The sequence below is a fragment of the Canis aureus genome, chromosome 31 (assembly GCF_053574225.1).
Source record: "Canis aureus isolate CA01 chromosome 31, VMU_Caureus_v.1.0, whole genome shotgun sequence".
Classification (NCBI taxonomy): Eukaryota; Metazoa; Chordata; class Mammalia; order Carnivora; family Canidae; genus Canis; species Canis aureus.
In genome coordinates this window covers 45,168,005-45,411,797 of record NC_135641.1, presented here as the reverse complement: position 1 = coordinate 45,411,797, position 243,793 = coordinate 45,168,005, and the positions used below count along the sequence as shown (strand labels likewise).

Sequence of the window (243,793 nt, the reverse complement as noted above, 5' to 3'; positions counted from 1 at the left end):
CATGCGTCATTAATCAAAGCTTAAAAATATTAAAAAAAAAAAGGTACTACTATACTCATCACTTCTGAAACCGCGTCCTTGCCAAGGTGCTGGGTCTGCAGTAAATAAGCCTCCTCTTAGACTCTTACTGAAATGCAAACCTTGCTTTCTTTGTGCCGTTTCCCTGTGTACTCAACCCAGTGTTTTGGAAACCTTCAGCTATCTAAATTCCCATCAGGTGACATTGTTTAATCTAACATTCTCTCTTTCATATACGAAAACAGCTCTAAGGACAAACCGTGGGGATGCTTTGAACTCGCTTTCTGGTGGTTGGGAGGGAGTTTCCAATCTCACTCCCTTTCCTCTGCGCACCCCCTGCCCCCAGGAAAAGCCTCAGGCTGCCCTTCCCCAGCCCAGCCCCCATCGGAACCCAAGCTGGGGCTGCAGGGGAAAGAACCTTTGACCTTGGCCAAAAGAAGTCACCAGCCAGCCTGCTAGGCCACCTGGAGTCCACAAGGGTAAAAGTTACTTGGGATGAACTTTTCAATCCTTCGGTGCGAATGAAAATTTGATACTGAGAGGTTTTTGATACTGAGAGGGAAGAGGCCGCGCTTTAACGTGGAGAATCCACCTATTTCAAATACTATGTTGAAGGCATGACGACAGAAGCCCTCGCCTAAAAAGGCTGCGAAAGATATTTTATTTTGAAAACAGCAATAACAGAAACAAAACGGAGCAACAAAAAGGTCTCTTTGAGGTCAAATCTTAAAAGGGTCCTAGGCTGATGCAAAGGCCTAAGACCCCCGAGGCCCGCTTGCTGAGGGCCTGACACTGGCCCGTAGGCCTTGTGAAGCGCTGCTCCCCTTGCCTCGCCGCCCCGGGACGGGTCCTCTGGGGCGAGCCCCGGTGCGCTCCTCCAGCAGGGCCGCGGGGGCATAGGGCCCTACACACTCGGGGACATGGTTTTAGTTCGGTGACCGGAGAACCGCACAGACCCCCCGGACGATGAACCCCAGCACGTCGGCTCCCAGGACACCTGGGCACGAACCCTGCAGGCCCCGCCGGGTGCTTAGGGGGCAAGGCCAGGCCCTAGCGTGCGCCCCACACCCCGCGGCCCGGCCCTCGTGACCAGCGCTGCTCCGCCGCCCTGCAGGTGCGCCCGGGGCCCGCACCTCCGGCCCGGAGCCCCGCAGCCAGGGCGCCGCGGGCCTGCCCACCTAACTAGCCTGGTCTCCAGGCGGGCCACGCACCCCCACACCCCCCGCCCCGCAGCTGGCCGTGCAGCCGGAGGCCCGCACCCCGCGCATCCCCCCGCCTGCACCCCATTGGCCCCGCAGCCACCTGCGCACCTCACGGTCCGCACCTATCGGTCCCGCACCCACTGGCCCCACAGCCGGCCGCGCACCCCTTGGCCCCGCAGCTGGCCGCATCCCCACCCCCGCCCCGCACCCATTGGCCCCGCAGCGGGTCACAGACCCCCGCCCCCTCGGCCCCGCACCCCGACCCGCACCCCACTGGCCCCGCAGCCGGCCGAGCACCCCCCACCTCGCCCCCTTGCCCCACACCCATTGGCCCCGCACCCCCTTGCACCCCCCCCCCGCACCCATTGGCCCTGCAGCCGGCCCGCACCCTCCCCCCCCATTGGCCCCGCACCCCCGGCCCTCACCCATCGGCTCTGTAACCGGCCTGCATCCCCTCCCCCTCCGCCCTGCACCCCACCACGCGCCCATCGGCCCCGCAGCCGGCCCGCACCCCCTCCCGCCCCGCACCCATCGGCCCCGCAGCGGGCCGCGGCGGCGGGGGCGGGGCGGGCCAGGCCGGGGAGCCTCGCGGCGCCTGCGGGTCTTTATTCGTGCAGAACTCGGCGGCGCGCCCCCAGCCCCAGCCCCAGCCCCAGCCCCAGCCCCCAGCCCCCAGCGTCGGCGGAGGGGCGGGCGGGCGCGAGCGAGCGCGGCGCGGCGGGCCGCCCCCTCCCCGTCGCCCTCCCCTCCCCCGTCCGCGGCGCCCCTCCCCCTCCCCTCCCGGCCCCGCCGGCCCCTCCCCCGCGCGCCCGCCCGGCGCAGGCCGCTCGGGTTTGTTTTGCTGCGCGGCCGCCGCCGCCGGGGCCTCGCGAGCTCATTTGTGCCTGGCTGGTCCCCGCCCGCTCCGCGGGGCCGAGCGCCGGGCCGTGGGCTGCTCCGAGCCGTTGGGCTCTCTCCCTCGGTGACGGCGCCCACCCTCGCCGGCTCCCCGCGCCCCCGCCCGCGCCCCCGCCCGCGCCCCGCGCCCCGCCCCTCCCCCGCGGCGGGAGCCCCCGCCCCGCCCCCCCGGCCCCGCGCCCGCGCCCCCGCCCGCGCCCCCGCCCGCCCGCGCCCGCCGGGGCTCGCAGCGCCGCGCACCCCGAGGGGTTATTTCGGGGGCGGCTGGCGGCGGCGGCGGCCAGGAGGGGACTTTCCGTGCGCCTCGGTTCCCGGGAGGGGGAGCGGCGTCGGAGGCCCGCGTCCCAGGTAAGCGCGGGGGCAGGCGGGCGGGCGGGCGGGGGGGGCGCGGGGCGGGGCGGGGAGGGGGCGGGGAGGGGCGCGCGCGGCCCGGGAGCCCCCTCCCCCGCCGGCCGGAGCGACCCCGGGGCCCGCGCCCCGCCCCGCCCCGCGCCCGCCCCCGCCCCCGCCGGCCTGGGGGTCCCCGGCCGCCCGCGCCCCTCCCCCGCGCACGGACCCCTCCTGCGCGTGTGCGCGTGTGTGCGCGTGTGTGCGCGTGTGAGTGTGTGTGTGCGGGGCGCGGGCGCGGGGCGGCGGGGGAGGCCTTCGGAGAGCCTGTGCGGCCGAGCCGGTGCGGGAGCCATCATGAGGCCGACTCCCGGGGAGCCTATTTTTAGCCGAGGAGGGAGCTCTCGGGTGCACGTCCCTCGGTTCGCAGGGGAGCTGTGCCGGCGGCCGCGGGCGCGGGGGGAGGGGGAGGGGCGGGGGAGGGGCGGGGGAGGGGCGGGAGGGCGCGCCCGGGGCGCGGGGGGAGGGCGCGGGGCGGGGGCGGGGCGGGGCGGGGGCGGGGGCGGGCGCGGGGCCGCGTGCGTGCAGCGGGCGCCGGGGCTGGCGCGAGGAGGCGAGGCCGGGCCGGGCCGGGCCGGGCCGGGAAGTTGGGCTGGGAGCGCGGCCCCGGCGAAGTTGCGGCGGCCCCGGTGAGTGTCGGGCGGCGGGTCCTCGGGACGCGCTGGGGAACTTCCTCCTCGCGGCCCGCGCGTTTCCTTCCCTCCTGGTGTTCGGGCCCCGGCGGACTTTGTGACGGACGCGGGATCGCGGTCCCCGGGCGGCTCGGGAGCCCGTGCGTGTGTTGACAGGTCCGGCTCCGGCACGAGGCCTGCCCCCCCAGCGGCCGCGGAGGCTCGCCCTTGGGTCGTGCGGCGGGAAGCGGCGTCTCCGCAGGGCTCGGGGCGCGCGTGGGGGGCTTCGTGCGGCCTCGAGGGGTGGCCGGGCTCCCGGTACCCTGCTCCGAGGTCTCTTGCGCCAGGCTCCCGGGTAACGCGCCCTCAAGAGACCCTCTGGTGATTGTGAGTGGACCAAGGTTGGGACCTACTTAAGAACGAGATGATTTTTTTCCGTCTCCCCCCTCCCCCCACCCCGATGTCTGGAGTTTACTTAACACTTAAAACCTTGCACTGCGCAGGCACCCAGGTGAGCGGTGGTTTAGGACCTAATGTCATTCGCAGCCCACTTGGGGGAAGTTCGCCGCGGGCGCTCACGCCGGAGCCCTGTGCTGTTCTCCACGGGCCTGTTAATAAAACGTGGTGGCTGAAAACGACGGGGTTATTTTTAGTCTGAATTGCCTGCCCCCTCCCCCCCATGTAATTAAGTAATCATTTTTCTCCTCCTTTTTTTTTTTTTTTTTTTTTTTTTTCTCCTAAAGACTCCTTTATCAGATTGGATAATACAAGGCCCTGGTGGTGTTTTCCTCTTCCTACTAAAGCAAATTATAAAAAACATCCTGGTTAACACACTGAAGGTACAGCAAGTGACTTTTTGGCTCCCCCAGTGTGGTTCATTTTCATTTTCTGCTAAATAAGACCTGTGCTACCCTGGCGTGTTTTAGTGAATCCTTATTTCCTGGGACTCTGTGTTCTCACCATTTTAATAAGTTTATAGTCTAGGGAAATAGGGCAGCTTTGTCTCCGTGAAACCTGTGTGTGTTGGGTCGTATCATGGGAGTTGATGGCAGGCAGGCTTCGAGACGATCACTGAGGGTTCCAGAAATAGTTACCGTTTACCTGTGGAAGAAGGGGTGGCTGAAACAAAATATGCCTCAGGGTGGTTAGGCATGTCATGTGTGTTTATACTTTTGCTCTGAATTTGTGCTTTCCTGCCTGTTTGGAATATGATTTTTTTTTCCCTTCCAGTTTTGCTGTAATGCATTGTGTGATGTATGTAACCACAACTGTTACATCTACAAACAACGGCTATTTTTTTTTTTGCAATTTGAGTAGTTAGATCCAGACCTATAGGGCAAAACACTACACTGTATGGAGTACGAAGACCGTTTGTACTTGGAAAAAGTTTTTCTTACTGTTCTGGAACTTAATTAATGGACTTGTTAATGGCTTGAAAATTGTTGCAAAGCTTCCAGTTTATAAGATGCTTTTCTTGTAGCCTGGTGTACCAAAGTTGGTTACTAACACAGGAGACACACGTGGTAAATGATGTGGCCCCTCGTGGAGCTTGAGTTCTTGCACTGGTTGCCTCAAAGAAGTGATCAACATTTTAATGACTTTTTACGTGTGTCCAGGAATTTTTTTGTTTTTGTTTTTGTTACTTGTACTCTCAACATCCAGTGAAGGGTTGTCATGATTCCCCTTCCAGGGGAATAAGAAGGAACCACTTCCTGGGAGCCTTTCAAGCTAATAAGCAGAAAGGGCAAAAGCTTGATATAAATATAGGGGTTACTGATAAAGAGAGATGTGGCTGATGGACCTTTGGAACAACAACCTGTTGAAGACGTATCTGCTCGTACGTGGCAGTGAGATAGTACAGCCTTGTCAGATGAGTAGCTGACACAGGCATTCTACTTGTACAAGTTATTCCAACAGAATTACTACAAAGAATTTTTGACTTGACACATTTGGATGAAGTTAGTAGAAGTAATTTGTTGGGTTTATTCAGTTCCTGTGTTTCTTATATAAAAGTTGAGAGGAACGTGATAAACAGTAAGTCAGGGGGCAGATGCCAGAAATACTGGCACCATCCGGGACTGTATTTCTCTAGTACATGTGAATTTGACTCCTTTCATAAATAACTTACAGTGCAAGTCACTGAAATGCAAAAAATAAAGCCCGAAATAAGTAACCATGAGACACGGATACATCCCCACAGTAGAGAAGGGTTAGGACCCGGGGCTGTGTAGTAGAGAATGAGTGAGTGTAACTGGTCCATTTTGGAGGCCACCACGGTGACCTCTCCTGTTTAAACACCAACAGAAACTTTAAAAAAAAAAAAAAAAAAAAGGCTGTGAGAGAACTAATGCTGGAGAGGTTTACTGGCTACACCAGCTATGGGATTAGACTCCGGAAGAGTACAGTCAGGCACGGTGTCGGCAAGAGCTAGAGGAAGGGGCCTTGCTTACTTATGCTCTGGAAAGGTGTGAGGCGCTTGCTGTGTCATCTATACCTCAGGCTAATCCTGCGGAGTAGGGAGTGCTGGATTCTGCAGATTATGAAACAGAGGTGCAGAGTTGATCCACTTGTCCAAGCCACAGAACGGTCAAGTGAGGTGTGAGGGTTCAAACCTGGGGCTGTCTTGAACCCTGTTCTCTGCTCTTTCTAGATGACTGTAGCTATGCCAGATTTTTCCTGCTGTTGTCAGTTTTGTCTGTCACTCAACGTCCTTGCAAAAAATTAGTGTTCATAATCAAGTTTATGATTCTGTAGTCGGGCTTTTCTACTAACTGGGTCAAGTAATTGCATGGATAAATGGAATTCGTAGGGCCCAAACAATGTTGTGTTTAACTCTCTGGAACCATTTAATAAGGTGCAGTCTTTTTGCAAACTACTCTATTTCCTATCTTAAGACAGCAGTGAGGTAGCCTCTCCAAGTACTGCCTGCAGAAAGAACAAAATTGGTTCTATGCCTACAACTAACCAGGAAAAGCAAATTAGGAGTATGCCTAACTACCTTCCCAAGTACGTATTCTGAAAACTTGCATGAGAACCTCGTCCCGTCTTTCCGCAGAGCGAGCGCGGTGGTGCGTCAGGGGGTCCTGGGGCAGGCCCAGGCCCCATCCCTTACTGGCTCTGCAATGTTTGGGGAGTAACTCCCGTTTCATCTCCGTTTCCCCTTCTGTGTCATGGGGACAGTGAGCTTCGCACGGTGAAGAAGATTGAGAGAATTGCCCCAGGTTTTAGAGGATGGTACTTGGCATAGGAGCCTCCCGGGCGGCCTGTGGGCTGAGGATGAGGAGGACGGTCGGGAGCTCAAGTTTGCTTCTTTGTGTTACATTTTATGTGTTTGTTATTTATTTCAGTGGGAACACGTCACAGGAAACACTTGGCGGTTTTATTTCCCCGGGCTAAATATCTGAAATAAACTTAGCTTAATGTGTTTACCCCTGAAGTGGTGATTGAAGGCTTACCCTGGAGAAACCGATTGGGTTTAACACTAAGTAGGACCCGTATCGAGTTCCATCGTGTAGGTACAGTGCTGGGGCCTTTGCATGACTCTTAGGGCTGTTCTTTTGTCACTTGGGCTTGGACTTCTTAAATCTTGTGCTATTTGAGACCTTTTCTGGCTCTTTTTAAATGAAGGGATTTTGTTTTTCAGGGCTGTACCCATCCGTATCTAGGATCTCCTGTTTAGGTTGGAGCGATGACTTTAAGTAGGTTATTGTTTTCTCCAGGCCTGACCCTTCATCTGTGTTCTTGTTCTAGATTTTCAGTTGCTGTCAAGTCCGTTCTCTTTGGAAGTTCTGTTGCTCTGAAGTCTCTGTAACCCTTGTCTTGCTTTCACTTCCCATTTTTTACCATTTTTAATTCAGCAGTAGTGTTAACTACTAATATGGTTTCTGTGTTGGGCCTACACAGCTGGTTTGACGATGACTTTGAGAGTCCGAGCGGCTGATAACCTGGATATTAGGGGCCAAGAAACCAAGGCTCAGGTAGTAGGGGGTGTGCAGGGGGACTTAGGCCCCATGTGTCTGATGTTTAGGTCCATGTTCTCGTCTAGCAGCTTGCTGGCCTCCCTGTGTGTGAGAGATGAGAGACCGATGAGAGGTTTGAGGCCTGAGCTACTGGGCTTGGTCTCTGGTAGGCTGCTCCGAGCTGCCTTTCTCCCCCATCCCGCCTTCTGTAACTTGTTGGCCACGTCGTGTATTTAAAACCCCGGTTTCATCACGTCGGGTCCCTGCTGGACAACCCAGAACGGCCTCCCTGGGCCAGCCTCGGCCCTTGGGGCGGCCCCCAGGCCCCAGCGCCGGGTCTGTGCCCCCCGCCCTGGCTCCTGCCTCCTCCCGTGCTCCTGGTTCGAGCCCGGCTTCGCCGAAGCCCTTCCTGGCCGTCTGCAGCCCGGTGGCCCTCGGCGGAGGTGGCGTTCCATCGAGCGAGTATCCCAGGCCCATGACCACCCGTCGTTGAGTGGGTTCGTGTCCCATCCGTAGCCCCGACCGCACGGTAGGGTTCTTGGAGGAAAGGACCTTTTCCTTAGGGTATTAGCAGAGTTTCGCTTCTCCTGGCCCTCGCCGCCCTGGGGTCACGCGGATCGTCTCCACAAGGCCCGGGTTGCGGGAAGCCCGGAGGAGCCGGAGGAGCTGGAGGAGCGGGGCTGCCTTGCTGACGTGGCTGAGCGAGCGTCTTTCTGATTCAGGCCGTGGAGGTTCAGGTGTGCTCCAGGAGCACTTCCCTGTTTGAATTTTAATACTGCCAGGGTTGACAAGGGAGGAGAAAAAAACCTTGTCAAAATCTAGGATGCAGTGAAGATCCGTAGTTTTGTCCTCTTATTCTTGGACTTGTAGCCATGATATTGGGGAAGAACCTTGTCTCGGTGGGAATCCTGTCACCCAAAGTTGGCCTTATTTGGTTCTGTTTGTTATAACAAAATTTAAGATTTTATTTTAATCTCTCTGGCTGTAGTGGGCCTAAGTATAAGACGGTGTTTTTAGCTCTTTTTGATGGCATTCTGACCACATTGGAGTCTCATTCGAGTCATTATTATGAAGGTATTAACATGCAGGATAAACTGTATCTGTTATATAGTGTAAGTGGGTTTAATCTACCAGAAGAAAGTCATCATAACCATCTCTCTTCAGCAGGTTTTTATAGTAAGGCTGTGCCATATTAGTTCTACACAACCTGGGTAATTTATTCTAAAGCCACTAATTTGGCATTGCATCCTTTTGGAAATTTTAATATTTAGAATTTTAAATTATGAGCTTTTCAGCATGATTTTATTTGCATCAGACAAAATGAGTTGGTTGTTACCTTGCTTTCTGAGAGCTTAGATTCTTAACGTAGAATTAATACAATCAAACTATAAAGGTCATGTTGAAAGATCAACAATCAAATTTCAGTAAACATAGAAGAGTATCCAGATTAAGGAAAAGATTTATGTGAAATGAATAATTTGAAGAGTGAATGAGGAGGAATAGGTATTGGGGGTTTAAAACTGGGGAGTTTGCTGCCTTTTTTCCTCTTAAGCGATGGTAACTTTTTCAGGAGGTGGAACAGAGGAGAGCATGGAGAGTGCGGGTCAGATGGTCATTCCGGTATCTTACTAGAATAATTCTTCTTTATATGAAATTGGAGTCTCAAGCCTTTTTTTTTTTTTCCCTAGAGATGTCTAAAATTTTTAATTACCTTAAAACAAAAGCAGTGAAGAATTTTTTCTTTTTAGGAACTAGATATCAATGTACTTCTTGATATCTTTTTCATTTTGTCTGAGGTTAAAGGTGGTGGTATCAGTGCTTTTCTTTGATTTTTTTTTCATTGTATCCTTTTCAGCGCAGGGTATGATAGGACATTGTAATGAGATAGTTAAGTGGATGTTTGCTTTTTTGTTGTTACTGTGCACCTACTTGAATGGTAGGTAGCATCTTAACATGGATTCAGTATTAAGCAAATGAATTTTTATCATTTTTTGCAAAGCCACAGTGACATGAGTAAATCATTTAGTTTCTAGAACCGCATATTAAGAAGGGTCATGGGATCCCTGGGTGGCGCAGCGGTTTGGCGCCTGCCTTTGGCCCAGGGCGCGATCCTGGAGACCCGGGATCGAGTCCCACGTTGGGCTCCCGGTGCATGGAGCCTGCTTCTCCCTCTGCCTATGTCTCTGTCTCTCTCTCTTTCTCTCTCTGTGACTATCATAAATAAATAAAAATTAAAAAAAAAAGAAGGGTCATATAAAGTGTTATGTAAAGGTAGCTTATTTGTTCAAACAGTACATATATAGTCAATTCCCATATGAAAATTCTGAGGATCTGTCATTATATTATTTTTTATAAAGATTTTATTTATTTGATAGAGCACAAGGAGAGGGAGTGGGAGACGGAGAAACAGGCTCCCCGTTGAGCGGGAAGCCAGATAAGGGGCTGGATCCCAGGGCCCTGGGGTCATGACCTGAGCCAAAGGCAGATGCTTAACCCACTCAGCCACCAAGGTGCCCCTCTGTCATTTAATTTTATGTAAATTTTTTTTTTTTTTTTTTTTTTTTGAGGGAGATCTACCTGGAAAATTTGCTTAGAGTACTTAAAGGCTAAAAATTTATAGCCTTACGTAGAGTAATAGTCCGAAAGCATTTGGCATTAGCATAAGCAAACACCTCCAGAGGAGTTAGAGTAATAGTATATTTTGCTAGTTACCTTCAGCTGCTAATAGAATAAGTTTATGGGTTAGCGAGAGGTGTTTTATGCTTTCCCCTTAATTTGAACAGGCTAATTGGGTAGAGTGTATACTAATTTTGTTCCATTTCTATTTTTCGGCTATCAGATGTCATTAACTCACAGTATAAGGCAATTGGGTCATCTACTTTGGGTTTCTGAAATAAGGTAATGGAAATAGATAATGAATGAATTTCCTTAATGTTTTTTCTTTTTCTGTATAATTGTTCTTTTATGGGATAGAATTTATCATACATGAGTGAATTTTTAGATGCTGTTTGTCGCTGTAGTAGTGTTCCCCGGTACCTTTTTTATATGAAAATGTAATATACTATGTACTTAAATTTTCTCCCACTAAAGGGGTGAGTTTTCTTTTAAATCACCTTTCTCTGTCTTCCTTAGTAAAAAATGTGCATTTGTGAGATCACGGACTGGGGTTAGGAGGGCAGTCTGTTACTGTGTCAGGGAAATAGTCTTCCTCTTCTGTGTAAAATCTGACATGCCCTCATGGGGGGCGGGGTTACTTCTTTGACCTTGGGCATTCTTACGGCCTGCTAGCAGGGGTCACCGGTTTCAACATCTGGTGAGAGATGTTTTGTGTGAATTATTCCTTTACAGATTGGTTTAGAGCTCATGTGTAGGACTTTGTTAGTGTCTGTCTGTAGGATCTTCTCAAAGATGTTTGAGTAAAAGGAGGCAGAGGATGCTGTAGCCTGCTGCCCTTTGAGCTTACAAAAGGGGAGAAGAGTGGAAGGGGTGGCGGGAGAATGTGACTTTTACGTGTCTGTGTTTCATGTGCTTAGGATGACTCCAGAAAGATGCACAGCAGACTGGTACCAAACAGTAATTTTAGGGGGTGGGATTGGGATGGGGTGATCATGAGGTCAGATGTGGGAGAAACTTATTTTCATGTATGGCCATTTGGACCGTTTGAATCTTTCTATGTTAGTATTACCTTCTTTTTTTTTTTTTTTTTTTAAGAAGTATTGATTGTGAAAAATCAAGGCATCCAGTTAAGAATTTACTTAATCTACTTCAATTTGGACAGTCAAAAGAAGAGAGTAAACTTTTAATTTTTCCTGTGCTTTTCAGACAGTTCTTAAAGAGCTGGGATTGTATTTCTGTAAACATTTATTTTTATTTCTCAGATTTGTTGGACAATTAGAGCCACTGGGTGATTAAAAGCTGTGCTGTTTTATGATTTTGTCATGAGGCCAGTTGAAGTATTAGTGATAGTGATGTGATTTTCAAGTCCCGTCCGAGGTCGATAATTAGAAATTAATTCATTGCAAATATTAGAAGGAAATAGGGATTGTACAGAAGTATACAGGTATTGTCCGATTTCAAGGGTTTGGAAAAAGGGTGAGAATTCAGTTTACTGTAAACGGTCTTGTCTTCTAGTTGTGCTCATCATTTTCAGCTTAAGCTGGAACATCTCAAAGAAAGGTGGTACCTGTTTTTGTACATTTAGTTCTGCTTCAGGGTGACCTGCCTCCCTGGGCGCATCGCCCTCTGTCCAGGTGGGCTGTGTGTCTGATGTGCGGCTCTGACCCTTGCCGCGGCATGTTCCTGTGCCGAGCAGCTCCGTCTCTGGAGTCTGGCATTCCTACTTCTACTCATGGGTTGTATGGCTTTGGAAAATTATGTAACCATTCCAGTTGGTTTTTTACTCTGAACAATGGAAATAAAGAGTAGTTAATAGTTGCCTTATGGAGCAGTAGCGAGGATTAAAATGTGAATGCATGTAAAGCTGTTCTCCTAGGGCCTGGCACATAGGAAGTACTCCGTAAATGCTCACTACTGTCTGGTAGCCTTGTTAGCTGCAGCAGCAACAGCTGTAGACAGAGGCAGAAAAGTGTCACTCCTTCTGGAAACCTGTCTTGGCTTCCTGTGGCAACCGCAGAGCCCTGGATGGCCTGAATTCCCAATCCAGAGGGCTCCTGCTGCATTTGGTGCCTGAGCTTTGGTTGCTCTAGTTCTCTAAAATGAGAATATGGGGGCACCTGGCTGGCTCAGTTGGAGGAAGGTGTGACTCCATCTCAGGGCCGTGAGCTTGAGGCCCGTGTTGGGTGTAGAGATTGCTTAACTAAAAATAATACTTAAAATAAGAGTGTGTACTGTGTACCTCTGTTCTGCCTCTAATGCATGTGTCATTTTACAGTAAAGTAGTATTTTATATCGATTTTGGTCATATCTTGGTATTCCAAGAAAAAAAATGTTACCTTTCTTAAAAAAATCAAGTCTTTTTGCTTTCTGGGACTCTCCAGTCCTCCTCCTGGAAATCAAACCTGCTCTCTGGCTCTCCAGTGGATGCTCTTTGTGTGGAACAGTCATTTCAAATACACATATCACACGTGATTCCATACCAACTTTGACTTGGACTTTCATATGTATGACGTAACAGGATATGTGTGTGTGCAAAAATACTGAAGTAAATTGCTTTTAAGAGCTGGTACATGATCATTTTGCGTAATCTTTCATTTAAAAACATGCTTTTATAAACCTCTGATTTGATTTTTATTATTTCAGAAGTGATAGATTTCACTTACTGAGTTTAGAAAATACTGGTTTAAAGTAGTGTCAAATTATAATTCTGTAAGCTTTTTGGATCCAGAATCAGTCATCAAAATTAGAAACAAATTTTCATTTTGAGTGATAGAACATAGCACATTTATCGGTGCTAATTTCTTTGGGTAGTATTCTGAGGCTCTATTAGGATTCTGAAGTTCCAATTCTCTGGTTTTGTAAAGCATGCATTCAAAGTAAGATACAAAGGATAAAGAAATTTGATTGCTAATAAAGGGATATAAGGTTTTTTTTCTTTTTCTTTTTCTTTTTCTTTTTTTTGAGGTCTAATCTGCAAACAGTTGTGGATTAAGAACTCTGAATGCTTCTCATTAGGAACAGTAATTGGGGCGCCTGGGTGGCTCAGTCAGTTAAGTGTCTGACTTCAATTCAGGTCGTGAGGCAGGGCCCTGGGATCCAGGCCTGTGTTGGGCTCCTGGCCCGGAGGGGAGTCTGCTTCTCCCCTCCCCCTCTTCCTGCGTGGTGCTCGTGGTGCTCGCTCGCTTGCTCTTTTTCTCTCTCTCGTGGGTGTGTTCTCGCTCTCAGTTCATAAGATAAAGAACAGTAGTTATTAACAGAAGGGTAACTGTCCTGCTCAGTTTCTTAGATTTCATTAAAGGAGAAGTTTGGGTAGTTTCACACCCTTTAAAGCTGACGCACCACAGCGTGTTGGCTGAACGAGGTTATACCGTCTGATTGAAGACGGAGCTGCTTTCTGTGATGGTCTGACGTGGACATCCTGGCCTGGGACCGCCAGTCCTCTGTGTCTAGCACAGATGTCTCCCTGAGTGAGTTCTATGTTGGCTCCTGTCTCACTAGGCAGGGCCCTCTTCGAGGACAGTCATGTTGCACCCATCTTTGTCCTTAGCATCTGGTATAATGCTTGGCGTAGTCTTTCGGTGATATTTTTAATATTTGTAGTTATAAATAAAAGTTAAAATTCATCAACAGTGGGTTTTTTTTTATTTTGTTATTTTTTATTTATTTATTTTTAGATATTTTATTTATTCATCAGAGACAGAGAGAGAGAGAGGCAGAGACACAGGCAGAGGGAGGAGCAGGCTCCATGCAAGGAGCCCCACGTGGGACTCGATCCCAGGTCTCCAGGATCACATCCTGGGCTGAAGGCAGTGCTAAACCGCTGAGCCCCCGGGGCTGCCCATGTTTGTTTGTTTATTTATTTATTTAGAGACAGAGTGTGCGTGTGCTGGGTGAGGGAAGGGCTGAGGGGGGGGGGATCTCAAGCAGCTTCCACGCCCAGTGCGGAACCTGACCTGGGGCTTGATCTCACAAGCCTGAGTGACCTGGGCCCACATCTCAAGTCCTATGCCTAACAGACTGAGCCTCGTGGGGACCCCTCAGCAATAGGTGTAAAAAGTTACAAAGGATGGTGCATTTAAAAGATTAATAATGTCCTCAAAACAGACAAGGTATTATGAAATGAAAAGAACAGAGAATTTATCTTACAAGGTTTTGTGTTAACGTTTGTCTGCAGGAAAGTACTTTTTGTTTAAGCAGAAACTTAATCTTTTGTATCCTTAGACCCCATGCTTCTTGAATGGGGTTGTGTTTCCTAATTCAGTGCTCCTCTACCTGGTCTGTTCCCCTTTTTGGGTCATACGCTTTCACGAATACCTGGTTGCCTTGGTTCATCTAGTCTCGCTGGCCCTTCCTGCATTTTCTTCTCGATGACTCCTGTGTGTTCGGGTAGCAGATAACATTGGTTGGTTCATTTGATCTGACAAATCAGTGTAGAGATGACTTCCTACAAGTGAGAACTGGTAGTAACAGGAAAAGTGACTTCTTTTTCCAGTTGTGTGTAACAGCATACTAATGAGCTTTGATTCGTACGATAAAGTCACGCGGTACACTTTACACCAGTGTGTGTATTGTATTGAACCCACGGTGGACACACTCACGTGCTCTTGGGCGTGGCACAGCACAATGTGTTCAGTAAATGTCTGCTTTCTTCCCTATTCCGTACCTGATGGGTTTTGCACGACACTCAGGGTAAAATCTGAAAGTCCTTCCTGGGCCAGTGAGGAGGGACCCCCCTCCCCCCCACCCCAGCCATCCCAGCTCCCCGCCCGCCGAACAAGCCCGTTCCTGTCTCCGCGCCTTCATGGCTTTGCCCCGATATTGTCCCGTGGCTCCTGCTTCTCCATCGTTGAGCTTTGGGCTCTAGTGCTCCTACCTGGGAGGTCCCACGACGTAGCCGCGTGCCCCGGCCACGTCCTGCTCACAGCACTCCCCCATCTCGCCCCACCGGCCGCGATCCGTGCGTGGCCGCTCGCCGCTGGCCCTCGCGCCCGAGAGCGAGGATGGCCCTGCCTTGGTGCTCTGCGCAGAAAACAGGAGCTCGTCGGGCTTCAGGAAATGTTGGAGCCAGTGATCTCAGAAATGCTGTTGGAACGAGCCGGTGGCTTTAACCTGCTTTATGCTGACAGTAGAGCCCAGAGTAACCCGGGAGAGGCCAGCCTCCGGGGGTGGGGGGTGGGGGGGTGGGAAGAGGCTTTACCAGGTCAGGGTTTACCATTTGGAAGCCCAGGGACATATGTGAGTGCTGTATGCTTTTCTTGGAGGAACCACTTACAGATGGTATTTGAATCAATCTGGAAAAAACAAGTAAATGGATAATTGATGAACCAATTTAAAAATGTGCTTCTGTTATAATAAGCATTAGATTTTTAAGAAGTTAACACTTTATTTTTAAGTTAAAACACAGATTTCATTCAGGTTATATGCTGACAGCTAGATACCCCTATTTGTGTTTTATACATATGGTTAGGGAGATTTTGTGTTTAGTTACATTTACCTGTGATATTCTGTTGTGATTAATCTTGGCCAACTTCACCCAGTTGGTATATGAGTCAGAACTCTTCGTTGTACAATAGACACTCAGTTCAAGTTAGCTTAAGCCAAAAAGGGGGATTCATTGGCACATGGAGTCCCAAAATAGATGGAATAGCTCAGCTATGGGAAGAGCTCTGAGGCTGTGCAAGGCTTGAGGCGCAGCAGCAACCAGAGCCATTTGAGTGCTCCCGGAACTCTCCGCTGACGGGATCTGTGTGTGTGTGTGTGTGTGTGTGTGTGTGTATGTGTTGCTACGTTAGCTTCATTCTCTCCTGGACTTTGACTTTTTTCACATGGTGGAAAATGTAACTTGTCAGCGCCAGTTTTTATCATTGTTTTCCCGTGCTGTAGAGGAGGGACTGCTACTTTATCTCATTTGGAAAATTCTTGAAGTACTGATCAGTTTGGTTTGGGAGGGTGCCCACCATGGCCAGAGGCCATCATAGAAACTGGGTGTTTCCAGGTCCCCAGTGGGGATGGGAGTAGAGCTGTTGGAACAGACAGTCAAGGAACCCCGGGGAGCTGCTGGGCAGCCGCCGCACCAACACGTGCATCCACTTACGCTTGGGAAGGTTGTGCCATTAATCCATGATAGACTGTCGCTTACGTTTCTCTTTTAACTGGAACTGACACATACTTTGTAAACTTTTTCGAGGGAGAAGCAGGCTCCATGCAACAAGCCTGATGTGGGACTCGATCCCGGGTCTCCAGGATCACACCCTGGGCTGCAGGCGGCGCTAAACCGCTGCGCCACCAGGGCTGCCCTCAAATGCGTACCATTTTTTAAAATGAAAAGTTGAAGTTCCTCGTGTGATAGTAATTGTAATCTTGTGTACACTGTCTACAGCTGATGCGGGTGTTCAGATGAATTTGTCTTCTCAGTGAGTTACATAGTAAAAAAAATTATTGATGCTATTTATTTTGGCTTTGTTTTTAACATTACTCTGCTACTTTAATAGCTAATGGAAACCTAAATTTGAGGGCAGCTGCTAGAAAATTATCAACAGGTTAATTATACGTATTTAGGGGATATTTTTAAGCCTTGAGGACGATAACTACCTTGAGGAAGTAACTGCCTAGCATATAGCAAATTAATGTGGTATATTCTGGACAGTTATTTTGAAGAATACTTCATCAGTTCACTAAAATAAAATGGCCTTGTAGCAGAAGGCTTTTGTCACCCAAGAGGTATTAGTTTTTGTGGGCTTCAGTTGCTTCATCTTTGAAATATTGAACTGGGTTGCTGAGGTCTTTTCTGGATCTAATGCTCTTTGACCCTGTGATTGTACATATGATTTAAAAATTCAGTCAGTGGTTAGCCAAAGTAAATGGGAAATATACAGTGCTGATTTCAGGTTAATTATTACCTGAACTGTTTTTTCCTAAAGAAAACATTTATATTTCTCTGACACCTTCTCACTTTTGAACAGATTATTCTCAGAAAATATTTTTTAGATATATGAAGTGTCTTCTGTTTTATCCATTAATCTCTGAGTTCAGATACATAGTTACCTCCCATTTCACCATAGAGAAAACTAAAAGAAATGGCATCAAACATATTTATGACAATTTTTTTCTTTAATGCCCTTATTTTTAATTGTATGCTTGCCGACTGTCATGGCCAGTAATTTTTTTAGCACTTTAGGTTTGATCTTTCTCTGTGTGCATCACATTTTAGAAATTGCACTAAAAATATGTCTCATTGTACTTAACAATGAGAAAGTCCTGTTTGCATGAGTCGTTTTTTGAACTAAAATACAGGTCATGTTGCACACATTAGCTACTAATTTAAAATTCTGTGCTTGTTAAAAGAATTTACAATGAAAAACAGATTTGTGGGTGGTCTTAACGGGAGAGCATAAAGATGCCCAACAGGTTGGTCTTTTCTGGAAAAGTTTATGTGCAGCACATGCTTTGTGAATTGTAGAGCGATGAGAACCAACAGGAAAGGGTAAGCAGGGGTCCTCGTGAGGTGACTTCTTTGCTGCCTTAAGGGTTTGGACGTTCTTCTGTTGCAGGAAACTCCGAAGGGCTTTAAGTGGGGCAGCAGGATTATGTTTTGGTAGCTCGTGAAGGATGAGCTGGAGGGGAAGGGCTTCTCTGAGCGCGGGGCGAGAGTGGCGCTGGTAGCGTGGCGGGTGCGGAGGCCAGTCGGAGCCCTGGGAGGGTCGCAGCCAGGTGTGCCCGGCTGCACGTCTGCAGGAAGGCCTCGGGCAGTTGGGGGGAGGTAAGGGGGCACTGAAGAGGTAGGCCCGCGCATTTCCTTCTCTCTGGCTGGCCTCTCTGCTTGTGGAGAGCGGGGTGCAGAATGGGGTGGGGTCTGTGGGATGGATAGCTGATGGACAGGGCCCGAGGTAACACGGGGAGGGCACGTCGCCACCTGGGAGCAGAATTCCCATCATCGTGATACCTTAACCAAGAGAGAATTAATTAAAGTCGGTGCTTATTTGAGAATAGTCATAAAAATAGGTTGGTGTAGACTGACTAGTTCATGATGTTTCTAGTGGGTGTAATTTTTGTGGAGTTCTAGGTTAATCACTGTATTTTCAAAACTTTTCTAAAGGTTTTACAGTTATACAAAAGGTCATTAGAATCTCGGTTTGATGACTTTCGGAAGTGGATCTGAATTAAGTAGTTTAATTAAAATGACATAAATACTGCTTTTTAAAGACCTATTTTGGGCTCCTGGCTGGCTCAGCTGGTAGAGCATCCGCCCTTGGTCATAGGGTGGTGAGTTCCAGCCCTGCCTTAGGTGTGGAGCCTCCTTAAAACTTAACTATTGTGAAATAATTTTGTGCTAAATAGAGAAGGTGCAAAGAGGGCAAAACTCCTATGTATCCTTTACCCAGCTTGCCCGGAGTTGAAATCTCACCTAACTGTGGCACCTCTGGCAAACCTAAGAAGTTAACATTGACGTTAAACTAAACTACAGACTTCATTTGGCTAATCCCAATTTTTCCCAGTTTTTTTTTTTTTTTTTTTTTCTTTGTTGGCGTCCAGGGCCCGGTCGAGGATCCCACACTGCATTTAGTTACTGGGTCCTTACTCGCCTCTGATCTGTGACGGTTCCTCAGTCCTTCTTGTTTTTCACGACCTTGAGGAACGCTGGTGTGTAGATTTTTAACGATGGACTGAAGTTACAGATACTTGTCACAACGATGCCGCAGAGCTGATGTGCGTGCCTGTCGCGGGGCATCGGGGACAATCCAATGTTTACGGGCAGGAGCGCTGTCAGCTGCTGCGGGTGGTGCTCGCCTTCGTCACTCGGTCAAGGTCAAGTTGAGTGGATTCCTTTGTTGCAAAATTAATCGTATTCCCATTTTCCATACTCTGTTCATCAGAAATGAGTAATTTCGACCCTCATGCAAGGTGCGGGGACAGTAGGTTCCACCTCCCAGACAGAAATGCATCGAAGACTCTGGATGTAGGTTGAGGTTACCGCAGTAATGACAAAATATTTTGGGGAAATACTCTAAGGCTGTGTCGGTAGCCTTTTTTTCTTTACGGTTTTATCCCAGCGATTCAAGCATTCGTTGGTGGGATCTTGTTTGCAGCGATGATTACTGGTGGTGTAATGGGAATTTTCTAGTTCCTTCACGCCTTCTGCATTTATTAATGGAACTTCTTTTCGTAACACAGATTGGTTCCTTTTCCCTGGCTTATTTTTTCAATTAATGTCATTGTGGATCTATGGATTTTATTTTGTTCTTTGGGTTATGATTTAATATTCTCACTGTTTTGTTGCTCACACTGTTCCAGCTTTGGCCGCTGAGAGCTCATTCAGGCTCCTGTGCCCTTTCAGCATGACCTGTCCTGTGTATTTTTAACTATGTTCTTTCTGACATATAAGATGCTTCAGACTCCTCTTGTATTTTCCGTTTCTTAGCGCTGGATAAGCCACTTCTCCAAGAAGCCTGGTTTCCTTTTATTACAATCACAACAAAACTTTTTTCTAATAGGGGAAGTAAGTCTTTATATGGATTTTACAAAGTGTCCTTATTGGCTTGTGAGTCTTCAACAAATATTTCTTTTTTTTTTTTTTAATTTTTTTTATTTATTTATGATAGTCACAGAGAGAGAAAGAGAGAGGCAGAGACATAGGCAGAGGGAGAAGCAGGCTCCATGCACCGGGAGCCTGACGTGGGATTCGATCCCGGGTCTCCAGGATCGCGCCCTGGGCCAAAGGCAGGCGCCAAACTGCTGCGCCACCCAGGGATCCCTTCAACAAATATTTCTTAAGGCTTCTGACCCCATTTGCTCACTTAGAAAACTTTTATTTATTTTTTTATTTTTTGAAAGTGTGGGACAATTTTTTTTAAAGATTTTATTTATTTATTCGAGAAGCAGAGAGAGAGAGAGAGAGGCAGAGACCCAGGCAGAGGGAGAAGCAGGCTCCATGCAGGCAGCCCGACGTGGTACTTGATCCCGAGTCTCCAGGATCACGCCCTGGGCTGAAGGTGGCGCTAGACTGCTGAGCCACCTGGGCTGCCCCCACTTAGCAAACTTTTAAAGGTGTGTGTGTACCAGCATTCTTAGACACGTAAGACGTGATGATCATTGATCTAGGAGTCTCTAGGTAAAAGAAAGACACATTTCCTCTCCCTCCCAGTATACTTTATTGCACGCTTATGATAAGCCAAGTCCTGTGCTACAAGTCAAGGAAATAATAAGTCAAGAAGCACAGGTTGCTTTTAGGAGCATGTGGGAGGAGTTCTTACCCACTCTCTGTCTAGGTCGAGTATGGAGCAAGTTTTGGAAAATGACTGTGGGATTGAGTGGGGAGGTAGAGGAAAGGTAGGACGAAGGGAAGCCGTTCCACGCAGAGGGGTAGCCGTGGAAAGACTACTCAGTTAATAATTTATCAATTAGATTTAGAGGTAAGCCCCTGGCTGTGTGGGGTGGTGGTGGAGGGAACGGGAGGAAGTGGTGGCGGATCCATATCATGAGAGTCTTGAAGGTAAAACGAAGGCTTGGAAAGTTGAGGGGCTTCCAAGGGAATTTGAGTTGAAGGTCGTGTAATCAAACCGTGACAGCACCTTGGAGGGTCTGTTGATTTCTAAGAGGCTGTTGTTAGGATGGAGGTGGAAAGAGAAAGTCCTAGCTAACCACTGTGAAGGGGTTCTCGGACTGTGCTAGGGACCACCGCAGACCCCAAAACACGGATTTTAATACTGCTCAGTTCTACTCCCAGAATTTCTGATTCACTTAGATCTGGGTTGGAGTCTGAGATTGTACTTTCCTGGTAGATTCCCAGGTGCTACCGTTGATGCTGATCCTGCCGGTTTGGGGACCACACTTGGTCTTCACTGGGCTGTGATAAAGAGAATGAAGAGCAGGGAATAGGTGGAGGGATTGGCGGAGGTGCCACTGGGTATTCACACTTCCTGACCTTTTGGTTCACTGCTCACATGTAGCCTTGATTTCCTTTAGTGCTGCTGGCTTTTTTGACTAGTGAGGAAAGGGCGGGGATTAGTTTTTGAAAACATTTATGTGGATATATGTGCAGTGTGTTCTGTCATTATCAACTGAAAAGTTGTGTGGTCACCCCGTGGCTAGAAGTCCGTTACTTCTCTGTTGAGGTTCAATTACAGTAGCAGCTGGTTTTACAGGGCACTGCCTAGTACGTGCAGCGCGCAGTCTCCAGAAGGTTTTAATGTGGTAGAGTTATTTTGGATAGTTTCTTATTCCGCGTACATGGCATGTCTCTTTAGCTTTGACTCTTGAGTGATGTTTTATGGAGAAATGTGACTGAAAGGTGAATTTGATTTTTTTTTTTAAACTATTAATCTGAACATGTCAAAATAGTTTTTTTTTTTAAAGTGTGAATAGTAAGATTTGGAGATACAGCTTTTTATTTTCGTGGCACGATAGTTATAATAATTTTTTTCTTTAGGCCGATCATTGTAGGACATAGAACTCTAGATTTAAAGTCTGTAAAAAACTCGTATCCATGAGATTCAGTCCTTAATGAGATTTGAACATACTGAAGTGATAAATCCCCAATTTTTTTCCCTCCATTGACTAATGATCAGTGTTCTCCAAGAAAATTATAAAATGTAGGGCGCTTGGGTGGCTCAGTCAGTTAAGTGTCCGACTCTTGATTTCAGCTCAGCTCCTGATCTCAGGGTCCTGAGGTGGAGCCCCGTGTCGGGCTCTGTGCTGAGTGTGGAGCCTTCTTGAGGTTCTCTCTCTCTCCCTCTGTCTCACTCCCCCTCCCCCCCCACGAACTTGTGTGCGCACTCTCTCAAAAAAATTAAAAATAAAAGAAAATGAAAACACCCATCACCGTGTTAACAACTGAAGTGGAGTTCTCATTTTTTAAAGGGACATATTTTTTTATAATTTGTATACATGTAAGCATACATTCACGTTTTAAAGATTCAAGAATACTAAAATGGTAAGGGAAAATAAATTTTGTGGAAGGTTAGAAGACAGTGATAAAAAGCAAATTGCTTAGTTTAAGATGATGGTTATGGGAATAGTTGGGTATAGGTTTTTAGAGGTATAGGCCTTTTTCAGGCTTGGACAAAGTACTGGATATTTACTATTCAATTGCAATAACTTAATTTCAGACTTGATAGTTTTTAAGGATTAAAATATCACAACAAAATAACTTTAATCCAGATTAAATTACTTTTTTGTGGGACAGTCTATGATCATTATACATTTTGCACATTTATACGAGTATCCCTGTGTGTGTAGCAAGTGATACGTAGGAGGTGAAGCCACTAATGGCTTCAAAAATGATTTGACTTTTTAATAATGTGAATGTATTACCTAGGCAAAAGTATTTTTTCTTCTCTTATTCCCCTAGACTCTGAACCATTCAGTTCCTTTCCTGGAATCAGCCATTATTATCAGTTTCCTCTGTATCTTCATTATTATCAGTTTTCTCTGTATTTTTCCAGAGAAATAACTATATGCTATATAAAAAAAAAAAAGCCAGTGAAGCATATACTTTACAGTCTCTCCTTGATATTGTTGTAAACACAAATGGTAGGATCCTAGTCATTGCTCTAACTTCCTTTCTTCACTAATTTGGATTTCATCCAAATCCATATTTTGGATTTCAAATCAACACATCAAGAGTCTTCCCTCCCCGCCCCCTCTTATAGTGGTGGGTAAGGGGTTTTATTGTATGGATGTACCATAATTCAGCAGGTTTCCCTAGTCGATGGGTATTTAGGTTGCTTTAGTCTGTTGCTCTTACAGTGTTGCAGCGAATAGCCTGGGTACAGGTGTCGTCGTGCGTGCAAGGAGGTCTGATGATAAATTACTGGAATTGGAAGTGCTGGATCAAAGGATGTATACATTTGTAAGTAGATAACTGCTGCCAGACGGACTTCTCAGAGGCTTCCTGCTCCCAATACTTTCCCCACACTCTTGCCAACATAGTGTAGTGTTGCCAGAAGTTTTGCTCTTCCTTAATTTGATAGTGAAGATGGTAGTTAGTGTCTAATTTTTTTTTAAGATTTTAATTTATTCATGAGAAAGAGAGGCAGAGACACAGGCGGAGGGAGAAGCAGGCTCCCTTCAGGGAGCCCGATGGGGGACTCGATCTCAGGACCCCGGGGTCACGCCCTGAGCTGGAGGCAGATGCTCACCCACTGAGCCACTCGGGTGCCCCCTATATTATTTTATTTTGTTTTGTTTTGTTTTATTTATTTTTTTATTTTTTATTTTTATTTTTTTAAGATTTTATTTATTTATTCATGAGGCACAGAGAGAGAGAGAGAGGCGGAGACACAGGCAGAGGGAGAAGCAGGCTCCATGCAGGGAGCCCGACGTGGGACTTGATCCCGAGCTCCAGGCCCTGGGCTGAAGGCGGCGCTAAACCGCTGAGCCACCGGGACTGCCCCCAGCTTTTTTTTTTAAAGTATATTGCGTGCCCAGCGTGGGGCTAGAATTTACAACCCCAAGATTAAGAGTCCCGTGCTCTACGGACTGAGCCAGCCAGGCGCCTCTTGCTTTTTATTTTAAGTGAGGTTGAGTGTCTTTTATATAGTTGAGTCATTTCCTTTAGTGGACTATTGTTTTTTGGACTCTTCTACCATTTTCTATTGTGGCATAAATTATGTAAGATAAAGTACATACATTTTAAATGTATAACTTTGTAAACTTTAGTTGAGGTATAATTTACTCCCGGTAAAAATAACAGATTTCAAGTGTACGGTTTTGGTAAGGTTTGACAGCTTTACATGACCATGTAATTGATCCCAGTTAATATTTAGAGCATTTCCGTCACCCAGAAAGAAGTGATTTCAGGCCCGCCTTTCATTCAGTTTTTCCCTCTTCCTACGTCAGGTAATCACATTCCTTATTTGTCTTACCGTAAATTAGTTATGCCCATGAATTTTTATTGTAGTCTACATAGAACTACCAGCAAGATCAGGCTCCAGAACATTTCCTGCCATCGGGCAGGCGCCTTTGTACTCTGTCCCAGGCTCTCCCCCCGAGGGTGACCGCGCTCCTGGCCTGCACCCACTGTGGAACAGAGATTAGTAAAGCTGTGAGTCATCATCTCTGTTGTGTCGGGCAATACTTGTTTTCTTTTCCATTGCTGTATATATGGATATAGCACCATTATCTTTGTGTGAAAGGACACACATTTGGCTTTTTCACCTTTGGGCTATTTTGAATTAAAACTGCAGTTAATATTCCTGTGTGCGTGTGTGTTTTGGAAGATGCATCTTTTGGAAGATACACGTTGAGTGCCTTTTTATGAGTTTATTGTTGATATGTGTTCTTTAACGGGGTGATGACCCATCTCGGAGGTTTTTTTTGTTTGTTTTTTGTTTTCCTTTTTAAATGTGCTATGTCTATTTGAGTTTGCAAATTTATTTTTTACTGGTTTGCAATATGTCTTTGTCTTTTGATTTCTGGCAAAAATAACCACGAACAGACTTTAAAGAAAAAGTTTTGATCAGAATTTTTTTTGTTTCCAAAGTGCTTTCAAATTCTGTGGTATACTTTGAAAGGCCTTGTTCATTCTGAGGTTATCTTATCTTCATGAACCTAATGTGCTGTCAAATATAAGACATTATGTTACTTTGTGTACTCCCATAAAATAGGAAATATTGTTTAGCTGACACCATTTTTTTTTTTTTTTTTTACCATTTAGAATCTTTATACTTACAGTTTTAGTTTTTTTCTATTGTATACTATTTTTCTAGATAAATGAGAGACAGGAAATATAGATTAAATAAATTGGTTAACGTATTCCCCTTAATTTTTCATATTTATTGGACTAGGACTCCCAAGTCTCTTTGACTTGTTAGTGTGTTTCTGTATTGTCTCATGTGCCTCAAGAATGTTGGCAGGGGAGGGAGGGGGGGCATTTGGATTTTTTTTTTTTGTCTGTTTTTATTTAAATTCCATTTGGTTAATATATAGTGTGATATTAGTTTCAGTGTAGTGATTCAGTAATTTCCATACATAAACCAATGCTCATCACAAGTGCACTTTTTTTTTTTTTTTACAAGTACACTTCTTAATACCCATCACCTATCTCACCCATCTCCCCACCCACCTCTCCTCTGGTAACCCTCAGTTTGTTCTCTATAGGTAAGAATCTGTTTCTTGGTTTGCCTCTCTCTTTTTTCTTTTTTTCCTTTGCTCATTTGCTTTGTTTACTAAATTCCACATATGAATGAAATCATATGGTATCTGTTTTTCTTTGACCAATTTATTTTGCTTTGCCTAGTACTCTGGCTCTTTCCATGTCGTTGCAAATGGCAGGATTTCATTTTTTTAATGGCCAAGTAATATTCCATTATGTGTGTATCTTTTTTATGCATTCATCAATCAATGGACACTTGGGCTATTTCCATAATTTGGTTATTGTAAATAATGCTACTCTAAACATTAGAGTGCATGTATCCTTTTGAATTACTATTTCTGTATTCTTTGGGTAAATACCCAGTAATGCAATTGCTGGATTGTAGGGTGGTTCTATTTTTAATTTTTTTAGGAACCTCCAGACTGTTTTCCTTAGTGGCTGCACCAGTTTGCATTTGATTGGTGTGTGTGCGCATTTTTTAAAAGAATCCAGAGAAGATCTAAAAGCTGTGCTATTAAGCTGACTTTGCAATTGGGTTGACCTAGTTTGTTTTTTTCTAGCTTAGGGCTTAAAAGAGTGACCCAACTATGTATTCAAGGTTTTTTTCTACAAAGTTGCTGGGTTTGGTATATAAGGTTTAAAAGTGGCACTATTATTTCAGGGTTTTTCTTCTCAGTGGCTGACTGCCATTCTACAAATGTTGATGCTGATTGCAGTACTTATAAGCAAGGACAGATATGACATGATGCTAGCTGGCCCACGCTAATTGTAAGATAAATCGTGATTTTACACTGTGTTTTTCAGGTAAAGAGTGCAGTATAAAATCAAAGAAATGCATTTTTTCTAGGTCTGTTTGAATTATAGCCCTAATTTAATAAATAAGTGAAAATATTTGTGCAGTTAGAACTGTAGTTTGTGTGTGTGTGTCTGTATATACATGTATATATAGAAGTTCAGAGGGGAAAATAAACTGTGTGGCTGAACTGTTTACTGCCTCTGGATACTCACAGCCTTGGTTAGTCTGGTAGTCGTCGTACAGTAATCTATGTAGGATTATACGTGCTTACTACTAAATTCAAAGTCTTTGACTTGCATTTTATTAATTGAAAATAGAATTAACGGGTTCCATAGCTACATAAAAATGTGAAGTAGATGCAGGAAATAATGTTTGCCTACTGCTTGTAGAAATCTCTAGTAAGAGTTTTGGGGAAAAGAAAACTTAAAGGCCACATAGACTAACTAAAATAACCACATGAAAAGTGAGAAAGGCAAGAACTGGTGGGGTTATTGAGATAATAGGAAGACAGAACAGAAAAACAGCAAAAACAACTCAGAATATAACAAATGGAAAATTAAGGTGTTGAATAGGCTTTTATCACATTAAAAAAATCCGTAGGCATATTTGTGTATATAAGATGATTTTTTAACTGGCTTTGATTGTTTAGTACTTAGTTATACATTTATAATTTTATTAAGGATTCTAGAATGTTGTTAGGATTCTAGAATTTAGACTTGTTTGATTTAGGACTCTTGAGTTTTAAATAAAACCCAGCAATTGAGAGGTTGATGGAAAAGAAGAATTTATATGAAAGTATCTCATGAAATTTGGTACAGGGATATAGCCTGGAATTGGAAACACCATGGGAACTAGGGACACAGTGGAGTCTGTGCTGGACATTATTTCATTCTCCTTTCTCTGCATGCGGACCACATACTTCTTACATGGCCCACAAATCCACAAAACAAGGCTTCAAGCAGCTCTTTAATTTATATGTTATTTGTCTAAGCTCCTAGAGAAAAGCATTCTTTTGTTCTTCCCATTCTCTTATTTTTCTTTCTCTTAGATTAAGTAATGTACTCAGCATCACATGCAAATATGGCTGTGTAGCCAGCTCTTAGAAGCTACTAAATATAAGTCAGAGGAGATCTAAACTATGAGGTTAGATACGTGAACCCGGGGGTAGTATCAATGACCTTGACCTATTGATACAGCTTTTTGGAAATTTAAACAGATAAACATGCTAAATTTTACTGAAGCAAAATATTGAGTCTTTATGAAGATGTATAACTAGTGTATCTGTAACTCAGCGGCATGGCCAGTCGAGTTTGGGGCCAGCACAGCTTGTCATAAAAGCATGAAGGGCCACCATCAGGGTTAGCCAGCCCTCTACACCAAGGCCGGACGGGCTGTTACCTGCTTAGAGAGGGCTCTCTTGGTGTCATAGGAGCTCGTACTTTTTCTTAATGTGTACCACTGTTTATAATTCTACATTTACGTATAATTCTACAATTACATATAATTCTACATTTACATTTCCTCCCTTTCCCACTAGAATGTTAAGGACTGAGGTACCTTTGTGCTTGGAAGGGGTGTTATAAATGCTTATTTTAAGAAAAGAGAGAATAGATATAAGAATTCATGCTGCTAAAATGTGATGAGAGTTTTATGTCTTTGTGTTTTCAAGTAGTTATTTTGATCAGACTTGTCATTTATATGTGTGTAAATTATATATATTGGCTTTATATAGTTTTTCTTAATAAATCATGCACTTCTCATAACAGCATTGAACGTGCTCTATTTTAAAATAGAGGGTCCTTATTTTCATAAATTGGTGCTCTAAATTGTACTGTGAGTGGTAAATTACTTACCATTTTAGAGGGAATCTTTTTAGCATTAGAGAATTGATATAATTTCAAGAAGCTTGTTCATTCAGTTTTGGAAGTGAGCTGTTTACTTGCCTCAGTAGGAGAAATCAGGCCTAGCATTTTAAACCCGGATAGAGACTGCTTTTTCTTTTTTTTCCCTTTGAGAAAATCCGACTGAGTGTCACATGAATGGTAAAAAAAAAATCCTTGTCACTATAGGAATTAGAAAAGAATTTTTCCTGTTCTCTTTACATTTAAGTCAGAAGATCTGAAGTTCTTTTTTTTTTTTTATTTTGTTATTCCAGCATTTGTTTTTTTTTTTTTTATATTTTAACTTCAACTTGCCAACATATAGTGTAACACCCAGTGCTCATCCTATCAAGTGCCCCCCTCAGTGCCTGTCACCCAGTCACCCCATCCCCCAAACCCTCCCCTTCCACAACCCTTTGTTTCCCAGAGTTCAGAGTCTCCCATGCTTTGTCTTCCCTCTAATTTTTCCCACTCAGTTCCCCTCCTTTCCCCGGTAGTCTCTTTCACTATTTCTTATATTTCCTGTATAAGTGAGACCATATGATGATTGTCCTCCGATTGACTTACTTCACTCAGCATCATACCCTTCAGTTCCAGCCACGTCGAAGCAAATGGTGGGCATTCATCCTTTCTGATGGCGGAAAAATCTCAAGTTCTAATAGGATATTTCTACATTGAGGCTTTTTTGAATGTTAATAATTTTAGAGAACATATTGTATTTTTATAGCTTTTCTAGTTTTGGAGGTGGGGAGACAGGTCCTTTTAGTGGTCTCAGTAGTTTAAGTGTGGCCCATAGGATTGGTGTTCCTGCTCTTGATTTATACTGAGCTGTATGTAGAAGAACGATACTGATTTAGTATTATTGCAAGAAGTTAGGTTAATCTGGGGGGTTGAAGTAATCTTTTTTTTTTTTTTTTTTAATAAAGATTTTACTTATTTATTCACGAGAGACACACAGAGAGAGGTTGAGACACAGGCAGAGGGAGAAGCAGGCCCCACGCAGGGAGCCCGATGCGGGACTCGATCCCGGGACCCCCAGGATCACGCCCTGAGCTGAAGGCAGGTGCTCAACCACTGAGCCCCCGGGCTGCCCGGGTTGAAATAATCTGAAGGTTGCCAGTGGTTGTCAGTTGTCTTGAGGCTAGCTAGTGGTATTCATCCAAAGTGGTTAAAGTGCGACAGATTTCCTAATCATATCCACACACAGGTTAGTCAGCTTCTTAGCTCCTCTTAGTTGTTGCTTCTGAACCGTCTCCTGGAAGCAACACCATGGCAACACACAGAGTCTCAGGCATTAATGTATAATATGTAATTTAGGAAGTATCACTGCCAGAGTAGCGGCTTTGTTGTAAATTCCCATATTTGAACTGGGATTTGCAAAAGGTTTTTCTTTAAAAATAATGCATAAGAAGTGGTTAGTTGTCCAGGAGTAAATGTCATTTCTTCCCTAGTCATATAGAGTGTTTTACTGAACAGTGCCGTGGGTGGGAACTTAAGGTATGTGAGAAAAGGTGGAGAGTTGAGGTTATGGGCAAACCTGTTAATAAGGCTTTTTGGGGGAAGATGTAACCAGAATAAAATAGTAAAGATATTATTTATGACTTTAAAAATAAACTATGTGGAAGTGCACTTTACATATAATAAAATATACTCAGTTGAAATGGCTAATTCACTGGGTTTTGAGATATATAGATATATATGTGTTCTACATATATATATATATATTTGTGCAACCTCCACAGTTCAAACCGAGGCACATGTTCGTTGCAGAAAACATTTCCTTGTCCCCAGCTGCGGTCATTACACTGTTCACTCCCATCCCAGGCACCCACTGATGTGCTTCCTAACACTACAGATTAGTTGTGCTGCTTTAAACATTTTCTATCAATGGGATTGCATTCCATTTTATGGTAGGCAGAATGAAAGCTTTTCTAAGATGTCCACACTTGAATCCCCAGAACCTGTGAATATTTTACTTTACATGGCAAAAGGGATTTTGCAGATGTGATTAAGTTAAGGGCCTTGAGGTGGGGAGATTATCCAGGTGGGTCTAACCTAACCCGTCCAGTCCTTAAAAACCATAGTCTGGGAGGTGACAACTACAGAGCAGTCCAAGAGATCCAGTTTAGCAAAAAAAGCAGGCTTAGAAGATGGAGGAAGGAAGATGCCTCTGTTAGCTGGAAGGGTCAAGGCACTGTCCTTCGAAAGCCTCTGAAGAGCAATGTGGTTCTGCTCTCGCACATTTTCGTCCATTGAAACCTGTGTCAGAATTTGGGATAATAAATTTGTGTTTTTAAGCTGCTACGGTTGTGGTAATTTGTTGCAGCAACAATAAAGTAATATTCTTGGCTTTTTTTTTTTTTAAATTTCATCATGCTGTTGCCTATATTAGTAATTAGTTCGTTTTTTTATTAGTACAGTCTCATCATAGGATTTATCATACTTTTTAAAAATTTTTTTATTTATTTATGATAGTCACACACACACAGAGAGAGAGAGAGAGGCACAGACACAGGCAGAGGGAGAAGCAGGCTCCATGCCGGGAGCCCGACGTGGGATTCGATCCCGGGTCTCCAGGATCACGCCCTGGGCCAAAGGCAGGCGCCAAACCGCTGCACCACCCAGGGATCCCTTATCATACTTTTTTTATTTACTCGCCTGTTGATGGACATTTGGATTGTTTCCAGGTTTGAGGTATTAGAAGTGAAACTACTTGTGATTATTTGTATTCAGGTCTCTGTATGGACATGGTATTTTCACTTCTTTTTTACCTGGAGTGTGATTGCTAGATCAAGTGCTAAATGTATGTTCAGTTTTATAAGAAACTGCCCAACTGTTTTCCAAGTACCAGTTTACATTTCCACCAATAGTTTTCCCACCTTGGAGTTCTAGCCTTTTTAATCTTAGCCATTCTAATTGATGTGTTACTTCATCTCATTGATGACATTCATGTATCTTCTGTGAATGGTTTAAATATGTTGCTCATTATTTATTTGGGTTGATATGTCTTCATATTACTGTGGTAGCTTTCCTGATATATTCTGGATACAAATCCTTTGTCAGAACTACATAGAATATTTTTTTCAAGTGTATGGCTTACTTTTTCTTCCTGCTTTTTTTGTAGAGTAGAAGTTTTAAATTTGATCAAGTCTAGATTATATATTTTCTTCTTTCATGATTTGTGCTTTTTGTGTTCTAAGGAAGTTTATCCTATGTGTCTTTAAGAAGTTCTGGGATTTTAGCTTTTACTTTTAGGTCCGTGATCAAACATTAAATCACTTTGATTCAACTTTTGTGTATGGGATGAGATAAATTCATTTCTTTTTCCACGTGAATACCCAGTTGTTTTGGTATTACTTGCTGAAAAAAATGACTGTCCTTTCACCATGAATGATCTTAACACCTTTGTCAAAAATCTGTTTTGTTTTTGTTTATGGTGAGGATATATGTAGATTTTTTAATGATCTTCCATGGAAGTGATCATATTGTCTGAATAAAGAAATTTATTCTTGTTTTTATCTGTATGCCTTCATTTCTTGTTTTATTTCAACTGAGTGGTGCCTTCAGTACAGTGTTGCATGGGTGTTGGTGATATAGGACATTGGTGCCTTGTTCTCAATTTTAGGGGCAAAGCAGTCTTTCACCATCAATTATGATGTTAGCTGCAGGTTTTTCATAGATAATAACTCTTTATCACGTTGAGGATGTTTTCTTCTGTTCCGACTTAGCTGAGTATTTTTATTGTGCATGCGTATTCATTTTTTTCAGGTTTTTGTTGCATCTATTGATATGATCATGTATGTGTTTTCTCCTTTGTCTTGTTAATATTATGGATTATATTGCTCTAACATTTGAAGCCATCTTTGCATTCCAGAGTCATGGTGTACTATCCTTTTTATATATTGTTAATTTGGTTTCCTAATAACAATCCTTTATTAAGGATTTGTTCATCTGTGTTCATGATGGATTGACTTACAGTTTTTGTTTGCTACTGCTTTGTCTGGTTTTGGTATTGGAGTAATGCTAATTTCAGGAAATTAGAAACATTTGCCTTCTGTATTTTTTCAGAATTTATATAGATTTGATATCCTTAAAATGTTTGATACAATTTGCCAGAAAAGTCGTCTGGGCCTGGAGTTTTCTTTGTGGATGGGTTTTAATACATCAAATTTCTTCTTATAGATACAGAGCAGTGTAGATTTTCTCTCTGTTCTTGAGTCATTTTGGTAATTTGTGTCTTTTCAAGAGTTTTTCTTTTAATTGCAGAAATTTATTAGCTTAATATCCATATTTTAATGAGTATGGAATCTAGTTAAATTACCTTTTTCGTTGCTCATAGTTGGCAGTATGTCTTTCTCCTGATCAGTTTAGGGAAAGGTATAGACATTTCATTGATTAATTCAAAGACTTGTTTCACCGTTTTTTTCTCTGTACTGTGTCTGTACGGTGTCTATTTTCTTTTGCTCTGATATCTGCTTTATTTCCTTCCATTTACTGAGTTTCTCTTTTTTTAACTTCTTAAGCTTAGATCTGTGATATCACATGCCAGTTCCTTTTTTAATATTTAGTGCTATAAATTTTCCTTTAAGTGCTGCTTTAGCTGCATCCCACAATTTTCAATACACTGCTTTCATTTTCATTTACTTAATGATGATTTCTAATTTTCTTTGTGATTTTTTTTTTCTTTGACTCACTAGTTATTTTAGACATGTGTTTCCTGATTTCTAAATATTTGAGAACTTTGTACATGAGTTTTTCTTTGTGGTAAGTGAAAATATTCAATGTGATTTAAATCTTTTAGGTTTGTATTTGTTTTGTAGCTCTGCTCTGCATTTGGTCTATTTTGGTAATGTTCTGTTTGCACTTACTATATTCTGTTTCTGTTGTGTGGTGTTTTTTATAACTGACATTTGAAGTCCTATTGGTTAGGCATTCAGATCTTCTATATTCTTATGATTTTTATGTTTATTTTTATTAGTTATGGAGTAAAAAGTGTTAATATACAAATCCAAATGCAGTTTATTTCTCCTTTAAGTTCTCTCAGCCTTCATATCTTGTATTTCCAAGTTATGTTTTTGCTAGGTGTGCACATTTAAGATTTTTATGTCTTTCTGATGGATTAACCACTTTCTCATTCGAAACATTCCCTAGTCCTTTTCATGAAAGTACTTTGTTTGATATTACTGTAACCACTACAGCTTCCTTATACGTAATTTTTGCATGGTATGTATTTTCCATCCTTTTTCCTTTAATCTGTATATTTTTATAATGGGTTTCTTTTAAACAGCATGTAAGTGGGTCTTATTTTTAAAAACTAGGTTGATAATTTGAATTGGATTTAGATTTTAGGTCATTTACATTTAATGTAATTACTAATGTGATCAAATTTAAGTATATTACCTTGTTATTGTTGATTTACTAATTTTTAACATTTCATTTTATTTCCATTATTGACTTATAAGTCAAACCTCATTGTTTCTTTATTTTTAGTGGTTACCCTACAGTATGCAGTTTTGCTTGCATACTTTCATAGTGTGTTTTCAACTAAAATTATGCCACTTTATGTATAAGGTTATGGTAGTCTGTTTTTCTCCCTTTCTTATATGCTCTACATTTTATTTCCAAAGATGTTACAAACTCCAGGATATATATTTTTTGCCTTAAACATTTTATTTTATTTTATTATTATTATTGTTTTTAAAGATTTTATTTATTTATTCATAGAGATGCAGAGAGAGAGAGGCAGAGACACAGGCAGAGGGAGAAAGCAGGCTCCATGCAGAGAGCTTGACATGGGACTCCATCCAGGGTCTCCAGGATCATGCCCTGGGCTGCAGGCGGCGGTAAACCGCTGCGCCACTGGGGCTGCCCATGCCTTGAACATTTTAGAGGAAACTTAAAGATGAAAAGTTCTTTATATTTGGATGCGTATTTACCAGTTCCAGCATTCTTCATTCTTTTGGGTAGATCAAAATGTTTACCTGTCTGTGTTGTTTCCCTTCTGCTTAAGAACTTTTTCCAGGATTTGTGCTAGTCAGGTCTGTGGGCAAGGAATTTTGTCAGCTTTAATTTGCTGGTTTTTCGTTTAAATTTTTGAAAAATATTTTCATTGAATATAGAAATAATGTGTTGTCATCTTTTTACTTGAGTAGTTTGAAATAATCTTTCCATTATGTTTTTCTTTTCATAGTTTCTGATGAGAAGTCTACAGTGTTTTGTTCCTTTTTTTCTTTGTTTTTTTTCCTGACTGCTTTTATGATTTTTCTTTTCAGCACTGATTTTCAACAATTAGATAGTAGTGCGTTTAGCTTTCTGTGTATGATTATGTGGCTTTCTTTTTATTTTGCTTGAGTTTATTTGAGTTTCGTAGATATCTGGATTTATATTTTAACAGAATTTCAAAAAACTTTTAAGATTTTTTTTTTTTTTTTCTCTTTCATCTTCTGCAACTCCCAAGTACAGGTATGTTTGACTGTTTGTTATTTATTCACACAGATCATTATGGCTTTTTTCTCCCTTTGAATTAGACATTTAGTTTCCTTTAAAAGTCAATTTAAGTCTTACAGAATTGTGGCTTTTGATAGATGCTGGGGTTTCTCCTCAAATTTAAAATATTTTGTATTGTCCTTGTGAGTTTACTCTGGCACTCTGGGGTGCTTCAGTGGCCTAATTGGGAACTGGGAGCCTATATCTGTAGTCAGAAATTAAATGAAGGTCTTCAGATCTGCTACTCATGTGTGTTAAGGACCTGTAATATACAGGTTTTATATTATTGAAGATCCTGTTCATCATATGCCAATGTCTTTTCCGTAAGGACTTATGATAGAAGTGTTTACATGTTTGTTACATAGAAATATGTAATGTTTATTACATAGAAATGTGTAAACCATATTTATGGTTTTAGGAACAGGAATTGAGGTGCAGTTGTCTTATTGTGGCTGTGACTTTTTAAGTCATTTAGCATATTTAGGTTCTTCTGCTAGAAAACTGGTGTTTGTGGTAAAATGTAATATAAAATTTATCATTTTAACTAGTTTTAAGTGTACAACTCAGTGGCATTCAGTATATTCACAGTGTTGTGAATCATCACTGTCACCCATTTCCAGAACTTTTTCATCATCCTAAACAGATACTCTGTACACATTGAAGAATAATTCCTCAATCCCCTTTGTCCCAGGTAAACTTTTATTATCTTTTCCATATCTAAGAATTGTCTATTCTAGGTACTTTTACTTAGATGGAATCCTAATATTTCTCTTTTTGTGTCTGGCTTATTTTACTTAGTATAATGTTTATATTGTACTAAGTATAAAGTATATAAGTATAAAATTTGCCCTTAGCTTAATTGATATATAATTGACATAAAGATTCAGTGTTTAATATTTTGAGGAACAGCCATGCTGTATGTTTGTCACAGTGCTGTATGTTTCTCTTTATTTCTTTTCATCAATAAAGATACACCATTTTACATTCTCATTGTGCAAGGGTTCCACTTTATACACATCCTCACCAACACTTGTTATTTTCTGTTTTTTTTTTTTTTAACTTAAAATTATTTTTGTTACGGTAAAATACAATGTAAAATTCATCACGTGTACTTTTTAAGTGTACCTTTTAGTCATGTTAATAAGTAAATTTACATGGTTGTACAGCCAGTCCTCAGAACTCTTTTCATCTGTAGAATTAAAACTATATCCATTAAATAATAATTCCCTATTTCCCCCTCCTAGTTCCTGGTAACCACTCCTCTAGTTTCTGTTTCTATGAATTTGAGTACTCTGGATACCTCATAAGTGGCATTATATGGTATATTTCTTTTTTGTGACTGGCTTCTTTCATTTAGTATAATGTTCTTAAAGGTTCACCTTTGTTGTAGTATGTATCAGAATTTCCTTCATTTTTAAGGCTGAATAGTATGTATGTGTAGAGTATATTTTGTTGAGCCATTCATCGTTTGATGGACACTTAGGGTTGCTTCTACCTTTTGGCTACTATGAATAATGCTGCCATGAACATGAGTGGACAGATGTCTTCAAGTCCCTGCTTTTAGTTCTTTCACACCCCAAAATGGTATTGCTGATCATACAGTAATTTTATTCGAAATTTTTTGTGGAACCACCATACTGTTTTCCATAGAGACTGCACCATTTTACATAGTCAGTGCACAGGGGTTCCATTTTCTCCACCTCTTTGCCAAGACATTATCATTATTATTATATGATAATAGCTATCCTAATGGATGTGAGATGATAAAGTGGTTTTGTGATTCCTAATGATTAATGATATTTAACATCTTTCCATATGGTTTTTGGTCATTTGCTTATCTTAGGAGAAAAGTCTGTTCAAGTCCTTTTCCATCTAAAAATTGGATTGTTTATGGTTTTTGTTGTTGAATTGTAAGAGTTCTTTATTTTGGATATTAGTCTCTTACCAGATAGGAGTTGCAAATATTTTTTTCCATTCCCTATGTTGCCTTTTCGTGCTGTTGATTGTGTAATTTGATACACAGGTTTTTTTGTTTTGTTTTGTTTTTGTTTTTATTTGATAATAGCCACTCTAACAGTTGTGAGGTGGTACATCACCGTGCTTTTGATTTAATGATCTAATGATGATGAACATCTTTTCAAGTACTTCTTGGCCACTAGCATATCTTTTTTGGGAAAGCTTGAGGTTTGAACAAGTGTTTTTGTACCTGTTTCCATTTATACTGTATTAGATTTTGATCTTGACATTAATCAAATATGAGGTACTGGGCCTCAGTACTGGGTCATTTTACTTTTTGTGGGTCCATAGAAGACAATAAAGATACATGTCTTGATTACAAACCAAGTCTTCTAGCACTGTGGTTCTGCAGGTAACATCAGCTGAATCAAGGAATGTGACAGGGAATTGTAAAGAGCAAGAGCTGAGGAGACCTTTAGGAAAGATGTGTGGAAAACAAAAAGAACAGTGCGGACTAAACAAAAAGAACTATTGGGAACAATAATAGTTCTTTTAGGACTAATCAAGAGCAAAGTAAATGGGATGGAATATCAGACTCAGAAGAAGCTTTATAAATGATGGCTACAGAGATTTATCTAGAAAATAGAGAAATAGTAGAACCAGGGTCAGCATTGCCTGAGTATGTGAGGGAAATTAAAAATTAAATATGGATACGTTTTCAAAGTTTTTTGCAAAAGCTTAGAGTTAGATAGAATGAGACTCAAAGTAGTCAATCATTTGGCTCTAGAGAAACCAGAGAGAAGGGATAGTAGTCTAGAGTGAGAAGTAAGTCTATCATCCAGAGCGAATATAGCAAGTTTTAGAAGTCTCATGGACTGAAAAATACAGTGGGAGCATCTTTGGAAGAAATTTTGCAATTTTGAATTGAGTAATCTAAATAAACTTTTAACTTTCTTTAATTGTATTGTTATTCCTGAAATTTCCTCATGCTACCTACTTGAATAACTTGAACTATTTGAATCAACTTGGAACAAATTATATTTAGCAGTATTTAGGACAAAAAAGTACTGTATCTAATGGGAAAATTCCTATTCTCTTAGGTGGTGAAAAATTATTCTGAGATTTCACCATACCCGAGACAGGGAATATACCGCAGGTGTTCTGGAGTATGTATAGCTGGGTTTCATACCCAGCCTATTTACTACTTTATGTAAATCATCACCAACCAAGAGAACATAATGCAACTTTTTAAATATTGTTTTTGAGACAAACTGATAAAATTAAGTTACATTGAGACATAAATACTTAAAAAATATTTCATAAGTGGAGTGGTATAAACTGAAAATATATGGTCTTAAGAGTCAAAGGCTCTCTGGCTCTCTTCTTTGGTTTTATTTTTATTTTTATTATTTATTTATGTAATAAACATTTTGTTTATCAGAGAGCGTGTGAGTGAGCAGCAGGCAATGGGAGAGGGAGAAGTCGGCTGCTGGTTGAGCAGGAAGCTGGATATGGCGCTGGATCCCAGGACTTGGGATCATGACTTCAGCCAAAGGCAGATGCTTAACTACCTGAGCCACCCAGGCACCCCTATTTATTTTTTTTTAAGTAGGCTCCACGCCCAGCATTGGAGCTCAACATCGGACTTGAACTCATGACTCTAAGATCAAGACCCACGCTGAGATCAAGAGTCAGATGCTTAACAGACTGAGCCACCCAGGTGCCCGACTGCTTTGATTTTAAATACCACAGTAATGCTGGGCAAGTGACCCAATTTTCTCTTCTCACTAGAGCTGCATTATCTGTAAAATAAAGCAGTGTCACATCTGATTCTGTGATGCCGTTTTGTTTTATTATTATTATTGGTTTTTTAAGCTACCTTAGAAACAAATACATTATTTGTAACCTTATTTCTAGGAGAGAGTGAGTTTTAAGTTCTGTACAACCGACTCACTTATGTGAGTCATCACTGGTGAACTTGCATTATTTGGCGAGATCAAATTGAGATTCTACAAATTCCTTCAATATTGTGTCTTAATTTTTAAATGAAGGTAATGTAAACCTTTGGCTGTTTCTCCTTATTAGTTAATACCTTTCTCTACTCCAGTGTCAGCCTGCTGTAGCCAGGATTGTGTCGAAGGATCCTTAGGCAGTCCCGTTGCGTTCCTCGTGGCGCCTGAACGGACCCTTCTACGTGGCCTGTCGTTTTCCACACAGAGCTAGTCCTTGGGAGGGTCCGGGTATTGGACAGAGCTGGGAATACTACCAGGAAATGGGAAATTTTTTCCTAAGACATTGTTAAACTATACAGGAGGGAGAAATAGTGTCAGAAAGCTATTAGTGTCAGAAAACAGGTGCCAGATAAATGCTCTTTCTTTTGCCAGGATCCCAGAATGAAGAAGGTATGAGTACTTCGAAGGGTCAAATTATTTTTTTCCTAATGAAAAAGGAAGAAAGACTCAGGGACCGGTCAGTTTTCAATTTAGTGACCTAGTGACTTTGAGCTCTGGATTTTGGTTTGCAGAGAGGGCACCCTGCTCTGAACATTTTTTAACAGCTGCATTTTCCAGTCATCTGTGAGGTTTTTTTCTTCTTCTGACTCCTTTTGCCTAGTTTTAAGGAACTGAGGACTATACCCTGCTTAAAATGTCAACCCCTTTGACACTACACTTATTTTTTTCCTCTTTTGAATTCTTGAATCCTGTTCTCTCAACTCCCCTTAAAAAGAAAACTCAGTTAAAAGAAAAAAAAAAAATCTCCCTTGCTGCAGCCCCCCCCCTCCATTTGTACTTAAACAACTGTAGCAAGCTTTTTCCTAAAAACTGTAATTTATGAAGGGCTTGTTTTCTAAGTTGGTGTGCGAGTACATTAGTAGAGTACATTTGGCTTCTGGTTACCTGCATTCTGACTGTCCTGAATGTGGCCTTTGTGACGCTAACTTCTAGTCTGATGTATATGCCCTTGTAATAGTAGAGTAGGTGAGAGGAAAAAAAATTAGACTTTCTGGTTTAACTGTAATTATGGGATGTAAATTGTGCAGTGCTACGTCTCTCATGTTCTCAAAGTAGGTGATCAGAGATGATAGAGGTACATATATACCTACTTAAGATTTGCCTGCATGGGATTTCCTCAGTAATTTAGAATAATTTTAGAGCAGAAGTTGGCATAGTATTTCTGTCAAGAGCCAGATAATAAATATTTTAGGTGACTACTCAAGTCTGCTTGTTTGCTCTGCCATAGACAAATGAATGGACAATATCATTTTACTTACGCTAGACACTGAAATTTGAAGTTCGTATGATTTTTACATTCTTCTCCCTCCCCAACAATTAAAAATATAAAAACTATTCTTAGCTTGTGGGTTGTACAAAATGCAGGTTGGATTTGGCCTATTGGGACATCATTTTTAGTAGAATGATGATAAGTTTGTTTCAGTTGTTGTCCTCTACTATTTAAGGAATTAATTGTAGAATTTGTATCGTATGAAACTAGCTTTCAGATCTAAGAAGCCTGTTATCAGCAAATTATCTACCCATCTTAAGCCTTAGTTTTCTTATATATAAAATAGGAATAATGTTAGTATTATAAAGTTACAGCTCTTTACTACAAACAACAATGCACTCTGGCTATTGTAAGTAGAATAGGGAATTATTAAAGAATATTAGGTAGCTCCCAGAGTCATTGGGGAGTGCTAGCGATACAGACTTGAGTCCGAGCTTCTGGGAACATTTCTAAAGCCATACAGCAGAACTAGAGTTGAGAAAGTCATTGATGCTGAGCAGTAAATGCTAGATACTCACTTTGATTACAGATGCTATTACTATTGGCTCTGGGGCTTTTTCAGTGATAAGAGCCCTTATTTTGTAACCAATCAGAAATGGTTGGTTTGCTGCTGCCACCATCAAAAACCAAATGTGTCTGCTGCTTTGGTCCTGAACAAAAAAGGAAGCTCTACTCGTTGCTTACTTCCAAGTCAGAGTTTCTTGAAAGTTTGGAATTTAGAAATAGAATAATATACTAGGTCTCTTTGGGAATTTCAAATTCTAATTTTTACATTAGAAATGGTATTAGTGGGATCCCTGGGTGGCTCAGCGGTTTAGCTCCTGCCTTCCGCCCAGGGCGTGATTCTGGAGACCCGGGATCAAGTCCCACATCAGGCTCTCTGCATGGAGCCTGCTTTTCCCTCTGCCTCTCTCTCTCTCTCTCTCTCTCTCTCACTCTCTCTCATGAATAAATAAATAAAATTAAAAAAAAAGAAATGGTATTAGTAAATTAGAAACTAACTCATTAGGTGGTAGATTCTAAAACGTAGAAATATCCACAAATTAAAAGTCTGTTTAAACTTTTACTAGTGATGAATCTGACGGATGTCCATGATGGTGGGCACTTAACTGTCCCCCATTAGCACATACACTTCCATTTGTACTTAAGCAACTGTAGCAAGCTTATTCCTAAAAACTATAATTTATGAAGGGCTTGTTTTCTAAGTTGGTGTGCGAGTTGTTTATTTAGAGCCTAAAACCTCTTCTTCCCCTCAAAACAAGAAGATTATAAATAATGGACTTATTTCCAGTGTAGCCAATATAAGGTTGTTTACAAAAGCCAGTGTCTATTTCATGGGGACATAAGTTCCTTCATGATGGAAAGATCCTGAGGGTTATCTGCTTGCTGCTACCAGGTGGCTGTTTGTCCACTGTGAAATAAAGTACTCCTTGGTGTGGAGGTGAGAGGGACCCCGAGTTACTGCTTATAATAGATTGTACTTTTCAAAAATACTTGCTTCCCTTCTTTAATGGGCTTGTCTCTGCAGAGTTCCCACCTGTGAGGGGAGAAGGCTTAGCCATGGGACCCGCTTTGGTTAATGGAAGATGAGAAGTGATATACGTTATGTCTAAGCGGAGCTTTAGGGGCCACTTTGTGAGTTGGTTTTTGTTTATTTTCCTCTGCAAGAAAAACAGGTGCCAGATAAATGCTCTTTCTTTTGCCAGGATCCCAGAATGAAGAAGGTATCTGTAGCCAACCCAAAGCCAAAGTAGAACAGTAGTTCTCAAAGTGCTATTGAACCCAAGACCTGTTAAGGGTTAAAACTTTTAATAATAATACTTAGGTGCCTTTTCTTCTGTGTTGACCATGAATTATGGTTAAGTGACAGTGGGGGGAAACTGCAGGTGCCTTAGATAAATCAGCACAGTTGCTTCAAACTGTATTCTTTACCACCACATTTTTATAGTAAACAAAAGAGTTTTACTGTCTTTGATGAAGTGGCAAAAGTTACCAAAAAAAAAAAAAAAAAAAAAAAATTCTGGATCCTGAGTTAGTATTTTTTCTTTTTTTTTTTTTACAAGTCTTTGTGATGAAACAGGAAATGTACAAGAAGCACTTCTGTGTGCTGAAGTATGATGGTTGTCACGAGAAAAGTACTTGTGCAATTATTTGAGTTATGGACTGAACTAACCTCTGATGGAGTATCATTTTCACTTGAAAAAGTGATTCACTAATATTATTCTAACATGAGCATTTGACAGATGTTTTTTCACGTGAACAAGTAAGCCTTTTACATTGAGGGAAAGAACCAGCAGTATTTGTTGCCAGTGATAAAATCTGAAATTTCAAGTGAAAATTAGAATTTTAGAAAATTATCAGGTAATGTAAGCTTGACAGCTCCCAGGTATTTAGGCTTTTTCTGATGAGCTTGGTAATGATAGTAGTGAATGTAATTTTAAAAAGTTTTTGGGACTGTAAACTGAAATGCCAGCATTTGGGAGATCTGCCCAACTCAGTGGACCAATGTTTATGATTGATGAATGATGTTACAGAATTAACGCTTGAGTAAAAAATCCATTCATAAAGCCAAACCACTGGATTTTAATGTAACAAATATGAAAAGTTCATTGATAGGGTTTAATATTCAACACTTTAGTGAATTTTCAAGACCCTGTCACTTGTTGAGTTTTGGTATAGAATCAAATAATTTTCCTAACTATTTGAAAAAGCCATGAAATGTTCTTTCCTTTCTCAACTGCATTTCTGTGTGAGAGTGAAGTTGGATTTTCTTCATAATAATTCAGTCAGAATGACACATTATAGCTGATTAAATGCAGAACCAACCCAGGTAGGATGATCCAGTATCTTCTGTTAAGGCAGAACTTAGATTTGTAAAACTTGTACTTAGAATTTTATTACTTTGTTCTTTTGGAAAATGAAGTTAATTTTAAAATAAAAAAAGGTACATTAAGATGTAATTGGTTTATTATTTTAAAAATGAATTAATAAACATACACATTTTAACAATTCTTCATTTCAATTTCTACTCTAGTATATGTACCTATTATTCATATAAACCAAAGTTTTTTTGAGATCCTCAATTTTTAAGAGTTTAAAGGGATTCTAAGCCAAGAGGTTTAAGAACTACTGTTGTAAAAGGATTAAGATCTTTAGGGATTGTTTGTTACATCTTAACCTAGAGAAGGGGATAGCACATTGACAGTAAGCTGAGTCCGTCCCTTTGGGAAATACAGGTTGGTACAATTTGTTGACTCTGTTTTGTTATGATTTTTTTTTGTGTGTGAGGTCATTTGATTAGGCATCAAGGTTGCTGGGGAAAGATTGTGACTGACTCCCAAAAAATAGATTATCCTGTTTTGCATGATCCTACATGATAAGGGAAGTCTCTTACAACTGGGACTTTTGGTGAGCCTTCACTTGGGACAAATATTTTCACACTTGGTCAGGCCATCCATGCATATTTCTCTTCCTTAAATTATTCTGCATACCTGTTTCAGGTAAAGACCTGACCTGGGAAGCTAGCCAAGTCCGTACTCTCCATTTAGGAATTGGTATGAATCTCACTGTATTTCCCTTTCTCGATAATGTAGACTATCCCTTACCCAGTGGGAGGATTTCTTTTTTTTAACTTAAGACCTCCTTCAGATGCGGCAGGGTTATGTCTGAAAGAGTCCATTTCTGGGTGATGGCCAGCATGTAATGCAGAGTCCTGTGTCATGCAGGCCCATCGTTTTTTTCTCTCTCAATCAGCTAATCATAGAGAATCTCCTATGTAGGGGATAGGCCTTGTTTGAGGAAGAAATAGCAGTGCATGAGGAGTAGGCACCCTGAGGCTGTGAGCCATCTGCTCGTGCTTCCCAAGCATCCCAGGTCTTGTTCTGTACATACTACAGCCACTGGGTGATGGAGTATCTCTGTCACGTCAGCTTTGACTTTGTGGATCAGATGATGATAATTATCGGTGGCAGCTCAGGTTCCATAGTTCCTTGTGGTTAGCTGATCATTCTCTACCAGTATAAAAAGTACAAGGATTATTTTCAAAAGACAATCTTGGTTTGATGCAGAAGGTATAGTTTTGCCCTAGAAACTCTTAGAGGTTTCTGCTCCAATTTTCCTAAAGAGATTTGCTGATGGCTCCTCTTGGCGCTGATCGGTTGAACTTTGAGCACCATTGCAATCAGAGTTCATTTTGGTCACATGGCTTAGCAACTTGTACCCGTATCCTAGATTGGCTGGAGAGCTTCTCTTTTCCTCTGGGCCATACTTCAAACTGCTGGATTTCCGGTCACTCGGTAAATAGATGTGCATGTATATTGGTATATGTTGTTTCCAAAGAGGCCCACAGAGTTTTCTGCTTCTTTCTTTGTTGAAGAAAATACAGGGTTTTCATTTTGGAGGGCAAGTCACACTGGACTTGCCGCACTCCATTGGTTCCTAGAACTAAGTAGTGATGGCAGGACCCTGTTTTTTCTTGGGACCTGGACCTTTTTATTGGTCTTTTGGCATATGTGTCTTATTAAGGCATCTAGAGGACTGCTGTTTCCTCCTCACAAGGTCTTACTGACTTGATGTTATCAGTGTAGTGGACCAGTGTGATGTGCAGTGATGTGGTGAAGTAAGCTCGTAGAGAGCTAGAGACCTGACGAGCTTGAGGCAGTAGAGTGAATATGTACTGCTGTCCCACCCAAATGAAAGCAAATTGCTTCTGAGGTTCTGTCTGTAGAAATAGAGAAACCATTTGTCAGAACTATCGCTGCATTTCAGGTACAGTGCTAGAGATCACATTTGGATTACCAGCTGTGCTTGTAGTCATTAAGTTTAGAATACAATTATTGTGTGTTTGGCATTAGCCAAACAGTTGTATTACCTGCATATCTGCCAGAGGTTGGAACTCTTGCATCCTTTGATTCTTTGATCATTCCCCCAGGAGTGCAGTACTTTGGAGGGAGTGCTCCAGGGGTTCATATATGAACCCCACGTTTCTGTCATGGCATCACTGTGGGTTTTTGTCAGTTGGTAGCCGGCTGGGACTGTCCTTTTCAGTTATACAGTCAGCACCTGGAAGAAATGACCTAAGATGAGGGGATTGATCCACTCTCCGTAAGTGGGCTTAGGCCAAAACTTGATAATCTTTGATAAACTGTAATCCCTTATTCTGACGCATGCATCATCACAGTGATGCTAAGAGGTCCTTAAGGGGTTAGTTCTAAGAGTTAGATCTTATAGTCTCAAAAAGGTCAGGGTATTTCCCTTTCCCAAGTGCATGGTTAGTTACCCTGATAAGTGACTGTTTTCTTTTGTGGAAAGCCAAGAGGAAAAGAAGAGTATTTGTGTTTGGAGGGTACTTTGCCTTACCTTCATTCTAGAGGTTCTGGGTCTAATAACTTGGAGAGGCTGTGGTTTTCTGTTTCGTGGCTCATGTCCTGTCCCCTCTGTCAGCCCCAGTGTGCCAAACCTAGACTTGTTTATTTGTGCCGGTTGGGGATCAGCAGACTTGTTTAGTGGGTGCCCACATGTGAAATGTTTTAGGGTTTGTGTGCTATAGTCTCTGAAAAAACTGCCCAGCCCAGCCATTGTAGTGCTAAAGCAGCTGTAGATAATACATACATAAATGGGCATGTCTGTGTTTCCATAAAACTCTATTTTAAAATACACACTGGGTTATATTTAGACTGCAGGTTGTAATTTGTCTACTGCTAGTACAGATCTTACAGGATTATGATGGGATGTCCTAATGTTACGATTTTAGGGACTTTCCACAATTCTTGCAGACAAACCAGTTTGATAACCACTAGGTTCCTGTTTCTCTAATCTTCTTTGGTACCACTTGTTATATATAATTAAGCAGTGAACAACTATTGGACTATGCATTTTGGTCATGATAGCTCTGGAGCAAGGGTTGGCAAGCGATAGCCTATAGGCTAGAGATGGCCTGCACTTGTTTTTGTTGATCCACAAGCTAAAAATGTTTCAGATTTTTGATTGGAAAAAAATAGGGTAATAATATCCTGTAAGTGAAAATTATATGAAATTCAAATTTTCCTATCTTGGAGCACAGCCGCACCAGCTTGTTTACATATAATTTATGGCTGCGCTCACTTCACAGGGACAGAGTAGGGTAGTTGACACAGACCTGTGGCCTTAAAATAATGTCCTATCTGGCCCTTTATAGAAAAAACATTTGCTGATCCCTGCTCTAAGGTTGGAGAAAAATTCTTTTGTTTCACACTCAGTAACTGCCTTGTTCTCTGTCAGGGCCTTGACTCGACAATTTACACTGTGAATATGTCGCTTTCTGGGTTTGAACTCTCCAGTTAGAAGCAAGTCCTCCTCCCCTGTCCTTGTGTATCCACCTCATGTGTTTCATAGCTTTCCACTGCTGGAAGGTCTCCACTTGGTCCCCGATGCCTTGTTTTAAAGGCACTTTATTACATATGACTGCAGTTGGTAATGTAATTTTGCCATAGTCTGAATAAGCTGTCAGAGGCCCCTCTTATGTAATTGTTTCCTTCTTGTAACCAAACTCAACTAGATAACATTCTCAGATTCCCATTACCTTAAAGATTTGCTCATCACCTCAGTAATTTCAGAATTTAATGATATACATAATATTAGTCAATATTTTTATTCAACTCTTACTGTGTGCATGCACTGAGGTAAGCACTTGTCACACTTAAGTGCTTAGTATAGTGTTTGCAAAACATTAGCTGACATTTATTTTTTCATTTAAAAATAAATAACGCTTCCCCCCCACACTTCAGGTATTACTAAAGAAAAACCAAAAAACTTCATTGGCCATTAAAATTTTAAAAATCACATTAAAATTAAATTGGAATGAGTGACAAATTAATAGTTTTGTTTATAATATTTCTCCTCCTTAAAAAATTTGTAGATAAATTTGTTATTTGCAGTAGTTATGTTTATGAAGTTGTGAACACTGAATTAGCATGTAATGAACCGTTGCTCTTAGGGGAAATGCAAGATTAGGTTCCTGTGAGCCTCTGGTCACATTTTCATCAGCTGATCAATAATAACCTTGTTTTGTGTGCTTTTGCTTAAAGACCTCTTATTTTATATATGTTGTTGATTCATTAACGTTGCCTTCATGGCCAACAGCATTATAACTCCTCCATGAGCAGAGCTCATGTATTACGCATTTTCTCCATAAGGCATGTCACAGCCAGCAACGCTAGACAAAACTTCAGCACTATGCTTGGTCCTGAAAAAACAGTAAGTAGTAAAATCACCAGCAAAAAGCACAAAATACAGAAGTTTGGCACTAAATGTACCACACAAAGGACATTTGTTTATAGAATGAGGACTGAAACCAGAAAGCAGAATGCCGTGTTATTTGCTGGGTATGTGCACAATAAGCAACTCCAGTTTTTTTGCTGTTCTGTACAAGTCTGAAGATTGCATAGGCACCATAAGTATTAGCTTTGCGGTTACATATAAATTTTAGCAAGTAGGCAGATTTCACAAATATGAAATCCATGAATAATGAGGATTGACACTATCTTCCCAGATGCCACAAGTTTTCATTTTATCTTTTATTTATATTTTAATTTTTTCACCTTTTAAGGTTAGTTTTGAATTGTATTAAAATACGCATAACCTAAGAGTTTAGTCGTATGTATGTGGTTGTACAAGTATTCTCCAGAACTCTTTATGTTTGTACTCATTAAACAGTTTGCTTCCCTCCCTCCATTTCCTGGCAGCTACTCTCTACTTCCTGTGAACCTGAGTGCACTAGATACCTCATAGAAGGGGCATTATAGGATTTGTGTGACTGGCTTCATTGACTTCGCATTATACACAGGGTTTATCTGTGTTGGAGCACGTGTCACTTTCCTCTTTAAGGCTGAATAATACTCCATTTTATGCGTAGACCCCATTTTGTTTATCCAGGTATCCTTTGGACGCTTGGGTTGCTTCCACCATTGGGCTATTGTGAATAATGCTGCTGTGAACATAAATACCCCTCTGAGACCCTGTCTTTTTTTTTTTTTTTTTCCAACAGTGGTTTATCTTTTCTATGTTATTCATATGTGTGTTATATATGTATATATATTGCAAAAACAAATGTACTAAGTAAGTAGAAAAGCAAACAAGTAAAAGTTGTCAGTTTGGGTGCCTGGGTGACTCAGTTGGTTAAGCACCCAGCTCTCGATATCCGCTCAGCTCATGAGGTCAGGGTTGTGAGACGAGCCTGGGCCAGACTCAGGCTGAGTGTGGAGCTTGAGATGCTCCCTCTTCCTCTCTGCCTCCCCTGCACTCACTGTCCCTCCGTCTCAAAAAAAAAAAAAAAAAAAAAAAGTCAGTTTGACCTCATCCCATTCACCAGAGACAGCATTATTTGTAGTTTGGTATGTATTCTCTCCTATGTACACAGTTCAAGTGTATGTGTAACATATGTAAAAATATTTAATATGACTCCTGTGCATTTACAGTTCAGTAGAGTTTAGTAGTAGTTGGGGTCATATGCATACCGTTCTGTATATTGTGGATATTTCACATAAATATATCTGTATCTTAAGTACTATCTAGTATTCTAATTTCTTTTGTACCATATTTTTTAGAAATCAGGTTTTAAATTTAAAAGTAATGCATACGTGTGTTAGAAAAAACTCCAAACAGTACAGAATGGTGTGAAGAAAACTAAGAATATCTTTTCTTCCTTTATTTTCCTTTATTCGCTCTTAGTCTTCCTTCCAGGAGGCAGGTGTTGTTTGCTGTGGTAGCTTTAAATAATGAATTATGCTAAAGATACTTATTTCTTGATATATTAACCAAGAGGCACATCTAATATGAAGGTTTCGAGGGAATTAGTGCATTTACTCTTCCTTATACTTCCTCTTTCCAGCTTTTTAAATATCACTACAGAGTACAGAGTAGATTTTGCAGCTCCTTAGTTTTCTGTCTCCTTTTTTGCTTTAGGATGTTCTAGAAACTGAAAAAGAATTAGTAATTTTTATGATTATTTACTGCATAATGTTTATGAGAATGGAATATAGTGCTGTTATTAAACTTCTATTCCTGGAGAAACTCCCACCGTCAGTGATGAGTATCCTCATTTCTTGTGTAAGGAAAATTTAAATTTCTGAGGGTCTAAAAAGTCTTTATTTTGACTCCTAATGGCAAATCTGACCAGTTAAGAGCAGTGCTTTGCAACCTTTTATGTCGTGATAGGTACATAGAAATTGATACTATTTGAGGGGTGAAGCTGCTCATAGCAGGGTCTCTGGTGACCCACTTATTTGTAGGATACGTGGGGGGAAGCTCTGGGTCATTACAGGAATCTCGTTTCCTGGAACTTGGAGGACACGGCTCTGCTGTCTTTAGCATCCAGTATTTCTGATGAGAAGATGAATGTTAGTTTCTTGTTTCCCTTTGGCACCTTTCTTGGTATTCTGGAATTTTACTAGCATGAGTCCGTTTAGTCATGAGTCTTTTCCATTTATTATTTCATTGTTTTTGTTTTGTTGAATCTTTTCACTTTCTTACTGAATCTTTATCTCTTGGAGAGTTTACTATGTTCCCCTCAACCCACACTCCCTTTTGAAAATTAATTTCCTTCCACCTCTGTTCTCTACTTTTGGATGTTTTGTGTAAGTGGATCTTGGACCTCCTTCTAGATATTCATATCTAATTTTTTTTCTTACAGCTTTTAACTGTTTGTTTGTAGGGGTTTTGTTTTTCCATTTTTGATTTGCTTTGCCTTGGAAGAAGGCAGCTCCCTTCAACCTTATGTTACAAACAACGTGGTGTTTAATCATGCTTCTGTTCTGCTCCTGGATTTCTGTTTATCTTGTTCCTCTTTCATACTGTCCGGTTTCTCCCCGTGTTTAGTGGATCCTGGTTGGCGTTCGCAGTTGCAGGGTGTCTGCTGCAGTATCGCTCATCTCCACCAGGCCTCTATCTTGAAATGGTGGTTTTGGTGTGGTAGGTTCTGTGAAGTTAGATTCGGTGTGGGTGGACCAGCCGCCTGGGCCCCCTTCCAGGCAGGGGGTGCGAGGTGTCCCCGCAGGTGGGGAGCGGGGAGCGCTCTCATCTATTTCACTTGGCTGCTGTTAGGAAGTTAATCCCGTTCTTCCCCTCCCCCTCTTATTTCCTTCTGGGTGTTAGAGGCGCGGTGGGCCCACTGTGTGCCTGGCTGCGCTCGCCACGCCACCGGACTAGCCCAGGAAGAAGGGCCTCCCTCCTAGAGAGCAGGCCTTTGCTTGATCCTAAAGGCAAGAGCTGCCACCACCATGTCCCTGATGGCGAGTCAGAGGAGGAGGGGGTGCTGTCCTGGGTCAGGTGGCACCCTCAGCACCCTGACGAAGCACCCCCGTGGTTTCCTCCTCCCTGTGGTCGTGACCAGTTTGATTAGAACTTGGAACTTCTCTGGCATGTCCTTGAAAAGATTGAGGTGTGTTCTGTATGTGATTTCCTCTGCTTTTTCCCCTCTGTTAATCCAGTCTTTCCTACTACGTTCTATCTGCCTAGATTTCTTAAAAATTTATGATTGTTCAGCGACATGTTTTCTTGTTTTGCCACGGTGCTATCATTTCATTTTAATTTCAGTCTTTTTCCTGCCATTTCATGGGGACCTTGGGAAGGAGGAGAGAGAGAGAAATTTATTTAGTCTGCTACCTTGAGCTATAAATGACTAATTTGTGAGTGATTTTAAAAGGTGGATAAATACTCAAATACATCTTTCTTGTGCCTTAGCAGGAATATTAACTCGTCTCCCCCCCGCCCCCAGTAACCAAGAACATTTTACTCTCCAGTCCATGCTTACAGCTCACTGCTGTTTCCTGGGCTGGGCCTGGGGCTTCGTGTAGAAGAAGGCACGCTCAACCATAGCGACATCGCTGGTCATCACCTTCTGAATGTTGGTTTTTGTTTGCTTTTTTTTTTTTTTTTTTTTTTTTTTTTATAAATATAAGGTTGTATGTGTGACTGAAGCCATCTTTTTTAAAGAGACAACATATATTGGATAATATTTATTCAATCACTCATGAAAATGGTCAGAAAACTGATAAAATTGGGTTGTTACCTCTAGTGAAACAGCAAAGCAGAGAAACATTTTTGAAAATGATTTAGTAAAAGCCTGGGGGAAGAGAGGGAAAGAACAGCTAACTCAATTTTGTTCTTATCATCTTATATGGATGCGTAGTTCAGTTTTTAGCATAAACTTTGCCGGAGGGGAAGAAACATGGTACCTATGTCCCAGATACCTTTTCACTTACCGACTCGTAAACCTTGATGGTTTTTTTGTTTTGTTTTTGTAACATCTTGAGGATATTAGGTGAAGGGTTTTACTGCCTAAATGCTTTTAAACATTAAGCCTTTGATGAAAAATCAAGAAGGTAGGTGAGTGCATACAAGTGTAATGGAGACAGTGCTTATGTGTGTGGCTCTCAGACTTTCTTGGTCTCTGGTCCACAGTTAGACATGCACCTACATTGCTGCCTTGTACGTGCGTGTCTGTGACACTGAAATGAGAGTTTCATGGAACAGTATTTGCCTTTCATGTGGTATACTGATTTTATCTATTTCAGTAGCACAAAGGGTATGCTCTGCTAACTTTATTTCATGATCCACTAATAGGTTGTGACCTATGGTTTGAAAACCCCCAATTTAGGTCCTCATCTGTTAGAATAGTGGGAAAATGGAGGGATTTGGATTGAGGAGGCCTGGATAGATCTAAGTTTATAGTTTGGGGTAATTTCCTTCTTGGCGTCTGTTTTTGCAAGTGTAAAATGGGAATAATACTATCTAGTTAGTTCGGTTAATTTTAGTTTAAAAATAAATGCAAAGTGCCTAGCCCTGGTAGGGATAATGTAGATATTTAAAAATCAAAAGATTTTTTTTGGATCATTTTCGTTATTTTTACTATATATGCCACCTGCCATGTTGTAAGGCACTGGGATTCAAACGTAGGGAGGTAGGTTAACATTTTATCAATAAAGAGACACGTAAACATAACTGCTTCACTGGTGAGAAGGATGTTAGTAGAGTACATCAGAGGCATAGTGACCTAATGGAGGAAATTGGAGTTGGGCAAGTACAGGTATGCTTTTATTTTTAAAGTTTCAAGGAACAGGGTCCCTCAAATTACCTCTAGCTAAATGGAGTTTTACATTAAGGATACATAAGGGACATAAGAAAAAACAGGATTTAAAGCTGCAGAGATAGGTGTTTCAGAGAAGGGTAGTACCGTTTTGATCATAACGAATTGTTTTCGTTTTCTGACTTCATGGATAATTGGCACATCTTCTAGAATATAATAGAATTCTCTTGTGTTTCCTCCAGTAGTGGCAGGACTAGGTCTCCAAGTCAAGGCCGGTGTTCATCATTATAACTCCGTTCCCTCTCTCACCAGGTCAGAGTCTGCTCTTTGATTTCTGCTGGAGAGTCTGCTGACCTCTGTCGAACTCGTGGGTTTCTTGACTCCTGGAGTTTTGGTTGTAAGCATCAGTAGACTCTAGATACTGAAACTAAAAAAAAAGGAGAGGCGTGGTGGTTTACCGAAGCGAAGAAAAAATGAACAAGAGATCTAGGACATAGGAATCGGTGAGCTGACTTGGAAGTGGTTAGTAATCAGTTCAAATTATTTTCCTTTATGGTTCTTCTCTTTACATTCAGATACCTGGGAAGGAGGGAGTGTGATTTGCCTAGCTTGAGCTAGGTTTCCATCCTGTGGCCAGGGGAGGAGAGGACGTTGTGCTGTACGTTCCAGCCCAGCCTGTGGTGGAAGCTGTGTGGCTCCTCTAAGGCCCAGTTAGAGGTCTGCTCCAGAAGGGAGCCGGGTCCCGGCACCAAACCAACAGACGCCCAGGACAGTGCAGCTCACTGGGTGTGGAGTTTGTGGGGGGCTGTACGCATTTTATTCCAACTCCAGAAAGAGTGTGTCTGGTCCTTCATCATTATCCTGCGTAGAGTGTGTCAGTGGACACACGTCTGGTTTAAGAAGCGAGCAGAACTTTGGACCAGTATGTGACCAGGGCTTACGGCTTACAGTATTTTGAAATTATGTGATAGGAGAAGAGGGAGATAATAAGGATAGTGCCATCCTGGGGATCTCAGATTCATTTAAGCTGTGAAATTATATGACCATATTTATGTTTCAGAACGTTTAGAGGCTTTATAAAGGTTGGAGTTGGGACAGATGGCTCTGTGAGCAGATAGAGGCAGCAAGGCTGGTAGGAAAGCTGTTGAATTAGTTGAAATCCAGATTTTTAAGGCCCTCTCTGATCTTCCCATGTACCTCTTGGATTTAATTTTCTGCTCTTTGTCCCTTGCTTTCCTCTCTCTAGCCATACTTATCTTTTGATCCAGTCAAACTAGTTCGTGCCTCAGAGCCCGTATGCTTGCTTGGAATACTCTTATCTTTGGTTGGCACTTGCTTGGATTCTTCTCATTTGTACCTCAGCTCATAATGTCCCTTCCTCCTTTCCTGGTTAGCTTTTCTAATCCCTTGCATGTGTATTTTTTCACTGTCAGATTATTCTGTTTTATTTTCTCTATAGCAGTTACATTTTTTTTTTTTTTTTCTAACTTGTTCCACAAACAGTGGCAGGGAGTTATGGTTTGGTTGCTAGTGGAGACTCACAGGACCCCAGAACACAGTGCTGATCGGTCTAATTTATTGCTGAAAAAGGAGACAGTACTGCAAGTGCCTTGAAGTAAGGTTACACGTTCACAACCAAAGGTTGCCTCTTAGCAGTGGACCTGGAGAGGTTAAGTGTGGCTTCCAGGTTGTCTTCCCCCTGTAGGATCGTCTTGGACAGGCTGTCTTTCTCAGACCGGGATCCCTGATGTGTGCAAGAAACACCATGAAACCAGGGAGCCCACAGTGGAGTCTCCCCTGCCGGCCACCTAGGCTTCTGGCAGAGTCTTCTGGGGTCTCAGCAAAACCTGGTGCCTGTCTCCCTGTTAACTGTGAGTGGTGCTGACAAGCCGGTCAGGCAGCCCAAAACTCGTTGGACCCAGGGTTTCAAGGCATCATTATTAATCGGCACGTTTTATGCATCTCCTAGGCGTCCATGTCGTGGAGGTGCCTCTTTTATTTCAGCAGTTTACTCAGGCCAGTTGCAGGCCTGTTGGAATTTACTCCCAAAGTGCTTTTTGCTTATGTGTTTGTTTCTTTCTCTGCCTTTAGAATGCAAATGCCAGCAGAGGAGGAATCTTGTCTGTGTGGGAAGATAACAGTGAATTTTTTAATGTGTGTAATATTTAACAGTGGATATTCAGAATGACCAAAAGTATCTTTTCCATTTAGGGTCTTTTTTTTTTTTTTTTTTCTTTCAACTTTTAGGCTTGAAAGGACGAGGCACTTTATGCAGTGTTGAGGTCAGGATGCAGTGATGTTCCCCTTCTTGTACTCCTTTATCTTTCCTTGACTCCCTTGTAAGGGTCTTTATGATTAGGCAACTAAGGTAGTTTCCCTTTTTTTCTATTTTGCCATATGTCTTTGGGAAAGGCTTGGATATACAAAAAATTCTCTCTGAACTGTCTCCTATAAAAAAAAATTAAGGTATTTTTATAAGGAGGTAAGGCAGTCATAGCTACCTTTTAGGAGTACCTTTTATTCAGCAAACATTTGTAAGTTTTTCTTGTTTTTTGAGAGCGAGAGCACGCGTGCACTTTTGGGGGGTGCAGGGGCTGAGGGCTCCGTGCCCAGTGCGGAGCCTGATGTGGGGTCAGTCTCGTGACCCTGAGATCATGACCTGAGCTGAAATTAAGAGTCAGATACTTACACACTGAGCCACCCAGATTTCCCTACGTTGTTGTTTTTTATATACCTTATATGTGGTCCTTAGGAGGACACCATGAGGGGGACAGTAATGTCCTTATTTTAAAGAAATATAATGTGAGGCTCAGAAGTTAAGCCTCAGGGCTTTACACGCTCAGGGCTGTTCTTAGTAATCATTTGGAATGGGTAGTTGTGCGCCTAGGTCATTAGAGCTCCCAAAGCAGAACTCACCTCTTACCCTGTAGCAGAAACATGGTGGCAAGACCCTTACCGTCAATGCTAGGAGATGACTTTGCAACGTACGGTCGCAATAGAGTTGAGAAAAAAGTCCAGGTTCTGCCCCTAATAGCTTGGTGAGTCCATGTTAACCATAACTTCTGGTGCTTTGTCTTATTTCTCTGTTTCCTTTTGTACTTAGCTATTTAGAACTCTCTTTTCTCCTTTGCTGGATTCATGTCAAGTAGTCAGATGGTTATCTTGAAATGGATGCTCCTGATAGGCCGCATAAGTTGTGTTTTATATTCTCTGAAACATAGTTTTCTGTTGCTCCTGTGCTACTGACCTCACAGTAAGCCTCAGTAATTCAGCTCCTTTTACAGTCTATCTAAATCCCACATATTTTAGCCTTTTAAAATATTTCTAGATTGTCTTCCTCTGAGAGATGGGAAGTATTTTTGTGCATCTAGGTTCTGGTCATGGGTCTCTAATTTTGCTTCCCATTCAGGTAACCATTTTTTGATTCATACTTTTGCACATTTGAATATCTTACAGGGCTCAAAGTTTAAAATGTTACCAAAGTTTATATACACTGAAAACCCCTTCTCACATCTGCCCCTTACCCCTTGGTTCTTCTTCTCCTGGGAGCTTGTTGTCCCCTCTGTTATGTATCCTTCCAGACATGAGGCTGTTACATGCGAGCACATTTGTACTCCCCCCCCTTCTCCCTGCAGCCTAACAGTGTGCTGCGGTGACCGTGGTGACCCGAGGAGTTTGCTCCTGCTCTTTCCAGAGTGAATAATGCTTCCCTATAAGAGGCTTCTGTTGATGGGCGGAACTGCATTTATTCTGCAAGAGTGACTTTGTAGGTTAGTTACTCTGTGTAGATCCTCCGCATGTCAGCAAGCATGTTTTGAGTAATAAATACCTGCAGTGGGGTCTTAGGATCAAAGGCTCTGCTCTGACACTCTGCTGCCACGTTGTGTCCACGGAGGCTGCGGGGAGGCTCCTTGCAGCAGCAGCGTCCAGCGTGACGCCACCAGGTGCGGTAGCACTTGTTTGTTTGCTTGATTTTTGGCACTTTTATCTTTACCAAGCCGGCAGATGAAAAACGCTGTCTTTCTTTCTTTTTAAAGATTTGCTTTTCCTTGTCATATAATAGTTATAATACATACAGAGGCACAAAATATAGCTTGATGAATTTTGCAGATTAAACAGACCCGTGTAACCACTGCCCCAGTCATTACTTCATCCCCAGCCCCCGGAGAGATGACCATTATCCTGACTTAGAGCACAGATTATTCTCATGCTTCCTGGAAATCGTACAGCATACGTCCTTATTTATGGCTTCTTTGCTCACCATCGTATCTTAAGATTCATCAAAGTTATTATCGGAAGTTCCTAGTGAGATCTTAATTTGCACTTCTCTTATGAGGGGAAAATCTTTTCATGTTTCAAGCTTTAAATTTTTATGAGTACCTTTTCATGTTTCAGGCTTTAAAATTCTTATTTTTTGTAAGCTATTTTCCGTATCTATGGGTGGGTGATCATTTTCTTATGGGTCTCCTTGTGTAAAGGAAGTTAATCCATTATGTGGCGGTGGAGTTTGTACCTGTCTTCTAAAGTTTGCCACGGCTTTTGACTTGGTATATGATGGTTACATGAAGATTTTTTAAAATTACATAATTTTTTGATGGCCATTACATTTTTTTCTCCCATTGTTTTCCTCAATAGGCCTACTGTTTTCTGACCATCCAATAACTTTGGTTAAATCCACTTTAATGTCCATGAAGATGCAAGTGTAACGAAGAAATGAAAAATGATAATTGCTGACAGTGAAATTTGAGTCCAATATAAATGGGGTATAAGAAGAAAATATTGTCACTGTTCAAGAGACTCTAGATACGTAGTCAGAGGAACTTAACAAAGCTACAGGCAAATGAGAAAAGTGGTTGTGATGAAAAGGATGATGTTCCAAAGGAAGTGATGCTGGCAAAAAAACTTCACACTAAGGGGACTCTCAGAGACGTTTATGACCTTCAAAAATGCAAGGGCTAAAATAAATATTAGAAGCTGGTCCCAACTCAGAAAGGAGTATGACAGTTCCTCAATGTGTATAAAATAGGAAAGATGGTGCTGTATTAGAAGTTATACCATGAGAAAAGACAAATGTGGTCAAACAACTTGATAAGTTATTTACAAAGAGATAAAGCACTTTAACTCACAGTGGTTCTCATTTGAAAAATTACAGTATACTAATTTTTAAAATATAATTTTATATAATATAATTATATAATATATAATTTTATATAATGTAAAAACATATATTTTATAGTTTTACTGTATCTTTATTTTTTATGTAACAGTTTTTAACTTTTTTTTTTTGGGTATCTTTATTTTATTTTAATTTTTTTTATTTATTTATGATAGTCACAGAGAGAGAGAGAGAGAGAGGCAGAGACACAGGCAGAGGGAGAAGCAGGCTCCATGCACCGGGAGCCTGATGTGGGATTCGACCCCGGGTCTCCAGGATCACGCCCTGGGCCAAAGGCAGGCGCCAAACCACTGCGCCACCCAGGGATCCCATAACGTTTTTGTTTTTGTTTCTTTTTAGAGTTTTTATTCATTTGAGAGCCAGTGAGCTAGAGCACCAGCAGGGGGGAGGGGCAGAGGGAGAGGGAGAAGCAGGCTCCCCGCTGAGCAGAAAGCCCTACTCAGTGCTCCATCCCAGGACCCCGAGATCATGACCTGAGTGAGCCACAGGCAGCTGTTTAACCAGCTGAGCCACCCAGGCACCCCTGTTTTGATCATTTTAAAGGTCACAGAACAGGTCCCACTGATTGAGGTCACTTTGCTTGGTTTCATCTCATCCGATCATTTCTGTGACCACACTAGCATACCAAATGAGGACTGCCAGTATATGTTTAAACAGACAGCCACCCCCTAGCTCCTTAAGTTGACTGGTAAGTTTTGAAAAATGATCTCTTTATTGTCTGTTCTGACCTTGGAGTCCATCATTGATTAAATAGAATTGTAAAAAGGGGTATGTTCTTCATGTACTTAGGACTTGAGTTCTTGGAGCTGCTCTGGATCTCATTTCTTCCCTAAGTTGCCAAATGTGTATCTTAATAGTCTCATGAGCTTTATGAAGAGGACTCTAGAAGGTCATGAGGGACAACAATGATTTTGTGTATTTCTTCGGAACCTATTTATTATATGCTAGGTACTGTGTAAAGGATGTGCAGATAGATTAAAGCTAATATAATGGAGTTGTGTAGAAATATAGAAGAATTAAAGTTCATGGTACTGAAAAATTTAAGACATTTTTTACAGTGTTGCTGAATTCTTTGCTGTATTCTGTGGTAATAGCAATACCACCTTGTTTTCAAGGAAATTGGTGGGAATTGTGTGCAAATTGAGCATTTTTATATGGGTCAGGTGGCAGCATGTCTAATACATGTCATGAAACAGATACTTTAATGGAAGTAATATGTTACAGAAATAATTGTACTTGGGCAGCAGGTCCCATACTGATTGTAATCTGTCTGTGGCAGATTAATGTTTAAAACAAGTAGCCAATTTTTGGATTGTGAACGTGTTTTATGAGCAGAGTAAGTTAATCAACTCAGGACTTGTAAGTTATTATTGGAGCTAGGTTTTGAACCTCCCAATCCAGTGCTTTTATGCCTAAAAAACCTGAACCTAAATTGTTAAATATTATAACTTAACATTATGTATAGTTATTTAGAAAGGATTTGATTTTGACTTCATTTCTCTGTAAAAGCTTGGTTTCTGCATCTTCATTTTCTTTGGGGATGAAATGAAAGTTACTGGTTCTAAATACTTACTGAACACATTTTTATTCAGTATTTTTGGAGAGCCTGTGCTAAGAGCTCTAAAGGATATAAAAATGGTTGTTGGCTACCATGAAACTTTAATAGGTAAGATAAGTCTTGAATACAGAATACACAGAGCTGAACAAATGATACAGTTAAACAATCATCTTTTGGGTGATACTCCTTTGAACTTAAGTTCCTCTAAGGAGTAAGCAGTTATTTCCAGCTAGGAGAATGAGAGCAGGCTTCATGGGTGCACTGTAGCTCATCAAGGGCTTCAAAGATAGCTTATGGGCATGTTAACAGAAGCATTATCAATTGGAGCAGACAATGCTGATTAAGTCCTGAAGATAAGAAAGCTTTTTGATGTGTCTTAATTTTATTACATATCCTGTTTTGATTAATGATTTTTGATAGTTGATTGTTGGATTATTAATATTATCAGTTTTTGTTCTTAAAAGAATGTTGCTTTATGTTTCAGGATTGTGTAGTATAGTAGGTCCCAAAGTGTGATCTCAGGTAGCATCAACATCTTGTACCTGTTAGACACAGATCCTTGGTTCCACCCCACTCCTAGCAGTTGGCACTGAAAGAATAGGGGTAGGACCCAGCGATCTGCTTTAAAAGCCTTACCTTGATTTGAGAGGACCAGGCACGAATAGTCCATTGTTACCTTTTGAAACAAATACACATCAGCTTTATTTGATAGAGTTTACTTTCTTTTTACATATGATCCTTCTCTAGAAGCTATTAATGATTAATCACGCACTTGGTAACTTTGATTAAAAGTCCTTGCTCTCCAACTTATTTTACTTTATTTGATTATAAATTTTTTTTATTAGTTTGAAGGGTAATTTTTTTTATTTGAAAATCTGGAATTTATTTAGGGAGCTATTTTAATTGTCAGTGGTAATTATAAAGAAAATTGCTAGGCTAGCTCCTTGGCACATCAAGTGTACTTGCTGTTTTATTGTCACCTAGAATATAAGATTGAGGGCAGCCCCAGGGCCTTAGAGGTTTAGCGCCGCCTTCAGCCCAGGGCGTGATCCTGGAGATCCAGGATCAAGTCCCACGTCAGGCTCCCTGCATGAAGCCTGCTTCTCCCTCTGCCTGTGTCTGCCTCTCTCGCGCGCTCTCTGTGTCTCTCATGAATAAATACATAAAATTGTAAAAAAAAAAAAAAAAATTATAAGAATGAGGTATTATGGTCATTGGATACATAGGAAGGACACATGTCCTGATACAGTTTTTTATTTTTATGAAATCTTTTAACGACACCTGTTAGTTTTATAGTAATTTGTTTTGAAATTGTAATAATTCATTATTTCTAATTAAAATCTAATAATTGATTTAATCTAATAATTGAGAAATTGCCAGACTTTTCCAAAACAGCTGTATTTTACATTTTGACCAGTAGTATTTGAGGGTTTCAATTTGTCCACATCCTCAACCACCGTTATTATTATTTTTAAAAATTTATTTATTTTAGAGAGGGAGAGGAGGAGCAGAGGAAGAGAGAGAGTCAGACTCCACACTGAGTGTGAAGCCCATCCAGGGGCCGGATCCCACAGCCCTGAGATTGTGACCTGAGCTAAAGTCAAGAGTCAGATGCTTAACCATGAGCCATCGAGGTGCCCCTCAACTACCATCATTACTGTCCTTGGTTTTGGTAGCCTTCCTAGTGATTTTGATTGGCATTTCCCTGATGTCTAGTGATGTTGAAAGTATTTTCATATGTTTACTGGCCATTTGTAGATTGTCTGTGGTGGAATAGCTAGCTATTCAGATACTTGGCCTATTTTAAAATTAGGTTGTTTGCCTTCTTCTTCTTGAATTGTACTATTTCTTTATATATTATAGACACAAGTCCCTTATCATGTTCTGCAAAAATTTTCTTCTGTGGGCTTTCACTTTCTTGGTGGTATCCTTTGAAGGGAAAAGGTTTTAAATTTTGTCGCTTGTGCTTTAGGTATCCTGTCTAACCATTGCTTAATCCAGAGTCACTTAGGTATTTGATCCATTTTGATTTAATTTTTTTATGTGGTATGAAGTAGGATTCTAGTTGTATTCTTCTACATATCCAATTGGATATCCAGTTGTCCCAGCACCCATTTCTTATAGTGACAGATTTTTGTGAATTTTTATCTATACTTTCTAGATCTTTTTTGCACTTAGAGATTCTGAGTTTTACTGACTACTCCCACCCCATTGTCCAAAAGGGAATAAATTTACTAACTACTAACTGTGAATAAAGCAGTGTGTTCTGTTTTAGGCGTCATATTTTTAGAAGGACACAAACTGGAGCAGGTTTTTGTAATTGTTATGTCACAAATTTTTTAAAATGGGAAATAGAACACTTGGGAGTGAGAGACGAGGAGAAAGTCCTTGCAGTAGCGAAAAGATTTTCATTTAAAGTAGAGTTAGGCTTGTTTGGTATATAGTTCCAGAAGCTCTGAGTAGGAATTCAGGTAAATACATTTGAATCCTAGAGAAGAACCTTGAAACAATTAGAGCTATGTAATAATTTAGCAAAATAGCAGCACCCTTACACAGAAGCACTCAACATTGGAGGAGCTCAAGCAGAGGCTAAATGATGGATCACTTTGTCATTAAAATTACAGAAAGGATTTCTGCATAGAACAAAATTTGTTGGAAGGTTTTCTTTTTTCCTATTGTAGTTTCCTTTCTCAATCGTGAAGGGTTTTCCCTTCAGAGTTCATCCTTTTCCAGACTCCTGTCACGTAGGAGAATGAGGGTGAGTGAAAATAGGTTATTGTCTTGAGGGATTAAATGATGAAATGATACTCCTAATTTTTAATTAGCTAACATTGTCCTGCATTATTCTGAAAATGAGTCTTATCACATGAGTTAGGGTATGTTTTTGTGTATGTGTGTGTGCACATCTCTAACCTTGTTGGAAAACACAACAGTGGGGATGAGGCACTGTAGCAGAGTGAGAGCGGGGATGAGAACTAAAAAAAGTATTCGTCTAACATTAAATTTAGGCATGGTTGTGATTTGTAGATTATGGAATGAAGAAAGCTTGCATAAATGCAGGAAATGTAAATTGTGTTAGTACAAATGGGATATCATTTTCTTTTCAGAAAAATCTATAAGTTATCCTTCCTGATTCAAGGAATTATGCTCTTTGTAAATGATCTCTTTGAAGAGTATATATGGTTAAAAGGAGGAAGTGTGCTAGTGCGTATCTATACTTCTTTGATAAGTATATTTAAATCCTATATCTTATGGTTTGAAAGAAACCTGATCATTATATAAGCTGATTGAGGCAAATGAATTTAAATACCTGGCCTTTAGACAAAATAATTTAAGGACCTTTTAGTGATAAGATTCACACATTATGCTCAAAATAGAATTTGGAACATGAAAAAATCAGATACCTTTATTTCTTTGAAGTGAGATTTTGGAATGAGCTTTAGAGAAAAACTTCCAAGCTTAGCCTGTTGTATTTTTTTTTCCCTGTTGTATGTTTTTAACATTTATCTTGTTTGCCCAGTTTTAGAGGTTCTACCTTCCCTTTTTTTTTTCTCTTTTCTTTTCTTTTCTTTTCTTTTCTTTTCTCTTTTCTTTTCTTTTCTTTTCTTTTCTTTTCTTTTCTTTTCTTTTCTTTTCTTTTCTTTTCTTTTCTTTTCTTTTCTTTTCTTTTCTTTTCTTTTCTTTTCTTTTCTTTTCTGTCTCTCTCTCTCTCTTTTTTTAAAGTGAGCTCTATCCCCAACATGGGGCTTGAATTTACAATCCTAAGATTAAGAGTCACATACTCTACTGACTGAAGCATCCAAGCACCCCATTATTTTAAAGATTATTTCAAAATCTCACTTTGAGCATACCCTGGAATCTTGGTTGAGAATGCTTAGTTAGCTTCAAACCAAAGCTTTTTTTTCTTTCTGTGATGTTGGTATAGGTATGCCTTAATGAGCAGTTGGTACAATTTGATTAAAATGTAATGTCTTCCTATGACTGTGGCTTTTTAAGGCTTAAAAATTTTTAAATGTTTGTTATTGTGTATATTTTTTAATGCTTAATAATGTAAAAATACTGTTTTGAATATGAATTTCCCCTGAAGTTACTATACATTAAAAAAATTAAAGCATACTATAGAGATTTTCTTTTGGATGCCTAGGTGGCTCAGTCTGTTAAGCATCTACCTTCTGCTCAGGTCATGATCCCAGGGTCCTGGAATGAAGTCCCACATCAGGTTCAGGTTCCCTGCTCAGTGGGGAGTCTGTTTCTCCCCCTGCCCCTCCTCCCTGCTTGTACTCTCTCTCTCTCAAATAAATAAAAATCCTTAAAAAAAATATTATTTTCCTTTGCCTGTTTTTAAGTGTACCACCTAAAGACTGCTAATGTTAATAGGTCTCTTTCCATGACCCTATCAGAAGTTAGTAAAGAACTTCTCTTCTCAATTAGTAGATATAAGATGTGTATATTGCAGTACTGGATAGAATGTGGGGGAAAATACTGCATAATATGGTATTTTTCTATGGCTAACTTTTGCTTATAATGTTTAATAGCTTTATTATTTAAATTTAGAAAGGAATTAATTTTGTTTAAAAAAAAAAAGAGTGCCCCATATTCAACTAGTAAGATCTATATTGTAACTTAAAAAATATTATCGAATTTAGAAGATGAAGATATTATTGGTGCTAATTATTTGGTATTTGTGAATGAGCCTGAAAAGATGGATATGTGACCACCAGTCTTACAGTGTTCAGCCCATCAGTCTTGTATAGCACTTACATGTCTTTTTATGTCTTATTTTAGAGGAGAAGGAGATACTTGAAATGTTGTACCTTGTAGCACCTAATAGAATGTACTTCACTTAGTAGGCGCAGTATTATGGAATGAATAAATTTGACATTTGTGCCCATAAGAAGAGTTTTGGCAAATTTGTCAACACAGATGTATTCTAATTTAAGTATATCTTCTATTAATAGAATACAACTTACTATATTAATCTTGCTTTAGTTTCCAGCATACTGCACAATTTTGACTTCATTTACATTGATTAATTGGAATTGATTAACTGGGATTACCCTCATTTCTTCATTTGTAGGATTGGGGCTGAGGTTGTTTTTCTAATTCCTTCAAGCCCAGTCTCATTCTAGGTTTCCAGTAATCTAGGACTCTTCATTACTTGCACCTTCCATGGATTTTACTTGTTTAGTTTCGAAAAAATCTTGTAAAATCTAAAGGTGAATCTGATGTGATGGCAGTTTTACCAGAAACAGACTTGCCTTCCTGACATCTCACAAGAAATAGGCTCAGTGGGGTTGTAGGTGTTTCGTACATTTCCCCTGTGCCAAATGCCAGAGACTTGAATTCAGAGCCAGTGATGAAAGTTGGTGCATAATGCTCCTAGGCCACCAAATTTATATTATCACCAGATAAGACCCCTCTCTCAGGGAGTTAAGAATTTAAAGAGAAAGTGAATGCCTGTGGCCTGCAATCTACACAAGTTTAAGCTGGTTGAAAAAAATTGCACATTGCTTGGAAGTAAAGGATGATGGTTAAGAGAGATGTGTGAAGTCAAAAATGTGTGAAGTCAAAATGGGACTTTTTTCTGGGAGGAGATAGGCTGTAGAAGGGAAGAAAGAGATTGGCATATAGGAAGATTTCTCCAGAGTTTTATTTTTATCAGCTCATGGTCAGTCTCATCAGTCTTTTTCATCTATCTCAAAGGTTGGCAAACTAAGGCTTGATTTTGGTAAATAAAGTGTTTTGGAGCATACCAAGCCCATTTGTTAAATTACTGTCTATCGGCTGTGTTTGTGCTACAATGGCAGCATTGAGTAGATGAGACAGAGACTGTATGGCCCCCAAAGCTTAATATACTTATCTCTTGGCCCTTTACAGAAATTGCTTGCCAGTCCCTGATCTATATGGCTACCCATTCCTCTCACAAAATATTTTTTTCACCTTTTCTGTAAATTTGAAGTCTCACATACCTTTCACGTAGATTACCTGTTTTTGATATTTTTGCACATTTGCTTTATAATGTTATTAATCATGTCATCATTTTTATTTATCTCATAATTTGGTTGAGGCCATTTCAGAATAAGTTGTACACATTATGATCATTGACTTCTAAATACTTGTGTGTATCCCTTAAGAATAAGGATATTCTTACATAACAGTGCAGCGATCAGATTTGGGGAACAATTTAACATCGATATGTCATTGGTACAATATATTATTTAGTATAGTCCATATTTCAAATTTTGCCAGTTGTCCTGTTGATCTTGTTAGTAGTTGTTTTGCCCTAATCCAAGATCCAGTCCAAGTTCACACATTGAATAATCTTTAATTTGGCCTAGTACCTCAGCCTTTCTTTGTGTTTTATTAGTTTTACATTGACAGTTTTAAAGAATGTTCCTTAGTTTGAGTTTATTTGTTTGCTGGAACAGAGTCAGATTATGTTAACTCTGTTTTTAAAGGATTGCAAAGTATGGAATCACATAACAAGAAAAAGCTTAGGTTAGAATTGAAATAATTGAAATAATTCTGGTGCAAGCATTAAGAGTGAGGCCTGAATACTAATTACAGGAAAATAATTGCTTGTCCATTATTTCTACATAGTTTCTATTGTGTGTATTAAGGAAAAGAAGAAAAAAAAAAGTACAGTATGCTGTATTCCAAGAGCATGGACTGGGGCACCTGGGTGGCTGAGTTGGTTATGCAGCTGACTCTTTATTTTGCTTAGGTCGCCATCTCAGGGTCTTGGATCTAGCTCCACATCAGACTCTGAGCACTTAGCCCTTGAAATCCCCCCTCTTCTCTCCCTCCTCCCATTAGTGTGTTCTCTGTCTCCAATAAATAAAATCTTAAAAAAAAAAAAAAAAAGCACAACGTGGACTTTGAAGTGGTGACATAGTTTTAAATCTCAGCTGTATTGTGAGTAATTGTATAAAGGTGAGGAAATTACTTAACATCTTAGAGTCATTTGTAAAATATGGGTAATACATTTCCTTTCAAGTTGTTTGGGGAAGTAAATGAGAGACCATGTAGAGAGTAATGCAGAGTAAGAGGATGCAACAGTATGTGTTATTTAGTAAAATACAGTGAATTTGGAAAAGAGGAAAATCAGTATGACTTAGAACTGTCAAAAAAAAAAAAGTGGGTGGAGAAGATTGCACTTCACCTGTGATTAGAAGGATGGATTGATTTTTAGATAAACCATGTAGGTGTGAAGAATCCATTGGAAGTTCTGGAGTGCGAGGGGATATGGTCAGATTAGTAAAGGAAATAATGTTAGAGTGAGGAGATTGGAGAAACAAAAACTTTGGAGTTTGAAGTTCTGGATGATAGTCCAGCCTTGGTTGTTTCATCTGTCTGGACTGTGTTTGGCATTATTACCAGCGATTTTCAGAGAGGAGAGACATCACTGATAGGTCGGAGCAGTAAGGAAAGGCTTTCGGCAGGAAGGAGTTGAGATGGGTCTTAAAACATGGGTAGGCTTTCAAGAGAAGGAGGAGAAGGAAAGGGAAGGGCATTCGACAACATGCTAAATTAAAGAAGGCACTATTGCAAATAAACCTGTTCTATCATAGGTTAAGGAGTGATGCATAGAAATTAAAGTTACCAATTCTGAACTCAAGAAGGAGGGTCTTTATAATTAATGTGTGGCATTTAGAGTTGGAGTAGAAAAATGATCCCCTTAGTTATTTAAATAAAAGTTGATGAGACTCATTTGTAATATAACTAGATTCACTTGATGTGACATTGGGGGCGGGGGTGGATGATGGTTTTTGCATAGTTTGTGTAGGGAGCCTAAGGGCTTTCTGTTGGAGAGGAAGATACTTCAAACTCTCTTCTCCCAGAAATAGAATGTACTAATACCAAAACTTAGTGGAAAGAAAGGGCAGCTATAGTCCTGCAATAAAATGACCTTGAAGAACATGAGTGAGGTTGACCTGTAGGCCAGTGAACTAGCATATATGCCAAAAGAGTGTCTGGAACGTTCCTGCATGCTGGTTGATCCTGGAGCTTCTGCAGACCCAGCCACTCAAGTATGGCGGTTGGTCTTGGAGCAAAGTCAGGTATAAACTAAAACAGTTTGAAAAATTGGTAGCCAGTGCTGCTGACTGGACCAGGATCTAGGCCGGCAGCGTGTCACAATGCGGTGGATGGCTGTTGTCTGTTCAGGTTAAATTTCATCCTGTCGTGTGGCAGTAAAGACGCTATTCGGATGGCTGTTCTCTGCACGTCGCTCTACCCCAGCATTCATGGCCTTTCTGCTGGCAGTGGCCCATATCTGTATCCATGTCCATATCCTGTCTAGAAATAAAATCCGTGCAAGGCCTAATTATATGTGAATCCAGCTATTCCTTGAAGATTTAAAAACCTGGCAGTCCAAGGTTTTCTTTTAAAAAATCCTGTTTTTAGTGTTAAAACACTGGGATCTCTTGGTTTTAGAGCAGTTAAGAAATTGACATAAGACAGTTCCTATTTATTATAACGTGCTCACTTTGTTTATCTGTCCTCTCCCCCCTGGATTATGAACTTCAGGGAGTTTCCTTCCTGTTCTGTCCTTAGCATCTGAAATAATGCCTGGCCTCTATGGTAGGCACCCAACGAACAGTAATCAAATTGAATGAAGAGTGTGGTATTTCAAAGCGTAACATGAAAGTAAGACTAATAAGTAAAAGAATTTACAAATGAATTCCTTTAAAATTGTATTAAAGTTTTTATTCTTATGCCCTTTCTCTTTCCCCCTTTGTTTCTGGGCTTTGCCTCAATCAGTGAAAGGGTGAATATGATGAGGTACCCTTTAATTTTGTCTAGGATTCTTAGTCATGCTCGTGGATGACAATTCCATGGCCAGATATTTAGCCTTAGTTGAAAAGGACACTTAACATCCTTTATCAGTATAAAGTCAACAGCTTTAAACTTTATTTTATAGTAGTGATTATTCAAAATTTAAATCTTATTGGTAAAATCCCATACTTAAAGAATTTCTACCTAAAAGTTATATTAAATTTTACTAACTTGTCAAAGATACACCCAGTGGTGGGAGTGTGCAAAAGGCGGAATTTGTTACCTACAGAAAGGAAGTTCATTTCCTGGCCCTGGGTGACCTAGAAAATAAGAAAATTCAATACCTTTTTTTGTTTAATACTAAGGAAGTAATGACTACATATTATAAAATGAAAAAAAAGAGAGAGAGAGAGAGAGAGAGAGACTTCTTTGCCAGCCCTACTTTCAGGAGACAACAGTGCTTTTAAAAACCTGTGTTTTGGTCTTTTGGTGGTTAACATTATGTGTTTATGTCTTTCTTGATCTATTAGCTTTAGACACAATTTATTATTTCTCTTTAACTTTTTTTTTTTTTAATTTTTATTTATTTATGACAGTCACAGAGAGAGAGAGAGAGAGAGGCAGAGACACAGGCAGAGGGAGAAGCAGGCTCCGTGCACCGGGAGCCCGACGTGGGATTCGATCCCGGGTCTCCAGGATCGTGCCCTGGGCCAAAGGCAGGCGCCAAACCGCTGCGCCACCCAGGGATCCCTATTTCTCTTTAACTTTTAAATGAGGTGTCCCTGATAATGTCTTAGTGAAATATGTGTTCTTTAAATAATGCCTGAGGAGAGAAAATTGTTCAGATTGGCATAAAACAGGAGAGTGCAATAAGAGGCTTTTTGGGCAGGAGAACTATTGGGAACCATCAGGAAACACCTTCCTGTGTTTTCCTTTACTCACACACATAATACTTCTGACACTTCTGATCACTGCATGTGTGTGATTTTTTTTTCCCCACACCGAGCAGTTCTCTAGGGCACCAGCTGGGTGTTCTGTAAGTTAACTCAGTTGTGACTCTGTCTACATGGAGTTAGCCTCCGATCCCACAGGGTTGAGGGTTCCATCCCACAGGACTCTCTACTTCAGATGCCAGTTGCAAGTCCCAGTTGTTGCTTCTGAGTGACTGACTATGAGTTGGGAGTTCCCATGACCCCCCCTTGGGTTTGATAATTTGCGAGAACTCAGGGAACTACTTATATTTACCAATTTATAGTAAAATAATATGATGAATGAACATTCAGGTGGAGGAGATGGGTGGGGCAAGGTGAGGTGGGGGGAGGAGGCACAGTGCTCCCTTGCTCTGGCTGCGTGTGCTGCCCTCACAGAACCTCCATATGGTCAGCAGTCTGGAAGCTCTGAATTGCATACTTTTGAGTTTTATATGGGACATGATCGGTCATGAACTCAGTCCCCAGTCCTCCCCTTCCTGAAGGATGGCAGGTGGGGCTGAAAGTTCCCAAGCTTAAATCATGGCTTTGTCTTCTTGGTGACCAGCCCTCATCCTGAAGTTATCCAGGCTCCCACCAAGAGTTGCCTCATTGGAACAAAAGGCATTCTTAACACCCAGCAAATTCTAAGGCATTTAGGAGCTCTATGCCAGAAGCCAGGATCAAAGACCAAATACTAGAACCAAAGGTATCCATAATGCTCTTATTAGGAAATTAGGAGCTTTAGGATCTCTCTCTATATCCCCCTACTATTTTACAGCAACAAATGGATCAAGGTAGTATTCTAAATCTACTTAGAGCAAAAATCTAGTATTTCTGTGTCTTCCTTGTAAACTTAGTCTAGGAATATATCTCTAATTAGAGTTGGACTTCAAGGAGATTTAGCCTCTGCCAAGGCATTCATTCTCCATTCAGAGAATTCCTTTTTTTTTTTTTTTTTTTTAAGATTTTATTTATTTATTCATGAGAGAGACAGAGAGAGAGAGAGAGGCAGAGACACAGGTAGAGGGGGAAGCAGGCTCCCTGCAGGGAGCCCCATGTGGGACTCCATCCTGGGACTCCAGGGTCATGCCCTGGGCCGAAGGCAGGCGCCAAACCGCTGAGCCTCCCAGGGGTCTCCTCCATTCAGAGAATTCTTTGGGGACTTAGGAGTTTGAAGCAATTCTAGAAGTTTGTTTTTGCATGTGTAGTATGGTTATAACTACATTATCTTTTCCACTTTATAGTGTAAAGTCTTTGATCCTTAAATAGATTCTGAATTAGATGTTTGAGAACATTGAGAGTGAAAAGATTGAATGGTTTTTGGAAGAACAGGCTTTCTATATTGGCCTGGAATGGAACCAGCTTCATAGAATGTGGCTTAACGGTAGTCCTCGCTTAAACATTCTACAATATGTCCTGAATTTCTGCCTGAGAACATGGATAAAATAAGGGAGGGGGAGAAAGCTAAAAATTCACATACTGTATAGTAAGAAATATATAAAAGGCCATTGGCCTTAGGCTTCTGGTTTCTGACTGCTTAATACTTTGCACAGTGTGAAAAACAGCAGATTGATGGGGTCAAAATGTTCAGTGGTCTTGGTTGATAGTTCCCCTTATGCTGAACCGATTCTGCTCTTCAGTACTGGTTCTCTGCCCTTTGAATGAAATAGCTAGTTTTACTGTATGTTTCTCGCAATCAATAACATGGAAATAAAGTGGAATTTATTGAAGCTCCAAGGGGAACTTGCTGACTTCTTTCAAATTAGAAAATTAGTCACTGTACTAGTGGAATTAGAAGTTAGACTGACTCAAATTATTAACATCTTTATTACTACACTAGACAAGATGCATATTAATAGAGTTTATAGAGCAGATTAAATTGTCCAAGGAAGCAAACATCAGGGAGAACTGAGAGTGTCCATTGCCTTATGAGGAATTTCCTGGGATGGGAACCTGCAAGTTATTTCCTATTAATGCTTTAAAATCTAGAAGGAAAATAATTTCAGGCTACACAGATATTCAGTAATTTTATGACATTCAAAACCAAAATAAAGGTACCATTTTTAAATGCAGTGTAATTATGGGGAAGGCTTAATGAAAACCTTATTAATTTACACATTATTTGCTATCACTAAAAGTATCCTTCCCAGGAATTCAGTGTTGCTGTTGAGGCAGTAGTTTTTGTAGCTTCTCAGCTACTACTTGGAAGACAGGGTACAGGAATAATAATATTAGACTGGTATTTCTTTAAAACACAGACATTTGATTAATCGAGTACCCAGTATAGATGATTGGTTTTGGTATTAATTAAAAATGAATATTATTTCTTAGAGGCAAAATCTTGACCCACTCCTGCTTTTGTGTCCAGTAATCCTTTTTTTCTTATTTTATATTTACTACTTAATCCAGACATGATACATCATACTGCTAGTAGCAGTCTGTTTAAAAGAAAGTCACATTTTTGTTTTATGAAATAAACTGTTCATTAACATTCATGAAAACACAAAGTGAAGCAAGCACTCTAGACGTTTAGATTAGGTGTACTGATTGATAGTTTATTTAATCAAGTCTGTGGTTCTATTAAAGGACAGTTCAGTATGCCCCATCATATCAAAATCTGGTAAAATAATGACTGCCATTAATGAAGTGCTTTTTATATTTCAGGTAGGGTTACATGCTTGATGTGCATTATCTCGTTTAGTTATCATAACAGTACCCCTCTGTGAGTAGATAGTGTTAAAATCCCCCTTTTACAGCTGAGAGATTAGTTAAGAGCCTCATGTCTCATGCTCAGTAGGTCACGGTGAAGTCACAGCACTCTTGCAGTTGGTTGTCCTCTAGTTCTATGTGTAGTTTCTTAATTCCTAGAATTTGGTAAATAATGGATGAAGCTGTGGAATGGAAAACAATGTAAATATTTACTGAATAAGTGAATGCACTAATATAATTAATTGTAAAGTTCTAGACATTTGTGTGTGACCGTTGCATTTTCTGAAGTTTGCAAATGAATGTCCTGGCATAGGATTGTTAAATGCACATGGAAAAGAGCAGAAGATGTGGTGTGGTTAGAGGAGAGCAAGGATGTGAAATCTGCAGGTTGTTGGGGATGGGGGTTAGCGGAAAGTAAAAGTGATAGGAGGCCTGAGACAGGGATGTAATTTCACAGTAGCCACCCCTAAGCCTAGAGACCTGGAAGTGCAGAAGACCCCCGTTGTAGCCACATCTAGTGAGGTCCTTGCCCCAGGGTTAGAGAGCCAGGAGAGCAGATTTGCCTGTCTTTTTTGTCTTTCCTCCCAGGACCTTGGGGTCAGACACTGATGATGAAAGGCATCCTCCCTGCCAGCTGTCAGCGGTCTGCTTTCTTGAAGTAGTCCAGCTTTTGTCTATAGAACAATGAAGGGAAAATAGCAAACCTTAAACCTTCCTCGGCGAACGTCCGCTGCCGATTCTTCTCCTCCTCGTTGCCTCCCGCCTTGCCTTCGCGGTTCTTCTCCTCTGGCCTAACGTAATCAGTGGGATCAAAATCAAACTGTGTGCCCTAACAAGGCAAAACCGATGCCCTTCAAGAGCAGCGGTTACATTTTTTTTTTTTTTTTTTTTTTTTTTTTTTAAACTTTTATTTATTTATGATAGGCACACAGTGAGAGAGAGAGAGAGGCAGAGACACAGGCAGAGGGAGAAGCAGGCTCCATGCACTGGGAGCCTGACGTGGGATTCGATCCCGGATATCCAGGACCGCGCCCTGGGCCAAAGGCAGGCGCCAAACCGCTGCGCCACCCAGGGATCCCAGCGGTTACATTTTTAAATTTGAATGTGCGCTTTAAACGGCACAGCATTAAAATGTTTCACCAAAGATGTGATCATTACAATAACATATTTAGGTTATGAAATATTTCAGAGCTAAGTGCTTGTTACATAATTGGCCATAGTTCTTATTCTTTATCCTTGGAACAAAAATGATCCTTCCAGTATTCTGAATTTTAGACATGGCTTGCATCAAACCAACGTCTGTCTTTGTTCTTCCGAAGTTTTGTGAGGGAGCGAAAACAATCCAACGATTTTATTGTCCTTGGTTCCTGTAGTCCTGCGCAGGAGAGGTCTTCATTTCAGCCGCTGGCCCCGCGGGGAGAGGGGTGCATTCACGCCGTGTCCGTGTGCTTTGGCCGAGGCATCTGGAGTCGTGAGGCCGAATGGGGCGGCCTTCGAGGTCGGAGCCTGCTCGAGAAGGGGCATAGACATGCAGGCGGGTGCCCTGCGGTGGCGCTAGGCCTCAGACGGGCTGTAGGTGATCTCAGATTCGGCTGAAGGATGTAGCCGATCCAGTCGTGGAGGTGTAGGAACTAAAGTGTACTCGTGAGGTAGGCCCCAGGGAGGAGGTCATGATGTCTGGTGACGGATTAGCTGTGGGAAGGATGGGACGGGACAAGAGGAGAAAGAGCCTTGTTTCCAGTGCAGGCGGCAGGGAGGATGGAGCCCCACCCGCACTGGAGACTTTAGGGAGAGGAACAAGTGTGAGACGGGAGATGAATCCGCTGTGTACACACTAAGTTTGAGATGCTTTGTAGACAGCCCTGGGGAGAATGATGTCCGGTTGGCTTCAAGTAGCTGAAAACATTATTTTAAACAAATCCAGACTCAGGAAGTTGCTATTTTTTATTCCCTTGTCCTTAGTGGGAGGACTTCCATCAGGCCTCGCGTCCATCGCCTCGGTTGAACAGTGGCCGCTGCTTCAGGAGGCCTCAGCTTCAGACAGGACCAAGTGCTGCATCTGCTGCCTGTCGTCAGGAAAACAAAAGCTTCCCTTGCAGCCTCTCAGGCTGGGGTGGCTGGGAGCTCCTGCCCGGCCCCTTTCTGGTTAGAGCTTATCAGCTAGACTGTTTGACGTGGCTCCCCGTGGCTCCCCTGTGGTTCCTCCGTGGCTCCCCCCCCCCCCCCCCCCCCGGCTGCCCCGAGGCTGCCTCTAGCCACGAGAAAGGCTGAGAAGGTGGAAGTTTAGGTGGACCTGTTGTTGCTTTGAACAGAATTGCTGGTACCTCAGCAGAGAGGCTGAAGGCAACTAAATAGTTTTAATGTGAATAAAGAGCTAATTAAATAGTGACCCGACAAAGAAACCGACTATTGCTTCTTTCACTTCAAAATTTAAAAGACAACTGAATTTTCAGACACTCAGGTGCTGCTGCATTACAGCTTTTGGGATGCAGGCCTGTTAAAAATAATTTGGGCCTTAGATTTCATCAAAGTTGTAGGGGAGGAGACTGAGGAGTGTGGGTGGTGAGATTCAAGGAACCGGTAGGCTTTGTAGAGATATTTGGGAAAAAGAATTGGCCAAGTTTAATGATTATCCAGCTGACAGAGGAGATGAGAGGGAAGAGTCAGGGATGACTTCTAGGCGTTTGATTTGGGTGATGAAGATTAAGCCAAAAGCAGAAATGGCTGTGGTGCTTCTGTGCCTTCCAGGACTTTTTGCTAAACTTCCAAAAGAGGAGGAGTATGCTTTTTAAAATTCCATGTTTTCTTATGGGTACTGATACATCATCTAAAAAAATGTAACCTCCCATCCGATGAAGTTACTGATTTCTGTGTGTGTCTGTTTTTAAACACCTGGATCGACATGGTGTTTCAGGAGCTAGTTGTGTGAGATACTGGAGGTCCACCGTATGTGAGCGCCGGGGAGGGATGGGTGGCAGAACAGTAGTATTTATTGGTTGGTGGACTCACACCGTCTTCTGGCGGGTGCCGGATGGTGGTGGCTGGACTGACTTCCCTCCCCGTGGCAGTAAGAGAGGGCGGACCTAGAGCTCAAGGGGTTCACCGCCGCCTTCCGCCTTCCGCCCAGGACGTGGTCCTGGAGACCCGGATCGAGGGTCCCCGCAGGGAGCCCGCTTCTCCCTCAGCCTGGGTCTCTGCCTCTCTCTCTGTGTCTCTCATGAATAAATAAATAAAATCTTAAAAAAAAAATCTGTGTCGTTGCAATAAAGGAAACTTTTTGGAAACAGAGAAGCTTTGAAAACAGACTGCGGAGGCCTGGAGGAGGAGCATGGTTGGGACTCTAGCCCCGCATGCGATGGCCGCTTACTAGAGCTCTTTCTAGAGGCTTCCTGAGGTTGGTCTCGGCCTGGGAGCTGCTCTGGGCGTTAACTAGTGTGTGAAACACACACAACAATACTAGGCAGCTTGTCACTAGATTCAAATGCTCCTAAGGGTGCGAGCGGTGCAGAGTTTAATATTTTGTTGTTTCTGGTAAGAATATCGAACCTCTGGGCCTCAATTTCCTTTTGAACTAGACGTCTTGGCTTTAGCTTCATTAGCCTTCATGTCATCGCAAGAGATTTTCTGTGCTATTTGTAAGATACTTTGTCGTATGTTAGTTTGGTTTTCTGTCCGTGTTGCCCTACTTCTCACTTCAGTTCGGTCAAACCTAGTCATTACCTAAAGGAGGTGAATTGGTCTCATGGAAGCTCTAAGGCCCAACCAAGACAGGACCCGTGACATCCTAGAGGCAGAGTAGGGATGAGGACCCAGCTGTTCGTGAGGAAGGGGTTCACAGACCATTTCTCCTTCTGTAGGTAAGTAACCGTCGTTCGGTTTCTGGCTGTTTCACCTAAAACACAGAAGTGGCGTGTCCAGCAGGATTCCCGGCCGGCAGGGGCGTGAGGCCGAGTGGCCCCTGATGCGTGGACTGCGTCGGGCCTGGGCGTCCGTACAGAGGGAAGGGGTGGCATGTTCTTAGAAGCGAGCCCGCCCCTCGACGGCTGGGTCCCCGGGAAGCTGCGCCCAGGAAACTCATAAACTGACGTTGGTCCCTCTGTGGAGCTTGGAGTCTTTAAGCCAAGGTGGCTTCCACAGCCTGTGGTGAATCCCTGCCCCGCGTGGCCGAGCAGTGACGCGGTGGTGGCAGGCAGAGGGGCGGGGGCAGGAGCTCCTGGACGGCCTGGTGGGCCCACGCGCCTGCCCACCGCACTACCCATAGCCTTCCCCGCTGCGGGATCCCTGGAGAGCCCTCCAGCTCTGGGTAAACTCCGTGGCCTTAGGATTTGTGAGCTCGTCTAATCCAGGCTGAGTCATCAGAGTTCTTTTTATCTGATTGATGAGCCCTGACTTGAGATCAAGAGGCCAGTGAATAGTCACACACAACCGATTTTGATCCTTTTTGTAGGAAAGATAGATATTTTCCTGTTAGTGTTCTTGAAACAATTTCTGGCTTATATTCCTTCTTAAGAAGAAGAGGTTAAGATTTTGTTGCCCTTCCCCCTTCTCTGCGGATCATCACCACCCCCTTCTCATTCAATACTCCTTGCAATCCGGAATTACGTTTTAGGTATGGCAGTAGGCATGGTTACAGAGATAATTTTTTCCAGGAATTTATAGTGGAAGATATTGAAACAAATTCAGCTAATCTTTATAGTTCTGGCTTTGTGCATTTATTCATAAACTAGTCTCACTGTCTATTTCTGTTTTATTCAAGAATATTAAACAAGTCGGGGTGGGGGGAGACCAATGGTTCTTAAGCATTTGAGGAAGTCTTGGTCTGTATCCACACTGATGTTGTTATTTTTACCTAGGTCAGTATTTTAAGGTAATGATGGCAGGTAAATATATGCAGTTACCTTGCACAATGTAAGCATTTGCTGGATGTTTAAAAATTGAGCCTGTATCTAAACTGTAGTAGAACTTAAGTGACCAGACATTCCATTTTACTGGCATTTTTTCTGTATTTGTTTTTTGGGGGTTTTCTGTTTGTGTATCCTGTGTCTTCAAAAAGTTCAAAGCTTTTCAATGTTACTGTGCAAGAATGCTTGTATGAAAAATAGTTGACTAAACAGACTCTGGGCAATAGTTATAAAATTAACATTTATGATGATGTCCATAATACTGTCGTGCTAAATATTTATTTTTTAAACTTTATAGTTTAAAATTGTTGTTTCAAGTAATCTCTGCCCTACATGGGGCTCAGATCCATGATCCCGAGATCAGGAGTCTCATGGTCTACTGACTGAGCCAGCCAGGTGCCCCTGTCATGCTAAATGTTTAGATAAACCTGTCATTTATCATGCCTAATATTTATCCTAGAATTACAGCTTCATAATACATACAGGAGGTGTAGGCAAGAACAGATAGTTTAGAGAAAAAATTAGAAACGCAAATTGAATTGTGTTGAAAAATTGAAACACAAATGACCTCTTTGGTAAATGCGGATTTTCCAGTAATGGCTTCCAAAAACCATGGACATGACCGTAAGGCAGGCTCATCTTCATACGTGACTGCTGCGTACAGAACATAGAACATCCGGTAGCTCTTGCACGTCTTGCAGCTCTCGTTTGATGTACAAACTGGTTCTGACCATCCTTAATTCCTGCAACCTGGAGGCACCGCCGCCTCCTCATAGAAGACTCCTGAGCCCCTCATCCTACATGGACTTTCTCTTTCCTCCGAGCTTATCACCTTCTGTGTAACACGTAGTGTCCATTGTGCCGGAAGTGACTCTGCCCGGGTGCAAAGATCATTATTTAGTGATACATTTTACTAAGTTTTGTTCCAGTGTTATTAGGAAAGGGTTAACTTTAAAAATTAACAAAGTGTAGTCGAAAGGTTAATAAAACTTTTCTTCCCCTTTCGTCCCCAGGTCTGTTGTCTGTGTAGCAGGACAACTCTTAGAGTCAGTAGGAAGAACGGCGACAGTCACAGTCCTGCCATCAGACTTGGCTGAGAGATAAAGCAGAGGCTTTAAATTATGTTGCTTCCTAATCTCCTGAAGGAGAATCGGCTTTTTGGTTTCTGTTTTCTTGATTAACTGAAGCCTCACTAATGGAGACAGTTTATTTCTAGAATGTAGGTCCTTTGTTGTCGATGGAATCTTTGGTTGCTTCGGTATTAGAGAACGGGAAAAGACAAGAGAATCGACATTTTGTTTTACTTGTTTTTTTCCCATATTTACCTGTTAATTATGACTTAGAGTTGTTAAAACATGTAAAAAAAGTCTTTTGCTGTACGCTTTAGTTCACATTATAGAAGTGATTTTTGGTGTCTGTCATTCAACTGTGATAGAAAGCTAAAATACAAGCTCATTTTCTCTTAATTTAAAATATTCATAATAACTCTCATTTCTTCTCACCCACGACTTGCTGAACATTAGGTTTGGCAAAACTTACGGCCAACATGTTTTCTTGCTTCCATTTGCTCTGGTGAAGAGGGTTCATTTCCAGGTCTAGTCTGTGACTCTGTGCCTTCATTGTTCTGTCTCTTTGTTATTTGTTTTTTTTTTTTTTTAATACTTCCCATTGCTATTTTTATAATCTCATGGTAAGTCATAAACAGTTTTTTTTCTTTACTTAGAACCTAATTCTTAAAATCTTTTAATACTGTACTATTCTTAATCCTCTGTGTCCTTTTAAACTATATATATATATTTATAATTATCACTATTTATAAGTATAATTCTAATTATACTAATTACTTTTTATATTAATAAAGATGTGAAAGCATCTTTAGGGACTTTTATAGGGTGGTGCTGTCTTGTTTTTAAATCATAGTTTCTGGTCGGTGGTGGTGTTTTTTTACAATGAACTGGCGTCTGTGTCCATACCTACCAGGCTATCGAATCCACTATCTCTGCAGAGTATGGTGTTATATGATAGCCTCCTTTTACAGATGAGGACATGCTTGTGGTTGTACGAATCTAATGTGAAAGAACTGAACTTTTAAACCGTGTTGTTCTTTCCATTCTACTCCACTGTCCTTTCAATGTCTGAAGATCACAGTGAACTACTGAAATTTTAATACTTTTAAAAATATTGACACCATACACAACGACTTCATTGTTCTGTATGGTGTCACATAAGACAATATTTGGGGACACCTGGGTGGCTCAACGGTTGAGCATCTGCCTTGGGCCCAGGTCATGACCCCGGGGTCCCAGGATCGAGTCCTGCATCGGGCTCCCTGCATGGAGCCTGCTTCGCCTTCCGCCTGTGTCTCTGCCTCTCTGTCTCCCTCATGAATAAAGAAATAAAATCTAAAAAAAAAAAAAAAAAGTATTTGAATGCCTTAGGAAATTTGTTTCCCATAGAATGGTTATATAGTTTTAGCAAAGAATGTTTGAATGATGTTTTTCTTAGTTTGATTTTTTTTTTCTTTTTTAATATATCATTAGCTCATCTAAACTTAATTAATGCTCCATCCTGGCTCGGTAGAATTTTGGGTGTTTTGGGGAATTATTTCAGTAGGTAACACAGTGCTTTGCTTGCTGCCCTGTTTGTGTGTGTGTGTGTGTGTGTGTGTATGTATAAATAGTTTCATTGGAAAAAGTAATACATACCCTTCATGTATTGTCTGTGGCCGCTTTGCATTATAATACCGGAGTTGAGTAGTTGTGACAGAGACCACGTGGCTTGCAGTACCTAGAAGCTGCTGGCCCAGTGTGCGGCCTATCGCCCCGCTGCGAGGGCTAAAGATGAGGCACTTGCAGGATTCACACAGTTGCTGTCGAGGCAGGGGGAGGAGAGGGGTGCTCTGTATTGAAGTAAATAAAATGGAATTACTTAAGAAAGGGGATCTTCTTTCCTTTCCTGACCAAGGAGAGAGAGAGAATGAGAACACACGTATGTCTGTCTGTGTGCCCCTGTCCTTACCCTGTATTTGCGTGCCCTCAGTGGTTCATGTGGACGGCACAGCTTATATTTGCTTGTTTAAAGGTTTCATTTTAAATTTGGTGAAAAAGTTAAATGGAAACCGATTTGGCAAGCTAACGTCAGATAAGAATTTTGACATTTTTTAGAATTACAAATATATCACTTATTTTATCCTATGTTTAGAATGAATTATGTTAAAAGACAGGATAGCCCTGATTTCTTAAAGGACAGTATTTCTGACAGGTTTTTGATAGAAACATGGTAGTTACATGATGATTTTGATTTACTGAAGTCAAAGCATTTATTGGTACTGCCTGGATTGAATAAGAACTCAAAGCAACCAGTCTGTAAGTTTCGGTTTTTCATGTGAAAATCTGTAAAGAAATATTCAGTAGAAACTCACAGGAGTGACTTTTTCCTCCTTCAGCAGGATATAGAAATATAACACTTTAAAATTCTGAACCTAATTTAATTTAATGTACATACATTTTTTTCCTCCGTGTTCAAAAGACTTCAGAATGACTTTTTTTTTTTTTTTTTTGAGAAGAAGGGGGGAGGGGAAGACAGAGAGGGAGAGAGCATCTCAAGCAGGCTCCAGGGCCAGCAGGAGCCCACGGGGGTGTGGGGGGGTAGATTCCCAGGTCCTGAGATCATGACTTGAGCCAAAATCAAGAGTCAGACACTTAACTGAGCCACCCAGGCAACTCAGAATGGCAATCTTCATTTAAATAATACTCTGCTGGCATGTTCTTCATTTTTAGAAACGTGACATCCAGGCCACCCCTGTTGGCCAAGCCGTTTCTCTGGTATGGGACTGTGTCATTTCCCAGGAGAAGGGCTCCTTTTACTCACATATATTGTTTTAAAATGATTGCCTGTGAATCTTATGCCAGGCACTGTTTAGCACTTTATAAAAATTAAGTTATTTAACTCTTAAAACAGTGTATTTTCCATATGTCAAAACAGAGGCACCAGGAGTTAAAGTCCTGTGTCTTTGATGGGCTAGCTCAGCCACTTTCGGAGCCTTGGGGTCCAGTGCAGTCGGTGTGGTTCCAGGGTACAGGTTCCTTCCCCTGTACCATAGCATCCCCCCTCCCCCCCCCCCCCATTTTGTCTTCCTGGAGTCTGAGTGGCACAGAGGAGCCACAGAGGCTGCTGGCGGCAGCTGATACGCTGGAATGCCGAGTTGGAAGGACTTAACAGGGCGCAGGTGCGACCCTTTATGATGTGCGACTGCAGTGACTTCCTTGCTGAGTGGTAGATCCGGGCTTTGTTTGAACATTTCAGTTGATTCGTGTGACACTTTTCCATCATATTGAGCAGGAAAAAAGCACCTTTCTATAACATGTACCTACTACGTACAATTTGTCACATGTAGTAGAGTCTGACTTGGGAGACTCTTTATCCACATGTAGGTAGCAGCTTTGCTCCTTTTGTGCTTTTTAATGATCCCTCCTCTGTTTGTAGTCTTTTTCTGGGTCTCTTTCTGAGATGTCCTCACTACTGTCCGTCCTTTTCCAAATCATTTTTGGATGGTTGAGAGAGGTTGAGTTTATTTTTTTGTTTCTTACCATTAACCTTAAAATCAAATTAATAAGACTTTTAATTTACTTGATACAGTACAGTTCCCACTCTAGTTCTGAGAACTAGTCACTTTGCAATGCTAATATTTGAAAGAAATGATCCCTTCATGCCCTCCCCAATAGATTATTTATTGGAATCTGAGTAGTAAAACTCCCCATCCTGCCCTTTCCGGTGATTTTTAACACCCACTAGAATTACCTGGGGGAGCTTTTCATGCAACTGATGTGCAGATTCTACTCTAGACCAATTAAATCTGAGTGAGGGACCCACTGTGTCGCAATCAGGTTAGAATCTGGAGTCTGGAAAGGTATTTCTGTAGGACAGTTAATCAAAGACCCAACATCCCTAGCAGAACTGTTTCATTTCTGCTGGGAATATATTGTTCAGCAGAATGATTTCTGTGTTATACTAATTAGCTGTTCAAATTCTTAGTGTCTTGATCAAATATTCAACCCTTGGGAAGAGTGAGAAACCTAATACAATGTAGGAATTATATCAGCTTTTTCTTCTGACTTGTTAAGTGCTAAGGTACCTACCTGCCTATGTGGTCATAGGCCGATTTGGTGTAGGCAAAGTTTGATTTTTCCTTGCATCCTGTTATTTCTTCGGTCCCGATGCTATTCCCATTGCCTTCTGTCACCCACCCCTCTGCTTGTTTCTTTCTCCCAAACTACTTAAAAAGTAAAAAGATGAGCTATTATCAGCTTTGTGTTAAGAAGAAAACAGTGTCAGATCTATCATTTCTAAGGCATCACAGATTCTAAGTTGCACCATTAATTTAGTATGTTTTTTTTTTGAAAAAGGAAATTATACTTTGTTGATACCACTTTTGTCTTTAAAGCAACTGACAATAGTGTATATTGATCCATATGTTTTTATATCACCTTTCTAGTATCACAACTCAAGTTTGAGTCTAAGCCTTTCACATCTTCAGATTCTCAACATTTTGAAAGTTAGTGAACTGGAAACTTTTGATGGGTAGATGTAGTGCCTAAAAAATAAATTTGACTTTCAGTAACACTTGAAACTGCCCAAACCAAACTTTAATTTTAAAAGCTCTGTGGCTTACATAAGAGAATTTGTATTTTTTATTGTCTTTAATTGCATCGCTTAGTCTCTGACAGGCAAATTTCAGGGTACTTGATAGCTTATTTGTCTTATTTTTAGACAATTTTTTTTTTGGTATAAATTTAATACAGAATTCAGCCTCACATAATGCTACCAATGAAACTAACTCAACTGAAGTAAGGAGGAGGAGGAGGATTAGACACCAGTGCGTGTTTAAATTGTTTTTGATGTGGTTTTATGGTATTGAATGTATCTGATTTTTAGGAAATTGGGATCATAATATACAGCTTTTGAATCCATTTATCCTGAGTTACCTAAATAATAAAGGGAAGTGGAAAATTATAGCCATTGATGGCGGAGCTGTTTGAGCTGCTTTTCAATCTGATCTCAGAGTTGGTCTCCTTAGGATACTTCCTCTGTTAAGCTCTTTCCCCCTTTCCGCGAGCTGCATCATCTGCATTCCTAGAATATTATCTGTGTATGTGATTGGGTGGGAAGCAAAATGGGGAGAGGAGAGTACAGACATCTAGATGCTAATTTAGGCCTTGATGAATGCTTGGTATGTTATTAGAAATTGCCATGTGGAAGAAGACAGCTAATAAAGTCTTTTGTGAAACGGATCAATGGAATTGAGATGATTCAGTCAAAACTCTTTTGTTTTACAAATATTTTTCTTCTTTTATTGTTCCACTTGCAAGTAATCACTATTTGTTGTGTTTTCACTCATGTGCTAAGCACTTTAATTTGCTCTTTATCTGTGACTTTTCTTTTGCCAAGAAGTTCATTTAATATCTTTCTGAGCTGATTAATTATGTTGGGATCATTACATTTTTCTCTTAATTCTTGGGATGATTTTCCCCAATTCTTTAAATTTAAATTCATTTGCAATTTCTATTTTTTAAGGATACCAGGTACAATTTCTTGAATTTGTTTCTGGCAGCTAGGTTCTAGATTAGGTTATGTTGCTACTTTAAGATTATAAGTCCATTTTTGTTTTGCTTGCACCTTTCCCTAGGGAAAGAACCCACAATCCATTAGCTTTTCAAGAAATCTATAAATCAAGTAAATTTACTTCTAGAGACTGCAGGTTAGTAATTTTGAATTTTAAAGGATTTTTGCATCTTAAAAAATAAATTCTCCTAATTATGTGTAGGTGGTAGATTTTAGAAGATGTCTGCTGAGTTAGCAGTGTCTATTTCTATGCTGAAATCCTATTCTAAAATTAATACTTCATCTACTTCAGGTAAAATGTTCTGAAATATAGATTGTAAAAGCAAAGCTTTTTATTTGGATACAAAACCAAAGCCCGCAAACCTTGATTGCATCACAAAAAGTAATGCAGATGGGTTTAGTTGATGTAGTAGTATACAAAGTGGGTGATCCTTTCACACTAATTTTATAATATAATTGATCACATGCTCTTGAGTTTTCTTTTAATGTCAAAATATCAGTCTTTATTTGCCACTTCCTGGAAGTGGTACTAAAAATACTGGTTTATAGCTAGGCTCTCCTAAACATTTTTAAAATGAAAATCCACCATTAAGTTCACCCTTACCAGTTTGATTTATTTATGCTGTAATAGTCTCTTGTGTTTTATTTTCAAATATGTACGTACCTATTCCCGCATTATATTATGAATATTACAGTACTTATGGATCTTAAGAACTGTGTACATTCTGTGCACTATTCTTCGTTCTCTTAGTTCTCCTGTGGACGAGCAAGGTGAACAAACAAGTCCCTGGTCTCTGGAAGTCTGGTAGGGGAGACATGATAAGAGAATAAGGCACTACAGGAGGAGGAATAAAGGAGGCTCATTTCGTCTCAAGGGCAGAAGCTCATTTGGGCTGAACCTTGAAAGAGATGGGATAGGTTTGTGGCCAGAACGATAGTAGGAGGAAATTCCTGGTTGATGATGGGGTATGTCATGGCAGCCAGCGTGTGCAGAGAACAGGGGGACTGGTGACAGGCCATGGCAAGAGTGGGAGATGTTTGGCAAGTGAGATTGTAAAGGCAAGTGTAAAGGATACACATTTTGATTCTTTAGGACAACTTGAATTACTTTAGTACAAGTAGTTTTAATATACGTTCTATGAGATTATCTTAAATACACTTTAGATTTCTGTAATTCTTTTGTGGAATATATAATTCTATCTTTTAAAATTCAGATAATTCATTTTATAAGCTGAAGAGTTGTGTGGTATGCTTTATAAACACACTCCACAATGGCCAGGGTATGGCTAAAGGAGTTGCTTAGGAAAGCAGCTAATGTAGAATCCAAAATATGGCCCAGCATTTATTTATTTATTAAATATATATATATATATTTATTTATAATTATATTTTACAATATTATATATGTGTATATTAGAAACTCCTCCATTTAGGAGTTCCTGGGTGGCCCAGTTGGTTAAGCGTCGTCCGACTCTTGGTTTTGGCTCAGGTCATGGTCGCAGGGTGGTGAGATGGAGCCCCACGTCGAGCTCCTGCTCAGTGGGGAGTCTGCTTGCGATTCTCTCCCACGTCCCCTCTCCCCACTCATGCTCACAGGCAGGCTCGTGCGCGCTCTCGCTCTCGCTCTCTCTCTCTCTCTCTCTCTCTTTCTCTGGAATAAAGAAATAAAATCTTTTGAAAGGAATGCCTCAGTTTTTCAGATTATATTGTATGTGCAAATGACATACCTGTTGACATGCTATTTTCCACCGATTTATTCACCCTTTGATTCCTAGGATCAGATATTTTTTTAACTACTTAAATGTTTATTAAATTACTATTACGACCCTTTCCCTTAAGGAGGTATAATCTAAAAAGAAAAGCCAAACGAATCAATGAAGAAAACAAAACTAGAGAAAGGCTAACCAGAGAAAACTGAGATTAGAAACCTCTAGGAGTGTGATGAAAGAAAGATTCGGTAATCACAGAAAAGTAAGAGAAGAGAACCAAGCAGGGGAGGAACAAGAAAGACCAGCCACTGCAATGATCTAATTTAGAATCTTCCAAAGGCAGTAAGATTTGTGTGAGTTTCTGTGTTGAGGTTTGTGTGTACATCCTGGTAGTTGAAAACAAGTATCCATTGGGGTACAGAGCTCTTAGTCTGTTTAGGATCATTTTATATTTTTAAAAATTAAATGTTACTGATATTTAACATAGGGGTTCAAATTTGCACCCTTATTCAGCCCTGATATCAGGAAGTTGTGTCTCAGGGGCACATAAAGGGATTTGGAGGAGTGGGAGCTCCACAAAGTAGTAGGAGCACTCCAAGTCCTTTGCTCCGTTTCTGGCAACTGCCATGTGTCTGAGCTTAGTTTTATAAGTTTACTTGTGTTTGATTATGTAGATTTATGGCTTATATGATCTAGTTTCAAGCAGACCCCACAAAACAGACTAATAATTTAAAGATTCCTACAAAAAAAAAAAAAAAACCCTGAATATAAGAATATAAATAAGAATAGGAAACAAGATAATGGTAGAGCGGATGGATACTCAAGTTAGTAAAATGAGGTTTTCACCTGCCACAATCGAATCATTTTAGAAGATGGTTAAGAATATAAGAGATTATCAAGAAGCGTACTTGACATAAAGGCACACATCTTTGTTTTTTACTTGTGTTTTCTGTGTTGCAAAATGTATGTAATTCAGGAGCACATGCTAATCATTCATAAATAAATAGAATGGATGCGTGTGCCAGAACTTGTCTCTGATACACGGGCACTCCGCCGATTTTTGGATAACAAGTGGCCCTGGATAGCTTATAGCTCAGAGATTCATGAAATCTGTATGCTAGAACAATCGATGTCTGTGACAGATGGCCCGGAGGTAAGCAGAGCCTGGCGGCGCCCTGGTTGTTGTTCGGCCTCCGTCGTGATGTCCCCGGAGCGGGTCTGCAGTAGGTACGAGAAGGGCTGTGCGCTGCGGTGTCCCGGCGCCCCGCGGCCGGTCGGCTCGGCGGGCGCCCTGCTCCCTGAGCGCCGCTGTGGTTCCCAGGCCTTGGGCTCCCGTCCCGGAGGAGGAGCCGATGCCCGGGGGCCCTGCGGCGGTGCTCGGTGCTCGGTGCTCCGGCGGGGCCTGGCCCTGAGCCGGCCGTGAGCGTGCCCTTAGCGCTCGCTCTCGGGTCTGCTCCCTGAATTCACTGGATCGGGGTAGCAGGTGAAGCCCCGCTGCCCCTTCTCGGGGCCACGGCCGCCATGGCCCCCACGGCCACCTCGGCCCCCTCGGCCCCCTCGGCCCCCTCGGCCACCACGGCCCCCTCGGCCCCCACGGCCGCCACGGCCCCCACGACCGCCTCGGCCCCCTCGGCCCCCACGGCCACCTCAGCCACCACGGCCCCCACGACCGCCTCGGCCGCCTCGGCCCCCTCGGCCCCCACGGGTCCCGGGGTCGGCCTGGGACTCAGGCTTGGGACGGCGGGCGAGGCCTGTGCACCGGAGCTCGGGGCCTCGGTGGCGGCTCCTGGCTGCCGGGCCGTGAGCTCCCGCGGTCCCTGCGGGCAGCGAGCCCGGCCCCGGGCCCCGTGGCGCCGGCGTGGCGCTGGCAGTGCGCGTCGTGCCCCCGCCGCCGGCCCGGTAAGGCCCGGGGACCGGGTGAGCAGCGGCGGCGGGTCGGGTCGGCTCGGCCCGGAAGCTGCCCGTGAGCTCGGGCGCGGCCGCTTGCTGGAGGGCGCACTGAATAGCTTACTTTCCTTTTCCTCAGCGTCAGCAGCTGTGACCGGCGGCCCGGACCCCAGCCGCGTCCCCACCTCAATGCCCGGCCAATGGTAAGCTGCCCACCCGAACGGCGCTCGTCCCCGGTCGCTTTCTCGTCTTGCTGTGAGCACCTGGGAAGGACTTGTAGTTTCTCCCGGTTTGGCGAAATGCGTCTGCGCGCCCAGAGTAGGGAGAGTGTTTTACAGCATGTGCCGTGTAAGGTCCCGAAGGTAATTTTTGACTGTTTAGTTAGAAAAGGAAAAGGGGGCCCCTTCCCTTGGAGACCCCGTCACCCGCGGCTTAGGCCCCCGGCCCGCCGCCCCGGGGCTCGACCCCAGGCTTGAACCAGCCGGCTCCGGTTTGCGACTAGAACCTTCTTGTTAGACTCAGGCTGTAGCATCAGTAGCAGCTCTTGTGCTTGTCAGTCATCTCACCAAAACAGCCTTTTTGCACATCGTATTTATCTTAACGTTTATAGCTAATGGGCAGTTAAATGGCTAGAATTCTGCTTTCAGCGAAGGAACGATTTTCAGGAGAACCGTTCTCACTCTTGGAACGCCCACCTTAGCCGCCTTCCCCGGTGGAGTAAGAGTCCGTGCGGGAGCTGAGGCCGCCCTTCCCTCTGCAGGTGCCCTGGGTGACTTTGGCAAGGACTCCTGTAAAATTAGATGACAGAATCGGACTCCGTTTCTCAGGTTTATTCTCCCGTAGCCTAAGCGAGCTCACTGCCGTTGACTAAAATCACCATGATTCTCCCACACAAAAAGTAATTCCTTACCTAATGCTCTTGGTATGTATTGTCGAGTTCAATAAATAAATAGTAGACAAATGAATTTTTTCTTTTTGGGTTTTTTACAATTAGTTGCTTAACAATAATTTATTTCAAAGTATTTTCTACAGTGCATTATTAGATTTTTAAGTTATCTTTACTTAATCACATTTTTGTTTTCCACATTAAATCAGGTAGCTGTAGAAACCGATGAAGGCTCACATAACTTGGTGGGAAATCAGTCTGAAACTAAAGCTACTAAAAACTAACTAGAACCAGGATAAGTGGGTGAGATGAGTTCTCTCTGAACATATTCCTAGGAAATGATTCATTTTGGAGATGGACTTTTCAGTATGTTGGTAAGAAGGTTTCCTCTCCCCTTTCCCGTTCTTTCTCAGCAGTTAATGGAAAATGTTAAGGAAATTAAGAATTTTTGGTGCGGCCCTAGCCAGCAGGCAGGATGCCGAGGCTCTTCATTAACTTAGGAGCCCTCGCTGGCCACTTCAGGGCGCTTGGGCGACTCTAACCGTTGCTGAATCTGCTGTTTCCTCTGGAGCGTTACCGTTTCTTATGCAAGAAACAGCTCTGCTGGTAAATCAGCTCCATCCTTGGGGTTACCTGCTCCCGGCTTTGTGTTTAAAGTTCACATTTGAAACCTGTTGGTTCTCTTGACGGTTGGAGCCTTAACTGTTGGTGGCAGGTCACCCATGAGAATCCATGGTGCAGGCCAGTGGGTACCTGAGGTGCAGGTGCAGCGCAGCTGGCTCCCTCCCGGAGGTGCTTATCTTCAAGTAAATTTTTCAGGGTCCCCCTCGCAGAGACTGTTGTTTTTGGAACAGCTCATAGACTACCGGTATTTCATGTCAGATGATTTCCAACACATTTGCCAGTTTTGTTGACAAGTCCTGAAATCATTTTTATGTCATGATCGCAGAGATTTATGTTCATATATGTTAGTTCTAAATAAGTGTCAGTGTTAGAGATGAAGAAGGCCAAGAATATAGCAGCTGAGGACACCACAGCCATTTGTACACATTTGCCTGATGTGCTAGTACATTTGTAGGTGTTGGTTCACAGTGGGAGTTTTCTCATGAACCTGACAAATGCCCAGTTTTTAGTTAAACCTGTGCTATGTAGTATCTTGTGTTTTTTCCCCTGAAAATGCCATAAAGGAATGCTTTGTGGGAATGTATACCTAGCCCTGGGGAATGTCCCTACTCTCAACTTTGTGATATAAATAAGGATGAGGGATTTGTAATAGTCTTTTTTTACTTACTCTTTACTTGCCTAGATACAAGTTATTTTAACTCCAATTGCACCTTACGTCATTATGATTTACAGCTACTTTCCTAAATAAATGTTGTGTACTGTTTTCTGTAAATACCTCATGGTATTCATAAAACGCATTGGCCAACAAATGTATGTTATTATTTGAGCTTTTTATGTTGTGCACGTTTTCAAACATACACTGAAGAAGACAGACTAGCATCATGAACTCTGACCCAGCTCTGTCCCAGCTGCAGTAGCCACCAATTTTGTTTCATTTTTAACCACCTGGTTCTCCTGTTTCCCTCCACCCTTTCCCCCCAGTTATTTTAGAGCTAGTACATGTAGCATATGATTTCATTCATGATCTATGTAAGTATGTGTGTCTATGCAAGATACAGACTATTTAAAAATATATATACCACAATACCATTATCACACTTTAAAATTGGCATTTTTTAATTTAAAAAGCGATTTAAATATAGTTCTGAAGAATTATAGTAAAAACCATAAAATGTGTTACCTTAAACATTTTTAGATGTACACTTTTTCATCTTATAAAACTAATACCCTTTGAACAAAAACCTCCATTTCCCCCTTTTAACAGCAACTGGCAACAACCAACCATTTTATTTTAGTTTTGGTTTTATGAGTTTGATTGTGTTAGCGACTTTACACAGTGTAAGTGGACTCCTACAGTCTTTGTCTTGTCACTGGCTTATTCGCATAATGTCTTCTGGGTTCATCAGTTTTGTGACATGCAGCATGTGACACCATTTCTTTCTTTCTAAAGGTTGAGTATTCCATTATATGCATATACTGTATTTTCTTTATTGATTTGTCAGTGAAATTCCCGTTGCTTCCATCTTTGGCTGTTGTGAATAATGCTGCAGTGCACTTGCGTGTACAAATATTTCTTCAGAATTTTGCTTTCACTTCTTTTGGGTATAAACCCAGAAATGAGACTGCTGGATCATAGGGGAACCTGCACACAGTTTTCCAGAGTGGTTGCACTATTTTCCATTCCCACCAAAGTGCACAGGGGTTCTGATTTATCTTTCTCCACATTCTTTCCAATACTTTGTTATTTTCTGTGATGTTCTTTGTCCTTTTTTTTTCTTTTTCTTGGGGGAGGGTAGTGAACATTTTAATGGATATGAGATTATGATGATAATTTCTTAACTAGCACTAAATAGTCATTTAGTTTAAGTTTTCCTCATTTGCTCATAAATAACGTTTCTGCAAAATCGAAACAAAATCCATACATTTGGTTGGTATGTACATCTTACTCTTCTACCTCTTTACTTACTTCGTTTTTTTCCCAGTTAGTTTATTTGCCATGTGAGGTTTCCTCAGTCTGTTGTGTTAATTGCATCCCTACAGTAAAGAGCCTCTCTTTCTTGCAGATCAGTAGTTATATCTGAGAGCTTGATCTAATTCAGGTTTTTCCTACTTTATTTTTGGTGTGAGGGTAACAGAATATTTCATAAGGAGGTGCTTAAGTACTCCATGAAGAAGTACCCTTTTTAATTGTCTCTTGTTGTGATATTAGGTGACTGCTGCCCATTGCCTAGATCTCTTATTTCCGTGAGAACATTCAAGATGTTGCTATCCCAAATATGTCAGGGCTTTATTTAGGATCTGTGGAGAGAAACTTCCCTCATAAGATACTTGGTTATTCTGATACTTGGTTACACAGTTTGCATAGGAAAGGCATACTGAATACTTGATTCACTCCTTTATTTACCAGTTTTCAAAGTTACTGGTTGTTTCCTAGAGTCTTGGAAAAGTAGACCAATGAGGATTTTTTTAAAGTGCCATTGAGCTTATGGATTTAAATATTTTATTTCATATGTTGACTACATTGCAGTTTTTACTCTTATTATGATGTTCAGATGGTCTTGGCCAAAGGAGCCTTTTTAAGTTGGCTTTTATAAAAACCTTTGTAAAATATATTTATAATATTATGTTTTATTAAGTATAAGTGTAATATGAATATATTAAAATAATATAGACTATATAAATGAAACCTGTAAGATAGAAATATGTAAATATATAAAATGCATATAGAACTATTATATGGTTTTTATCTTAATATATATTTATATATTTAAACCAGTACCACTAATATGGTTCCTAAAAACAGCTTTTTTGGCCTGTGTCCTGCCAGGGTTTACAGAGTATTATGTTCTATAGTACTTGAACTAAATCTGCTTGTATCATTTTTCTGCCATCTTGTTATATATAGTCAGGTCCATTTGTTTCATTTAATTTTTAGTATTTAGAATTTGAATATTTTGGTTTAGTTTTGTTTTGATTATATATAAAACATTTATGTTACTTCGAAATAAGGTACCTTTGTATTTTCTTACTCCCCTTCTAGGTAATCAGTTTTATCTATATTGTTAATTTAAAAAATATATAAGAAAACTCATGCATGTATTTATATTGGAGATCATCTTTTTAAAAAATATTTTATGTATTTATTTGAAAGCGAGAAAGAGAAAGAAAGCAGGAATAGGGTGAAGGGCAGAAGGAGAAGCAGACTCTGCTGAGCCAGGAGTCTGATGTGGGGCTCGATCCCAGGACCCCGAGATCATGAGCTGAGCCGCCAGCAGACGCTTAACCAGCTGAGCCCCAGGAGCCCCTGGCGATCACCTTATAGCACTATATAGAGTCCGTCCTCATTCCTTTTGATGGCTGTCTGGTAGTCCAGTACAGGGATGTATCATATCTGTTTGAAGAGTGGGAGTTTTAGGTATGATCATAAATAGGGATTTGTTTTTGTTTTTGTTTTTGTTTTAGGCAATTTGCCAAATTCCCTTAGGTTTTATGACATCTTATATTCCTTCCAGCAATGGATTAGGGTGCCTGTTTACTCATTGTAAACAGTGGATGGGCAGAACTTTTTGAGTATAAATACATAGGGGTGTGTGCATATTTTTAATCTGTTAGATCAGAAATGGTATCTCACTGTACTTCAAATTTGCATCTTTTTGTATGTTTTAGTATTGTTTATCTTTTTCTTTGAACTGTTTAAAAGATAGGTTTTCTTGAAAACAAGATTATCTATCAAATCTTTTGACCAGTCCTTCAGACCTCCTATTTTCTCTTGTTCTGATTCTGTAGTCATCACACAACTTCTTAAAAATCGTTTGGTTTAACAACAAGATTTTCCTACCCAGAAAAGAACCACACTGACCAGTTGTCTTAGATTTGATTTTCATGGAATCATACCCTTGAGACAACTCTATTTCACTTGAAAAGTGACCCCGGAGAGTTCCTGTAGGGGCGGGCCGGGCTGTCAGATAAAGAGGCCAGTACAGACAGAGGCCTTACAAAGTAGGTCCTTGTTGTGGGTGGTTGGGGCTCAGATGCTGCGGCTCCCTCTGGGAGACAGAATAGAACATGCCTCTGAGTCGTTCCGCTCCAGGGGCAAGGACGCTGGAGTAATTGGTCTCCCGGCTCCCTGTCCGCCCTGGTAGAGTCCTGCTCTGAGGTGCGGAGGGCACCGGCTCCTCAGCAGCTCCTCCCTCAGCGAGCCTGTGTTTGTGGAAAGAAGCTGCTTGGTTCCTCCGGAAGGTTGAGTGCTGAGGAAATGGGGACCTGGTGCTGTTGCACCTGTTGCACCAGTGACTGTTCCGGGCTGCAGTCACATTTCTCTGTGTTAGTAAATCATTCTTCTCATTCATAAACTGGTCAAGTGTGTTTGGTTAGCATCTATCCTCCCAGAACTTGATTGTCTTAAGAGAGCTGGTAAAAGTAAGTTATGGCTTGCTAGATTGAAGATAAGGCGCCGGAGTTGTGACCCTCCCAAGAAGGATCTCGCAAGAAGCAGCGTAGTGCATATTGAGGAGCCAGTGATCTGTTCCCTTTTAGTACCTACTTTTTGATTATCTCATCTCTAAACGAATTTGTTCCTTTCATTGCAGGAAAATTCATTGTCATTATTTATTACATCTTTCGCTGTCCTGTAATTTTGAAATGGTGTTACTAAATGGGAAGAATGAATGGCATTGCCATATAGATGGCATCGTGTGAAGTATTTATTTTCTTTTGGTTGAGAATTTATACCTCTGGAGAACTCATTTTCCAATCAGTAGTAAAATGGTTACATTGAAAAACTTAATCTTCACGGATACCCCCACCCCCACCCCAACCCATAATAGATGAAGCTGCAAAAGGCTCAGTTTCTTTCAGAAGGACTTAGGCCTTTGTATATGTCTGAGCACTTGTCTCTTTGAAAATGTATGGTTTATCTTTTATTACAAACTTAAAAAGATAAACTCAGAAAAGCAGAGCATATATGCGTTGGAGTTATATTCAGTGGATACCCCATATCTTTACCATTGGAGGATGGTTATTGATGTGAGGCTTTTATAACTAAAATGGGACCTGAGAGATTGTGGTTATCTATCATCTGAAAGTCAAAGAAAGAAAGCTTGGATTCTTACATGGATGTAAGCCTTACATTAAATGTAATGGTAGAACTTGTTATGGTGGTTTGCTCTTGTTTGGAAATTTATCTTCATGCTTCACGTGATTCTGGTATCTGTTCCATAGGTTCTTAACATAGGCATCATGCAACCAGAAACAAAATCTAGCTCTCTTCCTATGTCAAGGAACCCAGAATAGAGTGAGAGCAAAAATTTAAAACCCACATCGAGGTAGAAGGATGGGTGGCGGATGGAATGAGGTTAAAAGCAAGAGTGTCCTATCCCTGATTGTTTTCTGACCTTACTTTTAAGTATCTCAACTTTTCAAGCTGTCCAGACTATGTTGAATTCAGTCTTCTAGATTCTAGCACATTCAGAGTTGGGCCACATGCTTTCATATTAGCAACCTAGCCATAACCCTTGAAACTGCAGGCCGTTGCAAGTTTCTTGTGTGTATTGAAGCCATTAGGAGTCTGTTTTTTTTCCATCCTTCCTTCCTTTCATCAATCCATGCATCTTTCTAGTGGATAGTGATACATTTTTTTCTTACTTAAGTTTTAAGTTTTTGCTCCCAAAAGAAATAAGCTTAGTAAAGTTTGGTATGTAGAAGACTAGAATTTCCGGTTTAAATAGGTGCTGCTTGTTCTCTTCTCCACATTTTGCCTTTTGAAAGCCAGTTACTTTCATAGCTTTTGATTGTTTTTCCCTGGTTCATTGGAACAGAGATCCTTCACGATGACTGTTTTCTCTCCTTCTCTGTAATTACTGGTTTCCTCCTATAAGGAGGATCTTTAAAAAAAAAAAAAAAAAAAAAGACATTACAGTTCTTATGTCACTGTCTTATGTAAAGGACAGTCTGATTTGATGTTTATTTCCAGTCAGATGTTTAATGGGATCATTTTGAGTTCATTATAAATCTGATACTTTTTATTTGAAGAGCGAGCCAGTGAGCGGGGGAGGGGCGGAAGGAGACTCCAGGAGAGAGAGAGAGACGCTTGAGCAGGTTCCACGCCCTGTGGGGCCCCGTGCAGGTCTTAAACTGACGACCCTGAGATCATGACCTGAGCCGCCACCCAGAGTTGGGCGCTTAACCCACGGAGCCACCCAGGCGCCCCTGTAATCTGATACATTTAAAAAATGACTTAGAACGTAAGGGTTTACAAATTTAGAACAGATTACATAGAAATACGTTAAATGTATAGGAGACACTGAAAGGCATTTTGATTAAAAAAATCAGACCAGAAATGGAAGGAGCAGTGAGTGTTCTGGGGTAGAGAGTAAGTATCTATCTTACTTAAATATCTCTCTAACCTTGTGAGGTTGTTAATACCTCTGTTTTATAGATAGGACATCCATTATTCCTGCTTATTATAATCATATAGACATTAAACTGTAGAGTCTGCTCTGAACCAGGTCTTGTTTCCACAGTTCTGTCCTTTCCTGAGAATGTCTGCACTTCTGAGAAGACTGGAACTGTGGCAAGGTGAAAGTGGGGTGGGATCCTAGGTTCTCGCAAAGAGCACTTGTCCTTTATTTTGCATAAGAAACAGTTAAGGAATAAAATTGTTATACTGTCTTTCAAAACAGAAGAAATTCTGTCTTAAAAATATAGTGATTTCAGTATTTGTACATTTAAAGTTTTTGTTATTTTCATTTAAGGGGGGGAGATTTGATATTTTGGGTGAAATTTCAGAAGCTAATTCACAGTAAAGCATTTGATTTGATTATTGTGTACTTTTGAAGTGTATTTTGTGTTTCCTTCCCTAACCTTTAAAACCATTTAATTGAGAAATGTATTTTGTTTTATAATGCCTTTTAATATATTCCCTACAAGATATTTCCTCCCCACAACTGTGGGTAGCGTGAAGTAAACAGTGGCTTTCATAAAAAGAAATACTTTAAATTCAGATATTTTGAAATGATATGTAAGTCATTTATCTGCCTCCTCCTCCCCCCCCCCCCCCCCATAGTAGGCTCTACTCATAGGAGAGATGGAAATTTGTTTTCAAGACAAACTTTCTCTGATCTACCTGCCATGTAGGGCTGACCTTTTTATCACCCCCAGTGTGTAGTTTGTGTGTGATAGGACTCATTGAGACACCTTGGCTCTGGTTTGCCATCGTGTCCCACTCCCCTTGCCCTTCCACCTCCACAGCTAGACCTGCCGTGTGTGGTGTAGGCACTAGTGACATGTCATACTGAGCACGTGAAATATGACACGTCATAGTTAAGATGTGCTATAAATGGAAAATGCACATTAGATTTTGAAGACAAGGTAAATTCTTGATTTTGAAATATTGATTGCAAGAAATGATCACATTTGGGTTAAACATATATCCTTTATACTTTATTGGGTTATATATTGGGTTACATAAATCTTAGTAGAATAATTGCCCCCTGTTTCTCTTTAAAATTTTCATGAGACTGCTAGAAAATTTCGAATTACATAATGTGGTTTCCACTGTGGCTTGCTGCCAGTGTTGCCCTGGACCTTGCTAGTCGTAGCTCCCTGACCTGTAGGTTCTCCTTACCTCCCAGAAGTAATCAGAGCCGTGAAGAATCTGGCTAATGCTAAGACCTGGGGAAACAGGAGTGACCCTCAGAGCATTCCTAAAATTAGATCATGGTATTGCCAAGTGAACTAGAGGAGAGACCCAGCCCGTTCCAAAGGCATTACCAGAGATTCTTGGTCGTGTCACAGGAAAGAATTCAAGGGCAGACACACATCACAGGGGATGAATGACACAAACAGAGTTTACTAAGTGAAAGTACATACTCTGGAGATGTGAGAGCTGGGCCGGGAGGAAACTGGAGCACGTGGGCTGCACGCCGCAGGGAGAGAGGCCTTGGCCTGGGGTTGGGTTTCCATCTTTTATTGAAGGCTGTCAACTAGGGGGGAGAGTATTCATTACCTGGGACGGGGATCCAGGGCTTGAGCTGCTCCTTCCTGATTTGGCCCGTGGTTCCGGTCATGGCATCCACTGTCTTGGGCCTGACCAGTGTGCTGAGGCTTCACGGGGAGGGCTGCCAGGGCAGGCCTCTGACCTTCCCCATGGTTGGCCGTGACTTGGCGCCCCCGGCCTCCGGGAGTCCTGTTAGAACCTAGCTGACTGCCCACGCTTAACAATGGGGCAGCGTTTTAAAGCCAAGTAAGTTGTCCTCGGTCATTACCGGGAAGGAATTAAAGCTCAGAGAAGTGATGGCATCTCACATGCTTTGTCATAGTTACAGAGCGAGACTTGAACCGATGTCCTCGTGTAATCCAGCATTCCTCAAAATTCTGTGTAATACACATTATGTAGAATCAGAATATTTTTCAGAGATGAATCATGAGAGCTTGCTCAGGAAGAGATGGAATAATAAAAACTAAAGCATTTTAGTTAGAGATTGCTAGGTTTTGTGTTTTGTTTACTGTTTAGTGCTAAAGATGCAAAATGTTAGGAAATTTTTCTTAGATACCTTTCTTATCTATTTGTGTTATTTTTCTTTTTTTTTTTTTTGGCAAATCAGCTATTCAGTGTTTGCTTTCCTTTGTCTGTACCTGTTATCTTGTCAAATCATTTTTCCCCCTAGATTTTTCCCAGCTGTAAAGTTTCCATTTAGTTCTTTTTATATTTTGCACTTCTGAGAACTTCTCACTTTCCTGTAATTTCAAATATAGGCCTTTACTTTGTAGGATGGATTAAAATAGCTGTCTTAACATTTTTGTTTTGATAATTCTCACATCTGGATAATCTTGAGATTGTTATGTCTTCTGGTCTTTTTCTTTGAGAATTGGTCAGAATTTCCTGATTCTGTGTATTAAATAATTTTGGATTGTATCTTATCAGACTAATGTTATGGGTTTTGTTTGTTTGTTTAAATAACGGGTGATCAGTGTGGTTAGGTTCAGACTGCAAGTTCTCACTGTTGCATGGGCACGGTCACAGTTTCCAGCGCCAGTTCAGTTTTCAAAGGCTTTGCTGTGCTGCTTTGGGCCTACTTCTTGCATGCACCTCTCAGAGTTCGTGTGGAACCTGAATAGTGGCTTTTGTCAGAAGGTCTCAAAACCTTAGCTTCTTTGGGTATGTTCTGCAAACATGTCTTGGGATGCCTTTGGGACTTGCATTGATTCATGTACAGAATTACAGTATTCCCTCCTCCATCTCTCATCATCTTCAGCTCCTAGAAGCCTTTTCTTGGTTTAGTTTGACTCTTTGGATCGAAAGGGACTAGATCAGTCAAGCTCTTGTGGAGGAAAAAAAAAAACCCACAGAAATTTGTTAATTACAGTTTTTCTTGAAGTGGAAAAATAGTTAAAATTCTAAAAATGAAGTCGTGGCTTCTCCTGGACAAATCCTCCCACAGATTTTGACTACAGCCTCTGGACAATATGTGAAAAAACATGTGGACACCGTAGAGCAAACAAAAACAAGTAGAAGTGGACTTGAGGTGGTTTCTTAAAAAATAAAAAAAAAAAGATGGCCCTCGGGTGAGTTTCTCATCTCACTGGTGGTGGTCTTCAGGCAGGCTCCTCTTGGCTTGTCTGCAGTCTTACTGGCTTGAGGAGAAATCAGATCAAATTCGGAAATAACCGCAGCAGCAGTAGAGTATGGGAGTCCAGCAGGAGAAAGAGGGAGGAGATCCCAGAAGAGAAAGAACCACAGTGGTGGAATGCCAGATTGTGTGTGTAAACTCTGCCAAATATGTGGCTGACCCCTAAACTGGAAGCAGTTCAGATGACTGTCAACAAGAAAATAGTTAAACTGCTGTGTGCGTACAACACAATACTGCTAAGCAGCAGGAAGGGGCAGTCTTGATACCTGCCGCAACTTGGATTCATTTCTGAAGCACAACGCCAAGTGAACGTAGCCTTACAAAAACCACAGCATAATGATGATTCCCTTTCTATGAAGCCCTAAAAACAGGCAATTTTGACTATTGTGTGTTGGGTTGGAACAGACAAAAATTAATGTTGAAAAAAAAAAACTGTTTGGCAGGGCTTAGAAAAGTGGATGCATGGATGGGTGTTGGGGACAGGGATTAAGTAGGAACGGGCACATGAGAACTATCTAGGGTGATGGCAATACCCTGGGTCCTGTTAGGGATTTGGGTTGCTTGAGTTTATCATTGAATGGTAAGCCTAGTATCTACCCATTGTATTTTGTGTAAATTTTTCCTTTGAAAGAAACACTGTGTTAAATACCGAACTGTAATCAGTGATAGAGAAGCTGAAGTATATATGGGGAAAGTATACGCATCTGCAGCTTGATATGAAATGCTTCAGAAATTAAGATCAATTGAAAGAATAGTAAGACAAATAGATGGAAATGTTAATTCTAAATCTTGTTGGTAGCTCTGTGAATACTCTGTACAGTTTGTTAAATGTTTTCTGTACGTATGAAAATTTTCACAATAAAGTGTTATAAAAATACTAGTAAGTAGTGTTTTTCTAAACCAGTTTCCTGTTGGTTAATAGGTTGTTGTTAGTAACTTTCATCAAAATGGATATTTCTTTAAATTGGAAGTTTGTGCCTGTGCACTGAGCTCTGAACTTTATAGAATGCAGAAAGACACAGAAATAAAAATGAACAATACAAGAAGACAAAACCTACCCACACAAATAATTTGATTACTTCAAAGTGATATAGCGAAGGCTCATTAAGATCATTTATAATACATATATTCTGAGGGGATGGATACATAATTAGAGTATGCTTGGAGTCAAGTATGATTAATGGGAAATGGAATCCCTCGGGTTGCTTATTTTGAACAAGTTTTTGAAAATACTATTAGAGGCAATTATTAGATTCCCTATTTTTTTTTTAAGGATTTTGTTTATTCATGAGAGACACGGGGGGGGCGGAGGAAGAGAGAGAGAGAGAGAAAGAAAATGAGAGGCAGAGACACAGGCAGGGGGAGAAGCAGGCTCCATGCAGGGAGCCTGATGCAGGATGCGATCCCAGGACTCAGAATCACGCCCTGGGCTGAAGGCAGGCGCCAAACCGCTGAGCCACCCAGGGATCCCCTTGATTCCCTATTTTTTAAATTGACCTCGGTATCATTTATGAATTTTGGCTTAGGATACATTTTTTAAAGTGTGTTGTATTCATTTATCAGAAGAGGAATGCTGCATAATTTTTATACTGAAATTGTTAACAAGTGTAGTGCCATTACAATATAATATCCAGTATTAAGTACAGCATTATAAAATATTAATTCCTTATCCTCAGTTTATTTACTCTTAGGAAATCTCTTCTTATAGGCTAGAGTTTTAAGAAGTATATATCAGAATAGATTTTAAGTAGGTGAAGATGAGAGAAAAGGCACTAGCATTAAAATAATTGTAGGGGCATCCAGGTGGCTCAGTCAGTTAAGTGTCTGCCTTTTGCTCAGTCATGATCTCAGGGTCCTGGGCTCGAGCCCCGCATCGGGCTCCCTGCTCTCGTTCTTGTGCGCACTCTCTCTCTTTCTCAAATAAATAAAAATTTAAAAATCTTTAAAAAATAAAAATAAATAAAAATTGTAATTATGAGATGTGAGATTTTTAGCCATTAATTTGATCAACTCAGGGCCTTTTTTCTTGTCAGTTTTTCCTTCCCCAGTCCTGAAACGAGAATTTCCAACAAAACTAAGCAGTTATTAAATATATTTCAGAAAGTAAAAAGTATGTATGAGATTGTATGATGTTACAAGGGCTTCATATTTTCTTGCTAACCAAAATAGTCAGAGTTGGGCTTATTTTTGGCCTTTTGTCTTTTTAATCTCCAATTGTATTGCAGTAATAGAAAGGATTACCATTTCTAGGTAATATAACTTTTTCAGAGCACTTTGCTGTGTTGTGCCCAGCTATAGCCATTTAAACTGTTTCAAGAATTCTATATTACTGATATCTAAATGAGGTATTTTGGTCTTTGAACAAATTTACTGTGTGCTGACTTATATAAGTGGTGGAAAGAATTACAAATGTGTTTATGTTCTACAAATAGAAATTTAGTTAGGAACAATCCAGTGGGCTTCATGCAACATACCAACTAGTTATTTAAATTTCAAATTCTCCTTGAGCTGCTGATCTTGGTGCCAACCTTTCTTGGAGGAGACTATGTTACCCGAGACCGTAGCTCAGTCCCAAGTTGGGCAGGAGCTGGTCTACATCTGTCCGATACTGGCTAAAAACAGTACGGCTGATAGTATTTCATCATTAATAGTATTCTTGTCAGTAAAGAAACTTAATGTTTAAGTCTCTCTCAGAAAGTCTTGGGGGTGGAAAGGTAGATGGAAAAAATTGCTGAAAACAGCTCATGCTCAAAATAGAGCCCTAAAGTATGCTTTGCATCTCCATGCTGATTTCTGTTGTTTGCCATTAAGTGTAAGGTTATTTTAATCAGCTCATTAGGATTGTAAATCAAAATACCTAAATTAAAATGGAAAGTAAATTCATTGTAAAGGAAAATTTTGTTTCACAGATTTTTTTAATCTCAAAGACACATGGATATCACAACCGTTTTGAGACTAGCCAAGAACAAATTTCATTACCATCAAGACTGCTTTATTTTTGCCTTTGTTTCTACCAACCAGAGAGAAATTTTATTAACGATTCTGAATAACTTACTAGGCAATATATTGCCAAGGTGAAATACTCAAATGAATAATTAATGGAATTGCTTGTATGCCAAATGATTTTATAATCATTTTAGGTAATTTGCATAAAACAAGCTTTAAAAAACAAGTTTTTTTTTTTCACTGAATGTTTCATTGTATCTTTACGTCCTTTAAAATATACAGATTACATTCTTTAAGAGAATAGATTTTTGACAGATTCTTGATTGTAGAGATGTTTGTTGGTTCCATATCCCAGAAGTTTTAAGACTGCCAGGGTAAGAACTGTAGCATCAGCATAAGCAAGAAAGAAAGAAAGAAAGGAAGAAATAGTAGAATGTCAGCTGATACACGAACTTAAAATGTAGAATTTGGTTTATTAGGTCCTTTCTATTACTTGGACCAGGCAATTAATGTCATTTAGGTAATTGGGGTTACAAAACCACCATTTTTTTTGGAAACACCAGCGCCTTTCTTCTGTTCTATCCAGCTTCTGCTGGATTTCTTTCAGTGTAGAGAACTTAGACACTTTTTGAATGTTTCTAAGTGTCATTGGGAAAAGAATTGTTTATTTCAGTTAGCTTTGCCAAGAGGATAAGCGAGGTTCTATTTTGAGAACTAACCAGGAAAAAAAAAAAACTTATATGCATAGGAAAAATATACTGATTAACAAATAAGGATATCACAAGCATGATTATTTTATTGCATATTAAAATTAAATAATTGTTTAAGGGACTCTAATCATTTTTCTTGTCATTTTACTTTTTGTTCCGTTACTTAATTAGGGAAACTTATGAGACCCTTTATCACTTCATGTCATCATTAGCCCAAAGGTGTTTCTGTGCCGTTTTCTAGATTTACTTGGGCAGCCTGGCCAGCCAGAGGTGAACAGGGTTTTTCAGGTCATAATCTGGTCACTCGTTACTAATCTCATTTAGATGATAATGCTGCTAAATATGGTATATTATAAAAACTTTTCTAGCAGTTAAAAATTATAAAGTAATTGCTTTTTGAATTCAAAATTTCATGAATATCATTTTTATCTCCATTCCCACCTTTTGTTTCTAATGCTAACAGTTAAACTTCACTGTTGACAAAAATCCTGCATTTTATTGCTTCTTCTGGAATTTGTCCATAGACTTCCTCAGTGTGAAAACTAGAGGAGCCCTCTCAGATATCTAACTCAGCATCCTCATTTTACAGATGAGGAACTGAGGCCCTGGACTAGAAACAGAGGTCCCCTCACACCCAGTCCAGGACTCTATATTACGTCATGCTGCTTGATGTTTGTTTATGGAACTCAGCAACAGCACCTACAGGGTGAGCTTTTTTTTTCTTTTTTTTTTAAATAAGAACACAAAGTGATTTGCTACTCTCACCAACTGCTGTTCATCATTCCTGTGTCACTCATTCTTTCCGTTTTTATGCACACCTCTCTCAATCCATAATACAGCCTAGTTACTTGTATAACTGTATTTTGTTGCTATTTGTACTTGGCATCCAAACCATTATTTATAAGGGTTAAACTCTTAGTAGGGCTTCTTACAGTAGTAAGAAAGCCACTGTAGCTTTACCAGGCACTATAGCAGTAGTCGGTTAAAATTTATGGCAAGATGATTTTGTAGAGTTTTAAATTTAGATTTAAAAGAATGAATTAGAAGTATGTACAAGAGTGTGGATATGACATCTAAGAGCACATGTGATACTAGTTAGGAGAGCAGTTTTTTGTGAAATAATAAAATGCCAAGAAATATTAGCTAATAGTGTGACATAATTGTGGTAACAGTGGCTTATCCTGTGAGCTCATGGATTTAAATAAGCATATATGCATTTTAGATTTTTGAGTTATTTTTTGTATTGATGTTCAGGTTCTCCCATTTTTTGCCTATTGAGTTATCTGTTCAAGTTGGCATTTATGTACTTTAGACAAGACTCTGCTAATTTTAGGTAGCTTTCTTGTTCTCTGGTGTAAGGCACACTACATGGTTTAAGATATAACATGGTTTTCTTTTTCTTTCTTTCTTTTTTTTTAAAGATTTTATTTATTCATGAGAGAGACAGAGACACAGGCAGAGGGAGAAGCAGGCTCCCTGCAGGGAGCCTGATGTGGGACTGGATCCTGGAAGTTCAGGATCACGCCCTGAGCCGAATGCAGACCCTCGACCACTGAGCCACTCAGGGGCCCCTATAACATGGTTTTCAAGGGTAACTCAAGGACTTTCAGGTTCTCATAGTTTATGATTTACAGGTTTCTATAGGAACAAAGTATCCTTTCCACTTCCCTTTCCGTTTTATTTTGGATTTTTATGAACACTGTCCATCATTACTTTTGCTTTTGTGCAAGAGTCGAAAAAAACAGTCTTTTAGCTTAATGAAAATTAACATATTTCTCTTGTATATTCACTTTTTAAATCTGTTGTCTTGCGTCACCAAAACAACCATGATGTCAACATTTACAGTTTTAAGGTAAACTAAAACACTAATGCTCAACTATGAATGCTGGATAAATTTTTTGGATTGGACAGCATAGCACCATCATCACATTCACCTCACACAGATACTTTACATCACTTCCATATTATATATTGTAAAGTTTTTGGAATTCCTTGACTATTTAACTATTTATCAGCCATTTTAAATGGTCCCTACCCAACCACCTGCCAGATAATTGGGTTTCAGGTGGACTGATTCAGAGGTCCAGAAATGTCTTGTGGCAATAGTTTTCCTGAAAACATATCTGTGGGAAGAAGGGTTGTGGATATTTTTTTATCAACACATAAGTAAGTGTGAGTGGATTATATTTTTCATGCTAGGATTTGAGTGCCATATTTTATGACACGAAGTTTTTTTAAAAAAATGCATTTGAATGGCCACTCTGTGTTGGGTGTTAGATGTATATAGACTATCTTTTAAATATTTTCAATTTGTAGTTGGAAAAACAAATAGGAGTAGTAAGAGGTGATATGATGACAGCATTAGCACTTAAATTATAATTGGTTTTTCATACATTCCTACCTACCTGTGAGGTGTGTGGATTAATTTTATTCCTATTTTACAGAACAAGAAACTGGGCTCAGGAGCTTGATTTAATGTCCAAACTTCAAAAGCAGTAGCATTTGAAAGCAGACATCAACATTCTGATTTCTAGTCTAATAATCTTTTGCTACTGCAGTTTTCAGAAGAGTAAGAAAACAACAACAAAACACTTGTGACGTTGGTATCTGAATAGGCTTAAGGAGATGACATTTGAAGAACAGAAGGATTTCAGCACTTGTAGTTGGGACAAAGAGCTAAATAAAACGCAGGGGTTTTAGAATGATGCACCTGATTGTAGGCACCTGGAGTAGAGTACATTCAAGGGATAGTGGATGGCTAGATGCCTCGAGATCCTAGAATGGGAAACCTAAGTGCCTGGCTAATCTGTTACGAAGGGGCTGTGAATATATACACTAATGTGTACAATATAATCAGTTACATTTTATACCTCGGTGTCAGAAGATAATAGGAAGAGCCTAGGAGACCCTGGGCTGTTGTAGTAATGGAGATGGCAGGTGTCGCAGAAAGAAGGGCCTGGCTGAGGGTGGAGCTGTGCGCTGGGAGGGGATAGACTGTAAGGGTGCGGGTGAGGGTGAGAGGAGGTCACGGCCAGGTTTCAAGTGTGGTGAGCGGTAGAATCAGTGATACTTCTGGGCAAAAGGAGAAACAGATTGGAGAGTATAGGTAGGACATAAATCACCTCAGATGATACTGAATGATGAGATTCCGAAAAGGCGTATCAATAGATGCGAGCATTGGTCAGCTGGAATTGGATTCCTCTCCTAGAGTGGGAAGGACCGGGCTGTGTGGGGTGGCACACGGCAGGGGCGATGGTGGTCCCCTGATCCTTCCGAGAGGCTGAGGTCCTCAGTGGGAGAGCAGACAGGGTCGGAGGGCTGAAGAGAGGTTGCCTGTACGCACACACGTTAGGGCAGGAAGAGCAACTAGTGAAAGCGGGGGAGACGGCCCAGTCGGAAAGCCAACGGTTAGAAGGTCAAAGACTGTTCTGATTCTCTTGTTAAGTGTTGAAAAATGGCCGGGAGTGGAAATCAGGGAGTATGAAGACCCATTGGATTCCATGGTGATTAGTAATAAAAGGGTTTTAAGTTCAAAAGGTCAAAAGTAAAAAAAAAAAAAAAAAAAAAAAAGGTCAAAAGTAGAACTCTAACAAAATTTCTTTTGTTTTATACATTATACTTACGTGTGTAAATGTGATTATTTACCTTTTTACACAAGAGTATAAAGGTAAATAATCACAGTTTTTCCCTCCCCCAATAGTTTATTATTTTTAATGATTGTATATTATACGGTATTATGAATATACCACAATCTTGTTTTGGTGCTCCTCTTTTAATGGACATTCACTTTATTTATTTATTTATTTATGCCACTAAAAAGCAATGTTCTTAAAATACATGTCCCTAGCAACTTCATGTTTTATTTCTAAGTTGTAGGGGACTTGTATTTGTTGACTGACCATTTTAATAACAAAGTCATTCTTCTTACTCAGTCTAATATTTTTACTTGCAATAGAGGTTGACAGATTGTTTTTCAAAAGATTTCTTCGCATCTCTACTTGAAATATAGGGAAATAACTTTTCCCCACTTTTCTGTCTGAAATAGGCCTTCTAGATCTTTTAAATATTTACCCATTTTAGTGAGTGTGATTTCACTCCTCCTTGTCACATTGATGTGTGTTTCCTTGGTAAGCTAGTAAATCTTTATGGACTCAGGTATAGCTGTCTTTTCTTGTATAGTTTTTGAGTTTCTAGTCTTGGTTAAGAAGATTTTTTTCTCCTTTCTGGATTGGACGTGTAGCCTCAGTATTTTGTTAAGATACGTATGTGAAATATGTGTGTATATGTACATGCATACACACATTTCTTTAAAAATATCCGGTTACTAAATCTAGCTGGTATTTATTTTTTCTATGGTAAAACACATGTGCCTACTTTATTTCCTTTCAGTTGGGCAGTCACTTGTTGCAACATCAGTATATAATGATTCATCCTTTTCCTTTGCTCACAAGATCTTTGTGTCTTTCAATAGAATACTATGTTTAGTTGTGTAAATTTGGTAAATATTTAGTAGTCTTTTTGCTTTTGTAAATGGAATATCTATTTTCTTGTCTGTATTTATAGGTGCTTATTATTGGGGCAGAAAAAAGCTATTGTTTTTGTTCGCCTCTGCATTAAATTCCCTAAGGAAAGGCTAGTAATTTTGCTAATGATATGGTCGTATATGGTAGTATGTCATACGAGACCCAACAGATTCCAGGATACAGTTTTTCTCTCTTGTATCTTGTTTTACTGCTTCTTCAGAAAATTAGCATAAAGTAATAGGATGAATAAAGATAAAGATTTTGGTGTAAACAGAAAGTCAAGGAAGTACTGGTAACTTTTACCAAAGAAATGAGTCACCTGAGATTGAGGGGCGTTTGGTGAGATGGGCTCTTTGAGGGAAGTTAAAATTCTTTTATAATCCCTGATAGAAAATTTGATAAGGAAGTTCAAGATACAGTAAAATGATTGCCAAGTGGCTCAGAGAGGCAAAATGTTGTTAGCTACCATTATGGTTTGGGGTTTACATAAGTGACAGGGCTTGAGTGGGAATTGGCAAGACTATTTGAGCTCAATGTCAGGATTATAGCACTTGTGAAGTGTCAGATCAGTAGATTTGCACCAAAAGGGAAGGAGAATAGATATGGTCCAGGAGGTATGATGATAGATTAGGATACTGAGAAGTATGAGTAATTTGAGATGACCATGGAAAACCTGTTCAGTTAGAAACTGAGTAGATCAAAGATTTAAGGAGTTTACAGTAAAAGTGTGTGACAGGTTTGAGATAAAGATAGTGAAGTTTTTTAATTTTGTGGCTTGATGCACAAGTCATGGTTTGCATGACCTGAGAAACTTGTTAAAATATACATGCCTGAGCTGTACCTCTGACTTGCTGAAACTTAAGACTTTTCAGGGTTATCGTGATGTTTATGACATTACTTTGAAAAAGTTGCCATGGGTGAATTTGATAAACCATAGTAAGCAAGGACCACTGTGGGCTAGAGATGAGTGTGGAGGGCCTTTTTCCTTTTTCATATTCAGTGTTTGGCCAAAAAGAAATGGAGATACAAGTTATCGAAATTGTGCAGGTAAGGGAGACCAAATTGGGAATGGATGAGAAGAAACATTGAATGGTTGTCATTGAAGATTATCTTTCTCGTCTTTTAAAATACTACTGACTAGTAGAAAGAAAGCTTTATTCACTGTTTGCAACAAGTAATAATTGAGTGCCTTTTGTGAATCAGGCTCTATTCCAGGCACAAGTATAGTAGTGAATAACAAGGATCAAGTATCTGCTGTCATGTAGCTTGAAATTTTTTTTTTTTTTAAATGAGCGTTAAGTTGGCATTCATGGACTATTTGTTGAGTCACCAGTGTTTAAAAAATGTCACCTCTACCACACATTGGATGATCTGGTGTGTATTTTTTCTTTAGAGTAGTGATCTATATAAACAAAATAAATTAATTTTGAAACGAATGCTTTCATTTATTGCTGTTATTTCTGACTACTTTTGTTTTTAAGCATTGCCCTGAAAGGCCTTTATCACTAATAATATAAGCAGGGACCCCCCAAAAAAAGGGTGAACCCATTTCCACTACATAATGGGAAAGAGGGAACATTCTTTTAGTTTCTAACAGTCTTTTTTTTTTTAAGATTTTATTTACTTATTCATGAGATACAGAGAGAGAGAGAGAGAGAGAGAGAGAGAGGCAGAGACACAGGCAGAGGGAGAAGCAGGCTCCATCCAGGGAGCCCGAAATGGGACTCGATCCCGGGTCCCCAGGATCAGGCCCTTGGCCGAAGGCGGCGCTAAACCGCACCCCCCAGGCTGCCCAGTTTTTAACAGTCTTGAGTTTCAGCACAGTATGCTTTTTAAATGTAGAACCAGATGAAAGGGAAATAATTTCATACTCCTACCTGCTGGCCATGAGTAGATTTTTATAAGATAATCCATTGAATCTGATCAGGTAAGGAGACACAGAATAGATGAGTGGAGGTCTTCCTTTGTTTCATCTTCTTGACTTCACCTAACCCAAATCTCCATAGAAGGTTTGGAAATGATAGCAGATGCTTTGTATTAATCTCTATTTTGCATAGGCACTATTTCAGTGGATTCAGGTTTCTATTATGTTCATACCTAGTGCCCTAGCCATCCCTTTCAGTTCTTTAAATCAGGGTTTTGTTTTTGTTTTTGTGTTTTTAAAGAAGACAATGATTATTTACAAGTAATTCTTTTGAGATTTTAATTTGGGCAGCCTGTAAGAGCAAGGAAAAAATTCTCTCATTCCCTTCTCTAAATTCTGTGATTCTGATAGGTTCTATCAGCAGTTAATTTTATATCAGCAGACCCCCCCGCCCCCAAAAATACTACTTCCCTTCTGATTTGTATTATACTTATTGTAATTTATATTTTGAGCTTTTAGGTATGTAGAGCATCTATAAAAGGCTGAGACACCTTGTAGTAGAGTGAAAATAGGTGTAACTTGGGGAACAGTTTTAGTCTTAAAAATGCATATAACTCAATTGAAATGCTTTCTTTTTTTTTTTTAATTGTATAGTTGGCACACAGTGTTACATTACTTTCCTTGTACAGCAGTGATTCAGATGCTTACTGTTTCTAATTTAATGTATATTCATTTCACTATTTTATATGTAACATTCTTACTATAACAGTGACTCTTATTATATAACATTAGGTATTTTAATTGAGGTCAGAAGTTCTTGAGGTCCATGGCCCAAGCAGAACTTCATATATTTTTTAAAGAATATGTCTTTGCTTTTTTTTTTTTTTTTTCTTTTTAAATGTATTTGAGAGGAGAGAGAAGTGCGAGTGACAAGCTCACGTGTGGGCATGCAGGAGAGCGCACCCCTGGGTGTGGGGGGCAGAGGGAGAAGCTGACTCCCCGCTGAGCAGGGCGCCCGGCCCTGGGCGCCACCCTGGGCTTGAGCTGAGGCCGTCGCTTAACTGAGTGAGCCACCCAGCCGCCCAGAAGAGTATTTCTTTCTCCTTTCATTTGTTTTAGAGAACTGTGCAAGAAAATTCTGTAGGGGGAAAAAATGGAGGATTAGTTACATAATTGAGATTAAAAACAAAGCTTAATTACCATGTGGTAATCAAGGGATTTTGCTGTTCTAATAAGAAAGCTTTACTACTAATTTCTTGATATTTTGGAGTAAATCGAACTGATTTTGAAGTTGATGTCCATGAGTGTAAAGAGGTTCCTCTTTTCTCTCTAAATGCTTTTCCTCTCTAAAAAAGAGGTGATATTGCGAGCAAAGAAGAAAAACACTCACTCGCGTTGCTCGGCCTTAGAGTTTTGTTTCTTTAAAACTACTTACTTGAGCACCTAGTATATGTTTGCGTCATGTTGAAGGAAGAAGGTTTGCATCTACCTTGCATTATGTCTACATGAACGCAAGCTCATCTTCTCTGGAGCTACTTCCAGAACAGAGTCTAGCCCAGGACTTTAGATTTCAAATGAGGATCTTAATCTTTAAACAAAGTAAGGATTAGAAGACTACTAGGCTACAGGTTGGGTATGAAATGACAGTCATCATATTGTCTCTGTACGCTGCCGTCGTCGTTACAGTTGTCCCTACCTTTCCCGTTAATATAGAGAAAAGGTTAGGCTTCATGTATTACAGTGGTCCACAAAAGATATAAGCCTTACGAGAAACTGGAAGGGAATTAAATTTTTTGTCTCCCAAATGACCTTTTCAGATGGTTAGTTTTAATCAGAATCCAAATAAGGTCGACATACTGCTGTTGGTTGGCTAAATTTAGGTCTCTAACACTTTTCGGTGTAAGAAAGTGATTCATTTGTTGAATTTCCTATATTCTGAATTTGGCTGTGCATCCTTGTGGTATTGCTAACATATTTCACCGTTGCCCTGTATTTCCATAAAGTGGTAGTTAGAGGCCTGATTAAATTCACCTTTAATATTTTGATCATGAAGTCTTCTTTTTTTCTTCCATTTGCATCACACCCTGGTTATCTCACTTCTAGTGATGTTGATATTGAGTAGTTGGTTCAGTTGTTAGCCCAATCTACCCATGACACCGTTGCACAGAGTTTTCCCTGGTGGACTTGGCACCATTCATGATTGTTGCTTAGATTCATTATTTTCTTAGGGATAGGAAATGATTATTTTCTAATTATACCATTGTTTTTGCATTGATTGGCTGGAATTCTGTAAATGACTGATCCTAATCCAGTATTGTGATATTCTGAAATACAACTTGCGTGGGAAAGGGAGGGTATGTGCCTGAATGTTATAGTTGTCAATTTTTAGAGTAATGAATTGGTGGTACTCTTGTAATATGTCAAGGTGACCAGTGATGTGGATTTTATTTTTAATTTTTATAATCTCTTTTTGAGATGATTTAATTCACTGTGTTTCTGTCTCCCTAGACATGAGTGGTCTTTGGTAGTCTCGTTGCTTTTTTTGCCCGACGAGATGTTTCAGGCTTCCTGCTGTAGCCCAGAAGTTGGCCAACCACAAGGTTGCTGTTAGGAGATCCCTGGGTGGCTCAGCGGTTTAGCGCCTGCCTTCGGCCCAGGTCGTGATACTGGGGTCCCGGGATCGAGTCCTGATTTGGGCTCCCGGCATGGAGCCTGCATCTCCCTCTGCCTGTGTCCCTGCCCCCCTCCCCTTATGTCTATCATGAATAAGTAAATAAAATCGTTTTTTTAAAAAAACAAGGTTGCTGTTAACTGCTTGTAGGCCTTTTTAGGACTGGGAAATGTATATTTTTAGTAAGAAAAACAAATCATGAGTTCCTAGTTATATTTTAATTCATATGTAAAATTATAGGGTTTTAAAGCTGGATTTGTATAGTGTGAATTTACTGAAAAAATATCAGTGTATTATAAACATTAGAATCATTGTAGTTTTTTGTATTCAGTTCCAACAAATAGGAGTTTTGTAATAAAAGTAAAATGATCAAACTTATTTGCCATCAAGAAAAATTGTTCTCTAGAATAATGTGACACATTCAGCTTCTCACTTCGTAAACTCCCTGGCATATTGCCGTCCGTCCTCCACATGTAGCCAGCTTGTACAGTACTGTATCATGAAGAGGAGACAAAGCAATTTTTACTGCTTCTATATTTGTATATATTTTTTCCTTTCTGAAAATTTTGGTTTAAAGACTACTGAAAGCAGTTAAAGCTTCTTTGCAGTTCTTTTGCCCCTTAGGGTTCTTTCGCCCCTTAGGGATATATGCCGTCAAAATATTGCTTTAAAGTATATTAGTTTTCTATATGACTACAAATGACTTCATTAGTTTTAAACATATTTAATTTCTGTGTATCTTAAATGTAGATCATGTTGGCCATGCCTTCGTTGTGTTTCTTCTCACCTGGGGATCAGGCTCTTGGAGCAGGCTCAGTGTATAGGGCGCGCTCCCTCCGGCGAGAGAAAAGAGCCAGAGGCTGGCCGATTCCTTTGAAGCTGTGCCTGGGAGGGGCACGGACCACATCTGCTCAGCTTCCACTGGCCAAAGCACGTCACGTGGCCACCTTCCAAGTTGTTGGGGTGGGATGAATAACTCAATTGTAGGAAAAGAGAAGAGGGATTTGACCTCGAACAGTAATACAGTCACCCACAAAGCGTCACTTAAATTGGTCCCTGTGTGTTGATGCCATCCTAGTCACCATAATTAGCATTGTTTTGAATTCTGTTTTAAAGGGATCATCTATGACGGGCATGCTAAGGAGATAACTGATACCTGAAGGTCAGGGAGAAAAGCTTTCATTGACCTTTCCCTTCCCTGCACCTGCCATCTACACTTCTGGAGGGGTGAAATGATGCCATCTGTGTTTACTAGTTCTGGGCTTTCTTAGCTTAATGACTGTTAGGGCTTGAATTGTGTCATCCAAAATTCACGCTGAGGTCCAAACTCCAGTATGACTGGTGTCCTTATAAATGACATTTGAACACAGACACAGAGGGAAACCAGTGTGAAGAGTCATAGGGAGACATGGTGGGTGGCTGGGGCGATGCATCCGTAAGCCAAGGAAGCTCAGAGGAAGGCCAGGAACACACCCTTCCTTCGCACCTTCAGGGGCATTGTCCTGCCAACGCCCTGGTTTTGCACCTCTGGGTTCCAGAACTATGAGGCAATACATTTTTGTTGTAAGTCGCCTAGTTTGTGGTGCTTTGTTAATGGAAGGCTCTTTTGTTGATGTCCTGAGACTCAGTTTTTAATGCGGGGTGGTGTTTCCCTCTTCACCAACAAATGATCCTCAGTCACCAGTAGGGCATACCGCAGGTTAAGGGTTCAGTCCTGAAAGATTTGCCCCTGCTCCCTCAGGACGTCACCTGTGCTCCTGCCCAACAGGCTTTAGTAGATCAGGGGTTTCTGTGGCGTCTTCTTTGGGTTGCATTAATTTGCTAGAGCAGCACGTAGAACTCAAAACGTTTTACATACTCGATCACTGGTTAGTATGAAAGGTTATAACTTAGGGACGGCCACGTGGAGAAACACACGGGGCAGCACGTGGGGCAGGTGCACGGAGCTTCTGTGGCCTCTCTGCGCGTGCCCTGCTCCCCCAGCCTCCGTGTGTTCACCCGCCTGGAAGTTCTCGGATCTCTGTCCTGTTGGGTTCTTATGAAGAAAGCCTCATGGCACGGACACAATCAAATTATTGGTGACTGATTCAAGTTCCAGGCCCCCTCCCTTCCCCAGAACTGGGGAGGTGTGGAACTGAGAAGTCCCAACCCTCTAATCACAAGGGTGGTTCTCCTGGCAGCCAGCCCCCACCTTAGGTGTGGTCCCAAAGTCACCTCATCAACATAACGAAACACCTTTGTCACTCTCCACACTTGTGAAGTTCCAAGGATTCGGGGAGCTGTGAGTCAGGAACCTGAAACGAAGGCCAAATATGTAGAAATAACATTTGGTCATCTGAATGACCAGAATGTATGTATGCTTTTCGTGTAGATTCCAATATCGAAAGCTAATACAGTGACAGTTGACAGTGCAGTGAGGCCTGACTGTAAGAGTGTGGGAAGGAATATGAGCTATAACTGTAGGTTGTTGTGCTGGACAGGACTGTATTGCCAGACGAAAGCATTTTGGACTTCGCTTGAAAGAGTGTCTTGAAATAGAAGTTTGGCAGCCAGGGTAAGAAGAAACTAGCTTGAGGGTAGTTTATTTTTTTAATCTTTACTGTTTAATTATGGAGTCGTCTAGCTGCCAAGGGGATACAAGGAGATGAGTCCTGTGTGTAGAGGACCTTCACATCTGTTGTGCCTTCAAGTCCTGAAAAGGTGCAGCATGCTGGAGTTTGTGGTCTCGGAGCTGGAGTTCTGCATTTAGCCGGAGAGCAGTAAGTTTTGTAGTTGATGCGTTAGGGTTTTAAAAGTTAGGTGTGATGGATTGAATTATGTTCCCCAAAAGATATGCAGAATTTGTAACACAACCTGGTACGTGTGGCTGTGACCTTATATGGAAACAAGGTCTTTGCAGATGTAATTGAGCCCAAGCCGTTGGGGAGGGTCCTATTCCAGCGTGACTGGCGTCTGTCTAAGGAGGAGGTTTGGACACAGTGAAAAATGCCACATGAAGACACAGAGACAGAGGGAAGAGAGCCCTGTGGAGACGGAGGCAGAGTCTGGGGATATGTTGCCACAAACCAAGGAACTCTTAGGGGTCCCAGAAGCTGGAGGAGGCAAAGACGAGTCCCCCTCCCAAAGGCTTTGGTGGGAGCCTAGCCCTGCCATCAGCTGCACTTCAGACTTCAGCCTCCAGAGATGAGACACTTTCCTGTTTTAAGGCATCTAGTTTGTGGTGCTTTGTGATGGCAGCTCTAGGAAACTAGTACAGAGGACGTAAGGATTTTGAAAAGAACTTTGTGATTTAGAGAGCTCTTTCTCTTAAGTTACCACAGTTGTCAGATTATCAGAATGCTTTCCGTTGGGTCATTAGGAGGTTCCCAGACTTTGCTATGCATTGTATTTACCTGAGAATCTTTAAAAAAACAAAAAACAAACAAACAAAAAAACTAGTATCTGGCTCCCCCCTCTAGAAATTCTGGTATCATTAGTGTTAATGTGACATGGGTGTCAGGATTGTTCAAAGCTCCCCATATAGCTTAATGTACAGCATTTTGAAGAACAGCAGGGAACCTTGTAGCTCAGATGTTCCCCCAGCCCTCCCTACACATACAGTTTTGTGTTCATTTAGCTTTTATTAGCCTGAAGGTGATTTGCTCCCCTTCACCCCCCCATCCCCTGCTAAACGCATTTGTGCCTTGGTCTATTATGATTATTTTTAAATGGGTATATTTTATTCTTTGTTCTTGCCAGCCTGGCTAGACATGTGATTATATTCATCTTTATATATAAAAGAGTATTTGTAAAGTTGCTATATCTACTTGTATTAAAACCAAATTTTAGGAATTTCTAAGTCCTGCACGTCTGTATTTGAAAGTTGAACTATATTAGTATTACACAAGTTGCAGATAAATGAAAAACTACTTATTTGTATGCAGATAGACTTGGATTTCATGAAGTATCCAAATAATTATTGACCATTCTTCTACAAGATTGTATTAGGAATGATAAATTGAAGGACATGAAATCATCCTCCTTCTCAAACACTGCTTTTTTGTTTTTGTGTCTCCCACTTTATATCACTTATTTCACACTGTTCAGTCAAAGTAAATAAGATTGAACATCTGTGGATATATTGTAGGTTAGTAATTTCTTTGTGGGAAATTTTCAATTACCAAGGTTTTTTGTCTTTTGTTTGGCCATGTACTAGCCTAAAAATAATATAGTAGTCTCCTCTTTATTTCTGTATTTCTTTAGTTTCTGTTTCCATGGTTTCAGTTACCTGTGGTCATCCGTGGTCCAGAAGCCACATGGTCCTTCTGAGTGTTGTCAGAAGGTCTATGGTAGCCTCACACTGTGTCACAATGTGTCACTCGCTTAACTTCATCTCATCGCATAGACATTTGATCATCTCACATCATGGCTAGAAGAAAGGGGGAGAATGCTGCAGTAAGGTATTTGTGGGGGGGGGGGGGAGAGAGAGAGACTGCATTGACGTAGCTCTTAGTATAGCATATGGTTAGAATTGTTCTATTTTATTATTAGTTCATTCTTTACTGTGCTTGATTTAGTTAGACTCGATCATAAGTATGTAGGCATGGGGAAAGCAGAGTCTCTATAGGGTTCTTTGCTGTTTCAGGCATCCACGAGGGGTCTTAGAATGCATCCCCCTTGGGTAAGGGGGGGACTTAAACAGCACATTGTACATCATCTGAATTGGCCACTTCGTAAAACTGTAGTTGACATTAGACATCAAACACCATGGAATTGATAAGTACATTTTTTTTTCTTTTCGAAGTCACTTGATATATATTATTCAAATTTGAGAAACTTGAATTAAGGAGACATATTTATGCTTTTGCTGTATATAAGTCCTTGGAAAGCAGAGCATTAAGCCATTATTATTCATTAACATTTTGTTATGTCAGATTGTAAAGCTTGTCATCTACCTGGCTTCAAGTGATAAAATGTATTTGTTGGTGGTGAGGGTTGAAGAATTAACATAGAAAACCTAGAGTACATGCTGTTTGAGGAGGGCAATGGCTCAGTTGGTTTTAGAGTGTAGGGGTCAGAGGTGGGGCTCAGGGGAAGGCGGAAGAAGTTGTCCAGCAGAGAGAGTCGTTGGTCGAGTAGTGGTAAGTATTGGTGTGCTCAGCAGAGGGACCAGTCTAGGACAAAGAGATGAGAGGAGATTTCAGAGTGAGCTGTTTTACCTAACCTGCCTAGGTCTGGGTTTCTCCACCTGGCAAAAGGGTAACTGTGGCATGTGTTACAAAGACTTCAAAAAGAAGGGAAGCTCTATGATCTTAGGCTTTGAATTTCTTTCAATGTATTCACAGTAATTATTGATACAGTTCAGAGTAACAGAGTGTGGACTCCTTATTTGCCATTATCAAACATAGATGTGTCTCTGCTCCCTAGATTTCCTCTCTTCCCTACATTTCCTGTTTTGTTTTTGTTTTTTTTTCTTTTGTGTACTCAGAATGCAGAGGAACAGGTGTGTGGAAATTGTACCAGGTATAAACTGGAAATCTGGCCGTAAGGAATTTCACATTTTTGCTCAGCTAGCCACCTCTTTATTTCTTGTGTTGCTAACAGATTAAGTATATGATTGGAAGGGTTCTGTAAGTGCCAAAGTTTTACATGATTTGTTTCCATGTATATGGAGGCTGCCATTACTACAGTCTTGAATGTATTTCTTTTGGGAAATAAAGGCTATAAAACAGACCAGTTTCATTACAGAAGTGTAGTCTCAGAAAATGTGTACGTTTTACTCCTCCATATTTTATTTAGTAGATTCCATATGTTTTAGCAAAGGTAGAACTTTTGCATGAGGGCGTTTATGGCTTCTTAAGTACCTTTTTTGTTCATTAGGTGTAGATTTGCTGGATACCTATGTGTATTCCAACATCAAAGAAGGTTTACGTCATGTTACAGTCTGAACAATATTCATGGCTTAAAAGGTCTTTTTTCCAAAAAGATTACCACTAATATTGCCAAAAAAGGATCCATTTTTATACTAGCAGGTATACATTCTTCATTTAAGTTTAGTTGTATTAATGACTCCAAAGAACTTTTGTTTATGTGTTACAGCTGTCAGTGTTTGCTGCACTAGAAGTTAAAACTATGAAATTTTATGTTACTAATGCATTTTAACCTAACAAACCCACTTATAACATGTTAACACAAACAACATGTTTTATGAAAAATAAGTATTTTCCAAGAATTTCCAAAAACTTTTTATGAGAAGAATGACATTCATCTACGTTTTTGCAAGTTTCCGTTAATCCCTGGCTTACATACTTGCCTCTGCAGTCACATGTTGGGATATGTTGTTATAGTTGAAATCTAGGAAAAAAAAAAAAATCTGACCTTACAGTGATGTGTAATTGCTATATACATTTTCAAATCAAAATGAAATTTTATTTTTCAAATGAATTTGAATATTTTCTTTGATACTACCAAATCTCAAGTGCATAGTTTAATGATTAGTTGCAGTGCAAGATCTGAAATTGTATCCACAGATTTTTTGTATTATTACATTAAAATCCACTGGTCTCTCTTGAACTTAGAAGAGATTGTTTCCTCATGCGTGATTTTGTGCTGGTCTTTGTGAAGATATTTGTTTACTGAGTTGTGTAGACCTTCCATATGTTCATTATGCAGTATAAATAGTCACAGTTGTTAACATCACCCCTGATTTCATCAAAGTTTTGAATATTGGGAAGCTCTTAAGCTCATGGTGGCTGATAAATTTTCCAAATTCTAATTTTCTCTTAAAAGCTTAGGTTTTATTCTTGCCAACAAATATTGCTAGTTGTTTTCTTTAAAGTGACAGTTTCACTTTGTTTATTTGCAAGAAAATGTCTGCCAAATTCTCGGTCTGAAAAGCCATACTTTGTGAGTTGTTCTTTGAAGTAAAAATGGTGTTCCATGAAAAAAGTAGCTAGTTCAGCTTGCAATTCAAATAATTGCACAGCGCTTTTCTTTGAGACAACCATCGTTTTCGTATGCAGCAGAAGTGCTTTATGTGTATTTAATTTTGCTATACAGGATATTAAACATTTGAGAGGTAAAATTTTAATAAAATTAAGCATTTTGCTGCTTTCATGGAAATTCTTCAGTGAAGGATTTTTTTTTTTCTTGAGTGCATGATAGTGAAGAATATAAAGACCGCTAATAAAGTAAGATGTAACTGTCTTGATTTGCATTAGGGTGTGAGCAGTTTTATCCATTATTGCTTTGTAACCTCAGTGTGTAAGTCAGTTCTGTGAAAAAGGCAAGTAATGTGTTAGTACTTTAAAAATCATTTTGGCCTGTGGACCCCTTAAGTCCTGGGAACCCTGGGAACCTCACTTTGAAATTTAATTTGTATTACTAAATAAAAAGCCAATCAAACTTCAAACTTTGTTATGGTCAGGACAAAGAAAACAAATCTGATTTTTAGTTTAGAGCACTTTGAACAGCATTAGCATTGAAGTACATTTATAATGAAATGGAAAGAAATATTTTTTAATAAGATGGTACTAAAACTCTGTCTCTGCAGTTAGTCTGTAGCCTGACTGGGTCAAGTACCTACAAAGGGTGGACACTGCCCGGCCTCACTGTGGTTATGGAGTGAGGTACTTGATTCGTTCCTATGTGGGTTTTTTTGTTTGTTTGTTTGGTTGGTTGGTTTAAAAAAAAAAAAAAAAAAAAAAGATCTTACAGGACAGTACTGCCAGCTGTTTTCTTTCACCCTGTGAATTGACCTCAGACACTTTCATGGTGGATTTCCCCCAGTTTTCAGGAAAACTTCAAAGCCTACCTCAATTCATGTCTGTCGTCAATTTCTATTCCCATTTCCTTTTGCCTTTTGTCTTCCCAGGTTTACTGGTAGGTGGCTTCTGGGGGGTGTGTGTTTGTACACGACAGGTGTGTACAGTCTGTTACCTGAGTATTAAACTTGGTTTAAGTTGTCTTCACTTGAATAAGCATTTACTGCCTATTGGGATGAATATTGGTCTCATTTCCGCCCCCCCCCATACTTGAACATGTGCTATTAATCTAAATACATTTTTGCTAAGAGAATAATCTTCTGCACATTTTTATTTTTGTTCTTCCAGATAATTTACCAAATATAGCCAGTCCATGGACACTTGTTTTGATTCACTTAGGACTCAGTAGTCTTGGTTTGTCTACTTAGTCCTCCCCCCACCTTTTAAGAACCAAAGAATAGCTTAGTTCTTGTCCAATAAACTGTTTCATAAATATTATACATAGTATTTATTTATAATTCTGAATGCATTATACCTAGTACCTTCTTCTCTTTATTTGCCATTAATATCTCAGTTTTAAGCAAAATTTCCATCCGTTCATGTGATTGTCCTTTTAAAGTTTAGCTATATTCCAGTCTTTCATGTCCTTATTGCGTATCTGTTCCAAAGCTAGAATAGTAAGTTTTAATCAAAAAATTTTGATACCCTTTTTATACTCTTTACCATTCAAAAAAACTCAGAGCTTTTCTTGCAAGTGGGAGAGGACTATCTTCCTGATTTTCATTTTCATACCTGACTTTCATTTCTAGGCTTTTCTTTCTCAGACTGACAGTGATTTGCCTTAAGTCCTATGACTGATTACTGCTCAAAAATTGAAAGAGATGTATCAAAAATATGGCCTGTTGGGGTGCCTGGCTTAGATCAGTCAGTAGGGTGTGAGACTGGATATCAGGGTTGTATGTTCAAACCCTACATTGTGGGTGTACAGATTACTTAAACATCTGCTTAAAAATGGCCTTTTCTTTTCTGTTCCCTTACTGTTTAAATTTCTTGTCCTCTTCATTTCTCTGTCAGTATACCATGGCTATAATTTTTTTAATCATTCATGTATTTATTGAGTCCCTCCTTCAGTCAGGTAGTTTCATATTTTAAAGGGATGTTAGAAGACATCTGTACAAGCCACTTCTCTTTTATGTGTGTGGCAAGTTTAAGTCCGCACCGATGAACTATGAGGCAGTTCATCAGAGTCCTTTTGGGTATAAAAAGAAATGGGCCTGTGGTTAATGTCAGTTTAACTTAAATCAGGGTTGACTCATCACACAGTGGATGCTAGTTTACTGTTCTCTGCCTAGAGAGCTTTGCTTATTCTTAATATTGCTTAATTAGGATTCAAAATTAGTGTTCCCTATTGTCAAATCAATGGCAAATGTTCTATTAAAAAGAATGTTCTATAAAAACCACCCTATGTTTTGTACAACCCACAAGATGTTGTGGGTTGTACAAAAATGGTGATGGGCTGGATTCGACACACAGGCAGTAGTTTTCAGACCCTGGTGTAGATAGTAGCTGAAATAAATGATTGGCATTAGAAGTCTCAATTACTAACGAATAATTGGTTTGGTGTATACCATTTACCTATGTCTTTTATATGTCAGTGTTATAGAAGATAGATGGTCCTAATAAGAATCATGCAATAATACTCAAATTTTTCTTAATGAGTTTTCTTTTTCCCAAATGCCTGGATAGGTCCATCTAAGATCCGACAGTCTTTAAAAATCTATTAAAAATGCTTTATTAAAAATCACTGCGTAATCTGATAACTGCTGGTCTGTAAGATCCTTGCATAATATCCTACATACTTGTACTGACTCTAGTCATTGAAATTTAGAAGTAAAAGAGACCATCTAATGTTTCCTCATTTTATAGATGAGGAAACAGGCCTAGAAGATTCAAATCTTTTATCTAAAATTATATAGGTTATCTGAGATCTTATTTCTGTGTCATGTTATCTTGAATTTTTATCTGAGAGTTCAGGATTCCAGTGAAACCAAGAAAAAAGAAAGGTAATTTAGGAGTTTATCCCTTCTAAGTTATTATCACCATACTTTAAGGCTCATCAACTTTGGAAACTTCAGTGACCATTAATCTGATAACAAAATGAAAGCAAGAAGAACCAGAAGAAAAAAATGTTCATAGCACAAAAATTGCCTATAACTATTAAAAGAAGAAGAAATTAGCCTTTACACTCTTAGAAAAATTACTGGAAGATGCTTATGTGTCAAAATTAGAAAGTAAAATGCCATCACCTGCTAATTTCCCTTCACAAACCATCTTGTTCACCTTTTTAAAAATTTTAAGCTGCATTTGTTTCTCTTGAGGATGCTATAGACTTTTTACTGGCACTTTTTATTCAAATTAGTAAAGAAACCCTCCCCTCCAAAAAAAAAAAAAAAGCTTACATAAAACAAGTGAAATATAGAGCTTATTTTAAAAGGTTGTTTTCTCCTTTTTGGTGAGAATGCAAATTGGCGCAGCTACTGTGGAAAACAGTGTGAAGTTTCCTCAAAAATAAATAAAAAAATAGGAATACCATATGATCCAGTAATTCCAGTATGGACGTTTTGCTCAAAGAAAACAAAAACGCCAATTTGAAAAGATATATGCCCACCTCCTACGTTTATTCCAGCATTATTTACAACAGCCAAGGTATGGAACCAGCACGTTGACAGATGGATGGATAAAGAAGAAGTGATAAAGTATTACTTAGCCATTAAAAAAAGAGACCTTGCTGTTTGCAACCACATGGGTGGACAGAGAGGGTATAATGCTAAGTGAAATAGGTCAGAGAAAGACAGCATCTGATTCCATTCATATGTAGAATTTAAGAACAAAACAGATGAGCAAGCAAAGACAAACAGGTTCTTTTTTTTTTTTTTTTAAGATTTATTTACTTATTTATTTTAGAGAGTGTGAGTGCCAGCACGCAGGGGGAGGGGCAGGGGGAGAGAGAAAATAGAATCCCAAGCAGACTCCCTGCTGAGCTGGAGCCCCACATGGTCTCCATCTCATGACCCTGAGACCATGACCTGAGCCAAAATCAAGAGTCAGATGCTTAAGGTACTGAGCCACCCAGGTGCCCCAAACAAAGGGATTCTTAAATACAGAGAACAAAGTGGTGGTTATAAGAGGTGAGGTGGGTGGTGGGGGGATGGGTAAAGTAGGTGATGGGGATGAGCCCTAAGTAATGTTCCGAAGTGTTGGACAATATTGTACACCTGACACTAATATAACTCTGTATGTTAATTTGTACTTAAGTGTGTAAAAGGATATTTTCTCCTTTTTAATAGTTGAATAAAAATTATCTCATGAGATTGGGTCTTTAAAAATATAGTTTAAACTTAATCCTAATGTGAAGAGAGATAGAATTTTTGTCTGTTTTATGGAAACATACTTCTTTGCCTATCTTTGGACTTTCATGGGCAGCTTTAAAAAGACATCCTTAGGGATCCCTGGGTGGCGCAGCGGTTTAGCGCCTGCCTTTGGCCCAGGGCGCGATCCTGGAGACCCGGGATCAAGTCCCATGTCGGGCTCCCAGTGCATGGAGCCTGCTTCTCCTTCTGCCTGTGTTGTGTCTCTGCCTCTCTCTTTCTCTCTCTGTGTGACTATCATAAATTAAAAAAAAAAAAAAAAAGACATCCTTAAAGTGTTGGACAATTAAACTGTAGTTGTAGTTCAGGGTTAATACATAAACAGGTAAATATGCTGTTGTTTGCCATTGATGCTTAAAGAAATCAGCCAGATAATTTGTTTTTGTTGTACTGGGTTTTGTTTTTAGTTTAGTTTAGTTAGTATTATATTAAGATAAGCTGCAATATTTCATTTAGAGCTTGGTGTTTTTTTTTCTTATTATCTGTTTCTAAATCCTAATGTTGGACTTTATAGTTAACAAAAGTAATTTGGTAAACATGATTTCATTTAGTCTAATAAAATTTTGTGACCTTATAAGATTTAGCAAGGCAAAAGTTAAGAATGTACTTTATACATATTTTAAGTTATAGTACCAACTATTTTCAAAGCTAAATTTTAAAAGATATCTTCCTTCATTGAACTATATTCTATATAAACAACAGTGTTACTGCCTAACATTTGTAGGATTATAGTTATTTTAAATGAGGCAGGAAAATAAGGGTAAAGCATTTTTCAGTGCTGTTCCCGAATGTGTTTCATGGTGGGAGGGAGGGGGCAGTTCCAGGAGAAGGGGCATTGTGGGGCAGATGATCATAAAATGTTAATATATCCTGTTAATATCATTGTCTTTGAACAGGATGGGTTCCTGAAAATACAGGCAAATTTTCAGAAAGGCAGATCCTAGCAATTGTGAATTTAACATGAGTGATTTTAAAGCTTCAGATGAATAATGAGTTTTTAAGAGTTGGTGGTGATGGTTATATATCAGTTTTGCCATAGCAGAATCCACAGATTGGGTGGCTTAAACAATAGATATTTATTTTCTCATAATTCTGGATGTTGAAGTCGAAGATCAAGGTGTCTGTGCCATCAATTACTTTATAAGGCCTCTCTCCTTGGCTTGCCGACAGCCACCTTCTTCCTCACTATGACCTCACGTGATATTTCCTCTCTGTACATGCACCCTTGGTATCTCCCTCCTCATAAAAGGACACCAGTCATATTGGGTTAGGGTCCTCCCCGATGACCTCAGTTTAACTTAATCACCCCTTTAAAGACCCTATCTCCAAATGAAGTCCCATTCTGAGGTGCAGGAGGGGTTAGGTCCAACATACGAATTCTGTGGGGACAGTTGAGCTCATAAGATGGTAGTAAACCACCGTGACTTTGCTAATGAGTAAATTGATTTAATTTCTCTCCTCTGTCTCATTTCCGTCCCCCCACATATTTTGTTTTTTTTGTTTCAGTTTTTGTTTTTTAGTTACGATAATGTAGTATTTTCGCAGTGTGTTTTGGTTTTAGCAAGACGATCTGACGAGTTTCCTAGGATGACTCCGTGGGTAATATGGCAGCAAGGTTTCACTTTGCTGAAATAAACTATGGTCTGCTTTGCTCCACAGCATTTTGAGAGCTCACACCCAAGAAAGTAATTTTGATACATGATTCTGCGGGAGTTTAGAAACTTATTTATTTAGCAGGGTATTGTAATCCTCTATTTGTGCCTGCAGTGGCTGGCTGACACGGCATCGTACATGTGAGCTGAGCACCCGCAGCCTGCACTGGACGTGGAGTCTTGGCCATATTACGCCACAGCTCCCTAGGACCTTCTAAGAGTTATAATTCTTCATAGTCACTAAATTATTTTACGTTATACGTTCCATACTATTTTCCGTGTGTGTGTTTTTTTCTGTGCTGAGGAAAGTTTAGTATTTCAAAAACATTTCTAAATACATCTACATATAGTAATGCTGTTCTCATATGACATTAAAACGAGAAAGTTAATATTGAAGAGGAGATTAAATAATGTGTAGAATGCTTTGCCCCGTACAGAATGTAGGAATCTCTCAAAAAAAAAATGTGAATGTTCTTCTGCTGCATTTTCTTTAACATTCAAATGAATGGGAAAAGGTGGGCACACACGTAGGAGCAGAGATAACTTGGGACACTTGAGACATTTGAATTAAAAGGAAAATGCTCTTCCAACACTGTGCCTCTAACAGAAACCTGTCAGTCACTTGCATTTTACCTCCTTTGTTCCTATTCCCTCAGCCTGATGGTTTATGCCCTCATAATTCTCCTCTCTAGGCACCCCATTTTTATGGGTAATTCTTCACACTTTGTAGTCTGGAAACATTAGAAAAAATGTTAACTTTGCCCCTCTTTTTCTTATTTGTCCAAATATAATCTGTCACTAATTTTAGTCATTTTCTTGTTTTAAAACATCTCTTGGATAATTCCCCTTTTTGCCCTCTTTTGGTTGCAACTGACAAGTCTTAAAATGAGTTAGACAATAAAATTAATTTTTGACTTTAACTAAATTACAGTAGTAAATTAATTTCAGATAGTACTTAATCCAGTTGCTTAATAGATAACTGATGTCATTAATAACCTAGTTTCTCTTGTCTCTCTTCTCTGCCATCCTTCTCTTTCTCTTCCATCTCTGCTCTAACCTCAGTGATGTACATAGTGTCCTTGTTCTCTGCCCCCTGCTCTCTGAAACGAGGAGGCTGTCTTTCCTAGAAACGAGCAAGTGTCTCCTAGTGTTTCATTTATCAGGAATGACTGAGCTGGGGCCGAAGGAGGTGATGTGTGTGGGGGGGTGGGGTGTCAGCCCTAAGCTGAACATAAAGTACGCTGGGTGACTTAATATGAAAAGAAGATTTTAAAATTCAATTAAAAATTAACTATCCATGCTTTCCTCTGGACCAGGAGGTCCATCTCATTTAAACCACAAGGCTGAAAATGGAGTTGTTCTCCAGGTGGGAGACGGAATAGTGGTGTCGTTTGTCAGACTGTGGTGGTGGAGGCTGCAGTTTTCTCCGTCTTGCTGGTAACAGTCACTCCGCAGTTCCTCATCCTCTGAGTTCCAGAGAAGCCTAAGTTATCCTTCCTTTTAGATCATCTCCTGGCTCCAAACCATCCCCAACATAACAATAACCTTGAGCACCTGTGGGCCATTAATATTATCTGGAAAGGTAACTTGGAATGTCCAACGTGGCATTGACAGTTACCATTATTAAAACATTATTCTTTTTTTTTTCTTTTAAGATTCAAATATTTATCTGAGAGCGAGCGAGTGTGTGCACGTATGTAGGAGTTGGGGGAGGGACAGAGGGAGAGAATCTCCAGGCAGACTCCCCGTGGGCGTGGAGCCCAGTGTGGGGCTCGTCTCGTGACCCCGGGATCATGACCTGAGCCAAAACCAAGAATCACATGCTTAACCGATTGAGCTACCCAGGTGCCCCAGAACAATTCTTATTTTTAACATCAGAGTTCTTCCAGCAGCTTTTAATATTGCTCCTTTCATCATTTGAATTAAACAGTGGTGGCAGATATTTATAAACGTATTTAGAGATATATTTTCTGTTTTGTCACAATCTTGATGATATTGAGTTTTTTTTTTTTTTTTTTTTTAAGATTTTATTTATTCATGAGAGATGCAAACCCAGGCAGAGGGAGAAGCAGGCTCCATGCAGGGAGCGCGACGTGGAACTCTATCCCGGGTCTCCAGGATCAGGCCCTGGGCTAAAGGCAGGCGTTAAACCGCTGAGCCACCCGGGCTGCCCAATATTGGGTATTTTTAAATCTTCACTCATCTTATGGCCAAAATGTTTTTATGTTTATTATTGGTGAACCTGAGTGCTCGCTTCAGCAGCACATATGTTATTGGTGAAATTGAACATTTTCCTAATAGTTTTTCAGCTAGCCGGCCCGTAAATTGGTTTGATCTCTTGAGTGGACCCAACCTGTGGGTATTCAGTGACGATCAGAATAGCTATGGGAGGAGGGTAAGAGGGCAGGCAAAACGGGTGAGGGGCAGTGGGAGGTGCGGCCTTCCCAGTATGGAACGATGAAGTCGTGAGGTAAAAGGTGAACAGTAAGGAGTACGGCCAGCAGTGTCGTAGTGGCCCCACTTGGTGGCGAGCATGACGCCGTCGTACCCAGTGTCCACCATGCTGTCCTCTGAAACTGATGTGATATCATGTGTAGCTACACTTCAGTATTTTAAAAAGCCAGAATAACAATTTGTTTATTCACTTGGTCCAGTTAGTTACTTGTAGATCCTTTTCCTGATTATGAGAACTATCCATTAATGCATACCTACCGAGAAGGAAATGAGAGAAATACAACTTTAGTATAAATAACCTGATGGCAGTCTTAGGGAAATGAAGGTTTAGGCTCTTCCAAGTGGTTGAACGACTCAAAAATTAATCTGTCTGTTATGAGATAATATGCCGCCACTATACATTGTGTAAGATAAAGTAATTTCGATGAAACATTTGATTTTGGATCATGCAGAGGTTTTCCACATCTCTTTAGAGTGTCTTGCAGGCAGGACATTTAAGAAAATCTTTCTGGTTTCTTTGTTTCCTATCCATAACTTTCCCTGTGTTTTCATTCTTTCAAATTTAAAGTGATATGATTTAGGTTTATAGTCAGGGGCTGGCTTGTTCCAGGAATGGACTCTGAAAAGAACGTATCTTTCTCCTAGGAGAAGCTAGGAGATGATGACCTTCGTGGGGCAGTTACTGTTCAGTGTGTATGTGCTGAACTCAGTTTTGTGATGTGAAACTTGTACATATTCAATTGAATGAATCTCAGCTGAATTGTCTAGGTAGTCCTGTTTTTGTTTTTGTTTTTGTTTTTGTTTTTTTTTGTAGTAGTCATTACATTATTGTCTGTCGTGTGTTGAAGTAAAATATTTCATACTGAACATTTAAAATATTCAAGTGTACTCTTAATACAAGCACTTGGCTCAATATTAGTTAAGGCTAATTTTTGTATTTAGTCTTGGCTTATGCAGCTATCAGTCTGGATTAAGCAGCTGACTGCCTGTAACTGATAGGAGGTGAATAAAAGTTGTTACGGGTTTATAGGCTATTCTGAGCGTTAGGATGGAAAAGTACAAAGGCATTTGATTTTTTCGGTTTTTAGAACTCAGTCATTGTTTAAGTATGATGATGCAAAATATAAAACATCGCCTGGGGGGCCTAGGGAGGCCTGGGGGCTCGGGGCCTCAGTCAGGGAAGCAGCTTCCCTCTTGGGCTGGGCTCAGGTCAGGTCTCAGGGTCGAGAGATGGAGCTCCAGTCTTTTCCTTAAGATCCTTTTTCTTCCTCTGTCTCTCCTGCCCCCGCCCCCCCCAAAAAAAGAATTGCTTTGTGACTTTAGGAAGTATTAGTTTATATTTAATACCTTGTTTATTTGATGATCCATCAGCTCCTTGAGGGCAGGACTTACTTTACACAAAGTAGCCTCCAGCGGGCTTGACGCCCCAGTGGTACAGGACAGAGACGGGATGAGGGTGTCACTGCTGTTGGAAGAGACTTATACTGAAGGATGCACAGCGGAGGAGATGCGGTGCTCAGACTCTGGTCCCTCCGAAGGCAAGTCCTGTCGAGGATCGGAATGTCTGGTGTCCACCTGGGACAGGTTGAGACCACGGCACACACACGCGACCCACCTTAGCTGTGTAAGCAAGACTCACTGAAGTGGGCCAGGTGTGCAAAGCCATAGTGAACCCACTGAGACTTGTACTGAAGGATGCACAGCGGAGGAGATGCGGTGCTCAGACTCTGGTCCCTCCAAAGGGTACTGGAGTTTTCTCTAATTTCGCTCTCTGGCGCACACGCTGTCAAGGTGTTTGGAAACTGAAAACTGGCATTTCAGGCGAGGAGTGTCTTAATGTGTTCTTTTTGTTGTCCGGTCTCCTGTTCTTTTCAGGTGTCTTTTTGAAGTTAGAATTTAAAAGGGTCACTTTCATACCAAACGATACTCTAGAGTTAAGTGTGCTTGAAGGTGGATAAACTCAAGCCTTTGTAGATTTTATGTAGTTTTATTGCAACTGGGACCGAAACCTATAGTACAGATTGCATTAAATTTTCAAAGTTTTTTTTAATGATATATTTGCATGTTTGTCATCACTAAAAAACTGAGCTCTGCAAGGCTGGGGCCAGCCTTACGGCATCTGTGTGTTCCTCTGTCAGCACACAGATTGGTCGGCCCTGGCAACACGCCTGGGGAACAGTAAGGGCCTGTCTCGGGTTGGAAGGGCTGGCTGAAGTAGGACTACAGGTGTAATAATACCTTTAAGATTTGAACCGTTTACCCCTTTCCCTTAAAAAATGTTATTCTTGATTCCAGAAGTTGATACAGCACCGTGATCAGTGGAATAAATCCGTTGATAGCAGCTTGAACAGATAAGAACTTTTCTGCTCTACCTGTTAGGTGGTTTTTGTGATGATTCTTAAAAATGTACTGCCAGTATATATTTACTCTAAGAACATTTATAGACAATAATTTGTATCATTTTGGTTTGTATTTTTCTTTGCCCTGGAATATAGTAGGTGATGCTGAAGCCATCACCGATCACTGCCTTAAGTTGAGACGTTGGTGGCCTTAGCTTGGCAGAACCAAGCCGTGCTGCAAACCTGTGCATCTTGGGTACTTCAGTGCCAGTGCTTATTGGAGTGTTGAACTGAATGATGTAGTAGAGGAAAAGATGCTTGCTCTGTTTTCTCTGTCAGTCTGTTTCACTTGGATCCCACCTAGCACATCTCGTTTTGGGAAATCTTGTTAATGAATAGTGATGAATTGTTCCCTTATGGATATCCATGATTGGTCAGGTTTTATGATTTAATTTCTTACAATTATGTGATGGTGTGGGGTTGGGCTTTGTTTTTTCAGAATGAGCAGGGTGGGGACAGTGCAGAGGGAGAGGGGGAGAGAGAATCCCAAGAAGTCTCCACACCCGGTGCAGAGCCCAACGTGAGGCTCCGTCTCAGCACCCTGAGATCAGCTGAGCCAAAAATCAAGAGTCAGGCACCCCAGTTCTTTATCTTTTTAAACTCGTATCGTTCCATGGGCTTTCAACACTGTTTAGTGTCTCCTCCGTGTGCCGGACACATTACTACACGTTACAGTGTATGGGTCAGGGTAGATGGTGCAGGGTATCCCGAGAGCGTGGATCACCTAATGCACCGTAGTAGCGTCGAGATAAGGCGTCCCGAGCCAAAATCATCAAAGGGCTATTTCTCTTTATCGTTCAGAACATTCAAGTTCTTGATTGTACTCTGTGTTAATTTTGTAGGAGAATACCTTTTTCTTTATATGAAGATAATTAATTGCTACTCTTCTCCCATGGTTTCTCAGGTCAGTGAGTGGAAGGACTGCCAACCCAGATTTCTTCCAAGAACCTTTGATTCTCCCTTTCTCCCCTTCCTTTCTCCTCTGTCCGGCCAGTCATGCTTTGGAACCCCTGTACTTGGCCCTGGCTTCAGTGCTACAGCCCCGGCGTCTTCCATCCGTTAGGTCCCTGCAGCATCCTGCCCGCGCGGCTCTTATTCCAGTGCGCTTCCCTTCCAGTGTCTTCTCCGTGTCAGAGCCAGGATGATCTTTCATGCTGCTACCCGCCTAAACCCTGGCAGTCTGTTTTCTCTAAGCGATGCTGTCCGGGCCCCTCAGACATGGTTTTTGTGTTTTGAGCCTTACTTGTATGGTCTGTTTCTCTTTCTTCCTCCAGCCTTTCCACTAACTAGTACTGCTCACTGGATGCCTTCCCTTCCCTGCCTTCCTCCCACCAGCATTTATGTTCTCACTCTCCCCCTCCATTCTTCCAGGTCTAAACACCAATGATGCCTCAAGATGTATTCCCAGACTACTAAATTCAGTTAGGCTTGCCTCTGTGTATGTCTTGGAAAGTTGTTATTACTCTTCATTTGTCTTTGTTCTTTTCTGCGCCAGAAGCTTGGTGAGCTTAGTCACCACTTTCCCCACAACTTAGGGCGGGAGCAGTTCCCTCACATGGTAGCCTACTCAGGTGTTGGTTATATCGTGAACTCTGCATCCTAAAGAGACTGTGAACTCTATAGCAGGACGGTCGGCACGGGCACATAGTGTTATATGCCCTCCATACTGAATAGATGTCAGTATATCCTGTTTATGTAAGAGACCAAGAAGGTACGCAGCCTGTCTGTGGTCAGATCTGGCCCACTAGCATTTGATAAGGACCACAAAGCTAAGAAAGAGGGTGTTGTTTTTGTTTTTTTGTTTTGTTTTGTTTTGTTTTTTTTTAAGTGCTTGAAAAGAAGTCCAAAGAGAAATATTTTATAATGCAACGTTATCAGATGGAATCCACATTTCAGCATCCATAAATAAAATTTTATTGGAACACGGCCAGACTCATTTGTCTACATCTTGTTTGTTGCTGCTTTTGTGCTAAACCATAGAGTTGAGTAGCTTTAACAGAAACTGTGCGTGGATGGCAAAGCCTAACATATTTACTGTCTGACTCTGTACAGAAAACGTTTGCTGATTTCTTTTTTAAATATTTTCTATGACGTGAGAACAGATAAGTATAATTAGGACATATGTAAGCTAGGTCTCAGTTTCCTTCTTTCCTTCCCCCTGAATTCAAGATTTAAGTATGCCCATTAAGAGAATATCATTTAAGTTTTGAAAACTATATTCCCACCCCTCTGCTTTACACGTAGCCAGATCTTTCCAAAACTTGAACATTGCAGAGTAGATGTTGAGAAAACAGAGGCTTCAAATCCTACCAAATTATGTAGACAAAACTAGTTCAGATGGCTCATCCCTCACCCAGTGGTCTAAAAGCATTCTTTTTCTAGATAAATAATATTCTGATCCCTAAAATGTACTGTTTTGTTTTGTTTTGTTTTGTTTTTTACAGTTAAGGAGAAAGAGGAAACTTTATGCTACTTGATATAAATAAAATACAGCGCTAAAGCCCTTTTATAAATTCTGAATCTTTTTGCAAATATGTTATCTTGCAGAAAAACAGACCAGCCATGTTTTGGTTGTATATAATCTATTACTAACTATTGGAATAACTTTGTCAGGGTTTATTATTAGGCAATATAGAACCTTCATTTTACATCATTTAATAAAATCAAATGGTTTTTACAACATTGTTTACATTTTGTTTAAAAATATTTTTATTGAGAAAATACTTAATTAACTTTGTTTTATTTTTAGGGTTATATCCTGTGTTGTGACCTCATGGTTTAAGTGGGAATAAAGATGAGTATAAGCAGTGATGAGGTCAACTTCTTGGTATATAGATACTTGCAAGAGTCAGGTGAGTACTTTCATAAAGTAAATAGGCCTCAAATTATTTTAATATTCTCAAAATAACCTTTTATGCATTTGAAATTTGTATCAGTCCAAACTGTTGAACTTTGTATGTTTCCTTAATGTCTGGACTGCCATTTTAAAGCTATGTGTTACTGCATGGTTTAACTCTCTGACTCTTTCAAATATGTTGGAATCCTCTCAGGCAAATATTTGTTAACAAATGGTTTGGCTTTCAGTGTTCAAAGACCATTTTTACAAGTTATTATGAATTGAGATTGCACATGGTCAGTAGGAACATATAAATTTTCAGATACCATCAACTTGATAATGTATATTCAGAATCCTCAGCTAAATGTTACTGATCCTATTTGCAGTTAGCATTTTAATAACTAAATTAACCATATTTTTCAGAATGCTTTCGTAACCATTATCCCAGTTGATTTAGTTTATCCTTGACTTGAATTCTTACTAATGTGTTTATTGGTGGGTGATTAATAAATGAAATCATTGGAAGTCATTTGTAATAAATATTAAATCATGTTCATTTTTAAACAGACTAAGAGAGGTCCTAAAACAGAAGGAAAACTACAAGGGAAAATGTAGGGTGGAGTAAGCCAGAACACTTAAAAGTAGAAGAGGGAAGACTTGGGGCGGATGGGGCATAGGACGTGGGAAAGATTGACAGCAGTGGCGACTGCAGATTGTTAGCACGAGATGGTACCATTCAGTAGTTGAAAATGAGCTGGAGAGGTTGAATTTTAGAAATCTAACTTAAAGTTGGGATGTTGTGGTAGTAAGGTGAGGCATAGTGTGTGTGTAAACGGTAACTGTTTGGCAGGCGCGTGTGAAGGAGGACGAAAGGCCAGGAGGAGGAGTTGAGCCCTCGATTTTGATTCTTGTTTAGGGCCTAGCCATTGTCCTTTGCCGTGCAGGGAGTGCAGACACGGCCTTAGATCTGAGATCCCACTGCTTGCCGAGCTGCTCCCAGCTTTGCTCTCTGCTGGGGGTTTCCTCTTCCCAGGCACCATCACTGCTTCTCTCTGACCTGAAGCAGCTGAGAAAATGATGTCTAAGGAGGGCAGAGAGGGAGAAAGAGAAGACACTAAAAGTAACCCAGGCAGGATAATTTGTTCTGAAGCTTTGAAATTCATAGATCTTGTTTTGTTTTCTTTTTCAACTGGCAAACTGCTGTTGAAGGCAGATCCAAAGACAATAATATTGTTGAATATTTTGAGCAAGATTAAAATGATTATTGAAAAAAGTAGTGACCTGACCTAGTGATTATTACATATATAACATGTGTGCACCTGCCTTGATATTGTTAGTAACTTTGGCCAAAATTAAAAGAATTGTTGGGTCAAAACAAACTCTAGCTTTTTCTGCCTTCTGACCACCATCTGAGCCAGAGCTTTGAGGCCTCAGACACTAACATAGAAAACCTGCTAAAGGGCCAGTAGGTGAACAGAGGTATGTAATGGCTTGTTGTGTGTTGTAAAGGCAACCGCTGCAGTTGAATCATATGAAACTGCTGTTTCTGGAGATAAGAAACAGTTGGACTAGCTCAGCAGCATCCTGTAGCTCAGCCTCTGCGGAGGTGAAATGGGGCAAGGTGAAGGTAGAGATGTGAATGAGCACTCAGATTTTATTTGCAAACAGAAGTCCATGAATTGATGTTTCATGTTGCTGTTTAAAAAAAAAGGGCAATAAAAAGGGGCAGTAAAATAATAATTCTGGATTAATTTCTGAAAGAGTATCCAGCAGTTAGATACTATCAAAAGTCTTGATGTTGCTTATGTTCTCAGAGAAAATCCTCTGAAATTCTATGTTATGAAGTGTTCTGTGTTACAGTAAAAATAAAGCAAGAATTGTATTTTAAAAAAAACAACTTTGGTGGTAGACTGCCGTTTATCATATTCGATCCTTTATAGTTTTTTAATATGTTCTTAGTTGTGCTTTGTGTATTTAGAAAGGTTCATACTTTACAGTGTACCCATAATGAAGTACTGTGTGAAGCCACGTCTCTAAAAATGTGAACAGCAGTCCCTTTATGAAGTTCATAACTTCCTATTACATTATGATTTCTAGGGGAGAATCGGGTTCAACTAATGACATTTTGACTTACGGCAGTTTTTCTAGGAATGCAACTTGCCATAAATTTAAGAATCGCCTATACCAGAGTTCTAAAGTTGGATCCTCTGACCACCTGCATCAGAATCACTTAGAGAATAGCGAGTGGGGCCCAGGAATCTGCATTTTACAAATGCCCCAGGTGATTCTTAGCCATAATAAAGTGTTAACAGCCACTGGTCCATATTAGTTGTAAGACAATTAGAATTTGACAAGAAAATTGACAAACAGGTCACAATATCTTGAAAGAAGCCATATTTAGTTACCATTGGAGGTACAGTAGAAAGTGTAAGATGTACACATTGAGATTTGGAGTGCGAGAATATCTCCTAAACATTAGGGTGGTGCCACTAAAAAGTGGTGTATTTGCATTTATAGGCAAGATTTTGCAGGAACAATGAGGCATGTTGTTATCTGAAGTTACTTCCATAAGTAGGAGATGGGAAAGAGTCTGCGAAATGGATAGTGCCATCAGCTCAGACCAGATTTCAGGTAGAGCTCAGAATCCAACCCATCTCAGTACTGGGTGACTCAGTCCAAAAGCTCTTTCTTGGTTCTGATCTCTAATTATGCATAAAAATAGCCATTTTGCATGTGATTTGATTTTGGAATCCAGTACTTCCTTTTCTGGGTTATTTTTGGTGTATTTTGGTGTATTTATCACCATAGAAGAGATACTTACTGTGGATTAGTCATTAAATATCTAAGAAATAGGTTGCAAGTCATCATTTCTCTTAAAAGATTTAAGCAATACAGAAGGAACTAGAATACTAATATTGCTACTTCCCCTGTAAAAGAGTACTTGAATTAGGAGATGGAAGAAAAGAGGTAATCATGACAAAGGAAGTATTTGTGTAAAGCCCTTCACAGGACTGGTTTGTAAAACGACCACTAAGGAAAGTAGAATTTTTTTTCTTGCCTGTTTCATTATCTCAAGGCTCTCAGAAAGTCCAAAAATTACCTTGTGAAAGTTTTGATAAACGTATAATTTCAGAAATAATGTTTTCCAGTAAGAACTTCTAATATTTCTCTGTAAACAGTGTTTAATGTTGACTCGGCTATGGCATCTGTCTCCAGAGAAAGTAAGATCCTTTAAACGTTTTAAATAGTTGATACTATGTGATGACCATTCCGTTATGATTATTGTCAGCACTAGGAGATACTGTCTATTAAAAGTCCATCTCCTCTCCCAAATTATATAACTTTTGATTTTTTTTCTTCATCCGTAAAACCTGTTGCTTGTTGAAAAGGGATTACATTGTGATGTTCAGCCTCAAATGTTTTGTAGACTTCTGTTTAAAGTAAGTCCTCCTCCCCTACTCATTAAGACTGATTAAGAGGAAAGTGTCTTTATTGTGAGATGTCTTTATTAAGTGCTGTAACTTTTTGTTTTTCTCAATTCTCTCTCCAACAAGTTCGCCCTAAGCAAATTAAATTGGTCATCACCACTTTGTATTTTGATGAACCTAGAGTTAGGCTTTCATATTCAACAAAAATTTTCTCTGCAAGAATTTTTTTTTCTTTTTCGAGATGACTTGAAAATTGAGTGTATTTGACAGTGTAGTACCGTAAGTAATGATTGACTTGATTATTCAGTATGCTCCATTTAATTAGCATTCGCCCAAGGGCATTAATAATTTGATTGCCCTAATAACTCACATCTAGCAACCGTATGCAGACTAAGCACTAAGGGGCACAGCTAAGCTGTATGGAACAGAACCTGATGCAGTGTTAATTTTAGAAGATTTAAGCTGGTTTGGACCTTTTAACTTTCCCTCCTTTTCCTCCCCTGCCCCCGCTTTTGCATCACCTTTGACTCTCCTATGGTTATTCACAGGTTTACTGTATTTTTTTCCTAGAGAAATTGTACCGGCAATTATTTGTGAACTTGTGCCACCTTTTTTCTTGTTGCTTTGTGTAAGATGTAATTCATTTTGCTTTAAATTGTGTATTTGATTTGGGAGAGCATTCTTGATTCTAGATAAAACTTCCTGTTACATGTTTAAGAGCTCAGTAGCATTTTGGGTAATGGTTTGCGTAATATTGGACAGCTGTGAAACAGTTGCGTTTTATGATTGAAGACTGACTGGAAAGTGCAAAAACAATACGCCCTTGTTACTGAACTGTTTTCTGGATTGTGATTCTGAATGCTGTCACTTTTAAATCCTCATGTTTTTAGAACTGAGGTTCACTTTGCCATCCAGTCCCCATTTATGAGAAGGTGATGATCTACGTACGTTTAAAGCATTTGGTTCCTGAAGGATCGGCTTGCCCGTCCCACCCCCTCCTCTCTCTCCCCTGCCGACTGACTGGGCCATTCACAGGCTCTGGACCTGGGCCTTGGCTACACCACTGCTGCTGAGGCGGGGCTTCCCTCAGATGTTGCAGTATTTGTTTGTAAGGTCTTGCACTTACCGAGCAATCCCCCACACGCTCGCAGGATGTATGGACAACGTGAGGGTTTGGGTCTGTAACCCCGAAGAGCCTATCCGGTTGGGTTCCCCCCGTTAGTGATTTGGTATCAGCCCTCCAGCAAGCAAAGGGTGGGGCAGCTGCCTCAGTGAGCTCTGGGTAACCGATGCCGGTGCCTGCTGAACAGTCTCGAACAGCCGCCCGGTGCAGGGGGTCACGAGGCCCCGGGGCCCGCAGCGAGCAGCGCTCGGGATCCCGGGTGTCCGCCCCGAGTCTTTGTTTCTTTTTCATGAGCATTTGGTCAACTACGGAAGTGCAGGTCAAGTATACATAAACTTTGCTTGATAATCAAATAAAATACGCCGTGACATTGATGTGTCACATACAGCTGTTGTCCACGTGACTAATAATAAGTGGCAGGTGCTTGTCAAAAGTACTGGTAACCCTTATGCTTCCAAATCAGTTTTTCTCTTTTACAAGCTGAATGGCTATTATTTGCTGATAGAGGAACATTCCTATTCGCACGTTACCTCTGACATAACTGGTTAAAAGACAAATGTTCTTTGATTACCAAATACAGAACTTGTTTGGTCTTACTAGTAATCCTCTTGTTTATTTTTTTAAGGAATAGTCAGCATAAATAAAGGGTGTAGGGAAACATAAATTGCTGATGGCATTATAGATTTGCACAATTTCAGGGCAAAGCAGTTGCACAATTATGAAAACTACTCTTAAAATGCTCATGCCCCCTCAATTTTTGAGGGAATCCATCCTAAGGAGAAAAAAATACATACACAGCAAAAGCCTATACATGTTAGATATCTGAGGTAAGATTCCTCCTAAGTAGTAAACATTCAGAAAGTCCAAACTATCCATCGATGGGGTGAATAATTTACTAGTTGAGCACATTTATTGGCTGAATAGTATGATAATAAAGTCATTTCAGAAAGTTTAATCCATATAGAATGTCCATGGATAGATAGATATATAGATATATTTTTTTAAGGGCAAAATTAGAGCACAGAATTGTGTAGCCCAGTGTGTTATTTGTGGTGGAGGAAAACAGTGTGTAAAGAAAAAAAGAAAATATAAAAAATATTAGTTGTTAATTTGGGTTACTGTAATTTTTTTCCTTTCTCACATGGTCCATTTTTGTTTGTTTGTTTTATAAAACAACATGCAAGATCGCCTATAGCATTTTTTGCTCCTCCTTTCGCCTTTTCTAAAATCTTTAAATACAGAACTTTTTAGAATAAACAAAAATCTGAGTCTAGAGGACACAGTTGGAAATGGATTTGGGGACAAGGAATTTTGTGGTAATGAGGGCAGGGATATAATTTTCTGTTTGTTTGTTTGTTTTTTGCTTTACCTGAAACTTAAATAGGATCTTGGATGGATTATTAGATGTTTCTTCTGACTGTGTCACTTTTTGTGGCGGTGAGGTTGTCGTTCATCACCTTGTACCATGGCCTTGATGTTCAAGGCCCATTTTCATGTTCTTGTAGTCTGTTTGAAAGGAGAGTTGGCTTGCTCTGGAGGCCTAACACCTCGGAGAACACAGCCCCTGTCATCCCAAGGGAACAAAGCACTCCCTGAAATAAGCAATATGTAGGAAACAGTTGTTCTGTGATCTTGTTTCTTATGTGGGAACTATGCACGGTCTCATGAGTTGTTACCATGCATCCCCCGCCACTGCCTGTCTTTATTCCTGAGTTACTGTATACTAAGCTTCATGGTTGTTTTTAGCCTTAATTCCTTTCTGGAATCTCTTTTTCACCTCCCAAATCTTAATCACCCTACCGAATTTGTAGAGTACTTGATTACAGAGGTAATATTTTTATCAGTTTTGCTCCTACTCCTGGAAAGAAGGGATACTGTCTTAAGCAGTCAAGTCAGTCTTCAGCATCTCACAGATTTAAGTGAACCCCTTTTTGCCTTTCACGATGTAAATCAAAAGCTGTCCTGAGAAGTATTTCCTGAATATATATTTACAGATAAATGGGAATATTTTTTGGCATGACCTGGTTTGAGTTTTGTTTTTGTTTTTTCAAGGAAGATTTCACAAATGTTTATTGAGCATTAAATTAGGTCACATTCTAGGTTTCCAGAATAAAAAGATTTATGAGACCTAAACTCTTCTTCGGGTAGCCCAGTCCAGTAGTTGTACACACACACAAACACACACGCGCGCGTGCGTGATAACCACCCAGTGTGGTAAATACCATACTTAGACTGTAGGATTAGCGTGCAGAGAAAGGTCCCTCCTCTGAGGTGGTGAAAAAAGGACTTCCCCTCCATTCAGATGAGAGAAAAGAACAGGAACGAACACACGGGGTACCAAGGCGTGAGATGGTATAGCATATTCACAGTGCTACATAATTGGCCATCACTTGAATTTTATGTGCAATGGGAAGAAAGCTGTGGGGGGCATGGAATTGGGGAGATGAGTCTGGAGACGCAGGTAGGGTCAGGTGACAAGGTAACTGTGTGTCATACTTAGAAGCTCGGCCTTTATTAGGAAGACCAAAGGGATCATTGAAAGTGCCCAGAAGAGGATTGTGACTGGTCTTGTTGCACAGGTGATTCTCCAGCTGTAGTGTGGCCAAGGGACTGAGCTGGGGAAGGAGGAACTTGGGGCAGTAATTGTAGGCAATGGATGATGGGAACTAAACTCAAGGTTCTAGCAGAAAAGGAAAGCTGCTGACAGAGACCAGAGAGCTCAGACAGCTAGGAGTTGGGAAACCAGGGGGCGCACCAGGGGCCCAGGTGAGAGTTAGGATGACTTTCAAGGATAATGAAGTTAAGGTCAGGTGTCTAAGGAAAACGGAAGTGTTGGGGAGGGGAATAAGAAAAGAAGTTTTGAAAATAATGATTTTAAGCTGCCAACTATGACTAGAAGTAAAAAATTACGATTGAATTCAACATTTATTGAAGCAGAGCATTTTTAATTGTGGATCTTTTTTAGGGTAGACATTAATGTGAAGTGTCAAAACAATGCACTAATAAACCCCTTCAGAGTAGTTTTCTTACTATTTGAGAACATTGTAAGCACATGTGTGATAACTTGAGATGTATGTAAGCACCTGGGATAGCTTTTCTCGCGCTCTGACGGAACAAATTCAGGATATATAGCCTGCCAGTCCAAAGTTGACATCATCTGCCTGCAACTCTTAGGATATTCTTGGACATAAGCTTGAACTCTAAATATGATGATTTTGATTATTTAAATTATACTCATGAATTAGAGAGTACAGAAGTCATAGACTCTGCCAAAATTTGTAAGGCTTATGAAAATCAAAACGCTTAAGAAACATTGCTAATAAGATGTCTTAATGTTTCATGCACTACTGACACCACTTTATAACACTCTGAGTTGAGACAACAATGATGTAATCCTTTATTTTCTGTTAGGAAACAGGAACTCACTCAGTCTTAGCTTTATCCTTGACCATATTTTAACTTAATTGTTCAGTAAGAGCAGCAGAATGCAGTGGTTACCTCCGTGGTCTCTGAATGAATTTAAATCCTTATCCTCTTAAAAATAATGTGGTATATACATGGAATATTGCTCAGCCATAAAAAGATGAAATCTTGCCATTTGCAACAACGTAGATGGAAAGAAATAAGTCAGAGAAACACAAATACCAAATGATTTCACTCATGTGGAATTTAAGAAGCAGAACAGATGAATGCAGGGGGAAAAAGGGAGCGAGACAAAGCAAGAAACAGACTCTTAACTCTAGAGAAAAAACTGATGGTTACCACAGGGCAGGTGGGTGCAGGGATGGGGATGAAGGAGCGCTCTCGTGATGGGCACAGGTGCTGTGCGTGTGGACGTGCTGAATCACCGTCTTGTACGCCTGGAGCTAATATTACACTGGATGCTAACTAACTGGGATTTAAATCCTTATTCTGTTAGTGGCTGTTTCCCCATCTGCTAGCTTAGATTATAAAATTAAAAAAAAAAAAAAAACTATATATGTGTGCGTTGTGGAGGCCCTCCTCCATCAGTGGTATTGTCCATCTTGAAGTTTTCTTAAGCCTCTAAGCCACTGGCTGTTTAGCCTTTTTCCCGTTTATAATTTACTGTGAATTTATTTAGGGAAGGGAATATAATTGGACACAGGGACCCTCCAGCCTCAGCGCTGTGGATTTCACTGCCTTAGCTCTTACCGTCCCTCCATCCTCCCCAGACGTTGTAGCCTTCTACCCTGGCAGGCTGGAACCTGCTCATAGCCACTAGTCATGGGTGTCCTCCAGGGACAATGCAGAATGACGCGTTTTCTTTGACATGTTTCTTAGTCATTGCCCCGTTTCTTAGCCATCTCTGAGAACTCCGATTAAGCTGAAAACCAGAAATGTGTTTGATATTGGTCTTGCCAGGAGGCAAGGTCAACCTCTTAAAAGCAACATCTTTTTACCTCTCACTCTGGGTTTCAGGAATGGAATGGCTAGGTGTCTCAAAGAGGGAAGGAAGGATCCGTGCGGAAGAGTAGCTGAGGTGTATTTTGTCTGCTGACCAATGAAAATACTTCCTAGCCACATGCTTTCTTAGGGAGTCCATAGTATTTTATTCTAGACTGTTTATAAGTGCCACAAGAAGCCTCAGGTGGAAGCACAAGATGCGGAAAGACAGAGTCAGCCCTGGAAAACTAGGATAGGCTGGATAACAGTTATTACATGGGTTAGATCAGTTTAAGACACAAGCCCATTTTCATTTAGATTACTTAGTGTGAAAGTGTCTTAATGTTTCATAATATGTAATGCCATTAAATTGCTTAAAATACGTTAATGACGGTTACTATTTAACGATAAGCTCTGATGGGTGTTTTAGTGAAGAATAACTGCACTTGCATCTATCATTTTACTAGAGTTTTACCTTTGAATTTGGACTAGACTTTCAAAGCAAGACCACATAAAGAATTTTTTATTATGTGTTTTGCGTTTAAGTGTTTCAAATTAAAATTAAAGAATTGCTGTTAGAAACTGGATATTTACTTGCTTGCTTTTATTTCCTAAAGCTTTCATTTACATGGGTTATTACTAAGTAGCAAAGAATTAGTAAAAATATTTTGCATTTAACTCCTACGTACAATGAGACTTAAGTGTAAAAATTTTTGTTATTTATGTTGATTTTAGTTTGCTTATTTCCTAAGTTTAAAAAAAACCTGCAGAACATTGGATTTATACATTGTTTGACAATTTGCATGTAGAAATTTAAATATGCTACAAAAATATTAAGTGTCACCTTAATTTATCTTGGTCTAAATTATCTTCAGTGAAGCAGTCGACTCACATGATTTCCAAAGACTCCCTCTCCCCTTCCCCCCAGTTTTAAAGTTTGATGCTATTCTTTGAGGAAAATTACAGCTAAATTTTATATGCACTAGAAATTTTATATCATATTTTTTGTAATTAAAGTGAAAAGGAAAATATGTAAAAGCTAGTATGTTTGGATTTTTATATTTTTTGTTTAAAAACATATTTAACCTTAGCTAACAGTCTGAGATTTCAAATGGATGGATTGTGATTTTGCAAGATCACAGAGATCTTTCATTTGTGTCTTTTAAATAGCATGTTGCCATTGGGAGAGAATAAATTCTTATATCTTTTTTTTTTTTTTTTTTTTTTGGTTTTAGGATTTTCTCATTCAGCGTTTACCTTTGGTATAGAAAGCCATATCAGTCAGTCTAACATAAATGGTGCCCTCGTCCCACCTGCTGCATTGATTTCTATCATCCAGAAAGGTCTACAGTATGTAGAGGCAGAAGTTAGTATTAATGAGGTAAGGAAACCTTATTTGAAATACTAATAAGTCTTACTCTTAAATTTGTCCTTAAATCTAATATCTTGTCTCTTCATTCATTATCCGGCTTCAGCTTCCCAAGGTTGACAAAGTTGAAGGGTGGCGTTCCTGGTGTCCCAGTCAGGGTGAACAGGCAAGGCCTGCTGGCTCCCAGCTGCACGAACCTTTGGTTCTCATTTATTTCCCTTTCTATGGTTTTATAAGTAACTAATAAGAAACCGTTTTCTTTAAAACAACAGTGTGCTGTGGAACACGGAGACCATAATTGGCAGTCTGAAAAATCCCAAAACCTCAGGTTATTTGGTTATACCTGATTTTGGAAGGCAGGTTATGATTAAAGCCAACTCTTGATGCTTTTGCCTATACAATTCCAGTGCCGGCCAGCGATGACCCATGAGCCAAATCCTGCCTGCTTGCCCGTTGCTGGATTGGAACCCAGCCACGCTCCTTCATTTATGTACTGTCTCGGCTACTTGTGTGCTACAGTGGCAGTATTGAATGGTTGTGACAGAGACCTTATGCTCCGCAGAGCCTTAGATATTTACTGTTTGGCCTTTCACAGAAAAAGTTTGCAAACCTTGGTCTAGCTGAAAATTTTCATAAGTGATCAAGATTTATAATACGTGGAGCTCTTTATTTTCATTTCAGAGCTTAACATGTTCCCCTTTACTTTAGCAAGTTTTTTTTTTTTTTTTAAATAAACCTCCTTGGTTTCTATACCAGTATTTATTATTATAATTATGTAGTACTCTAATTCTGATTTCATTATTTTTGAGTTTCTTCATCTCCAAAACTGAAAAATCCACTAATATTAAATTAAATGTGTCCTCATTGACTTTTAGTGTTTTCTGTCCCAGATTATCCTTTATCACAGGGGGTGAGAAACAGTCTCCACCAGTGGCCAGAGTTAAAGTCTCATGGTATCTGAAAAATACATATTTTGTAGATTTAATGTAGTACTCTACGGTGTATCTGTGTTGGCATTAAATAAATTACTTAAATTCTCCAGCTCCTCAAATACTCCATTGCAGCTGACAGCTCAGAAAGATGCACGGTGTTGTTGTAGCTCAGAGCAACCCCCTCACTGCCCTGTAGGTAGGTCTTGGGTTAGTGCACCTTGAGCAGCCTGAGTGAGTTGGGCCTTACATGTGCATTGTCCCAGTTTCTGTTTCTGACTTGTTCTGTCTCCATGTGGCCACTGGAGAACTTTTTATTAACTTGTAGCCTCCTGATATCAATGGGAGGAGCTTTGTAAACTTACAGCAATGCCATAAAATTAAAGAGCACCCGTCTCAGAGTGAGGGTGGTACTTCTCGAATGTTCGTGTGCTAGAACTACCCGAGAGGGCTTGTGAAAGCAGGGATTCCCGAGCCCCTCAGAGATTTCGACTCTGTAGGTTTGACTGTCCGTTTCTAACAGACTACAGGTGCGGTGGCCGTGCTGGTGGTCCTCAGGTCACCGAGGAAGAGCGCCAGCTAGGAGTGCCCGGCGCCTGGCCTGGCCCTGGGACTTCCGCACGTCTGCCTCTAAACCTTAGTGCTCCCATCTCGTCGTTAGGAGAATGAGACGATCAGATGGCCGAGCATCTGACGACTGTTTCTTGTTTCGATATTGAATCAAATTACGAGAAATTTTTTAGTCCTTTTTTTTATTAAGATTTTATTTATTTATTCATGAGAGAGACAGGCAGAGGGAGAAGCAGGCTGCTCGAGAGGAGCCCAATGCGGAACTCGATCCTGGGACCCCGGGGTCACGCCCTGAGCTAAAGGCAGACGCTCAGCCCCTGAGCCACCCAGATGCACCAAGTCCTCTTAAAGCTATTTTAAAAGTTTTTTGTTGTAAAGAAGTGTTTATCCTAATGTGGCCCCAAGCCTCTCTTCCCGTTGCATGAACTCCTTAGTGTTGTTCATTGCTTTTCCCCGACGGAATTTTGGGATCTAATTAATAAACTTCTTATCACCTGGGCCCACTTTTCACTATTCCTTTCAGTATTTCGGCTTTATCCTCACCAGTATGAACTAGGTGAGAAGGAGAATTTCAGCAGCTCCTTGCCGTTGCTTCACCCTAAGTATGTCTCTTTCGTGTTTTCTGCCTCAAAATTCTCCACCTCCAGGATGGTACCTTGTTCGATGGTCGGCCAATAGAGTCTCTGTCGCTGATAGACGCCGTAATGCCTGATGTGGTGCAGACCAGACAGCAAGCTTACAGGGATAAGCTCGCACAGCAGCAGGCCGCAGCTGCCGCCACCTCCACAGCCGCCACAAACCAACAGGGGTCTGCAAAAAATGGAGAAAACACAGCAAATGGGGAGGAGAACGGAGCACATACTATAGCAAGTGAGCTGAAATAAGAATTTCTAAAAATTCCTTTGCAGGAAAAGTATTTTGCTTTGTGTAGATGTGTCATCTTCTAAACTGAAGTAACATCGTCTGTTTCATTTATGCCAACTTGTTCCCTTAACTTGTATCACAATTCAGATTTTTATTCCTGAAGCTCCAAAAAGCTAGATTTACTTTCATGGATTTTATTTTCTTCTTTAAATATTTAGAAACCATTTTCTACTATAAGATAAATTTTGTTGTTTGCTCTTGACTTTGAAAGAAAATTTGTAATACTAGTCATTAACCCAGTAAAGCTCTGACATGGAGATAGGAAGGCAACTCTCATGTTATATGAATGATATCAGCAACCCCTACTGGCAGAAATTCAGAATAGTGTTGGCATGGACTAGATTTAATTCAGATCATTTTATCATTTTAGCCTTGTTTGGCTCTAACCTTTTTGCAGTCTTTCTCACTGCCTCCTCATCACCCCAAACACACACACACACACACACACACACACACATACATCTTTTTAAAAATAGTAGGGTCAGACGTAACTAAAGATAGGAATTTATTTCTCGTGTGACAAGTGCTGTATAATTATTTTTGCCATTACCTGACATAGTTTTTTGGTTTTTGTTTTTTGTTTTTTGTTTTTTTACATTATATGTTACAAGGGAGGTATAAAATGCTGGTTAAGAATTATTTCCCCCCCTCAGGGCGTTATAATAATACCTAACCGGAATTTTCCACTTGATTCTCATGACACAGATAATCATACTGATATGATGGAAGTGGACGGGGATGTTGAAATCCCTCCTAATAAAGCAGTTGTGTTACGGGGCCATGAATCCGAAGTTTTCATCTGTGCCTGGAACCCCGTTAGTGATCTCTTGGCATCGGGGTATGTTTCTTAATGTGAGACTCAAATATCCTACTGAACGAGTACACATTTTATAAAAGCATTACTGACATGTTTTTGTTGCTTCTTTGTGGTCCTTTTGTCTCTGTAAATCTTTATTTCTTCATAACTTAATCTTAAGTTATTTTTTGAAAAGGTATACTTATTTGAGAGAGAATGCGCACACACAAGCAGGAGGGGGAGAGGGAGAGGGAGAGAATCTCAAGCAGCCCCCACACTGAGTACAGAGCCCGACTTGGGGCTGGGTCTCAGGACCTGTGAGATCATGACCTGAGCCAGAAGGAAGAGTCAGTTGCTCAACCAACTGTGCCCTCCAGGTGCCCCCATAATCTTAGAAGTTTTAATTAAGCTTCTTCAAAAGTGCTGAGGGCCCCCAAAATGGAGACTAAGGAATATAGTGGAAATGGAAACCCCAGAGAGTCTAGTTTTTATTTGCCTTATTAATAATAGTATGTAAATATGTTGCTTTGATTCTGGGATACTTGAGAATATCATGACAATTTAAAATATATTGCATACTTTCTAGGTCTGGAGACTCAACAGCAAGAATATGGAATCTTAGTGAAAATAGCACTAGTGGCTCCACACAATTAGTACTTAGACATTGTATACGGGAAGGAGGGCAAGATGTCCCAAGCAACAAGGATGTGACATCCCTAGATTGGAATGTGAGTATCACTGTATTATCCGTGATGACTACAGTTCCTAATCTACTTAACATCTCTGAACCTCAGACTAATAGCAGCGTTTGTCCATTTGTTCAGATATTTTTGAATTTCACTAATAAGAACGACAACCTAGGACTCCCCGTTCTCAAATATGCTATTAAATCAAAGGCTGGCCCTCCAGCAGTCAGACCTAGGTTCGACTTGCAGCTCTGCAGTTGATCTTGCAGCAGAACCTTTGTCACACTGGTGGTTGCCCCTCTGCACTTCATGCTCCTCAAATGTTAGGTAGAGGTGTGGTAACGGTAGTACATAAATGGGGTGATAGATGAAAATCAACAGCTGGCACACACTAAGTCCTTAACTGCGAAGTCCTTTGCTAGGGGTAAGAGAAATTTGCAAAATAAAAGCATGTTCTTGTTTTTCTCATTTTGCTCAGAACTGCTGAAGACTTCATTGCCGACTGCCTTTTAGGGACCATTAGTCTAGGCTCTGCTGTAGCTGTGGGAATCTTACAGTTAGCTGATCCTCTATGTCATTCCACATCTTTCAGAGATACCTTTAGTGCTCTGACTCACCAGAAAGTTTGAGCTCCTCGTTGACAAAGCTTCACCCGTCGGTTTCAAGTACATGATAACCAGCTCTGTTTGTTTCCATTTCCAACTATGATTGATTTGTGGAAAATTAGCATTTTTAAAGTTCCTGTATATTTTCCTTTATTCCATGTTGCCTTCTTTCCTTCCTTGTGACTTTGCATCCATTTTTTACCTGTCTTCCCAAGCCTAAGAAACATCTTAGACAATTTTAGTATTCTTGAGCATTTCATGGGGTTCGTGGTTCTTTCTTCAGCAAACACCCTTTCCTCCTCCAGCCCCTGTCCAACAACTTTTGTGCGACTTTCCAAAGGATCTTCCAAATCCAAATCTCATTCCAATGAATGAGGTCTTTTTTAAAAACGGTTTCTCCAGCAGAAGTTCTCAGTTCTTATGAAATTTTTCTAAAACAAATTCCTGTAGGGTCAGGACTAAGAATTATCTTCTCAACATAGGACCTTATTCTATCTTAAGTCAAAGGCCTTATTGCCCTCATATACTGTTTGGCTCAGAAACCATTTATTTTAACTTAATGAAATTTACAGGTTACCGTGAAAAGGATGGTTAACAAATGTTTGTTGAGCTTGGTGATTCTGAACTGCAAGTTATAGTTTGTGGAAGTGTGGACTTTTCAAACATATTATTCACTGTGAATTTGAATCTTCCACCAACGGGAAAACATTATCCTTGATGAATGGTTCTTTTCCATGACTAATGCAAGAGCCTGTGAGATACGCTATCTTTAAAGTATTCTTTTCCTACTGTGGTGGTCCATGAACTAAGACATCTGGGGGCCAGGAGTTTTAAGGAAGCTTCCCATCGTGCAGAGTCTAGAAGTTGGCTTTTGCTCTTGGTTTCAACATGGCTCCTTCTTCAGATGAAACTGTGGAACCAGATTCTGGAAGGACTGAACCTACATCCCCTAGTACCAGCATCTGTTTGTTTTTCACTTACCTGTACAGCTGACTGGCTTGAGAGGTCTGAAAAAAGGCGATCTTGTTTTCAATTCCCTTTCCAAAAAGCATCCACAAGGCACTGAGTAAGGCAGGACTTCATTCTGTGTCTTCAGTAGTGTTCACTAATCCCAGCAGTAGTCTGTTGAATGCACGCTGTAGCTTGCACTTCCATAGATCTGTCCTTCTGTTGTACCATTCATCAGGGCCAGGCACAGCAAGGGAATGTAAGAGTAGAGAAATTGGTTATGGATTTCTCCCTGCGGTAAAGTAGTTCCAGGCACTTGTACTCACTTCATTAACTATAAAGTCAGCCTATACTCTTTTCTGGCTCTTTTTTTTTTTTTTTTTTTTTAATTGGTAAGGATTTCATATTGGGAAAATTAACAAAGGAAAGAAACATTCACTGATATTTAAGTATCTGATCATCTGAAACGGCAATATTGTTTGGCTCACACACAATACAAGCTTCATTTAGGCTTTAGTAAAAGATTTAGAGGGAGGACCATATAAAATCTTCTAACCATAACAGGATGTTTTAGCTGGTTTTGCTTTTTACTCTATAAAATCATTATAAGGTGATGATTAGGGTGTCTTTCCTAGTGCACCGCCCTACTCCCATTTTCAGCCACGTGCATCTATGACAATACTGTAGACCTTAGTGTGCATCAGAGTGGTGTGGGTCCTGCTCCAGAGTAGTTCCTGCCATTTTTGAGATTTGGATATAAGGCCGCCACACTGACTAGGTGCTGATTAAATCCCAGCTTCACAGCAGTGAAGGGTGCTTTGTAGGTCTTCGGTAGCGTTCCCAAATAGGCAGAGGGGAAGTTTTGAAGCAGAGAAAGTCAAGGATCTGCTGTCCCTAGGATTTAAACATGAAATAGCCAAATAACAATTAAATGCCCTTTCTGGATTATATAATTGAAGGAAGTGTGTTTCTCTGACAGAGCGAAGGTACACTTCTAGCAACTGGTTCATACGATGGATTTGCCAGGATATGGACTAAAGATGGTAAATGAAGCATTTTTCTTTTTCTATGTTGTTGTTGATCTGAGTTATAAAGCTTGAGATAATTTTAAAGATTTTCTTTTTGAATAATAGGTAACCTTGCTAGCACCTTGGGGCAGCATAAAGGCCCTATATTTGCATTAAAGTGGAATAAGAAAGGAAATTTCATCCTCAGTGCTGGAGTAGACAAGGTAAGCGAATGTTAAACTAGATTTTCTGAAGGTCAGTGTGTTACACAGTATAACTGAAAGTAGTATTTTGTCCTGCTGATCACGTAAACAATGAAACATCCACAAATGGGAAATTCAGGTATGAATTTATGATAATAGTAGAAATGCTCTCAGATTTTTTTATCAGCTCATTCCTGAAATTATTCATCAAAATGTCATTTATCTTTTATCTTTTTGACCACTCATCTTTGCTGAAATCATGGATGTCATATCTCTTGTACTCTGCTTCTCTTCCCCAGTTTCTAGTTTATCTCAGCTGTAAAAATGGCTCCAGAGTGATTCCTTGAGAAATCTTAGAGCCAGTCTGTTAGCCGAACTCCTGGTGCTTAATTGAAAATGTAAAAAACGCAGATTCTTCGCAGCTTTTTTCACCTAACTAGGCTGGAAAATATGGATAGGTTGGAACTATGGGCTCTGTGCTCTTTCGTTTTCTTAGGTCATCCCCTTTATCCCACACCTCCCAAAAATAATACAGGTTTAAGATGATTTTAATCCAGGAAAGTGTATGCTCATAGTTAACTGAATGAATTGTCAGAAATGAAACTAGAGAGGGAAAGGAAAGTAAAGGAGGCCAGGAATAGGAGGGAAAAGTCCTATTAATAACCACTGACACTGTGTAATACCTTACATCCCCAAAATTATAAAACCCAGTGATGGGAGGGTGTTTAAAGGAATTGTGAAGATGTCCATTCAGATTTATATATCATACGTGGATATAATATATAAAACATTGCTTTAAGTATTGTCAAAATCCAAACTGCCTTTATGTGTGGAAATGTGAGCTTTAAAAATCTTAATATTGAGATTGGTTGATGACTTTATTAATCAAGTATTTGCCTCCCACTAGCTAAAAAAGCTAAAAACCAAAATTACATTAAATACATTATCGCAATTGAGTTTCTTAAGCAATGTAGTATAATTTCTGGTGTTCTGGAGACAACTCATAATTGTTTGAAGTAATTTGACTGATGGAAATTCACCAGGGAAAAATGCAACTCGTAATAGCCATCCCCACCCCCACCAAGTGAGAGTATACCCTCCTTGTACCATTGGGGATAAAGCAAATGTTTAAAGTTAAATTCACTCTGACATTTCCTATTGCTTTAACATAGTTAGGCGTCTCATTTATGTACCTATGATGAGCTCCTTTTAACCTCCTAATGTATTTTTCTTTTCAATCTCAGACTACAATTATTTGGGATGCACATACCGGTGAAGCCAAGCAACAGTTTCCCTTTCATTCAGGTAAATCTTCACAATTTACATGAGAACTGGTGCTTTCTTCTGTTTTTCTAATTAAGCTTTTTAAAGGCATATAATTCATTTAAAGTCTTGCAATATCAAATATCAGTGAGATCATTAATTGTCAGGGGGTCATCGAACATTTTCTGTGAAATGTACCATTAAAAAACCATTTGCAGCCTAGTGCAATTAGGTTGGTATTATCTAATGGTAAGAACATAGATCTTTGAATCAGGAGGTCTAAGCTTGAATGGCAATTCCACCCCACTTAACAAGCTTTAAGACTGAGCAAGTCATTTAACCTTTCTGAGCCTCATTTCTCTATCTATAAATGAAGGATAATAATTATCCCTGTTCGTTATGAGGATAAAACTAATATATATATGGAAATACTGTATAAACTTTATAAACTCATACAAATTCAGGTGTTGTCATTTCTCATTTTGGACTCCTGTTTCTAAATCAATCCTTCTATGTACATGAAATAAAAAAATGGGCTTTCCCAGCATTGTTGGAACTTCGGTGCTTTAAATGGACTTCTCTTTTGAAAAATAATTTGATACTTAAATAGAATAATTCTGGCCCCCCTCCCCCGGTAGTGTGCTCCTTCCTCCTTGGTACGGAGCCATGCACCAGGGCATACAACCTGGTGAGTAGACACAGCTGGATTTCAGTACCTGCCCTCTCTTCCTGCTGTTCTCAGGGAGTTTCCTGGTGATAATTATTAAACTGGAACAAGATACCTAGTAACTACAGTTGACCCTTGACCAGCATAGTTTTGAACTGTACAGGTCCACTGATATACATGGTTTTTTCCCCAATAACTACAACTGCACTACTGTGAATTTCTTTTTTATTATTTTCTTAATATTTTCTGTAGCTTTATTATAAGAATACAGTATAAAATTTGTATAACACACAAAAAAATGTGTTAATTGACTGTTTCTGCTCATGGTTAGGCTTCCAGTCAACAATAAGCTATTAGCAGTTAAGTTTTATGGGAGTCAAAAGTGATATGCGGAATTTCAACTGCATGTGGAAGGGGGCAGGTCAGACCGCTGAGCCCTGTGTTTCTCAGCGGTCAGCTAAGTTAGAACAGCATTTTTACCACTACCTGATTTAACTGCTTCTTGAAAGATTTTCTTGTAGTTGGGAAGAGTTTTGATTTGAAGGCTGACTAAAATTAACTGATTATTCTCAAAAATTTGGTAACATCCTTTTCACAAACAGCCAGTGGTTCGGCATCACCTTTAAAATGGAAACAGCTTCTGACATTTTGGCTTTTTGTCTTTTTCTATTTAGTGTGACTAAACAAACCAAATAAGGTACAGAATGACTGGTGTGTAGTATCTGGATAACGCAGTTGTGCAAACATCATGTTAAACAATTCAGCTTGATTAAAGCTTACCACATTAATAGGCATTTACACATCAGTTTTGATTACCTGTTTTACTTCCTTTTCACCTTTGTTTCTAGTCCTCACACAGATAGAATTCTTAGGCCTCTGGCTCTTCCACCCAAAAGTTTCTCCTCACTGCTAGGAGTAAAGCGAAGTCGAAGTACGCATTTGGTACTGTCACTAGCTACCACCGTATGACGTACACCACCTTTGGTCAGACATGGTGCTCTTGGTTCACGTGATCCCATTTAGTCCTGAGGACAGCCCGAGGGGGTAGGTGGTATTGAAGTCCTTTCGCAGTAAATAAGCTTTTTACCCATGATAGGCTTTCTTGCCATGCTCTTTGTTTTTTTTTTTGTTTTTTTTTAAAAAAAACAACTTTATTGAGGTATAATTGTCATAAAATGAGCTACATATACTTAAATTGTACAAGTTGATACGTTTTGACATATGTAGTATGTACCATTGAAACCATCACTGTACTTCAAACAGACAGTATACCTGTTAGCTTCCGAAGTTTCCTCCTGCCCCTTTGTGATCGCTCCCCTCCACCCCTAGACAACCACCTGTGGTCTTTCCATTAGTTTATATGATGTAAGATTAGTTTATATTATAGACTTTTTTGGCCTGGCTTCTTTCACTCGTGTTATTGTTTTGCATCTGCTTCACTTAATGAGTAGTGTTCCACCGTGTGGCTGTGCCGCAGTTTGTTTATCCATTCACAGGTTGAAGCAAATTTGGGTTGTTTCCAGTGTTTTTTTTGGCTATTGTAAATAAAACTGCTATCAATGTTCATGCACAAATCTATATGTGGACTTGGGCTTTCATTTCTCCCATGCAGATACCTAAGAATAGAATAACTAGATGACACGGGAGGTATATGTTTAACTTAATAAACTGCTGAGCTGTTTTTCCAAAGCTTACATTTTCAATACAGGAAATTTTCACTAGCAATGGATATTGTAGTCCCTCCATGTCCTTGGTAGCGCTTGATAAGCGGTCAGTGTCATTAATTGGAGCCACTCTAATAAGTGGGTATTGGTATCCCATTGTGGTTTAATTTGTATTTCCTAATGACTAATGATGTTGAGCATCTTGTCATGTGCTATTTACCGTCTGTAGATCTTACTTGGTGAAGTATCTGATCAAATCTTTGGATCTTTCATTTATTGTTTTGTTATTGAGTGTCGTGAGTTCTTTATGTATTCTGGATACAACAAGTTTATCAGGTACTTACAGATGCTTTTTTGCAGTCTGTGGCTCATCTTTGCACTGTTCTAACAGTACTCCTCAAAGATCAGGAGTTATTAATGTTGATGAATTCCATAAATTATTTGTTTTTTTATGTATCATGCTTTCAGTGTCAATCTAATTTACTCTTTTTTTTTTTCTTTTCATTTTTCTTTTGCTTGATACAGTAGTTGAGGTCACTGATTCGAGACCTTTCTGCTTGTCTAAAATAGATATGTAGTGCTATAAACTTACTTCCAATTACTATGTAGTGACATCTCTGTGTGCATAGCTCTTTTCCAGTAATCTGTCCTATTAATTCCAGCCACTTTGGCTTCCTGGATCTCAGCTTTGTTTCTCCATTTCAGGAAATTCATTGATCTCTGCCTAGAAAGATTCCTCTTCCCTGTGCCAAAACATGGACTTTTTTCCACCTCCACACCCCTGCCCCCCACATTGTAAGCCTGGGCAGATAGAAGGGCACACTGCTGATTGGTTCTCATTTTCTCAGAAACCGCTGTCTTTAATTGCCTGGTGTCTACAGTCTTGAATTGTTATTTCATATATTTTGTAAGTTTTCTGGTTGTTTTGGGCAAGTGGGAAATTTGGTCCCTATTAACCCGTCTTGACCAGAAGTGGAAGTCTGTCATGCTTTTTAAATTACCATATTTTAATTATTGTGCTAAATTTTCTGCCATATACACTCTTGCATAGAGCATAAGTCATGATTATAGATGAGTTACAGTAAGTGGCCATTTCATACCCATTACTACGGTGAAAAGAAGTAATAATGTTCATGAGGACACGGAGAAATCAGGACCCTTACACCTTGCTAGTTGGTTTGTAAAAAGGTACAGTCACTGTGGAAAACAGTATGATGGTTCCTCAAAAACCTTAACATAGAATTACCATGTGATGATCCAGCAGTCCTACACCTAGGTATAGACATCCAGAAGACTTGAAAGCAGGGCTTGAACACATCCTTGTCAGTGTGCAGGGCAGCATTATCCCCAGTAGCCCAAAGGTGGGAACAAGCCAGTGTCCATCAGCAGACAAATGGATAAACAAAACACGGCTGCACACACACAAGATGGTCATTCAGCCCTGAAGAGGAATGGAGTCGTGACACAGTGTCACCGTTAGTGAACCTGACACGCAGCACGCTAAGTGAAATGAAGCAGGCACAAAGGGACGAAAAGAATGAGTCTGCGTGTTACCTGCCTGGAACAGACCTGCTCAGAGAGACAGGAAGTAAAGGCTGGAGGCTCTGGGGAGCGGGGGCAGCTACTGCGTGATACCCACCGAGTATCTGCTGGGGGTGATGAAACAGCAAAGATAGTGATGGTCGCACAACCTCGTGAACGTAATTAATACGAGTGATCGTACACTTAGTAGAAGGGCATTTTATGTTCTATATGACCACAGTGTTTAAAAGTTATTAAATATACCCAAATCCATTAAACTGTATACTTTAAATGAAAGAATTTTAAAGTATGTGATTCATATCTCAATAAAGCTGTTTCTAAAAAATGCAAATAGTAATAAATACCTTTTTCTCCCTACTACATAAGTTCAATTTATTTGTTACCTTTTTAAATTATGAAGGATGGAGGGGATAACAAAAACATATCAAAAATTGCAGGACACGAAAGTTTGAATCTTAGCTCCAAGATTTTAAAGGACTGTAGCCCTAGGCAAATGAATGAACTCTTTTTAGTCTCTTTTATCTTGTATAAAATGAGACCAGTAATAGTGAACACAACTCTCACATATCACTTACATAAAAAATGCATTTTGTTGTGAGATGTAAATTCTTTTTTTTTTTTTTTTAAGTTTATTAAGTAATCTCTACACCCATCCGGGGGCTCAGACTAAGAACCCCGAGATCAAGAGTCCCATGCTCTTCCAGCTGAGCCAGCCAGGCACCCCATAGAGATGTATTTCTTTCCTAATGAATTTGCATTACCTAGACTCATTTTATTTTAGGAGTAAACAAAAGGTAAGGAGGTAGGTGTTCTTCGATTATACCAATCTTGTAACCATTGTATTTTATGAGCCAGGGATATCACAAAGCATAAATCCTACAACTCATGCTGAAGCACTCCCCAGCTTCCCCCAGTTAACTTCACTGGGCCACACAGTTTATTTTTGTGTCATTCTGAACCTAATGGTGTATTTGTTTGAATGCCACGTTCTTTTCCCAGCCTCCCATCTCATATTCTGCGGACAGCTCTAAATTAATATCCGGATACATCATGACAGACACTTGCCACTCTTTGTGACATTTTGTCATACCTTTACTTGTTCTCTGAGTTTATTAGATTTTTCAGGCTTACACACACACACACACACACACACACACACACGTGCGCTTAACACTAGAATCAACTATTTATCAAGTAAATATTTTGTTAAAATTATTTTTGAAATGGTATCTTACGTAATAGTAATGTAATGTCAAAATGAACCTAGTAGCTACTGAGTCAGATTCCAGGCATGAAAACAGATTCTAAACCAGGTAGTCGAGAAGCGGGAATTTAATCGGAGGAAACAGCTGCAGAGGTGTTGGAAGAGTGCGAACCAGAGGACTGTGGGTAACCGGGTCGGAGGGGAACAGCCGCAGACAGCCGGCCTCTGGAGGAGGCAGGAGCCAGCTGCCCAGCGGGAGCTCGTGCCGGCGTTGCGGGCACCCTGGCGGCGGCCGCTGCCCGAGGCCCCGGCTCCGGGGAGATGAGCGCACAGGCTTCTCTGTTTCTCGGGACCGTGGCTCTCGCGGTCTGTGTCCACCTGGAGCCCCGTGGGCCCGGGATGCGGAGTCCGTGTGCGGAGCTATCAGGGCAGGGTGGCGAGGGGTGGCCCTGAGGGCAAGCAGGCGACACGCGCACAGTCACCAGCCTGCACCCGAGGTGACGCCGGTCCGCCCAGCTTTGAGCCGGGGGTTGTTAGGGACGCGCCCGCCCGCAGCGGCTGCTGCTGGTGGGCTTCGGCCGGCTGGGTACCGGGTGCTCTCCGCGCGCAGCCCACACTCCGGGTCTCAACCTTCACTCTTTCCCCCAAACCCGGCTCCGTGCCACGCACGCTGGGTGCCACCCTCAGGCTTGGGGGCGGCGGGGCCCCCGATGGCAGGGAACGCTCCCGCAGCAGCCCATGGGCCGGCCAGGCACCGAGTGGCGTGGACAGCCCGTGACCGTTACGCGTGGATTCGCACCGCGGGGTGGCGGGCGTGCCCCTCCCGTGGGCCTCAGTGGGGTCTGCCTTACCTAGTGCTTCGTAGCCCTCACCCCCCCGCCCCCACTTTCCTCCTGGGCTCCGAGCGGGACGTGCCGGGGCTGGTGCGGCCCCCCCGGGAGCGCAGGGCCACCGCCATCTGGGACCGTGAGCGCAGCCAGGGCCTCCCAACACCTCGTGACATGGATACGAGAATCCGAGTCTTGTGTGATGTTCACACTCCTAGGCCTTTTGATCACGTGTCATCTCGGATCCACAGCCGAACGGACATGACAGCGACTGGGCTGGTGGGCCACAGGCCCCCCGCCGCTCCAGGTCTGGGGTGGCTTACCCCGCTTACTTGCCGTCATTCCCCTATCTGCGTTCCTAATTATAGAGCGCCTTTGCACCTTGCAGCCCGGGGAAACGGGAAGAATCTCCAGTCATATCAGAGCTAACATGGGTATTAATAGCCTGCCAGCTTTTGGGCGTCTGAGGGTTTTAAATTCAATGACACGGATTTTAGCAGTTATTTGACAAGAATGACTTAGAAGAAAATGTATTTGCGACCCTATACAATATTGCACTTATCAGTTGGGTGGATATGGAAATTATTCAGTATAAGGTCTGTCTAACTTGCAATTTACAAAGTACTTTTCACACACATCATGATCTTCACAATATCCTTGTGTACTAAGCCTAAAGGTTTTATTCCCCCTTTTTATAGATGGGGAAACCAGCATGAAAGGTTAAATGACTCGCTTGGGGTCCAGCGGTTAGGGAGTGGCCGACTGAAGCCCCCGTGCCCATCAAATACTCGAGGAATTTTAGAAATAAAAGGAAGTATGACATCACGTTTAAATGTTTACGAACGCGACGCTAAGGATCCAGTCCTGGTAACTCATGGAGCAAGCGCTCAGGAGCCCTCACCTCCTGTGTTACTTCCTTAGGCTGTGGCTCACATAGAGACACCCGAACTGAAATTTATTAGTGTTTGTGATATTTAGATCATCATTTTTAAAATTCAATTAGTATTTTAAAGATCATAAAGTAAGATGTTTAAGTTCCTATTAGCATACTGAAATGCCCAAGCGTGATTTAGAACTAAAGCTCCTAGATTTCAGTGCTTGTGGAATGAAGGCAAACCTGTAGCCCTTTTCCTTTTCAGCTCCAGCACTGGATGTTGATTGGCAGAGCAACAACACCTTTGCTTCTTGTAGTACAGATATGTGCATTCATGTCTGTAAATTAGGACAAGACAGACCTATCAAAACATTCCAGGGACACACGGTGAGTAACCTTCTTTTCGCCCTTGAAAGTGGTTATGATGACTAAGTGATACAGCAGGTGGCTTTCAGGGATGTGTGTTTAATGTCCAAAGAGCAACGCAGTCTGTACCGTGAAAATGTGACTGTGCCCTGTTCTCTTTAGAATGAAGTAAATGCTATCAAATGGGACCCAACTGGCAATCTTCTGGCCTCCTGTTCTGATGACATGACTTTGAAGGTAATTGAAACAGTGGGGTTGAAGTGGCAGTGGCCGTGTCCTGAAGAAGGGCTGCTCTGGCCATTTTTAGATTCTCGAGAGCATCTGTCCTAGCGTCCATTCAACGCCTTAACCGGGATCAGGATTCACTCTACTTTTTAATAGTCAATCGTTATTTATTTGTTTTGCTTAGTATTCCAAGTGTCTAGATATAGCAAAAAGAACGCTTGGTGGGAATTGTGGCACTAAGAAACATGCTGTCTGCACTTCTCGAAGGTCATATACTGGTGCGGTTCAAGTTCTATTTGCACGTGTGAAAATTTGACAAGTAACAGATCTTCGTCGCATTCATGGATTTTACCGAAATTCTGTGGATTGTGTTAATTTGATTCTGTGGTGTGAATATATATCATCCTTGCTGGGAAGCTGGGCTGTAGCACAGCATTGCTTAGTTGCTGAGTGGGTCTAGCTGACATGCCTGCATCCACAGCTCGACATGAATTTATGTTTTTCTTGTCAGTGTGACTAGAGACAAAACTACCACCTTGCATGTGTGCACCTCACATTTAGGAACAAAAAGCATTTTGAGATGAAGAACAGCCTAATATTTATCTCCGTCCGATATTAGTGAAGCTTTGAGCCCTTTCCTGCAACATAGTAACTCTCCTGAAAATAATTTTATGGTTGACTTTGTAATGCCACTGGCTGCAGATTTGATGACCCTTACAGATGAAATAATCATGAGGGAAAACTGCTTTTCCTCCCATGGACAGACTAAATGTAACCTTGGTAACCTGGTGAGGTTTTTTCCTTAAATGCCTGCTGTGTATTTAGTTATACATGGTTTTCTCAAGCCTGAGCTCCCTTGCACACATTGCTAGTGAAAAGGCTTTTCTTAATGCTTTTGTCTCTGAGTTTACTTTGCATGCACGTGCATTACAGCCATAAAATGAAAACCTTCCGGAACAGAGTATGGCACATATGTGGTCATGGAAGAAGGCCAGTGGCTGGAGAGCCTACTGAGTTGCAGTTAGACAAGTTTGAAGTAGAAACCATTAGAGAGCTTTTTGTCCTAACAATAATGAAAGGTCAGAGCTTTAAAGCAGAAGTGAGATGATGGGTCTGTTTTGTGTCTCGGGGCCAAATTCTGAGATCAAGGAACATGAGTCAGTAGGTCATGCAAAACCTGAACAGTGATTTGAGCCATGCAGGTGGGAGTGCGAGGTGGGTCCGATGCTCCAAGAAGAGCTCTTCCCTGGACATAAACATTTCGGAATTCTCTGCGAGTGGGTGGTCATTTAAAGCCACAAACTTGGATGGAACTGTGCAGGGTGAAAATACAGAGTAAGAGAGGAGGGGAACCTTAGAAACAGAAAGACTTAAGGAACTCCCAACAATCGCCAGCTCAAGAGGAGCGAGCTTCCAAAAGGAAACTGAGAAGGAATGACCCAAATGGAAAGAAAGTGTTCAGTTCTTAAGGGAGGTGATGCATGGGGGCGGTCCACAGTGGCAGGTCAAAGTGAAAGGTCAAGGGAAAAAAGGTCTGAAACGTATTTTGGGGGGTTATTGACCTGGAGTTATAAATGTTTAGGATCCAAGCACATTACAGTTTTGCTTTGTTATCACTTATTAGGTTCCTTGCAGACAGGTGAAACACACGTGATTTTTGTGGGGAGTTTTTGTTGGCAGTTGGGTTTTGGGGTGTGTGTGTGTGTGTGTGTGTGTGTTTGGCGAGATTTACCCCCTTGTCTTTATTGAATGATTTTGCCAGAAATACTCTCAGTGTAGATTTCTCTTGATTTTTGCTCAGTAATACGAATTTTAAAGGTCTATACATAGATCTTTTCAACTCCAGTAAGACTTAGTCTCTACTCATTTTAACTTTATTCCTTTGCTAGTTTATGATTTGTTCTGTATGAGTCATTTTCGGAACTTTTATAATGGTAACATGAGCTCTTTTTTAACAGATTTTTAAGTGTACGGCACAGTATTGTTATTTATGGGCACCATGTTGTACAGTAGAACTAGAGAGCTGAAATTTTGCACTTGTCAATTAGCTGGTCCTTCCTGTCCTCTTCCCTTGGCCTTTGGTAGCTGCCATTCTTTTCTTGGCTTCTGTGAGTTCGACTCTCACATACCTCATATAAATGGAACCACGCAGCATTTGTCCTTAAGATTCATCCATGTTGTGGCATAGTTCAGGATTTCCTTTTTTTTTTTTTTTTTTTTCTTTTTAAGGCTGAATAATAAACACTGTGTTGTATATGGTATGTATAGACCACATTTTCTTTATCCATTCATGCACCGATGGACACTGAGATGCTTTCCGCATCTTGACTTCTGTGACTAATGCTACAGCCAACAGGGAGTGCAAACATTTTTAAGATCCTGATTTCAGTTCTTTTTGATAAATACACACAGGTGGGATTGCTGGATAATATGGTAGTTCTGTTTTTATTTTTATTTTTTTTATTTTTTGAGTAAACTCTGTATTGGTTTTCATGGTGGCTATATACCATTTTACATTCCCACCAACAAGGGGTCTAATTTCTCCTCATCCTTGACAACATTTATTGTCTTTTTTATTTTATAATAGCAATTCTCTGATAGATGTGAAATGACATTTCATTCTAGTTTTGATTTGCATTTCCCTTATGGCTAGTGACACTGAGCGTCTTTTCATATACCTATTGGCCATTCACATATCTTTCTGGAAGAACGGTCTGTTTGCCCACTTTTAAATTGGATTATTAGGGATTTTGCAATTGAGTTGTAGGAGTTCCTCCTGCATTTTCAGAGTTAACCCTTTATAGATACATGGTTTGCGTATGTTTTCTCCCATTCTGTCAATTGCCTTTTTATTGTTCCCTTTGCTGCTCAGCTTTTTAATTTTATGTAGTCCCTTTTGCCTTTTTGGTTTTGTTTTTGTTGCCTGTGCTTTGGTGTCATACAGGAATATACTGTTTGCAAGTTGCTTATCTATTTGCCCTACTCTGTTACAACATATTTTTTTATTCTAAACCCTAAGAGGAATTCATAATGTACATCTTTTATTTAAGGGACAGTGTTAAAACTACTACCTTAAACATTTTAGGATCATTACCCAAGGGACTTACTAAGTGTTGAAGTTTATACCATCTGAAGCTCTCAAAGTTAATTTTAGAACTACAGCTAATTCAGTCTTGAGGGCTCAGAATAGTGAACATTTGGAAAGGACTTAAAGCTAATTTGTCATTTTTAAAAGAGAGATAAATATTAAATATATTCTACATTTTAATTTCTTTGCAGATATTCCCTAGATCTCTAATCATTGTTCTGATTATACTGCTTATATTTTAGATTGGCACAGTAGTATTTTAAATGTACCCTCTGTGTGAGAAAATATAATTACATACATTTTTCTTTTTTGCTCAGATATGGAGTATGAAACAAGACAATTGTGTCCATGATTTGCAAGCACATAATAAAGAAATTTATACTATCAAATGGAGTCCAACAGGGCCAGGGACAAATAATCCAAATGCCAACCTTATGTTAGCAAGGTAATATTTCTGTTTTACTCCTCCTTTTATGAGTCTTCCACAGAAAAAGCTTCTAATAAATATGACAGAGTTAGGAAAGATTCCATGAAATGGAGTGTATCCTGCAAAGGGTGTTTTTTTGATGGGAACATTTAAACATGGAGTTTTATTCTTATTCCAGGCCTTAATGGATTTTTATATCTGGAGTTACCAAACATTTACCGATGGTATCAAATATTGATTAAAACTCAAGTAATCGAGGCATGGTATAATAACGTTTCTTCAGCACTAAAATCATAAATATATAGTCCGTGTGTTGTTCGAAACTTTGGATCAGTCAATATAAAAGAATTATTTAAGGAGCAAAGGAATACAGTGAATTTAGCTCATTTTGTTTTCCAGTTCAGGGACTGGGCGATGCTCTTAAGGTGCCTTTTCTTCTATATGGCTTTGCTTTCAGAACACTTGCTTCCTAACAGCCCAGTCTGCGTCTCGTAGGGGTTCGTGGCTAGCTACTAGAAATGGCCGAAACTGTAGATTGGGTGTGGGGCGTGGGAACATTTCATTACTTGTAAAGTCATCTTGTTTCCTCCTTTGTTCAGTGCATCCTTCGATTCTACTGTTAGATTATGGGACGTAGACCGAGGAATTTGCATCCATACTTTGACAAAACACCAAGAACCTGTGTACAGTGTGGCTTTCAGCCCTGATGGCAGGTACCTGGCAAGTGGTTCTTTTGACAAATGTGTGCACATCTGGAACACACAGGTAGGTCTGTCACTTAAATCGTTGCACACTTTCGTAGTTACAAGGAAGCACTCGCCTGTGTAGATTCCTTTCTTCTCTTTGGTTGTCATTCCTTTTATGACATTAGTTCAGTTCTTAGTTTTTAAGTGAGTACTGTTTTTGAATTTATAGCCAAATAAAGATTGAAGCCAATTGAAGTTATGTTTTCCTAATGTAGACCAGAATTTGGAAGTGAATTTAGATTCTTGTTTTATAAGTTTTCCGACACTTTGCTGGCCTAAAATGTGAGAGTTTAAGATGCCTGTTTAGATAAATGATGTAATTTATTTATTTTCTAAAAGCCTTGTCTTTGAAAGAGCTATAAATGAGCAGTTAATAAAATGTACTAAGTTAGGACAAGGTTTTATGGCCGAACACAGTGATTTATCAGAAATAAACTTAAAACTATGCTGCCTTTGGAGGGACAATACTATATATATAGAGCGAGAGATCCTTTCCTAAAACACGGAAAATACAGCCAGCTGGTTTAATTTATTTCGTCGTCTCACCTATTTAGTGTTTATGCTCCATGTACTGTTTTGTTTTGTTTTTTAACAGCAGTCACTTGACTCTCCCTTCCCTCCCCTCCCCCAATTGGTGATCACTTCTTAGGTGGTCCTTGTGCACCCAGAGCAAAGCACTGTGAGCTCTTGCTCTTTCTGTAGCTGATCATCATAGTTGGACTATTTTGCATAAATCATCATTGTTACATGTAATTTTTAATTAAGTTACACATTCAGATGGTCCCCCCTGAACTCTAAAGTGTATGCACTGGGAAGTCTTAGGGCTCCCATTTTCTTCTTGGTCCCCTACAGGTAACTGTTAGTTTCTCTTTTCATTTATATTTTTAACTCCCATGGAATTGATTTTTATATACCTAATGTGAGGTAGAGATCTAATTTTGTATTTCCAATGGATAGCCAGTTGTCTCAATACTGGCTGTTATGTATTCTTTGCCTGTTTGATCATTTCACTTCTTTCATATGCATACACCGTGTTCCTACTATTGTGGTTGATAGCTTCTCTTGTACTGCATCGATAGATGTGTTTGTATATACCTCATCATTAGCATAGTTTTAATAACTATATAGGTACCCCTCACTCTTTTTTTCCCCTTCCTTAAAGTTTTATAATTTCTTTGTGAATATCTTCTTTTTTCTTAATTTATTTTGAAGTGCCTTATGGATCCTATTGTTAATCAGGAATGATATCTTTTTAAAAATATATTCCTTTTACTTACTAGTAGTTGCTCGTGTTTGGAACATTATGAATTTCGGCATATTGAGACTGAATCCACCCACCTCTCTGAGCTCTCTTATTACTTTTAAGTTTAGACGTCCCCCTTGGCTTTTCTCTAATCTTTTTGTTGTGATTTAATAACAGAGACTTTCTAGATAGAATCTGTCGATAATCTGTTGTGTACATTTTCAGTCACTTATTTACACCATTGTGAGAAAACCAATTTAAGTGAAATTTGGGTACAGAAGTAGAGGATTCTAATGGAGGGTACCTGTAGGCTCTTAGGGGCATTTGAGCAGCTATCCATACCACTTAGATGTATCACTGTTGTGTATCAAGAAAATACTTTTTTAAACTTTGAAAACAGTAAACTGCATCTGGTGAGTTTTTAGTGCAGTCATTGTCTTTTTTGTCATATATAAATCTGTTTGGTTTTTTTTTTTTTTTTTTTCCTTTCCTCACTTGGATTGTCATCCATATGATGTTACTTAAGCATTTCACAGGTAAATTGTTGAAGTCAGGTCTGAACACACACACACACACACACACACACACACACAGATTTAAGTATGCTGATGATCCCCTGGGCTCTGTTAATGGTATAGCTCTAGCTTGTTGATCATGCTCTTTTGGTTCAGTTATAGCCTAATTTGAGCTTAGAAATTGCTAAGTGCTTTTGGAAGAAAGTTGTTTTTTTTAAACCCCAAAGCATACCATCCTGTAGATTTTACTTCCTGTGCATCAACAGATTTCAGATTTTGTTGGTACCATTCTTTTCTCCTAATTAACGATGGAAATATACTCAAGACCTACCATACTCACGGTTTTTCATTAATCTTTTAAATTGTAAGAAACTTTACATAGGAGAAAAAAACAGTTAAACCTTTCTGATGTGATCAGCTGTAGCAGTGCCCTCTGGTTTCCGCAGCATTCGTAGAACGACTTTGAAGAGGAAAGTGAGGGAGGAGAGGCCTCTGGCTTAGTAATTACCATAGGATTGGCTGTCTGAGGAGCCATTCACAGGATCCCTGTCTTGCTGCCACGTTGTTTTTAGGTAGATCTGCTACCTCTAGTTGGACCTTTCTAGGGTTATCTATCATAAAGCTGAGAGATCCTGCTTTGTCAGGACACACCACCAGGAGCGTATTTTTCATTATTTTCCAGTTTCTCACAGCAGAACCTCTGAACTTAGCCCTGTTAAATGACTAGTTTTCCTAGGACAATATATATATATTTTTTTTTACTGAGTTTTAATTATTCAGTGGTAGCTGAATAATTTTGGTTTCCTTTTTTTTTTTTTTTTTTTTTTTTTTAATCCCTTGTAGTTTAGGACTACTCTGTAAACAGAAAGTAACAGACTTACACTGAAATTGTCTTTACTGGTTTATTGCTTTCTCTTTAAGATGTTTTATCAAAGAAATTCTGACTTAATTTTCTCTCTCTACGTGTTGGCCAAACTCATGCGTCCTTCAACAACAACCAAAAGTTCTTTCAAGTCATGCATTGAATGTTTACTCCATTTTTAACTATCAAAGAGGCCAAAGATACCTTCACTAAGAACAGTTATCAATACTGGAGAAACTGAGTGTGTGAGTTTGTATGTGTGTGTGAGAGAGAGATCTGTTGAGAGCAGGCAACTATTATCTTTTTATAGAAGGATCATCAAATTTCTGGTGTTTCAAAACTTGTAATTCATTTTACAGTCAAAGCTAAGTTCTCTCTCTGATTGTTAGAAATCACGCCATATAATATTTTACCTCAGTATTTGGAATTATATAATGTATGTTCTCATTTTTAAGGATCTGTTTGTTTTTTGTTTTTTGTTTTTTTTTTCATTTTTTTAGACAGGTGCTCTAGTTCACAGCTATAGGGGAACAGGTGGAATTTTTGAAGTTTGCTGGAATGCAGCAGGAGACAAAGTTGGAGCCAGTGCATCAGATGGTTCAGTAAGTATAACAAAGTATTTCCAAGGGAGTGGGTGTGTGAGCATAGTAAATAAATGTGGTTTATTGTTGTCGTGACTACAAAGTCTTCTTTTCCAAATAAATTTTATGGTATTGATATTTTTTTTTTTTACACTGAGGGCTGTGTATCTTTTATGTTTATTTCATTCAAATACTCTAAACAAAATATAGGCTGTGTTTGCCAAAAGAGTATCTGCATAACCAGGGAGTAGACAGTTATTCAGTTATTTTTAATGTGTAAACCTTCGTTAATGAAATTGAGCATAGAAGAATACCACTTTCTGAGAGAGATTTGAATTTGTAATGCCTATTTCTACCTTGTCTCCCTTGCAGAAGAGTGTTGGTGGCCCAGGGAAGGGGGAGTAGAGGCAGTTGAGTCCTGCATTGAGGAATGTGTGATACTGAGAGACTTGCCGGATGAGGTTGGCCAAGTCTTTATAGAAATACTAGTTTTGGCTTCCAAAGCTCTGAAAGCAAAGGGAAAAATGGAGAGGGTATTAGCCGTTAGCTATTTTCTGAAGCTGTAGCTTAATATAATCTGAAGTATCTTTCATTGAGGTCCAGAACATAGGAAGTGCTCTTATTTTGAGTGTATTTTTTCTGGTTTTTTAATGAACAGAGAGTAAATCTTCAAAATTTTAGCCGTGGCTCTTTCTCTGTAGTGTTAGCCCACGGTGGCTTCCTCCATCTCTTAGATGATTTTTCTGATTTCTGTTGGTTAAGTGCCCAGTGCCACGATTACTGTTGCTTTACCAGCTTTGTGAACTAGGAAGTAAAAATAGATTTTCAACCGTACCATAGAAACGTTAAACTGAAAACGTACAATGAATTTCTTAACACACTGGTTGATTATTTTAATTTCTTACAGGTTTGTGTGTTAGACCTTCGGAAATAGCGCTACTAGTTGGAAGCCATGGACCGACTATGAATGTGTACATAGCCAAAATGACTGTCCCTGACCCATGTACTGCTATAGTCCCACTTGAACCATGGCCAGTCCACTACAGCCAAATCTAAAAGAAATATATACATACAGTGTATATAAACAAAATTGCACCCTGAAGATGACAGAATTTTGTCACAGCTTGTGAATTCTGTTCACCAAGTGCTGGAATCTAATCTGCTGTGCCCCTAAAATAGCATTTAGAAGTTTTGGATATGAAAAACAGAAGACAGAAAGAAATATGCGTTATAAAAGCAGCCCATATGTGTACCAGTTTTTGGATACTAATGACAGCCTTGTTTCTCCCCTTTGAATCAGAAGACACCATGGATTATATTCTTTTTTCCCTTCAGTAGTTGAGCAGTTTGTATGTACAGAGAAAATGGACTTACAAAAACTTGCAGCAGTAGTTTGTTCTTGCTTTTAAACTTTGTTTTTGGTTTAGTTTATGGATGCATGAAGTAAGGGAGTGAATCAGTTTCTTGTTTATATTTTTTTCACCTTTTAAACAAAAAAATTCTTAAAAATATTTTAATGCATTCTTTTGAAGAGATAGATGTTTGGTACATTTTATGGCTCCCAGAGCATATATTCAATTGGTGCATGTTGTGGAAGGGGGAATTGGAAATTGAATGAAAATATATGACTTTTGGTCATGTCAATCTGTAAGACACACAGTAAAAGGATATTATGCTCTGTTTTTTTTTTGTTTGTTTGTTTGTTTAGTTTTTGTTTTTTGTTTTGTTTTGTTCTTTTTTGGTGATGTGGCTTAAATGCAATAGTTTCTTTTTGGGGACATATTTCTGCCAATTAAAGACTAGAAGGGCACAATTTTTTTTAATACCATAGAGAAGATGCATAAAAAAAATCTTCTGATGTTTTGTAGCCATAACTAAATTATGGTTAAAATGTGCACTATTGTGAAAAGGAGCAAAGTAGGTTTGGGGTTTTTTTGTTTGTTTGTTTTGCTTTGTTTTTTAAGAGATTAAAATGTTTCTGGATAAGGATTAGCTTCTCAAAGTGTCCATCATTCTGTGTAGAAGCTTAAATATGTAATGTAACCAAACTCCAGTATTAAAAAAAATCTCTCATGTTTTTTTCTTTATATAAAGCAAGATTATGGCATATAACACTGCCATTACATGGCAAAATGTTTGCTACCTTAGTTTAAAAACAATCTTTAAAACAAAAGACTTGCTTCAAGGTGTTTTTAAATAGCAGTGATTCAGAATTCAAAAACAAAAAAAGTATAATTGCACTAACCTCCCTGCTGCTCTGATTCTGCATTCGTGGTACTTGTGACTACATTTTTTTTTTCAAATACAAATAGATTGAAGCTGCTATTTTTTTTTTTTTTTTTTAGTAATCACTACTATATCATGTCTTTTACTCTGTTTATAATATCAAGTATTTTCTGAAAGATCTAGGTATCAGAGCAAACCTCTTCTTGTGTTCATGCAGCTAAAAGCTAAAATACACAGAATTCGCAAATGATAGCACGGGGCCGTGTTTATATGTGTGACTAACAGGGTTTGTCGTGATTAATGTAAGTAAGTATCCACAGGTGTCAATTTTGAAGAGAATAGTTGTCAAATTTATATCTCAAAGATTTTAATTAAGGAGTTGCTTATTATTAAGCTTAGCAAATTTATAACACTATTTCCGTCACTAATTACTTTGAGGCCTTTACTACTAAAACTTTAACCTATGTTTTAAGTTGAAGTGGAAACCAATTTAACCCAAGTAATGCAGCTTTGATTTTCAGCATTTGTTGTTTTGCTGTTTCTACAAAACAGCACTGATTGAAGCAAGTCTTGGTTTTACTAAGGTAGGATAGCATTTGCTATTGGTAAAGAGAATAAATACACTTAATTTCACAGTACATTGTTACATGTACCCCAGTTATTGTTAGTGGGGACTATGATACTGTAATAATATTTTTAAAAATTCACATCCAGAGAGGCAGTCATTCATGATGGTTTTGTGCCAGCTGTTTTTAGGGTTTTGGATCACATTATAGATATTTAGAACTATTACCCTGTGACTTATGTAGGAAACCTAATATGCTGAGTATCTGGCACTTGAAATCCTGCTTTTATTGCTAGAGGTCCACATCTATGGTTGACCTCTGTTGTTGTTTAAAAAAAAATAAATAAAAATTTAAAAATCTGTGCAATAATTTTTAAATGTGCTCCCAGGAATAGACACAAATGTTTTGAGTAGATTTAAGCTGCATTTTCCTTTAGTGATGCATCTGTCAATTGCACTGAATTTAAATCTGAAAGTCAGAGGTGATTATTGATAGTACTTTTGTATTTTGATATGGACAATTTATTCATTTGCATACAGTTATTGACTCTTTTTTTCCCCAGCTGATTAAAAGATAGTCAAGAAGTTCTGCAGTATAGCTGCCAAAGTAGACAGCTACATTTTGATGGTGTTGTCACCTTTTCTTTCTTTTTTTTTTTTCTCTTTAGCTATTTTACGTAAGCATAATAGCCACAATAGGACATATAAAAGATTATAAATACAGAGCTTTATTATCCTGAAGTCTTGGGTCTTTTAAGTATAAACTTTATCGGAAAGGTATCCATTTTGTAGGGTTGGGTTCTTTATGAGCATACAGTTGTTTATTTTTGCTGCTGTTCTCAACATCATCATTGCCTGCTGATGTGCCACGATGCTGCTCCAGTAGACAAAAGTAAGATTGCCTCTAATTTGAGCAGTAACTTGATTGTAGGAGACCAGGTTTCACGCCTGCACAATTCTGTATTTGAGGTCCTTGGCTCATTTTTCCTTCCTTTTTTTCTAAGAACTTACTCCTGAAGATCAACGGATTCCAGTAGATTTCCTACGGTATTCATTGTGTATCGTTGTTGTATAAGCTACTGTAAGAAACTTATGAGGAAAAATAGAAAGGAAAACTTGAATGCATAGAGTACTCGTTGGTTAAAGTAGAATAAAGAGCGAGCAGCTGTCACTCTTAAACTTCATACAGGAAGATCTGTTTTCTTCTCCATGTAGGAAATCCCTGTACCTCCTTCTATTTGTTCGATCCCCATTTCTGTCGTTGATCAGATACCATCATTGACTTTCAAATGACTTTTAGAAGTGGCAACTTTTAATTTCTTAATAGATTTTAGAGTATATCGAATTCTGTTTTAATTAATAATTCTCTAGGTAAGTATGTTTTAGGATTAAACACCTTTTACAGATACTGAAAGTGCCTCCTTTTGTGGTGTAAAAAACAAATTATGGTGCAAAAAGTAATTATTAGATTGAATTACATGAAGGTTTTTTGCTTTTTGACATATAAAAATGTCAAGAGAAAGGCCAAAGATTTGTACTTTTTCACTTATAAAGCACTCCTTTTTTCCTTAAACTTCTTTCTGTCAAATTAGATTTAATGAGAGAGTACTATTTTTAAGGAGCTATCTGTTTATGTAGAATGATTTTGTTAAGAGTAATGTAAACTATTATCGCATAGAGGCCTGAAGAGGAGTATGCATTTTTGCTATTTTAAAGGAATCACAAATGACTGTCCTTATGTGAGCAAAAATGTTACGTTTTACTAGATAAGCAGAAAAATAAATCTCAAATGCAGTGCCGTTTACTCTTTTCAAAACCGTTTTCATCTTCTTAAGCACATTGTACATTTCTACAAAACCTGCATTTATCCTCACATGCTAAGGGTGGTACTTGCATTTGGTGAATCACTGGTGACTGTTTCCACAGAAATTCTATTTCAGTGGACCAACATTGTGGCATGGCAGCAAATGCCAACATTTTGGGGAATAGCAGCAAATCTACAAGAGACCCTGGTTGGTTTTTTGTTTGTTTGTTTTCGTTTTTCCTTCTGAATCAGCAGGGATGGAAGGAGGAGAGCGTAGGGAAGTTACAAATGACTCCTTCCGGTAGTAGCTCTGAAGTGTCACATTCTATCCATTTTTTTTTTTAACATGATTCTAGTTAAGTGTAGAAGAGAGAAAAAAGAGGAAGTGTTCACTTTTTTAATACACTGATTTAGAAATTTGATGTCTTATATCGGTAGTTCTCAAGTATTAATAGCATTCTTTATTTCTGCCTTTACGTTGACAGTGTTGAAGCAGGGTGAATAACTAGGGCATATACATATTTTTTTTTTTTTTTCCTAGTAAGCCGTTTCACGATGTTTTCTTTGGAGTTTCTGCATAAGTTCAAGGAAACATTCTGCATGTTGTATCTAAGTCTGATGTACTTACCCATCTCATTAAAAGCAAACACAGGCTGCGTTTTGTGGCTCTGTGGCCCCTAAATACAGAAGTAATTCTCTTCTTTCCTGACTTTGACATTGTAGCTATGATGTTCTGATTTTGATTTTGGCAAATCCTTTGGGTCTAATTCTGTGAGCCTACCTATAGCACTGGATTAAAATGTCTGCATCATTTCTTTAGTTATCCAGCTAACTTTAAAACTGTTGTAAAAGTGTAAACCAGCCCATGACAGTTTTTTGTACCTGTTAAAGAACGTTCTTGTTCAGTTTTCATGATTCTTGTGTAAGGAAGACTGATCTAGATGTTCTCTGCTGTCCTGGACCATGTTAATTACACTCACAATGTACTTTGGTTCCACATCACAATGATTTGTCCCCAATGACCCTTTTATCCTTTCTAGGCACATTTTTGTTGTTGTCGTTGTTGTTGCAGTTTCCCTTTGCATTGTATTGCTTTGACAACTGTAATTTGAATCAGATCTGAAAGAGGTCCAGAATAAAATATATTTTGATATTATGTTGGCTGTGTACATATATGAAACCTTTGATATCTATGTAGTTTGTACAGACTATTTACTAGTCAAGTAAAGAGAGGGATGCTATCTCTTGTTTACAATTTCTTGTTTACATTTTAATTGCATTTACTCCTCCGATGTTCTATTGTAGAATAAACTTTTTTTGCTCTGAGTTAGCCTTCATGACATAACAACATGTCTATTCTCTCCCATACTGGTGTCTAATCAGCCGTAACAACTGCCATCGGAACCCAAACCACTGTTTCCCCCCGAGTGTTTTGTTTTCTAAGATAGATACTTTAAGCCCGTAGATAAAAATTACAAATTTTACTATTTTATTACTTCTCACAGGAGATGAGATTTTTTTAAATGAAGGGATTATTTACTATTTTTATTAAAGAATAATAGAGCATTTAACCAGCTAAGAAGTAACAATCGCTTTTGAATTATTTTGGAAAATAATACTGTATTTAAAGGACATCGCTTCACATAAACTAAAAGAGACCTCAGATTCATTTGCTTTAGTGTGCAAGTTGAGCACAAAACTGCGTGTCTATGTTGCTGAAGATTTTAGGGCAGGATTCTCAACTTTTCCCTAGTGACATTTTTTTCTTCATATAAACCTCTTCTAATGTAGTAACTTTCTTCCTTAGCCAGTTGCTTGTGTTGCTAACGAACCTTACAATTTGAGGAACGATACCAGGCACCTTCCGGTTTAAATGAATCCCAGCTCTTCAGAGTTACTTAGAGCCTTTTTACAAGAATCGTTGAGCACATTTTGTTTTGTTTTGTGTGGGTGTGTGTTTCTTCAAAAAAAAAAAAAAAAAAAAAACCTATTCTTCAGGTCTTCGGCCTTTCCCCTTCATGTCCTTAAGTAGAAACTAACACAGGCATAGACTTGTCATGTTTTATTAAGTGATAAGTTTTTGCATTTGCCAGAACTGACGACCTTTCATTTTCCAAGGGTTAACTTTTATTGCATGGCATAGATTAATCATAGTCTGCATCCTACACTTTCAGAAAGTGTGGGACTACTGAGGATTATGATCCATCTAAGCTTAAGGTAAAACCAAATCAGTTTGAGTAAGTCATAGAAGTGGTTCTTTTTAATCTCCCAGTTCTTCTACTTGGCAGTAGACCAGATTTTTCACCTATTAGGCACAGTAGCAGGTGAAAGTTTACTATTTCCCCAGTATATTCATTTGCAAAATTCAGTGGAGGAAAAGACACTATGGACAGATGTATGGTGCTTTTCTCTGCTGTACAGAGCTCTCTGTCAACAATGAAATGTTAACCCTATGCTACTTTTTCTGCATGTTTCTTCTTAAATGTCATATCTCAATGCTTATTTGTCCTAACCTGTAATATTTTTGTATTAAATTTTTTAGGAGTTCCTTGTAATTTCTTTATAATTTAAAATATATTAAACACAAAGTGTTTTAGTAAAGCACAGAAGACCATTATTAATGTTTCGTGGTTGTTGGGTTCGTATGATCACTCATGCAAACGATTCACATTTTAAGACATAGGACCAGTGGGATGGAATCTACGCAGAAAAAGAGAATTCCTTTTTCTTTTTTTTTTTTTTTTTTAAGTTAGTATGTTCTACTAGTCCAGTGTCAGGGCGGGCTGCTTCAAAGCGTAGGTTATAGGGCCACGGGGCAGGACCACGTTAGAGGAATCCCAGCGCAGAGTGGCCACCTCAGGGAGTCGAAGTCTTGCATTAAAAGTCCAGTCACGCTGAACTCCGTCGGAGACGTTGGGAAGCCTCCTGTGTCAGAATCTCTCGTGTTTGAATGAAGGGGTTTTGGAAGATCTGCCCGTTGCCCGGCCCCCTTCCCATAGGCCTTTATGACTCCACTTGGGGTACCTCCCTGACGGCGTCCGTGACGAGGCTTCCGCAGCGCGGGCACCCGAGGGGCCGTTGACCCCAGGAGGGTGCGGGGCAGCTCCCCTGGCGCAGACACCCAGGAGGGCCGGGGCCTCCAGCCAGGCGACCCCGGGACCTGCCCTTGTAGCTGATGCCGTGAGCTGCCAGTGTCCCCGGTTAAGGGGCTGGAGTATTCTAGCGTGTGGAAGGAAGCAGGAAGTCGTGCAAATGTGGGATCGTGTCCACGATAAACCCGGACTACGTTAGAGGTAAGTCGACGTCTGACGTGCATTATCCACGAGTCCCTTAAGACTAAAATAGAGCCCTTGGCCCTCCTCTGAGCTTCTATGATAGAGCCCTGGGGATGTGTGCCCGAGGGGACGGTGGGGGGCGAGGGGACAGTGGGGGGCGGCTGGGGAGGGGAGAAGGGGGGCAGGGGAGGGGGGAGAGGGAGCCATCTGGGGGGGGAGCCGGGGAGGGGGGGCTGTGCACCGGCTGAGTGTTCTAGGACGTGTGCTTGTGAAGAGTGGGAAAGCCCTGAGCCTGCGTGGCCATGGCCCAGCCCGTCCCTTAGTGAGGCCACTGTTAGTATCTTGTCCTCGCAAACGTTTGCGGCTCCAAAAAAGGGGGCGGCCCAGAAGTGCAAGTGGGGCTGCCTTCTCCGTGGAGCCCTCGGGTCGCCCGCCCGGGTGGCCGCCGGGGGTCGGGCCTGCAGGGCAGCTGCTGCTGGGGACGCAGCGGGCGGCTGACACTCCGGGGGCCCGCCATCCCCTGCTGCCCTTTTTTTCAAGATTTTATTTATTTGTTAGAGACCCAGGGTGCGAGGCAGGGACGCAGGCAGAGCAGCAGGCCCTGCGGGGAGCGCGCCGCGGGACTCGACCCCGGTCACGGCCTGGGCCCGGGCGCCCTCCACCCCCCTGTGCCTTAACCCAGTCTTTCCCCAAAAGGAGCCCTTGCGAGTGTGTAAGCGAGTGTGTGAGCGGGAGACTCCTTGGGAAGCGTCACTCGCGGAGTCACTGGGCGTGCGCCCCGAGGACGAGAGTGACCCCGGCCAGGAGACCCTGGGGGGCGTTCCCAGAACACTAGGCCGCTGTCCCCAGCAGAGGAAGGACCGGCTGTGGGGGACGCACAGGCCCAACCACAGACCGCGGGGACCCGCCGGAGGGGCGTCCGCTGCCCAGCGGCTGCCAGCCGGGTTCCTAGGCCGCAGGCGGCAGCCCAGCTCGTCGCCCTCTTCTGGAACTTCCTAGGATGCCGTTTTTATGCACTTCACCCTCTCGAGTCTCGGGGTCCCCTTCAGCTGCCTTCACGCGTAGGTGAGGGTGGGACATCTGGGCGTGTCCCGCGGCGTGTCCACCACTGGCCTAGGGGCACGAGCAAGGAGAGGCCCCGGGTCCCGCCGAGCCGGGCAGTGGGTCGAGAAGCGCTTGAGCTCGCCGTTGCCCAAGCTCGTGTGTTGGGGGGGGGGGGCAGTAGGCAACCCTGGGAGCCCGGGTGCCCCAGCAGGTGCCCACGCCGCTCCTAGAGCCCCGTCTCCGGGACGCTGGCTGCGGGTTCGTGCCCCGCCTGCGTACTTGCTGGAAGTCCCCGCGGGTTCCAGAGGCCTGGCGCGTCAGCCCCCCTGCCTGACCGGGTCCCCAGGTGCACCCCGCGGGAGAGCTGGCCAACGGGTGGGTCCGTGCCACCTCCCCTCCCCACCCTGCTGGTCCCCGAGCGCCCGGGATGCGGGGAGGACGGTCCCCGGGAGGTGCGGACACGGCTCCGGGTCGGGCGGAGCTCAGGGGCTCCCGCGTGATGGGCCACGGCCCGGCTCAGGCTGCACGGCCGGTCCGGGGGCAGCGCGGGCCACGCAGCAGCGTCCGCACCCGCTCCGGAGGGGCCCGGCCGTGCAGGGCGACCAGGGGACCCGCGGGGCACCACGCTCCCCCGACTCGTGTCCTGGGCCCGGGCGTGGAGGATGCGCAGGTGCGGCTCCCCCAGGGCTGGCCTGCCCGTGGCTGGCGGGCCCGGGGCGCACGGTTCTGCCTCCAGGCCGGGCTCCCGCGGCTGCACCCCCAGGACGCTGCGCCCTCGCGGCTCCTTCGCTCCTCACAACGCCCCCCTCCACCCCGACCCCGGGAGCTCTGCGCCCCTCAGCCCTCCCCTTGCCCCTTGCGTCAGGAAGGCTGAGGTCGTGGAGCAACACTCGGGGCCCAGCCCAGGTGCGCAGCTTTCCAGGGGCTCCAGTGGGTGGAGGGGACACGGGCGCCCGGGGTGGGGGGCAGCCGGGACGGTGGGCGCCCGCAGGACACGTGTGCCGGGCGGCTGGGGGCATCGCACGGGGCAGCTCAGGCCCCAAGGCCGGGGCAGCTGGGGGCGGCTGGGGGGTGGGGGCTCCAGACGGGGCAGCTGGGGGGGGGGGCTCTGGGCAGGGGGCAGCTCCCCGCCGTGACACAACCGCTCACGTCCCAGGCAGCAGGGACCCCACAGAGCAGCTGGGACTCCAGGGCCCGGAGCCTGGGCCCCACCTCGCCGCATCCTCAGCGGCCCTGCGGGAAACAGGCCCCCCCTCAGGCCCGCGGGGCAGCACGGCCCCTGCCTGGAGCGCCCCTTCCCTTGTCGCTTCCCGTGAGCCCATCATGCCCGGCGCCTCCGGGAAACAAGCCCCCCACCTGCTCGGGGACCCCCACCTGCTTAGGGACCCTCACCTGCTCTGGGAGGGCCTCCCACCTGCTCAAGGCCCTTCCATCTGCTCAGGGAGGGCCCCCCACCTGCTCGGGGAGGGCACCCCCAGCTGCTCCACGGGCCTCCCACCTGCCCGGGGCCCTCCCTGCCCTGCCGGGGTGGGAGAAGGGCTGCGTGGGGCCGCTCACCCTGAGCCCGCAGGCAGGTGCTGGCTCCGCCTGTCCCGGCCCCCCAGGGCCTGCAGCCGCGCGGGGACATCAGGGGCCCCATCGGGGTGAACGGGAGGCGGTCGTGACTGCACCAGTTTCCGAAGCTCCGCTCTTGCGAACGTGAACGTGGAAATAGTTTACTGGACAAACTGTCACTTACGATTGCATTTCGTTGGGGGGAGGCCCCCCCTAACCCAGGTCACCGCTTCGCGCATGAAGCCCGGGGGGCGAGAGGCCACGCGTGAGGGCGGCTCCCTCGTGTGCTGGGTCGGCATCTGCTCGCGTCTCGCCCCCCGCCTCGGCGACGTTCCCCTTCTTTTGCGTCCTCAAGAGTTGGAAAAGGCACTTTGAGAAGCCGGGCTGCGCCAAACATCCACGCCGTGACCTATTACTTACGGAAACGCGCCAGGAAATGCCGCAGTGAGAAGGGCCAGGCTTCCCGAGGCCCGGCCTCCCGCGTCCCCGGCCGCCACCTCGAGCTCCCGGCTTCCATCCGACGCCCGCATCGACATCGCTCGACATCGCGCTCACTCTGCTCTTCAGTGTCGGGTCACACTCCTGTTCCGGACACAGACCTTTCGCCCCGTGTCCTTGTCCCCCCCGTGACAGTCTTCGAGCCCCGTAGGATACTGCCCGGCGCGGGCCGGTGGGAGCCCACGCGACGACGGGGCCTGCTCCCCTGCTGGGCAGCCCCCGGGAGTCCTGCCGCCGCCTGGGCCGGGAGCCCGGGCCCAACCGCCGGGCGAGCTCTCCCCACGTCTCGCGGGCGACCCAGGCGCCACCCCCCTTCCCCACGTCTCGGGGCGTCTGCTTCAGAGAGGATCGTGCGGCGCTTGTGTCCTGGCCCTGAGGTCACCGGGTCACGCGGGCTCCGGAGGCCCTTGTCCCCACCATTAGGCGACCGCTGGCTTGTTTCCAGCCCCCGGTGCCCCGTTTACTCTCTCCACAGCCTTATAAAGCCGGGCCCTTTCTGGGGCGGGGCTGGCTCAGCTGGGCGCGGCGTCACTTCATCGTGTTTGGTCTTGTTTGTGGGCCCGCGGCAGCTGGGGGATGGCCTGGCTCCTGGACGGTCACACCACCGAGGCCTCCCCCTGCCCGGGACACCTGGGCCCGGACGCCGGCCGCACTCGTCCATGTGTGTCGCTCGCCTGGAGCCTCCCAAAGCTCCGGAGGGGGGCAGCTGTCGACCGTGTCACCTCCTCCGCCCCCGGGAACGACGTCCCCCTGCTCCACATCCCGGCCTGCCCGGCAGGGTCAGTCTTAAAAAAAAATTGTCTTTTGAATCATTTTAAATTTACAGAAGAGTCCCCAGGACGGTCGTTGAGTCCAGGAGCTTGGGGGACAGCGTGCGGGCCGCTGGGGCCTGTGGCCGGCGTCCCCGGGACAGGACACTCGCTCTCCGCAGCGGAACCAGGAGACCAACGTCGTCGTCCCACTGAGCGAAACTGCGGCTTAGTTAGGTGCCCCGGCTGCCCCAGCAGCGTCCTCTCTCAGCGCCGGGCGGCCACAGCCTCCTCCGACCTGGGCCTGTGTCCCCAGTGTCCCCGCTGCCCGCCGTGTCTGAGGAAGTTCATAGACGCTGCCTGTCGAGCGGGGTTGGCTCCCCGTTTGCTCAGGACCGAGGGCGTCGCGGGCCCGGGGGGCGACAGGGCGAGGCCTGGCCCCCTGGGAGTGGCAGCGTCCTGGGGGCGCCGCAGCATGATCCGAGGGGACACGAGCGTCAATCATCTGGGGGGACTTCCCGTCGTCGTGTTCCGCTCTCTAGAAGTGACGCGCTGAACCCCGGGGATCGTGCTCGGGGGAGAAGAGCGGCCCGCGGGGAGGGAGGACCCCCAGGCACCCCGGGGCGAGGCCGGAGCCCGGCGGCAGAGTGGACCCGCGAGGCTGGCGAGCGGTGAGCGCCCGGTTTCTCCGAGGGCGGCCTCCCCGCGCATCCGGCCTGCCCCGGGGCTGCTCTCGGGTTCGGGGTGCCTCTCCGGGCCCCTCGCCCCCTCGCATTCATTATTGGAATTCTGCGGGGAAGGCCTGTCCCTCCTCTCGTGTCGTGCTGTTTGACGACTCGTCCTTTGTACCACGAGGTGCACCCTTGGGGACCCCTTGGCACCACTTTGCCGTCAACGAGCCGCGGGGACAAGCGCAGGGCCTACGCTCAGGAGAGGGCTTGGCTTCCTCCAGAAGTCAGTGGAGCCATCACACCCACACTCATTTATTTTACTTCATTCACTTGCTTTTTGTTTTTTTGTTTTTTTTTAAGATTTTATCTGTTTGGAGGCTGAGCTGCGGGGAGGGAGGCGCCAAGCAGACGCCCCGGCCGAGCGCGCAGCGGCCGCCGCTCCAGCCCAGGGCCTGGGGCCCGACCCGAGCGAGCGGAAAGCAGAGGGGCCGCTGCCCCACCTGGGCGCCCTGGTCACCGAGGGGGACAGGCCGCAGGACGGGGGGCGGGGGGCGCAGAGCCGGTCGCCCTGGGTCAGGCCCACAGCACCGGGGGCCCCGCGGAGGCAGTGGGTCCGGGGAGGACTTTGGGGCAGGGGCCTTGGCCCAACCTGGGGGTGACCCCCGTGGGGCGACCGTGGTCCCCATCCCCTCGGGCGGCCGAGCCCCTGCCCAGGCCACAGGGTCGGCCTAGACGAGTGCCCGGGCCCCCGGGGAGACAAGGCGCTTTCTCAGGCCTCGGAGGTGCCGCCCCAGGAGCTGGAGCCAAGCTCTGTCTTCGGACCAGACCGGCCCTTCCTGGCATCAACCTGCAGGTGTCCACCGGGTTCCTCAGGTCACGATCCGATGCGTCGTCACCTGGTGGCTCGCACGCTCCTTAGGGCGCGGGGATCCCCGCTTCGCCGCTGTGCCCTTCAGCACGCCTTAGCCTTAACCAACCAGCAGCCCCACCTTGCTGCTCGCTGACACTTCGAGGCTCTCCGAGGGTCTCTGCATTTTCTCCGCTCAGCTGTAGGGAAAGCCGTGTCTTCGAAGAGCTGTTCCCTTTGGAGGATGGTGCTTAGAAAACAGGGTCTGGGCCTGGGGCGCCCACCCGCGGGGAGGGGTGTCGGCCCACGGACGCGCAGCCTCCCCCTACCTGGGTGTATGGCTGGGGAGGCCTGGTGCACGCTGCTGGGGCCCCAATCCCACGTGGCCCGGCCCGGCCTCCGCCCGGGTCTACCTGCCACTTGTCTCCCGGGGCGGCCCCGCCCAGCTTCAATTTACTGACCTATTTATTCCCCTCGGGAAACGTGCCAGGCGGCCACTCGGTCCCTAACCTGTGTCCCCGTGTCAAACGGAAGCGGGTGACGGCTGTCCGGGGCCTCCGCTCGGCTCCTGCCCAGTGGGGCCCTGCGCCCGGTGCTGTCTGGAGCTCTCAGTCCCGGGGAGGCCCTGGGAAGCCCTGGACGCCCCCTCCGTGGACGCTCGGCAGTGATGGCTCTTGGTCTTAGGCCTCCTTACAGCAGCGTCCCCCTCTTTATGGGCCACCCCCCCCCCAGGAAGAGCCCAGGCGGGTGGAACAGCCCCACACAACAGCAGGTGCAGAGAAGGGCGAGGGCGCGGGGGCCGTGGGGCCGTGTGGGGGGCCCCACTTCCCGCCCTGCGAGTGCCCGTCCTGGGGGCAGGACCCGGGCCCGAGGTGCCCAGGGAACGCGCAGTTTGAAGGCAGCCGGAGCCTAAGGGCAGCAGCTGCAGGCGGGGAGGAGCGCCGGGCCTGAGCCCACGGCGGGGCTGCATGAGCCGGCCCGGGGATCGGGGGCGGGGGGGGCTCTGCTGCACCTCGGGAGCCCCCAGGCCCACCCGACACCCGACGGCCGCCCCGCAGCCCCCGCAGCTCCGCAGAGCTGCTCAAGCCCCTTCGGGCCCAGGGGCCGCGGGGGCCGCGGGGGCCGCGGGGGTGAGTCCCCCCGACTCCTGGAGTGATGTGATGCCCACGAGCGTAGCAGCCCTGGACTTGTCAGCCCGGGTTTCGTCCCGCCCTTGGCCGTGGAAGGGTCCGCATCTGACAGGCGCACAGTCCTCCGCAGCGGCCGCCAAGGGGCCAGAGACACGGTCCTGCACCTTCAGAATCTCCAGGGACGGCCGTGAAGCCAACCCCCGTCACACGCGCACCCCCTGCCCCGGTTCCCGTCTCTGTACTCCCCCTCCTGGGCGTGGCTGCCGTGACCCTTGAAGTCGTCCGGCTTTCGAGGTCCAACCTGCAGTGACGCCGCAGCCACTCGGTCGGTGAATCCGTGGTTCGTCCCTCTTGACAGCCATATGGGTGCGCCGTAGCCTTTTTACCCCACCCCCGCCTGTTGGGGGACACTTTGTCCTCAGCTGGGGGGCATCATGAACAAAGCCGCTACACTCACGTCTGTGCAGGTTTCCACGTGAACAGGAGGTTTCGATTCATTTGGGTAAAAGCTGGAGCGGGAAGGAAAATGGCTCTGCAACGGGCTTGTGCCATTTTTTGTGTGTTGCGGCCGCAGCTGAATGAGAGTTCTTGTCCCACATCCACCGGTTACTGTCAGCTTCTTAAAAAAAAAAAAAAAAGGTTGATTGATTGATTTGAGAGAGAGCGAGAGATGGTCGGGCAGGGGCAGAGGGAGGGGGAGAGAGTCCCAAGCAGAGTCCGCGTCGCGGGGGAGCCCAATCCCAGACCGTGACCTGAGCGGGAACCAAGCCCTCCGCTGGCTGAGCCACCAGGCGCCCGACTGTCGGGCCTCTTAGGAGCGGCGCGAATACTCGTGTGGTGGGAGCCCGGGTTCCAACCGCATCCCCCCAGGACTCCCGGGATCGTCTTTCCACGAGCTACCGCCCGCCATACGTCTCCTGCGGCAGTGTCTGTTCAAGGGTTGCCCATTTCCCAGTTGAGATGTGTGTGTCTTTTTTAATTGAGTTTTGTCGGTTTTCCATATCACGGATAGGAGTCTTTCATGAGATACTTTAAACATTTTAACAGTGTCTCCCCAAAGCAGAAGTCTTTAATTTTTGATAAAGCCCCATCTGCCACCTTCTGGGCAATCATCCCTTGGTGCCACATCTGGGCGTCACATGGTGGCCGTCCTACAGGACGTCGCCTCTCCCAGCGGCTTCCCTCGCTTGGGAATGTGTATTTAGGGTTCCCGCATGTCTTTCCGTGGCGTGGAAGCTCACCCGCTGTAGGGCTGAGTGACCTGCGAGTGTCTTATGTGGCCCAGTTTCCCCAGTCTTCTCCTGGAAGCCCTCTTGGCTGCTTTCAGGTCTCGGCGATCATTCACGAGCTGCTATCGATCCCCCGGCAGGTGTCTGCACGGACACACGTTTTCGGCTCGTGTAGGTAAATGCCACCGGGCGCAATCAGCGGAGCGTACGCGGGAAGAACGTGCTGGTTTTGTAGGAAGCTGCCAAACTGTCTCTCGAAGTGGCCCGACTGAGCGTGCGAAGAGTGATTCTGCTGTTGGATGAGGCCGTCGGTAGGCGTCAGCTACGGCCCGTGACCTCAGTCCGCTCATCTCTGGCAGCAGACGCCTCCGACTACGGCACCGGCCTCATCCACCCCTCGCCTCTCCAGTAGGTTTTGCCTCACGAGGTTTGATGCTCGCTTGTTAGGTACCTACTGGATGAGGACCGTTACGTCTTCGTGGAGAACGGACCCCTTGATTATTTTGTGACGCCTTTCGTGATCCCTGATACCGTTCCCTGCTTTGCAATCCGCTCTGTCTGAAATGATTAGAGCGGCCCCCGCTTCCTTTCGGTCGCGGCCAGCCTGCTGTCCTGCCCTCCATCGCTTACTTTTCACCTCCGGGTGTGCGTTTTCGGTGCACTTCTTGCAGACAATGTAGAGTCAGGTCCTATCTCTCGATCCACTCTGACAGCCTCCGTCTCGTCCCCCCAGCTTTCTCGGGATATTAGTGACAAAGAACAGGTGTGGTATTTTTTAGGTGTACGTGATGTCTTGGCATACACGTGCCTCGTGAAATGGTGACCACAGGGAAGCTAATCACTACACCCGCTGCCTCACACGGTTTCCTTTTTCTGACTGTGTGATGAGAACCCTTGACGTCCACTCTCTTGGCACGGTTCCGATGCGGAAGGGGGTCCTCGTCACTATAGTCGCCGGGCTGTACATTAGGCCTCCAGAGCTTATTCACCTGAAAACGGAAGGTTTGCTCCCTTGACCAGCATATCCCTTCCCCCCACTCCTCAGCCCTTGGTGAACAATGTTCTACTCTATGTTACAATGAGCTACACTCTTTTTTTTTTTTAGATCCTACATATAAGTGAGATCGTGTAGTCTTTGCCTTTCTGTGACTAACTTATTTCATTTAGCATAGTGTCCTCCCGTTTCATCCAAATTTCTGTCACAAGTGACGGAATTTACTTCTTTTTTTAAGGCTGAATGCTATTCCAGCGTGTGCGTGTCCGTGTGTGATCACGTTTTCCTTATTCATTCTCTGTCAACATTTAAGTTGTTTCCATGCCTTTACTACTGTGATGATGCCGCCATGAGCATGCGGACTGCAAGTATCTTGTTGAGATTGTCCTTCGGGCGTACAGCCCAAAGTGGAATCGCTAGAGCACGTGTGGTTCTATTTTTAATCTCTTGAGAGCCTCCATGCTGTTTCCCATAATGGCTATTTCACCTTCCATTCCCACCAACAATGTACAAGGGTTCTTTTTCCCCCATATCCTTGCCAAAGCTTGTGTTTTGACTTTCTGGTGAGAGCTCCATCTACCCTAACTGGGGCGAAGTGATACCTCATTGTGAGTTTGATTGTCATTTCCCTGATGACATCATGTTGAACATCTTTTCATACACTCATTGGCCATTGTACATCTTCTTTGGAGAAATGTCTATTTAAGTCCTTTACTCATTTTTAAATTGATTTACTTATATTTTTGGGTTTGTTTTTTTTTTTCTGGCTAGCCAGTTATAAGAATTTCTTATATGTTTTGGATGCCAATATTTCATGATTTGCAAATATTTCCCCCCATTCCACAGGTTATATTTTCATCTTCTTTATTGTTTCATCTGCTGTGTGAAAACATTTTACTTTGAGTAGTCCCACAATATTCATTTTTGCATGTGTTCCTTATGTAAAATCTCTGTCTTTTAAGTGGTACATTTAGATCATTAACATTTAAAGTGATTACTATCTACCATATTCATTACCATTTTCTATTTGTTGCCCTTTTTTTTGTTCTTTGTTTTGTCTTCTCCATTTCTGCCTTTTGTGTTTTTTTTTTTAGAGATTAATTAATTATGTATTTATTTTAGAGAGAGAGAGAGACTGTGAGCATGAGTAGGAGGAAGGGCAGAGGATGAGGGAGAGAGATGGCTGAGAGGGGAGCCCGAAGTGGGCCTTGACACGGGCCTGGATCCTAGGACCTGGAGATCTTGGCCTGAGCTGAAACCAAGGGTTGGATGCTTACCTGACTGAGCCACCCAGGCACCCTTGCCTTTTGTGGTTTTAATTGAGCATTTCATATGATTAAATTTTCTTCCTTTTCTTAGCATATTAGTTATACTTCTTTCTTTTAGTTTTTTTCTTTTTTATCATTTTCAGTGGTTGCCCTAAAGCTTGCAGTATACATTGACAACAAATTCAGATCCACTGTCTATATAATGCTGTAGTGCTTCACAGGTAGTATGAATACCTTATGGAAACAAATGATCCTAATCCCCCCCTCCTATCCTTTATATCATTGCTGTCATTCACTTCACTTATATATAATCAGACACACATGATCATTTATACACGTCATAAACATATACAATCACATACACACAGAGGATATATTACAGCACGCAAAATTGAATGTGTTGTTGCTGTTCTCATTTTGAACAAACTTACATTAGATCAATTAAAATAAGAAAAATGTATTTTTATTTTACCATCACTTATTCCTTCTCTGATGTTCTTCCTTTCTTTATGTAGGTCTGACTTTTATCATTTTCCTTCTGTCTAAATATCTTTTTTAAAAAAATATTTTATTTATTTATTCATGAGAGACACACAGAGAGAGAGAGGCAGAGACACAGGCAGAGGGAGCCCGACATGGGACTCGATCCTGGGACCCCAGGATCAGGCCCTGAGCTGAAGACAGACGCTCAACCACTGAGTCACCCTAAATATCTTCTTTTAACGTTTCATGTAAAGCAGGTCTACTGGCAACAAAGACTCTCAAGTTTTGTCTGACAAACTTTTAATTTCAATTTCACTTATGAAGGATTATTTTACTAAGTACAGAATACTAGGTTGGTGGGTTTTTTTTTTTTCTTTTTCTTTCTCAATAGTTTAAATACTTAGCTCCACTCTCTTCTTGCTTGTATGGCTTCGAGAAGTTGGTTGTAATTTTCGTCTTTGTTCATAAAGTCTCTATCTCCCCTCTGACTTTTTCCATTTTTTTTTTAACCTTTGTGATTCTGCTGTTTGAAAATGATATATCTTGATGTATTTGTTTTGTTTTTTGGTGTCGTTGTTTGAGGGTTTTTGTTTTGTTTTCATTTGTTTATTTTGGCATTGATCCTTCCTGGTATTCCCTGAGCTTCCTGGAGAAGGTTTGTTGTCTCACGTTAATTTGGAGGGGATCTCAGTTCTTATTGTTCCTGTCTCTTTCCTCTCCTTCTGATATTTCTATCACACATACATTATACTTTTTGTGGTTGCCCTCATATATACTGTTCTGGTTATTTTCAGTCTTTGTTCTCTTTGCTTTTTAGTTTTGGTGATTTCTACTGAGATAGTCTACAGCTCAGAAATCCACGTCCAGGCTTCCAATCAGCCTCTCAAAGACATTCTTCATTTCCATTACAGTGTTTTCAATTGCCAGCATTTCTTTTTAGTTCCTTTTTAGAATTTCCATCATCTCTGCTTACATTGCCCATATATCCCTGCATGCTTCCTTCTTGATCCATTAGAGCCCTTAGCATATTATTAATAATAGTTGTTTTAAAGTCTCAGCCTGATAGTTCCAATAGCCCAGTCATGTCTGATTGTGATGCTCACTCTATCTTCAAATTGTTTCTTGCCTTTTAGTATGCCTTGTAACGTTTCCTTGATAGTCAGACACGATGCACTGGGTACAAGGCACTGCTAGAAATAGGCCTTTAGTAATGCAGTGGTTAAGTGTGGGAGGAGGAGCATTTTTGGTTTTAGGATTAGGTCTTGATCTTTCAATGAGCCTATGCCTTGGACCTGTGACCTTACAAGTGTTTTCAGTTTTTCTCTTGACCCTTTAGGGTGGGACAGGATGATGAGGGCTGACCGGAGTGCGGTATTTCCGTTCCTTCAGGTCACTTAGGTTCTGATAATACCCTAGCAGGTTAGGCTCTGGTTAACTAGTTTCTTCTGAGGGCAGGCCTCGTTAAAAAGAACAGGGTGCTCTGTTTCAAAATGGTTCTTTTTCTCCCCCTTCCTCTTTGAGAAGCACAAGGGAATTTTTGTCTGATTTTTACTGTGAGAACCTAGTTGAGCTCTGGTAGATAAAATTCATAAAAGTGTGGGAGCCCCCGTATGACTGGATCTCCCTGGAGTTTTTAACTGTCAGGCTTCTCCTCACTGAGCCTCCAGCGATTCATCTATTACAGTGCAGGTTTTCCTGCCCTGGCACTGGATCCTGTGGCTGTTCACGCTTTTGAGTTTCTGCTTCCATGAGCATGACTCCCTTTATGCACGCCGTGTGTTTCTTGATCTTGGAGATAGAGGTTTGCCCTATATCCTCACCTCTGTGATGGATCCAAGAGTTTTGTTTTTTTGTTTTTTTGTATTTTTTTTTTTAGTCTGTTGAGCTTTTTACTTGTTGGGCCAAACAGGAACTTCCAAGTTCCTTACATGTGGGACTGGAATCCATTGGGCCTACTTGAGTAACCCAGGGAAATCTCTATTTTAAGGTCAGCTGATAAACAACTTTAATTCTGTCTGCAACCTGAGTTTCTCTTTGACATAGCGTATCGTAGTCACAGGTTCTGAGGATTCGAATGAGGATATCTTTCGTGGTGTCATTATGCTGCCTATCAGACTCCTCTCTCTCTCTCTCTCTCTCTCTCTCTCTCTTAAAAATCTATTTTAAAGAAAATAAGATGTTGGGGAATACAGGGTTAGAGATCACTCCTCCTCCTACTGTTAAGGAGCTGTTTCTATTGCTGGATAATATTTAGAAAGACTGAGCTATGCCCACACATCCTTTCACCCAGCAGGTGGCTAACTTTGTGTCCATTCGCTCAGGGAAGGCATATGGCACATAACAGAAATAGTCTCCAAGTCTTTCTGAATTGTGTTACTCAAACACTCAAGTCCTTAGGATAAAGTCCAGGTTTCAACCATAGTAAGTTACAAAGAACCATGAAGGGAGAGGGATTTTTTTTCTAACCCCTCCCCATTAGTGGCAAGGAGCTAGGGAGCACAAGGAGAGAGAGACAGACAAATAGAGACCCTGAGAGACTGAGACAGAGAGAGAGAAGGGTGGGTTGCAAGAGCAGAGAAGACCATCTTCTGCTTCTAGACGATACCACCATGAGTTCCACAAAATTCAGAGGGAAATAGTTCTAGGTTTAGGCAAGTGGGACCTGAGCAGCCAAGGAAAAGATTTCCATGTTCCAGGAGAACTGAGACCCAGCAGAGAATCTCCATTTCTAAAGGGACCATAAAATCGCAAAAAAAAAAAAAAAAAAAAAAAAAAAAAAAGTGCTACTGTCTTGCACCAATAAAGGAATATCTGAAAAGCGCGCCCGTCCCTTCCTTTGGCGAACCAGGGGGCACTAAGACCATAGTGCTTCCCAGGGAAGAAGGGCGGTGGGAACTTCATAAAATCTGAGGGTATGTTTCCCTCTGACCTTGTGGAATGGGGAAGGCCAGAGTGTGACTCCGAGTCAGAAATTAAGTTTTATTAAAGAACAAACAAAGAATATTGTGTTTCTTTAACACTTTGTTGAATGGCATTCAGTGCCTGGTGCTCTGTGGATGATTTACCCGAAAGTCATCTATTCATGCTGCTTTCACAAAGTAAGCTGCTTCCTGTTCAGCTGCATTGAGGAAGAGGAAGGGCTGTTTCCCATGTACATCTCTCTGAGCAATCCTGTGACAGACGAAACTTACTTCAAAGTCTTCAACTGTGAAATAAAAGTCCCAATGTGAGTTGTACTCTGTTAATCAGTTGGTTTTGACACATTTCGGTAAACAGCGATAGAAAGATTCAGTGAAATTTTAATCTCAACCTGCTTAAAATATTTTCCCTCTAAAGTCTATATCATAACCTGATAACGTTTTTTTAACAAATTCCTTACGTGCCTTTAAAGGGAATTTTCCAAAATTGCTTCTTGACAGGTAATGACAGCATTTTAGACAAATAGCCTGAAATGATGTCGCTTCGGTTTTCAACGCCGTGTTCCAAAATGAAATTAGGGTTCTTTAGAGTGAAGGTTATTTCCCGAATCCTCGAGTCCAACTGAAAGAAAATAGAAAACGTGTCAGTCGGTCTGAACGGAACGATTAGGGAATCCCTGCGTGATCATCGCTCTGTGCTATGGCAGGAGCCCTTGGAGACCGGAGCTTCTGAACGCAGCGTGTGCTGCCGCTTCATGACAAATGCCAACCCCGCCGTGAGAGGGCCGCGCAGCACCCGGGCTCCTCCCAGGACGACCATGCCCTTCGGCCTCTGTGCCCAGAACCCACCGTGGAAGTGTCTTGAACGGGTGACGCCCAAGTAACCTGCTGCCCGAATGACTTGGGCTGGGTGACCTCACGTCACGTCCAGAACACGACCTGGCGCATGGATGTACCTAAAGACTTTAGGGTGAATGACAGAAAGAAGAAATAAATAAACGAATACACAAATAAGTGTGGCAACTCGTGACTAGCCAATAAGGTTGGCCGACACCCGTCCCGGGGGGCCTTGGGCGCCGCCAGCCCCCGCCGGGGTACCGCTCGCTGGCCGAGTGGCAGAGAGCAGGAGCCTCTGGGTGTCAGGGAGCCCAGTCTTACACATTTCATCCAACGTCTCCAAAATTGCCCCCTCTTTGTGGCAGGAGCACAGTGAAACGTAGCAGGATTTCTCTGGAATGAACCAAGATCACATGAGGTTGTGACACACCCCACGGGTGTTCAATATGGTTATTTGTCTGGGAAAGACAAAGGCTCTGAGGTTATGGCAGTGCTTACCTGTTTAGAAAAAAAAAAAAAATGCATGAAAGTATCTAATGGTTTTGTTCTTAAAACTGACATTTACTTACTTTGGATCAGCTGATTTATTTACTGGGTTTCACTTTCTGGGGTTCCTGTAGAATAATGTGCGCCTGTAAGTCCAAACTATGCTATTACCAGTTTCCCTTTCTTACCCTTAGGTATCACTTCTTGAAAGTCATTTAGCTAACTTCTTAAAAACTCCAATAACTGGGAAAAGAATGAATCATGGTTATCTCAAGATAGGTTAACCTAATTGCTTATGGGACTTCAAACTAGTGTCCATTAGTAGCTTCTCGGTGTATTCACTAAGACGACGAGAGGAGCAAATTACAAAATAATGGCAATACATTAAGGATGACATTAAAAATACATTTTGCATAAATATTTTGGGATTATGAACCTAAATGAAACATCAAAATCGTGAGTTTAAAGACCTAAGAAGAGGGGCGCCTGGGTGGCTCCGTCGGTTGAGCATCCAACTCTTGATTTCAGCTCAGGTCGTGATCTCGGGGTGGTGAGATGAGCCCCTGGAGGAGCTCCACGCCCAGCGGGTGGTCTGCTTGGGGGTCTCCTCCTCCCTCCCCCTGCTCCCCTCCCCCCGGTGTGTGTGCCTATGTGTGTGCGTGCGCGTGTCCTCACACGCATGTGCGTGCTCTCGCTCTCTCTCTCAAGTAAATAATTAAGTCTAAAAAACCAAAGAACCTAAGAAGAGTTAATGTTAAGAAACGTGAAGCATTTTGATGAGCAGGTTAAGATGATGGGTTATGTTCTAACGATCCGGGACAAAGATTTCAGAACCAGGAGAGCACAGAGACCATTTTTAAATCTAACTGCTCGCGTGTTACTTGTTTCTTTTGTTTTTTGTTTTTTTTAATAGTTGGAAAGCCTGGGCCCAAGGGGTCAAGTGAAGGCGATCCGAAGTTTCACAGGTGAAAGTAGATGAATATTTAACACATTAATAAACATCGAGGCAGTTGTACAGGAAAAAACACGAACTCCAGAGAGCAGGGACTGGACCCCAGGGCCCCATGGCGCATATACTAGCGTTTGGCTACTTCACAAGCTGGACCAGTCGGAAAGATACACGCGCTGAGACTGGGTCCTCGTTAAGATTTTCTCCGAATAATTATTCACTGGAAACGGGGTCGTGTTGTGGAAATCCGGCTCCGAAAGACATAACTTGAATAATGTCAGGCAAATCTTGTGGTCTTTAAAATTCTGGTGTCTTTTATTTTCTTATTTTCTTATTTTTTTAAAGATTTTATTTATTTATTCATGAGAGAGAGAGAGAGAGGCAGAGACACAGGCAGAGGGAGGAGCAGGCTCCATGCAGGGAACCTGATGCAGGACTCGATCCCAGGACCCCAGGGTCACGACCTGGGCTGAAGGCGGACGCTCCACCGCTGAGCCCCCCAGGTGACCCTGTGTTTTATTTTGTAGAGTGGAAATAAGTAATGTGTATTACCTACTGGGTGATCGCAAGGTGTATGCACAATTACGTAGAAAAGAATAACTTAAGTCCAAAATGTAATTTTTCCACTAATAGCCCTGAACTTACCAGGGGCTCCAGCGCTGGGCCACGCAGCTCACGCCGGGTGCATGCGCGCTGTGAGGCATCTCCACGTGTGGCCTCGAGATGGGTTCAGGAGGCCGTGGCGGCGGTGCCAGCTGTCTGAGGTCCCTCTGCCCACCCCCTGCAGATGCCCACTGCTGGGCGCCGCTGGCATTTTCTCTTCCTGGGCTTCGCCTCGAGAGACCTGTACAACGGTCATTCATTTACGGAGACACTTCAGCGGCCGCAAGGTGGAGGTCAGTCTCGACTCCGTGACAATCAGGAAGATCTCCTTTAAAGACAGATACTGATCTTGATACTTTAGGAGCAATAAACCGAAGATATTTTAGGTTCTCCTTTTCACTTGAGTGGTTCTCAAGGTGGGGGGCTATCATCCTGCTATAGGGGATGAGGTAGGGGCCGTCACCGCGGCTGGGTGATGCTCTGAGTCTAGGGACAAGGGACGCCCGACATCTCGCAGCATGCCAGCAGGTCCCACCCAGGGAGGAGCCGCCCCACGCAGCGTGGGTGGCACGTCTGTCCCTAGAGAAGGCTGTGGGAACTGCCCCCCACCAGGCAAGGCCGCAGGGACCGCCCGGGTCTAAGGCCCAGGGCTTCTCAGGGCTCTCTGCCCCCGGGGACAGGGTGCTTCGGGCCACAGGGCACTTCTGTGCCGGCACCTGGGTCTGGGGTGTGAGATGCCAGCTCCGTGGCTGGGTGCCCCTCCGCCTCCACACCCCCGCCTGCCCGCGTGAGGACGCCCGTGGGGCAGCTGTTCCGGGAGAGCTGCGGAGACCCTGCCACGCCTCCGCCGGGGCCTCTGGGCTGCCCGCCGGGACACTGAGACCCGGTGGCCGTCGTGGGGCCCGGCAGGGGCAGGGGCAGGCCCGGTGCTGGGCGCAGTGCACCGGCGGGCAGGGCGGCCACGCGGGCAGAGTGCCTGGAGACCCCCTCCTGGGTGCCAGCGAGGCTGCGGTGCAGGGCAGGGAGGTGCCCACCCGGGGGCAGGGACGGGGGCGGGGGTGGGGGTGCACATGCCCAGCGGGTCCGGGACCGGGCCGTGTTGCTCACACCTGCGGCCCAGTCCGGGCAGGGTCCTGGAGCCCGCGCCGGCAGGTGCTCCCGGAGCCACAGAATCGGGGCCACCGTCCCTGCAACGGCTGCGCTTGTCCGGGCATCCGGGCGTCCCCCCCTTCTCACCCTGGGCCCCGGCCGCGGGATTTCCGTCCCTGATCTCAGGGCTCGGCTCGGCCTTGGGCCTGACTCACCTCCCCGCCCGTCTCCACCCAGCTTCCGCCGTGACGGGTCTTCAGGACATGTGTCACCTCATTTTCTCAGAGAAGTCACACCTCTCTCTGGGTGTCCTTCTGTGTTTTCTTATTGTCCCGATTCATCAGCTACTGGACCTGATGACCGCTTGGCCTTCATTACGGGGGGAGAAGGATCATCACCCCCAACTCAGGTACGCAGAGGACTTTATTTCCAATTACCTAATTTCGTATCGGACGTCGAGCTCCAGCTCCCCGAAGCTGGAGGAACAGTTTCACGTCGGAACTTTCCAGACCGTTTCTCCATCTGTGCACCAGGGCGAAGCTAGTTCTGGGATCCCGGTCACGAGGAGGGGTGGGCGGGAGGAGGTGGCGGGCCGGGTGGTCCTCGATACTGGGGCTCCCAGGTTGTCCTTGAGAAGCTTAGTGTCCCCGCGTGCAAGCCCTTCAGGGCCGGCTTGTCCCCGGCGGGCTGGGCCTTCTTGACGTCGACGTTCCGTGCCTCTGGCTCCCTGCCGGCGGGGCCGGGGAGCAGGCCGGGCGCTGTGCTCCCGGCCCGAAGGACGGCCTCCCTGTCTCTCGTCCCCGGGAGCGCAGGACAGTCCCCCGCCAGCCTGGAGAGCGGGTCCTCGTCTTGCCTCGATGTTGCTCCAGCGTGGACTTTCCTTCCCGCCTTCGCTCCGGAGCCCTCCAGGGGCTTCCCTGGGCCTTTTGGAAAACAAAGAATCGTCCCCTGGGCCAATGAGTACACAGCTGGCTCTTGAAAGGTGAAGGAAGAAGGCAACTGAGGGTGGGGGACGGGGGTCCCTTAGGGTCCCCAAAGCCCGTCCCGGCCACAGCTGTCTGCCCCCAGCCGCGGAGCCCAGGGACCAGGCCTAGGAAATAGGAGACGAGCACAGCCTGTGCCCGGCAGCGGCCGGGGTTACCAGTCCCCTTACTGCAGCCCCCCCGGCCCTGGGGACGCCGCTCGGGGCCTCTCAGTGGCCTGCCCCAGACTCAACCGTTGGACCGAGCGTCTGTCCAACACGGGGACTTAGAAATAAGGGGGCGTCGGCGGCCAACCCCAAAGGACGACCCTCCTCGCCGCTCCCCGGGACCAGGCCCTCGTGGGGTTATCTTTCTTTTTTTTTAAGATTTTATTTATTTATTCATGAGAGACATAGAGAGAGGCAGAGACCCAGGCAGAGGGAGAAGCAGGCTCCATGCAGGGAGCCCAGCGTGGGACTCGAACTCGGGACCCGGGGTCACGCCCTGGGCCGAAGGTGGCGCTAAACCGCTGAGCCCCCCGGGGATCCCCGGGTTTATCTTTCTGTGCAAGAAGAAGCTCCCTGTCGCGGGTCAGGACGCAGAATGATTTCTACTCGTATTGGGGGAGAGAGTGTGGTTTCCACGGTTTTCCGTCCTATGATTACTTCAGTGCTTTCTAGAAAGGACAAGATCAACAGCAGCGAACACTCACGCATCTGAGAGTGGATTTCTTTCCTTCCTGGACTACGCAGCCTGCGGTCACTGTCCCGCTCCACACCGCGGCCCGTGAAGTCCCCGTGGTCTCCTAAGGGGGGGCGTGCGCTTCCCGGGCCCCATCCTCCCGGGCTCCCTGCGGGGGCACCTCACCAGCCCCGGGTCCGGGTCCAGGGAGCCTGACGACAAGCTGCCGCCTGGGAGAATCAGGAAGACGGTCCGGGTTGAGGTCGTGCGGTGACAACAGCCCGCGGCGTCCGGGGACCGACCCCTACCGGGAGCAGGTTGGCAGGGCCTGCGACGGCGACGACGAGGACAGCTTCAGGCCGAGGGCCGAGGCGGCGCCAGGCGTCCTGGTGAAAGCGGGCTGCGAGCTAGGCTGTCGGGCAAGCTCGTGCGGAGCTCAGTGGGGTTCCTTTTGCCCTGAGCTCAGCTCACCAACGTGTCCTATAGCGGCCCGTGCTCCACCCGCGGCCCCCGAGCCCAGGGGAACCCGCGACCCCGCACCCCGGCCACCCGGTGGCACAACGGGCGTGTGGAGGCCGCGGTGCAAGCCCAAGGTGCCCTTGGCCCGGGTGCAGGGGCTGCTCCTGGTGCCCGAGGACCCAGCCTCCTGGCCTCGTCGCCTCCCCAAGGCCCTACTGCAGCTGCTGTCACGGGACGGACTCCTTCAGCTCCTGCGTTCAGGGGCGCAGGCGGTGTCGGGCACCCGCTTGCACCCGCCTATACCCGCTTGCACCCGCTTGTACCCGCTTGCACCTGCTTGCACGGAAAACACTAACCCGGCGTTGGCCTTGCGCCCCTGGCCTGGGACCAGCGTTCTGGACACGGCACGGCATGGCTTGCGGCTGGCCCCAGACCCCCAGGCAGGCCCGGGTGACACCTAGGCCACCCCGGCCTCCCTTGGAATCCCCGCTCCAGAGCGACCACCGGCCGAGGACCCACGCCGCCCCCCAGTGCGCCCCGGCCTGCCTCCTGCCCCGAACGTCGCCGTCCAGGACACAACCACGTGGGTCGGAATGAAGGTCTCGAAAGGGCGGGATTATCAGGAGCGTGTAGGTGAGTGCCAAGTGCCGTCACTCACGTCCCACAAGGAGGGGACAGCGCTGGACGGGGAAGGAAGGGACGGCGTGATGTGGCCACGAGCCCACGGTGGAGGCCGCGGCCCGGGGCAGGTCGAGGGAGGGCGGGCTCCTCTCCGGGAGCGTCTGCGGGGAGCGGGCTTGGCCGACACCCTGTCGTCAGCCTGAGCGGCAGGTGCTTTGCCCCCCGGGCTGTGGCGGCTCGTCCCCGCGTCGTGGGCCGTGCAGGCCCTGGTCGGGGCCCCGGGAGCCGGTCGGGGCTGGGCCCCTGCGTGGTCAGGCCGGTGGCAGGCGCGGCGGCGGAGGGGCCTCCCGCGGGGACACGGGCTGGCTCAGCGCCAGCCGACAGGCGAGGCCGCGGACGGCTGACCCCCTCCCGGGGCGTAGAGGCGGCGCCGTCTCCGCGTGGGTCTCCGCGTGGCTGCCGACGAGCCGGCCTCCGGGGCTCCGAAGGTGGCGCCTTGAGGGGAACAGTCCAAACCTGTCGGCGAGCGGCCTCGTTTGCCGGAGCCGAGGTTGCAGAGTCATTTCGTGCTGCAGCTCGATGCTCCGGCTGCCGCGGAGGCCGCGCCGAGGACCGCGGCCTGGGTCCAGCTCGGCCCCCGCCTTCCCCGAGCCCGGCCCCCAGGGCTGCAAGACGAGCGGCGCCGGGAGGAGCCGGGCAGGCAGGTGTCCCAGGCCCCACGCGTGCTGGCAGCGGGGCGCCCTGGGGGACAGGGACGTGGGGCACCGGGCTCCCCAAGGGGGACCCACGGGCTGCCCGGCACCTTCCAGTCTAGGGGTCGGCGGGCTTGTGAGCAGGCCTTTGGGTTGACTGGGCGTCCCTGTGCCTGTCACCCAGTGGGGTCCCCGTCACCCAGTCGTCACTTGGGAGGGGCTGGAGGGCTCCTGTGGGCTCCAGTGGGGGCGGCTCTCGTGGGTGCGGGTGCGGGTGCGGGTGCGGGTGCGGGGCCTTGTCCCTGCCTGCCGGCCTTCCAGCTGCCTCCTCACCAGGGGCCCAGCTCCGGCTTTTGGCTTATCTGTTTGTTTCTTATTATTTCACGTGCCTTCAGGGCTGTTGTCGCCCGCCCTGCGGCCCCGGCCCTCCATCCTCCGGGTGAGGGTCGTCGTGTTACGTGGCTCGAGGGACACGGCGGGTGAGGTGGGGCGAGGGCCCGACCGCCAGCAGCCGCGGCCCCGGCCCCGGGTGCCGTCCAGCCCGTCGCGGGCTTGTGCCGCTCGCGTTGTGGGACAGGCCGGGGCCGGGGGAGCCGCCAGTCCCCACGCGGTCCTGAGGCCCCAACGGCTGCGCTGGGAGGAGGAGAGGAAGAGGACGGGGCCCCGCAAGGAGGGCTCACGACGGACAGGTGCCCAAAGCTGGACGTGACCCCGGGGGCGGTGGACAGGAGGAAGCGCCGGCGGCGGGCCCACGGGCGGGACGGGTGGATGAGGACGGTCTTCCCGGAGCCCAGGAGCCATGCGGAGCCCGGAAAGTGGCCCCCCAGGGTGGTGACCGGGGGGGCAAGGCCCCGTCGTTCTGAGGCCCGGGGGCCGCTGCGGGTTGCTCCTGTCGAGGAGACGAGCCTGCGGTGCGTCGGAGGCCTCACCTGCCCCGGGGACAGCGGGGTGGGGATGGCGGGGAGGGGACGGCAGGCGGCGTGGGGGGTCCGCGAGCTGAGACCCGTCTGCGGGAGGTGCGTCCTCGCAGGGCAGGGAGACTGCGCCGCGCCCGGCAGGTGCAGGTGCAGGTGCAGGTGCAGGTGCAGGTGCAGACGGGCCAGGCCTCTTTTCTGTGTCAGGGAAGAGGAGGGTCTGCGTGGCTATTTGGGGGAAGGGGTCGGTGGGTTCCGGGGGGGCCCCCAGGCCTGGGCCTCGGACCGCCGCAGGCTAGCGGACGGCGAGCTGCCCCGTCGGGCCTCCCCCCGGGGCGAGTGCGGGCGGGACAGTGGCTTCCCGGCTGGGGAGCAGCACTTCCGAGGACCCCGGCTCAGCCGCCGCTTCCCCCGCCCGGCTCGCCTCCCGGCGCCTTCCCGCCTCGACGCTCAGGAAGCGAACGTCCTGGATCCCGACGCTCCGAGTCCCTGGGCGCCGACTGCTGGGGACGCACTGTCCCGGCGGAGCTAGTGGCCGTGGGCACAGGCCAGGCCGAGGCTGTCGCCCTGCTGAGGCTGTGGCCCAGAACGCGGCGGCCAGGCGGCGTCTAGCGCGGGGGTGGCTCCTCGCAGTGGCGGGGGCCGAGGTCGGAGCCCAGGGCGCCCACCAGCCTGGGTGCCGAGGGCCTCCCTGGACTGTGGCCTTCTCGTCGTCGTCCTCTCAGCGGCCGCGGGGCCGGGGAGCTCCGTGGGGCTCCTCAGCTTCCAGCGTCCGGATGCGGGGCCGGGTAGGTCGCGGCAGCAGGTGATCACTCCTGGACACGACTCTGAGAGCCCGTCTCGGGGAGCGTCGGGACACAGCAGAGCGCCGGAGGGACGAAGCTCCGGTACTTGTCCCCGCGCGGCCCTCACGGCGCGGTCACTCGGCCCCGGCCGAGCCGCCGTCCCCATCCCCGCAGCTCTCACGACCTTGACTTTCTCTTGCACGGACCTCATCTTAGCTCCTGGTGACTCCGTCTGCACCTCTAGGTAACGTGCGAGCGTGATGGAAACGACCAAGGCGAGACCCCCTTATACTCCCAGGCCCTCCAAAATACTTCGAAGATTCGTGAGAACACGTCCCTTGCAGTCCTGCGTGTGCTGGCTCCGCGGGTAAATCCTCTCACGAATGTCTTCCCACGGGAGCCGCACTCCCGGTGCGCGGCGGTCACTCGTAGAGAGACCGGTAAGTCGCGGTCTAGACATATTTCCCCGTAACCCTGTCCTCTCCCTGCTGCGTCCTTATTTGCGGGATTTCCTGATGATGGAAATCACAGGGAAGTAGGGGGGCTTCCGGCTTGGGAATTACCGAAACACTTCCTAGTTCCACTTCCCCTTTTTCTGAGTGCCCCCCGCTTTACTCCTGCCTCCCCTCTTGAGGGTGACACTATGACATCAGGTTGCTCACAGGACGGGCCTCTTGAGTTTGTGCTGATGCTGACCTGGAAGAAATCCTAGACCTGTCTGTCCCACACCCGCTTTTTGTGAGTGACTGTCACTTACTAACTCTCGCCCTGAGTGCCTAAGAAAAGCATTAAATATCTCAAAATGTCTCACTATATTTCTAGATGTTCTAGTTTTTAAGCAACCTCGGGCGATCCTAGAGTCCTCACAAGAAGATTCCAATGATCCGATTCCGAAAGAATGACTTGGAATTCACGGTACTCGTGTCATCTTGGATTTTCCCGAGTATTGGATTTTTAGGGTGGGGCTACTTGCACGTTAAACCAGCCTCGTCCCCCTTCTGTCCCGTGCACTGAGTTTAGGATCTTAGGGACATTCTCGCAGCGTTGACTCCTCACCCGCCTTTCCTTATGCTCTCATCATTCCTGTTTTGGTAACAAAAGGTCTCAAAGTAGCACAGGTCTCCGTCCGGTCAAGCGAACATCCCCGTCCAACTCTCAGTTTTTCCTTTTCAAATGAATATGATCATCTGGTAGTTTGCTCCTGTCTTCCGATGACATAATTTAGTTTCTTATGCTCGCATGCAAATAAGCATTATCCAATAATAAAAAGTGGTAGATGTACTTGAATCAAAAGCTTTGATAATTATACAATCTTTAAATTAATTAATGAGCCAAAGGCAGCTAAACATTAGCATTTAGAAAGATCTCCACCGCGTTAGCTGCTAATGAGCTCATTTAGATCCACGGTACAGCCCGTTTGGGAAGGCACAGACCGTATTTAATCATATTCAATCAGATCTAATATTGAAATTACGAACACAAGGCATTGTTGAGTGTGAAATCACCATAGAAATCTTAATTGTCAAACACATTTCTTGTTGATTCTCCTAGATGAACAGTAATTTGATGAGGAGGTAGGTAACCTGTATGCAATGGGTCGGTGGATAAATAGTGAGGAGCTGGAAGCTGTCCTGACGAGGTGATCATTCACGTGCAAATTTTAAGATCGGTTTGCCTCGTCTTCTTTGGATCTACTGCCCTAGGGCGAGAAGGCTGCACTTTCCCCCTTGCAGGGGAGGAAAACGTTTTCCTTCCTCCCCTCTAGGTTCCTCCCCTGGTCTGATAATTAAAGTGATACACGACAGATTAAAGGGAGAAAACAAATTTAATATCATATTTACGGGAGACTCAAAGAAGGGACTGAAGCAGGCAGGTTTCAAGGGGCTTCGGGCGGCAAGTTGGTGGCGCAGTAACGAGGCTTGCTTCTGCAGCCTTCTCGGCCTTAGCGCCCCTCTGTCTGGTGATTAGGATCCCTTCTGGCCTCCTGCTGGGGGGATGTGTGCCTTTCACATGGGACACGGATTTCCTGCTTTCAGGGGGTCAGGGGCGGTCACACTGCTGCCCTTCTTGCACCTGCTGTTTTTAAGTAAACTTAATTCAAAATAATCAATATACCAAAGTGGCATATTGGAGGGGGGGTGGTGGCATAGTCTGCTCCTCTTTACCCTCTAGTCTGTATTTTTGTTTTTTGTTTTTTGTTTTTTTGGAGAAACTGTAGAACATTTTTAAAATGTTTTATTTCAACAATTCTGTGATAAAGATGTCTTAATTGAAACATAATTATAGTACAGAAGTGCTCCCTGCCCCCTCCTGGTTTACTTTCAGCTCCTGCCCACAGGCTCAGTGTGACTTTGAACGACGTTGAAGAGTTGTGCCTGTTTTGGGTACTTTACAGAAAGGAGATCGTACTGGGTTATTCATTTATTTATTTTTTTGGTCTGGCTTCTACCCAACATTATGTTTGCAAGATTCGTTCGTATCATTTCATGTCACGGATCATGCATTTCTTATTGCCGCGCGCTACCCCATCGGGTGAATAACCCACCAAGGTGTGGGCCCATTTCAGTCTTGGAGGGTATTTGATTAGTTCCTAGTTTCTGGCTGTTACAAATCATGCTACTCGGAACATTCTGCGTGTTTTGTTTTGTGCTTTTTTTTAAAAAAAATATTTTATTTATTCATGAGAGAGACAGAGAGAGAGAGAGAGAGGCAGAGACCCAGGCAGAGGGAGAAGCAGGCTCCATGCAGGGAGCCAATCCCAGGACCCTGGGGTCACGACCTGAGCTAAAGGCAGGTACTCCACCGGGGATCCCTGTTCTGTGCTTTTCTATTGAACTTTGGTAAAATGTGCGTGACAGCCAGCCGCCCTCCGGCCTCCCCAGCGTGCAGCTCAGTCGCCTGGAGTGCACCGCGCCGTCGGACAAGCCATCTCCAGAACTCGGTCCATCGGGCAACACCATGAGATGGCACGTCCCCAGCCCGTCTTCCGGGGCCCCGAGCAAGCGCCATTCTGCCTTCCGGTGTTGTGACTTCGACTGCTTTACCTGCCTCATAAAACCGACATCACACGGTGAGGTGATGTCTTTTTGTCCTTATTCCACTTAGCGTGACGTCCTCAAGGTCCACCCGTGCAGTAGCCCTGTCAGAACTCTCTTCCCTGTAAAGGCTAATGCTTCTTTGTCTGCCTGTGACGCTGGGCTGCGGGGCCTCGATGGCCATCGGGTCCCTGAGGGAACTGGGTGCTGTGGGGCCACGGCCGGGCCAGGCCCAGCTCCAGGAGCTCTCGCCCAGCACACTCCAGCCTGGTGGCCCATGGCCCGTGGCCCATGTCCTGGTGGCCCATGGCCTGTGGCCCGGCTCCGCGCTGCTGCACCGCAGTCCTGCACCCCCAGCCCGGTCCCTGCCCCGCCGGCTGCCGTCGCCAGGAAGGCTGCTCGGGCCGATGGAGGGGTTTTCGTTTCCTGCTCGTGCTGTCGGCGGTGAACCGGTCCTGCCCCGGGGCGGCTCACGTCTCACCAGTAGCTGGGGTGGGTGCTCCCCGGGGACGCAGGCTCCTCTCCTCTGACAGTGATTCAGGCGTCCGGGGTCACCCTACTCCGCGGCTCCACGGCATCCAGCACGCGACTGCCAGTGGCCACCGGGCCCTGAGCCCCGACGCCAGCCCCTGCTGGGTGGCCCTGGGGCGGGTGGCCGTGGCTGCTCCCAGGCCCGCCAGGCGAGGGGCACAGACTCACCGTGCGTGCCCCGTGCGTGCCCGCGCCTTCGTGTGCCAGGCCCCCCGCAGCCGTGTTCCGCTCGGGGTCCCTTGCTCGAAGCAGTGGTGACAGGTCAGGGGGAGGGTCTCGGAACTGGCTGGGGCCGCTCGGCTCGGCAAGCACAGGGTGTTGTCAGCGCAGCGCCCAGGAGAGGCGCTTTACGGAGCTCAGAGACGCTTAGCTGCTGTCCGTGTGGCAGCCCCTTGCGATGCCCACTGTCTGCGGGACCCTGTGACGCTGCGCCTTACGAGGGGAGGGAGCGGGCAGTGACCTGCGGGACGCCGAGCCGCGAGCGCGCCCGGATGCCGTCGGGCAGCTTTCCCGGGCGCCTCCGTCCGCCTCCTGGGCAGACCCCTGCGGGCAGCAGGCGCTCCGTGCCACGAAGTCCTTCCTGAGCCGAAGCCTTGGGTTCGAACCGCTTGGAATATCTTGAGGCCACTCAGACCTCAGCCGTGTCCACCAGCGACATGGTGAGCACGAGGCAAGCATTCACATCACCTAAGTCCACGGTCACAAAGAGGAGGGCGGAGGGGGCCCGGCGTTAGTCACCCGAGCTGCGACCAGAGCCATTTACCTTAGAGGATGAAGGGGAACGTGCTTCATTACCCAGACCGTGAGCAGGCAACAAGGGGCGCCATCTGGCCGAGGCCTGTTGGGGGGACCCACGAACCTCCCGTCTCTGCCCGTCCCTGCAGGGCCCCGCGGACGTTACCGTTTGCAGCGGTTCCCTCTTATCTGCTTCCTAAAGTGTGTTTATAGTTCTGTTGCGTTGTGAGGCCGTTTTCAGTTGAACGAGTTCTGAGGTCCTAAAAATGGTTCAGGTGCCGTGTAGCGCTCAGCACCGTCCACGCAGGGGGAGGACCGAGGCGCCTCCCGACACCGAGACGGGCTACCCGTGCTGACGCCTGACGATGTGCAATCACGTTATACTGCACACTTGATCCGCACGTGGAAGAGGACACTGGGGCTCAGCGAGGTGACCTGCTCACGGCCACTCAGCCAGTGAGAGGAGGAGCCACCACAGGGGCGCTCTGACTCCTGATCACGGGCCCCGCCAGCAGGTGCCAAGAGGTTCCCCTGCAGGGAGGCGCTGGACAAGCCTGAGGGGAGGGGAGGAATCGGGGGTCACGCTCGCACGCTTGCCTGCCGTAAAATCGGCCTCCCCTTCCACGTGCGGACGCACTCCCCTGTGCGTTCCACACCAAAACTTTTCCCGGTGGTAGTTGGAGCTGTTTGCCAACTACACGGAAGCTGAAACGCGATCAGAGCTTCCTGGTGTTGGTCTAGATGCTCTCTCCATCCGTGACCGATCTCTGCGCGTGACGGCGCAGAAGAGGGCCGCGGGCCGCTGTCGCCTCCAGGCTTCACAATGAAGATGCGAACAGCCACTCAACGGTGCATGCTCCGTGTTTTCTTCCGACACTTCACTGGAAGAACCAAACAAAGCTTGTTTTCTAGAACTTTAGCGGCAGTGCATCTGTGGACCAGGGCACGGGGCTTGCTGACGGTCTTGGGGGTAGCGGGTGGCGGCGATGTTGGGGAGCGACTCCAGTGGCGTTGGTTGTCCTGAAAGCGTGCAGACCCGCTGAGTGTCACAGCCATTGACAGCATTGGGCGGTAATAATAAATACCAAGAGAAGATACAAGTGCTCTAGGGAACCAGTCGGTCTTTTAAAAGGTGGCCCTGTGCCTGAGTACATTATGCCAGGTTCCCTCAAAATGATGATTTATTGAGCAGCAAGAGAGGCAAATGAAGTCTGTGCTAAGGCGGAGTTTGTTACCCGGTCAGAAGGAAACGGTGGAAATATCAACTGTAACTACCAAGAATGAATGGTATTTGGTTTTTGTTTTCTTTGTGTTTTTTTTGCCTCATTTTAATTCTCAAAGTGTTGGTGACTATTTGGCTTCTGCCAAACAGATTGACCAATTTAGGGAACATTTACATTTTCCACTTCCTTCCCATATATTTTCAATCTCAACCTTCCAGTACTCTATTTGGTGAATGCCATAACAGATTTATTTATTTATTATTTATTTATTTATTTATTTATTTATTTATTTATTTATTTATTTAAAGATTTTATTTATTTATTCATGAGAGACACAGAGAGAGAGAGAGAGAGGCAGAGACCCAGGCAGAGGGAGAAGCAGGCTCCATGCAGGGAGCCCGACGCGGGACTCGATCCCGGGTCTCCAGGATCACGCCCTGGGCTGAAGGCAGCGCTAAACCGCTGAGCCACCCGGGCTGCCCTCCATAATAGATTTAAATTAGAATTACTTTACTAGAGGTATTAGAGTAGGTTAAAATAAAAATAGAAATATAAACACATGTAGGAAGCAGATAAAAGGATAAAAGGGAACTACTCCAAACAGTGACGTCTACGGGTCCCTCCAGGGATCAGAGAGTTGGAAGATCCATAGATTCTCCAGATAGGTCTTAGCCAGTTCGCTCTCCTTGTTACCTGGGAAAGACACTGCACCACTTTGCACCCAGGCCTCCAGCATCTGACTCTTTTTTTTTTTTTTTTTTTTTTTAATTTATGGTAGTCTCACAGAGAGAGAGAGGCAGAGACACAGGCAGAGGGAGAAGCAGGCTCCATGCACCGGGAGCCCGACGTGGGATTTGATCTCGGGTCTCCAGGATCGCGCCCTGGGCCAAAGGCAGGCGCCAAACCACTGCGCCACCCAGGGATCCCCAGCATCTGACTCTTGATTTTGGCTCAGGTCATGGTCTCAAGGTCATGAGATCAAGCCCTGTGGCAGTGTCCTCGCTCAGCAGGGTGTCTGCTTGAGAGTCTCTCTCTCCCTCTCCCCTTCCTGCTTGTACTCTCTCTCTCTCTCTCTCTCTCTTAAATAAACAAATCTTTAAAAACAAAACAAAACAATCCTGGCCTGGACAGGATGCACATCACTTCTGCTCACATTTCGTTGGTGGAACTAAGTCTTTTGAACTTCTATGCAATAGGGCCTGGTGTCTTCGTTCATTCGGGTTGCTATGACAAAATACCATACGCTGGGTGGCATAAACAAAAAAAAAAAATTATTTCTCATAGTTCTGAAGCTTGAGAAGCCCAAGATTAAGGGGCTGGCAGGCTTTGTGTCTGGTGAGAACCCACTTCTAGATTTGTAAATGGCCATCTTCTCACTGTGTCCTCACATGGTGGAAGGGTCTGGGTGCTCTCTGGGTCTCTTTTATCAGGGCATTAATCCCGTTCATGAGGGCCCCATCCCCATGCCTAATGAACTTCCAAAGGCCCCATCTCCCCAAACCATCACAACAGGTATTAGATCTAGATGTAATTTGGGGGGTTGGGTATAAATATTTAGTGTATAGTGCCTGGGTAGGTACAGTCTTAAACTGTGGGCAACAGGGCCCGGATTTTAGCAGGCAAATAGCCATTTCTACCATTGCTACCACAGCAGACACATTTAATAATGCAAACGTGGCCCAGAGGCAAAGCCTTCTAAAAGTAGACTTGGATTCAAAGCCTGCTTCTCTGCCATTAAGAACCGTCGGGCAGTGGGCAAGTCAGAGACTCATACTTAGCTTTCCCATTTTTAAAAGGCAGTAATGGTAATGCCTAATTTCTAGGACCTTTGTCAGCATTAAATATTATAATGTGTGTAATGTAGAAATGCAAACATGCTTTAAAGTTCAGACACACACACACAATATTGTGTGATAGATTGTACCATTGGCCCCTGTAGCCTTACCTTTAGCCACGCGACTTTGTAGGGTAGTGTCCTGCCTCTTGAGCCTGACCTTGTGACTTGTTTTGGCCGACAGGATGAGGCAAAAGGTGTCATCGTGCCAGTTCTGAGCCTAGGGCTTAAGAAACCTATGGGTTTTTGCCATCGCAGTGAGAAAAACCTGCCTGGGGCAGCTGGCCCTAGGAGGAGGTTGATGGGCATATGGAAGAGTATTACCAGCGGGCTCCTCTTAGACTAGCCAACCCTCAACGGAGCCATGTCCTAAGGAAGTGCGTATTATTATATGGCGGTGGTGTCGTGGCTTATTGTGCATCACTATTATAGTGGTAAGAAACAATGACAGTCAGTTTGTCTAGATCTATTCACTTGAACAGCTTTTAACATTGTAATTGATATGACTCATCAAAAATAGTACAAGTCAGTAAAGAAAAATCTGATTGGCTTAATATATTTATAATTATATTCTATATTATTTTGCATTATATATATTTACTATATTACTATTATATATGTAATAACAGCAATGACAAGTGAGGTGAGATAAAACAATGAAGAAAGACAGAATTATGTGATCAGTGTGCTTTTAGGTAGAGGGCCAGTAGTAAATATTTTTGACTTTGCAGCTTCTCAGCTCTGCCTTTGTGGTGGGAAAGCAGCTCTAGACGATATTTAAACAGACGAGCATAATTCTGTTCCAATAAAACTTTATTTATACAAACAGAAAACAGGCCAGATGTAGCCCACAAGCCATAATTTGTAGACTCTTGCTCTTAGGCATACAAATTATTGGCAAGGAGATAAATACACTTAGACCCGTGCCTTATTCCATGTACTGTACGTAAAAATGTGTGAAATTACAAAAAAGAATATAAAATTATAAGATATGAAAAAGGCTTATTATCCTGGTTGTGAAGGGCAACAAAGTTAGAGCTGTTGTTGGGTTGAATGAAATTATCTAATTTAAGTCTTTAGCCGAACGCTTAGCACACAGGAGGGTGTGCTCCAGGGCCATAAATTATTATTAATGTGAGAGCAATGTTGAAATATCATAAACAAAGCTGATAGGTTTAATTATATAAATATAAAAACCCCTCACGTTTCTGCTTCATAAATAATCAATTAAACTAAGGTAGAAAAATCATATAAAAGAGCATATAAGCTCTGTGAATGTGTCTTAGGACTTCTGCTTCACCAGCCTGGGGTACTAGTAAGACCAATATCTCAGTATGAAATTCTCGCTTTCATCCTTTGGAGTCCTTTCCCCCGTGGGTTTATTCAGTCTGAGATAAGTCTTCAATATATTGGCTTCTTGGAAAGAAAACAAAAAAATCTAACCAGTCTTCAGTAGGACTGATGTTGTTGCTATAGGGAGTCACGCAAGGCATTGGGGATGCTCTACTCGCTTCTTACCGTATGGATCTGATGTGCCAAGCGACCCCGTGCCGATGGCCCCAGAGCTTGGCAAGGCTCCTCTGTGCTGGCTACCACCCACGCTGCCACGGGGCTGCTGCCACGCTGCTGTGGGGAGGAGGGACACTAGCCCTCCCCGGCCTGCCTCCTGAGGCCATGTTCTGTCCATTGTCTCCTTATCATTCCCAAAGGCTGTGGGAAGTGTGCCCCCGCCCCCGCCCCATTCCTCCTCTTACCATCTTTCCGGTTTTTGCTACTCAAGGCCCCCAACAGAGATTTGGAACAGCTGGACATATGTGGCTTTCCTGGGGTCTGGGCTGTTCACGGTTATCCACGGTCACTGTGATGTTTAATTTTTTTAGAAAAATCTATTATTTGGGATCCCTGGGTGGCGCAGCGGTTTGGCGCCTGCCTTTGGCTCAGGGCGCGATCCTGGAGACCCGGGATCTAATCCCACATCGGGCTCCCGGTGCATGGAGCCTGCTTCTCCCTCTGCCTGTGTCTCTGCCTCTCTCTCTCTCTCTCTCTCTCTCTGTGACTATCATAAATAAATAAAAATTAAAAGAAAGAAAAATCTATTATTTGAGAGAGAGAGAGAGAGAGCAAGGGAGAGCATGTTCATGTGGGGTGGGGGCGGGGCAGGGAGAGAGGGAGAGAGAGACTCTCAAGCAGACTCCCTGCTAAGTGCAGAGTCCCACGGAGGGCTTGATCCCACCACCCTGAGATCATGACCTGAGCCGAAGTCAGGATTAGGACGCGTAACCGACGGAGCCTCCCAGGCGCTCCTGCGATGGTTGATTTTATGGGTCAACTTTGCTGGGCTGAGAGATCCCCACATGGCGGGGAAAACATAATTTCTAGGTGTACCTGTGAGGACGTTCTGGAAGAGACTAGCACTTAGGTCAGTAGATTGAGTGAAAGAGGTTGCCCTCCACCGACGTTGGCAGACATCACTCAATCTGTTGAGGGCCTAAATGGAACAAAGGTGGAGGAATGGGGAGTTCTCTTTCATTTTGAGTTGGGACACCCATCTTCTCCTACCCTTGGACTCGGAGCTCCCGGTTCTGGAGCCTCCAGACTCGGGGACTTACCGTCCACGCTCTCCTGGACAGAGAGCGGCACCACCGACTCCCCTCGCTTCTCAGGCCTACTGCCTTGGCCTGAATTACTCTCTCGGCTCTCCTGCGTCTCCAGCGAACAGGCTGGGATGGCACAGGCCGTGGGTTTCTCGGCCTCCATAGCTGGGTGAGCCAATGCCTGTAATAAATCTCCTCTCATATATATCCTAATGGTTCTGTTTCTCTGGAGAACTCTAATAAAATCACATTACTACATAAATATTATGAATAAAGTATTAATATTAATAACATGTAAAATGTAAAATGAATGGAAATCTATACAAGTGATATTTAAAATCCACTGAACAAATGATTAAATACAAATTCTAAATCTTTCTTGTCCCCCGAGGGACAGCATGTGGTTTCTAACCGTTCCTCTTTAGTTTAGCTCTCTCCACGTAGGCTTCGTGTTGGGTTTAGGAGCAAGAGGGGAGTTGGTATTTTTACCAAAACAGGAACTTTGCAAACAGCAAATGCCACCGGCTACCAGCCAGAGATTGGTTAGTGGTTGACAACCTTCGACTGAAATGTTCATTTTTTAAAAAGAAATTTAAGTGCCGCTTCTAATGAAATCCCAGAGAAATAAGCTTTGAAAGATGATATTTATCAAATGGGCCATAAACAGAATGGGGAATATGACTTTGAAAAGCTATACAAGGTGATAGTTGTACTCAGTGGTTTTAAGAAATAATCATTTTCCCCCCGTTATGTCACTCATAATAAATTTTCTTTGTATGAAGAGGAAAGTACCCATAAGCGGGAGGTTAAGAGTCTAGACTCCGAAGTCACACCAGCCGGGTTAGATCCCAGTCCTGTCACTTCCCGGGGCGACCTTGGGTAAGTATTTTAACCTCTCTCAACCTCAGGTTCCCCATTTGCAAAGAAGGAAAATAATAGCAGCTGTCGCAGGGGGTTTCTGTGAATATTAACCGAGGTCATGCTTGTCAGGTGCTTAGCACGCACAGTGAACGCTCAATTAACGTCCCTGATCATTTTTGTCACCCATGATCCCACCACTTGGAGATCGCCGTGGCTAACATTTTGACATGGGGGAGGGGGTTGGTCCTGATTATCTGAATATTTATTATCCGAGTCACAGCAGTTACAGAGTCGTAGAATACAGCTGCACACAGTATCCACCGGTTCACTGACCGATTACGCAACACCTGCTCTTGGACACCCCCACCTGCCCAGTCCTTGCGGCCGGCCGCCCGCGCATCCACACCCCGCGTTTCAATGCAGAAACGAGGCAGATGGAAACGTGGAAGTGAATCTTACGGAAGGCATGGGGTTTCCTGCCAGCGGTGCTGGAGGCTTCGAGAGGTGAGAATGTGGCAGAGTTGGACCAGTTGACAAGCGGGGAAAGGGCAATCAACTGTGACGGCAGCAGGAGGGCCCTTTAAGTAAGGGCCGCGGCCCACAGAGCCTCCCGCGCCTGCAGTTGGGGACACGAAGTGTGCAGGTGACACACAGACGAGAGAGGAAGGCAGGTGCTTGAGTCCAGGCTTTCTCGTGTGTTGTGGCTGGGGCCGCCCGGCGCCCAGGGCTCCACGGGCTGGTCTCATCAGGCAGCGTCCTCACCTGTCGGCTCGGCCGGGACGGTGGCCGCCGCTCTGTTCAATGTGCCTGAAAATGTTCTGGACTCTGGAACGCAGATGAGAGCTGAGAGTGAGTTTACCTACGTCATGGGGGTGGGGAGGGTGTATCAAAGCCCTCTGCTTAAACAGAACCCCCAAACCCAAATTCATTTAAAAATAATTTACAGGCCCAGCCCCTGGCCGGTGCTGGCGGCCTTCATGGGCCCCCTCCCTCGGGTCCGCGGAGGCCGCTAGCCAGGCCGAGACTTGCTTCTGCACCAGTCCTGGCAGGTGCCGCCCCCCTCTATGCCCTTAGAACGCAGGCGGTCGCCGCACGAGGAGTTCCCTTTGCTCCGTCGCTGGCTCGTGGGCCTCGTGGGCCGTCGTGGCTGTTAGCAGGAAAGGATGGGCCATGACCTAGAAGAACCCTTCCCGGGGCTTTACGTCTCCTTCCTCTCTTTCACTCTCCACCAGCTGCCTTCCCCCCGCTCCCCGAGGTCGCAGCAAGAGGTCAGGGGACGGGGCTTGCCGCCTTCGCCAGGACGTCGCTGTTTAGCTGTTGCACCTCCAGTACGATGGGTCCCACCTGCAGGTGCAGTGCAGGCTTGGCTGAAAGACGTGATGTGGGGGAGCGAGAGGCTTGTCTCACGGAGCCGAAGAAGGAGTCTTGCAGACTCAGGGCAGTGAGCGAAGGGATGGAGTTTCCTTAAGATGCAGAGAGCCGAGGGGCTGGTGGGACTGGCCTTCTGGGCAGAACTGGCTGGGAAGCTTGAGGCCTTGAGACTCCCGTGCCGTCCTGGCTCGAGAGTCAGGGACTGGTGGGAACATCTTTACTGGCCACTTCTTCTTTGGGGTCTGGTTATTCTCTGTCAGTCCCAGAGGTGTCCTAAGAAGACCACGTCCAGGGCCCACACCCAGGGCAGGTGGTCTGGCCTGCTCCCTTATCTCTGGTGGCCTCACACCTCGGCATTTTTGAGAACTCCGTGAGCCTCCTTCCAACTCCATCTAGAAGCGAACACAAGACAAGATGCTCACTTGTGAGATAATCCGATGTGAGCAGAGTCAAGCGGGCAGACTTTAGACGGAGTTGTTGGTGTTGGTGTGAAGTGTAGGTGATGATCCCCTAAATCTGAAGGACAGGCTGCGTGTGGGAGGACAACAGAGCGTGCAAGGATCCCATTGCCCGGGAAGACGACGGGGTGCGGAGCGAAGCACACGGGACTCACAATCCATCCATTTGCCCACATATTTCCTGAGAACCTACTGTGCGCAGACCCTGTTCTAGGTCTGGGCGGAGAGCAGCGAACCAAGTCCCTCCCCTCACAGCGCACGCCGGTCGATGAGAAGATCCGCGTTTGGGCTTCGCTCTGTAAATCATTAGTTTGTTCCCATGGAGATAACTGGGCGACCCCTTGGGACCTGTGCTTCCTTAGCCATGTGACTTACTCTGCTCCCTTCCCAGTCCAGTGAGGGACACGATCGCAGATAAAGCCACCGCACTGGTGAATAAGACTTAACATTCGACGGTAATTTTAGTTACCATTCCAACTAGCAAATGGCAGGGGGCGTGGTTTTATCTTTATTTTGGGGGAGGTGGGTGTTTCCTGGCTTTTTAAATATGCATTTCTGGAAAAAGAGCAAGTTACCACCAAAAGATGCCTGCAGTGGGTTCGCCTGCCTGCCCTCACCCCGAAAGCTGTGTCCAGGGCTAGAGCTTTGGCTCTGGGGACAAGAAGACAGTGAGCACAAGAGATGAGGCCCGGCACAGGCTGCCTGCAGATGAAGAAGGGAATAGGCGGAGGACACAGCTGTCTGGACCCGCTGACGTGGGACACACGCTGACCGGGGAGGGGTGTCCCCCAGCCGCGGGTTTAAGGGTCCAGTGTGCCGGGAGCTCACGGATGAGGCTGAAAACAACGTGTTTTTAGAACACTCATTAGCAGAGCTCTGCCTCCTAAGCCCGCAGCGGGTCGGATCAACCACAAATACTGTATTTCTTCCTGAGAGCGTAGGCCTGAGAGCTATGGATTTCTTTCCTTTATGGCTTCGAGAATTTCTATATGGTTTATTGGTTGTAGTGACCTAAATACCTTCATCAAGCCGCAATTAAGTCCTTGGGCCCGAGCCATGTGCCTCCGCGGGAGGTAATTACAAAAGCTGGATTAATTTGCCGTTGAATTATTTATGTAAGCATGAATATTGCAGAGGCAATTAAACCTCAGGTATTTCTTGAGGTGCGGATAAATCAATTTACACTGTGTGCCTCCAGTTCATTTCGGAGAAAGTGCTTGACAGGACATAGAAACCTCCGTCAAAAGGCAAAAATACCCTAAGAGTCCGTCCCTCCCTTAATTTTTCTTTGCTCTCTAAACATACCCTGTGAAGTGATTTTATGTGTTATTGTGATTCTTTCCAACTGCCAGACATAATAAGTCAAAAGACATTGAGAGTTCTCTCCTGTCGATACCAGGAAGTCAATCTTCTGTCTGTTTCGGGATAATTGAGTGCGGTGAGAATCAAGTGATTTCACAGATATTAACTTTATCGAATATACAAACGGGAGTGTTACAGGGAAAATAATTTCTCCGTGAACAGCAGAGATAGCTTAGCAATCAGGATATGCAATCTCCTTTCCGTCTCAAAACTTACCCGGGGGCTGGAGCCTGCCTGGCATCCACCCCCCCTTCTCCCCGAAAAGCAGTGATTTACAGAAATGAAACCTGCAGGATACGTATTATGCAAACTCTCTGGGGAAGTGAATCATCGCACATCCCAACTAAAATTGATGGAGCTGCAGTGAAAATAAAGTTATTAAGTTCGTGGTGAAGGGGAAAATGCAAAAGGTAACACTTCGACGACATCTCCTCTATGAGACCCATCAGCCGCGCCGGGGCCGCCGGCCTCTGCCTCCTCCCCAGCCCTTCCTGCCCCCAGCCTCTGGCTTCGTGTTGGCCTCCTCCCGGCAGGCCCATCAAGGTGCCAGGTTTCTTTCTTTCTTTCTTTCTTTTTTTAAGATTTTATTTATTTATTCATGAGAGAGAGAGAGAGAGAGAGAGAGAGAGGTAGAGACCCAGGCAGAGGGAGAAGCAGGCTCCATGCACTGGGAGCACGATGCGGGACTCGATCCCGGGTCTCCAGGATCACGACCCGGGCTGAAGGCGACGCTAAGCCGCTGGGCCACCGGGGCTGCCCAAGGCACCAGGTTTCTAAAATGCTCACCTGAGTTCCAGGTTCAGGGCTTGCATTCTTCTCTTGGGTGCGAGGCCACCAGAGCCGGCTCACAGCCCTCGTTCAAAACCATGCGGATTTAACCCCGGTCAGGGGTTTCCAAGGCAGCCGGACACGTCACAAAGCTGAGGCCTCTGCATCTAGACCTTTCTACGGTTTGACAGAGAAGGTGAAGAATTAAAGATCTGGATCCACGTTAGTAGTATCCGCCAGCAGGTTAAAGAAGAGGCCTCGGGAGGGCAGGGGCTTCTCTTCCTATTGATTTAGCAATGACAATAATTTGGTGCTCCTTGTATCTTCCGTGGGCGACAGTGATGCGTGAAATCCCAAACAGCTGGGCCACACTGTGCGGGGTGGCGGGAGGGCAGGGGGTGGAGGGGGTGGAGGGGGGTGGAGGATGCTCGCTTGCGGAGCTGGGCTCACCCGCAGCCCGTGGGAAGCCCCCGCAGGCCCAGGCCACCAGCCTCCGCACTCGAGAGCAGGGCTTCGTGGGCCTGCCGACCTCAGTCTGTTGCTGGAAGATGCGACTTGGGCTTCCCGTGGCTCTGGCCCAGTGCGGGGGGCCGGGCCCTGCACCCCCACACCCACCCCCCCAGCTCCCCCAGCTCTGCGTCCTCCTCCCGCCACCCTCCCACCCTGCTCAGCCTCCCCGAGCCGGCCTGCATGGCTTAGAGACCTGCCTGCCCGGAGAGGGCCTGCATAGTCACGCCCTATTCCTCCCCAGCGCAGGGACATCGGCTTCCCCTCTAGGGTAGGGATGAGCTTTCCCCTCTTCTCCGGAGGACTTTCATTTTTTTTTTTTAATTTTATTTATTTATTTATGATAGTCACACAGTGAGAGAGAGAGGGGCAGAGACACAGGCAGAGAGAGAAGCAGGCTCCACGCACCGGGAGCCCGATGTGGGATTCGATCCCGGGTCTCCAGGATCGCGCCCTGGGCCAAAGGCAGGCGCCAAACCGCTGCGCCACCCAGGGAGGACTTTCATTTATATGAATTTCTCTCCACAGGGGTAAATGGGCAGATGGACAGTTATTTGGTTTTTTTAAAGATTTTATTTATTTATCCATGAGAGACACAGAGAGAGGCAGAGACACGGCAGAGGGAGAAGCAGGCTCCATGCAGGGGGCCCGAGGCGGGACTCGATCCCGGGACTCCAGGATCACGCCCTGGGCCCCCGTCAGCCCCTAACCCACGGAGCCCCCAGGCCCAGAGACGGTGACTATACCGTCGAGGATGCGGCCGGGCCGGGCCTCACGGACACGGAGGCCTTTGACGTGGGTGCGAGCAGGACGCGCGTGTCTGGCAGGGAGAACCGGGCGGCGGGGATGAAGCCGCGTGGGGCAGCGTGAGCACGGGCGCCCTGGTGCCGGGTAGCAACAAACGAGCCATTTTCGAGGCAAATGTCCGTCAATTTCTGAATATAATGAAGTGTGGGAAGTCCCGCAGACGGGTGGAAATGAGAGGCTGACGTGTTGGTGCAGACTTCATGCTAGCAGGCCCACGTGGAATCAGGGAGGGAAGGACTGAGATAGGCCGAGGAATTAGGCTCTTACTTTTTTTTTTCTCTTAACTGCAGGTGAGGAAGTAGATTTATAGCTCAAAAAAAAAGGTGTTTTCCCCTCTGGGGTTGATGGAAGGAGGAGGATGTTGGCTGAAGTACACTCCGCCTTTGGAGGCCCCAAGCTGAATGCAGTGTTGGCTCCTCCCAGCACCTTCGGGCACGGACACCAGGACGGCTGTGGGGCCGCCAGCGAGGGTCCCTAAGTGGGAAGGACGGCGCTGGGTCTAGCTCGTAAGTGGAGAGGTGGAGGCGGGTGACTTTGCAGACCGTGGGCCCCCACTGAGCGGGCGGTTGTGGGGGGCTGCTGCGGGCCCCCGGGTCAGGACGGGAGCCCCTCGGGGCACAGAGGCCGGCGTGGGCACGGAGCTTAATTCGAGCATCTCTTCCCGAATTCAGAATGTGGTTCTGCCTCCTTTGTTCCTTCATTTAACCCCAAAACAGAGCGGGGACTTAATAAGCTGTCTCTCAAGGAGCACCTGGGGCGCCCCGACAGCCCTGGGAGCCCCGGGAGGCAGTGGCCGACGCTTAGGCCGCCTCGTCTCCGGGGCTTGGTCCCTCGGAAACGCGAGATGGGAACGGGGACCCGGGGCCCGTCTCGGTCACGCAGGCTCGGCTCTATCGGTGCCAGCACGTCACTCTCATCCCTATGGTTATTTATTTATTTATTTATTTATTTATTTATTTATTTATTTATTATTTAAAAGAGAGAGAGAGAAGCGGCTTCCCAGTGAGCAGGGGGCCCGACATGGGCTTGACCCCACCACCCTGAGATCCTGACCCGAGCTGAAATCAAGAGCCTCGTGCTTAACCCACGGAGCCCCGGGCGCCCCTCACCCTCCTATTTTAGGGTGTCACCGGCTCCGGTCACCCACCCGTATTCCAGGCAGCAGGACGCAGGCTTGGAGGAAGACGAACCTCCTCCCTTTCGGGGACACCCCCGGAAGTCCTACCCAGTGTTTCTAGGGTGTAGTGGCCACAATTTGGTTACAGGGTCACCCTTAGCAGCAGGGAAGGCTGAGAAAAAGGAATCTTTTATTTTGGGTCGTAACGTGCCCACCTAAAACTTGGGTTGTTTGGGGAGGAAGAGCAGAACGGCCGTTGGGTTCACACCCGGGTCCTCTGGGGGCTTCCTCATGAGCCAAGCGCAAGACTGTAGTGCGCAGAGCTGGCTCTAGTTTCCTGTGTCCTCAGTGACTTTGGCTGACGGTGAGATGACTCGTGTGTGACTCTCACTGAATCCGGGAATGTAGTGTGGCTTCTCCTGGGATTTCTGCATGGCTGCGGTAGCTGGCAAGCCATACCTGGTAGGCAGCCTCTACACTTCCTATGAAAATATCACAAATAACCACAAAAAAAAAAAAAAAAAAGATGGCACCAAGGCTGTAAACTGAGGCGAAAACAGAAATAGTTGAGTCCGGCTAGACGGTTATTCCTGCAACACGGTTGGGATTCAATTCGGAAAAGCGTTCTATGGCTTCCCGTCCTGCATCCACCCCCTGATCCAGAAGATCACAGGAGGAGAAAGCTCTGATGAAGGCCACTGATTGCCCTTGACTCTGAGCTCTGAGTCCTCCCAGTCAGTGAGTCTGGGAGTTGTTTCCACTTGCGTAGGAATCGTCTTCTGAACAAGAAACGTCTGTGCCCTGTGCCCCAAGCCCCTACACTTCCCCCCAGGACTCCTCTTTTCTGGTATCCGTCAACAGGTCCGTCTGCAGACGGCAGCTTCCAGAATTCTGGAATACAGCTGGCTGGAGGCCGCACAGGATGGGGCAGGGGGACTGTATCCTCATTCAGAGAGCAGTAAACAAAATCCCCCTAAACCCAATCCGAGAGAGAGACTCAAGAGATCTTTACCAAACTGACATCAAGTATTTATTTTTTTAAAGGGCCCAGGCAAAGCGAAGGCTTCGGGAGTGTCTGAAGGCCGCCGAAGGGTCTGTCCACGCGGCTGCTGTCCCACGGGCTCGCCTTCAGGCTGCGTGAGGAGAACCGATGAGGTTCTGGAAGCCACTGGAAGACTTTCAATCACCAAACATCCAATTATGTTCCCTGTGTCCTATTTGCTGGAGCGGAGCGGCGGACATTAAGAGAAAAAACGGTTCGCCGTAGTAGGACTTGGCTTCGGTTGCACAGACACCGTCCTCTCCCGGTGCCTTGTTTGCTAGTGTGACTTCGCTGCCCGCGAGCAAGCGGCACCTCCAGGCCGTGTACCAGGGGAAAACATCGACCATTTGCTTTGGGGTCACCTGGAAGCAAGTAACATAAAGTGAAAAAAAAAATCCTTCAACCACTCCGCTGTCTCACTCATGGCCTGCGACTCTTCCGTCCGCCCGTCACTCATCCACCCCCTCGTGGTCACTGTCCACTACCCTGAACGTGCCCAGAGGGGACCAGGTGCTGGAGCATTTCCTGCGGTATCGTTCATGTCTCGTGTGACTTTTGCACACCGTGTCAGGGGCCGCGCATTGGCGACCCCCCCCCCTCAGCTTCTCAGGTTGGTGCCCTCATCCCCAAGGTGACGGTACTTGGAGGGGGGCCTTTATGACGCAGTGAGGGTCAGAGTCGGTCAGGACGGTGGTGCCTCCTGATGGGGTTAGTGGCCTTATTAGAAGAGGGACAGAGGCAGATGTCTCTGTGTCTGCCAGGTGAGGGCACAGCCAGAAGGCGGCCACCTGAGAGCGGGGAGACCGCGCTCACCCGACGCGGAATCGGCCAATGCCCAGCCCTTGGGTTCTCCAGTCTCCGGATCTGTGGGCAACCCCATTTCCGTGGTTAAACCACCCCGTTTAGAGTATGTCGTATGCAGCCTGACCTAATGCAGATTTCTATGTAACAACGGGGATAAGGGAGGTGATGACGACGACAGGTAACATCTGGATTTGCCCCATTTGTTGGGCGTTGTCTTAGACGGTCTTCGTGCTTAAGGGCCTTTAATTCACTGCACGCCCGGACTTACGTAGTATTAGTGGGTCCCATCTGGTAGATGAATGGAGTTCGAAGTTCGAAGCCTGCACCGAGGCCCGATAGTCAGGAAGTAGGGGACCCGGGACCTGAACCTGAGACTGTGACTCCGAAGACTGTGTATAGAACCTCAGCTCTGAAAATGGTCCCTTGATTACCGTAGCTACTGAGCCCGTCCTGCTTTGTTGGGTGACGTGCGTATCTGTTTGCATCTGCTTCTCCCGACGCCCCCAGGAGTGCGTATTATCCACCTTGGCCCCACACAGGTGTCCTTGGGGCACGTCTAGTGCTCTTTCCACCGTGCCTAATTTGCCGCTCCACTTTTTTTTTTTAATTTGTAATTCCACATATGAGTGAAACCACGTGGTTTTTGACTTTCTCCGACTGACTTATCTCACGTAGCATAACACTCGCCCGCTCCGAGCATCATCGCAAACGGCAACATTTCATCCCTTTGACGGCTGAGTGATATTCCAGGGTAGAGATACAGCACCTCTCCTCTATCCGCTCATCAGTCAGAGGACATTTGGGTTCTCTCCATGGTTTGGCTATTGAGGGTAATGCTGTTACTTGCCTCTGTCCCTCTGAATCTGCCTTTTTGTGTCGTTTGTGTCTGGATCAAAGGGCAGCTCTATTTTCATCTTTCTGAGGGTCCCCCACGCGTCTCCACGGTGGCTGCCCCCGCCTGCATCCCCACCCACAGGCGAGAGGGCTCCCCTTCCCCACCCCCTCCCAGCACCCGTTGATCCTTGTGGTGTTGACTGTAGCCATTCTGACAGGGGCGCGGTGGGATCTCATCGTGGTTCTGGTTGGTATTTCCCTGATGGTGGGTGACGTTCAACCTCTTTTCATGTGTCTGTTGACCATCTGAATGTCTTCTTTGGAAAAGTGTTTATTCATGTCTTCTGCCCATTTTTAATTGACTCTTTTTTTTGCTTTATGAGCGTTGAGTTTGATAAGATCTTGGATACTAGCCCTTTGCCAGATACGTTATTTGCAAATGTCCTCTCCCATTCTGCAGGCTGTCTGTTAGTTTTGCTGATTGTTTCCTTGGCCGTGCAGGAGAGTTTTATCTTCATGAAGTCCCAATAGTTCACTTTTGCTTTTGTTTCTCTTGCTTCCAGTGATGTGTCTCGTAAGAAGTTGCCACGGCTGGGGGCAGAGAGGTTACTGCACGTGCTCTCCTCTAGGATTTTGATGGTTTCCCGTCTCACATTCAGGTCTTCCATCCATTTTGAATGTACTTTTGTGGATGGTGTAGGCAAGTGGTCCAGGTTCACTCTTCTGCACGTGGCTGTCCAGGTTTCCCAACACCATCTGTTGAAGAGACTTGCCTTTTTTCCATGGGATATTCTTTCCTGCTTTGTCAAAATTAGTGGATCATATACTTGTAGGTGCATTTCTGGGTTTTCTATTCCATTCCATTGATCTTTGTGTCTGCTTCTGTGCCAGAACCATACTGTCTTGATGTCTTGATGGTCGCAGCCTGTGATACAGCTTGAAGTCCAGAACTGTGAAACCTCCAGTTTTGTTTTTCTTTCTCCGAATTACTTTGGCTATTTGGGGTCTTTTGTGGTTCCACACACCTTTTAGGACTGTGTGTTCTAGCTCTGTGACAAATGCTGGTGCTATTTTAATAGAGATTACATTAGATGTATAGATTACTTTGGGAAGTGTAGACATTTTAACAATGTTCTTCCAGTCCATGAGGATGGAATGCGTTTCCATTTCTTTGTGTCCTCTTCAGTTTCTTTCATAAGTTTTCTACCATTTTCAGAGTACAGATCTTTTACCTCTTTAGTTAGGTTTATTCCTAGGTATCTTGTTTTTGGTGCAATTGCAAATGGGATCGATTCCTTGATTTCCTTTTCTGCTTTTCTTTTCATTATTGGTGTATGGAAATGCAACAGAATTCTGTAAGTTGATTTTATATCCTGCAGCTTTGTCGAGTTCATGTGTCAGTTCCAGCAATTTTTTTTTTTTGTGGCATCTTTCAGGTTTTCTACATAGAGTACCATGTTCTCTGCAAATAGTTAAAATTTGCTTTCTTCCTTACCAATTTGGATGCTTTTATTTTTTGTTGTTGTCTGATTGCTGAGACTAAGACTTCCCAGTGCTGTGTTGAATAGTAATGGTGAGAGTGGACATCCCTGTCTTGTTCCTGACCAGAGGGGAAAGGCTCTCAGCTTTTCCCCACGATGATGACATTAGCTGTGGGTCCTTCCTACAAAGCTGAGGTATGTTCCTTCTATCCCTACTTTTTTATGATGCTGAGGTAGGTTCCTTCTATCCCTACTTTGTTGAGGGTTTTTATCGAGAATGGATGCTGTATTTTGTCAAGTGCTTTTTCTGCACGTATTGATGGATCATATGGTCCTTATAATTTCTTTTATTGAGGTGGTGTACACTGTTGATTGATTTATGAATATTGAACCAACCCTGCAGCCCAGGAATAAATCCCACTTGATCCTGGTGAATAATTCTTTTAATGTACCATTGAACTCAACTTGCCACTATTTTGTTGAGAATTTTTGCATCCATGTTCATCAGGGATATTGGCCTGTAATTCTCCTTTGAGTGGGGTTTTTGTCTGGTTTTGGAATCAAGGTAATGCTGGCTTTGTAGGTTGAGTTTGGAAGTTTTCCTTCCATTTCCATGTTTTTTTTGTTTTTTGTTTTTGTTTTTTTTGGAACAGTTTGAGAAGAATAGGTATTAACTCTTCCCTAAATGTCTGGTAGAGTTGCCCTGGGAAGCATCTGGGCCAGGGCTTTTGTTTGTTGGGAGGTTTTTGTGTGCCGATTCAATTTCTTTGCTGGCTATGGGTCTGTTCAGATTTTCTATTCCTGTTTCAGTTTTGGTAGTTTGTAAGTTTCTAGAAATTTGTCTATTTCTTTCAGATTGTCCAGTTTTTTGCATATAATTTTTCATAGTATTCTTTGTTTATATTTCTGTGTGTTGGTTGTGATCGCTCCTCTTTCATTTGTGATTTTTATCTATTTAGGTCCTTTCTCTTTTCTTTTTGATAATTCTGGCTAGAGGTTTATCGGTTTTATTAATTCTTTTGAAGAATTGGCCCTTAGTTTTATTGATCTGTTTTTCTAGGTTTTTATTTGTTTGTTTCTACATCATTTATTTCTGCTTTAATCTTTATTATTTCCCTTCTGTTGGCTTTAGGCTTTATTTGCTGTTCCTTTTCTAGCTCCTTTATGTGTCAGGCTAGGTTGTGTATTTGAGGCTTTTCTTGCTTATTGTATTGCAATATACTTTCCTTTTAGGATCATCTTTGCTGCATCCCAAAGATTTTGGACTGTTTCATTTTCATTTTCATTCATGTATTTTTTAAAATTTCTTAATTTCCTGGTTAACTCATTCATTCTTCAGTAGGATGTTCTTTAACCTCCATATATTTGAGGTCTTTACAGATTTTTTCTTGCAGTTTACTTCAACTTTCATAGTGTTGTGGTCTGAAAATATGCATGATATGATCTTGATCTTTTTATACTTGTTGAGGGCTGGTTTGTGACCCAGTATGTGATTTATTCTGGAGAATGTTCCATGTGCACTTGAGAAGAATGTATTTTCTGCTGCATTAGGATGGAATGTTCTGAATATATCTGTTAAGTCCATCTGGTTTGGGAGGTTTCAAAGCCATTGTTTCCTTATTGATTTTCTACTTAGATAATTTGTCCATTGCTGTAAGTGGGGTGTTAAAGTCCCCCCCTATTTTTGTATTATTATCAATAAGTTTCTTTATGTTTAGTATTAACTGATTTTTATATTTGGGTGCTCCCAAAATTGGGGGCATAAATATTTACAACTGTTAGGTCATCTTAATAGCATGATAGATGTTTCTCCATAACTCACTTTCTTTTCTTTTTTTATAAAGATTTTATTTACTTATTTGAGAGAGCATGAGTGAAGGGAGCGGCAGAAGAGAAGGAGAAGCAGACTCCCACCGAGTGTGGGGCTTGATGCAGGGCTCCATCCCGGGACCCTGAGATCATGACTTGAGCCAACGTCAGATGCTTAATGACTCTGCCACCTGGGAGCCCCTTCATCCCCCCACTGTCTATCTGTAGGCATATTTAGGTCTAGAATAAGTCTCTTGTAGGCAGCATATAGATGGATCTTGGTTTTTTATCCATTCTGATACCCTATGTCTTTTGATTGGAGCATTTATTCCATTTACACTCAGAGTGATTATTGAACGATATGAATTCAGTGCCATTGTGTTACCTGTAGAGTTGGTGTTTATGGTGATATTCTCTGGTCCTTTCTAGTCTTTGTTGCTCTGCATCTTTTTTTTCTCCACTCAAAAAGTCCCCCTTAAAATGTCTTGCAGGGCTGGTTTAGTTTTTGTTTCTCTGGGAAGCTCATTATCTCCCCTTCTACTTGGCTGCATATTTTCCCCATTCAGCACGTTGAATATATCCTGCCACTCTCTCCTGGCCTGCCATGTTTCTGTGGACAAATCTGCTGCGATTCTGATCTGTCTTCTCTTGTAGGTTTGAGGCCTTTTTTCCCCTTGCCACTTTCAGGATTCTTTCCTTGTCTGTGTGTTTTGTGAATTTGACTATGATAAGCCTTGATTATGGTCGGCTTTTGTGGAATTTAATGGGAGTTCTCTGTGCTTGGATTTTTGATACCTCTGTCCTTCCTCAGATTAGGGAAGTTTCCAGCTATAATTTGTTTGAATAAATCTCTGCCCCCTTTTCTCTCTCATCGTCTTCTGGGACTCCTATAATATGATGAATGTTATTACATTTTAATAATTTGCTGAGTTCCCTAAGTCTACCTTCATGATCCATTACCTATCTACCCCTCTTCCTGTCTTAAATAGCTACATTATTTTCCATAATTATATCTTCTCTATCACTGATTTGTTCCTTTACTTTGTCCATCTTCATTTTTATTGTGTCCATTTGGGTTTGCATCTTGGTTATAGCATCTTAAATTTTGGCCTGACTAGATTTGAGTTCTTTTAGCTCTGTAGTAAGGGATTTGTTAGGGTCTTCTATGCTTCTTTCAGCTAGTATACTTATAATCAGTGTTTTAAATTCTAGTTTAGACATCTTATTTATATCTGTAATGATTATATCCCTAGCCATGAGTTCTACTTCCTGTTCTTTCTTTTGGGTGAATTTCTCTGTCTCATTATTTTGTCCATAAAAGAAAAGAAAGGTAACAACAACAAAACAAAATAAAACAAAACAAAACAAAACAAAAAACCAAAAATCCCTCTAGATCCTGGATGTGTCTTGGTCTACTTGTTAAAAGAATCTTCCAGAAGGTGATCACTTCTAGACTTACCCTTCTTGTTCTCTCAGACCTCTGATTGATTTCTTGGGTGTTCAGAATGATTTGATAAGTATCTAGCTGTGTTTGAGGGATGAGACAAGCTTAGGGTCCCCCTACTCCTCTGTCATCTTTACTCCTCCCACAGAAAACTTTTTATTCTACCTTTTTTAATTATTTGGCTGGTCTAATAATCAAATTAACATTGGACAGATTAATAAGGGAAAAACAAATTTAATTCTCCACAAAGACAATGAGACTCCAAGGATAAACTGGGCAATTGAGGCTTATATGCCATCCCAACCTAAGGAATGAGACAGGGGCCTGGGGCTTCAATGGTGAGGTGGGTAATTCACAGGACCATAAGAAGAGCAGATGTTCAGTAATTAGATGTTTTTCTTGCCATACAGATAGGTTATTCGGGGGAAAAAAAGTTATCTATTGGTAATAGATCTCTTCCTGGGTCAGGTCCCTTCTCTAAATTCTTTTAGGTAGTTTAAGGAAAAGGTAAAAGTTTTTCTTGAATCTGCTGAATCTTGATTGCCTCAAAATAGTCCACATGCCAAAGTAGCACATTCTGGGAAAACTCGTTCTGAACCCCTTCACCCATGTGATTCTATTATGTAATCAAGGTTAAAAATCAATGTACTATTGGAAATTGGCAAAGAAGCCCCTGGAGCATCACAAAATCCTTCCAGTGTCCTTCTAATATTCTCTTTTTCCCTCCCTCTCTCCCTTTCTCTCTCCCTCCCTCTGCCCCTCCCTCCTTCCTAGATGTCTCCAAATCTAATCTGAGTTAGTATTTATTCCTTACTACTAGAAGAATCACAATTATTATAGATTGAAGAGGAGAAGAATATACCATACGAAATATGCCTCTTTGGCATCAGGATTATTTTAAGCTGATTTAAAAATATATATTTTATTTATTTATTCATGAGAGACAGAGAGAGAGAGAGAGAGAGGCAGAGACACAGGCAGAGGGAGAAGCAGGCTCCTTGCAGGGATCCCGATGTGGGACTTAATCCCGGGACTCCAGGATCACACCCTGGGTCAAAGGCAGGTGCCCAACCACTGAGCCACCCAGGGACCCCCAAGGCTGATTATTTTTTAAGAAATGACACAGTAAAAGTTACCCTTTTGTAAGACACATTTACATGTATAAGGGAAATCTCCATTTCTAAGGTGTCTCCTTCTATACCTGGAAGAGGAAGTAGGCCAAGTCTCTAGAAACACTTAGCAATGGAGAAGGCACTGAGGAATGTGTGTAACAGCCATATCCTTGTTTACTCCGATCTCCGGGTATCCTCCCATAAGTGGTCCTCCCATTAGTGGTTCCCTAACCCCCAATATTTTCTTTTGTTTTCACCTGGAGACTTTTTATAAGATGCTGGTCTGGGTCATTTCAGAGAGTTATTCAGTTTTCCTGGTTATCTCTTGCATGTATATAGGAGACACACTTGTTATTATACTTGTTGTTAAGCTTGTTTGGTTTTCTTCTGTTAAGCTGTCTTCTTATAACAGTGGTGTCTCAGTCAAGAATCTAGAAGGGTAGAGGAAAAATTATTTTTCCTCCACAACAAGATGATATCCATGTCAAGATTATCATCTTTGGAATTTTTTTGTTCATAGAAATATATGAGTTAGCCACATAACCTCCCATTTTGCTATTATGGATCTAGTTTTTTTTTTTTTTAAAGATTTATTTGTAAGAGAGAGAGCACGCACGTGTATGAGTAAGTGGAAGGAGGAGTAGACGGAGAGAATCTTCAAGCAGACTCCTCACTGAGCACAGAATCCAATGATGGGCTCGAACCCTGATCCATGAGATCATGACCAGGTGCTTCATGGATCTTGGCTTTTAAAAAATTGCTATTTTGTGTTTTCCAGTATTTCCTAGCACTCCCTGCAGATTCCCCTTAGGACATAGATTTTTTTTAAGGTTTCCAAGCACTAATTCTATTGCCTTATTTTAGCTTCCTATTTTTATGTCTGCATAATTCTTAATTTGCATTGGATGAATTGGAATTTAAATATCTTCTCTTCACTCCCAGTAGCCCCAGTGTGTGTATGTGTTTGTGCATCTATGTGTGCCCACGTGTGCGTGTGTATTTTAGTATAAGTGCAATGCCACTCCTCACACCTTAGTGTATTTTAAAATATCTCATTTACCTTTCTTTTTCTGGCTGTTCTTCATTTTATTTGCTCCACATGATTCCAAAAAGATGAGAAACTTAATATGAGCATTTGTGTTGCTTACTGTCAGTCTGAAAAATAATTGCCAATGGACTCTATCAATTTGTATCATCAAACATACATAGATTCACACACACACACACACAAACACACACACACACAATCAAATTTTAGTGTAACCAAATTGCCAGCTATGTCTTTGGCATGGCTGCCTTGTCAGTGACCAGCTGAGACTTCTGATACAGGACGCAGTATGTATATGCTCCCCAGCTGGACTGACCAGCTGGCAGATGGCGCCGTGCTGGCACGGCGGCACTGTTAGCCCCACCAGCATGCCATTCCACCCAGAAATAGAACGAGAGGGTTGATTTCTCCCTCTGCACTGTCAGCAGAAATGTCCTTTCAAAATCACTTAGGATAGTTTTGTAAGTATGAGGGAAATCCATTTATTAGCTAAACTTATCTATTAGCCTTCTCGCCTTATTTAAGGTGGGGAGTACCCAGATTTTTAATTGAAAATATTGGTTGTGAACAGCTATGAGATTTAATAATGTTATTTCTGTCTCGAAATTCCATTACCCAGGACTGAGCCAAAGTGCTTTTGTGAGTCACTTGGATTCATCTCCTGGCCAGCTGCACATTTGATTTTGAATTACTGTGCTGCCTTGGATCCAAGGAAATGCCCATTGTTCTTCTCTCCTCTACACGTGACATCCTTTCTAGTTTCTGTTTTAAAGTGAGGGATGATAAACTGGGCTGGGAATCAAGAGATAATCAAAAGATAAATACAATCAAGAGATAAATATTTGGATTACATTTCTACCACAAGGGGTTGCTTGACATCTGATTTAAGTAGGTTGAGATTTGATGGTAATTCACTGAAAAATTGCTATACCATTCATCACCGAGACACCCAAAGATATCCAGCCTTCAGGAGTTATCATTCCCTTAACACTCACAAACAAATCAAATATGCCCACAGCCCATCTGACATGTACTTGGGAATCCTCGTATCTCTGTGGAGTAGGGGCAGGGGGTCTAAACTTCCTAGCAGGTCTTCCTTTGGTTTCCTGCTAGGCTAGATTCCTATTTGTTGCCCTGCATCTGATTTCTGGGCCTGTGTCTTCCCTTCTGTTTTTCTCATCAATTATAGAAGACAATTTTGCCTTTAATTTGCTACCAATTTTCTCTTATCCAAGATGGTCTATCTAATCAACTTCTGAAAATTTGGAGGTAAAGAGTGTGTGAGGGGGTGTGTATTATGGGCTGAACTGTTCTCCTCTTCCCATTCATATATTGAGGTTTTAACCTCCATTACCTTAGAAAGTGACTGTATTGGAAGGTAGGGTTTTTGAAGAGTAATTAAATTTTAATGACCTCACTGGTGTGGGCCCTAATCCAATATGACTAATATTCTCATAAGAAGAGATTAGGATACAGGCCTGAATGGGACAAATGACCACATGAAGACACAGAGAGGAAGATGGCCATCTACCAGCCAGGAAGGAGGCCTCAGGGGAAATCAACCCTGTTGACACCCTCATTTCACACTTCTAGCTTCAAAAACTATGAGAAAGTAAACTTCTGTTGTTTAAGCCACCAGTCCTAGGTAGTTTCTTACGGCAGCCCTGGAACACCGACACAGGTGTTCAGAACAGAGCGCGGCGTCAGAAACCAGTCGCAACGGAACAGCAGGTGTCTTTACTTTAAAGAGGTCTTGGCTTCCCTCACCACTGCAGATTTCTTTTTTTTGTTTTTAATTTTTATTTATTTATGATAGTCACACACACACACACACACAGAGAGAGAGAGAGAGAGAGAGAGTCAGAGACACAGGCAGAGGGAGAAACAGGCTCCATGCACCGGGAGCCCGACGTGGGATTCGATCCCGGGTCTCCAGGATCGCGCCCTGGGCCAAAGGCAGGCGCCAAACCGCTGCGCCACCCAGGGATCCCAACCACTGCAGATTTCTCATGGCCAACGTTTCTTCTTACCGTCTTATCTTTTTCTTCATATTGCCAGTGCCTCCCTTTCTCTTTAGACCTCTTTATCTCTCCCCGGTTCCACCTGAGAGGAGGAGGAATTCTCATTCTCCTCATTGTCCTCATTCTCCTTGACGACAGTGTGAATTGTTAGGGAAGCACAAGGCTGTGTGGGGCCTTGGGGCCCGGACACCAGGCCGCTCCAGCACGTCCCAGCTGTGGGCTTGGCTTACTGAGAAGCCTCCATTCAACAGGGTCCTTATCTGTAAATTGGGGACGGTGATGGTACTTCTCTTCCCAGAGTTGTTGTGGTGATCCAATGAAAGAGTGCGTGTAGAGCACTTGGCAGGGTCCCGAGCTCAGCAAACACAGGCCATCGTGATGTCGCCGTCCCACCCAGTGGTACATTCGTAGGTGGAGAAAAAGGGTTGATAAGTTGATGCAGGTGCCCAAGCAGCCTGTGTGCAAACACTAAGCAAGCTCACGTTTCCTTTGGTATCCGCGCCCGCCAGGCCGAACCTTGTCTTGCATTCGTACATCTCTTGTTTTATGAGCTCGGCGTCCTTAGTCCTCAGGGCTCCTGTTCAGGTTCTTTGAAGGGCTGATAGCGCTAAGGTGGCTGGTGCACAGGAGCCGCTGAACAGGTGTCTTGCTCGTGTGTGGTGTAGACCTCAAGGTGTCCTTCCAGCTCCCGAAGGTCCAGGAGGAGAGCAGGGAGGAGTTTGGGGCAGGAATCGTGGTTAGGGAATGATGTCTGCGTGCCTAGTGTGCATGGCTCTCGGGGACGTGGTGGGTCGCTGAATAGCAGGACCCAGGACCCAGAGACCTGACCCTTGCCCCCTTTCCTAGGACCAGTAGGGTGGGTGGTGGTGTTACTGAGGCACGGGTAGAAACAGCCCGTGCAAACGCAGTGCCAGCATCGGCTCCCAGGACGGGCCAGCCCAGCTCAGTGCTGCTCCCCGGGCCGGAGAGCCCAGCAGCCACAGGGCCCCACGGAGGGGACGCTCGGCACCCAGTGTGCAAGGTGTCCGGGGCACCGGGCTGTGGCCGCAGGGGTCCCCGCCCGGAGGTGCCCACCGGGCATCCAAACTGGGCCTGCTCTCCCTTGAGTGCCTTCCCTCTCGGCATCATTGTGAGGCTCCGAGGACCTGCCCCGGGCGCCCTTGGCCTGGCATCGGATCCTCGCAGCTGGTCCGCGAGCCCCGGGAGGATCACTGGGGTGCGGGGGGGGGGGGGCGGGGGTGCATCCCGGCCCGTCCTGGGCCTCCGTGGGCCCCGAGGTCAGCCGCCCACTGCGGGGCTCCTCCAGCCTGCTGGGCTGCGCGTTCTGGGGCCTCTGCCTTCCTGGGCCTCCGCCCTCCGAGGCCTCCGCATTTCAGGGCCTCCGGGTTCCAGGGCCTCCGCGTTCTGGGGCCTTCGCACTCTGGGGCCTCCCCGCTGCGCAGCCTCTGCATTCTGGGGCCTCCGCAATCCAGGGCCTCTAGGTTCCGGGGCCTCCAGGCTCTGAGGCCTCCCCACTTGGCGGCCTCCACATTTCAGGGCCTCCGCATTCTGGGGCCTTCCTGCTCCAGGGCCTCCGGGTTCTGGGGCCTTCGCACTTTGCAGCCTCCATGCTCCGGGACCTCCGCATTTCAGGGCCTCCCGTTCTGGGGCCTCCACGCTCCAAGGCCTCCACGCTCTGTGGCCTCCGCACTCCGGGGCCTCCCATTTCAGGGCCTCCAGGTTCTGGGGCCTCCACGCTCCATGGCCTCCGCATTTCAGGGCCTCTGCGTTCAGGGGCCTCCATGCTCCAGGGTCTCCATGCTTCGCGGCCTCCATGCTTCGCGGCCTCCATGCTCTGCAGCCTCCACGCTCCAGGGCCTCCGCATTTCAGGGCCTCTGCGTTCAGGGGCCTCCATGCTCCAGGGTCTCCATGCTTCGCGGCCTCCATGCTTCGCGACCTCCATGCTCTGCGGCCTCCACGCTCCAGGGTCTCCGCATTTCAGGGCCTCTGCGTTCAGGGGCTTCCATGCTCCAGGGTCTCCATGCTTCGCGGCCTCCATGCTTCGCAGCCTCCACGCTCTGGGGCCTCCGCGTTCTGGGGCCTCCGCGTTCTGGGGCCTCCACGCTCCGCAGCCTCCGCATTTCAGGGCCTCTGCATTCAGGGGCCTCCATGCTCCAGGGTCTCCATGCTTCGCGGCCTCCATGCTCTGCGGCCTCCATGCTCTGGGGCCTCAGCATTTCAGGGCCTCTGCGTTCAGGGGCCTCCAAGCTCCAGGGCCTCCATGCTTCGCGGCCTCCATGCTCTGCGGCCTCCATGCTCCGTGGCCTCCGCATTTCAGGGCCTCTGTGTTCAGGGGCCTCCATGCTCCAGGGCCTCCACGCTCCAAGGCCTCCATGCTTCGCGGCCTCCATGCTCTGCGGCCTCCGCACTCCGGGGCCTCCCATTTCAGGGCCTCCAGGTTCTGGGGCCTCCACGCTCCGCGGCCTCCGCATTTCAGGGCCTCTGCGTTCAGGGGCCTCCATGCTCCAGGGTCTCCATGCTCTGCGGCCTCCACGCTCTGGGGCCTCCGCGCTCTGGGGCCTCCACGCTCCGGGGCCTCCAGGTTCCAGGGCCTCCACTTTCTGGGAGTCCCCGCTCCGCAGCCTCCGCGCTCTGGCCGCCGTCCCCCTCGGCCAGCCCCGCCGGGTCCCGAGGTGAGCTCAGTTTGGGGCGCTCTCCTCCGGCTGAAGACGCCCTCCGCCTGAGGTCGGGGAGCTGCCCCCTCTGCGTGCAGGGGATGCGGTCCCGAGCTCCGAGCCCGCCCGGTGTAGACGCGGAGGCGCAGCCGGCACTGGAGAGGGCGGCCTCCGGGCTTCGGTGGCCAAGCACCGCGCTCGCTGCTGTTACAGGGACTTGTGATTTTTTTTGTTTTTAGATTTGGTTTATTAACCAGACAGAGAGAGAGAGAGAGAGAGGCAGAGACCCAGGCAGGGGGAGGAGCAGGCTCCCTGCGGGGGGCCCGATGCGGGACTGGAACCCAGGACCCGGGGTCACGCCCTGGGCCCAAGGCAGAGGCTCCACCGCTCAGCCGCCCAGGGGCCCTGGGCTTGTGTTCTGATCCGATTTCCTACCTGGTTTTTGCTCTTGGAGCAGGGTCCGCTGAGGCCGAGGGTGGGTTGTGGCCCCTCCTGGCGAGGTCATTGTGCGGGTGACTGAGTCACTCTGCTGCCCTGGGTCGGCCACAGCATCCTGGCCCCTGGCGCCCTCGTTGGCAGCACCATGACCGGCTCTGCTCCTACTTCCTCGGACACAGGAACCAGCTCCTGACCCACGTTTGCTTATTTCCACTTGGGCATTTAGTCCCATCTTCTGAATCAGCCCCGTTCTCCCAGGTGGGGCTCGGACCTACCCTTCGGGTGGCCTCACTCCTCCTGCCCAGGTCGCTCCCCTGCTCGCCCGCTACCGTTTCTTGCCCTGTCCTCTAACATTTACTTCTACGCCCTTTTTCTCCCGCTGAGGGTTCTGGAAGGCAAGAACTTGCGTCTCCCTGTGGCAGTCTTGTCAGGTCTACACCACGAAGAGTCTGCATAGGAAGAGGTCAGCACCTCCTTGAATCGTGAATAAAAACATCTGCAAGTTGTTTTGTGTATTCAGCGGGTGATGGCAGTGGAGATGGGTTAAAACAGACAGAATGAAGAAGTTGGGAAAACCCTTTGAACTCATCCAGTCCATCTTTCATTTAGCAGGGAGGGAAACTGAGGCCCAGAGAAGCCACAGGCACCTGTGCTCAGTTTTAACCGAACTGTGTCCCTGTTGCCTGGACTGTGAGCATACAGCAGTTTTATGTCATAATAAACCTAAACATGCAGCACGTCTGTGGAAGCATGTTGGATCCTTCGTGCGTGGACTGCCAGAAAATGTCCCCTTCAAAAAAATATTGCAAGGATTTTTCTTCTTTTTTAAACCAGGAACAATTCCGCACACTGAGGTGTACGTTCCCAGACCAGGCTCCCATACACCCGTGTGCTCGTTAGAGGGGCAACTCTCAGCTGCCTGCACCGCCTCTCTTCTCCGTTCTAATAATCCTGGATTTTTGTGCAAGCCCACCTTCCCCCTTCCTGCGGCCCGTGAGATTCAGAAGCAGCTGACTCTGTTTGGCTCCAGGGAAGGATCATGATGGATCTAAGACTTTAAACCCATCACGTTAATCTTGGAGCCAGTCAGTTTGAGAATGGATATGTTTTCGTATTTCAGCCAATGAGCCAAGAGAAATGGTTTTTTGGGGTTTATGGGAAAATCCTTCTCCACCTCCTGGGATCCTTCTGGGAACATTCTCTCTCTCCCACTGAATGTGAATAACATGGGATGCGGCCCAGGTTCCTGGCAGCATCGTAGGGCCATAAAGGGAACGAGCCTTGAAACAGGGTGGGCGGCAGGCGCCAGCAGGAGAAGAGCCCGGGCGCGTCGCGATGTCGTCCAGCTGTGAGTCAGCAACAGCCCTCCTGGTGGACCCCACGAGACCCGAGACGATAGGGTTCCTTAATGTCGAAGTCTGATTTCACGAGTGTCCTGTTGCTTGGCTAACACTCCCACACCAGTGCTCGTGGGTGGACATTTTCCTGTAAGTACGAAATGGTTCCCTGGCAGGTAACGAAATCCTGTATCAGCTGTAATACGAATTAAAACACTTAGGAAACGCTCCAGAGGGTTCTGAACTATTTAAGTGGTTCAGAGCATGGTCAGAGGTTTCCAGAAGAGTGACTTCTTAAATATCACGTGGAAACTCCTAGCAGCCCTAAGGGTCTGTGACTCTGAACGCTAAAGCTAAATGGACACCAGCGTGGACCCAGCTCTTGGTGGAAGTGGAGAATTTTGTAGGGTCTGGTATGGATCGGGGTTGATAACAAGGATGATGGAGAAAGAAGAGCTCTCGACGTGCACAATGCAGATCAGACTCCTTAACGCCTTTATTAAATTTCTGAAAACTCTCTCGTTTGAGTGAAATGATTTAGTGATTATGCCATCATCTTGATGATCATACACTTTGTAAGTGCTGCATACACATTTGCCCCTTTAATGGTTCTAACTACCGTGTTGGTGTCATCCCTATTTAATAGATTGGCAAACTGAGGCTCACAGATTCAGAAATACGACAAAAATCCAACAGAGAGAAGGTAGAAAGGGAACCACAGTGTCAACTTATGAGCGTTTGTCTTTAAAACCTCGGCTATTAGCGAGCACGCTGCACTGCCTTAAAACAACATTATCATTTTGCTCCTTTATTCGTCGTAAGCAATGAGTACTCGTCAAGTACCGGGCACTGTTCTAGGCCCCGTAGATTATGAGCGAATAAAATAGTGCGGGCTCTGGTGGAGATCACATTCTAGGAGGGAGGGATGGACCAGAAAATCAAGGGCACAAACACACGTACCTCTGTGGATGTGATGTGTGCACCGTGTAGAATGGGATGCCGGGAGCCAGAGCTCTTTGTGCGGTCCCTTTACAGAAGTGTCAACGCCCGGGGAGTCAAGGCGTCCACCTAACAAGCCAACACCCGGTGCGTCTCTGAGATGGGCCGTGGCTTTGGGAGGCACAGCTACTCCTGCCGGTCTGAGCGTGGCCAGCCCCTCCCCCAGGAGACCCTCGCTGTGCCCCCAACACCACCCCCACACCCGGCCCCAAGTTGACCATGTGCCACCGAAAAGCTGTGGTCAAAAATGCTCATATGCCTGAGAAAATGCAATGGGACTCGGTGGAGCGTACGACCCAGGTGTTGGAGAAAATTATAATAGAGAGAAGGCCGTTAGGGCCCACATTAAGGCGGTTTTTTTATAAGAAATACATCCCGTCTGTCCCTGCTTTGCACGGAGGAACTTCCTGTGACATATGAACCCCAGCGCTTCATCTACTTTTACCGGGACCAGGTGGCTCTTCTGTTCAAACCCGGTTAAAGGCAAGGACTGTGCCACACACCCAGGGATCTGTTCAGAAAAACCAAAGGTCTAACCCTAAATTTCCGTGATCAGAGACTGATGGCTTCGGCCTGGTCTAAGGAAACACCTGGATCTGCGAACCTTTGTTGTGGTGGCTTGTACAGGGCATGCTCCGTGCACCTCGTGTCTGTAAAGACCTGAGCAAAGCAGCTGGCATCGATACTTATTTTCTATTTCTATTCCGTAGCTCTCCGCCTCCTGTTCTTTTCTTCCCCAAATCCACTGCTTTCAAAGAAGTAAAATCTTTTGGAAAAGCACAAGGAAAACACAAGAGCAGACACGGCTGCCCGTGGGCCCTGGGGGACGACGCTCAGAGGCTGGACCGGAGAGACAAGCCAGCGGCTCCGGGGCACGCGTTGCAGTCTCTGGCGCTTGCAGTAGGTGGCATTCACGCCTTGTGAACGTGAGCCTGACCGCGCACAGGTTACAGCCAGACTTCAGCTCTTTGATTTTATAATGCGGCGCTTCCCAGGCTCCCTAATTATCTCTCTCCAACGGGTTGAGTATATGAAAGACTTAATCAGTACAATTTGAAGCCCAGGTAATGTGGCTGTGTCACTCTCAGTGACAATTTACACAACTTTTATTTTTAGGCGGTCCTGCAAGGGTAGCACATTTTGGGGGAGCCTATGGATTATATTCATATTCATGATGAACAATCGACTGCATGATGAAAACAGGCTTATGGAAGTGCAGCATTCTGTTAAATTATATGGTCAGGATGCACTTAGAGCCGAGATTCTAATAAAGGTTTTCACAGAGGAAAGTGCGATTGAAAAATAAAACCCGTGCCTAGAAATTGATATGCCTTTTCATCAAGCTTGAAAGTTGTCCTGGTCATTTGCACGGAATCTTTGCTTCCTTACAGGGAGGAAACGTTACACTATGCTGTGTTTAGAAAGAAAAGATGTGCACATTTTGGGTTGTGTTTTAAGACCTATTCCTATCCCTACGATGATCCTTGTCTTTCTTTTTTTTTTTTTTTAAGATTTTATTTATTTATTCATGAGAGACACAAAGAGAGAGAGGCAGGGACACAGGCAGAGGGAAAAGCAGGCTCCATGCAGGGAGCCCGATGTGGGACTCAATCCCAGGACTCCAGGGTCATGCCCTGGGTTGAAGGCAGATGCTCAACCCTCGGAGCCACCAGGCATCCCAAACTTTGTCATTTTTTAATTCAACTTACATGGAGGGCTTAAACTGTGTTGGTGCAGGGGCAGCAGAGAGACCCAGTGCTGGATGGAAGGTGCCCCATAGCTGGGGCCATCACAATACCAGATTTCAGGTTGTCCTACAAAGCTGTGACCATCAAGACAGTGTGGTCCTGGCACAAAAACAGACACATAGATCAGTGGAACAGAATAGAGAACCCAGAAGTGGACCCTGAACTTTATGGTCAACTAATATTTGATAAAGGAGGAAAGACTATTCACTAGAAGAAAGAATTAATAATAACTCAATAAATGGTGCTGGGAAAATTGGACATCCACGTGCAGAAGAATGAAACTGGACCACTCTCTTGCACCAGACACAAAGATAAACTCAAAATGGACGAAAGATCTAAATGTGAGACAAGATTCCATCAAAATCCTAGAGAAGAACACAGGCAACACCCTTTTGAATTCAGCCACAGCAACTTCTTGCAAGATACATCCATGAAGCAAAAGAAACAAAAGCAAAAATGAACTATTGGGACTTCATCAAGATAAGAAGCTTTTGCACAGCAAAGGATACAGTCAACAAAACTCAAAGACAACCTACAGAATGGGAGAAGATATTTGCAAATGACATATCAGATAAAGGGCTAGTTTCCAAGATCTATAAAGAACTTATGAAACTCAACACCAAAGAAACAAACAATCCAATCATGAAATGGGCAAAAAAAATGAAGAGAAATCTCACAGAGGAAGACATAGACATGGCCAACATGCACATGAGAAAATGCTCCACATCACTTGCCATCAGGGAAATACAAATCAAAACCACAATGAGATCCCACCTCACACCAGTGAGAATGGGGAAAATTAACAAGGCAGGAAACCACAAATGTTGGAGAGGATGCGGAGAAAAGGGAACCCTCCTGCACTGTTGGTGGGAATGTGAACTGGTGCAGCCACTCTGGAAAACTGTGTGGAGGTTCCTCAAACAGTTAAAAATAGACCTGCCCTACGACCCAGCAATTGCACTGCTGGGTGTTTACCCCAAAGATACAGATGCAGTGAGACGCCGGGACACCTGCACCCCGATGTTTCTAGCAGCAATGGCCACAATAGCCAAACTGTGGAAGGAGCCTCGGTGTCCAACGAAAGATGAATGGATAAAGAAGATGTGGCTTATGTATACAATGGAATATTCCTCAGCCATTAGAAATGACAAATACCCACCATTTGCTTCGACGTGGATGGAACTGGAGGGTATGATGCTGAATGAAGTAAGTCAGTCGGAGAAGGACAAACATTATATGTTCTCATTCATTTGGGGAATATAAATAATAGTGAAAGGGAATATAAGGGAAGGGAGAAGAAATGAGTGGGAAATATCAGAAAGGGAGACAGAACATGAGAGACTCCTAACTCTGGGAAACGAACTAGGGGTGGTGCAAGGGGAGGAGGGCGGGGGTGGGGGTGACTGGGTGACGGGCACTGAGGGAGGCACTTGACGGGATGAGCACTGGGTGTTATTCTGTATGTTGGCAAATTGAACACCAATAAAAAATTAATTTATAAAAAAAAAAGAAAAAAAGGAAGGTGGGCGGATCCTGGAGGACGGCCCCGCCCCAACCTGTCTCCGCCCCGCCCCTCCCCACTCAGTCCCGCCCCACCCCTGTCGTGCCCCGCCCTCACCCCTCCCCAGCCTCCCCGGCCCCAACCAGACCCTGGCCCCGGCCCCGGCCCTCACCGCCCCCCCCCCCGCCCCCGCATCACCCTTGCCCAGCCCCGCCCCATCTCGGCCCCGCCCCTCGCCCAGGCCCCGCCCCCACCCCGCCTTGCCCCGCCCCGACCCCGACCCCGCCTGGCCCTGCCCCGCCCCCCGCCCCAGGCCCCGCCCATCGCCCAGGCCCCGCCCCTCGCCCAGGCCCCGCCCCTCGCCCAGGCCCCGCCCCCACCCCGCCTTGACCCCGCCTGGCCCCGCCCCCCGCCCCAGGCCCCGCCCCTCGCCCAGGCTCCGCCCCGCCCTCTGCCCCAGGCCCCGCCCCTCGCCCAGGCCTCGCCCAGGCCCCGCCCCGCCGCTGCACCTGCTGCCCGCGCGGTTCCCGACACGTTCGGCTCCGCCAGGGCCGCCGAGCGGGGCCGCATCTCCTGGGGCCGCCGGGCCTTGGCGCGTCGTTGGAAGCCGCGGGTGGGTCCGGCCTCGCAGACAGCGCGTCCCGGGGGCGCGGCGGCTCCTTCCGCGGAGCCCGGGGCACAGGGCGCCTGGGGGAGTGCGACGGCCGTGGCGGGGCCGCGGAGCCGGGCGCGACCTGCGGGGCAGAGTTAAACCCAATTCAAAAATGCAGAAACTGGGGCACCTGGGGGCTCGGTCGGTGACGTCGGCCTCCGGCTCCAGGTGACCTCAGGGTGCCGGGGCCCCTCTCCGCAGCCCCCTCCCCGGCTGTGCGCTCTCTCTCTCTCTCTCTCTCTCTCTCAAATAAATAATAAATAAGTAAAACCTTTTTAAAAATGCAGAAACCAATGACCTAGTAATAACAACCTGTCTTTGGGTGGGATAAAATGGGAGACGAGCTCAGTTTTCTGCAGAAAACCAAAAATCTTTCCTTGATTCAGGTTTAGCAACTGTATTGAAGATTTGGCCCAAGTGGTGGGTAGATAAGAGGCCCCCCTGGGGCACCTGAGGACACGGTCCCTAACCCCTGGGACCCACGGGTGCCAGGGACAGGGACAGGACAGGTAAAGAGTGGGGTGGGGGGGGGAGGGGGGGTCGGGGTAGAGCAGGATCCGCGACATGAAAGGTGCTCCTCGTGCAACCTGCGGTTCCCATAGGGTCACCGCTGAAGAGTCCAGTTCCTATTCCCCGCCTTCACTCTCCCCTGGAATTGGTAAGGTGCAGAAAAAAAAAAAAATCAACATTGTTTATAGCTTGAAAGCAAAGCTTTTACCAAACCAGAGGAAAGTGGGAACTCAGCGCAGCTTTCTGACGGTCTGAGAGAAGACAGCATGGCTCACTGCTTCCAAATTAGATCACAAATTTTCTGGCTGATGGCAGCATCTTAGTGCTCACCCTAAAGGCAAAGATCTGAACAAATTACATTTTAATATCTTAGGTTCATTTATCCCTGCTGAGATCACACAGAAGCAAGGAGAGACCTACGTGGAAATGCAGGAGGCCCAGGGGACTTGGCAGCAGGCCGTACAGGGGACGGGGGAGCTGCTGCAGGGACAGTGAACTTCTCTGCTTCTGCAGCAGACGACACGGCCTGCTTGACCCACGTCATCGCTGACGGAGCCCCCCTTGGGCAAAGGGCATGGCGCGTTGAAGAGCCCAACTTCGTTTATTGAGATGTTCAGGCAGTGAGGTGCTGCACCCTCGCTTCGGTTTTTCCCCTGCATATATGGAAAAATGCTAGTGTTGGCATGAAGCTCAAATGAGGTGTTTTTGTGGGGATGTAGCACCTTTGGGGGTAAAAGTAGAAGAAGGCAAGATAAGCTATGACCAGACCAGGGCGGATTTTGCATGGCGGCCTCAGGAGTTCCATCTTTATTCAGCAGATGTGGGGAATCTCAGGAGGTTTTGGGGAGCGGAAATGATCAGTGTGGAGGAGGCACATGTTATACGTGTCGGGGCAGAAAGGAGGCAGGTCACCGAGGACACGCTGTGGGAGTGCTCGAGGCAAGGGACTGGGAGCCCCAGGAAGGGCACTGAGAGTAGGAACGGGGGTAGGGACACTGACGGAAGGGTGGTCACACATGTGCCAGCTTGGCAAGCACGTGGGCGCAGCTGGTGGAAAGAGGAAGGAATTCGGATACTTTGAAGTTTGAGACTGGGCCAGACTGGTGCTGCTGCTGATAGAGGATCCCGAGGAAGGGAGGGGATGAGGATTCAGGTTTTTTGGATCTTTTTTTAAAAAAAGATTTTACTTGTTTATTCATGAGAGACACAGAGAGATTGAGGCAGAGACTCAGGCAGAGGGAGAAGCAGGCCCCATGCAGGGAGCCCGACGTGGGACTCGATCTCAGGTCTCCAGGATCACGCCCTGGGCTGAAGGCAGGCGCCCAACCGCTGAGCCACCCGGGTGTCTCTAAATGGAAAAATCTTAAGTGTATGAATTGATATTTATGTTTGTTTTAATATGAGAATATGCTTTAATATTAGTTATGGTAAAACAAAATAAATTCTCCCGGATATTACTGTGTGTGCCCTGCGAGGGACCTGAGAGCCTGGGAGAATGAGCACTGGATTCCAACGGAAGGAATGGGGAGTGGGAGAACGGACACGGGAGGATAAGGAGCCTTGGGGACACAGTGGGGATGAAGGGGACTTTGAGGGGAGGAGGAAAGAAGCCTAAGAGGTTGACGGGGAAGTTCAGAGAATCGGTGGTGCTGGTACCACGGGGAGACCTGGATGATGGGCTCCGCCCAGTGTTCCAGAGGAGGCTTCAGGAAGGGAGAAGGAGCCTTTGGATCAGGGTCGGGGGCGGTGGGGGGAGGAGAAGAGCAAGTGGGGGCAGAGACGTGGGATCAGGTGCTCGTGGTTGACCAGTGAGTGGATCGCGAAGGAGCAGAGGAAAGTGAGAATGAGAAGACTTGTGGGTTTGCAGACAGATGAGGACCAGGCAGTTTCAAGAGAAGGATAAAAATCCCAGTGAGACGAGGCGCCCGGGGGGCTCAGTGGTTGGGCGTCTGCCTTTAGCCCAGGGTGTGACCCTGGGGTCCCCGGATCGAGTCCCGCATGGGGCTCCCTGCAGGGAGCCTGCTTCTCCCCCTGCCTGTGTCTCTGCCTCTCTCTCTGTGTTTCTCGTGAATAAATACATATAATCCTCAAAAAAAAAAAAAAATCCAAGTGAGAGAGGATTACTCCATTCTAGGGGGAGCAGGAAGGGGTGGAAGGAAAATCCTAAGCCCAGATGAAGTCACGGAGACTAGGTCCTGTTTCTCTCCTTTGTGTCTAGCAGAGCTACAAGGAATTCGGTGGTAAAAAAAAAATTCTCTGGTTTGTAAAGCTTTGGGGAATCGGAGTTCTATAAAAGGCAGCGGGAAAGGAGTGAGAGGGAAGTAGGGGCCCTGGTGCGTGCGGATGGCCCCCGTGACCTGGAGGGTTGCTCTGGGAGGTGGTCTCCAACAATCTTGAGCTCGAGAGCTGTAATGGAAAGCATGGGTTAGTTGGCGTTTGATGTTCACACTCCGTTCGTCGAGAACACTGGAAGCCACTCGTCTCTACACGCTACACGCCCCCGTGTGCCAGGCCCTTACAGCCACTAGAGGCCCGGGCGTCTGTCTCTTCTGCCAAAACGACCAAAGCAGCCAACGCGCGGCTTCTTCAAGTGGAAGATAACGAGAGGCTCTCGGCAGGCCCCTAGAGGGGCACCTCAGCCGTCACCGCCTGCTCTTACCTGTACCTCTCATCAGACATCAGTGTTAATTATGACTGATTAGGACGAGCTGGATTTGTTGACAGAGTGTCTAATGTAACTAATCAACTCCAATTTTTTTTTCAAAGTTAATTTTGTAAATATATTCCGACGGAAGCACCATGGGGTAAGCACTTTTCTTGTTACAGCTCTTGATCTGTCAAAAATAGAAATGGGGGGTAAACTATCGTATTGCAGTTTCCTTAAGTTGCTGAGGCTTATAGACCCGCCCCCAGAAGTTGTACCTGAGGCCTTGGTGTGTCTGGATCAATGAACCGATTGATGATCTCAGACGACTTCTATCTTGGGATCGATTGCTCAAGAATTTCTCTTTTTGAAGCAATGAATTTCATCTAAGGTCACTTTCCTCAAAGTTTCATGTCAAAAAAAAAAATGTGAACTCAAATTCATTTGGCTTGGGTGGATTAGATGAGATGTTGGGATGTCGCAATGTCCGTGTTGAAACTTTTGAACTAACCTGGACATTTCCATATCCACGAAAGCAGAACTACAAGCTCTAACAATAAGTAGCTTTCCCCGGCAAATGTAAACATTCTGAGAATATTCCGATCTGACAAATAGAACATTAGCTTATGTGTAATCTCGGTCTCTTTCTTAGATTCTCCCCAAAGTCACCTTAACAGTTTTCTTGGAGATAGGGTTTCCATTATCACAATTCCGCATCCCTGCCCAAAGGTGCTAGTTGAGTGTGCTTTCCCCTTGGCCGTTCTGAGATTTGGGTGGGTTTTGGTGTGTGTGTGTATGTGTGTGCTCCCCTGAATTGCTGTGACCCCAGTTTTCTATGGCAGGAGATGTAATTTATATTAAAAATGTATATTAAAATATTAATATACTTTATATTATAATATTTATAATTTTTAATATTATATCATAGTATTTTTTAAAATGTATATCAAAGAACATTCAAGGCCTTATTTGCATAGTAGTTCATGTCTCCAAATTCTTACACTTAAAAGGATTTCTCCTGTGTATATATACATTTTTAGGTGAGGGGTCTCCTATACAGAAACCTGACCTCATGACCCCAAAGGTTATAATGAAAATGCTTATTTTGCATATATTCACAGGACATATAGAAAGGATATGGGATTTCCATATATAAGGGATGGAATATATATAATACATATATAATATAATATATAATCCATCAATAAGGGATTTCCATATATGGGATATTCCACATATAAGGATTTCCATAGTTACATGTTAGAGGTTTGACGAAAGTTGGTAAGAAGCTATGAAATACATGAATTTAACCTTTGCCCATCACCATGTAAATCATTTGGTTTCAGAATGTTTGCCCTGGAATGAGTGAAGGTTTGTATTTTCTTCTTGTCAAAATGCCTGCGAACTGGGAGTGAAACAATGATGTTTGCAAATGTCACTTTAATGCCTGTCTGCGGGATCCCAGGCCGCTGCTTTTATATCCTTAAAACCTTGAAGCCTCTGGATGTAAGGCAGGTAGGTGCAGTACATAAAGGGGCTTTAAAAAGATCCGATGACAGTGTATAGTGATCAGAGAGGGAAAAATGTGAGAATCCATGCCGTTCCTGCCTTGCCACCGGGAAGCAGGTGAATGAGGGAATTATGCCTTTTATTTTGCTATAAAACCATTTCAAGGGCAGCCTGGGTGGCTCAGCGGTTTAGCACCACCTTCAGGCCAGGGCAGGATCCTGGGGTCTGGGGATCGGGTCCTGCGTCAGGCTCCCTGCATGGAGCCTGCTTCTGTCTCTGCCTCTCTCTCTCTCATAAATAAAATCTTAAAAAAAAAAAATTTCAAAACAAGCGTCATCGCTGAAGCATTCTTTCCCGACATCGTCTTATGCCTTTTTCCCACTTGCATGTCTACAGCGCGACCGGCTGAGGCTTGAGAAGCGGTTTCTCCCAGGAAGCTGGGAAGCTTTGGGCCCATGATGGACCCACCGGGAACACATTCTACCCAATAACTGCTGTTGGTTTCCCATGGTAAATAGGATTGTTGCTCTCAGAACTGCAGGTGACGGAGGAAGGGTTCCCAGCAGGGCAACAACGCCCAGGCAGGGAGTGGACTCAGGAGAGAGCCCCCAGTGTCTCAGTGATGTACAAAAACCAACTAAAAACAAAATAGATTCACTGGCCCAGCTGCTCCTGTTTAGGAAGACTTTGTCTCTCTGAGAGGGGATTAGTGGTCACACCTAAAATGAGGCCTATTTAAAGGATTCCACTTGTTAAAACGATCAGTTAATCATTTAGAAATGACGCACAACAAACGTTCTTAAAGGTCGCTGTGAGTTCTCACGTGATTACAAACCACAGCCAGCCCTTTTCAATCCTATCAGATTTACCCAAAATCTGACCAATGGCTCTTTGGCGATTGGACCAGTGGGTAGACTAGGGAAGACTGTTGTCCCTGATCCCCTACTTTCCTGGAAGAAAGGAAAGTAGGCCCCGAAAAGACACTAAAATAGAGCCAGAAATTTGCATTATTTCCTAGTATTGAATGTAGAGAGCAGGGGAGTCGCTGTTTCGACGGGATCCTATTCCATTTGCACGAGTGGGGGCAGGGAGGTTTGCTGGAGGTGTGTTTGTTGAACGTAGCTGTTGGAGTCTTTGGCTTACACACTTCATTTCGTAGCTGTCACGTTGTCTCGTGGGAATGTTGTCTTTCCAGTACTTTGCAAGAATATGTGTGTTCAGCATTTTGCTGGATCTCCTTGGAGGGATGAAAGGAGCACGCACGATCAGCGTGTTGCACGGAGGCTCTTAACCCCGTAGGACCGGAGCACTAAACAACCTGTTCAGACGTGGTCTGCGGCCCAGTAGTTTACGTTACAGACTGCTTTAAAACTCCGGGCAGACGTACCTCTGTATCTACCTCCGTCTCCAGATGATCCACATCGTCTGCAGGTATTTTATATCATTATTTTTTTCCTTTTTTTTTAAAAAAGATTTTTAAAATTTATTTATTTATTCATGAGAGACACAGAGAGAGAGGCAGAGACACAGGCAGAGGGAGGAGCAGGCTCCATGCAGGGAGCCCGATGTGGGACTCGATCCCGGGACCCTGGGATCACGCCCTGGGCCAAAGGCAGATGCTCAACCGCTGAGCCCTCCAGGTGGCCCTACATCATTATTTTTTAAAAGATATAAATGCTAAAGAATTAAAAGGCAGAACAAACGCAGCTCCGCGTCTTTTGTTTACAGATAAGCTTTTGCAGAAGTTCTGTATTTTCTCCCCTTCCTTGTATTTACAGTCTGTGCTCTACTTAATTACCCCAAATATTCATGAGTTAGAACACTAGGTGCCTGTCCTACAGTTACTGGTGAAGTGCATTGGTTATGCAAATTGCTATAGGGAACCATCACTCATAAGCTATTTATATTCGTTTTAATAGGGGATGAGGCACCCTGTCTCGTCTCCTATAAATTCCTCTTTACAATCTATCAAATACAGAGAGATGCTCGGAATTAAATAAATGTGCTACTAATATTAGTGAATGATGCTTGAAACATGTCAGAGATTTTTGGACATTTATAATCACATTCTCCTAATCGCTCTGGGAATTGGCAACAAGGATGAGTGATAGGTGGTGCTTCGGACGGGTTGTCTCCCCGGCTTCCCGTCCCGCTCAGACAGACGACTTTATGCGGAGGCACGGGGTTGGCAAGCGGAGAAGAGAAGCCTTAGAGAGAAGGCAAACATCGGGGCGCCTGGGTGGCTCCGCCAGGGAGGTGTCCGACTCTTGGTTTCAGCCCGGGGCACGATGGTCTGGGTCATGGGATCTGGCCCCTCGTGGGACTCCACGTTCAGTGCGGAGTTTGCGTGAAGACCCTCTTCCTCTGCCCGTGGTGTGACGGGCACTGGCTGTGATGCGCACCTGATGAGGCCCTGAGCTCTACACCTGAAACTCATGAACTATGAGAACTATGTTGGCTAAGTAAATTTAAATTAAAAAAAAAATAAAAGAAAATAATTTTCTCCCTCTGCCCCTCCCTTCACTCACGGGCTCTCTCTGTCTTTCTAAAATACATAATTTTTTTTTTAAAGGAAGGCAAATATCCAAGAGAGAATGAAGGGAGCAGTCATTCCTTCATTCGTCTGATGTTTGCCGATGGTCACATCGTCCGCGGGGGACGTGGAGAAGTCGTGGTGCCTACTTGCAAGATTCCGAGACTGCGGTGGCGAGTCAGAGGTGTGAGGAAACGAGCACTTTTTGCCGTTGCCACCTGACCTTACCTCTTGCCACAGAGAGCACGTTCCTTGTCTTAATCGTCCCCCTGTAAGGACGCGCCTCGGCTTGTTCCCAGGCCCTTGGCTGCGCGGCTTTCCCGCAGCTCTTCTGTGTGGGACTTGTTTTCCTCCAGACGTGGAGAAGGACCATCTGGCCAAGTGCGTGGCATCTACAGTCACCGCGTACGACCTTCTTTGTTTCTGTCCATTTGGGGCCGCAGCTCAGGAGCACCTGATCCCGTGAGAGGGAAGGACGTCTTCCCTGAACACCGACCCCCCTCAATCTGCCACCAGCCACCGATGCTGGTAGTGACGGCCTCTAAGGCCACAAGTCTCCTGGGGTTACTCATGGCAGCTCTCACTGGCCTTACGCATGGATTTTTACATCTTCTTGCACTTGGCCTTGCACACAGGAAGCGGTTTTTATTTATTTTTTCACTGAATAAATGAGGCTGAAGTTGGTTGCCGCGGAGCTTAGGGGTACACAGTCTACACAAAACCAGAGACAGGTTTGGATTGGACCAGCCCCCTCCCTGCCTCGCCCCCAACACAGGCACCGTGGTCCTCAGCCAAGGACCTGGCTCCATCCTATCGTTTTGGTCCATTTTATGTCTTAAAATATTTGTGTTTTATGGAGGAATCTTTTAGAGGTAGATGTAAGTACTGGAGCTTCGGTGGATAAGCCCGTAACTGGAAACGCGCCCTTTAGGTCAGGGCTTCTCACTGGCTGGGGGCTCGCTGGGTTGTGAGGCGGGACCTATAAGGCAATAGAGTGTGTGACGTTTGCTTTATATGTGAGCAAATTTATGACCACACGGACTGTATTTCTGACAAAATGAAACTATGTGAACACTAGACCGTTGGTGGGATAGTTAATATTTTTCGTTCAAGCGGTAATGTTGACTTTGTCTTCAGGGCGGCCGCCTTCCTTCCAAACGCATGAAGACGTCAGCTTTGTAGGAGAGACAGGGAGCCAGAGAGGGGGTAGCGAGGAGGCCGTGTTCACAGGTTCAAGTTTATTTTCTCTAATGGCAACATGTATGGAACTGTTTTTCTTTAAGTAGCACTAAAAAAGGAAAACAGGTTTTCAAGTCAAACATACCTTGGATTAAATCCAAACTCTGTCATTCCTGGCTGGGTGATCCCGGTGAAATAACCGTGTCTTGTGTTTTACTTACCTGTAATTTAGGAGTAAAAATGCACTTCCTGTAAGATGGCTTGAGTTTCACATTAAATCGTGTATGTCCAGTGCTTCGCCCAGTTGTGCTACAGGCAGGGGGAGTAGACGTTGGGAAGGTGAGCAGGAGCAGCCCTAACTGAGCTAGACGTTGCGTGAGCGATAGGCTGTTTTTGTGGACGATACGTTGCTATTTGCCGAGCACCCTTTAGGTGTATCGGCCTCTCAGCTGAGCACCGGGGCCACGGGAATGTCGACCCCCTGCCGCTGCCCTCAAGGAAGTCAGTCCACCGAGAGGTCAAGCCCCTACACCAGTGTTGCAGGGTCACATGACAGGCTGATGTGGTGGGACACGGCAGGTGTCATGAGAGTGTGAGGAGGCCCCGCCAGGAGAGCTTCCCGGGGGCAGGGACCCTTGAGCTGACTATGGGAAAACAAGCATCAATCACTTGAATTTATTCAATAGGGGGTGAGAAAGGGAGGAGCTGGGTACATGCCAGTGGGATCCAAGCTCCTATCCGGTCTCTTTATTCGGTAGTTACACGGATTGAAGCGTTTCCCTTTTTTATGGAGTTTCTGCATTTTCCTTCACCTCTCCCTACCGGCCCAGGAACATCTAAAGGGTGGAGGGCGATCGATCGCGAGGTGTCGCACCGTTGTAGGCGTGCGTTCCGAAGGGCCTCGCGGGGGAGACAGTGGCGAACGGGGGAGGCTGGCTGCTGTTCTTCTCGTAGCAGGTGCAAGGAGGAGGGCAGGGCAGCCTGGCCACGGTGACACCACTGCCGTACGTAGGCGCGTGGTACCTGGCATTGATCGTGGTGTGCCTCGTGCTCCTGCGGGTCAGCGGGAGGGCAGCTGGGACAGCAAGACGGCCACCAGAACAGCATTACGAAGGCCCCCTCGGGCCCAGTTCCGGATCCCGGTGGTCCCCACCTCTTTCCAAACCACCCTCTTCCAACACCTCTTGGCAATTCTATTTTTCTGGGAAACCCACTTGCATCAAAGATAACTGTTGTTTCTGTTACCGGGATGCAAATCATTCCTGGGCATTCCTGGGTCGGTGGGATCTGTGCGGCTTGCAGTTACCAGAATTATGCAAACAGCCTCTTTTTAAGATTTCCTTAGAGTATGTGCTGCAGAGGGAGACGAAAACGCTTCGTGGAGATTGGACATTAAAATTGTCTTGAAAATACATTTATAATTGCACATAAAACAAAATGTGCATGTGAGCTGTGTGGCTTTATTTCTAATTATCTGTTTTTTAGTAAACATTCCGCTAAGACTTCGAGAAATAAAATCCCAGGGCCTCGTAAATGAATAAATAAAATATGAAGCGTAATAAAATCAGATGATATAATGCACATGAAAAATGGGACAAGAGGAATATAAATAGAAAATATATATAGTCTTGTAAGACTAACATTGTGCTCCTCTATGAAATAAATATCTCTAGAATATCATAAGCCAACAAGTTTTAAAATTTAGAAATGCAGTCTATTATGTTATCTTACGTTTTACGTCTAAAGATTAATGTATTTATATTTGTTTTTGTTTTTATTAATCCTCGGAAACAGCCTTCAGCTGATTCCCACAACCTGACTGTAGCCCACGGATGCTACCTTTTTACAAGGGAAAACATATAAATTTACATTTCATGACGTGGCTTTATTATTGTCAATGAGGAGAGTTTTATTGTATCAGATTTTTTCCATTCCTTTGTAACAAAACGGTCTCAAAAATCGATAAGACAGCAGCCCAGATAATAAATAATATGTGGAAAAGTAGGCCACTCTGCATGAATTCGTGGAGAAAACGGGTGTGCCCAGACACAGGTCGGCGAGGGGGTGTCAGGCGCTGCGCTAGGGCTGGAAGAGCTCGCGGCCCTGCCGTGCTCCCTCCTGTCCTCCCGCAGCTCCCGGAGGTCAGCGTCCCCCCAGCAGGGCCCAGCGCAGCCTCAGCAGTCCCTGGTGGGCCCAGGGCCGGGCCGGGGCCATGTGATCTGCCTGGGAGGGCCCCAGTGGTCATTCCTCAGGGATGGAGGACCCTAAGGTACCCGTGACTCTGTCCCTAAGGGAGGGCACACATCAGGCGTGTGCAGGGCGGGGGTGCAGATCCTAGCGAGAACAGAAGCTAGGAAAGAAGCAAGGTCGAAGAAAAAAAAACCCACAAAACTTTTTTTTTTCTCTTTTGGGGTCCTTTCAGTTTCCGTCTGCCAGTGACGGGCTTCTTCTCTTCAGTCTCCCCTTCAACCTTTTCCTTGCAGTCAGCTGGGGAGATGGGGCTTCGGAATGGACGGGGTCGGGGGGGTGGGGAGACGGCCTTGCACGTCACCTCGTAAGTGGACTTCCAAAAGCCCTTTCAAAAAAGGCGAGACGTGAGGGGGCTGCTGCTCACATGCATTTGCAAGGATGTCAAACATGTGTCTGAAAAGAGGTCAGACGTGTGTGTGACAGTGAAGGAGGCACATTACGAGTCCTGGAGAACAAAAAGGCCACGACATTGAGATTCTATAATGGGGTCGTGGTTGCACAAGGCGCTAAAGTCTTAAGGGTACTTTAGGTTGGTTGACTTTTTAATGGGACGAGAAGTTTCTAGATTGGGGAGGGGCTGATTTTCTCTCCTATCCTATCTCGGTCATCTTTTTTTTTTTTTTTTTTTAAAGGTTGTATTTATTTATTCGAGAGAGGGAGTGAGCAAGCGTGAGCGAGAGAGCCCGAGCTGGGAGAGGAGATGGGGGAGCAGAGGGGAGCAGAGGACCTGCCGACCGGGAGCCTCACGCCGGGCTCCATCCGGGACTCGGCATCATGAGCTGAGCCCAAGGCAGATGCTTCATCGACTGGGCCCCCCAGGCGCCCCCCACCTTGACCGTCCTGTCCTGTCGCTCCTTCCGGACAGGCTGACCCCGAGAAGGCGCTCAAAGGACAACCTCGGGTAAGTGAGCTTTCCCTTATGGCTACAAAGAGGTTAGACTTTGGCTTTTGAGTGTTGAGAGCACTTAACAGTTGGGCCAACCCACTGGGGGGACGGGCTGGCTGGTGTCCCCGGACAGCGTGGGCAGGGGCCCGGCACCCGGAGGCCGTGGGGGACACGTCCCGCTGCCACCCGGGCCTGCAGCGGCTGCCTGTGGTCCTGCTGCACTGGGGACCGGGGACCGGGTGGGGTTGAACCGCTGGGGAAGGCTCTGTCCCAGCCCGATGCGGCGGGAGTGAGGGTTGCAGGCCCCCGCACGACAGGACAGGCCTCGGCGGCTGGAGGCCCCAGGGCGCGGAGAGGAGGTCGGTGGGCCGCACCTCCTGGTAGGACTGGTTGGGAGCAGCGGGGCCAGGGCCTCCCCGAGCTGCGGGCAGGGAGCCTGGGCCACGGGGCGGGCGGCCCAGCAGGAGGCCTGCTCTGCGAGCGCTCGCAGGTGTCCCCGATGCGAGCCGAGCCGAGGGGCCCTCGTCCCCACAGAGGACCTCGCTCTGGCTTTCCCCGGGATCCACCCACCCCATCCTCCATCCCGACTCCCTTGTCTACCTGCCTCCAGGAAACCCCAGACCCTTTCCTTTTCTTTTGAGATATTTCTCCTTAAATCTCCCCCTGGCACCCGCCTGCGTAAAGTCATCTCCTTACCCGGCAGGTGCCGAGCGTCTTTCCCGGCCTCCAGGCTGCGTCCTGGGTGGGAGCGGAACCCCTGCCCTTGCAAACCTGTCCCCTCCCCGCCAGGTACCTCGGCCCCTCGGGGTGGGGGGCCCT

The 243,793-nt window shown here is 44.0% G+C and overlaps 1 protein-coding gene, 2 long non-coding RNA genes and 1 pseudogene across 15 annotated transcripts in view; 2 read left to right on the top strand and 2 right to left on the bottom strand.

Moving 5' to 3' along the window:
- Positions 1–2,333: 2,333 nt before the first annotated feature.
- TBL1XR1 (TBL1X/Y related 1) lies at positions 2,334–168,753 on the top strand. Of its 12 annotated transcripts, none has more exons than XM_077880388.1 (16): positions 2,334–2,465; positions 85,692–85,755; positions 129,830–129,932; positions 140,107–140,252; positions 142,387–142,609; positions 143,369–143,501; positions 144,046–144,187; positions 146,678–146,741; positions 146,832–146,929; positions 148,153–148,213; positions 155,215–155,336; positions 155,478–155,552; positions 158,946–159,073; positions 159,655–159,820; positions 162,922–163,023; positions 163,910–168,753. In XM_077880388.1, exons 3-16 carry the CDS (start codon positions 129,875–129,877, stop codon positions 163,934–163,936), a joined length of 1,545 nt encoding a protein of 514 aa, XP_077736514.1. In that variant the 5' UTR covers positions 2,334–2,465; positions 85,692–85,755; positions 129,830–129,874; the 3' UTR covers positions 163,937–168,753. The 12 variants fall into 12 exon arrangements, with proteins under 12 accessions (XP_077736514.1, XP_077736517.1, XP_077736523.1 ...); XM_077880390.1 differs by lacking the exon at positions 2,334–2,465 and adding an exon at positions 2,846–2,866; XM_077880389.1 differs by lacking the exon at positions 2,334–2,465 and adding an exon at positions 3,115–3,133.
- LOC144302744 (uncharacterized) lies at positions 70,267–80,176 on the bottom strand. Of its 2 annotated transcripts, XR_013369781.1 has the most exons (5): positions 80,136–80,176; positions 79,716–79,931; positions 78,041–78,234; positions 71,139–71,225; positions 70,267–70,616 (listed from the first exon to the last, which is right to left on the bottom strand). It is a non-coding gene; the product is annotated as an uncharacterized LOC144302744 (long non-coding RNA). The 2 variants fall into 2 exon arrangements; XR_013369782.1 differs by lacking the exon at positions 79,716–79,931.
- Positions 168,754–227,781: 59,028 nt separating the features above from the next.
- Positions 227,782–228,043, top strand: LOC144302270 (dynein light chain 1, cytoplasmic pseudogene; annotated as a pseudogene).
- A 14,641-nt stretch (positions 228,044–242,684) lies between these two features.
- The window catches only part of LOC144302269 (uncharacterized), a 5,397-nt gene continuing 4,288 nt past the window's right edge, over positions 242,685–243,793 (bottom strand). The window contains exon 2 of the long non-coding RNA XR_013369106.1: positions 242,685–243,793. This exon is cut by the window's right edge and continues 615 nt beyond it. This is a non-coding gene — a long non-coding RNA (uncharacterized LOC144302269).

Excerpts from the sequence above, each read along its gene's own strand:
- TBL1XR1 (XM_077880391.1), top strand. The coding sequence starts at position 129,875 with ATGAGTATAAGCAGTGATGAGGTCAACTTCTTGGTATATAGATACTTG. Across the intron at positions 143,502-144,045 it reads AGTGATCTCTTGGCATCGGG|GTCTGGAGACTCAACAGCAA; the intron begins GTATGTTTCTTA and ends CATACTTTCTAG. Across the intron at positions 155,553-158,945 it reads CTGATGACATGACTTTGAAG|ATATGGAGTATGAAACAAGA; the intron begins GTAATTGAAACA and ends TTTTTTGCTCAG.